Below are 271615 nucleotides of genomic sequence, written 5' to 3'. Positions count from 1 at the left end.
AACTGTTAATTTGCTCATTGTTTTTATTTCAGTTGTCTGCACTATTATTTTACATGGAAGGACTTTGATTATGGCATGTGAATAGAATTATATTTGCAAATACATTTAAAAACAAGTTGGGTTTTTTTAAAAATAGCAGCTTGTTATGTATACATATCCCCATGCACTAGCAATCCCAAGTGGTTGGAGGATGTATTACATCCTCCATTGATGCCCTTGTCTTGTGTTTCTTGTTTTATTGTTTCCCACCACTAGAAACAGAATGTGGGGTGAGGGGAAGGCATGGGATGGGACTTGTTACTACTACTTTTATTAACACCCCCCCCGCCCATCCTCCTCCTGAGCAGGGCATGGGATCAGATATCCTTTGGTCTATACCTCCCAAGTCTTATTTTAAGGTCTGTAAATTTACAGATTAAATTAGCAGTACATATGTATTAGACACCTGCTTTAGGAGATTGCACTGAAGACTTCTAGAAAAACAATTTGCTGCCTACCAAAAGCATTTCACAAGACAAGAAAATGTTTTAGAGAGTAAGACAGTGTTTTCCTGCCTATTCCTGAGATGTCATTTCATAGAAGTCATTACTATTTTCAAATTGAACATTTTCATAAGTATGCACACCCTGCGGAGATTGAAGTCTCAAGGCTGGGTTTGTTCTTTAATGCTTAAGACACTGATGCTTGTAGGACATTTCCATTCACTTGGTCGAGTCCTCGACTCAGAATTCGGAGTTTAGAGGATGTCCAGGAAATTGGTGGACTAAAAGTAAACTGGACCAATGATGCTCAATACCCTGGTCCATCTCTCCACCACTGTCGCGTTTACCAGTTTCTTTAATTAAAGGGCATTATTTTATCTTCTTTTCAGTGATTCATTTTCTTTTCAGTGATCAATCCAAATTTGTTCTCACAGTCTCTCTGTGACCTGGTTAGAATTTCACTGAGAAATTATGCTGTGCTTCTATATCTAATTTAGCAATAAATAATATGGCCTTGCCAAGTGTAACATGTCATAAGTATGGAACAACATCTTATAGACTTGAGTCATGTACGGTATGATAAACCATTAGTTTACATGTAAATATATGACTAAAAAGAACTATAGTTAAAATACTTGAAATAACAAATGTAAATACTATGCAGAGATTCAGTTTTATTATGGTGCCAGCTCAGGGGTGGTTCATATAGCTTCCACATTGGCCTAAAGGTAAAATGCCGCCCCACACTATGGATGCTCCAACAACACCAAAACAGAGTGTGCGAAATAAAAGGCTTTATTGTTTCATTAGCACAAACTACATTGGGAACAGGTAACACAATTTACAAGCGGCACGCTCATTGTGCTTATCTTTCGCTGGGGTTTCAATTTTATTTGTAAGTGCAAACAAAATTAGCCAAAGCAGGCCGTATATACCAACCATCCACTACTGTACCAGCCTTTGTGTCACAATATATACAAACAGGCATATCATTACCCTTACCGATGAAACACTCATATAAAAGGAAAGCATATTAAAAGGGAGAAAACCACACACAAAAGGGCTCCATCTTAAGGTGTCCTAGTTCTTTAAAAATAGACAGTATAAAAATACCCCCAATATAATACAAAACCCACTCAGTAGTGCTCAGTACATGATTTGTAACTGGTAAACCATAATCTTCAACATAAATAATACAATCACACATTCATTCAATTAATTCAAACATCAGTAGTATATAAATGCTGATTTTAACATATCAAATACATTTATCACAGTAGTAACCCGCACTGTTAGATGAATTAATGCCATGGTATGATACAAATATCTATCCATTAGATCAAACAGGTTAACCCATTAGAGGACAATATCCTGTGAACATTTTTGAAAATTCCTGCTTAACATTGTACACGTTAATCATTGGAAAGCTGGCATATTTTAGACCCATTTAGGGACCATAGTCTGGGCTGAAACAAAATATAAGCAAGAAAAACTGGCCTGGTACCCTGTAACCAGCCGTTGGTACACAGTTTGCATTTTTAGGGCACTTTTAGTGCATTTTTTCATTGCCCTTTAAATGGTGAGAGGGGCAGCATGCTACTCTCGCACGTGATGTTTTCATTTGACATTAGTATAAAAAGTATAAAATCACGCAGCAAATAGGAAGGTTATTGGCTCCAAAACTGTTCTTTCATGGTCCACTGTACCTGAAATAATCATAGTATTAATATATGCTGATTACACATAAAACATCTTTACAACATTGTTTGAAATGCAGAATTTCATTGCAGTTTGGCACCAACGTGGATACATGGCTAGACTACCAGATTTTAATTCATTACTAGGTACTGTATAATCGCTATGCTGGGTGTTTGCAGATGACTTGTATGCTTCTTCTCCATGCTTAAACTATGCTTCATGAATGTGAACCTTCAACAAGCGTCTCCTGCAACAAAACCCAAAGCTGACCCTGTATACTGAACTGTTAAATCAGATAGAGGACTTTAAATACATTTTCCTGCATTAACTACATATTTTGAAGGGCCTTTGCTGCCGAAAAAGTTCACAAAGTGAAGTCAAGAAGAAGAGATATTAAACTCTCTTCCTAACTCCCAGTTTAGTGAATACACCCTGTGTCCCAACTTCCATAAAGAAATTATATGGCTTGAATAAAAAAGCAATCTAAATGGTCTAAGCATTTTGTAGAATAGTCAAAACATACTAGTATCTGTAAATCACAACAGACATTTTGATTTATTCCAAACATTTTTTTGCAAAAAAATAAAAAAAATATAACATTTAAGAAAAATATACCCTGAGCTATACTTATGACTGTGATTATCTTACGTCTTATGTCAGTTGCAAGATGGAAAAGAAAATGTTTACCTTCATCCAATGGACAGGCAGCTAATCCTCGGATCCTGCTGCTGAAGATGCTGTAAAATGGCATGAGGGATGGTGGTACTATACATTCTATGAAGACACAAAAAAAACATTTATTCCCCAAATGCAAGAAAATCCCAAAATGTAAAATAGCATTAATAGTTTCTATGTAGTTGGATGTAATATTTCTTTGTTTGCACTTGAAAATAGCAACACATGGCATCTATAATACTCCAAACGCATTCTGTGACCAGTTAAGCGGTACTTACCTCAGACACTTTATTTTAGGACACGTTTTAAGACTTTCTATAAGTTTCCGGGCGCCAATGTCTGTGATCCTATTGCATTGCAATCTGTAACAGAGATACTTTGATTACAAACATCATTGTCACGTTATTAAACCAAAATATTTGACGTATGACGTGTTGCAACCTTTCCAAGCGGGTCAACATTCCAAGGATTTGGTATAGATACAGTATATAATTTTACAAAACTGTGACCTTTTTTATCGTAAATGAGCAGATGACCTATATGTTAGGTATATAGAGTGTATTTAGATATAAGGGGGGTAACAGTGTTACAGTTTTGGTACTACTGGCTTAGGCTGGCAGGTCGAGGGGCGGCAGAAACCCCCCCCCCCGCTGCATAAGGCCTGATTGCCCTCAGCTCAGGGTCTGCTGGAGGTTTAAGTTAACACACTTTTCCCAAATCTTACATTATAACGAAATAATTATAAAAATACAAAATAATAATAATTTTATCGAAATCATAATAAAACAACTATAATTGAAATTATGATAAATAAATAACAGGCTTATACAAAACCGCTGATTTGTGGCCGACCTACGGAACTTACTGAAGCTCCTCCAGTGACACCATTTCAGGGAGTATGCTGGCAAGGTGCTGAGCTCCAGTATCGCCAACATTATTGTTGTATAAGCTGCCAAAACACACAAGACAACATTACAAGATGTTAAAGGTGAGATCCAAGGACATAACGCAGCTGTAACTGTGGGTTAGCCACCATTATAATGTGGAAACATGATTGATCCATATGAATCCTCCATATATTGCAAACAATACCAAATCAATGGATGTTATCTGGCCGTAAATATAAAGCAATGTTTCCCCCCCCAGATGAATCTTTAAACTGCTTTTCCCGTTAATTTCTTTCATTTTCCTGGTACTGTAATTTTTTTCTGTAGAAACCGGGGCTACCCTACTCAACAAACCAAGACAGGAAAGATATCAGAGCTGTAGACAGTGTACAGTAGTAATACGGTACCATTGTAATGTTTATCTCCTTTCTCAGAAAGGAGATATACATTTGCACAAGGAACTATGATTAATTATAGCGTTACCAACACATAGCTCTCTAGTTAAGCATAAAATCCCATATCCCTCAGCTTACACTCAGGTGGTTATCTGAGAATGAAGGCAGATCGCTACCATTCAGGTACTCTCATGCAAAACATATGTTCCAGATCATACCCATATAAAAGACACCAAGTATAATAAAATATTATAAATAAATATTATATTTAAATAAATAAATATTATAATTGAATTATGGATCTGATACTCACCTAAGCGTCCGTAACGAGCGCAGCAACGTTGCCGCGGCAGATAATTTTTTTGCTCCTACATCAGTAATGTTGTTTTGAGACAGGCTGCACAGAAAACATAAGCGATATTATATAATGACACAACAAACTAAACCAGTTGTTTAAATTACAGGAAGACATTGTTGTCATCAGCAAAAGAAGCCTTTTTTACGCCCCAATGTCGTAAAAAATCTAAAAAGTGGTGTCGGAATATATTTAATTATTATAAATTCTTGTGCCCATTAACCATTAGTTTAAAGTGCATCTGAGTATTACAAATATCATTTCCCGTTAATACAGCATGCGTTAGTGTTATATTAAAGGTCTAGGTTATGTCCTTACATAAAACAGTGGTCCGTACTGTTGTCATGAAAACTATACTTAGATCCAACTGGTATTACTAATTCATCTCGGTATTTGGGACATTGTTTCGCTTAAACTAAGTTTTCAAATTTTTCACAGTAATCAAACATGCAAAACAATTTCAAATAGATTCCCCACCAGTGATTGCCCAAAGACTTACTCTAATGTCTCAAGTGATTGCATCTTTGGAAACTTCTCCGCCAATTTCTCTACTCCTTTATCTCCAATGTGGTTCTCATTAAAATTGTTTAAGCTTTTCATGTTAGAAAAGAAGAAAATAGAATTGTCAAAAGACTATATACAATAGAGCATTCAAAATGTGTAATTGTAAGAACTGCAGAAATATGTTAATATAGATGGTTGTGGGCCTTTGACTTACTCCAAATGCCGAAGCCCGGGAAGCCCTGGAAGAATGTCAACAAGCATCATGAAACCGTCCTGTCCATGTCTTCTCCCAAGCCTAGAAAAAAGATCAAGAAAGTCAAGATGATGAATTGTTTAGAGGGAAAAACTCAAAAAACTAAGTTTTGTTCTTGAATTGTTGTGTTTGTAATAGTACTCTCCTTCCAGATTACCCATTACACAGTATCTATTCTAGGATATACAATTAACTAAGTCCGAAAAAAGACTTATGGGGAAGCAGGTTTTATGACCGTAAATCAGGGACCCTTTCATCGCTCCCACAGGCATCAACCATTTATGCAATTATTACATTTCAAAATATAAATGACAAAACCTACCCAAATGTGATTTTATGAAGATATTTGACAGCAGGGATTTCAGTTATTAAATCCGTTGAATCTTGATGGCTACGGAAAAACAAAACTGTAAGAGAACAGTTTTCAAACCAAAAGTATCCTTATATATGTATTTATTCTCGCTGTGTTTATGAACGAATACAGTGAAAGCAACACCATTCTGAAATATTGATTCAGATGAAGTTGGAAGCATTCTTGGAAAACTCTTCAACATTTTTTCTATAGAGTAATAGAGTAGTGCACTTCAAGGAAGCCTGGGACAGACATAGAGCTACACCAATCAGTAAGTTAAGTTAAGAAGGAACAGAATCAACTAACTGACCAAAATAATAGTCCAGACGGGCCAGAACAAGATACTGGAACACAGCACCTTGTTCTGGCCCATCCGGACTATTATTTTCGTCACGCTGACAAGCCTGTTCAGGATTCCTGATAGTAGCGGGGTCGAGAAAAGTCAGAATTCACATAAGTCCATGTTTGCTTACCGTTTACAAAGCTCTTCCTGGAGATCCACGAGCTCTGAAAGGTCTGTGATATCCTTTAAGGATTCTGCCTTGAAAGGCTCAATTGTGAACTTCTTAACACACAGTCGTAAGAGGCCATGGTTTTTCTCCGTTTGTAACACTTTCATCAGTCTAACAGTATCACTAAGAGATGCTCTGTAAGGAAGCAAAAAGGTGGGGGTGGGGGTCAAAAAAGAAATAGAAAAAGAATAGCGATCTCATATAATTTCTTTTTCATTCGTATCACCACAACTCACCCCCAACACAGAATTATCCCCTTTAAGTTTGTCATATACAAATTCCAAAGACTGGTTCTGTTTGTCTGTTTTGTTTACAGCTTATCTGTAATTTTGTTTTTAAACCCCATGCATTGGCGCAAGTCAGATAACATCACGTACCTGAAAGATTTAATGTTTTTCAAGCTCATCAATTCTCTTAATCCGTTTAGATCAATTCCTGTTTTCCTCAGGTCCAGACATATTTTTGACTTAGCTCTTCCCAACACGTGCTTTAACACATGAACATCAGGAGGGACAAGCCTTGTTCCCATGAATGAAAGTTCACCGTGGACTTTCCGGGCTGTGCACCGGATTAGGCCAACGTCGTTACTTTCATAAACACAATGACAAAGTTCTAGTATTCTCTGCGGACAGAGCTCGGCCAGCGACACGGTTCTTAAATAGTTACACATTTTCTTTTGTTTCTTGGCAATAACATTGTGCAAGCCTTTTCCACAGGTTAAATGTTGACGAAACAAAAGACCAACCAAGAATCTACGTACCAAATCTGGGCATATTTCCTGATTGCGTTTCTTTTTAGAATCTAGAGACGCGTATTTTACAAAATTCTTTCCTTTTATTAATTGAATTAAACTCTGGGCGGTTTGAAAGTGCTGAATCATAGCATTAGATGGCAAAAAATCCAAAGAAATGTGACGGGAGTGTGAGTGGTCATTGACTTGTAAGTCACATATCCCTTCCTTTGCGGAACAATCCCTTGTATCCATGACAGTACTGAAGTGGTTTGAGTCCACAGCAGCTGAATCTGGATCTACTGTGGAATATTTGTTATTTGATGAAGCTAATCTTGTTTTCTTAAGTACGTTGGAAAAGAAGATGGCTAGAGACAAATTAAATTCCGAGTCCCAAGACTTAAAGTTTTCCTCGGCAAACGAGCAAACAAGTCTACACATAAATGGTATATAGCAGTAGCTAAAGAGATACTTGAATTTTTTTATGAACTTCAATACGGCAGCGGCGTCCGACCTCTTAAAATATTCACTTATATAGCATTCTATTTGCTGCAAAGAAAAGCCAAACAGTTCAATAATTTGATCAACTTTAGCCAAGTGCTGATTGAATTTCTCTCTTCGTCTTGCAGTTATTAGAACGGTACATCCCCTGAGCAGCTTTTTCTGAAAAAGACCAAAAAATAGCTCTTTTGCACTGTGTTTTTTAGTGGGAGAAGCACAGAAAGTGTTCAGTACAAAACTTTCAGAGTCTTGGAATTCATCAAAGCCATCGAAAATCAGTAAGACTTTTTCCGGATGTCTTAGGATGTACTGGTAGATTTCTAGGTTTCCTTCACGTGGACACGTTGATAGTTCAAAAAGCAGCTCTTTCAGATTGTATTGCTTTTCACAAATATTAAGTTTACTGCACTCAAAATGAAACACAAGAGTGAATTGTGTGAACTCCCCGGCAGACCATCTCTGACAAATCTTCTTGACAAGAACACTCTTTCCCACCCCAGACTGTCCAACTACTGCAATGATTTTGGTCTCCGTTTCTTTTCGTTCTTTGTCTTCAAAAAGGTTTGACAGTTTAATAGTCTCTTTTTCTTGTTCAGCCATATCATATATGACTAGTTCCTTCTCAGTTGCTTTGCTGGTCATTTTTCCCGTCTTGGTGTCAATCTTACTGCTAAGAAGATTTACGTCCATGTAGAGCGGCTCGAATGAAAAACGGAACATGTATTGTTCCTTCAACCTGTCTTTAAATTGGCTGACGTGTCCTGGGAAGAAAACATAACTTAAATAAAGCATAAAACTTAATAATTATGGAAAAGTTAAATATGTTAAAAATGTTAAATTAGTAACCAAAAACTGTTATTTGCCCAGTTTGATAATTCTACGTTGGCCTGTTTAATAGTTTTCCCAAGATCCTCAGCAAGGCAATAATTATGCAGATAACAGTTAATGTCCCAGGGGCTAGTAGTTCAAAAATAGCTGTAAGGAATCATATGATGGTCAACATTATATAAATAATATCCACATTACATATTATATGATGTATGTTTATGTTGAATATATACATAACTATCTCCTATCAGATCTATGTCTGGGAATGTATAAATCATATAACAAATCACATAACAAATCATTTATCCACATCCACATACAGACTGTATTCTTTATGGATCCAGTAAGTAGATAAGTAGTTTTATATAACCATGTTGGCGTCATACAAAATCTTACTTTGTAGAGGGGAGAGGGTTCATGAGACAGAGGGCATAACTTACTAAAATTACTAAATAGTATTAATATAGTCATTGGTGATTAAAGCATGCCTTGGTTTTCTGAGATTATGTAGAGAAACTCATGCTCACCACTGTCATTCCTTTTCCGCAAGAGTTCCGAAGTCATCTGTGGCTGCCGGCTCAATGACCCCGTCTCTGAGAAAAGACAAACAAATCCATCAAAACGGGTATAGTCTTGAATTTATATTATTGTGAATCTAAAGTGTGAGTGGTAGTGAGATAATACATTAAATGTTGGAATATTACCTACGCACTATGAAGGCTACCATGATCCTTCTTAGAGGAGAACCTCACAAGGCCCCTGCCTCATTTCCAGACTTAAGTGTTACTAACACATATTAGGGGTACGGTCACATTCCGACGAACACAATTATATATTCTGGGCCAGCAGTCAATGCAGTCACTGTTTGGTATTTTCCAAAATACTTTTAACCTTGACTCAAGAGGTAGAACCCAGGTGACACATTACCCACAAAAAAACATTCTCAGATAAGACTTTCTTTCCTTCCGTCCATTTCCCAGGATGCACAAAGGTGAGATAAGCTCCTCACACCAGGGTACAGCAAGAAGTACCAAACATGTAAATTACCAGAACCTCCTCCGATGCCTTCCACAGTAAAACAAGAAAGTCATACTAGAAAACCTGAATACAAAAACATTACAGTAAGGGCAATAAGGTATGGAATTCACTGCCAATAGGGGTGGTGCTGTCAAATACAATGGATGCCATCAAAGACGGCCTTTTTTAAGAAAAGAATAAACATTAATATTTTACAGCTACTTGATCCAAGATGAAATCTTATTGCCTTTTGGAGTCGAGAAGGAATTTTGTTTTCCCCTAAGTGGGAACATTTAAAAAAATAGAATAAGTTGGGTTTATTTTTGCCTTTTTTTTGGTTTCAAGAGCTAGTTGATGGACTTAGGTCTTTTCTTCAACCTAAATTACTGTGTTACTATGTTACCATAATGTGATTGGCCAGGAACCTCTGACGCAGCTGCATTGTCCCCAATAAAGGCCATGCTAGCAAGCAGGGCAACGGTGCTCCAATTGGCTTAACCCCAACGGCTCACAAGCCCAAATAACCAGCCGGAAGACCAGGCTACGTGCCACTAAATTCTTCAGCATGTAGTGTTAAGAAGAAAATCCTGAATCCCAATAAAATAACAAGTATTCTTACTTAGACAGACAGTAAGAAAACAAATGCTTGGGTGGTGGTTGTAGTAATTTGTACGTTTGACACTTGTGGCCCTAACTGGACTGGAGGAGCTTTGGTGCTACTGCGAATGGAAAGGGGAAAAAAATAATAAAATCACTTCATTGCGTTGGCCTGAGACAATTTATTTCCATAAAATGAAAACTAACATACTTATTACCGAGAATGAGCAGGTCTACATGAATAACATGGCTCTTAATGAATAGCCTGCAGATATGCAAGGTGACTATTAATTGAAAAGGCTGGAATAACTTTGCATGAAGATTGCAAGCTTACGAGCCGGGCTCTCTCTCTAGTCTGTCAGTTGTAGTCTTGTCATACCCCTTGAATGTATGCATTGTATGAAGCGCTGCATAAATTGTTGGCGCTATATATATAAAAAAATAATAATAATAATAATGTGACATTTTTTTCTGCTACTGTATTCCTGCTTTTATCTGTGACCAGTAATTAACAAATAATTTATATAGAAAGGACATCACATGACAAACAGGTAGTGAAATGCTAATTTGTTGTTTTACATATTCCATTTACATCAGAAAATGGTGGGCCATTAACTGAACTACTTACCAATGGCTTGGCTTTGCTTCATTGAAGCCTCCTCTGGCAAATTTGGAAGGTCTGTAGTTCCAGGGGAAAAAGGGTTGGAGGAAGAAATCCCGTCTGGAAACCCTGGGATACTTTTACTCGGTGAGTTTTCAGAAACTTCTAACACAAAAGAAAGTTGGAGTGTTTAGTGACTAAAGTGTGAGTCTGCTGTTAAATTGGAAAATGTCACATTCAACTGCATGGTTATGTTACAAATTACAGAAGGTTATGGGAGACCAAGCCAGGCATATTATTAATGAAAAACAATACATCCTCAGATGAAGAACAACACGTGACATTTTACACCGTGAGGTAACGCGTATAGATCAGCGCCAGGAGTGGTGTTGGTAAAGTGTCGGGGTTATAGAGACAGAGTGAATAATAAATAAATCGGGGAGGGGGTGAAAATAGGCTGCTACAGTTTTGGAGCTGTTGGAGCAATTGTAAACATTGATGCAATGGGTGTTAGCGCCACATACAGATTCAGGTTACATATACAACAGTTTTATTTATAATAAGTTCAGTAAAATACATATAGTAAGAACAATGTACTTTGGACAGACAAGACCAAAGTGGCGATGTTTGGCTACAATGCACAGGGCCACATTTGGCAAAAAACACATCAGCACAAACACTTCATACCAACTCATACAATCAAGCTTTGGGGGGGCTGATGATTTGGGATTGTTTTGCAACCACAGAAACTGGGAAACTTGCAGTCATTGAGTCGACCATGAACAATTATGCCAAAGTATTTTAGAGTCAAATGTGAAGCCATCTGTCCGACAGCTAAAGCTTGGCTGAAATTGGGTCATGCAACAGGACAATGATCCAAAGCACACCAGCAAATCTACAACATAATGGCTGAAAAAGAAAAGAATCAGGGTGTTGCAATGGCCCAGTCAAAGTCCAGACCTCAACTCGATTGAAATGCAGTGGCGGGACCTTAAGAGAGCTGTGCAAACAAACGCCCGCAAACTTCTGTTAATAGAAAAGACGCCAATTGTGTTATTTAATAATCTGCGTTTTCATGTTGCTCTACATAAGACTATACATCTCTTATTTACTTTCTACGTTTAAATAGTGAAACAAGTTACATCCACTATCTCAAGAACATACAGTTTCACCAACCTGCACAGATGAAAAGATTTGTTCCAGGATGTATTAGCAGACTGATAATTTGCTGTGGCAAAAATGCTGAAGAGACTTGAAGAGGCCTGGAATCAACTGTCGGGCATTTTTCGTATGCAATAAAAGGTGCTATCGGGAAGAAGAGTAAAATACATTTCTTGACACTGAAGCAAACGATGCTGACAAAAAAACTTCACACAATTTTATTCAAGATGTGGATTCCCAATAAGTGGAAGGGCTAATGGATGCCCCAACACTAGTGGAGGCGCTAATGGATGCCCCAACACCAGTGGAGGTGTCCTCTTTCTATAATGAATAAAATCTGAAAGCAAGGAAAATTTTAGTGGATATAAAACTAGCTCTGCAATCCACCGTTTCCTAATATATGACCCATTAGTGACAAAACCTCTTTAAAAATACAATGGAGCAGGACTACAAAGATGGAACACAAGCTCATAACCACAGCTACCTTTCAAGATGTGCGAGTGTCTGCTTATACAAGGAGGGGTCGGTTCTATTCTCTGGCTCACATACAGAGTTTTGCTGCCATTTGCCTATCTTTAAAAAAAGGGAACAACACAGCTCACTTTAGAAAGTAGCCATGGAGTTATATGAGCAGAATGAAATCACAGAAAGTCTAGAGAAGTACTTCAAACCCCTAGTGGTCATAGAATAGAATTACATCCAAAAAGAGGAAGCTTAGCCTGCGATCCTGGAAAACATAATCAAGATAAGGAACAATGGAAGTCTGTCAAATTTGGTTCATAACCGTCAAGGCTGCAGGAGATTTTGCCAATAATAAGTAATCTAATAATACTACTTTAGTACATAGGCTAATTGCAGAAACACACAAACTGAAGAGTTTCTTATATCCCAGTCACTCTCCACCATCCATTCCCAAATACAACATGGTAATACTTGTACCTGACATTAGAAGCGATGTTGCAGGTTCCATTGAATTTGGGAAAAAGTTGTGCAGGTTTTTTAAATGAGCACTTCCTGAATTTGTAAAAATGTGGTTTCCATTAAGTACTGGGATATCTGTTCAGAGACAAACACTTTTCATTAATGATAATCAAAAACCATGTAGAAGAATATGTTCAATGAAACAACATAGCCATGCACAGTCATAATGGGTACAGCTGAAATTAGGCTCAAGCCCAATCCTCTGGCTTGGCCCAGCTCATCAAGAATGGAGTGTGATCCACAACTTAACTCAAACTCCTCATATCATTTAGCATTTTGCACTTACTTTATGTTTTCTATGCTGTGCGCGAGTCTGCTTCACCTCCCACGCAACATTACGACCTAAGGCCTGGCTCGGCTTGTGCTACACAACTGGTCAGCCCAGCCACCACTAATAATGAGTTATTTAATATTAATTGTGAATTAAAGTGTGAGCCTCGTCCCTAAAGGTGTACATATAGTTACAGCTCTATTCAATTTGTTACACTCCTTAACTCACCGCACTTTCTGCGTTTAGTTTTTAAGTGTTCTGGCTCCGGGATTTTGATTGAAGCGGCTGTAATCAGATTATAATTAATCAAGATAATTTCAGAATATAACAACAAATACACACAACAGAATTTAATATAAAGTAACTATTTCCCAATAAAAAAGCAGAACAAAAAATTGTCAATCCCTGATTTACAGACATGAAATATAAATATTATATATTATATATATATATATAATCAATATTTAACAGGCAATGTAATACAGGGGCCATGTATTCTCAATTGCGAGGGGAGCCACCTGTAAATAAAAAAGTGTTCACTTACCCTTTTTAAGGGCCCATCAAGCGATGGTCCACTTTATTAACTTTAACCCCCCATCCTACTGATATAAGGGTAGGGAGGTGGTGCACAGCTTAGGATCCATGCCTACTTTAAAGCTTTTTTATATATTATTAAACCCTCCATACTCAGAACGGGGGGCATAAAGGGGTATGTAATCCCCAGCTATATTTAATCACCCACCACATCAAACACGGGAAGGAGGAAAAGGAGGGCAATCTTCGTCCCAGCGTTTGCTAATACAGTAGCGAGTCCAGGGGACCCTTTTTGTTTGTTTTTTATTTTGTTTTAATTTTTATTGTCGTTGGGAGATGTTGAATGTGTTAATTACAGGTGACAGCGTGCATATACCCACTGTACATGTAGATAAGGCTTTAGCATTTAGCAATATCATTGGCTGTTAAAGTAAAACAAAAAATTACTTACATCTTTTTCTACGACCCCTACAGCTATTTTCTGATGATTTTCTTAATTTTTTACTCGTTTCATTGGCCGGATCGTCTGTAATTTGAAACACAGAGTATGCATTAAAATACAATTTAATATGCTGCAGGGTTTACTAATAGTGGTTTATTACAATAATGTCATCATTTTGCAAGATAATTACTGACTTAATGGTTATAGTAACGGTTTTAATTACCCTGTAACATGTTAAAAAACATAAAAATATATATTTCATGAAAATCAGACAATAGTAACTTCCGTACAAAATGAACTGTAATCTTTCAACTTGGTTAAATGTTAGCTAAACAAGGACGGAGCGGGATGCGGATACTTTTTTGAAGGACCGAAGGCAGCAGGAAAGGGGGATAAGCCAAGGCAGGGTATTCCAGAAGATAGGGGCAATCTTGCAAACGTGTATGAGAACTAGAAGTCAGAGGAGAGGTGAGACGGAGATCATCGGGTGAGTGGAGAGACTGCTTAGAAGTGTATTTGGAGATGAGTGAGGAGATGTAAGTAGGAGAACCACTATGAAGAGTTTTAAGAGAGTAAGAGTCAGGATTTTGAAAAAGAAGCACGCAGGCAGCCCATGAAGAGACAGAGAAGGGAGAGGAAATTAATTGGGAGAAATAATCCAGGGTGAGGCAAGATAAGACAGCGATAATACATAGGATTTAGCAGTCAAAGCATGAAACAGTAGAGGGAAGCTACTTCTTTGTATTCGTTAGTGTATAGCTGTGCACAGAAAACACAAATAAATTAAACAAGCATTTAACTATCATAATCATTCTGTTTATTTTACTTCAGTCAACAAACTTTATTGAGCTGGTATTTTGGAGCGTTTTTGTTCATTAACAGGTACGAAGACAAACAGGAAGAGAAAATGATACATTTCTATTTTCATCAGCTTTTAGAGGAGGTTGGTTCAGTTTGGGGTTTGATGGTCTGTTGATTTAGGTTTTTTTTTTAACAGATTCTTGTAAAATGTTAAGGGGAAGCTAACGTTTTATTTTTCTCTTTTTCAGCTTATGCTTTAGAGTCTAGTGAGAATATGTAATGCGATTACCACTCTATAAGCTGGCCTGGTCTTGTGGTCAGGGCCTCTCTGTGTTATAGGTTGTTAGTGCTTTTTTTAGTTGAACCAGTAAAATAAACATCTTAACTGAAAATAAGTATTATTTGTACATCTGCAATTAAGGAGCCAGCATCTCCTCACAGCAGTAGACCAGGTTGTTATCAGGCATTGACAAGAAGATCCTACAGTCGATGCAAAATCACAGAGGACGTAATATTACGTCAAGTGACATTCAGTACTAGTTTTGTAGGGACATAATATTATCATACCTGGGAAACTCTGGGCTCCAGCTACCTGGAGCCTACCGTTGTGAGATGCGGCCAGCACTGCCCACTGACGTCAGTGGGCGTTCCCACTGACATTGGGGGTGTTCCTGCTGATATCAGTGGGCTTTGCTGCTGACATTGAAGGAAACACCCCCATCTAAAAGAGAAATGGGAAGGGAGTGGGGCGTGTCAAGACCCTGCTCCCGTGACCCAAAGGATTCAGGCGTTGACCTGGAGAAGGTCAAACCCAGAGAGTTCCCAGGTATGAATTATGTCTCCCAGTGTTAAGGGATTGATAACTCCCACTCTCCTAGCCAGGTTATAAGCATAAATACCTACTTCGTATGGTACCCTTGAATTGTTTTGATTAACAGGAGGACATTTTACCTGTAAACTTGGTTACCATAAGGGTGCCTAGTTACTTCATGTGCAGAGCTTCCTTTATCGGCACACAGGGAGGCTACCATTGTTGTCAGTCATGTGATATTTCTAGTGACCTAAGCAACACTTGTGCTTATGTCCATTCTATTGTTTACCACAACGCAGTATGATAAGGAGCAATACAATATTCTTGACAAAACACAAAATGATGTGAGATTCCCTTTAAGAGGATAGATTGCTTTTTTTGAACATGATTGTTTTCAGTGAGTGTTTAAAGCTAGAATAAAAAGGTGAGTCTGACAGTACAAAGTAAAGAAAGAGGGTGATTAGGAGAATATTTGGAGATGAGAGCAAAGGGGTAGTGTGTGCCCCTAGTGCTAGGGTAAGCTAAAATTTTATCCTGGAGGGTAAGAAATAGTATCTGGCTTACATTGTGCTTAAAAACTGTACATGTTTCTTACAAAGAAAAACTTACCCAGGATGTCTTTGAGTTGGTTGTCTGCTTCATCATGAACTATATATTGCACAATTCCAGCTATAACACCAAAAAGGAGAAATAATGTGGTTTAGATCCGGATACATCAGGTCTATCACAAATCAAGCTCGCTGCTGGGTTTTACACAAATTCATGGTTCACTTACTTGGTATATCTCAAACAATTCAGGAAATTCCTAACATAAATTAGATAGGTGAGGCCCAGTAATCCCTGCACAAAACACTTAACCACCACAAACACTCTATATCTGTCACGAGCCGGATAAACAGGTTTGGAAGGAGCCCGAGTGCAGGGGATACAAGGGGTTCTGTCTGTACCCCATGATGCATGATGAATAGAGGGATATTACAGACAGGCGCAAAGAAACAAAATACAGGCAGGTGATATGATCTGTATTGCAGATGATGGTATGAACAACAAATACAAGTGGTAAGTCTCTTGGTTGGAAGCCCGATGGCAGGGCAGATGGCAGGAAGCCCACTTGCAGGGCTTGAAGGCCCACTGGAGGAGGCACACGGCGGGAAGCCCACTGGATGGGGCACACGGCAGGAAGCCCTCTAGATGGGGCACACGGCAGGAAGCCCACTGGATGGGGCACATGGCAGGAAGCCCACTGGATGGGGCACGCGGCAGAAAGCCCACTGGATGGGGCACACGACAGGAAGCCCACTGGATGGGGCACACAACAGGAAGCCCACTTGCAGGGCTTCAAGGCAGGAAGCCCTCTGGATGGGGCGCACGGCAGGAAGCCCACTGGATGGGGCGGTCGGCAAGAAGCCCACTGGATGGGGCGCTCAGCAGGAAGCCCACTGGATGGGGCACACTGCAGGAAGCCCACTGGATGGGGCACACGGCAAGAAGCCCACTAGATGGGGCACACGGCAGGAAGCCCACTAGATGGGGCACACGGCAGGAAGCCCACTTGCAGGGCTTGAAGGCAGGAAGGCCTCTGGATGGGGCGCTCGGCAGGAAGCCCTCTGGATGGAGTGCTCGGGTTGGGAGCCCAGGAACAAGTCAGGATCAGGTACACAGGAAGCCAATCGCAAGTCAGGATCAGGTACAGGGCCAGAGCAAAACGGTCGACTAACTTCAATGCAAAGGCCCTGACTGAAGGGCTGAGCAGGTTTATATAGGCGGCTTGAACAGGTAACAAGGTGCAGCTGAACATGATGATTAGGTCTCAGTCCTCCAGAGTGACAAGGGCAGCCACTAGTGGTTGAGAAACAACATGAGCGTAGATTAACAGTGAACACTCCAGGCTGAGTAGGTTGATATCTGAAAATATCCAAGTTAGATACCGGCTACCCAACATTTATCAACCCTTGGATACACAAACAGCATACTTGGGAACTCTCCAGGTTTTGCCCAGAGACTATGGGAGAATCTCTGCTTCTCCAGTTGTATTCAAACCCTCTGCAGGAGCAGGGTTCTGACCTTTAAATGAAGGTGTGTCCCGTGACATCAGCGGGAACGCCCACTGACATCAACGGGAACACCCACTGGCGTCAGCGGGTAGTACTGGCGCATCCCGTAAAGGGAGGCTCCGGGTAGCTGAAGCCTAAAAGTTCCCAGGTATGACTAGGTGACCTGGGTTATTAAAGAACAATTTCATTAACGTATGGGAATTTAAATTATTATATCAATATCTTCAATGCCAGGATAAGGTTTAAAGTAACATTATAGTTTTATGCCACACTTTTATAGTTACATTCTGCCCACACCCTTCATCTGTTTGCTGTTTTAATACCTCCACTTATCCCATGTCATTGTCTGAATTATGGATCCATACTTCCTAAGGAGTATCACTATGTTAATCTTATGCACCACTGTCTCTGTTTATTCATTCTGTGTGTAGTTAAGATTCCCAACTTCCAAGTCTTTATTCCATCTGAATAAATGACCTCTGAGGTCCTGAAAGCTATGCAACCTTACATAGTTTGTCAAGCAAAGTTACATATAAACTGGCTTACCAAACTTGTCGTATTCTTCATAGTCTTCATTCAAGCTACTGTTATTTTTATCTTCATGATCGAAAACAGAGTCAACAAACCTTTCAATGTCTAATCAAAATAAAAGTACAATGGTCAAGTGAAGTTCTTCCATAGTAGTATTATATATTTCATAAAAAAATAAAAACATGCACGTCTTTATTACACATACAACAGAAAGGGGCGGTGTTTGGAAAAGAGTTGCTAAATACCGTGTGTTACTATAGGGTAAGAATGTTTTAGTGTGTATGTAAGTGTGTGTGCATGTGTAAGCGTGTGTATATGTGCAAGCGTGCATGTGTTAGAGTGAGTGCATAAAGGTGTATGTCTTATAGCGGATATATCAGTGTGTGGGGGAGAGGCAAGGGTCCATGGTTGTCATTTGGTGTTACCTGCCTCTCAGTCCAGAACTTGCCACTATTATGCACACTAGTAGAGGCATTAAGTCTGAAGTAATTCTCTGTTTGCTCTATGAAAATGCTATAAATATTCAAGATAGTGACCAATATATAATTGCTCTTGAAAGTATGATAAATGTACTAATTCTACATGTATTATAATAATGCTTTTAGTTGAAATGAAACAATCAAAAATTCTTAAATAGTGTTTTTATGTGTAATAGTTAACCATTGTCCCCCCAGCCTGAATTTAACAGATATTTGATTATAATTAATAATGAAATAATTTATAACGACATTTTGGTTTGGTCAATATAAAACTTTACTGATGAGCCTTTTTATTTTGAAATCTGCATTATAAATTTAATTAATTTAATTTACATTTACCAATGTATAAATCTCACCTTTTATATCAAGCTCAATCTCACTTCGTAATAAATTCATTAATGTTGAATCCGTGACTGACATATTTTCATCTGAAAATGCATAAAGAAAACACGAGTTACAGGTTGCAAAATTATACATCTTTACTCTCCGAAAAAGCATTATTATAGCGCATTAGAGTTAAATCATTACAATATTGCTGTATATCAATCAAAAAGTCAACTTTTTGCATTTTTTACAAAGAAATAATTTGGCATGGGACCTTTGCCTTTTGCATTTACTGAAAGCAGGGAGGATTCTTACGTACACTTCTTGCACATGCTCAGTAGCACTGTCTTCCTCTCAATCAGAGTTCAGCTCCCATTTAAATGAATGGGAGTAACAGCAGCCAATCACCATACCTGGGAACTTCTTCACTCAGGCTACCCAGAGTCTTCCCTTGCGGGACGCGGCCAAGACTGCCCACTGACATCAGTGGAAGTTTCCGATGACGTCTGTGGGAGTTCCCACTGATGTCTGGGGCGTTCCCGCTGATGTCATCAGGAAACACCCCCATTTAAAAGAAAAAATGGGCAGGGAGCGGGGCGTGTCAAGACCTGGCTCCCGCGACCTGGGAGATCCTAGGTATGCAAATCACATGTATGATATCTGAATACTGATGGTTTTCTAGAACACCCTTGCTACTCCCATTTACAGGAGTCACATTTTATAACATCAGTTACTAAAGAATGCATTCATCAATTTGCAGGCTGTAAAATGCTTTTGAGTCCATACTAAATTCACTCCAAAATTCATTAAAAAACAAAGCTACTATTTTCAGACCAAAACTGTCTCTTTACGCTTCCACGTACCCATATTACCACATTAAGTTCAAAAGTAAAGCAGTAACACATGTAAGCCAATGAGGATTTGACCTGGCATGTCTTCTCTTTTACTTAATTTGGCAACAAAACATTGCACAATAAAAAAGCAAAGAATAGACCCCATTAAACAAGACTGCATCAACACATATGATATGAACATAGAGCCTTCTGGACGTGTGTTTCCACAGAGGAAATATAGTCATTCTGCTACTTCCTTTAACATCTAAGTTTCAGTTTAGTGAATATATATATTATTAGACTCCTGAGAATTAAGTTGATATATATATACACATAGATAGATACAGTGAAGAAAAAAATATTTGATTCCCTGCTGATTTTGTAAGTTTGCCCACTGACAAAGACATGATCAGTAATTTTTATGGGAATAACAAAAAAAAAATCCAGAATAATTAATTTCAAATAAATTATAAATCGATTTGCATTTTACTCCCCTATTAATCAGCAGGATGTCTGTCTCCCAGGTGTCTTTTATACAGGTAACGAGCTGAGATTAGGAGCACTCAATCAGCTTCCAAACTCTCCACCCTGGCCAAGACCAAAGAGCTGTCCAAGGATGTCAGGGACCAGATTGTAGACCTACACAAGGCTGGGATAGGCTACAAGATCATTGCCAAGCAGCTTGGTGAGAAGGTGACAACAGTTAGTGCGATTATTTGCAAATAAAAAAACCACAAAATAACTGTCAATCTCCCTCGGTCTGGGGCTCCATGCAAGATCTCACCTCGTTCTTCAATGATCATAAGAACGGTGAGGAATCAGCCCCGAACTACACGGGAGGATCTTGTCAATGATCTCAAGGCAGCTGAGACCAAAGTCACCAAGAAAACAACTGGTAACACACACCGCTGTGAAGGACTGAAATCCTGCAGCGCCCACAAGGTCCACCTGATCAAGAAAGCACAGCCCGTCTTAAGTTTGCCAATGAACAGCTGAATGATTCAGAGGAGAACTGGATGAAAGTGTTGTGGTCAGATCAGACCAAAATCAAGCTATTTGGCATCAACTCAACTTGCCGTGTGGAATGCTGCCTATGACCCCAAGAACACCATCCCCAACTTCAAACATGGAGGTGGAAACATTATGCTAAGGGGACAGGACAACTTCACCGAATGGATGGGCCATGTACCGTCAAATCCTTTCCTCAGCCGGGGAATTGAAAATGGGTCGTGGATGGGTATTGCATCTAACAATGACCCAAAACATATGGCCAAGGCAACAAAGGAGTGGCTCGAGAAAAAAAAAACATTAATGTCCTGGAGTGACCTAGCCAGTGCCCAGACCTTAATCCCATAGAAAATCTGTGGAGGGAGCTGAAGGTTCGAGTTCCAAACGTCAGCTTCGAAAACCTTAATGACTTGGAGGGGATCTGCAAAGAGGAGTGGGACAAAATCTCTCCTGAGATGTGTGCAACCCTGGTGGCCAACTACAAGAAACGTCTGACCTCTGTGATTGCCAACAAGGGTTTTGCTACCAAGTACTAAGTCATGTTTTGCAAAGGGGCCAAATACTTATTTCACTGAGTAAAATGCAAATCAATGTATAACTTATTTGAAATGCGTAATTCTGGATTTTATGTTGTTCTGTCTCTCACTGTTCAAATAAACCTACCATTAAAATTATAGACTGATCATGTCTTTGTCAGTGGTCAAACGTACAAAATCAGCAGGGGATCAAAACATTTTTTCCTTCACTGTAGATAGATAGCTCCCCCCTCTACAATTGTTATTCTTCTGTTCTCACATATCAGTTCCAGGTTTCTTTCTTCATTCCTCGTGGTCATGGCTGTAGCTGGACGTCCGGAGCCCTCTGCATCCATCACACCAGGACGACCATTTTCAAACTTTTCAATCCACTCATAGACGAGAGAACTTTATTCCCATACTGAGCAGACATGCAAAGATGTATTTGTGCTCCCAGAACACCTTCTGCCCACAGAAACCGTATGACAGAACGCTGTTCCTCTTTGGTGCAATTTATAAGTTTCGCAGCCATCTTAAGCCCAGGGTGAAAACTCTTATACTAAACTGCAAGGGCAGCCGGCTTGCCAGACAGAACTAGTTCATATATATATATATTTATATTTTTATATATATATATATATATATATTAAACTTAACTCTCAGTGTTCTAGGGAACAGAGATGCTGTTCATGGTGTTAGTCCTAGGAGACTGACTATAATGTCTGGAAGGCTAAATTGGGTCACAAGCAGAGACTGAATATCACAAAAGCACTGAATTATTGTGTGATCTGAAATACCCACCACAGATTAGACACCTAGTTTCTTGTTTAGTTGAGACTGAACTTGCAGAAGCTCTCAGGAAGCAGCTGCTCAGCAAATAGTGGAATATTACAACTATAACTGCTTCTGGGCCTTTTGGTTAAAATCAAGTGAAGTACATGCGAGATTGGGAAACATTTTGTCCTATGATGAGAATCAGAGGTAGCCAAAAGCCCTGCTAAGCCACCAGGGAGGTCCAGCCTGTGCTTCCTTCACATGTTTCTTTGAAGGTACTCCTGAGCACTCATACAAACAGCGTACCATGAACTCAGCTGCTGACATGAGTGCCCAGGTGTACCCACCTCTACAGAAACAGGTAACACATGTTGAGGTTGGGGCAGAGCTTGTTAGGGTTTTTTTCCTTGAAGCAGCGCAAGATATACTTCCATCATTTCAGATGCTGCAAGAGATATGCATCGGTTTTATGGGTTGCAAGAAACAAGGCTTTACCGAGGTCTGTATATCTCTAAAAGCAATTGGTAGCCATTAAAGTTATGTATTTTATTAGCGCTGTTTAATATTACAAACACATTTTCTTAAGTTTAAGCTTTTTTTTGACCATTTGGGTGTCTGCGTAAGATCTAGGCTCTGGATATTTGTGGCTTTGCAGTTCTGGAGGGATGTGTAGGCTTGGTTTCAACAACCATTAATTGATCTATCAAGTATTGGAAGCCCTGCTCCTCCTGTCACCAGTGATTTTCATGTATGATTCTTGGAGTGGTAGAACTTAGCTCTTGTGGTTCTCATTTGTTTCCTATTATGTAATTATTTAATTTATCTCAATTATGTAAACTAATATTTTTTTTAAAATAAGCTGTTAGCTTGACTGCCTTCTCAATTATGTGAACATTTTATCTGCTACTTTTGCTTCCTGTTCTTGGTTTCCTTCTTTTCTCACCAGTTGGTAAATCATTAATTTGTAGAAAAAAATTGAATAAAATGAGGATCTTATTCTTAAATAAACTAAAAGTCATGTATCACTAAATTCAAGGAACACTGGTCAATAAGTAATGAGTGTCACAGTCTTTATTCCTCTATTACTTCATAATCTTATGTTCTAGAACCGGTCCCTAATAATGCAAAGTAAAGCCTAATTAGGTGGTGTTTGACTTAAAAAGTTTGACACTGCCCTATTAACCCGACACTAAACGATGTCCTATATAACGCACCGCGTATACATCCACACAATAGGACTGGCTTATGATCCCCATATATGTGTTTTATTTAATAAAAAAAAAATCTTTAATCACATACATGCTTTTCTAGAAAAAAAAACCCACATGCACAAATAATATCATCCAGCAAAGTTATCTCATGACTTTTGAGAAATAAATGAACCCTTTAAAAGTTGAAAAATCCCTACAATTTGCAGAGATGTTGTGGTTAGGTTTGTTGTTATTTTGTAACGTTATACTCACCCTACACACAAAAAAAGCAGAAGTGAATCTATTACAGATGTATAATTGGTAAAATCAGGCAAAAGTATTACTGTTCTTGTTTTCTTGTGAATTATATAGTATAGTATAGTATAGTATAGTACATAAATATTGAAGACCACCGAGCCTCCTGGAGCCCTGACCTGTGTTTCAATGTAAGCCTATCTGCAAGGAAGTGTGCCAATGGCACCGACAGCAGAGTACTGGGCACCGACGGCCGAAAGGAATGCATAGGGAGTGTATGAGTGCATACACCAAACACCAGCTAGGTTTCACTAGACTGACGACACAGCTTCCGAGAAAGTAAATGAGAGGCATTTCTTAACTCTATAAGTGCCATCCACATATGTGATATCTGGTTGGCAAAGCGGACCCACCTTGCAGTATGTTGTGTACTGTTGCCTACAAGGGCTTTGTGTGCAAACTACACATACTGGATACATACACTAAATGATATTTGGTTTTGCAACTCTTTCTACCTGGTTTGACACATATAAGTAAATAATGGGAATGTTATTTTCCATGACATCGTGTGATGTAATAATCTAAATATCACAAAAACTGGTCTGGCCTACTAGGGGATGTGTCAGGTCCCAGGACACAAAGAGTTAGTTTACCACTCGGGACTGAGGTTAAAAAATGGGAGCATTGCGCAACTACTGGAAAGCGCATTTAGACTATGACCCACTGAAAACGTACGAAAGTAAAGGGCAGGGGACAATGACGAGTTGTGTTGTCTAGTGTGTAGCATAGGTAAACATGCAAGTTATTCCACAATATTCCATATTATAGTGGCTTATACTAATGCCAACATGCAAGAACTTGATCTTTAATAAATGGACCAAAGAGAATGTTCTTGCTGACACGTGTGATAACATTCAATATATTTTAACAAGTGTACTTCAAACTATCACCTTTATATAAGATTTCTAAGTAGATGACTTTTACAATGTCTCGTAAGCAATTCCCATGAAAAAGTACCTAAATTATTGCCAAACGTGTTATGAAATAGTGGCCATTCTACTTGCAGTCATTCCCCTACTTGTCTAGCTGGTCACCCTGCCATCATTAACAATACATTTTAATGGAAGATTACTTAATTGTGCCCCCAAGAGAGGTAAATCACCATCTAGAGCGGAAAAGTATTTCTATAATGTCTACTACATTTAAAACCAATGAGAATTCTATATAATGGTTTGCATCCCAACGCTCAACGTGCTTCCTAAATATTTAGCTAGTTGCTTGGGTTGATCTCTTGCCGGTCCAGGACAAATGTCGGTCTTCATTGTCCCTTAGGGGAGAAAGCAAACCAGATGATCTGCTGATCTTGAATGTTGGCGTGTGGATATCCTGATACAAATCCATTGCACAATTTCTCTTGTAGGTATATTTGCGATATATGTTTATATGTTTATTCCACCACCAACTGAAATTAGGTAAGGATCCTTTCTTGGATTGTTTGACCTCCCCAAAGACGAGAGACACAAAGACGCAACTGAGACGGTTAAGGTATACATAGAGTAGGTGAGTAGATAGGCACTGTTCCAGTTCTCTATGAAACCAGTTTATATATAGACAAGCTATTTAATTACTACTTTGACACTGCAATAGGCTAGGGATGGGCAACCTGTTAATCTAAATATATTTCGGACTACAAATGCCTCTAAAAGAGAATATTCGATGGGTTGCCAAGGTGTAGCTCATTGAAGGTGTAGTCCCAATACACAGAGTGGATTAGTATAGATTGGCAAACATTTGCTAATGACATTTACATACTTAATATTTATTTCTTGGTATGAACTATAAAAATGAATGAACGAATATCTGTATTCCGCACTCTGGTTGTCACAAAGGAATACAGTTAAAAAACTTTGTGTAATCATATTTAAATGCACTTTAAATGCTCGAAGTAATGAAGCAATATCAAAGAGTGCATTATAACGTTTTATTTACCATAACCGGGGTAAAATCAGTATTCGCCACTTACTTGTGAAAGGTGAGCTTTGAGAAATATACTCAGAATACTCTATGCAATACCCAACATATAAACTGCCATGACACACAATTTGATACTCCAGCTTGTGATCTTCAATGGTTTACACGCCATATTGAAATTTGACCTTTATAATTATAATATATATAATGACCTTTATGATACACACCAACAACAACCGACTTTACAGCCATATGTTATTACCAACATCCAACGGCAAAAGTTTCCCTTCTGATAAGAGCCAGTGTTTGTCCCTGCTCTCAACTGGTTTTGGCCATCTCCCAAGAAGCATACACGATTCTGACTTTTTTAGACACTAGCTTTTTTTTAACAGTAATGTGTTCGAGTAACAGTATAATTTGTCAACAGTATGATATACGATCGCTTTATTTGGCAGAGTACCCCAACTCCCCAAATAAAAACACACAAGCAAGCATATACACTGGGGGTTTTAAGCAAAAAATCCTTAATTCTATATTGACAGCCCATGAATTAAGTAGCGATGCATGCTTCTCTGATCATGGCTACCTTTCCTGCAATGACGTGATCACAGAAGACTTCCATTATGAATGTACACCTCGTGTTCACAATCAACACGATGCTTGATTCATGGAGAGTGAGTGCTGCTGATCGGTCCAACTGTCAGCCACATGCTAGCTACCTGCTATACTGTTGTAAAAATGTGCCACCAGATTGCCGGCTGATCACACTGCAAAAACTGTCTGATCCCTGCTGTCATGCAGGGGATCAAACTTTTGCCAAGGCTAGCCAGCTGCCCCCCAAAAAACTGCAAACAAAATCAGTAAAAATAAATCTCAAAGAAAAAAATTTAAGAGAATAAGAAAAAAATACCCTACACTTACATTTTATAAATTATTTAAACTATTTAATCAACACGTGTTTGTAGATTATTTATAAATATATACACATAGGATATAAAGAAATATTTTCAATAACATAATACTATGTAACAATCCGTGCAGTTAAATGATTTCATAAACATTTTCTTTTTTTTTTTTTTTTTTTTTTAGAAATTGGCTGATGACCCAGCCAGGCTGATGACGGCCCATAAAAGCAGGTGCACAAGAAAAGCAAAAGGCTTTGAATATGTATCTCTATTTTTTAAAAATCTAAACTGTGTTTGTATAGCATATATTGTCGTTTAACCCTTTATTTTCTGTGTGCCTTCCCTAATCTGTGTGCCGTTGCTCAGGGAAATGAGTGTGTCATGTTGTGCACACTGTAGATTTAAATTATTATTTTTTTTTTTTATAGCACCATCAAATTCCGTAGCGCTGTACAATGGGTAGACAGGAAATAACAATTTGTGTGTAACATAACAATTTGACTTACAGAGACCACAGGTGAGGAGGGTTCTGCTCAAAGTTTACAATAACCTACGCATGCATGTATTTCCGTAATCTGGAGATGCAGCTGAATGCATTTGGTGGGTTTCTCTGCAGATGCATATAATCTGCACAAGCAATCCTAAATAACAAGGGAGGGTAGGTGGAAAAAAATCGCAAGGGATTGGTGACCAAATGGTTGCACGATAAGCGTCCAAACGCTCCTAGTGAAATACCCTGGGCTGTCTACTTTCCAAATATATATACCGTATTTGCTCGATTTTAAGACAACCCTGACGACCCCCCAGAATGTGAATATTAATTTAGGAAAAAAGAAAAAGCCTGAATATAAGCCTACCCTATAGAAAAAAGTTTTACCAGCAAATATTAAATCATATTTCATATTTAATAAAAGAATATGAGTGAAAAAAAGATTTTTTTGTTTTATTTCCTTTTAGTTCCCACTCTGCCCCAGTTATGCACATCTGCCCCCCTGGATATGCCTTATATGCCACTCTGCGCCCCCAGAAATGCCTTATACCCCCTATATGCTACTCTTACTCCCTAATGAGCGACTTTGCCCCAGATAGGCCTTTTAACCCCCTATTTGCCACTCTGCCTCCAGAAAACCATTAAACCCGCCCCCATGCCACTCTTAACCCCCCGACTTACCAGTACATCCCTTTACTTATGTCTAGTGGGCCAGCCGGTGGAGGTCTGTGCAATGCAGACCTCTGCTACTGCTGGCCAGTACTTCCGCAGGGGCTTGCTGGCAGCAGCGGAGGTTGTCTGTCCTGCAAACGTTCACCGGATGCGCACAGATAACCTCCGCTGCTGCCGGCATTTCTATGGTGGAGCACAATTAGGTCATGTGATGCCGGCGCTCCGTCATAGATGCCCCCAGAGGAAGTGCCGGCAGCAGCAGAGGCTGCCAGAGAGGAGGATCCAGGGCCCTGCAGCGCTACGGGGGATCTGGATCTTGTAGTCAGACCTCGATTTGAGGTCTGATTAGAAGACGACCTAGAATATAAGACAAGGGGTATTTTTCAGAGCATTTGCTCTGAAAAAAACCTTGTCTTATAATCGAGCAAATACAGTACTTTTGTGTGGGTATTTTGAGCTTGTGGGCTTTTATACAGTCCCAAATGAGACACAGACCTCATCAAATAAAAAAAATTCAGGTTTCAGGTTTGAAAAGGATTACTGGATTGTGACTATTTTGATCCATATATACTAATGTTCAAAAGTTTGGGGTCACTTAGAAATGTCCTTGTTTTAGAATGAAAAGCTAATTTTGCCGATTAAAAGCTAATCCAAGTTTAAGTTTAAAAGGCTAATTGATCATTAAAAAAAAACCTTTTGCAAATCTGTTACATGCTAAGCGACTTTAAATTTTCACATTTTTAAACGGTAGTGCATACAACCACCATCCTCAAGGCTGAGCTTGCAAGGTGCAATCCATAGGCAACACAAGACTGCTTTCCCAAACCATTCCTTTTCTCGGAAGCTGTTATTCCTTGCTTGGAAATCCCCTAACCTAAGCCTCATAGCACTTCACTTTCTTTCACTTTCATTTGGCAAACCTGCACCAACCCAACCAGTTAAACACTATCATCCTCTGTATAGACAGCTGGTGCATGTATAGAAATACACTATATACATTGTCAAAAACAGCATACAACATACATTAAAGCTCCTAAAGTGAATTAAATATGTGATCAACTATAATCAACACGTTTGTTTGTAGAATATTTATAAACATAAACACATGGGGCATAAAGACATATTTTCTATAGCATCATACTAAAAAAGAACCACGAAAAGTGATTAAACTGACAAACAAGTGTTAGTGACAACCTGATGAGGTCCTAAATGTATAGTTATTATTTTAACCCAATGTATATGAGTTACAGAATGAATTCACCATCGCATTGCAAGATCTGTAACAGAGCGCCCGTGCCTTGAATTGCTTTAAGTGTATGTGGAATATAAAGCGGTTTAAGAAAGCAGATCTTACCTTTCATGCCTGCGATGGGGATGCAGCGCTCCCGATCTGCGCTGTACTCACCGGTAGTGATGTCCGGATCATGAACGAATCGTTCATTTGATCCGGTTCTTTTTAGTGATCCGGATGAGTCGGTTCACTAGACTGAACGATTCGTTTGTAGCGGTTCAGTCTGTGAATCATCATGCAGCTGTAACCTGATCCTAGAGCTGTGAGTCATCTGCAGAGCACTCTGGGGTCAGGTTACAGCTCATTAATTCTCACAGGAACGATGACTCATAGAGTCAGAGAGTCGTTCAAAGAGTCGAATGAACCGAAGAGTCGAATGAACCGAAGAGTCGAATGAACCGAAGAGTCGAATGAACCGAAGAGTCGAATGAACCGAAGAGTCGAATGATTCGAATCTTACAGGGATCCGGATCTTACAAGGATCCGAATCTTACAGAGATTCGAATCATTCAGAGAATATCACTGATACCATACTTTTATAAATAAATACATTAATAATGTTCACACTGCCCCAGGATTTAGATTCCCCTGAGTTTGCCCCCCTTTACCTATAACTGCACCTACAGTTAACTTTATTAAATTAATTAAATTAACCCTCAATCATCAGCATAAAATTAACCCTTATACCCCATCAACCATAACTGCCCCTGAAATTAACCGTAAAGATCCCATTAACCATAACGGCCCCTGAAATTAACCCTAAAGACCCCATTAACCATAACGGCCCCTGAAATTAACCCTAATAAATTGGTATGGTTGATGGGGTCTTTAGTGTTAATTTGGGGGCAGTTATGCTTAATGGGGTGTTTAAGGATAATTTAGGGGCAGTTATGCTTAATGGGGTCTTTAGTGTTAATTTAGGGGCAGTTATGCTTAATGAGGTGTTTAGGGTTAATTTGGGGGCAGTTATGCTTAATGGGGTCTTTAGTGTTAATTTAGGGGCATTTATGCTTAATGAGGTGTTTAGGGTTAATTTGGGGGCAGTTATGCTTAATGGGGTGTTTAGGGTTAATTTGGGGGCAGTTATGCTTAATGGGGTCTTTAGTGTTAATTTGGGGGCAGTTATGCTTAATGGGGTCTTTAGTGTTAATTTGGGGCAGTTATGCTTAATGGGGTCTTTAGTGTTAATTTGGGGGCAGTTATGCTTAATGGGGTGTTTAGGGTTAATTTGGGGGCAGTTATGCTTAATGGGGTGTTTAGGGTTAATTTAGGGGCAGTTATGCTTAATGGGGTGTTTAGGGTTAATTTGGGGGCAGTTATGGTTAATGGGGTGTTAAGGGTTAATTTTAGGGGCAGTCATGGTTGATGGGGTGTTAAGGGTTAATTTTAGGGCAGTCATGGTTGATGGGGTGTTTAGGGTTAATTTAATGGTGAGGGTTAATTTAATTAATTTAATAAAGTTAGCTTAAGGTGCAGTTGCAGGTAAAGGGGAATGTAAATCCTGGGGGCAGTGATTATTAATATATTTATTTATAACAGTATGGTGACATTCTCTGAATGATTAGAATGCCAATGAAGGCAGAGAGTCGTTCAAAGATCCGGATCTTACAATGATCCGGATCTTACAATGATCCGGATCTTACAGTGATCCGGATCACTGTAAGATTCGGATCCCTGTAAGATCCGAATCTTTGAACGACTCTCTGCCTTCATTGACATCACTGGAGGCAGGATTCATAATGAAAGGGGCGGGGCCAATCGTTAGTGTGCCTGCACGGAGTTACTGGAAAACAGTAACTCCGTGCAGACACACTGAGTGATCCGAAGATCCGGATCATGAATCGGATCATTTCAGTGAACGAATCGAAATGATCCGATTCACTTTAATGATCCGAACTTCCCATCACTACTCACCGGGGCATTCAACACACGCTGAAAGCGGAAAGCGGCGCATGCGCACTAACAGACACGTGTGAAAAGCGCAAGCAATGTCCGTAGCTTTAAGTAGGGGAGCGCACATTGTGGTTCTGTAATGTTTTCTCGGTCTAGTTAGATATTCATTTAATGAATACATGTTATTTATTTAATGAACTAATGCCTCTTCTTTTGTATTTACAATAAAAGAGATCAATACTACATTGCTAATATGGAATGAGGAGCTAATACAGTGGTTAACTATTGGCCATGATTTCATAGTATTAGAAAGAGGTAACTCTTCTAATAATAATAATTAATAATGTATTTATTTTTACCTTTTTAAGTCTAAAATGTACCCCTGATGATGTCACGTTGACGTCACTGAGGTCCCATTAATAAAATGAAAATCCCTTACATTTTTTCATTATTGGATTTTTTTTTTAGAGGAAGAAATTCTGTTTCCAAGCTGAGTGCTTAAGTGTAAACAGCAAGTCACTTATATTTTGTCAATGCCCAAAGTATCTTTTTTTATCCTGCCAATAGCAGGAGGACAGCTGACTGCCTGATGTTGTGAGTATAGGCAGCAAACAAATGCAGGCTGAACTATTACATCCTTAAGGGTCATCTTGACACCTTTTCTTGGACCTAATGGAGTCCTTAAGGGTCCTTAAGCTCTTATAAGACACATCTACGCATTTATAACTTCATTGGTGTTTGCTGTTGGGCCTCCTGGTATGGACCACCATGTGCCCTTTTTAAGTGGAGTTTGGAGATATAAGAATCAAATCCAGGAACTTTTTTTTTTTTTTAAATAGACCAGTAAATTTAGCCAACCATTTGAGAAGAAAAATTTGAGGGTAAAAATACACCTGCCTCTTACGTAGATGGAGATCTTGAAAGCCACTTCATCTAAGTACCTTGACTGTCCAGAATGCACAGTACCAGCCCATCTGCGGTACCCAGGGATGATTGTGAGGAGCAGATACCTCATTTTGGGTACAATACTTAAAATTTCCCATTTGCTGCCATCCCTGAATACACCATTCCAGTTTATTAAGTAATTAAATAGAGGTGATCTTTTTGGGGACATAGTCTCAGAAGAGTGGAAGCCTCAAACGGGGGACTTACTGTCAGGGTCCATCCAGGCTGGGGAGCTGCATATCTCTGATATTCCCTGTCTTGCTACAGTTCCCTCTTTGCTGTGATTCATTCCTGGATTTCCATATGCTCTGTTCTGTGCTTCTGATTCCTTGATTCCAGTCTTGCTCTTTGCGTCAGCTCTGTTTCCTTTATAAGGTGTGCCCCACCTGTTTGTTATGTTTGTCTCAGTCTGCAGTCTATAGGTATGTCCTTTTTTGTTTTGTGTTTAGATTCAATGTTTAGTTTCAGTTTATTAGTAATTCAGTAGGCAGGGTTTAGTGTTCGTACTTTGGCATAGTGGTAAGCATACTAGGGCCATATGATGTGACGGAATGTCCAATTGTTATCATATAGTCCTAGGCTAGTCCTGTATGCATGTTTGTCTTTCTCTTATGTACCTTTACCCTCTTTTCCCTGAATCTTCTGAGGATTCTGGTTCCTCTCTCCTTTTCCCATATCCCAGTTAAGATATCCTATCCTTGCTCCCTGTTCCTTGCTCTGTTCTCCTTGCTTGCTATGTTTCAGTTTTATATACTCTGCTTAGCTTCCATACTCCCAACCTACAGCATCCTGCACACGATTCTAGTGCTATGTTTCATGCCTGCTCCAGGGTGCCTAAAGAATATCTCCAAGTTCTGCTTTGTTCTGGTCACCATCAGCTGCTATGTCAGGGCGCTGGTATGTGGCTGCACAACCCTAAATGCCCACCGGGAGAGTGCAGTTAGCCCCGCTCCAGGTCCTGTCCAACTCTACTACCACGCAATAACTCCTGAACACAATCTTTGCGCGCTCTGGGTCATTACAGTCGTCTGTATGGACCCAGTCCCTGACACTAGCTACATATTAATGTCTATGTATTGAGAATGCAATGTCATCTCACTGAGACATACAGAAGTATGCCCCTAATTTCAAGGAGGAGGCAGGGCTTAGTGCAGTCGTAAGCTGCATTGAGGACAGGCTGAGGCTTCGCAGAGTGAGATGTGAGTGAGTGGCAAAATAAATATTATAACTGCTTAATTTCAATCTTGCATGGCATTTCTCAATGTATGATTGGGACACATTGGTACGTCCCTTTATACTGTCTGCACCTCCCTTTAGCTTGTATCTTCCTATGTAAAGAAATGATGCGCACCAACCGATTGCTATAACTGCATAGTTAACTCTAGTTAATCCTCACCTTCACCCTCAGGAGAGGAGTCATCCAAACAATAAAATCATTTATTATTGTTTTAAAAAAGCATATTGAAGTAAAGAAAAAAAAAACAGGAGTGTGTATGCATGCTTGTACCAGTGGCCCCCCAGTGTTTGAAAGATGCATTGCATCCTCTATTGACCAATGGGATCCATAAACTTGAAAGGTGTCTTGGTATACAAAGTAGAGATTTACTTGATACAGGTTGCTGTTCATATTTGTTTTATTTTATTATTTGTATTTATTATTGTTTTGCATCCAATTTATTCAGAAGAAGGAATAGTAGACATATATTTAACCCCTACCACCAAAATCAAATCAAAATAAAAAAAAGCAAAACTTCCAAAATATCATAAATGAAAATAGAGACTCACCATTTGAACAGGTTTCATCCGCTATGCTTCCACATAAAGGCAATAAAAAGCTGTGGTGAATGTCGGGTTTTTCTAATACAGATAGGCAAATCTTTCTGGCAAGATCATCTATATCATTTTCACCCAGCAAGCTCTGATGATATTCCAATGAAAACAAACCCTTATCAAGAAGATGATCGAGGAATTTTCTTATTTCATATGTTGTAGCGTTGCAAACCATTTTCCTGACAAGTGGCAGGACCTTCTTAAAAAAATCCATATCTGCAAATTGACATTGACCAGTAAATTCTGAATCTTGATTTGGACAAGTTAATGTTTATTTTGTGCAGAAAACACAACTGCGAGTTTTTCTTGACGTTTGCAGTTTCCTCATTTTTATTTTGCAGGCAAAAGATATTTTATTTTTTATTTAGATCCGAAACTATTAGGAGAACTGTCTGCTTCCTTTAACATGAATCTTTGTATTTATTTATTATTTGCATTTGCACTTTTAAGACAGTATGACCATACATGGTGTTTTAATAAAAATGATTGACAGTTGCATTTGCACTTTGTAACAGCATGACCATAGTTTATTTGTTATGTTTGTTTACCTTATACATGCTAAACTAGTCTACTAATCATGTTCTTTAATCCATAGAAAACTTCAGAATTTGCAGGTAATAGATGCAAAATAGTATAGACAAAGGTAAATAGTAGTAAACATAAAGTTTATGAAATAAAGTAAAAAATTTATATTGTATAGATCCCAGAGAAGGATAAACCAAGTAGGTCTCATATGAGTAACATAGTCACTTAAGAGGTCCTTTCTTCAAATGTAGCACTCACAAAGAGCATGTTCCTGTTCAGAAAACCATATGGGAATAAAACCCTCTAGATAACGTTAATACTATCCTGTTCCAGTTCCAGAAAATGGAAATATCCATACACTAGATGTAGCCTCATAAAATGATGCATGTTAAATTAAGAATCCAATTTATGGATCTACAACTAAGGGATTTAGCTGTCTCACTTGTCCCATTTGAGAAATGTGACATGGAGTTCCCTGCAGAGTTGTTTATAGTGTCTATCAGAATCCAGTGTACATAGTTGCCCACAAAGGAAGGTCTCAGCAAATTTGGTACATTGGGCACTCTTGAAAGGGTCATTGTACACCACTAAGAGTTTTACTTTGTCTATTTTGGAGCTCTGATTAAGTAGAAAACGGTCCTGGTGTTGGCTAGGCTGACTGTAGCCACACCTGGGACATGAATTGCAGTTTGGGAACTTTTCCTCTGAGGCTCCATAGTCCTCTCATTGTCTGACTTTATTCATCCTTTATTCCAGCCTAACCAGACCTCTAGGACAGCAGGTTGGAAGATAGGTCCCAATGACCAAAGCACATGGTCTGTCACTTCTAGCAGGTGACCTTTATGCGTATCTATCTTCAGTTCTGCTCTAGGCCTAACCCAGGGCAGCACCACCAGCCGCTCCCTCCTTGCTATCTTCCTTACAGCTTGGTACTGGGATATGATGTTATTACTGGTGAGTATCCTGGTTAACCTCTTTTCAAAGCACGTGCACTGCCAGGCAGAAGAGAAATATAGAAGCCTATGCCAACTCTGCACATGCCTTCATGGTGTTAGCTGGCCTTTTGGGGAGATCAGTGATCTCCCTTTCAACCAGCTTGCTAAACAGTGGTGCTACAGGGTCCCTATTTTGTGGCAGAAGGGCTATTGCTCCCCTGGATCTGCCGGTCTATGTCATAATACACCACTGCGTTAGCTTTCCAAAATACTTGCAAGTCTCCACAAGTACTCTCACCAATTGACAATTTGCACAGGCTGTAAATATCTTTGATACATTATGTCAAGGTATGAACAGGACATCTTTACATAGTCTGCACATAAGCTCATGGGAAAAAGCTTCCACTTGGTCAGGGCTGGCCAGAGAATCCTGAACCCCTTGTAAATGGGATGTGGCTGGTATCCATCTAAACACGAGTAAACAAGGAGGTCCACATCTGGACTCATTTTTATATTTTGGGTGGACCCCAAGACATTCCCGAAGGGTAAAATTACATACAAAGAAATTGAGAACAACAACACCCATAAAGGCAAAAATTCCATGTCTGGTTCCCAATGCAGAGGAAGTTTACCTCACATTTTAGTTCTGGGCAGGACATAAACCATCATATGAGATCACAAGCCCAGGCTCACTCTAGTTGGTGTTCCTTCACACATTTGATAATATTCAGATAATATCTACTTGACCTATTTCTGGCTCCTCCAGAGGGGGGAGAAGCAACTAAAAGAAAGACAGAACTTCTACCATAACAGTGCTGATCAGCAAGGTCCAGTTACTACCCCACACAGGGCCGGCTCTACCATGGAGCAGAGTGGGGCAATTGCCCCAGGCAGCACTTTTGAAGAGGCGGCATTTTGCAGCCCCAAGCGCCTTTTATTTTAAACGGAGGAGAGAGAGGGTACCCGCTTGGCGCCCTTCTCTCTCCTCTGCGAGCCCTCTAGATTGATCTCGGTGCCAGCTTGTAATGCTGAGCACCGGAATATGACGTCATTTCCGGCGCTCAGCAGTAAAGTGTATCTGCTTACACTTAATAGAGCAACATAATTGCTCATTTAACGCATACAGGTTCACGCGTATTGCTGGCAGACCAGTAGTCTGAACCTGGATTGCTCTTTACATGTAACCCTCCTTAGTCCTAAAATGTTTAAAACTGTATCCATTTGAGTATTTGTTTAGGTAATAATGCCCCTCTGCTTATCAGCAATCCAATACTGTAATAATAATGGTAAGATTTTAATGAGCTACTGTGTCGGAATGGTGGCATCACCCTTTCAAAACCAACATTGCATATTGCTATTAGATCGGTACAGATTTTATGTTCCTACATGTTTCTAATCTCATTGATATATGGATGCAAAGAGATGAAAATCGAAAGAGATATATTTAGCAGAGCATTTCGTTGGAAAGTAGACAGGTTACTACTGAATACAAAGTTTCGCTCTATTCCACAAAGATGCAATCACTGATCTGTGAGTAGGTAACAGAGAACCGTTTATCACACAAAATGCTGCTTGGCTCAAACTTCGAGTCATTCAAACAAGCTTCGTTTGCTTCATTGAGAATCCAGGGGGAGGGGTGATGCCTTTTCGTAGGAATTAATTATTTTGTGGTTCAGAGGAATTCTATTGCTGATATTTTCGGTTCCATGTTAACATTAACAGCTGCAACTAAATGTCCAGACGTCAGCAATAATACACTTGATACTTGCCAGTAAAATAATGAAAGCAGACACGTTTACTTTTACATTTGAAATGAGACTTCCTTGATTTTGCCACCCATATTGAGTATTGTGCAACCCTTTTTTGTGACTAAGTTTTTAATGAGATCTTGTTACATATTTAAGAAGTCTTTTTCCATTTTTAGAAGAGACCTCTGAGGTCCCGATTGCTTATTTGAGTTTATAATGTTTAAGAGCCACCTTCAGGGTATATGCCTGGTACTGGTGTACCGTGCTTAGGTGTGTGCTGTGGGTGCATGGAAGCCAATAGCCAAGGCACCCAGCAAGGCCATGTAATGTGTGTGTATAAGGGTGTGATGTTAGCGTGTATGAGCAATTGGTGTTGTGTGTAATTGCGTGAATGTGTATGCCAGCATTGTTTGAGTTAGTGTATGGTGTTAGCATGCATGTGTATGAGTGTATGGAGTTGTTATGTGTGTGTTACTGTAAGGTTTTAGCGTTTGTAAGCATACAACAAACATGTGATTGGTTGACACAGGAAAAAACTGCTTAAGCAATTAAACACTGCTAAGGTAGAAAAGAACCCAGGGCCACGGGTACATAAGGAGCTAAGCCATATTCTGACTAGACCACTAATTTTGATATTTAGAAATTATTTCACTTCATGCATAGTGTCTATTGCCAGTCAGCTGCTCCAAAGGCCAAATAAGATATTGGCATGTATAAAATAGGGTACCGATGCAAGTTCCTTAAAAAAGGACATTATAGCTCTAGAAAAAGGCTACAAAATTAATAAGGGGATTGGAAGATCTCAGCTATGAAGAGAGAATAAAAAAGTTGTATTTATACACTCTAGAAGAATTGCGCCTTAGAGGGGATATTATAACACAAGAATGTGCGGGGCCCATATAAAGAGCTTGCTAGTGATCTGTTCATTACCAGAAAGGCTTGTACTGGGCCCCAAAATTTCTAATGGTGGCCCTACATCATATTTCTGTGTTGACCCTCTACTTGTTGGACTACAATTCACAAAACTAAACAGATGTTTATATCCTTTTTTTGTTCTCCAGGCAACTATATTTTGCTGCATCATCCTAGAGGGAGTGCAGACAGCAAAGCAGGCAATTTATCATTTTTGTCCCGCAAGGGAAGGCTCCGGGTAGCTGGAGCCGAGAAGTTCCCAGGTATGGAGATATTAGGCCTGGGGAGAAATACTCCCTGTTACCGTGAGCAGTGACTGCTTACAGCATGAAACCTCAAGAAGCATACACAAAAAAGCAATTCCTGTTTCTTAATTTTTCAAATTGTTCTCTGCAGAATTTCCACCCACATTTCACATGTCCACTGTTGTTCAGTCCAAATGCACAAATTCTAAAGAACATTAATTATGATGGAATATATGGGATAATCATAATTTAGAACGCAGAGCAGTTGATCTTCTTTTAAATCATACACATTTCTACTTGAGTTTTATTATAATGGTTAGAAATCTAATATGCCTAATGACTGATCTGTCTCCTAAAGTAAAAAGTTCCCTTGATGCTTCTCTAACTCTTCCTTTCCATTTAATATACATGTGAATTTACTCAACAAAAATAAAGCCAAAATGTAGAAGCCATGTGTGAAAACCTAAGTACACCCTACGATTATAAATATATAAATAGTTTTTATAGCTTTTTATTTCTGTATTTAGCTTTGGACATGTCAGGAACATCCTCATATGCTACATATAAGTAGAAAGTTTGTATATTGTTGTGCAGTGCAGTGAATGGATCTGACTCGGGAAGGTCAAAGATTTAATTTATGTACCTGGACTAGTACAACCTAACACTGACTCAGGGAACGCTTTAGGCAGGGGTCCCTTGTAATAGAAGAGCTTTCCTGACACTGATTGGCTGCTTCAAGAAGCCAATCAGCAGCAAGAATTGTTGATTCACCAAGGAGGAGGGCAGCATCAGAACTGCAGTTTCTACCTCAATTAGTTGTTTTTTATTTGTTCCTGAAGAGTGTTTATTAAAGAGTATTGTAAAATGCATTTTTCCTTTACACGGCTGTCAGGTATGGTAAACTGTCCCTTTAATCCATGCTGCTGTCTTCTTTTTCAACTTACTATGTAACTAATATGAAACCCACTTTTATTTCTACACCACAGGAGCAGACATTGCCACTGCAATAATGTGGTAAAAATGTACATTAAATGTTGTGAAAGATTTATGGTTGTAATAGAAAGTCACAAAAATAACTGCATATGTCCCATTCCTGTATAATTATTTACATCTTGGTTTAGTCTTAGTTTCTGAACCTTTGCAGTTAAGGCGTCCCCAATGCATCCTTTACTAATATGGCCGCTCTTGACTTCCACACACCAGCGCTGCAAATGATGCCACCAATCAAACGTTGCGCTGCCTGTATCCCAACCAATCACCATTGCCTTATCTTCTACCATAATATCATTGGGATTAATTACTGGGTGTGAGCCTTAGCAACTGTGCGCCGCCCTTAGCAACACACGAGCCGACCAATAAGGACATGATATCGCTCGGTGCATAGGAAAGGATGAAACAGGTACCTCTGCGGCTTGTAACGTTAACATAAAAGGATTTATTTTCATTGCTGCAAAAATATGTAGATTGAGAAACGGTTTGGGCTACTAGGGCTTCCGTATCTGCAGAACATCACCCATGCTTTTTATGATATAGGGTAATTTGATCTGCACAGAAGCTATCGAACTACCAAGCACAGCTTGGTATGAGTAACAATGTCTTTTCTCTGACATATACGGTAGTTTATTCTATTGTGCATGAAAGATGCTGCTGCTGCTGCTATAACTCATGATTGACAAATATGCAGATGTTATTATTCCTGGCATGGTTATTTCCCAGGGAAAGGGTTAATCATATGCTGATCTTGAATCTACTAGGCTGTGGTTGATGACACTGAGGATGTGTCCCTGGATTTGGGGAATGAAGATGAACTGTCTCTGAGGAAGGCAAAAATCAGGTGCAATTCTAATCAATGTATTTAATTGCATATACATACACATATATACACAGACTTGCCTTTACACACACATATACACATACACTGCCCTTCACACACTTGCCTTTACACATACACATATACACACACACTTGCTTTTACACACATGTATACACATACACTGCCCTTACATACATACACACATATACACATACACTGCCCTTACACACACCTACCTTTGCATACACGTACACTACCTTGCCATACACATACACTACCTTGCCATACACATACACTGCCCTTACATACACCTGCCTTTACACACACACACACACACACACATATATATATACATGCACTGCCCTTACACACACACCTGCCTTTACACACACATATACATACACTGCCCTTACACACCAGCTTACAAATACCTATACTCTTTTTACACACACCTGCCCATACACACACACACACACAAGCTTACAAACACACACATACATACACTGCCCTTACACCCCTTTCCTCCCATCTCTTACCCCTTCCTCCCATCTCTTACCCCTTCCTCCATCCTCAATCCTTTTTTCTCCATCCTGTGGTAGGAGCGCAAGGTCTGTCACTTCAGACCTCGCTTTACTGCTCCCTCATCACTACGCATCCTTACTGCCGAGAGCTGGGATATGATGTCCTATCCTGGTTCTCTGGATTTTAATGAGGCGCTGCGCCATGCAGAAGTAAGCTTTGATGGCCGTGCCAACTCCGCATGGTCCTCCATAGCTTTAATGGGCCCATTTGCGAGATCATTGATCTTTGTTTTTAACTGGCCCATTGAGTAGTGGTGCTACATGAAGCGTGAAAGAGGGTGATCCAGCTCCCTGTTGTAGCAGACCAGGCCAGAATACAATGACCACTAATCATACACCATTTAATTACAGAGAAATGATTCTTATCCCACCTTTCTATGGAAAATAAGGTACTTTCTGAGATGTAAATCACGTTCTGTATGTTATACGATTCTTCCCTACCGTTCTTCCCTCCAGTAATATTTTTTCTATCTATTTAGATGTTCATCTTTACAGTTATTTTGTCACTATGTCTTGTTTGTCCTTAAGCAGATGAGCTAAATGATCTAAATGAGCTCACGAGGATTAGAGGAAGTTAACATAGCAACAGTAACTTAGCTTCAAAAAAGACAGAAGTCCATCAGGTTGAACCTGTAGGCTGTCACATGAAGGACTGTGTGATGCGCAGTACTGTAACACTTAAGAATATCTGTAAAACAATGAAACCAAAAATACAAAAAGTACAAGCTATACATTTTTTCATTGTGTATTTCTTCATGCTAAACGTTGATCCTCTATTAAGCTTCTTGGAGTCATGTAGAATTCCATTCATGGCGGAATTTAGCAGCGGTGGACAATAACGCCTTAAATGTGTTACTTCTTATGATCTATTTCTCATGTATTTACTAGAATTTTTTTTTTATTACTGTATAAAAATAGTAATTGAAAAAAATCCTAATTTAAAACATTTTTATACAATTGTTATGCTTATAGAATGTTATTAGTTATTCTGTAGTAAATAAACACAAAATTATTTTAAAAGTGTTTATGATTTTTTATTAGTTAAACGAGGCACTGTTTTTTTTTTTTTTTTTTGCTGGTTTTTCAGAAGTTGTAAATGCTAATTTGATAACTGTTGGTATAATTCAGTTGTAACGATGTTTATCTCTTAAGTTATTTGGGTTGTTTCCTTAGGCATCCCCTGGCTACATTTTTTCACCTGTTTTTTCGAGTTGGCGCTGTTGTCGCCTATTTGTTCTGCGACTGGTTCAGCAAAAGCTTTGTCGTCTGTTTTGTAACTATTCTGCTCCTTCTGTCCATTGACTTTTGGTCCGTTAAGGTAAGGCTCTGTCTCCTAAACAGTTACCGTATCACACACTTCATTCACTTTTCATTACAGTTAATGGTGTTTTATTTTTTAATTTAACCAAAAATCGTTGAATTTCATTTATTGTAACAGGAAAAGAAAGTAAAGTAGCCAGAAACATATTTGTCTATGTGCTAGTATTATTACCCAGTTTGGATTATGCCCAATGATTAGCTCGGGAACTCATCCAGGTAGCCATGGCTCCAAACTTTTTTGCAATCCTACCTGTATATTGATGTATATGAATGCATCTCGCCCTGGCTCCTACATTTTTGTCTGTGACTCATACATAGATGTTTTCCATCCTTAGCTATATCATTACAAGTTAAAGGTGCTGTTCCACCTAGACATTTTTGTACTGCTCGTACATGTTAAAAAAACATATTCCTGTTTTAAAATAATACACCGTTTTATTGTGGTTTTTTTTGTTGAAACCCTTTTATTTGTTCCCTGTATAATCTATAAATATGACTAAATTATATGGCCTATTCCCTTCCTACAAGGGAGATTTGAGTCTCTTGAAGTTTCCATCTGACATAAAAACGTCAGAAAACCTGCCGCTGTCCCACTTATTATTGTTGCGGTCTGCAGGAATATGCTCACAGTTTGTACACAGCATCTTGGAAAACTGCCGCTCTATGCAGTTTCGGAAGAGGTAATCTGTCATGTTAACTGCCCCCATCGGCTTAATGCGCTGACATTTCAGCTTTCTACACGCTGCAGCTCTTACAGATAGATTTAATTACGCTCAGAAGATAAGCCAGTATAGCAGCTAGGAAGCCATTACTGGAATAGGCAGCATAGGTTCTGTAGCTTATAACCAGCTGTGATCACTATACAGGTGATCAAAAACTAACCATAAGTTGGGAGACCGGGATATCGAATTTGTAAGCACTTTGCTTAGGCATATCAAAAATGAAATTTAAATATGGTAGAAGCATGCATGTGTAGAGTAACATGGAAGAGAGTGCATTCACACAAGACGAGTTAAATGTGTATCAAAGAGACTATCTGAAAGTGATTTCAGGGAACTGGAGGCACAAATGAAAAAAACAACATTGGCATAAGAGTCTCGTTTTCAAAATTATATGCAAATTAACAAAATGGAACAAAACCATCATGGGCAGGACAAACACGCATAAATGATCTGTGATGTTTCCTCATCTCTCACAGACGTATATAGTAACAGCAAGCATGTGAGGTCTTTAAATGATTACTGAAACATCTTTCTTTGTAGAAAGTACCCACCAAGCGTCTTTAATCAAGAATTAAAACATGGACTAAACCAATAAACAGGGTAAAGCTACTAACACACTGAGGGATTAGCAATAGAGCCCGCCCAACTTAAGTTCAACGCCCAGAAGTGACGTTGCATGTAATGCAGAGGAAGGCGCTGTAACAAAACCACTTGTCTGGCTCGTTTGTAATTTATTTTCAAGTCTGTGAGTTGTAAAAGCTCTTAATGCTTCACAAGACGTAAGGAAAGTAAGTGGAATATGATTCTTGCAATGTCTCTTTTTACTGCTAGGTGGCGATGTTGCTCTATTATCAATTTGCAGAGCATAACGTGAAATAAGTGTAAAACCAGAAAACTTAAAGCAATATTTAACAAACTAATACATTTCACGTTAAGAAAGCTTTGCAGGGAAGGTAACAGCGATTTTACACGCCTTCCAATATATATCTATTCAAAGTAGGATTAATAAGGTGTAAGACACACATGATAATCACCTTCCGATCAATTATCAGATATGAATTAAAATGAAAGAATTATGTTTTTCCTCCTTACCCCCTTTTATGATTTCCATTCTTCCGTGGGAATTTTTGGTCAAGAGATTTTTCACCGGACTCTACACGGTTGGCTCATGGGCTCCGCTTTTTCCAACCACCTACCCCATACGTGTTTGGCAATTATATGGTTAACTATGTTTTTCACATACAAGGTGGTATCTTACCAAAAACGCTGAAGGTTCTGATTATACGTGGAAGGACTTGTTTGATTCTGCTAGTACGACCTTCGAAACAATTGAATGTCAAAGCTTTTTCATCGCCGTTTTAGCTTACCTTACACTCCATTATATTTATTTTTGTGTGTTGTTGTTGATTTGCTTTGAAATATAATATAAACTCTGTTCTTTGGTGAAATCATTCTAATATTTATGTTCTCGCTGCTGCCAGAATGTCACAGGGAGACTTTTGGTTGGTTTACGCTGGTGGAATCAAATCGACGAAGATGGGAAAAGTCACTGGATTTTTGAAGCTAAAAAGGTAACACAGATTTCATGTTTAAAGTAAAATTGTTCATTTTACCGATATATAATATATATAATATATAAGAAATTAGTCCATCCTCGTTCTGTACACCAGCAGAATATAAGGTCTATAAGGCAAGTGTGCAGGGAGCAAAGCTAATTTCTAAATCTAGTTACTATGTAAAAATACATTGGCAGCATGCGCGTGCGGACTTGTGTACATATACAGAGGCCATGCATTCGAACTAGTTGAAAATGGTCAAAATGCCTTAAATTGCTTTCAGTAGGGAGTCCACAATCTGGTAAGGTGGGGCTCGTAATGTTTGCAATAGAGGAGACAAATTTCTATCTGAAATAAAGATCATCAGGATGCTCTGTCATGCATTTTTTACTTTGTCTAAATGATAGGGTTTACATGAAAAAATGCGACCTTGTGTTTTTCCAGTTCAGGTATAAAAATTCTTCTTAAGCTACTCTGTGATACATTCGCACACTTGCTCCTTACGTTTTCTATTCCGTTCTTTACAGGAGATATCTATTGCATATAGCGCATTACAAATCTTTTTGCGCGTGAATAGTGAATCTGATTTTAGTGGTGTATGGAAAAACTAACCCGTCTTTCAATATTTCAGGCAGCTACTAATAATTCCACTTCGACAGAGGTGGAGGCAAGAATCTTTTGGCTGGGTTTGATTATTTGTCCTATGATTTGGACCGTATTCTTCTTCAGCACATTATTTTCTTTGAAGTTAAAATGGCTGGTAAGTTGTTGTTAATACAAAGATTTTTTTCCTCTTTACAGATTATATACACAATACATTGATCATATGGGCATTCTGTTTACCTATCTCTACCAATATGTATCTGCGTAAGATTGTATTTCCATCGTACATCCATATGTTTATCATGGTAGATCGAGTGGCTGTAGTATATACATATGTGCATGTGTTATAGTGAATAGCTGTGCGTTGCATATAAGCAATAATACATACACTTGTCAAAACAGTTATGAATGCAGTTTTTACAGATGATTTTGATATGACGGATTTGTTACTAGAAATAACCTTACCAACTTCCCTGGGTTTTTCATTTTTTAAACTAGTCACCAAGGTAGCAAGTCACCAGATTCTGGGACATTAATTAGTACTGCGCAGGTTTAGGTTTGTGGCTTGTTTTTTCATGTCCCATTGGCCCTTGGGTCTTATACACGCTAAGGAAATCATAACCGTACCTAAGTGGGTTTAAGTTAGGTGTCACTGGGAGAATTTTAGGTTTTCTGGTCCCTAGGGTTTTCACTTTTCTTGCATTTTTCAGTGACATTTTACTTGCTGCCTTAATAGGGCTATTTTTTTTAAAGATTAATTAATTTAAATGATGTACATTTAATTTATTTTCTTTGCAGGCTCTTGTGATTGCAGGAATATCTCTTCAGTCTGCAAATCTTTACGGTTATGTGCACTGCAAAGCAGGTGGTCAACAAAACGTAGGCAAGACAGCGTCAAGACTTCTATCTCAACAGCTCTTCCAAAGAGTAAGTATTATAGTCAGTAGACTTGTGCATTCAGATTCATTCAAATTGTTAAAATCAGTCAATTCTTACGAATGTTTGAAACATAGAGGTCCCAACAAAACAAAACGAAAATGAAGCAGAGAATGCAGACAGCAATTTAGACAAATCCTTATGGGGCTATAAAAGAGAATTTTTTTTTCCTTTTTAAAAAACAAATGTACAGACCGCAATAATTTTATAGTTTCTATTGAAATCATAAGGCGCCATCACTTTTATATCTGTTTACTTTGCTAGTAATAAGTGCAGCTATTATTATGTGGCTTCCTAGATGTCTGTATCTGAGAAGATTTCAGACGAGAGAAGTATAGAAACGCATCTTTCTCCCCAGATCTCCTGCGGCATCCTAGCCACTTCCGTGTATTTCGCAATGGGGCGGAGCCTCAGCACAGCATATGGGGACAGCCTCTCCCTCATTTCTCCAATCAGGGGAGAGAGTGTGCGCCAAGGCTCCGCCCCATTGCGGAAATACACGGAAGAGGCCAGGATACCGCAGGAGATCTGTGGAGAAAGAGAAGCGTTTCTATACTTCTCTCGCCCGAAGTCTTCTCACATACAGACATCTAGGAAGCCACATAATAATAGCTGCACTTTTTACTAGCAAAGTAAATAAAGTAATGTACGTGATGGCGCCTTATGACGCTATGACCATAAAAGATAAAATAGTTTGTACATATAACATTTTGTTTTCTAAAAAGGAAAGAACAACACGTCTGTTTTATATTGCAAAATGATTTGTCTAAATTGCTGCCTGGATGTAGAAAATGCGTTTTTTTTTGTTTGATAGACACTACTTGGAGGAATATTGGCGGATAATTCTTACAGTGTATTTCTCTCAGCAGATCTGTCTGCAGTATTTTGGCCTGTTGTAGTAGTTCTGCAACAGAGCAGAGGCTTGTCATACCACACTAATTAATATATATATTATTTATATATATATATTAAACATTTATTGGGACCCCAGTGATGCTATTGTTCTTAAGGTGTTTAAAAAATAAATAAAAAATAAAACCCTTTATATACACACACACACACATTATAAACACACTTTGCTATTTTGGTCATTATTAACACCTTAACCAGGTTAAGAACAAATAAGCTTTTAAAATGTTTCATTTGCAACCGTAAGATTGTAAATAAGGTACGTAACTATTTGCTATACAATAAAAATGTATTTAATGTTTATTTGTTTGCAGACACTCTGAACTCAAGCACTCGCCAAGTCTTCTTCAGATAGAGACATCTAAGAGGCTACATAATAGCTGAAATTATTAATAGCAAAGTAGACACAGATATGTACGTGACGGCGCCTTATGATGCTTTGACCATAAAACATTAAATTATTGCTGTTTGTACACACATTTTGTTTTCTGAAACATGTCTGTTTTATATCGCAAAAGGATTTGTCCAAATTCCAGCCTGGATGGAGAAAATGTGTTTTCATGTCTATTTTATTTTGTAATTGGCACTGCTTGCAGAAATATTGGCAGATAACTCTTACTGTATTTCTGACACGTATCTTATAGCGTGATATGAATGAGCACATACAAACCAGGGATTGGCTGGAAAGAATGGGGCTTATTCACTAAATGAATCTGCGGGAAAGTTTTTTAAGCTCATGACCTTTCTGGAGTCTAAAGGACCAACCCCAGTGGATATCTGTAAACTGCGTGTAAGCTCAATTACCTACCTCCTCTCTAGTGCACAAACGTCAAAAAACCAAAGTCAAAGGAACCTGATCCACAGCAGCATCTGACAAGCATCAACCGTACAGACTAATATATGCTTTGAGCTTTGACACATTTTTATAAGTTATTCGGTGTAGGTCTGCGCCAGTAGATTGAAGGGTCAAGACAGAAAAAAAAAAAGAAATATCAGCTCTAAGGAAACACCATAGAGTGTGTTCCCAATGCTCTAAAGTATACTGTAGTGTTACACTGGTACAGCAAATCTACCTTTTTTGAAATGTAATTTTAGTGTGTACAGAAAAAGTCATAAGATGCACAAGTACGAATTTATTGAAAAGCACTGCATTTTTTTTTAACGCTTGTGTATTTAATGCATTTTTATGTACGTATTAAAATTAAATCATATGATTTTTTGTACTGAAATAACCGGTCACCTTTTCTCTACAAAATAAGAGCTCGCACCGGTTTAACACATCGTTATACGTGAGCAGAACTTCCAAGCCACTAGATTCATTTCCAGAATTACAGACGTCTCTAATTATGTAAAATACTAACATCATTCGGTACGAAGATTGTCCTAGAAACGCAGTCTCTGATTTATACCACAAATCCTCGTATGGAGACCCTATCGCCCCGCTGGTACACTACTACTTCAGTTACTTAACTCTGCGATGCCACGTCAGTATAATTAGATTCTCTCTACACGACCAGTTTATGTTTGTAATATAATTCCTTGCCCCATAACGCACAATTCTCAATGTAATTGGTTGTAAAATTTATTTATGACTTGTTGAGTAACCAGGATCAGGAGAAATGGCTTGTGAAGTGTTTAAATCACGTGTTTTTTTGGTGATGTAACTGATGTTACTGGATTGTATTGATGTACAGCTGCAGCATTTGGATGCAGATCACATACTTTCTCTTCTGACCTTCAGTTAACTCTTTCTGTCGCAATATTCCTGAATTCCTACACAAAAGGAAAAATTGGACCACATGAGGAATGCATGCAATAGGAGAACAACCGTCGTAAATATATCTATATTACTATATGAATATAATTTCTGCAAAATAAAAAAAAGATTGGTAAATTGAATATCGTGTTCACAGGGCAGAGAACATCGGGAGGCTCTCTCATCCGATTAAATAGAAATACATAATACATATAATGGAAATGTGGATGTGTGCACTCTTAATCACAATAGCTACAATCACGCTCTGGTTTCTCAACCAGCACAAAAACAATATAACAGAAAGCAAATGAGTTGTGCAATCAACACACCTAAAGTGCGTATAATAAATACATGGCGCCTTTATATTCAATATCACAAAGATGCTCCAAGGGAAACACTAAAATACAAAAGAAATATATATCTAGTGCAATATGGCTATAAAAGTGATAATGCCACTCAGATTGCTGTAGGCCTGAATGAGGCAGAACACCTCTCATTTGACCCACATCAACTGGAGACCCATAAAATTGTGTTCCTTGCTCCAAAACTCCGCACCTTGACACAAAAGAAGCACCGGCATTAAAAAGAAATGTTTCATTCTGTAAACGCAGCATCCATCTTGTGTTAAAATCAGGCTACTCAGAGTAAAAGGTGATATCTGATTTTAATGGAAGATAGATGCTGCATTGTTTTTATGGAACAAAGGTTTTTTTATGCCAGTGCTTCTTTTATTTTGGTCAAGGAGCAATGATATGGGTCTGTGGAGGGTTATGCTCCATTCAGAGCAAGTGGCCACTGCCTATAGCATTCTGATTATTACCACTTTTATAGAAATATTTTCATGTTTTACTTGGAGCATCTTTGTAACCATGAATATAAAGCTGCCATTTATTTATTATATGCACTTTAATATAATGCTTATGACATAAAAAAAGCTATAGCTATAAGTAATCTTGCAATATAACTTTGAAGTCTTGAAATATTTTGTCAGTCGGTATAAACCGCTGTTGGCAGTAATGTAATTATGAGGCCCAGCAAGTCTTGACAAGTAATACATCAGACAGCTGGAGCAGCCGAACCTCTAAATTTAACCGTTTAGTTACTGTGGCCATTAAAATGTCAGATTATATTAAAACAGAATAAGTTTGTACCTAACAGGCATCTCGGGGGTCCTTCACATAAAGATTTGCAATGCTGTTAAGGACAGCACGTCTTTGAGCTGCACTAATTGTTTGCAGTGATTTATTCACATATTATTCAGTTTTGTGTACATACTCTGTATTATTGATCTGTACGAGGCAGTTGCTGGTGAATCTGGAGCTTCAGTTAAAAACGATTTCCCTGCATCACAACTCCTTCCTTTAAAGAATAAGTAAGAAAAATTTAAAAAACTACATTCACGATAATCCCACATTATACCAAGTGCGAAAGTGCCAATAAATATAAGAAAACCTAAGCCTAAAATCAGGAATAATCATAATAATAATACACTTTTGATGACAATTTGTAATTGGAAATCCCACAACTGGAAAATAACAATATAAATAATATACATTTAACCTCTTTAATACACCGTTGCTTGATGAAGCAGGTTGTTATAGTTCATCTTGCATTATTCTGGACCAGCAGGCATTATAAATTTGGAAAAATACATAGCTTGCAAATAGAAAATCTTACGTAAACAAAGTGTTTTCAAATTAAATACAAGTAAATGGATACATTTTACAATCATGTATATCGATATATTCATACATAATGTTAGTTATACTTGGGTACACATAACTTGTACATTAGGGTTGAACAAAGGCTGTAACTGCCCGTGTTCTCAAGTATAAAATAGTCTTGTCTTCGATGGCTTAAATCATGAAATCCAATATGAGAACTTTTTAACTTTTTTCTCCCGTGTGAGAGTGTTTTATGGAGCCGATGCTACCTTCTGATTAAATAAGCGGAATCACCATGAATCATAACAGCGGTGTATATATTTGTATTGGTGATAATGTTAAAATGCAAATAATAAAAATAAAAATCGGAACCATCCAAACTTTAAAACTGAAAATACAAGGGTTTCGATTTTTCTACACGAAGAGAAGCATCCAGATTCATTTACACAAAACTAGAACTGCACAGCGGCTTTCATGAATATCTGCACAGCGACAAGCGCTCTGTTTTAAGCCTTTTCTGATTTGTGTGTGCTTTCATTTGCATATGAATCAATCTGGATTCATTTATTTCATTTTATAGGGCATCTGCAGTAGGCTTTTTTCCTTTTTAATTCTAAATTAAGTTTTAAAAACAAAATATTTGTCATTGTTAGCCTACACAATTATAATAATCCTAAAAACAATTCATCATAGAAGCAGTACAGTTATTATATATTATTCCAGGGGCGTCCAACATGCGGTGACAGAGTCTGTCCTGGTGTGTGTGTGTCTGGGTGTCGGTGTGACAGAGCCTGCCCTGGCGTGTGTGTGGGTGTCGGTGTGGCAGAGCCTGTCCTGGTGTGTGTGTGTGTGTGTGTGTGTCGGTGTGGCAGAGCCTGTCCTGGTGTGTGTGTGTGTGTCTGGGTGTCGGTGTGGCAGAGTTAAACACATCTCTTGCACTCTCAGGATCTGGGGAAAGAGGCAATTATCATTTTCAAGGATAGGCAAGCTGCAAGTTATGTAAAGGGGACATGCTCTCTCTCTCTCGAATATATATATAATCTAGAGAGAGAGATAGAGATAGATAGATAGATTTATCTTAAATGTATACGATGGAGGTGTGTCCCTTTTAGCTACCAGAAACATACCTATGGTTGGATCCAAAGGAACCTTGCCCAGGAGGGGTATATTAAGATCAGAGCACATCTTCTCTGCTCCTCCAGTTGTTGGTGGGAAAATCTGCGATTCATTCTAGAAGAAAATGAAAATTTGTATCTTATTAAATATCAAAGAAAATCAGAAGTCCGTTTAGTGACTGTCTAATACAAGGTGGGGAGGGACATAAAAAATAAAATAATGAATTATTAAGCTCTGTTATTTGGTTGGTAAAACTGGAGAGCCTGGAGCCACAAAACATCAATTCCAGGGATGTTTCCAACAGACCTATAAGTTAGAAAGGGTGTGTTGGCCTCAAGGCTTATGTGTAGATATGGATATTTTTAAACTATTTTTTTCTTTCATAACTCCAATAAATAATCCAAAGCAGTCAGTGCTATGCATTTTCTGTTAGAACTTGTGTAGGTCACTAATGCTCACCTTGCATTTCGGGCAAACAAATCCACTCATGTTTTCCACAACCCCAATAATTGGAAGTTTGACTTTGCGACAGAAACTGATTTCTTTGCGGACGTCTTGAAGAGACACCTCCTGTAAAGGATTTTTTTTTAAATTGAAACACATGATTGACAAGCAAGGTATCTACAGGTGAAATTATATACTACCCAAGCTGCGTGTGGCATGGACAAACATACTATTTGTAAATGTAAAAACAAAACCCGAAATATAAAAAACATAATGCACTGCAATCAAATGTAGTTTGTTGCGTTTTTTCTTTTAACAGCCTCGCAGAAGGATGTTTGGTTGATTAAAGTGCACGTTATTGTAAAAAGAGCAATATTTCAAACATACAATTTTTTTTTTTTCGTATCTTACCAAAAGCATTCTAGCCTGAATACCCTGGGGGTAGGTACCAAGAATCCTCTCTACCTTGTCACTCCATGTCCTTTTTGGTAGCCAAAGTAATGACAGTTTACCACTCAGTCTGCATATTATGGATTCTATTGCTTTTTTTCCTATCCATTATTATATATAAATTTGTATGAAATGATTCCATGCTAGAGAACAATACACCTAATATTTTGATTACATTTGGTATCACTGGTCCTTGCACACAACGTCATTAAATGTGAGCAGAATCATTCAGCTACTTTATTTGTCTCTTGCTACAGTCTGCCCATCAATACGTGGGGCGACATGCTACAGACACCATGTTCTGTACGATCAGGTCGGCACAACGCCACCTGCTCATGCCTCAAACTGGCAACAGAGAAACACGCAGTGATTTGATATGATTTAAAACTGTCGTAATGTAAGATAAGTCGGATAAGTCACAAGTCTGCGTTCACCATGACTACATTCACCAGAACAAATGTAACATGTCATACCTGAGGAGTGGTGATAATTACAGCCCCATCAATATGCGATGTGCTCAAATACTGCACAACAGACAAATGTTCATCCGACGTACCAGGAGGGGTATCGATTATAAGGTAATCCACTTCCCCCCAGTCTACATCTCGCAGAAACTGCTTGATCATTCCTGTAAAAAAATGCACACGATGTTTGATGTATGAAAAGCAGCAAAACAAATACATGATTAACCCTGTTAAATGTAAGGCAACCCAAGGTCTCGGTTTTACTGACACTTGATGTTTGTAAATCTACTACACTGGATGTGAAAATGCCCCAAAGTTCTTAAGATTGGCTGCACAATACATTCTATTCTGGAGGCGGAATTAGATGAATGTTCTATATGTTATTTAGAAAACATTTTATGAAAAAAAGGACTTTTATCCCTTGCGCAATTGTCTTTTTGCTTCCCATATCTCTCCTCTGCAATCCGATATGAACTACCAGACTGCCTTCCTTGAGAACACCACTTACCCCTGCATTAAAATTGATGCCCCAACGTCCTATAAAGCACCTTCAAGACTGCTTTTCATCTCTAATGTCCTGTCATGTACCTACATACCCTTTATGGTGCATACATTACAAGCTGCTCTTTGCACCTTTAACATCTACTACTCCACCTCAGTGGCTGATCCAGATTTCTCAAGCTCATCTACCTAAAGGATTTATTAAGCAGTATACTATGACAATACCTTCTAATAGGTTGTTACTTTCACCCAAAATTGTAGAACCCAGAAAGTAGAACATTAAATACAAACCGTTTTTTTTGGGACCTCGCCATATTACGGCATCATCAGGACTCCCAAGTAAGAAGCCAACAGACATCACAGCCAGATTATCTTCTACAAACTGAAACAATAAAAACAAAGCTTGCAAGAACAATCTTCACTAAGAGTGCGTGGGGGGGGACAACTTGATATTAATGTCTATGTATTTATAATGCAATGTCATAAAAGTCCATATTAGTGTAACGGTCAGGTGTCCCAATCCTTTTATCCATATAGTGTGTATGAATAAAATACACCATGCCACCTGAACCACCAATTGTGAAGAACACTAATATTACTCACGCATAACCAAAAATGGCACATATACTCACAACTGGAGACCACCCAGAGCCACTCTGGTGAACCTATGTATAAGAAGAAGAAATTAAGATCAGTTCATTGAATATAAAACCAATGTTTATGTAGAACGAGTAATAAAACCGAGTACCTAAATGAAGCATCACACCCGCTTGTCAAATGTGAAAATGTTTTCTACATCCCCTGTACTAATAACATTAAAATGATTCCATATTCCCCGTACTAATAACTACGCTTGGAAATTGACTTAATGATTCAATCTGAGTTTATGAAACACACACAAAATGTCATTTTAGCAAAATCCTAAATGCAGCGCTATAATTGATGTGGGCGTAATAAGCATTAAGAAGATTTGTGCGTACAATCTTTCAATGAATACACCATATATAACCACTGCTATAATAAAGCAAAATCGCACAGAAATTTAAAAAGCAATTAGAATCTGTGGTTTATAAACAGATATAATTTCCTTGCTTTTGGCTTGTGAAACTATGTGCACCTTCCATGCAAACGCGGCACACAATGCATCACTGCTGGCAAGGGTGAGGTGAAAGAGCAGAAGTCGTATGTATCCATGCTGAGGCATATTCAGGCCTTGGGTGATCAGTCCGAGAGCGGCAGAGCCAGGTGGCAGGGAAAGGATCACCTTAATGGGTGCCCTGGGTGTGCCAATGGTCAACGACCCTAGCTGCTCCATTTACACCATGGAGGACTGTGCCAGCGCAGCACAGCCTCCATAGTATTCTTTACCCAATGTCTTATAGTGAATTGGAATATGACATCATTTACCGGTGCTTAGCAATAAGGATAGCAGCCATGAAGTCGAGTCAAGTGGGGCACATGAATAAATACATTGTTTTATCCATCAAAGATCTACTTTGTCTCAATCATACCTGCTCTTCTTCTAGACCCATAATTTTTGGAATAGAAGGTCCACAGATATCCACGTCAAGCAAAGCTACCTGCAAGTCAATACATATACGAAAGAATATATTAAAGTATCAAAGTAATAACAATAAGAGTCATTTTAAAGCTGGATTTATTACATGGAAAAAACGAAAGCCTTGCCGGAACATGACCTAAAATGTAGAAAATAACACAACGAGAAATATGCCGGTATAGTTGGGTACACCAGAGTTGCATAAATAACTTTATAATTGATATCTATGTTGCATGTGGGTTCTTCTCACCTACTCATGATCCTTTGCTATTTCAGAAGCTAGCGCTCATGACACAAAGCTTTTTGGAGATTGGAACATGCGTTGCAACTTGCAACGCAATACCAAATATTTATGCCACTAACGGTTTACAAACTTCATTACGCAAGACACACATTGTCGCAGAAATAGCAAAACAATCTGTAGTAGTGAGAATACTTTGGCTCCACATACGGGGCTTCTGACATCAGCTCTGGTGACTACTACCCCTTAGTGTCCGTAGTCTGGCAAACACTGGATGTACCGCCTGTAAATTGTACTGAGGAACAGCCATGCAATACTCATGTAAGTTTTATAAGTAAAAAAAACCTACTTAACACACAGACCTAGGTATCCTGCTGACAATATATGTACAAAAAAATAAAAGGTGTGAGTACTTTCCAATACGATAAACCCGTTCACGTTCTTTGTTTTAATATGAAGTCTGTATACACATTCAGTGGGTGTATTATGTATCACATTTTACATAATCCACCCCAAAAGACTTGCGTTACACGTACAATTCTTATAAAACTACAACACAGGCTGGATGTGAAAAATAATACTTATTAATACCATGAAGTCTCAAATTACGGGCTATTCTGTTATGTACCGAAACAGATTGTATCCTTGAGAATCTTTAGGAGGGTTTAACAATAATGATGAATCGATGACAATGCCGTTCAAAGGAAAGTGTGCTTTACTGGGTAGAATTTAAAATCCTTTAATTTAAAAGAATGACCCCACCTGGATTAACGTACTTAGTTTTGGAAGAGAATCCCTCTCCACTTCTGAAGGATCAAAAGATAGATCAACATTTTAGATCAGCACATAGTCCCTGTAGCACAAATTTACTTCAAAGTGCCTAAATTACCTCGATTTATTCATGCTTAGTGTTCCTATGTTTGGAATGTCTAGCTCATCGGTGTAAGTGACTTCTAAGAACAAACTTATCAACTTTGTTCATTTTTCTAATGTTTACAAATTCTAAATCAATAGCACTACAATCGGTATAGTTTCCCTCTTTCACATTTAGGTTACCCACACATTATATAATGTTTCTTTCAGAAGTGGGACTTACTATTAAGATCATACTCCACCATATAACCCAATGTTTATTGGGATACCTAGGAACTCTTTGGGTTTCGCTCAGGTGAAATGGTGCGTTTCCGTGTCACTGTGGTCAATCTCCGGGTCGTGGGAGCGTCCTTAAGGAATGGCCACCCCCACCAGACTCCTCTCCCACCCCATACAAATTGGAGTTATTTGGGGTGATCCCCGCCCCATGTGCACACATATTCCCCCCCCACCCCCTTTGGGGGTAACACTGAACCTCGTGAAGAGACCACCTCACCTCCCCGAAGAGAGTTTTTGCGAAACTTCCATCGCTATGCTATACCTGGTTGCACGAAGCTAAAGTTGGGATAGACATTTTTTCTGAAGGCCATAAGTTATGGCATTTAAATTGAATCTGGCTCCTGATGAGAAGACAGAGAACAAGGATGTGAGACACCCTGATCTCCCTGCCAGGGTTTATCACTGTAGGACATATTAGGCTCTGCAGAGTTAAGCGATATCATTAAGGGGTTAGGAAACTATAGACATAAGAGAAATGTCCAAAAGCTATTAAGATCATTTAATTACTTAATGGTGATCCCTCCAAAGACAAAATAAAAACAACCTGTTTTAAGAGGGTTTAACACTGACGCAGGACAAAAAGTCCCTAAGGGAAATTATCCGTGTCTTCAGTGTTTCGTATTACGCTATTAATATTCTAAGTGATGTCTTAATTGCAGCCCATACATTTTTGCGCAGTCCTAAATTACGACAGTTAATAACATTCCACTCAAGAATAATGTAAAACGTATCTACAAATATTAATACCTCATAAAAGTAGGAATATCTACTAAACACTGCCAATACGTACTAAAAAGTTTAAATGTAAACTCGATCCTGTGCTAACCTACATCACCCAACAGCCATCTCTGAAGCCACCCTTTATATTTCATAACTGGAGACTGCCGCAAGGAAACAAGATATGGTAAGACACTTACTTGGCACATATCAGCATGTTACAACCCATCCCTTACTACAAAACAGACAGAAGATTCCGGAACTAACAAATAAAAAACATAATACTCTCTGGTCTCAATACTGGTTTCAGTAAGGTATCTACTTTGTGTGGCCAATACAAGAATAAGGAATAAAAAACCTCAACAACTTCTCCTACCTGGACAAACCTTTAAATATGTATAATACAGAGATGAGCAGACACATAATTACATAATGCTCTTTACCAAAAATGTAGATTTTTGTCAAATATATCAAATAGATAATATATATAATATATGGGGATGCTATTTAAATAATGCATGTTAACTGCCCTAAATATATTACAGTATTTGTGTATCATAAGCTCCGATCGCCGCATTTTTTTTTTTTTTTTTTTTTATTAAAGAAAACACAATTTGGGAAGCCCTTTTACCCTAAACCTTTAAATTTAAATGCGATGTCTTACCAAAGACCAAATGTTACGAATAGATTCCTTGTATTCTTTCCCTCTTTTGCATTTGATAAAACCCTGCTTGCAAATTGCGTGATGATGTTTTGAATTTTCAATAGATTTACCATAAACTCCATCCAGCGGAAGCTGCAGCAGGATTCCCCTGAATTGGGAAAACTGTGACAATTTTGAAAATCTCCTTAAGATTTTCATACATTATCCACGGCGCAGTCTGCCGCAAGGCGTTTGAACATCGGTACAAAAGGCAGATCAGATGAAAGCAGGAGTATCGCATAATTACACAGCTTTTCATATCCGCAGCTGCTTTGTATGCCGTGACCCATTTCTGGCAGGGAACACGTTAACAGCTATGGAAACGTAAAGAAATCCATATGGAGCACAGGCATAATCTCCGTTTACTATTGCTGCCAAGATAATAAAATAACTCATAAACATTATTCAATATCTTTAACAACGTTGCCTGAAACTTCCTAGAATATCACCGCCAATTCTTTAACAGGAAACAGCACCACCTTCTCGCTCAACAAAAACAAAACCTTGAGGTAGAAAGTCTGTAACAAACGACCACAACTAAATTACAAAATCTTCGTAAAGGTCATACAAAGCTAGAAATAGATGCCTTTTCCTGAAAATCCAATTGTTGTGTTTAGTTTCAAATGTGATCTTTAATGGTTTAGATAATATTGGCCCACAAATTATCCTCGTGCCCTCTGGCAGGTTTAGAAAATGTGTTTGACTGTTGGATGTTTTTGGTGTGTGCTTGATTACTTGTGTATAAAACATGCCTTACCAAATCTGTGCGCTTTTGGTAATTGATTGACATTTTAAATATGTACATTTTGACAGGCAATTGTTAACTAAATCCACATACCATGAAAAAAAGACAATCCCAAAAAGCACAAAAAGAAAACCAGTGATAAAACAGATTTCAATGAAAACCCAAACAGCTGGGTTAAATTTACAAAGGAAGAAATGCGACTTTAATTGTACTGTTATGGACATACCCGGGAACATCGTGTTTGGCTACCTGAAGATCCCCCTACCCAAAAGCTTGAAGAAATTGACTTGGAGTACCAATAACATAAGACTATAGTATCCAGAATTGCAAGGTGTGCAGTGGTACATCAAAAAATGTAAAATGCCCCCCCACTATAAGGAGGCTGCCACTGGACTTAAAGCACCACGGCCACCTCGTGATCCCAACCCTGATTCCAGCTGTTATAGATTACTCAAACTCATCTAGAGTGGGAATTCCGAGTGCAAGTATTGTCTAGCCCAGTCACACCAGCTGAAGCAAACTAAAGTTTGTTTTTTCTAACTGTGGTCCTGACGCTAGCTCCTAGAGAAAGATCATGGCCAGATTCACACGTCACGCTGTAGGAGCTGTGAAGATGCATCTTCATTACACATCAAATGGCACTGTACTCAAAGTATTATCATCATAATCTATAATAGAATAAACTTTAAATAAAACACGTAACATTAAAATAAATAAAATATTAGAAAGTCAATTCCAGCATGTTCCCTCATGTAGCTTTACTAGGCATCATCAAGCTTGTATTACCATATTGAGAAGTAACCAGCTAAAGACAATTTTTAAAACCGTTTAAATATATTAATTGGAAAGTTACGGATTAAAAGTAAACATTGAGTTTTAACAGCAGATTTCTTTTGCATTAAGAAATGTCCACTACGTCCAAGAGGAAAGTACAAAACCACCCATTGTGGGTTTAAAGCGCACCTTCATTGAAAAATGTCACTTGGTTGCAAAAAGATGTAGCAAATCTTAAAATACTGGGAATACTAGGCACTATATATATATATAATGTGCTATACCTACACGTAGTGGACCTTGTTACACTCTTCGGGAAAACTGGTCAACTTTGATTGGGAAGTCCCACGGAATTTTTATTAAATATTTTTTATTTTGTTCCCATAATATTTGTTTATTTGACAGACCTGGATGCTGCCACTGCTGTCAGTTGTGATATGTTGGCTGGCTGCTCAGACTCCACACTGAGCTGATTCTTTATGGCAATGCTAATGAATGCTAATAGAATTTCATTAGTCAAAGTGTCCACGCTGTCCTTTCCCACAGACGGTATGATAAGTAGTCAGGGAGTTTGTCTACTAGACAACATTTTGTTATACAAAGAACTGTTTCACAAATGAAAACAGCTCAATATTATTGAAAACGTATTCTTAATCTAATTCTAGGAACAATCAGTAACATCTGGAAACTTTTTGTTTTTGAATAGCGGAATAATGAGTCAGGAAAGGATGGCACGCAGCTCAATTATTGAACAAATGACGGTTCATGAGGCACACATTTTGGACTGTTTATGCAACAAAATGTTTGAACGGCTTAGATAATCAAAAACTCAAGAAACAGAGTGCTATCAAAAACATTTTATTCTCTCAATAGTAGATCAAAAAAGTTTAAATAATAAAAAAAAAAAATACAGGTCACCAATGGAATAACAAGAAAAAGCACACATTACAAAAACGGTTTGCAAATTCTAATTTTGCTTATAAATCCCTTAATTACAATATCTCCACAGGGTTTATTCTCTAAAGTATGATGTGAAGTTTTAATTCTCTCTTCAACAACAGAAAGGTTCTCCATCAAGAAGCGCTGAGCTGGCCCTGTATAATACACCGTATATTGTACAGGACCAAACATGCTCTTCCTACAGCAGAAGCACACTGGGGTTGGCTCTTCATAATGTATAGTGACGTCAAGAAGCTTGGTGACTATGCTCGTGCAAGGGAAGGAGAGGCCTGGAAGTGTTGTATGAAGCGAAAAAGGGCCTGGCAGATAGTGTTTTGCATGGGGAGGAAAGGACCTGCAGAATAATGTTGTGTGGTGCTATGTTAGGACTTTTTGAAACAAAATGTGTTATTTTAAAATTTACTTCGTAAGTTGATTCAGGAAATAACCTATTTGGAGCCTGTGAGGATTACTGTGCATTTTGGCTTGAAATAGCTTTGTTTGTGGTTAAAAATGTAATGGAAGTAGATCTTTTTAACATTATTCAGCCATACAAATACAATTTTCCAGTAGAACAGTACTCAAAACATTAGCTAGACAAGTTCATCGTTAAAAATAATTTAGGGTTAAAACAATCACCACGTGTAACCACTCTCACAAGTCATAAAATGAGAGCCCTTGTAGAATGCTTACCTGCTTGCCTTCATCAGCAGCTAAACCATGAGCCAGATGGGCACTGAATGTGCTTTTTCCCACTCCCCCTTTTCCAGAAAGAACCAAAATCTTGTGCTTCACAGTGGACATTTTTTCTTTGATTTCTTCTATTGCTGCAAGAAAACAGAAATATCGGCATTAAAAGCTTTGCATAATTAACTGCTCAGTGTAAAATATTCCTATTTATGTGACTTTTAGTCACCAGCAATTCATTTTTGTTGAGTCTCTTTATCTCTACGAGAGCCACACCACGTCAAAATATTTTGAGAACTAGTGCTGTGAAACAGGAATTATCCTACGGTGAACCCGTTCTAATCCAAGAGTAGCTTAAACAAGAAGAAAATAAATCCATAATAAAAAACAGCTTGACAGGCTCACAGATGTTCCCCAGGGTCATGCTCCAATTAATATTTTGGCCAGCGGCTTTACTAGTGACCTGTAAGGGAAGGTTTGCCTGTTTAGTTATGATACAAACTATGTAACAGGATGGACCCCACACACGTGGGGTAATTCAAATAATTAATCAAAGGAAACTAGAGGAATGGGGAGGAAAGGGATTTGGACCAAGTCTCATTTACTGCACCCAGTTCTGGAGTGCTTAAGAAGTAATGGCCGCCCTGAGCATCGAGCAGAAGCAACAATAGCATCAAGCCTTTATAGCTACTTTCCAACAGACCCATTATTGCCATAACTAAAATTGATCACGAACACGGGATGGAGGTTAAATATACTCCACTCTCGCTACCATTCATAATTCCTACGTCTAACGCACCTTTCACCAAGTACTGCTTGGGAAAAGAAGAAATAAAATATACCAAGGGAATAAACACATTTTTGTTTGGGGGTCCTAAACATTTTACTTCTACAAACAATAAAGCAATACTACTAATGAATAAAGCAAACTACATTAGATTCTTGTGTCCAAAATACTATGTTTGCACACTGTGTGTGTGTGTGTGTGTGTGTGTGTGTGTGTGTATATACACATATATTTTATTATATAATAATTTGGGTTTATCGAAACCAGTTTCATTACTGGTTTGAGGATATATGATTACGTTTATGTGTGTACATATCCCTGCAATTATTTTTTTAGAATAATAGGAATGCTATTTATTTTTGTGGCGCACACTGAATTCACCAACAAGTGTTTTGCTACTTGGAAAAAAAACACTGACACAAAACAGTAGTCATATTTAATAAAAGTTGGACAAAATCAATTAAAATAATGGTCATTCACTTTTAGGCGTTATAAAAATGACACAATTATTTTTATTTCACAGCTGAACCATTTTGCTTACCGGTTAACCGGTTCAAAGCAAAATGTATTTATCTTTTAAAAAATAATTGTGGGTGGTATTCAGCACTTCGTGATCATACAGCTGAGGCACTATCACGGCTTGCTGCCCCCCCCCACAAAAGAAAGAAGGTCGCATCATAAGCCCTCCATGTTCCGTACGCTTCATAAACCTTCTTCACTTGTTTTGTATAAAATAAACCGGTACCTGGATCAGGTCCAGTCACTGCCCCCGACGCACATAGAGACTGGTTGGGGCATCCCTGGCATGCTGAACCCTTCCCTGCTTCGCTACTAGCGGTCCCAGGGCAGTCTAAAAGAAAAAGGTCACACAAGTCAGTTTGTAAACACAAGCTGTAGCCATGACATTCTTCGTAAACTACGACATGCCAGGTTCACTCACGCTGAGGTGCGTTTTCTGGTACATCAGCCATGGCACCTTGTGGAACGCAAAAACACTTCCTGGTCTGAGACTTCCGGGAGAAGACTTCCGGTACCTTTTGCGTTTCAAGTCTCATTTTTATGTAAGGATGGGTCACGTAGATCGTGGGATATTGTGGGCAACACAGCTGTCTACTAAAATGATTTCATAAACATCTGCCCGTTTGAAATAACGAGAATCGGTTTAAATTGTAAAGTAAAAATTGGCGATTGGTAAACAAACATAACGTGTTTACCTACTTTGTGCTGGAAAACATGAATTTATCATGCAAATAAAACCCTTGGTGTACAAGCCACGACGGACAACATGTCTATCCTGCCTTCATGCCAAGGGTATAATCTCGTGGGAAGGCTCACACATGATGGCGGATATCGGGGAAAGTGCATATAGGTCTAGTTATCTATGCATTCATAATTATATAGAATATACATGTTAAATGTTGTTGACCAGCACATGTGAAGTAAGACCCTGCAGTATGAGGTATGTGTGGGATGAAAAAGCAGAACTGTGGCCAGACCCATAGCTGCCAACAATCCCAATATTAGCAATAGACTTGACAATCAGGCTTAAGGCTTGGCTGACATCTGTCTTGGGTAATGTCCCATTTAATGTACTGCTGACAGCTTAAGTTCAGATCCTGCGTGGTAAAGGATGTCAACCGTTACCCTAGAGTAGGACACTGGCGAATTAGTAAGTATGGCATCCTTAAGGCTACAAGCCTAGTGGAATCTGAAGATCTTTCTTTTCTGAGATAGCTTTCCACATACATGTCCATGGGGGCATTAAGCTGGCATATTGCCCTTCGATCCATCCTCTACTCCTTGGGAATGGATAAAGTTCCATAAACCCTTTGGAGAGGTTATGGACCTGACTGATATCAATGGTCATTTTCATTCCAATCAAAAGAGACAGTCCAAAAATAAAACATCTGAAAGGCACCAGGTGACAGCAGCATCTAAAATTGCGGCTGGTTGTATGGGAGCGTCCTTACATACACGCAGGTAGGAGCTACACAAGTCTATTCATTTCTTGACCTGAAGTCTATTACTTCCCGTATGCAGAATCGCCTGCACAGGAACCCATTGGTACTGATTTTATGGCATCTACGTACATGCGGGATGTATACATTTGGATGTATACATTTGGATGTATGTTCGGGGCATTTTGCTTTTACATTACACCGTGCTCAGAAAAAAAAAGCCCGGCATAATGAGATGAGTCTGTTGTTTTTACACCGACATCTTGCGGTTGTGTCTCTAATTAAAACCAGATGCCTATTTGACGGTTTATATGCACCAGAGGGCAGTAGTTGTTTTTCAAACAGGTCTCGCAGTCCTTTGTCTGAAATACTCGTAACATGGAGTTGACCATGTAGATTGCAGCTGACTGGGAGAAACTGCCTCAAATTCATTGCCGCAAAGCCATGAAATAAAAATTCACTTTAATTTCTAATATATAGCTTTCTATGAAATACGCAAACTTCACAAATTGCCAACTACATATTTTAGTGTAATAATTAGCTAACTAATAAACTAATAAGTTCATGCGTTATTAGATCTGTTTGTATGTGTTTGACATATAGAAACTAATCGTAAATAAAATAAACTCTCAGTATCTGGGTATGTGAGTGCCTGTGTCCACCATTTTTAGGGGTCTGTAGCATTAATGATAAACAATGCGGCAAATTCCAGTATATTTTTTGAATGTGTAATTATTATGTTGCATATATTCATGAATGATGGTGAACCGATTGAATGACAGTGAAGAACAAAGGTGCATCAATTGGGTGAAGCCAACAGACTTGGGACTGTTGGAGGACATACTTACTGGTGAGATGGAAGCTTGTGTTACGTAAAGTTTTGGACTCCCGACGTCCATTGCACTTTTTTCTCAACCCCTAGCAAATGGTTATCCCCCCCCCCATGTGCCACACTGTAGGGTGGTGTCTGTGCATCGTTCACATGTGCTGAATTCTAAACAGTAGAAACCATTTGGTAAGATTTATCCATTTGCCAACAATTTGACTGAAATGTGAAGATAAGTATTATTTTTAATAAAGCAGACCTTGAGAAGACCACCTGGTAAAGCGATTCTGCGACTGCATTTGGTGGGAACGTGTAAGTAGACCTCCATAGATTATTATTATTTATAGTTTTATATAGTGCCATCATATTCCTTAGCGCTGTACTAAGGAGACAGCACATAACAAGGGTAGACAGAACATAACAAGTAGTATATAACTAAACAGTTTGACTTACAGGAACAACAGGTAAGAAGGGCCCTGCTCAAACGATCTCATAATCATAATGCACCCTGGTCTGTTACTTACCCCTAAGTGACCTTGTATTTGGTATTTTTGTACCACATATAGCCATATATCCTCTACATATATGAGTTCGATTTTAAATAAGTATTTACTTTTACTAGACTAAACAGATCTAATAACAGACATTTCTTTGTGTCATTGATGATCGCAATGATTCACGTCCGCATTTTAATAACCTGTTCCTTTCTACTGATTTTTGTGGTTCCTGAAATACATATGTTACGTTCTAGAAATAGACACGTATTTGCACTGAATGGCATGAAGAACACATCTTTACCGTGGATTAGATGAACAGATAAGATTGTGTTATAGTTTACTCCCTTATGACAAATACTAGGTGTGTCAATAGACAAAGCGATAGATCCAGTCGGGGTAACACCTCTTTAGTATATGTGATTAGGCAGGAGCTACAGAGCGTTTTAAAACACATAGCAGAGTTAAATAGCCCTATTTACTCAATAAACAAATCAAACAATCCTGCAAATTGTAATAACTCCTAATGGAAGCGAATGGTTAATATGCGTGACAAATGATTTTAACAGGTATTCGTAACACGGCGGATTTAAAAGAAGTAGGTAATTGGTTGCAGTCCAGGTTGTACTGAACTGTAACACCAAGCAATCTTCAACAGCCATTAGACAGATTCGTTCTAAGAACATAGATTTTTTAATGACGTAAGAACTGGCCTTCCCTGCTTGTGGGGTAATAGATGATATAACTTCACAATGGATTGGGGTATTAGCACGTTACAGTTCCTGAAACTGAACTAAATATTGTGTCAGTCTATCCATACCATGCTAAATAGCAGCGTACAATAAACGTAATTACACTTCGTACACCATGCGATCCTGGCTTCAGGGAAACGCTGACATGACTTTTCAAGAAAATGTCCTTAAATGATTGAGAGAAAAAAACCAAATTCACATGGCACCTGTAAGCACATTTAAGTGAATTATTGTATAGACCTGGCAACCAATTTACTAATTTTTTGTTACATTAAGCCATAACGGGGCACTCCAGCCATCATTTACACTTTAGTATTAATATTAATTATTAATGGGAGTGATTTCCTGTCACCGATTGGCTGCTTGAAGCAGCCAATCAGTGGAGTGAAATATCAGACCAAAGAGGTGGTGGGAAGCTACAGTTCTGCAGTTGCTGCTTTTGCCTAAGGTAGGTATTTTTTTCATCAACATTGATCAATGCATGTGATAGTACTTTCATTTCCATTGATTGTTCAGGGGCTTCTGGGACACTGGGGTGTCCCTTTAATCAGGAATAAGTCTATGAAAGGATTAACAGAAAATCGGGGCCACCTGTCCCCTGATGTCAACAAATACAGTAAATTATACTCTTTGTTACCATTGAGGAACTGTCACTTATGATAAATGTATGTTAAGTATATATACATTTTTATATATTTATATAGTGCTGATACAGGTTTTTCTTTAAGTAACTTACGACATAGCTGTAACATAATACATACAAAGTGACTAAAACATCTGTAAAATAATGCATAAACCATATGTTAGGTTATATAACGTAGTTTATGCAATGAGTAGTAAACCAATTAGCAAATTCCGAAAAGTGTATGATCTGCACATCAAATTACAGCTTTGGGGTTGGAGCCCTTACTAGCTTAAAGCAAAAGTTAGACAACTTTTTAGACTTTTATTGACTTTTATTTTAAGTTTTAGCACCAACACCGCCTGTGCCTAACATCAGCTCCTTCTGAACAATACATGTTAGACTGTATTGCTTAATAGTAACACACACCAACAAGTACCCAGATATAGCACTCAAAAGACTGACAGCGACATCAAGGACACGTATAAGGACTCATTGAGGTATAATGGAAGATGGAGGTCATTACCAGCCTTGAGTAAAATGGCAAGGATTAACCAGAAACGGTAAATAAGTGGACACTCCTAGAAAAAAACTCTAGTGGTTTATGTTATGTAATTTATTTCACTTCAGATTGCAGATTAATGGTTAAAGTTGTTAAAGTTGCATCTAATGTTTCCAAACATTCACCAGTCACTTGATGGATAAACCATATCACTTTAAAAAAAATTAAGTATCATAGATACTTTCTCTACTGGAGAGAATCTAGAACACTTTACTGAAATGCCAAGACTATTTAAAATAAACATAGTTTGTTTTATTCTCCCAGGGTCAGTGGTTTCCCACATTTAATTTACATTTTTTCCAACTTAACCTGTTGTCTGGTATCAAAACATGACCTTTAAAGTTCTTTACATGAAACAAAAAACCTCTTTAAGAGATAATGACGATGTATTGTGTCTCATGTCCTACACCCAACGCGTGTTTAATCATTAGATGTGCTGTATACGGTCTGTGGTTTATAATTAGGTAGGTGTGAAACGCTTCTGCACTCTGTGTCCAGTAAGACTAAACAACTAATTGCTCAAACTGTTTGCATCTAATTGTTAAATGTATCATCTTTGCAAATATAGACATTAGCTGAACATTAACAGGGTCAAGTGTAATGTTCAACATGAACCATGGATCCCAGCCAGGGCATGTGGACCAGGGTCAGGCACGCTCACTCTTATCACCAGTCCATGTGTTGCCACGTCGGGCTTGCTGCGGACAATATCTTCTCATTTGCCTTAATAATTCTAAGCAATGGTCTATACATTGCTGATTTAGGGTCTGATTGGCCAGTGGATTTCAGAGTTGATGGCCAGTCCAACAAACTTCTCTCCACGCACCTGACTTGAATATGTCCAAGGGTTCCTCCTCGACTGGTCACCAGCAGGTACAAGGTAATCCTCATAAGTGATAATATTAGAACCCACAACAATGACATATATGTACTCATATGTGTATTGCACACAAGGTAATATCCTTCTAGATTGTAAGCTGAATTGATTCAGGGCCCTCTTTACCTCTTGTCTCCGTAAGTGAAATTTTTATGTTTTACACTACTTGTTACGTCTTGTTTATCCATTGTACTGTGCTGCGAAATATGATGGCGCTATATAAAACAATAATAGCTCTAGTGTGATAGAAACATATGAGGACTTTTTATATATTAACTTATATTGTGGTGTCGCTTATATTACAAAATATACATATAGCTGTAATATAAATAAAAATGAAACCCTATGGAATCAATATAACATCACAAATAAAAAGTGAAAAGCAAACAATGAGCAACGTAATTATGATTATGTAAAAGATCTACAAGTGTTAATAAAGAATTTTGCGGGGTGTTTTGTGTTGACAAATCACGGAACAGCATTTAAAAGAAATATTTTGTCTTCTTTCCTTTTGTATACTTAATACTAGTGGGGTTCTGAAGCCAAACTGTGATTACATGTAACTTTATACATTCTCACGTTAGGTGAAAGCATATAAACTGAATACAGTGGCCGGGATGACTTCATTAGCCTCCTAAGTGTACTCCAGAAACACAATCTCCTTTTCCTGTCGCTGGATACTGCTGTGGGAAGTTAAAACAATTGATGGCTCTATTCAAAACATGAAGCTCCACCTCAAATCCACATTGTGATTGTCAACTTTCTAAGGATCCAGACATTCAATCAGTGTTATTATTATTATTACCGTAGCTTTTATTTATATAGCGCCAACAGTTTACGCAGCGGCTCTTACAGTAAATACATTGAGAGGGTATTAACAGACTAAGGTAAAGAGGGCCTTCCTCGCAAGGAAGGTGAGGTGTAGAGAAACATAAGGTATCAAGTATGAGGGAAACATGGTACTATTGATGGATTTGGGAGCTGTATTAGTGGCAGATAAGTTCTTCCGGCAATGATGCTACACTTCTCTGAAGCATATTGAGAGGAAGGGTGAAAACTGGAGGTTCGGTAGGAGTGAGTTTCTGAGGTATGGGGCAGCATGGGTAAAGTCTTGTTAGCAGGTAAAGAAAGAGGTGATAAGTGAGGAAGAAAGCCATAAGAAGGACGTACAGATCAAGTAGAAAGTATTTTTTCATGAGGACTGAAATTTATGGAGAGCTTTGTATGTTAGTACAAAGATTTTACATTTACATTTCTGAGGTAATAGGGAGACAATGGAGGCCTTCGCAGAGTGGGGAAGCAGAAGAAGAGCATCATGTAAGGCGGATAAGCCTAGCAGTAGCATTTTGGATAGACTGCAGAGGAGAGTTTTGAGATGCCAACCAGCACAGTGTTGCAATAGTCAAGACGGGAAATTATGGGTTTTAGCAGATTCTTAGGTTTTAAATACACTCCTCTCTCTACACTGTCTGGGAGAAATGTATGGGCATGCACATTCCCTGATTAATTGATTATACCTCAAATTTTTTTTATGCTTTGTGCACAAAGGTAGTTAGGACATTTAATTCCTTTTCAAAATCTTATGTGAATAAATATCCAAAAAATAATTCTTAATTATGACATATTTTCCTTATTTTAGTAATACAGAAAAATATTGCAGAACACTTTATATCTATGTTTCTATCATATGTTTTGCTTATTTTAAATGGACATGTTGGTAGATACACCGATCAGCCATAACATTATGACCACCTGCCTAATATTGTGTAGGTCCCCCTTTTGCTGCCAAAACAGCCATGACTCGTCGAGGCATGGACTCCACTAGACCTCTGAAGGTGTGCTTTGGTATCTGATGCCAAGACGTTAGCAGTAGATGCTTAAAGTCCTGTAAGTTGCGAGGTGGGGCCTCCATCCTGGTGCCATGTGTTCTCCAGGTAAGCGACGCACACACACCCGGCCATTCACTTGATTCATCAGACCAGGCCACCTTCTTCCATTACTCCATGGTCCAGTTCTTATGCTTACATGCCCACTGTAGGCGCTTTCGACACTGGACAGGGGTCAGCATGGGCACCCTCACTGGTAAGTGGCTACGCAGCCCCATCCACAACAAACTACTGTGAAACCTTTCTATCCGAACCAGTATTCTTTTTTCAGCAATTCAAACTACATTAAGTCTGTTGAACTTGACCACACAGGCCAGCCTTCGCCCCCCACGTGCATCCATGAGCCTTGGCCGCCCATGACCCTGTCACCAGTTCATCGCTTTCCCTTCGTTGGACCGCCTTTGATAGGTACTGACCACTGCAGACTTAGAACACCCCACAAGAGCTGCAGTTTTGGAGATGCTCTGACCCAGTAGCCTAGCCAGCACAATTTGGCCCTTCTAACTACATATGGCCTAATAGCATTTCCTAAATATATTTGACTTGTCAAGCAAAGCGAATTTAAATTACACACTTAAATAGGGTCTATTTACCATATTGGGTGCAGAGGACATGAACATCTAACCCGATTTCACTTTGCTTAGGCCATACCCATTGAGGTTATAATAATGCAAAAAAAGAATTTGCATGCTTTCCAAGGTCAAGAAGGTTAAGAAAGGTCAATCTTTCAGTTCCCCAACATAAGTCTAGGGCAACATTTACAACAAGATAGGTCTTTAGAACAACATACGCTGAAACATTTCTTAGTAAGTGTACAAAATAAAATTGCTCCCTAATTATTTGCTAACTAGGCAAATCCTAAACACTGGTAGAACTGCAGACCTTGTCTGGCACTAAATGACTCATTGTTTGTGGATACCCACAGTAAAAACTTTAATGACGGTAAATTGTGGCAGTAAAATCCTTCTAATGCCTCTGGATGTATAATTAAAATAACAATATACGTGTAACCATACAGCCATCTTTTACTGTTTAATGTATGCTTTAAAGGGGAACTGTCACCAAAGCCTTAATTAAAGTAATTTATGAAAACTGCCTATAGTTTGTACTTTCAGTTTTCACCCAGTTGCTTTGGAGATACTTAATTTAATCTTTGGGCGCCAATAATATAAAATCCACTCTGTCATAGCTTTTCACTTTACTAAATTAATTTTTAAAACAACGTATGGCTTGTGTTATGTTAATCTGTATAATTGTTTTGGACCTCCAGGTATTACTGTGCCGTCTATTTACAAATAATTTTAGTCCTAAAAAACAATGATATATACTGTATATATATATATTACAGTGCAACATTATTAGGCAGCTGTGAAATAATTAGGTAAAGTAAAAATACTTGAAAAATAGACATGTTAATAGTTTTTTTTTAAAATTATTTAACAAAATGCAAAATGAATGAACAGAATAAAAATCTAAATCAAAGCAATACTTGTTGTGACCACCATTTGCCTTTAAAAGTGGATCAGTTCTTCTAGGTAGACTTGCACGCAGTTTTTTAAGGAACTTGGTAGGTTGTTCCAAACATCTCAGAGAACTAACCGCAGTTCTTCTGTGGATTTCTCTGTCATCATGTAATCCCAGACAATGTTTTGTTCAAGGCTCTGTGGGGGTCATACCATCACTTCCAGGACTCCTTGTTCTTCTTTTTCGCTAAAGATAGTTCTTAATGACCTTGACTGTATGTTTGGGGTCATTGTTATGCTGCAGAGAAAATTTAGGGACAGCTGGATGCTTCCCTGATGGTATTGCATTATGGATAAGTACCTGCCTGTACTTCTCACCATTAAGGAGACCATTCATTCTAGCCAAATCCCCAACTCCATTTTGACATTAAACTTCAGCAACTTCACCTTGTTAGTGAGTTTGGCTGTTCCTCGTCCAATTTTATTCCTCCTACACAACTGTTTTTGTTTCAGTTAATGATTGTGTTTTAACCTACATTGACCATAAATTGATGATCATTAGCAACTGCTTGGTAAAATTGTTTAATCATACACCTAACTATATGGCTACAAAAGTTCGTGCAATAATTAATGCTGTTTTGAAGGCAAAGTGTGGTCACACCAAATATTGATTGGATTTAGATGTTTCTTCTGTTCACTCAGTTTGCTACTAACATGCCAATTTATAAGCATTCTTACTTTACAGCAAACTAAAACTTTTGCACAGGAAAAGTCCATCTATTAAAACAGGCTACCAGTGAGGTCAGGTCAGAATTAATAAATTCAAGTGGCGCTAAATGAATGCAAAGATTGGACTTCAAGATAGACTTTAAGATTTAATAATATTTCATTTGTTCAAAAAAAGAATTGCAGGATTTACATTTTTCTATTAAAAGTACTTATTATTGTCATTATTATTATAATTACTTTCTTATGTGGTCATCGTTAAAATGACATGCACTTTTTGTCTCTTTGTCTTTCTTTCTTGTCTGTCCCTCTATCTTCTCACTCATTTCCTCCCTCACTTTCTTCTCTTTGTCCCTCTAGCTTTTCCCTCTCTCCTCCTTTTCTTACCTTCTTTTTCTTTCTCCCTCTCTTTCTTTTGTCTCTATGTTTTCTTTCTATATTCACCACCTCTCTTTTCTGGTGCAGTAAGTAAATAATATATTTATCTTATTCTCTATTTGAGCAGCTGAACCTCTGGATTTCGTCTTTATAGCCACAAAAAACATATTTTTGGCATTAAAAAAACATAGTTACTTTCCAGATATATCTGGGTATTGCATTGGAAGAAAAAGAAACAAAAACGTTGAACTTAAGAAGCTGTGAAGCAAAATGTTTTGCTCTATTGTGCAATCTTTTCTTTGCTTCATCCTAAAAGCTGTTATAACACATATATACCCAGCGGTTTTTTCATGTTTTTATGGTCGGACTACCGACTCCCGAGTCAGTTTCTGCTAAAGTATTTTCCAACTCCTTGAGCTTAGTTTTTAATACTTCAAGGCTAATGTGTCTTCCACATGAAATCTAAAACAATGTGCTCTGGATGGAAGCTATTGGGCTTGCACCTTGGAATGCATCTCTGGTATTAATAAAGTCTCTTTCCTGCATCTCTGCGATTGCTATTGGCGTGCACTAGTGTAGACGTGGCCAGTATTACAGCATTTCTAGAAGGAGCCAGAAAGTTTATTTATTGGCTCTGTGTGAAGTATTTTTTTTAACTTTTCAATTGATTTGAATTGAAATTAGGTTATGGAAAGCAGTTTATGGCATGGAAAGGAATTTTCTGTCAAAGTGTGTGGTACAGTAGCCAGTTAACTGTATGGAAAAATGGAAAATGCAAGCCACATAGATTCCCCCAGCTGAACAATACAGGTGTCAAATCAGCATTTTTAACTCCGCATCCCTGTATTAGCTACGTCCATTGGACCATCTTATTACCGTCCAAAACATATTAAATTAAGACAGTTTTTATTCAAATTGGTAGTGGTATATATGGCTTTATGAATTATCATCAGTGTTGGAAACCGATATCACTTTGGTTTCTATTGACGCCATCAGTTATAATTCACATGTTAGCCTTGCATTGTTTCCACACCTTGTATTCATTGTATCAACTGCCTAATTAAATAACATTTTTCTGTAAAACACATACAGCATATAAATGAGAAGATTTAATTCCTTGGTAGAACATTGCAAACACAGTTTATAAATGCTGTACATGTGCTAGTACTTATTTAGAATACTTCTATCAAGTATTTGCCTAAGCAACATTCTTCGTGGAGCAAGAACTGCCACACCTTTTAAACAATTTCTGTGACAGAATTTCAGAATGATATTTACTTATCATATTATGTGTGTTGTGACCCTAACCTAACATGAAAACAGAGAATTTGACAGAAAAGAACCATTTGGCCCATCTTGTCTTTAGATTCAGTCTTTGATCTTGTCTTTAGATTCAGGATAGCTTTATGCCTATCCCACGCATGTTTAAATTCCCTTACCTACATCTATGATCTCTTAAATTTTAATCACACGGTCTACTATGACACCCCTGTTATTGAATCAAGCTTTAAATATCACATTTCTAAACAATTTAGGCCTCATGGCCAAGTCCATACTAATTTTCTATAGGTTTGCCTCCATTGTGGTATGGGCATTATTCATTTTTTCTCAATCAAAACCCTGGTAGATGACATATTTGAAGGAGATCAAGCCTGTCCACGAAAAAATCTCCACAACTTTTCAATGTTTTGCATTTTGTCAGTCCCTCTTAGATGCCAATGCACATAATTATGCCCTCCATCATCAATCAGATTGATTCACAGGTTACCTACATTCTAAAGAGGAAACAAAAAGAAGTAAACTTGCTATTGTGACAATATTTTATTACAAAATAATGAATGTCTACACACAGTGATATTATTTAGGAAATTAAAGGACAAGCTGACACAGAACCCTTCTGGGTAAAACGTAAGCCCTCACCATCCATCACATTCGGAGCCCCCCACGCATTAGAGGGTAGCTCCTTTTTAGCACAGAGAGATGGGAGATCTGTGTGTCTTGAAGCATATCTTTCCATAGTTTACACCTTCTAATGACTGCACAGTATAGTAAAAATTATATAATATCTCTCCTTTCTGAAGTGCGCAGAGGTGCAAGTGTCAGATGTCTGTGTCAGAAGATGAACAGGTCACTACTCTTTGAATACTGCTTTGGCCAATTCAGCCTTGGTCTAAACACACCACTGCTCTTGTTGTGTTTTCTTGATGGAAGGATGGAACTAAGTCAGATAAGCAAGGATTGTAAATACAAACAAACATGCATACATACCTTTATGTACCTTAATGTAAGAAAAACATTGTAGATTGAAATGCTTTGGTTCACATTTTTGAAGCAAAGAGGATTGATTATGTATTTAAAGGTCGGCCCATAAATATTCAATTGTCTACACCTCCAATGGCATATATACCAATCAACCAAGAAACACTAATAGTGAATTTGACACAATGACATGTTTCCTTGAAACTATTACTAAATCATATGCCGGACAATAGAATGAAGGTCATGATGTCATGTTACTAACATCAGTTTAACGTATGCAAGGATAAGCCAAGTGGCATATGAAGGCATGAGGACAACTGTAGCCTTTTCAATGAGGTCAATAAAGTCATCTTAGGCATGGTCTTCTAGGGCAGTGATGCTCAGGATCAACTTGTTTCAAGCAAATAATGTGTTTTATTTGCTCAAAACAAACACCCCAAAACAAACTCATAAAATAAGCCTAGCCCCCAAATGGAGCCCTCTATGGCTACAAGTTTCTGACATAGACTGACCAGCCCAACTATTCACTAACCTCCCTGCCAGAGCCAGCTAAGCCAAGCCCAGACAGCACACATGGGTCCAGGTAGGTAATGACACACTTGGGGCAGGGATTGACATTTCAGGGCCCTGGGAGCACACAGGTGCTTCCTCTCTCCTCAAAAGTCATCCTGATTAAGATCATTCTGGGTTTTTAAAATGTTTACCTCCTGCACATAATGCAGACTCCATCAAAGTCCGGACTTTAAAAATCTGGTATGGACTTCCAGTTTGTTACAACACTGGAGTTGGAGCATTGGCCTGCCCTGTTCTGCAAATGCTCCACACCAGAGACCCATTACACACAATTTGCACATCATTTGTGCAAACAATCTGCACAAAACATCTCCCTGGGCAATATATGTGCAACGCATAAGTGAAATTAAAATTGAAGTACCTTGGTCCCAAAAATACTGCTTGCCTTCTTGGCTATAAAGTAGCACCACATTGATATTCAATATCCCAAACAAGCAGTGTGTTATTGTACTAATTTTTCCCCAGAACTGCTTGTTCTCAGACTTTTACAAGAAGCATCACATCCTCTAATTATTTCATAAAGTAGTCAGCTGCTTTACTGTACTTTAGACCTTTTAACTCAGAATGGAAGACTGCTGTCTCACAAATGGAAATCATACCAAAGCTACAATGCAGTACTTGTTTGCTGGCCATGAATTCTCATGGGTTTTTAATATACAGAGGGCTATTCTATTAATGCTATGCTAGCATTCATTCATGTAACGCTCCCAAGAAAAGCAAGAACAAAAATAAAATTGTATCTAAATGTGAAAGAATCTGCATACAGATACACAAGCATGTAAAATGTAATGTGCTCTAATATAACACTACTATATATTACCTATTGCAATAGCTTAACATTTTCAACATTTAGTTGTTCGATCTAAATGTTAAAAAATTCCATCTCTACCTGTTATTTGAACCAGTTCTAAAAACAAAATACTTCTTGAGGGTGTTTGAGTTAATTTCTGTAACGGTTTTCTTCAGGAACATACAGGTTATAATCTAGCTCCGATAACTTTAAATAGCCACAGGGCCGCTCAAAAATATTTGCTCTTTATTACATATCTGCGCAATAATTAATTAAGTAAGAGTGATTTACAAATTTCATATTATGTACATGTGAATTTCCAGTTGTAGAGCCTGGAAAGTAACTACAAATTTTAAAGGTCGATGGGCAAAGTTGGATATACAGGAATATACATTTATTATACTTTAAGACCTAGCACAAAAATCCCTCAGGTCCCCCCTGAGCAAATAATACAATTTTGAGATATATTTATAGATATCAATGAACAATGAAGTAAAAGAGCTAAAACCACGGGAATTTATTAAAAACCCCATGGTTTGCCACTGGTTAGGCAGAATAAGTACCTGCCTAGATTGCCAATCAACAGAGCAACATGAGAATTAAATATGTTTTAAAATTTTAACAAATTGTAACTAGGAGAATAAAGAAAGACGAGAGAATATGAAGATTTATGAACTTGCAGACCAGGACCCTTCTCCAAATAACTGGCATCACTGGTGGATTTCCCTTACTGAGATTGCAGAAAGGAAATCTCAGTGAAAGCGTCATTGATAATGGAATAATATAAACCTAGTATAAAACTATATTCTTCCTTGCTGAAAGATTTCTTTCATCTGAGTTCAATGCATTTAGACTATCATTCATAATCTAGTTAGTACCTGTTTGGATGTATATTATTGTCTACACCAACACACCTTTGCTCATTAACATGTTGCACAATTTTTAATTTCGCTGTTTTTGTGCACATTGATTTGATGAAAGATATAGAGAGAAAGTTGGACGTCATAAGAAATAACGCAATGATGATTTATAAAACTATTTATTGTATTATTATTATTATTATTATTATTATTTCCAACTAATAATTTCCAATCAATTTTAAACGACTACACTTAAAGTAACTTACTACTAGCGCATGTTCTTAATGCTGCATTTAGTGTTAACGGCATCAGAGCAGGTGTAAAGGGACCGACGAAACGTGTTGTATGTGGGTTACATGTGAGAAGTGCACCATCCATCTCTTCCAACTACTCAGTGAAAGAAACAGCAAACAGTGTGGGAGACAGGTAGCTTGCTCAATACACCTTCTTTCTTTCTGAGTCACAAGCGATCACACCTGCCAGCTAATCATATCCCTTTACTCTGAAGCCCAGATGTACACATCCCTTCATGTGCCAATAATAGATTCTAACAGAGAACGTGAATACATTTTCCATGTCATTTTACACAGATTTACTACAGATTTCACACTACAGACGTGTCAGATGCTTTTTTGCTTAAGCGCAACATTTTAAAACCTAAAAATATATTTAGCATTGTGCCAAATACATAATAAAATCATGGGCAGGTATTAAGGAGGCAAGTTGCTAGACAAGTAACCTTGTTCCAAGTATATGAGTCAGTTAAACCTGGAAGAATTTCTTGCTGAAACCAGTGAGATCATTTTCCCTATTTGACAATGAACACTGCATTTCAGATAGTCTAGCAGCTGCAGGAAACTGAAAACTAAGGTCCGCCATTCCAAGTATGACATTTTTCCCCAAAGTATTGTTCCATATGCGGTTGGCAATGAGGACTTCAGGATCCCACCAAATATCCCATACCCATGTGGCTCGGCTGGGTCCCCTCTCCATATTACATTGTTGTGGTGTAGTGAGGCTGCCGATTAACTGCTAAGCCGGTCCGTCGCCTTCTCTTGCATCCCCTGTCAGAGGTGTATAGACAGAAGCCTTGTGTTTACACTTAAACATTGAGGCTACCTTCAATGATAAAGGAGAAGGTTGATGATCAGTTTGTGCAACTCCTCTCACAATAAAAAAAACAAATAAAACTCCTTATCAACCATAAATTATTATAAATATATTTTTTAAATTAAAATGGTTGATGAGCTTTTGTGGACTATGATTACCTTAACCCTCAGCAAGAATGATGTAGTCCGCAAAAGCAATGGCACCAGAGATCAAAACAGCGTCCCTCTGTAAATGTGCATTTCCCCAGATTGTGTTTCTTTAGTATATTTATGACACGCAACCGCATCTTACATGTGCCTTCCCCATGTGTTACCTACATGAGCTTGGTGTGATATCGAAGTGATGTAATGGAGGGTTTGCTTTAAACTGGGGGAACTTGAAGCCCCTATTCTCCGTTGTAATCATCATCCTCCTCTACTGACACACGTGGCACTGAAGCCATGTTCATTGGTGGTCCTGTCTGTGTTGCGTCAATCTCAATCACTAAATCACATGCAAATGTACCGAATTATACTGTCAAAACAAAATTAATTGTGTGTGTCTAAAAAATGGAAGTTAAAGTATAAAAGACACATAACACGTTAGACCATATCAGTTATATATTTATGTGGTCATTTAAACACACATTTAGAGTTGTGTATATGTCTGCTTCATTCATCTATTTATGCACTACAAATATTGTATTGTTATGAATCAGGGAGCGACAGATATGTCTGAAAAAAGCATGACTATAAACACAACGGTTGAGCAATAGTTACGTATTTATAAGAGAATGTGTGTTAAATATAAAAATAAATGCCAAGTGCAAGTAGAGGACTTCTTGTTTTTCTCAGCATGTTATTCTCATTAGTTGCATAATTAGTATACTTAGGAAAAATATGCATATGGTGGACAATTAAGGCTCAGCATTTAATAGGTGTATATGATGGTTTGCTATCGATTGTCCACATTGTCTGGAATCCCACTGATAGCAATCTGTATGAGGCAAAAATTTTCTTCCCACCGTCAACAGTGATGTGGCTTGGAGAGCAGGGCTGGACTGGCAAGTACGAGGCAATGTGACAATCTGTTTTATTATTATTATTATTACTATTATCATTATTTCTTCCACAAGAATGTCAACCTTTTTGCACTACTAGCAGAGTCCTCATTAGTTTGCTTCCACTCAGCACCGCACATCCTTAAATATTGGCGCACAGGATATGACATCATATCCCATTGCCCAGTTTTAAAGATGGGGGCAGGGAAAGTACTGCTGCCATGCAAGGCCTAAGGCATAGTTGAACATAAATACGCCTAAAGGGCCTCTGTACACCTATTAAGATATTACACTAAAAATCCAGCTACAATAGTCATTTACAACATTACCAATATCTACACTGTATTTCTGATCCATTTTCATGTTATTTTAATGGACAAAATTAGCTGTTCTTTCAAATTTTTAAATGATGGTTTTTGCATGTTGTTATGCTTTGTACAGAATATAGCTTAGAATCATGACTGAACAATCTTTTTATTTGAAACAAGTGGTATATTGGAGTCACATGAAGTTTTATTAGTACTGTGCTCTTTGCTTATTTCATAAACATATTTCAAAACACATGCTTACATCATATAAGAGTCATGTGCTTATTGCTCTGCAGAAATTCAGCATATTGCTACTAAGATTGTTTTGACAAGCATCTGGCAAAAAGGCTCAAATATTAATCAACATCTGGTTAAAACTGAAGTTTAAATGACAATAAAAAAGTAAAAGGTGCATATGTTAGCTAGTGATCATAAATACCTCTAATACTCTCGGGATTTCCAGTGGTCACAGGTGCATTTTTGCTCCAGGGTTACAGAGATGAGAGGGAAATATGGTTGTGGGTAATACCTCGGAGGAACTTTATGTTATAAGGTGACTAAATATTGATTGAGACTTCTGTTCCTCTTCTGTTCTCTCTTCTCTGCCCTCTCATTGATCTCTTATGTCCTCTCATTTTTTCTCTTCTCTCTTGCTTCTCCTTTCTTTCTTGTCTCTCTTCTACTTTCTCTCAAGTAAATCAAAAAAATGTAGCCGTCATCTGTAAAACCACATCCAAGGCCTCAAGTGCAAACTCACAAAGAGAGTCCAGGAGATGACTCATCAAAAGACGGCATCCCTATATATATATGGGGGAGGTTATAATGGTGCAAATGTAGTATATTCACTAGCTAACCTTTTTAGTCTCCTTAGGGCATACCGGTAAATCCTTAAAACTTGTGGCAAGAAGCCCGTTAGGAAGTACTGGTACATTCTTACTTTGTTGTAGTGGCATGGACAACTCCCCGGCACTTCACAGGAGATCAAGCTGTCTGTTTCGGCAGAAACCAGGATCAATTTCTGCCACCTGATTGTGTGTAATGGTGCTCACCATGAGCGTAATTATTGGATGCCCAATCACGCTGACACCCATAGGTGTCACAAGTTCACTTGACGGCAGGAGAACCTCAGCAGGGTTCTTCTAGATCCTGCGGGGCCCTCTCATTGCTCTCGCTGCTGGATGATTGTATATATTGCAATCAGCAATGCAGGGCTATGGAGCCTCACATGCTGATTACACTATGATCAGCACAGAGAGATCAGAAGGAGAGGGAGAAACATAATTTCTCTCCTTTCCACAATTTAAAAAAACATGAAGGGGAAAAATTAAATATCAATAAAATAAATAAATAAAATTAATAAGGAGCCCATTATTTTAAAAGTCACTACCCCAAACCCCTTACCCCAATAGTATTACAAAAATATGTACTATAGAGTTATATGTAAATAATGGTTGTGGCCCTCTTAGACATAAAAATATGTATATGGGGTATGGCTGTAATCAAGAGATGCTGCTGAACATAAATTATGTAATTGTTCAGCTGTGGCACTTGCAATATAGAAGTATACTCACACACTCTAACACCGTGTGCTTACATACAGTAGCACCATATGATTGGACAAATGCTAGCACCACACAGACATAACATCATACACTAATGCACACACATATTCTAACACCATACAATTATACACTCAAATACTGTACACTTACACACACTCCCCCCTCTCCTTTCCCTGCCTCTCTCGCTCTCATTTTCCTATCTACATTGCAGCTTGAAGAGCCGTTATCTTCAGTACAGCTGGTGCAGTACTACTGCAGGGTTCACATGACATGCATTAGATGACCCCACTAGGTGTCTAAGTTACGATGTACTTGCCACAGGCCTTAGTGCATCCCTGTAAAACAGTTCTGTATGCAAGTCTGCTTGCTTTAGATAAAGCTGATAGAAATAGCATCATAGACTGAGAAATACACTAATGTTGTAAACTTTACTTGGAAATGGCTGATTTTTTAAATGGCGTATCCTCATAGGCATACAGAGACCCATTATAATCATCAGTCCTGTGTAAGTGTTGCATCCGCTAATCCACGTTTAAAAGGCTAATTGATCATTAGAAACACCGTTTGCAATTATGTTAGCACAGCTAGAAATTTCCTTGTTTTCCATGAAAATAGCTAAGTGTCCCCAAACTTTGGAATGGTAGTGTATATGAAAATAATAGTGAATGAAATAAAGAAGAAAACCACATAAATGTTGAGAGGAACAGTCAAATGATCAAATAAATACATAAAAGGAGGATTTGTAGACCTCCTCCCTGCAAAACCTGATTGATTACTTGTCTTGAAATATGCAGAGTAAACAAACGATAAACTTACCGCCCCACCCTCATCTTAACAGGTCATCAGATCTAGAGAGGTGGAAATTAGCACCATTGGGGGAACATTACTAAATGAGAAAATAAGAGAGATAAAAACCTCAAATATTATTTTACTAAGCCCAATTACTAGTTTTAAAAGTTTTTAACAAATCAGTAATTAGGCTTAGTGAGATAGTATTGGAGATTTTAACTCTTTAAAAAAAGCAGGTATTGTTAAAAGAAATGTTGGCTTTTGAGTAGACCTCTACAAGACGACAATTGATTTCTCTGAAAATGTCTGAGCAAAATTATATTTGTTCCCCAGTAATTCCCGTAGGTTTTCTATACCTCAAAATTTCATTTTTGAATATTTTTGTTAATAAAAAAAGAGAAGAAGAGATGTAGCTAAAGTACAAATTATTTCTGCGATTGATCATCACTGGGTGGAGTGCAGATAGATATTACAAGAATGCAGTAAAAATATCAGTTGTGGAACTGTAGTGGAAAGAGCATACCATTTGAACTTATGAGCATAGTGCTTTGGGCGTCATGTTAGCAAAACCTGATAAGCCTGTTTTACATTGTGAAAATTCTTCTAAGGATAAAGAGCTGCACAGAGAGATGCTACTATGCTATAGGATGGAGTGGACATTTAATAACCAAAAACAATATTTGTCTGTTATAGCTTGGAGTGTAGATGAGGAACATGAAAGAAGCATTGGCTTTTCAAGAAAAGTATATTCTATCGCTAAGAATAATAATAATAATAACATATATATTTATGCAACATAACCACTTAATTTGGCTTAGTTATTGATCACTAATTTTATATGGAAAATCCAAGATATGTCTTTCTTCTATTCTTTTTTGACCAATTTTTGTTTTTTTTTGAAGACAAACCTCAAGCAAAATCTAATTATTTGTAACATAATCTAATACTATACCATACCTTTCAACATTTTAAGTGGTCAAACAGAGGGCACTTATTTTCAGGGGGAATGGGTTAAATGTGTGGTTAGACGGCAGGGCTTTACAAAGACTTTTTGTGTGACTTTGTGACCTATTGTTAGCAATCTATCTGAGTAAGGCATTTAGCAGACACAAAATATATTTTATTTCAACAATTCTATCTATTAGCATGTTCTCTACTGTTTGTATACATATTATGTTGACTTTTAAGGTTATAGAATACCATGATATACAAATACCCACCAAACATACTAAGCTCTTGGAATGGAGGGGCAGTGGAGGAGGAAAGAAGTACGCAGGGATATTAATCTCAAATAGTGACTAAATATGGTGCAGTCTTTTTAGAAATAAATGAAATATGTTACATAGATGACAAAAGCAAGCTAAGTACGAAATGGTTATATAAGTTTTATGCATCAAAATAATTATATAGAGATCTGTTTGTTGACCTGTGTGGTAAAGTATTATGAATCCTGTTCCGACAGTAAAGTTAAGCATTCAGTTTATTAGTTGAACCTAATTCGTATTTAAAAGGAGCAGATTTGAGCTTTTTTAGTAGCAAAACTGGATTGTGTTTGGGGAACTTATTTCAAAACATGGACGACCAAGCCAACAAAGTTAGTCAGTGGTCCCAGACTCCACAGTGCCTTCTTCACAGGAGCCATCAAATGGAAGTGACTCAGATTGGGATGTCACACTCACCTAACATCTGATCTAAAGAGTAGACATGGGGTCAGATACGATTTCTCCAGATTCGCTAACAACCTGGAGGGTAGACCAGGAATGATGGAGCGCATGTACACAGGGGAAGAAAAACAAAAACAAATACAATAGTGTGATATTGTAAAAAATGTGTATATTTGTAATGTGTAAGTTCCACTCACAAAAGGACTGGATAAAACAGGCTCATCAGATGTCAAGCTTCTAAAACTGTATGTTGTGTTCTGTAAAAGCAAGCATAAACCAGGATGGTGCAGTATCTTCAATAAGCTGATCTTAAAAGATCAAAATGCACTTACAATTGAGATGTGGCACAACTCAAAGAGTATTGTGCAAAAGCATGTAGAAATAAAGCATCCGGTGTATGGTAAAATCTCTCAACGCGTTTCGCCGATGGGTCGTCGGCTTCATCAGGAGAAAAGTGAATAAAACTGCAGCAGAAATCAAACGGCAGCAAAAAACATAATAAAGTTCCGTGTAGCATCAATCGGAACTTTATAATGTTTTTTGCTGCCGTTTGATATCTGCAAAATCTGGTTTGTAACACTCAACCCTAATATGGAAAATCTAATCTAAAGAGTAGACAAATGTGTTCTTTCATTGCCATCCTAACCAGTTCTGTCTACCAAATCCCTCCACTTGCTGAAGCCAGATCTTAATCAACATTACTATTGTAGAAGTAGGTCCAGAACAAGCATAGTCTAATGGTTGTGCCGGTTTTGTTTAAATAGATTTAATACTTAGATCATTAGGTAATTAAAGATCTCTTCCTAAAACCCTTTAAGATTTCTCATGTACAGTCTAGTTCAAATGCTCTGGCTGAAATGACTGTGGCAATCCTGAGCGTGTTAAGGAAAATTTCAAAAGAAATAATGGGCAATCCCTTATTAGAAAGACTGGGTTTGAACCAAACCAAAACCTTATTTCTTTACCCTAAGTATGTTTGTGATGTGTGTCTCAGTATGAACATTCATAAAAAATGTTATAAAGTGTTAAAAGCGGTCAGTGTACATAAATGTGTAATTTGTCCAAAAGTTGTATTGTATTTTCCATGTAGAGTATGAATATGCTTTAAAAGCCATAGTTTACTTTATATTATTACAAATCCATTTAAAATAGGGGTATGTTCCAGCTCATCAACAACATTTTTTAATGAGTATGTTATTGAGGCTGTATAACCTGTTTGTTAGGTAGCAAGAAAGCAGGTTTTCCAAGATAATACAGGCAGCTGCTCCAGGTGCAAGGTGTGTCGTTACATTACAGAGAGCTTTATGACTTTGATTTTTCAGTCTGTCTGCGATGAAATTGAGGCACAGTCTTTATACAGAGAGGAGTATGCTATAGAAGTGATAAGACCACTTGCTGTTTTGCCCCCAACTTTTCTCCCTTTGGCGTCTTTTCACTAAAGAGAGTTGTTAGGAAATTTTGAAGGACAGTTGGGGTTCCAACTCCTTCGCAATACATTACATTACTTTGCCATACATTACGAATTCATTATATTACCCAATTAATGTATGCATTATACAGGACTAGATGTTGGTCCTTCATAATTAATAATGAATTTGAGGAGTTGAAACTCCTCAACCCTCCCTTTAGTGAATAAAATACATTGAATCAGTTTAATTAATTTGCAGAGAGACAAATTATACAGCTATGCAGAAACACAATCTACTTGGAGCCTTCTAAAAAAATGAATGCTTAATGAATTACTATGGTAAAGCAAGTGAATACAGAAAACCACCATTAAACTTTATGACACATTTGGGAATTTCATTCTCATTCATCTACCCGCATTATTATATTCAGGTACAGTATTAAGATATAATGATTTTTAAAGAGACACTCCAGCCACCATATGCACTTTATGTGTAGCCCCCATTGCAAATGCATGCTGGGTAGTCTAGCAGCAAACCAGTGATGCTGTTGAGCTACGGTTTCTAATAAAGTGGTTCTTTTTTCATAGTGATGCCATCTCCATTGACAAACATTGACAGTAGTATGAGTTGTACTGAAGAGCTCAGTGACTTTTAATACGGCGCTGCCAAAAGATAACACCTTTACCACAAGTCACTGCCCTGCTAGATCTGCCTAGGTCCACTGTAAGCGTTAGTATTATGAAATGGAAATGCGAGTGCTGAAGCACGTAACGCATACAAATCAGCTGTCCTCTGTAGCATCACTCACTACAGAGTTCCAAACTGTCTCTGGAAGCAACATCAGCACAAGCATCGTGCGTCAGGAACTTCATGAAATAGGTTTCCATGGCTGAGCAGCTGGACACAAACAGAAGAACTATGCACAAAGCCAAGCATCAGTTGGATTGGTGTAAAGCACATCGCCACTGGACTCTGAAGCAGTGGAACCGTGTTGTCTGACGTGATGAATCACGCTTCACTGCTGGAAGTCTAATGGACAAACTAGGGTTTGGCCAACGCCAGGAGAACACTACCTAATGCAATGAATAGTGTCTACTGTAAAGTTTGGTGGAAGAGGAATAATGGTCTGGGTCTGTTTTCCAGGGCTTTGGCAATGCTCCTTAGCTCCAGTTAATTCTACAGCATACAAATACATTTTAGACAATTGTATGCACCACTTTGGGGAAGGCCTTGTTCCAGCATGTACACAAACAAGGGGCCACAAAGACTTGGTTTGACAAGTTTAAAGTGAAGGAAATCGAGTGGTTTGCAGAGTCCTGACCTTAACCTCACAGAACACCTTTGGGTGAATTAGAATGACGAGCAGCCGGGCCTTCTCATCCAACATCAATGCCTGGCCTCACAAAAGCTCTTTTAGCTGAATGGGCAAAAATTCCAGCAGACACATTCCAAAATCTTGTGTAAAATTAGAGGCTGTTATAGGTGGGGCAATCCATATTAATATCCATTGTTTTGGAATGGGATGTCCAACAAGCTCTTATAAGCATGATGGCTGTGTGTTCACATTCTTTTGGTCATATATTTTACAGAATGATTCATTCTTTGTTTAATATATATATTCAAAACATGCAGTCCACTTTTACTTTTACTTTTCTTTTGAAAAGCTTTATTTAGTTGTGCTTAATGGCATCCATGATTATGTCACAGGAGAGCTCCTCAACATATTCACTTCTGATTTAATATATATATATATATTAAAAATATTAAAATGATAGTAACATAATATTATCACCCTTATCCTTTTCATCTCTGATAGCTCAAGCCAATGTGTCAAGGAAAAAAGTCACTTGCAGAACCCCCATCTGATGACAAGATGGAGAATTCAACCTAGAATTGACATCGTTTAACTGTAACCATGATAAATGTGCTAAATGCCATTGCAGAATATCAGCATATAAGACTCATCTCAAAGCCTTGATCCAACAACTGCAGGCCATCAAGACATAGGTAATAAACCATAATGGACTGAGTCCCAGTCTTCTTCCCTGCCCAACTTACCTACAAGAAGAGCAGGTTTGTTGGCCTCATTGGCAGTGCTCAGGAAGCCAAAAGCTTGGATTTTCCCTTGGGGCATCACTGAACCACATGCTTTTCTGGTCTTTTTCTTGGGAGGGACAGGCCCAGAACCAATAGAGATTCATACTAGTGCCAAAATATCCAAACCAACCAGTCCCACCAAAAAAGTCCCTGGGACTCAGACCCAGTATGGCATTTCCAATGACAAAAACATGAAAAAATATGACAATATAGACCCTTTATACATCCAATCCAACAAGTAAACGTTTTGTATATTGTAAATTAAAATAATATTGGCACATGTATATTTGTAAAAGAAAATAAAAGGTTTTTGTTATTGGCGTACCCTAACAAATGCATTGCTAGTAACTGGAAAGTAGACACTAATGTCTGTTTAGATTATTGACGTTAAAGAACCAAGAATAATGTACAACATCATGATAGCAGGATATTACAGCACCTATGCTAAAGCTGACATGGTTTTGTATGTTCCATTCCTTTGTCAGCATCTGGAGTTTATTTTAAAGGAATCCGTATTACCATCTGGCATGTTTAAACACTGGTTGCTGTGTTATGACATGGAGAATTGTTGTCCTGGGGTCGTAGATCGGTCTACCATCAAAAGCGCAGGCTGTTTGCTTTCATTTGCAAAGGGTGTAACCTGAATCCTTCCTGTGTGGAGTTGTTTTAAGAGTTAATGGAGAGACGCTAAGGTAAAGAATGTCAAGGTAGCGCTTGCCAGGAATAGGTCAAACACATGGATGCAGCTATATGGAAATGAACACATGCTGTATAGAAAAGGAGACAGACAGTTACAACAGAGTATTTCGGGAGACATAACAGGTCCTCCCTCCATGTGTCTACAGCCAATGTAATGGGGCCCCTGCAATAATAATTTAAATAGATACATAGAAAATTACATCAGAAAGTAACCAATTGGCCCATCTTGTCCGCCACTCTTAATCTCTTTATTTATTAATTCATTATTGAGGATAACCTTATGTACATGCCAAGCTTTCTGAAATTCCTTAACTCAAATAGTTACCTGCTGCTGAAATATAATAGTGTGGCCAGTTTAGAAAAAAAGTAGCAAGGCTATGTGCCACAGATGTCTACCACGTTCCTATTTTGGCTCGTGTGCACATTAGTAGTGCAGATTGTCAGAATCTGACATTATAACCCAGTGCTCCGAAAGTGTGCAAGAACTATAAGCAAACCTATTGTAGATAAACTTAATAAGACATTGCAAAATTGTAAGGTAGTAAATGGAAAAGAGGTTGAGAACTATCTTAAAGAAAAGCTGCAGCTCCAGTGCTGCTGTGAATTGCCCCCTCTGCAGTCTTGGTTGCTCGGTTTGTCACCTGCAAAGTGTTTGGAGGATACATTGTATTCTCCATTGAATAATATCACCCTCAAGTCTGGACACCATTTACGTCAACTGAAGGTACAATGCATCTTCCAAACACTGGGGGGCTCTGGGACACGAGAGAATATATAATGCACGCTTCCACACCACCCATTTTTTAATCCTCTGGTATTAGGCACAAAATAGACTTTAGTAGTTTATCTCCTTTTACATAAAGTCTGTTAACCTTTGGATTCTTAGTGTATAGATCCTATTACATTTTAGATGTCCCAATTTTCAGCTGTCCTTATAAAACATTACTGCTAAGGCAACAGCTTGCAACGGATGGGAAAGGTACAACAATGTGTGTTTGTGCATGTTTACTTATTGCATTATGTATTTATTTATTTGTACTTAAGCATGACGACACTGAGGATAGAGTTTAGAATATGTTTAACACATGTAGTGATAATTAAAACATTAAAATGAATACATTTTAAAACCAAGTGTGGTCATGTGGATTTTGTATATAATGGCCATTATATTTCATATGCACTGGAGGGATGTAAGAAAATAATGATTCCACTGAACCAGCAGGGATTCACCAGAGCGTGAGTCTTCTTCCTATATGTCATTAGAACATATTCGTCCTTACTGAGACCTATTTGCACTTGTTTTGCATATTCACACATCCACTATACTGTACATTTGTAAACCGTGGTCCGCATTATTGTATATATGCAAATAAAGCAACATGAGCCAACCAATATAGGATATTCAAATGGGACCAAATGAAGGGTGATATCAATCAAGTGAGGGTAGCATTGGCCTCCAGCTGGTCAGTACCATTGATAGTCCTGACATAGAGTTTAATTGTGCATGCTAATTGATGCTAAAATGCAAAAATGATCATTTATAAGGAAATGTGATAGTGGTGAAAGTCCAATATTCTGTGGGCTACGAATAAGGTAAGCTGTAAATAAAAATATATAATGTATAAATATCAATAGCCCACACAAAAGTGGACTTTCACCACTATCACATTTCAGGCATTCAATGGTCATCAGCAGGCAGCTGGAAGCTGGCAGAGTTGGCCTACCTGCGACACCACTAGGACACCGACACATCCATATTATGTTGTATTAGAGCCTGCATGTTTCATTTTTAAGAGGAATGTGAAATGTAATTATGGCATCATCAGATATGGGTGGATCGCTTCTCGGCCTTTTGGCTAAGATCAAGTGTAGTCTCTCTTGTGGTGGGGGGAGATGACACTGATCCTCTGGCCTTAGGGTTCGGGAAAGCAATGGAACCCGAGGTGAAATTGCCCTGGCAGAAATGCCGGAGTCACCGTGTGTGGTATTGCACGCCACTGCACACAGTGAGCGCACGTTTCCACTGGCGGCCTTCCAGCACTACTCGGCCCCATGTACCATCAGGTCTTGGGGTTGAGAATTATTTTTGAATCCGGCAGGCCAGAAATGGCTTGTCCTTAAATTATTTTCTTTATTTATATAATTCACTTCGTTTTGCACGAGTGCCAATTAATTTACTTCCCTTTTGATTCACGGTTTTCGAAATTCACGGCTTGGCCCCCACAATTCTATGGCACACGATTTTGTCACTTCGTTTTTGGACACTGTTTTCTTTTTAAGAGGCAGTGAAGCCTGGACTTTGCTGGAGGAGGATTGGAGCCTTCTGGCCCTTTCCTCTCTTCAAGAAGGCCAGCAAGGAGTCTCACTCTTCGGGGTGAGACTCAAGATCCGACCCTCCCATGGGGGGGGGTTGGAATTTGTCCGAGTTCTCCGTGAGGGAACTCGGTATCGTAGTCTGGCTTCTGCTGCCTTGTGCACAGAATGCGGCACCAAAGGAGCACGCACCTCGGGCTTCCAAAAAAAAAAAAGAAAAGGAAATCATCAGATATGGGTTATTCTATGATTTAATAGTTCTGAAAGATCTATCAGTGCTGAAAAAAAACCTTTTCCATCATTTCCAAGTGTCCCTCCCAAATCCCTAAGCCCTTTCCTCCCGATGTCCCTCTTTTCTAGATGCTCAGAATGATATCTTTAGGAAAAAGTGTATCACAGTGTTCTGTAGGCCTAAAGCGCACAATAATGCGTATAGAAACCGCTGGTGATATGTTAATACATTAAACAATTACATAAATCGCTAATGATAGGTCATGAAGTCATAGAAAGTCTTGGTTAAGACATGCGTTTAACAACACCTCAATCAAAAAGTGTTTTTTGGCCATTTTAAATGTTTGCAGGTATGTGTGTCTGATTATCTAATGTAAGGTGACCAGCCTGACCATCAGTGGAGGCTCCTCCATAGGATCACATGTGCACGTGAACCCCCAAGCGCAACATTTATCAAAAATCCATTTTAATCTGAATTAAATAGAAATAATAAGTGTATTATAATAAACATATATTGAATATGAAGCCTCATGTCACCTGATGTAGCCTGCCTGCCTGCTTATGCAAGAAAGAGCTATGAACAGGCAGATCAGGATAGATTACCATGTATCTTCAGTAATCCTATTGACTATTCTAGTGAGTTAAAAATACAAATGAGCAAAAAAGTATATTACAACCTTTTAAGGAAAAATATTTAGAAAAATTGTAAAGTACAATTGCCCCTGAGCCATGAGTCCCTCTTAGAGCACAAAGACAGAATTTCATTTTTAACATGAGTAAATTGAGTTACAGTCATAAAAAATGTGTACTGAACAATATTTCATGTCACCTGGGTCCTTCTTATGTACTAGTATGTTGTACAATACCTAATGCAAGATATAAGGACCTCCTGTTTAATTAACAGTGGTGGCAAAAGGCTACAGATATTACATGCCTCTTTTTTTACTCATCTAGCTTGAAAACATAAAAACATAAAACTGCTATTTTAATTAAGCCTAGGAATGTTACGTAAATATGTGTGTAAGGTAAGTATAATTTGTGACTATATATTTTTTTTACTTTGTGCTTGACATAGAGTTATGGTTATAGTAACATGTTAACTGAAATCCCAAATCTTACTTCTTACATCTAATTCCTCACATTGAAAATGCAAAACTATGTTATTACGCGTAAAGAATGTGAAAGTTTTGCTCTAAAGGGAAATACAGGTCCTTGATGTCCATATGCATGCCCATGTGTTGTAGCATTACACATGATAACATTTTATGCTAGCATATTATGGCAATATCTTGTTAAACATACATACATGCATCTTAATTGTTTAAATGCCAAAGTGTGCAATGTAGATAACGTAAGAATATATATGTTACCGGATTAGCTTTAATAGGAACAGCGGCCCCTAACAATAGGTTCTTTAGCAGCCAATGTAGTACTGAGTTTGTCTTTCATAAATAAGAGGAATGTATATAATCATAGAGGTCCAAGCTAAAGGTGATATCTTTATTAAGTTAACACAGTAAAAGAAGAAGAGTCGCATAAGCTTTTGAGATCCAAGAGGTTTTGTCTTCAGATGGACACCACAAACATACAACAATTTACCCATCTTTCCTGTTTTTGATAACTCCTTAGTTTTATAGTTCTTCCTGCTCCCATTCATTGGAGATTATTCTTCCTACATGTTGAATGCATTTAGAGGGAATGTGTTTTACTATATAGAAGTGTTTCAAGAGCTAAAACAGAAGTCTAAATCAGCCTGCTAAGATAACAAAGCAATTAGTTATAAATAAAAAAAATGAGTGAAGACGCTTGTGGGAAGTATTAGAGTACCCGGGAACTATCCTGGTTTAACTCAGAGTCTCCTGGTGAAGGCTGCTTTCCTGGGTCTCTGGGTCAGTTTCCTCATTCTTTAGGGAGTGGGTCGACTTTGGCCATGTCCACTCCCTTCCCACTTAAGTTTATCTGTGGTTAGCCACTCCCCACACATTACGTTCCTAGCCACTTGCATGGCTAGCACTGCCCCCAGTGAAGCCACTCCCACAAAAGAAGGAGAGCTCCAAATAGCCCACCCTGGGAAGTTCCTAGGTATAAATTCTAGATGTGGGTGCAGCTCCAGTTTTCTCCCATAATTGTAATCCTTATACAAACCTACCGATTTATTTACCAAAATCTCTGAACTATTGACATTATAAGTACACTGCAAACTTTTCATTTATTCTCTTGACCTGGATTACACTTAGTTCTTGCAAAGTAGGTGGAATGTCATTATAAAGAGTTAATTCTTTATTAAACACTATCCACACAAAAAGAAAATCATTTATTTTTTTAATTTAAAGTGCATAAAGAAAATATAAGGGAGAAACTGTACCCTGCAATGGTTATGTATTGGAACAACCACAAGCACAAATTTTACAAATTAGGTCTGTTTCCTGCTGAAATGATGTGGCTAAGAGAGATATGATTATAAAGTACAATTATATGCCTGGGCAATGCACATAGATATTATGAATCCTCAGTACATAATGTCAGAAATAATGAGCAGATGATGCCATAATTATAAGAATAAAGGGTTATTACTGTGAGGCTATCACACAGGTTTGTATATAGAGTTAATTGGTGCGATGCTACATTGTTAGAAAAAAAAGCGTGGGGATTCGTGTCGCTTGCCCAACATGTGATCCTGCATTTGTCCCAGTTTTCTCTCCTACCGTTCTCCAGTCAGATAACAATGACATGGTCTTCAGCTTCTCATGCTAGTGATGCTTAGGGGCCACAAAATATTAAAACCCTTCCCATACAGAAGGTCAGACCTGAGACTCAGATCTTCCCAGAGGACTGAGGCAGATGCCTTGGAACTCCAGGGCTTTACTGGCCTTCCTCAAGAGCACATAGCTGATTGACACACCTGGGAACTTGTGGGCTCCGGCTACCCGGAGTCTACTCTTGCAGGACGCGGCAAGGACTGCCCACTGATGTCAGTGGGTGGTCCTGCTGATATCAGTGGGTGGTCCAGCTGATGTTGGGGGCATTCCTGATGATGTAAGAGGGCGGTCCTGCCAGTATTAGTGGGCCTTCCCGCTGACATTGTGGGAAATACCCTTATTTAAAGGGGCAGGAAGTGGGGTGTGTCAAGTCCCAGCTGTGTTGACCCAGAGTGTTGACCCGGAGAGTTCCCAGGTATGCTGATAGAGGGCAATGACAACCAGAAGACCAGCACTCACAAACCAAATAATTTTTTTTATTGTCTTTAGACTACCGTGTTATTTCAGAGATTTATAAAAAAAATTGTGCTCAACAATGCAAACAGGTCTCACTCCACAGACTGGCATTATATAAAAGATTCTCCCTACCAGCCAGGGTAAAAGCACCCTAGGCTCCATGACTCTCTTGGCCTCAGGTCAGAGGATGAGTATACTTGATTTTAGCATAGGTGTCAAGAAGAGGGTGATTTACAGAGATATAACAAACAAGTCCTATTGACTGTAGAATGTATTTAATATTTATTCAATTTCTGTATTGGTAATGTGAATAGTTTATGTGTTTATTCCTTTTTTATGTTGTACTCATTTTTGTATGTCTTTCTTATATATTTTTATGACTAAATTTACTTATTTTAAAAATGAAATTTAAGACTTTTTGTGCTCTAAATGGGACTCATAGCTCAGGGGCAATTGTACTTTACAATTTTTCTAAATATTTTTCCTTAAAAGGTTGTAATATACCTTTTTTCTAATTTGTATTTTTGACTCTCTAGAATAGTCAGTAGGATTACTGAAGAATCTTTAGGTGTATTAAATGCCTTAAATATGACTTCAGTGAGAGATTTTGGGATTGTGGGATGAACTATTACGGATAGGTTTTTGTGTGTGCTGCGAAAAAGAATGACTGGTTAACCAAAGTCTGAGGACTGGTTGGTATTAGCCATTTTCATGCACACACCTTCCATGGAACCATGCTTGCCCCATGGAGAAAGAATGGGTATCCTTGCCCAAACTCTATAGAGAAGAACCACTGATGTCTCCAAGGGGAGGTTGAGCCACTACAATATGTTGAGTAAACAAAACTGTGTCAAATAAATTCAATTAAAAAAAGCATCCGCACAAAAAACTGCCAACTGTGTGAAATGACTGGCATCTAGACAAAAAATCTAATCCAAAAGACATTTCGTAGAAAAAAAATTGTGTGTGATTTGTGCCAAGTGTCATGAAAAGCCACAGCAGACTGAGCCCCAGTCTTTGTCCCACCCAAATTCCACCAGATTTCCAGTCCGAGGCCTGAATCTTCCCGGGGATCTTAGGCAACGTTATGGCTTTACAGGCCTATCTCTAGGTTGGCTCAGAGAAACCAACCACTAACAATAAACATTCTTCATCTTCACACATATTACCCTGAGACCCAAACTCATTGGAATATTTCCAGTGTTCAAAAGAAACATTCAATGAGACAAGAAAAAGTGTAAACAGATCAATGCTCAACAATGTAAAAAAAAACCTTGAGGCCGGAATCTTAAAAATTCTTCCTACTGCCAGGCAAAAAAACAAAACAGGTGCAGAAAAACAGGTATTATGCTCTAATTTCATGGCTGTGTGATGCTCTAACAGGTGAGGTACAAACTTATGGGAGAAAATACCACCTCAAGCATCATAATACCCTTGGCTGCTGCCCAGACTGCATTTTTGTCCTCATTAAAGCCCATGTAGTTATGTCGGTTAGAAAGTAAATTTGAGCTCCAAGTAGTAGGGCCATAGTAGAAATTAGGTCCACAATCATCTTCTACTGGGCCTGCAGTCCCCACAGCACACATTGGGTTTCACAAACCCTGCTTAGCCTTAAAGGCTCTAACATGATTTTAGGTAAAGGGTGAAGATGATACTTTAGGCACGGTGAGCTAGGATGTCCATGTCTGGGCTGAACTTTTCATTTAGGGAAACCTCCAAAGCATTGACAAAATGTCAATGAAGAAGTGGCCAATGTTTGTAGATATATTTTATACGAAATGTATATGTTTAAGGGTTAACAAGGCATCTTGCATTAAGAAGAGAAAATGTAACAAGTGTAGTTGTATAGGCAATTAATGTCTTATAAAAAAAAGAAAATTGGCTACTGTTAGGAAAAAAATACATCATACATAGTTCCAGCAATTAAAGATAGCACGGATATTGTTAAATCTGGATAAAAAAATCCAGACTATGTCAAATATGGGAGGTTTATAGCTGTACACATAACAAAGGTAAGCTCCTTTATCTGTAGCAAACTGGTCCTTGGCTACAGCACTGCTTTCCTGAGTCGTTGAGTCACCTTACTCTTTCTCCACCCATTGCCCGATAATTTAAGGCCCACACATGGTTAGCTCTGTCTCAACATATGGGCAGTCCTGCTCTTTTGTGCAACCACTCCCCATGAAGAGGGAGAGCTCCTGGTACCTACCCTGGGAAGTTCCTAGACATGCTTACTATCCTATTGGGAAACATTGAATTCGAGTTTTAAAATGAAGTAAAACATGAGAAAGAGAAAGCGGCTGATGTTTAGATAAAAATGAAACGTGTGCTACATTGTTAAATGCTCTGTCCAAAAAAATGTAAAAAAAACATTGTTTTGGAACACTGTTATTTCACGTTTGCAGCTGGAATATATTGGCATTTTCATTACAGACTAGTTATCAAACATAACACATTTTACCATCCGGAACCATCTATTTCCTTTATGGCTAAACAACAACTAAAGTATATGATATGGATATAAAGTTCCCTTCCTGAGTTTACAAGTGGTTTCAACAATTGGATTTGTCAGGAAGTTTCTCAGTTATAGTTGGCCATTTTCCTAACAAGCATTTATTGAACATTCCTGAAGATTGTATTTCCCAGTGTTTGTCTTTCACTGGAGTGTGGAACATCATCTTGCAGGGTACTAGTGGTGACTTGTAGTTTTATGTTTCACAACGGGGCAAATATTTCTATACACTTCCATTAAACGAAAAATAATAGAAAACAATGGAAAGGTGGAATGTTTGTAAACTAGTGCTGGAAGAATATGAATAACAGAATTAATCATAAACAAATATGTGGTTTACCCTTCCAAGCTTCCTTCAAACCAGGATGCGACATTAAAATCAGAGATGGCAAATTGAGATCATTATGATACAGTTGTTCAATGAAATCAACTTGCATCTAATATAATAGACTTAACTATATTTCTCATGAAGCTTTGTCATCATGCGCATCAAAATATAATCTTGTAATATAAAAGCAAAAGACACAAAAGTTTCAAGTTTTGGTGAAATATATATTAGAATACATACAGATGATCATGTAAAGAAGTGGCGAAATGGTATTTTAACTCTTGTCTCTCTTCATTGCAACTGCTAAAATCTGCTTCACACTATAGCCAGAGATAAGCAAACCACAGAGACACTGACTGCCCCTAGGGACAGAATGAGGACTCCCAAAACATTTGAGGTATTTTCTGAGTATTTCTTTATGCTATACCTTAAAGCCTTGCAATTGAATCAAACAAAGATGATGCTGGAGTCTATAATCACCTATACCTCAAAGGCTAGTCTGGCACCAGCTTCACCTCCGTGTACCACAAAGCACTTGCCTTGGCTTACCTGTCATATTTTTTACGATAAAAGTCATCAACTTGATGGGAGAGGTCACCAAACACTCTGTGAGTACATTGCACACCAAGAGTGAAAGACCAAGCCATTGGAGGCCGAATAACTGAAACATGAAGACCCCGTTGGAGCTCCAACACAAAAGTCCTTCTGGTTTATCTGCAGAGGTGTCTTAAAGATCTGGGCAATGGGGGCACCGGTATAATATATTTGCGACAGGGCGTTGGTTTAGAAAGCCTTGAGTACCTTCAGTATCTCCACTTTAATAAAGTCTTTGTGTGACCTAACTCCACAGATTAAATTTAAAGTCATAATGAGTTCTTCATCCCAGACTTCTTACGAATAGACCTTCTTGACCTTTTATGATCTCCTATCTGAGTAAGAATTCACTTGGAACAAAAATATGAGGAAAATGGAGTCAGCCTGCACCTGGAACTTTGAGCGACAACAAGCACAGCTGCTTATAGATTTCTCTTTGTCACCTTGGCCCTTGCGAAATCCCTCATAGTGTGTCTTACAGAATGCAAAAATAGGGCCTTTCATTAGATTTGTCTGCCTTCCACGTATGCCATCCTTTCTAACCCAACTATATCTGAAATAGGTGAGAATTTGGAGAGCTACCTCAATAAATACTACTTATCCATAACTGCAAATTAAAAAAGGTTCCCATTCTTTCGTATGAAAAAGATACATCTCAGGTCTTTAAAGCTTATGTAACTTTTTCTATATTGGCCCTATAAAAGACATCAACTAAATACTCCATTCTGTGATAAAATATACAACACGTATTTCTTCATTCCTGTTGGTAACAGTTGCAGCAGGTTGTTATGTGGGTATATTTTAAAAATATATATTGTAGCGGGGGAAGGGCTTTACCAAGCAGGACTTTTGGGTCTTCCCTTGTTATATCAATGGCCTACCCATAAGGCAGGTTATAATGCCAGCAGTAGCATTATGGTAGGGCTTGATATTTTTATATTTATTAATGGAGAACTAGACAAACTCAAATATTTCATATTAACTATACATTAAGATACGCTTTCCTCAATGGAGTTGCTCCTGTGAGCAGTGGTAGCCCTGCATAATTAAATATATCATAGAGGTTGGCTGTGTTACTTAAACATGGATTCTTAAAGTTTTTCTTAGTTCCTTAAACCTGAAAAGAAATCTATGATTTTTACTTTGCCTGGCTAGAATCTGGCATTGTTTGTTTACAATATCTTGGCAAGAAATTTGTAAAGTGAAAGAAAAATCTCAAATGATATGAAGGGCCAAGTGGGGCTTTCTTGTAAGAAAATCATTCTAGGATTGGCTTTCATACAAAACAAATGCAGTAAGACAAGATTTTTTTGTTAAACTAGCTGCAGTTTAGCCACAACTTACTATTTTATAGATAAAAACATTTTTAGGCATTGTTATTATTAATATTATTATTATATTTTATTTATATAGCACCAACAATTTACACAGCACTTCTTACAATACATAAATTCAAGGTATATGACAAGACTAGAACTGCCAGACTAAGACAAACCGATACATTAGGTAAAGAGGGCCCGGCTCGCAAGCTTACAATCTAATATTGGAATATATATCTAGCAGTTACACAATGCTAAGAGTTATTAAGAAAAGTGATTGAGCTCAGATAACCATAATACTGGTTCTTTCGTTTTCTTTGAAGATAAATACTTCTCTGTGATGTGGTATTGTTATTTGGACTAGTGATAATTGCATTTGATTCTGGCTATTATAGAGGATTTGGAAACTAGAAGAAGGCCATCCATTGAGAATCAATTATACGTCATAGCAGTTGGCCATCCCAACCCTGGTCAGCGGAGTTAACCCTTAATTTAACTGACCCCTTTACTTTTATTTTAAATCTTTAGTAGCATAGTAGGTTCCAGGCGTATCTCATATAGTGAGCTGTGGAGGCTGGAGTAAGGCACACCCTGCCAATTTGCCAGAATCCTGTCCGGCCCAACACACATTCACCAAAAGACAGTTCAGTGAAGGCAAAGAAAAGAAGCATGTGACATGTGAATAATAACTAAAGCTTGTTTTTGTGTACTCTAGACACCATAGTGGCTATATGTGCAACCAACTACATACAAAAATTGAAAAACAAGCTTGTGGGAATTACACATCAAAGCACCCTATAGAGTAATCCCCATATCTCTCCGGGTCACCACTAGAAAGCTCCAGGCCATGTGAGCGCTGCCCCACTCCCCACCCATTTCCCAGTTAAACTGTGTGCCCCTTGATGTCAGCGATGTCAGCAGGAACCTTGATGTCAGCAGGAACCTTGATGTCAGCAGGAACCTTGATGTCAGCAGGACATCAGTGGGACAGCTCACTAACATCAGCAAGACCTCCTGCCCGCATCCTGCAAGGAAGGGCTCTGGGTATCCAGAGCCATGAAGTTCCCAGTTAAGGTAATCCCCCATTCTCGATATCCCAAGATATCTCATAAAAAGATATATCAGATTCAGTAATAAAAATGGAATTGCACTGCTGCTGGCAGTGTCCAAATGTCAAAACACATCAGGTTTTTTTCTTGAATACTGGGTGACCAGTAGATGGCAAGAGGTACGGAATATGATGGTGCTATATAAAATAATAAATAATAATGATAAGAAACAAATCACACAGAGCAAATACATTTAAAATATACTTCCCTTAAATTAGCAGGTGAATTTTTTTAAGGGTGTGTGCAAATTAGCAGCTCTTATGCAAGATGACATAATCCAGTATACCTCACTGGTGTTATCTTTGCAATAAGATGCTCTTAAAGTGCAGAGAAGCAAATGGGGCTAATTGTGCATTAATGCATTTAAGGCACATTTGGTCATAAAGACCAGTCGCTTGTCAAATGAAATGTTTAGGCGAAAGCCCCTCTTACTGTCTTGGTAAATGTTAGCCTTGCTGTCCATGGGTAGGATATGGTATAGCTGACATTTAGCTGGGTGCTGACATATAGGCAAAATAAATCCCAATGAAAAGGGAACGTACGCATTCATGTGTATGCAATAAAATGCAATGGAGTCCATGAGATATGTAGTCCATGTGCTTTTTACGTAAAAGCAGAGGAATAGTTATCCTTTATCCCATTCTCCATGTCTAGTGTCTCTTCTCTCTATTTTCTCTCTCTCCCTGCCCTTAACCATTTCCTCCCACGCTCTTATTTTAATTCAGTCTAGCCTTAATTTCATTTCTTTTCTTTTATTATCTTACCTTCTTTTTTTTCCCTAACCCTTTTCTCTCTCTGCTCGTTAATTTATTCTCTTTTTATCTTCTTCTTAGTATATTCTAACTCTCTATCCACAAATCCCCATGGTGCCTTGTCCCTCCCTTCCGTTTCTGATCGGTAATAGCTTGACTAAATTTTAGTACAGCAGAATGAAGCATTTAAATATGAATTAGAATGTAGTTCATTTAAGTAATTTTATTTGCATAATAAAGGGGTAGACAGGCTAAAATTGATATTAGAAAAATATGGATATCTAAATATTTTTTCTGGCTTACTATATGACCCATTGCCTTACGCCCGCTCTGAAATAGACAGTTTTACTGGAGCTCAGATCAGGTCCCACCTGAATGGGCAGCTGTCTGACACACAGTCCATAGGCGGATTGTTATGGAATTCTCTTCACATAGAAGTTACCATGAAAATTACTTACGTTTTCCAACATTTAGAGGCAGACCCAGACCGGCCATATGGCACCCCAGGCAAATGCCAGGTGGGCTGCTGATGGACAGTGTCACACACTCACCGCTCCAGCGCCAAATGGGGTGCTGTAGTGTGTGGCAGCTGGCACACTCACTCTACATACACATACATACTTAAACACACTAACATACACACTCCTACAAATACAGAATCACACTTCTACTCTACCACATCCTCATACCTCCTTCACACATAGCAAGACCAGAAGTAGTATCATGCCAAAAAGTGTTTACCCTTTAGTGTGTAATGAAAGGCAGTTTTCAAATCATTTCCTCAAAAAACCCAAAACCTTTTCAATCCCACTAACCCAGGAGTGTCAAAAAAACAGCTGGTGCTGTCAGCCATTGGGCCACCAGACATTTGCTCGGTGTGCCAGATGGCCAGGCAGGGCCTGTAGGGGTATGTTGACATTGAGATTATATTGGTGCGGTCTTTGCTTTCTAAACATGTCATATTTTTTTGAATATGTGAGCGTTATTAAGGCTTGCGAAAAGCGCACCTTGTAATATTTCCCTGTGAATGCCAAGGACAGTTGATAAATTCATCTATTTTAAGCATTTTTTATTTTTTTTTTATTTTAGTTGTATACAATGTATGATGTATGATTTTTTTGTAAGTTCTTCCTTGTTACATTGTATTCATTCTAAAAAAAACATTATATGTGGCATCATTATTGTCAGAGTAACCCATGTTGTTCTTGATTTATGCAAAAAGAATATATATATATATATATAGCAAGGAATCAGTGCTCAGCCACCAAATATTATTTTAAAGCACATATCTTCAGAATATTTGATGGGTGTGCGCTTACTCCTTGCTTGGAATACAGTGTAACAAATTAAGAACTTTTAAAAACAAACATCATACAATGTACATATTTATACATATTCGGTGGGAAAGAGAAAAAAAACTCCATAGCAAAAATGCTGATGTACTTTAGGGGTTAATTACCCTGTGACACGTGGAACAACATTGGCAGCAATATTTGTCTCAGCTCCATGTAATGCCCTGTTTCTTTTTAAGGGAGAAAAGCTGAATTCTTCTTTCTATGGGACACACCTCCAGGTATGGAAAGGTAGTGAATGCATCTCTTTGTCGGTGCCAAGTTTTAAATAAAACCAGATCCACACTTCTGATGAGATTGGGTCTTTTAGTTTTCCTTTGCTCCGGTGGGGAGTGGGAGTGGGAGTGGGAGTGAGCAGTGAGCAGTGAGCAGTGAGCAGTGAGCAGTGGGGAGTGGGGAGTGAGCAGTAGGGAGTGGGGAGTGGCATCACATAGGGATACACAGGGATCCCACACCTTAGCAGGTCTGAGTGCATTTTTTGAATTTGAAACCTGCTGGGGTGGGGGATGCTGGAAGGGATCATTTTTCCTTCTGTTTAAAAACTTGCTTTATATAGTTCAGTGTAGTATCTCTATTTTTCCACACCCAGTTTGCTTGTGACCTCATCATCCAGGCAAGGGAGAGAAGGGGAGGGAATTGGGTGGTGTGAGGCAGAGTTTCAAAACAAGATCCAGATTCATAGGGCAGAGCAGCAGTACTTTCTCCCCATCTGTCCTCCCTTATACTCTGCCTTTTCTGGGACCCTAGCCTTACTCACCGTCAGCTTTAACTTACAGGTAAGTACCTCTGAGCTTTCACACCTACTAGAAGGACAGATGATGAAGTTCTGGCTTGCTTTGGGTTCCCTGTGCACTTCAAAAGCCAATGTGATTTTAGCATTAGGGGAGTGTGTTCACCCATCCTGTCCTCTAAGGGTTAAATATATATTTTTTAGATGGAGAAATTACTTTTTTTGTGTGTAAATATTGATGGCAAGTGCTACAGCATTGATCTTGGGAAGTATAGTATATGAGTTGTTCTTCACAATATACCATGTGTGTCTTTAGTCAAAAATCTTCACATTCTTCAGTGATCTTGACTGCTCCTGCAGGTCTGTAGCAAATCAGGGACACATTAACATGAAAAACACTGTATGTGTGTATATCTAATATATATATATTATTACATACTGTATATTGCATGCACTTATTTAAAATTGATGTGATCATCATATTTTCAAAGGCACCTTTCTACCACCACCCCCACCCACTTAGTCCAAAACTTAATCAGTTGTAGAACAAGTGCTCACCTATATTTTAAGATCCCCCAGGGTGGGGCGTCTCCCTGATGAAGAATGTGCCTTAGGATGATTTTTGGTCACTGTACCTTAAACCTGTAGATTGTAGAGAAATTCTTAAGTTTTTTTTTTTTTTTTTTTTAACTCATTCCGCCCTGAACTGCATCACTAGAAACAGTCTTATGAAACTGTGTTACTGCGCAATTTATATCATTAACAAAAATCATTTCTACAAATGTTATGATAGCCCTCTTTAATCCTCAGTATGGCAGTTAAGAGGGATATTTTTTTGAAGCTCTCATACCCCCTAGTGGAAATAAATAGGTTTTATTTTTTAATGTTTTAAACCCTTTATTGTACAAAATAAAAATAATATACTTGGAAATTGGTCCTAGATGTTTTAAAATCAAATGTGTTGAAAAGGGTGATATTTTGTTCATAATAATTTAAATATTTTTTTAATCATAAACTATGTCTTGAAATTAACATAAGTTCATATTTTATCGATAAATGCGTTTTGAGGACTTGCAAGAAAAGGTATACGTTTGTAGGAACTGAGTAAATAACTAGAAACATGTATATAATCACAATGGTACAGATGAAACAATAGTTCTAAGTTATGAGTGCTTCACGTGGATCACATCAAGGGCCTAGAATATTGACATTAAGACTTTTCTTGGCTGGCTAACAAAATTTCTATTGTGCATTTAATACTTTGCTCGCTTTGGGAATGAATTATATTCATGTAAATGGACGGATCTGTACTGGGTCTGTAAACAGATGAATGATCCAACATTTATGAAAAGGCCACATACTGCCTTTGATTAATATTGCAGTAAAAGGGATCATGATTTGTGGTGTACCGCTTAAAAAAGTTTTTCTTGTTCGGTAGGTTTATTAGGACACGTTTTCACTATGTACTCCTGTCCAGACAAGTCAAGAAATACTTGGAATGGGTGAAAACTTCATTCATGTACAAAGCATTCCGACCATTGTGTGTTCTCTTCTAGTCTTTGTTAAAATATGCAACAGGCACAATAATACATTAGAACAGATATGTAATAAGCGAATAATGAATAATAAAAACATGGAATAATAGTTTTGATAGTATTTTAGGGAGCACCTTATACTATTCATTCATCCCAGAAAGGTTATCAAACATACAGAGACTTTGGGATGGGGGTAGAATTCGATATATTGTTGGTAACTGCCAAGTAGACATTTTCTGAATTGCAATTCATGGGCCTTGAAGTCGATAGTAACATCAAGATAGTAACATCACCTTACTATACTTTGTGAACCCTCACTAAACATGATCAATGGTTGGTGATAACATCCAATAACGATGGCAACAGTAGATAGGATGCTACCAGGGGTTCCCAATATGTATAGCTCGGAGGAAAGAAGAGATATGGAAGAACATTTCAATACTTAACGGGTTTTAACAAAGTTCAGGAAGGAAGACTTTACTGAGAGGGTAACATATAACCAGTCTTCCAACGCAAGTAGTACAAACATATGGCTATCCTCAATCTAAGACAAGACTAAGGACTGAAAAAGGTCTGAGTCCTTACATCAGGAAAAATGGGCAGACTAGATGGGCTGATGGGTTCTTATCTGCTGTTGAATTACATGATTCAATGTCAAATTCAGAAACTCCATAGAAACTACAAACTGAGACAAAGTATGTAGTTGTTGAATATGGTGGTAGGAACTTTGTAACATATGAGGAACAGTCACAATCAAGATGTTGCTCAGAAATATGGTTCTTTGGATTTATGGCTGGAGCTCTTTTGAGCTTGCTCTGTACGATGTACTCGTGTGCTGTTTTTTTTATCTACTCCTCTGAATCGAACATATTTGCAACTAAATACACCATTGGAATCTACCTTTCTAGTACAACTAAACCTTTCCCCAAAAGCAACCCGGCATCGAGCACTTAATTGTCATGTGACGAAATCCGGCGGTGATAGGTCCATGCAATCTGTGCAAGCTTCTCAAACACTTCGAAGTTTCTTATGTGATTAAACCTTGAGCAGAAAGAATAAAACGATAGTTTTGCTAAAGTGTATTTGCTTAAAGTGTATTTGCTTAGTGGAGTACAGAGTTTGGTTTAACTGCAATAGCACCTTGAATGTATTTTATTGAAAACATTGTTACTAGAATAAAAAACTGTACACAATTATACTACCTTAAATACATTTAGATACGTTGTAATGTTCATTTAAAGGGAAATTACCTCCATACATTGGACTGACTGCTAACATTATCTTGCGATGCATAAGAATATTTTGACTAATTTTACTGGACTTTGATTACTGTGCATTATGAATGATATTTGACTTCAGCTTCGGGATATATTTATGACGTTTTACTAGGCATGATGGTATATGGCCTAAACCTTGAAGGCTATAGCTATTGTTAGCTCATTATTGTAAGATACAGAGACAGCAGCCATACTATGCATGCATGCAGTATTGAACTTGGACTGAAAATAAGGCCTGGCATATTAATTATAATGTACAGTGATGATGTATCTACCTTTTGGAGCCAACCTAGATCTGTCCAAGGGAAGGGCCCCCAGCTTCCTCCCTCGCCATGGTCAGTGTCCCTTGTACAACAGTAGAACTCTTATTCTAGCCAGTGCATACTGAGCTCCCATTGAGTTCAATGGGAGAAGCTGCATCTAATCACACGAATGCTATCTAAACGCTCATGGTTTGTTGACATACATGTGACAGCCATGTGAGGGCTTCAACGAGACAGAAAATTAGTCTTCTAACTGCAGTGGGTATAGAATACATGCTCCAATGTAAATGCAGTGAAAATGCAACTTGGGGACTAGACTTTTGAATAGACCTGTGATGACAGATTATGTGTTTATAGATAGTTATGTCAAATAGACATCTGTAAATCTAATTTGTATGAAAATGTTACTCTTGCTTAACAGCGCTCCCAGTCAAGTTGCTGAAGCAGATACTTCTCATTTTCGAAGTCCAGTCACGTAACAATGCCTGGCCCGATTTGCATGCACTAAGATACACTGGAGCCAAATGCAAATTAAATCCAAAGTGCATTTGACATGAAAATAGGACTGGCGCGCTCTTTTGAGTACCAGTGTAAAAATACCATATTTTTCTGTTGTGTTGCATGTGGGAGTTGCCCTTTGCGCTATTTGACATGTTTTAAATTTCTCCTCTGCCCTCGGATATTCTGGGGACAACTTTGCAGAAGTTGTGAAAAAAAAATCATTGGTGTCTGTTATTCCTGGGTGTGATAACAGAATTCCAACGTGTTCTTGACCGAGGAATCATGGGAAATGAAGGGAAAAGTTAATGCTGTGTCTTTAGTAAAAGCAGATGTTACATCATAGGAATTTGAAACGGAGTAGCTTAAAAGTAAATTATTCCACTTTTTTTCGGGATATGAGATGGAAGCATTTAACTATATTCAAAGATAGATCCACAGTTCTATGGTAGCCGGTGGTAAAAGATGGGTCAGTCCTCTAGGTTCTCATGATCCTATGAACTTTGTTTTATGGGGCAGCACCAGGACCAAAGTGTCCAAAATACAAACCCTGGATAGCGAAACACTGCACTTTTCAAGAATTGCTCTGGATAAATGTTCAGTGACCTATTATAGACAAGGATGACTTGGGTGGCAGTCCCATGCCATTTAACAAGGATTCAAATCCTTTGCCATTGCTCCATCTCATTGCTCATCAGTTCTGACAGCAGTTGGTTCCCAGTATATAGGAAGCGTGTTAAATGTAATCTCTCATAGTTTACATACTTATGCTATGGATTAGACTAAAGCAAAGCATACCCAAGTGACCCCACTTAGGAAGGCCTTCTAAAATTGAAGAAGGCAAAGAGAACATATATACAGCCTGCCAAAATAGAGATATTGGTAACTCCTGCAGTATCCACAGTCACGTTGACTAGTCAGTCCACCACATACTGCTAACATAACTGTTATGTTGATGTACCCATGGACATATCCTGGTGTAGCCCAACTATGCCTAGGGCGACAGGTCCAGTGTGACATGGTCACCCCAGCGGGCTGGTTATAGCCTCTAGCTAATAAAAAGGCATTGCGTGGGGCACGTGATATAAAGTGATATCCTGAAGCCCTAATTTTTTAATTTGCTTTTTATATATCATGTGTTGAACAGAGCGCATGGCTGATGTACTACTTAGTAGATGTAAGCATCCATAGACAGTAACTCCCTTGTGAGGCCTGCTATGGAGGCACAATACAAGTATTGGTTCCAAACGTACTTAATCCAGATTTCTACCACTATTGAATGTTGACGTTTTGAAATGCGTGACCATCATTTAAGGTTGTAAAAGAAATTGGGTGGAAAATGTCCGTGGCACAAAGACAAAGATTGATACAAACAACTCTTTCATAAGTAATTTGCCAGTCATGAGCGTGGCATTTAGTTCAAATTAGAGAAAACTCTAGAAAATGTGGTGGTGCATTTTTAGAATATCCAAGACTAGTTACTGCAAAACAAAAGGTCAGAAGGAACACTGAGGCACCAAGATCAAGTGGCATTAAAGACAAATGTAACTTCAGAAATTGCTGGCACATACTGTATACAGTAGGTAAGACAAATATCAACAGAATTTTGTAAGAATATATATCAGAAGGGGGGACCTTTTTCCTTCCCTATTTGTTACAGTAATCTTGGTAACCAGGGAACTTTCCTGGCTTTACATTTTAATTTTAAGTATTGGGAAATTATATATTGCAATATTTTCGACTAACACTTCCAATGGTATACTGTAAAAAAAATCACAGTGACCCATCTTTGAATGTGAGATAACTTGTCTATGTAAAAAAAACACAGAGGTCAGACAAAGTAGGAAAATTAGTGTTTTAAACTCTGGGATACAAGTATAAAGCATAAATATATAGTGGGTATGGGGGCTTGATCCCATAAACCAGGGGTGTCCTACCTGCGGCCCTCCAGCTGCTGCAGGACTACATCTCCCATAATGCTCTTTCAGCTAAGGGGCTGGCTGAGGAGTATGGGAGAGGTAGTTCTGCAGCAGCTGGAGGGCCGCACGTTGGACACCCCTGCCATAAAAAGAAAAACCATGCATACCCCAGTGAAAGAAAGAGAAAAAGGCTTGAATACAAATGTTTTGACCAAAAGGTCTTCATCAAAGCCAAAAAAGAACCCTATACAGTCCTGTGTATGTTTCGTTATTGGCCCGGACAAAGAGGTCTCTGCTTCTCCTCAGCAAGGTGAATGTTTACCCTCTTTGCTAGGTGCATGGCTCCAGAATGCCCTCCCGCTTACCAAGAAAAACCTCCGCACATTCAGGTGGAACCTAAACTCTTTGCTCTTCAACAAGGCATTCGCAACAGTCCCTCCTAATCTCTCTTGCCTGTCCCTAACAATCCACTCCCGATGAATCTTTCCTTTTCTGGCCCCCTTAGACGCATCGAAGCAGGGATGACCTTGTTTATGTATATTGCCCTCACAGATAGTGTTTCACAAAGATAATTCTGTTTAGTGCTTAAATATGCATTCATTATTGGGCGAGGCTGTTTAGGGTGGTAAGCGGGCCATTTAAAAGGCACTTTTTGAAATAGTCTTCTCCTTGTCTCCATTTGTGAACAGACTTGAATTTGCAATGTTTTGAAATCAGTGCCTCTTATAATTATGGGTGACTCAGTGTAATAACATATTGGAACATATGGAAGGTGCTTGCCAGACTAGGATGCAATCAAGAACTGTTAACCTTTATAACTATAATAATTGCACGTTAAAGGTGCTGTACCTACTCTATTTAATTAAACAGAAAACAGAAAGCAGCATTAGACGCACTGTCTCTAGTACTGTTAAATTCCATCTCAGAATAATTATTTAATTTTAATGTTTAATGTTGCCATTTCAATTTTTTTTTTTAATTATTAAATCTTCAACAGTGTAATACAATAAGTGGAACATCATCTTAAACGTATGTGTTATGCCAGTTAATAATGTTATTTCTGAAAGATGCCATATGTGAGCTTGGTTCGCTAAAATGAGTTGCTAATGAAATCTCAGGTTAGGCAGCTCCGCGCATCAGACATGGTGTTTTTTTAATAGCGTTGTATATCATAACGTCTTGTCTCGTCATGTGATTATATGTACGATATGTTACAGGGTGTTACTTTGATAATCTAAAGCTGTATTGAGATATTGTACAATATCACTAGATGAAGAACGGTTTGGACATCTATAATGTGAATAATGAGCAATTTGGAAAACTTTACATTAAGATATTTTCCCCCATAATTTTATTTATCACCAATAATTGTGCTGTAGTAGTTTATATGTTTATTATGTTTTAGAACCACACATGTATTTACTCAGTGTTATCCATTTATCACTTTTGCCTATGAATATACATATCCTTTTTTTCTCCTTTTCTGTTAGTAATAGCGGCAGTAGTAGTAGAGCTGTAGCTTCTTTTACAATGTATTGTAAAATATATAAAAAAACATACAGTGCTTTCAGTATATTTTTTATATTACTGTTCCTTTTATAATAAAGTGGTTTTGGTGTCATTGTCCTGGATGGAAGCAGATTGAGTTTAAAGATGCTGTCCCAACTAGATTGGCTCATAAAATATCATCAGATAAGTACTGCATCATCTAAAGAGATGTAAAAGAAAACAGTCATTTTATTTTTCTCCTCAATGATACCCGTCATTTAAAAACTGTATTAAAAAGATGTATTGAGATACCAGAGTTGGGTCCGATCGTTATTCCAAAGCCCTCCTCTATGTATTACATCACAGTGGTCTGACCTCCGACAACCTCTTCCAGTTCCCTTTAAACTAGAAGACCTTCAAGGAAACCCCTTTCTGTGATGGCAGAGAAGTGCAGAGGGAACAAATTAAGCCTCCCTGGTAATGAGTTTATTTAAACAGTAATATGTTTACTTAAATTGTATAGAAGTTTAGGACATAATTTAACAATTGAAAAAAGTTTGGGGAAAACGTCTAGTTGGAACTGCACCATTAGATGACAACGCACAGGGCAGGAGCCACCAGTGCAATTAGTGATGAACTTAAGCCTGGTTTATTTCACTCAGAATTTACCGGTAAAGTAAGATTTCTCTCACCAGTTTCAGATAACCAGCGATACAGTAAATACAAACTGTAATTAGAAAAAGGGTGTCTGCTTCTTTTGCAACATTCTGTTTGAGTGGCTTCATAATGTAGGTATCTTACTAGCAGCACTACGCTCCATTTATTAACTCGAATCCCAATAATAGTAAGTGAGCCTTATGTAATCAAATAGGCGTTGTGTACTTTTATTTGATTGATTTATGATGGAAATTCATGATCGAAGCATGTAAAGAAGCCCAGTAGTCAGAAATGCAGCATTAGATGTATTGTCATTGACGTTCCCCATGGTAAATATTTGCAGAGGAGAAAAAAATCTCTTATTTGCAACTTATTTTTTTCTTACATGGGAAAAAGTCCTAATTCGGGTGCTGTTTGTGGGTACTTTCATAACTTTAAGGATTGTCTACAACTTTAGAGCACTTACCTGCGGTAGAAGCGTGGGACTGCAGTTGCCCTTCTCCACAGTAGTCCTACGATTCTTGTTGCTGATTGGCTGCTTGAAGCATTGGAATTAATGGGAGTATAGAGGTCTGAATAGAATATTTGAGTGGTGAGGAAAGGGGCAAATACAGATGGGGGGGGGGATTCTACAGAATGCATTTGCTAAAAGGGACACCAGGAACATTTAAATGGGCCACACAGCTTTCCTATATCATCATACATATCCTATTAAGACTTGAGTGTCTCTTTAGCTGTTTTGTGTAACGTACCTGCTTGCTTGAGCTCCTTTTAATCCTTGGAAACGCTTTTAGTAGGTGTTCTCCATAAAGCAAATTGAAACATTTACTTAAGATGAAAACAAAGCCCATTAAAGTGATACGTCAAAATTCATTCTAACTATAACTTAAAGCCTGTAAAATATTCTTGGAAACATAAATCAGATTTTTTCCTGCATAGGACATCGTGATATAGCTACACATATAAATATACATAACATGTCCAAGACTGAGCATTATCTTTGATTAAACCTGGCGTTTTGGCATTCCGTAAACAGAAACGTTTGGCAGGTTTATTCTGCAATCCAAGACAAATGCAACAAAACTTTATGCTTCACCTTTACTGAGCAGGTAGTAGAACCGGATTTGCAATATCCTGAGGCTTTTTTTTAATGCTATTGTTATAGGTGTATAAAATATTTTCTCACATATAATAAAATTAGACAGCGGAGTACCTCGCCTTTTTCTTCACATTAAAGAGACAGTACCATTTAAATAGTTAATTTGGCTAAATAATGTATTCAGTCTATTTACTTAAATTAAATAAGTATCCCCCCAAACTGACAGCTCAGCTTGTATCTCAGAGTATCTGAGACTGTATCGGGTATTTTTTAGATTTTTTTATAGATTTATTTAACCTTTTAAATACTTAATGGGATTTATTACATCTCCCCTGTCTTCTTTCCTCCAAGATATAAAGATCGATTAGGCTTTCTTTATCATTTTTATCCTGCAAACCATTCATCATTTTTGTAGCCCTCTTCTGAACTCTCACCAAAATGCATACATATCCTTCTGGGAATGGGATCCCCAGAATTGCACACAATACTCTCTCTCATACTCTCTCACTCTCACATTCTCACACTCTCTCTTGTATATTTTGTATACTTTTGATACAAATGCACTGTTTACGTTTTCTGTCTCTATAAAAATGTTATCTAGAACGGTGTTCGCATCCATGTCCCTTCACCTTTTTACAGAATGTAGCCATTTGCTTACAGTATGGTCTGGATGATAGAGGTTGTAGTTAAATAAGAGCTTGGGGGCAATGGTTGGCTGTCCTTTCTATAGCTTGTCACAAAGTTTTAATTCCTTCTCTGAATGACATTCCAACCTTGCGGCGATTCACATGCTTACTAACTCATAGTAGATATTTGGTGCTTGTGTAACAATAATTACGTTTGAAATTTAATACAAGCCTTTTATGAATGAGGCAGTGTCCCTTCTGGCCAAATAATTCTTTATATCTCATGTAACGAAATCCTAAAACTTTCTCTTTGGTGATTCAGTGGCATTTTTATAGCAGCATATTTCCTTTTAACTACCGTTTTCAGCTCCAGGGTCATCTGCTTTAGAAAGAGATAGATCAGGTTAAATACGTTAACAATGAGAAAATGAATGAATGAAAGAAAAAAGGAATAAAGCAGAGATTTAGAAGCAGAAAGAAACAAAAGTTTAAAGATGGGAAATGTGCATAGAGGATTATTGTTGAGTAAGTTCTTTGGTTCCATACTTTACCCCAGAAGCTGGGTATCGGAGCAAATTCAAATGGGTGGGGGGCATTGCTAGAATAGTATGTAAATTATCATAGGGCTCAGCCTGCATCTATGTTTGTATAATACGTCGGTACTTATTTTTCCTTAGTATAAGAAGGAAGGTTATACTGTAGGGTTGTAGAAGAAAATCTCACAAATTAACAATCATAAGGATGAAATGTGTTTGCCATGCAAATCTCACTGGTACCCATAAGGATCCAAAATAAATATTCCTAAAGATATTCCATATTCCATTTAGCCTATAGCAAAACAGCAGCTGTGATAAAAAAAAATCCCCTTTCCCCTGCAATTCCACAACCACCAGGAGTAACGGTACCTTAAAAACTTCTTAACTGCCGTTGGGCCTTGGCTGGCTGAGGAAAGGATGATAAATACTATAATTACATTGACCATCTTTGGGTGGTGGAGAAATATTGTTCAAGAACACAGAGAGAACCTCAAGAAGCTGTTGTTAGGGTTGTAAGAGAACTAAAAAATAAAAAAGGGTATTACAAAAGTGCTTTCATAGATATTCTTCATTGACTGGGCTGTATGGAACTCTATATGGTCCCATTGTCCCTTTTTTGATTACCAACCAATCTTGAAACACTAAGAACTATAACTCTAAAAGGGCCGCTTTATGGGAGATGTTAATAGTTTCACCTTGTATGTCATTTTATCAGGTCTAAATACTGTTAATACTGAATTTTGTGTAGGAATGGTTTGGCTCGGCAAGCTTGTAGTGAAGAGTGTTTGTAGAATAAGGCAGGAAGAAAGGTGATGCATAAACTAAATGGCATGCATGTGTGACCCTACTGAAGAGTAAACTGTGATTTCAGAAATATGTCATGACAGTTTTGCTCTAGGGAAGACAGACTCATTCCTTAAACATTATAGGTTGCTTTGTCAGAGCAGTACAGGTATTTGTTTCCCAACTTTTTGAATGTTCATTAATGAGACGTCATAAACCGTACTATTTAGTTAAAAATCATCTCAAATGCTTTGCTCCTGTTGACATTAAAGCCAACTCCATAAATACGTTCAAGGTGCAGCAATTTACATTACATAAGGATCAACAGTGCCTAGATAGATGATAAGCTATATATAGCTACAGGATTATACCAGGATATCAAACCATACCCACGTTAACAAGTTTATAGGTATGTTTTTTTGTTTCCAGTACATTCTTTTTGTGAAGAAGATATCATTTGTTAAGTTGTAAATGAAGACACTGTATGCTTTCAAAATCAAAAATGATTATTACTTATATTACACTATATACTGTGTATATATATATATATATATATATATATATATATATATATATATATATATATATATATATATATATATATATAGTGTGTATATATACTGTATTATATATTATAGCTGATTTGAATACTATATATTCAAATCAGCTTTGGAAAGACTTGCTGTATTCAGTCCTGCTCAGGAAATGATGTTGTTTAATGTCACAGGTATTTGTAATCGTAGCTTTCCGTCATGTAAAACCGCTCGGGTCAGCATATTACCTGACTTTTGCTATAATACAAAAAGCAGAAACTTCATATTTGAAAAAAGTGAGGTGGAGTTTTTTTCTTCATAAGCAAAACTCTGCTACCACCTCGTGTTAGCACTTGGAATAGCTTTCGTTTAATAGTCAATGTAGTTTTGTTGTAGGGAAACTGCAGATGTGTAGCACCAGATTAATGTAGGAAACATTGTGTATTGCTTATTGTAGGAAAAAATATTGCCATTATTCGAAAAGCTATAGTTTAAATATCAAAAGTCTGTTTCTAGAGGCTGCCCAGTATTATAGACTATGGATGCCGCTGCCCTTTATTAAAATCTAAACTTGAAAAGTAGGCCCCGGAAAAAAACTCCTTGGCATGAAATATTTTGTGTGGCTCCGTATCTTAGATGCCCTCGCAGCAATAATAGTAGAATAACCAATGGACACACTAAGACCAATTTTCACTAAGTTGCTATTACATGTATATGAATGTATTCACGTCTTTTTATACCAATTATGTTTTGCTAATCATATAAAATGTTTCACTCCACCCTACATATAATATATCTACTGTATGTCTGAGATACAGGCCTGGATTCGCCATAGAACGTCCAATGGATTGGTGACCAAGAACACTGTCCACTTACCTGCGGTGCAGCATTTGCAATAGATGCAGCGGTATAGTGTGTAGAAACACAAACCCCCTGTGGCAAAAGTGTAGCGGGGCTGATTTTCACCCCTAGTCTGTTTTTTACATTTCCCTAACCCACCTAAATTCCCCTAACCCTACTGGTGAGCCGGTCCACACAAACCTCAAACTGTATCTGGTGTGTGCTATAATTTGTCTTTTCGCTGCTTATTTGTAATTTTTTTTCCCTAACACTTGATTGTTTTCTTTTTTTTCAGACTCTGTCGTCTTTTAAAGAAAGCAGTTAAAAATGTTGGTCGTACTTGCTTTCATTATAATTTTTCACATAACTTCAATAGCACTGCTGTTCATCTCAACAATAGACAATGTAAGTAATCAACACATCTGAACTATATACGTGCATATCTTCTACAACAGTGTCCCCAACACTATTTTCATTTTAGCAGTGTATATTTTGGTAGATTTCAAAATACTTGAAACAACATTATCTGTTTATATATTATTTGTTACTTGTTGATCTGATGGCATTATTGTACTTTGTATTAATATGCTTTTATTATGTCTGGGTGTCCCAAAACACTTTTTTGCAACACCTATATCGCAAATATCAGGCCTATTACGTTTCAATTGTATCCCATAAGACCTAAGCAGATCATTAGTATCATCCCCTAAAACCCTGTGTGAACATGGCCCTTTTTACCCAATGTGTTAGTTTTTATTAGTCGATTCTAGTTTTGTCATAGCCATTAAATATGTGTTTCGTGTGCTGTGTAAACTATTAGCGCTAAATCAATAAAAGATAATTTTTTAAACATTCACTAGCCTCCACCCAATTCATATGATGAGTTATCATAAAAGTTGAATACACATAAAGGAAACAATTTGCCCCAAAAAATTAACCGTATGAATAAACTTGATCGACTAAGGTCAATTCCAACCAGCATGAACTACCGTAACCAAAAAAGAAAGATACCTGTAGTGTAAAGGAAAGCATTCGGGGAAAAACATATGGCCACTGCATATCTAGAAAAAAGCCAGGGTTATGTCAATAAGAATTTGCCTCCTCCTTCCTAGAAGCCCAATACACTTTATCAGAGATTCTGGAAGACCAAAATGAGCAGCTTCAGTTGCATCCCCAATACAAAATGGATGTCGCAATAAGACCTTAACCAAAGGAACTGGCCAAAACTCAGTCCAACACATGACATGTAAACTTGATGCCCTATGGCTTGCTCATCCATCTTAAACTATGGCAGCCTAGGAACTATGAACTGCTAACTAATGTCAACCTCTCTAAATGAAAAACCCTTGTGAACCAGCCATCCAATGCCTAAAGAAAATTAACTGCAAAATCAAAACTACTTATGGAGCACCAGAAGACACAATCTGAAATATTGTATGACCCTGGTTGGCAAAAATCAACAGAACACCTCACCTTCCAACCATTGAAAAGTTAGCAAATCATTAAATCTGTACCTACATCTTCCCAGTATATGTCCATCCGCTGTATTCTTTCCCACCCCCCAGGATTTTTTGTACCTTCTTGCTCCAATCTAGGCTTTTTTTCCTCCCGTCTTCTTCTGTCATGGCGTTGGTCCCTCGGGAAGACCTTTTCACCTTACACTCACCCTCCAGCCTTGCATATTATGTCTGCCTGTCCAGCCTTTAAGCCTCCTCCCCAACCCATGCTCCTCATAGTTTATCACAGTTTGGAAGAAATGGAAAATCACCAGTTACTCCATATTGCTGATCTCTTTGATAGGACAAGGCACTGTTTCTAGACCATTCATGTAGCTCCAAACAGGGTTTTCAACTTTTCATCAAACAGATTACAATCACTCGCACCTTCTTACATGACTTTGCTATGAGATTTGTGAAAAGTCATTTTTTCCTTTAGCCTTTTTTCCTTTTCAATTTGCCTAGAATCCTCCTAACTTATTCTTTCTTACTTTAATTTCTAACTATAACTATCACACTGCACAAATCTTTCTATTTTTTTTACATTGTATTTATTTTCAGGCTTGGTGGGTAGGAGCTGATTTTTCTGTTGACATCTGGAAAAACTGTTTAAATAACACCTTAAGTAGTGACTGCGTAGAAATTGGAAGCAACACCAATGGTAAGTAAAAAAAAATAAAAAAAAATAAAATAAAAAAAAAATTGTTCTAACGTGTTCCCAAAGGTCATTGAATTATACTTATTTCACATGTACAGATTTACAGTGATTTTTTTTATATATCTTCATGGCTCTCCTGCTTGTTCAGTGTCTGGGGCATTCAAACAGCAACATAATATTCACCAATAATTCGAAGCACTCATGGATCTTGCTATACATGAAGATATATGGTTGATCAATATTTATTGGAGGAGCTATCTTCCATTTAGTGCAAAACCATTGCTTCAGTATGTTTGATTATATAAAAAATAAATTACCGGTATAAGAGCATCAAATAGGTATAGCCTGGAGGAGCAAAACTCTAAGACAAAACCAAGAGCTGATTTTATTATGAAAAATTGTCATAATGTATGGAGCAAATGGTTCTTATCTGCTGTCAGATCCTGTTTCCATATATGACATTTTTTCAGCCTTATTTAATGAGTATGATTCCTTATATTAAAGCATAATCTGTGAAGAATTAATTTTTTCATTAAACAAAGACCTTTTTTGATTTAGTTGTTTCTGTGAAGATGGTTTGAGGTACCCTAGGGGATCAAATCTTGGTTCCTGACATTTCGTATGAAAGGAGCAGTGTTTGGGTTTCATTATTCTTTTAAGTGTCAATAATTCTATATTTCTGCAGGATTTCAAGCCCTTCAAGCGATCCAAGCTACAATGGTCCTTTCCACCATCCTTTGTTGTATAGGACTCTTGAGCTTTGTCCTACAACTTTTCCGCCTTAAACAAGGAGAACGATTTGTGTTGACTGCCGTTATACAGTTACTATCATGTGAGTATTATTGGCATATTGTACTAAAAGGGCACGTAACCATTGGTAGAGTCCAGAAAATAAAATTGTCCGGTTATCAACGGCGCTCTTTGTCTTTAATGTTTTCCTGTGGTAAAACATGGTGAAAAAATTCACTGCCAAAGGACTCTAAAGCCACATATGGGTCTGCAGTGGTATCAAAGTTCTACTAAATTATTTAACCCATTGTTTAAAGACGGTACATCTAATCCAGTGCTGAATACGATAATGTAGGTTAGCATTGTAAAAAACCTGATTATATATACTGAAATGAACGCCCTTTAGCTGAAGATCTGGAGGCTGCCATTGTTCTCAGTCATGTGATCGTTTAGATAAATACCACACTGAGCCGATTCTTTACGGCAATGTTAATAAAGTCTGTTCCTCCGTAGAAGTTCATTAGTCAGATATTCCAGCTGTGTGACCAAGACTGAGCTATTACTTACCCCAAGGCAGTATGAAAAGAAGTCCGGTATATTGGGCTAGGATAACAGAGCTCGGAGACATACAGATGGTTAATATGCAGTTACCTAAAATATTTTATACAGCAAAAACTACAATGGTTTTAAAAGAAGAAAACAGGACAATATTTTCCAAAACCGTCTCTTGTAATATGATCCTAGTAATGAAAAGGGTATAAATATCCCTAAAAGAGGATATGAGGCTTGTTTTTTTTTTTGAGCAACATGTTGGTTTGCACTCTTCTTACACACAAGCCTTTAATGCAGTGTTCTATTTTAATGTATTTCTGTTTAATTCAATGAACAACACAAATAGCAGATATAGCACATTGTGTAATGTGAAACAATTAGATTTAGGCGTTCAGCGTAAGCCTCACTCCATCAATATTTTCAGCATTGACGATAGCGCATTCATTTTTTTCTGAGTAATTTAATTCTTGTAAGAATATATTATTCTCTTCTGTTCTGTCATGTTGTGAATTTGCCGTCAGATACCACCCATTAAACTAGATATTTATCCAATACCAACCATCTCGAGTATGAGAAACGTACTACAGTTATGGGTTTATTTACTTCTATTAATTCTTATGACTTTGTAGTACAGCCAACCATTCCATTCTTAATGCAAACAGTGTTAATTTCTGCAGATAAAATGTTTAAATAGTGACTTCCAAATTGTAGACTTTACCCCAAACCCATCAATACATCAATTGTCAGAGGGGTAACAAAGTAAAGTGGAAAATTATTTTTTTCTTTGGTTTTCATGGCTGTTTCAATATATTCATTCTTTTGCCGGTAGCGTAGATTACTTCCTTTTGGCATTCTGATGAGATAAACAGTCAATCTATGAATGCCTCAATAAAAACATATTTTTTAATCCCCATCCAACTACTACTCCTTGTATAGATCCCTGGCAGTTTACAGTTGGAATTGTTGCTTGCTAGGTGTATGAATGAGAATCTGCTAGAAATTTTTGTGTCACTTACTGTCCATTTTATTTGAAAATAAAGACAATGGGTTTTCAAATTCCATTCTCTCCCCCCTCTCTCTCCCCCCCCCTCTCTCTCCCCCCTCTTTCTCTCTCTCTCTCCCTCTTTCTCTCTCTCCCCCCTCTCTCTCCCTCCCTCTCTCTCTCTCTCTCCCCCCTCTCTCTCTCCCCCCCCTCTCTCTCTCTCCCCCCTCTCTCTCCCCCCCCTCTCTCTCTCTCCCTCTCCTCTCTCTCTCTCTCTCTCTCTCTCTCTCCCTCTCTCTCTCTCTCTCTCTCTCTCTCCCTCTCTCTCTCTCTCTCCCTCATTTATATATATATATAATTTCACTTTGAAGCATTTTTAAAAATAATAATATAGAATATTTATTGGCGCCCTTTTACATTCATCATTTTTCTTCCTTTTTCTCCCCCCAGGTCTGTGTGTGCTGATTGGTGCCATCATCTATTCTTCTATGCATGAAACATTTCATGCAAATCTTAAACTTCAGAATGGCACTTTTGGATATTCTTTCATCCTAGCGTGGATCGCCTTTGCTTTCACTTTCATCAATGGCATCATGTACCTAATACTTAGAAAGCGTAAATAAACAATAGCCGACGCAAGACACTTTCTGTGGCTACAGAAACCAAATTCAGATAATCATTTTGTATATAATCATTTTATTGTGGTTTTCTAGTAAAAGGTATGTTTTCCTAAAACAAGATGTACTGTATTCTTAGCATTATAGCTAAAGACTCTGATACATTATACAAGTATCCTGAAACGTTCACCCTGACAGGCTTCATGGGAAAGCAGGAAGATTTTTCAATACATGTATGGTGTCTTACAACTTGAATTATGTTTTGTTTTGTTTTATATAAATATATATTGTTTAGTTTTAGAAGTATATCTTTAAAAAAAAAATATTCGTGGCATAGTCTTAGATTGCGGTAGGAGAAGAAGATTGCTTGCGTAAACCTCTTGTACAGAGGGAACCAACATGTTCAACAAACAGATGGACTGGCAGAGACTTCCCTTATCTTAGTTAAATGCCAATCAATATATATATATTTTGATAAATCCCATAGCGGTTAAAAGCAGTGTGATAGAGTTCATGATCATGCTTTAAGTTGCTAAAACATAGGAATGAATGAAACGGCTCGAAGGACAGGATACATGCTCATTCATTTACATTACCTGCATTATTGCATTTTCTCGAATACTTTTCCCGTAACATCAACCTCTGTCTAGTGGTCAGGGATTTGAACTATAAAAATCAAGAATTCCAATTCCAAACTGTACATTCGTTGCTGCAGATTTCAGTAGATCTTGTTTTACATGTATGGTTACATTTTCTTTTTAAACAAATATATTAAAAAAGCTGACTCTAGAATTTTAGCTTGCTTGTGTTTTTTAAGCTATATTGTAAGATTTGGATGAAACCTCAAACTTGTTATTATTTTGTATGCTAAAATATAGTAAATACCCATGTTGCATCCATAAATAATGTTTTCAGAACCTTAAAAAAAAGTACACAACTGTGTGGGTCTTTCTTAGATACTGGTGTGTTTAAAGTTTTGCATTTAAAAATGAAATATTCATTGTCCTGATAACTTCAAATTTATAGGTATGGATACAATGGTCTTGTAGATCAGCTCAATACATATTGAAACATACACAGCAATTTTCACATCCAGTGTAGCCAGTGCCCTACAAACTGTGTAGGGTATTCACAATGATTACATTAAAAAGAAATATCTTTGGATTGTTTAAGGGCATTCTAATGAATACTCCCTAAGCATAGCCACCTTAAATCAATGTTCCTTTGTTTTGTATTTTTTTTATTTTGCTTTACTGTGATAGACAAGTGGAACAGCTTCCCAGTAAAAGCGGTAGAGGCTAATACAGTATTTATTCCTTGGAATCTATGATGAGACCATGGACTGAATAAAGTGTGAGTCTTTGCATCTGGAAAACTGGACAGACTAGATGAACAGAATGATTCTTATCTGCCGTGAAATTCTGTTTCTAACTATATTAGTGCAACATGCTTTTTTTTTTTTTTTTTTTTTTTTAAAGATCCAATCGTAATAATTTTGCAGCAATGTTAAGCATGAAAGTGTTAATTGCTGAGTAAACAAACGCTTGAACAGTTTAAATCAGTGTCCTGTTGCTGTTTGTATTCTACAGTACTACATCGGTGTAGTAGGATACCCACAAAACCTGGGGCAGATCATCGTTGGGTGATCAAAGGACCGATTATAATGGAGATCTCTGATCTTCCCAACTGCCCCATTCACACTATGGAGGTCTGTGCCTGGTGGGTGCAGCCCTCATGGTAAGTTTTACCTGGGGTCACGCGTCCTTCTGGCACAGAGTGCAGATGTTTGATATCATGCCATGGTGCTCAGCAGAGAGGACAGAGGCTACCAAGTTACATGCTGGGCATTCTACCCGGAATCAAGCCACGGGCAGCACCCAACCTCAATGCACCCCAGGTCTGCTATAAATGGAGCTTCACAGAGAGCTTGTTTTGGCATCATGCTACATTACATAAGAAAAACCTAATTTAATGTTAATTTGAATATGTGTAAAGTAAAGCTATAGAAGTCCGATATAGAAACAATAGGATTTATTCTAAAGGTCATTGAATAGCGTAATAGAGATTTTATTTACATTACATATAATTATTTTTAAACTGCCACTTGGCCTCTTTAAATGTTGCTATATTGTGCCTGCATTTTGCTATAATATCTGTATTTGCATTAATTTATATGTTCAATCTTGCTAAAATGTAATAGAGCCTTTAAAAAGAAATTACAGTCCATTCGTGTATCCAGGCCTTTTATTGTTTGATTTGATAGCCCCAGCATTATATGTGGTGAATTTATCATTATTTGCCTTTTATCCTCTAAAATTCTGACTGTAAAAAAAACTATTTCCTCTGCTGGATTTGAAATTTCCTTACCTCTGGTCTCAAGGGATGACTTGTGTTCTCTGAACATTTCCTTTGATGGAAAGATCTCCCGAGACTTGTTTGTATCAATCTTAAGCATATTTGTATAACGTTAGCATATAACCTCCTAGATACCTCTCTTTTAGTGAAAAGAAACCACATTTCCAGAGCTATTATCCATAGCCAAGTTCATAGATTCACATTCTTTATTTTGTAGTCAGTCTCTGGACCTTTTTCTAGTTCTATAGTACATTTTTGTAGAGCCAGCGAATAAATGTGCACTGCTTATTCAAGGAAGCAGTAAAATACGGATATATTTTTACCCTTGAGTTTTTTTTAAACAAATAAAATAAATGAGGTTATGTTACAGATATTCATCAAAGAGAAGGATAAATGCACTTTATTTTTTAATAATACGTGTACTACACTAGTGTATATTGCCTTTTCATAGTATTCACGTAGTATGAGTAGGTTTAGTATTGTTGGATACATATGACTACAAATGGTCACAGCCAGAATCAGATGGCAATTTGACTACCATCAAACCAACTGGCAACCTTTACAATAATGAAGTGAACGCACTACATAAACCAAGTAAACTATGAAGCAAACTACGGATTATCATCCCTGGGATCTTCCTAGAATTGGCCATTTAGAATGCTGCCTCTTCTTGGTGGAGCGTTATCAATTTGTGGGGCTAGCACCGATAAACTTGATTGGGCATGGAATTGGCCTGTCCAGATGAAGAAGGACCTGACCTAGGTCAAACCTGGAGCGTTCCCAAGTGTGCTGATCATGCTTTAGTTAACCTTGTATTTTCAAAAACTTGGAATACCTAATCTAAAGTAAGGAACATGTAGAAAAGGGTGATTTTAACAGGACAGCTGCAATAATATTTTGTTAAAATACCTCTCATGAGGCACTATGTGAAAATGAGATCACCGTATGGTATGAACCATCATTTGATTGAAAGCTGCATGCCTCCCAATTGACTTTAGGACCAATATGCCTCTTCCAAATGTTCTTCTGATGTCCCGCATTTCTAAAAAGTTTAAATGATTGGTCGACAAGTCAATAATTGTTCTACAGCCAAATGAAAATGTGTATATTAAATCATGTCAGAAAAATACATTTTATTCTTACAGTTTATAAACATTAGGTGGCTGTTACAACTAGTCACCAGTCTTGGCTTGCTGTTCCAAGACTTCTCTGAAATAAACTTCGCTCCTGCTCTTTGTACAACATATAAAAACAATATATGCAAAAGGTATCAAAAACCTAAACACTTTATATTAGAATATGTAACATAATTTGTTGGTAAAATACTTAAAGAGATAATCTAGTTAGGTTGTACCATATACAACAATAAATATTAGTATATTTCAACATCAATATATTGAGTAACATTATTGGTGAAGCAAATATTCTGTTGACAATCCCCTTTTTTTAACCACGCTGATACTCCACTGTCTACCTCTAACTGCTTTGTGATTATTTTTGTGTTAATTCTAGAAAAATGTGCTATAGTCTTACATAATCTTGATTTTGCCAGTTTAATCACTACCTACCTCTTAATCCTTTGAAATTACTTTTTGTGTTACCTACAGAGAAATGTCTTTGCTCTAATACTGCGGTAGGTTACTATATTGCTTGGGTTACCGGGGTATTTCTATAAAACGTAATTTGTATTAACCTATTCCCTGTTGGAAAAACATATTTGATGCACCGCTATATTTGGTAAAAAAATATATATTAGTTTTAACACCACATAGTACATCTTGCTAAGGAAATCACCTGTCTATAGTGATAGAGTAGGGGCTGTAGATCTAAATTTTATTTAAATGTATTTAAAAACAAAGAATTTGACTGTACATAAGACCCATTCGGTCCATTTAGTTTGCCATTTTTACCGACATAAAGACTTAATCAATGCTTGGGCTTGTCATAGATTCAGGATAGCTATATGCGTATCCCATATGTGTTTAACTTCCCTCACTGTGTTAGCCTTTACCACTTCAGATTGAAGGCTATTCAATGTATATACAACCCTCTCGGTAAAGTAAAGCTTAATTGTGAAATCAACACAGCGAAGTCTTCCATATGCTTATAAAAGCCATTTTCTTTTTTGTGTGCTTGCTTTTGTCTGGCCTCATAAAAGCCTTTTTCTGCTGCACAACTTGCCTGACAGCTTCTGCCTTTGGGTACAATCTCCTACAGATCCTATAAGCAATGTTTCACTCTTTCCTAGTTCATTACCATCAAACTGGCAGGTTATGCTATGCTACAACAAAGGGTTAAAACAAAATGGCTGTTCTTACTGCCTTTTGGTAAACCAGAAAGAAACTAAGGGAGACAAATCCTTTTTCCTGAAAGCAATTGTTATAAATTATTTTTGAGGTACAGCTTGTTTTTAAGAACATGTTATTAATGCGAAGGAGAAGGTAACATAAGTAACACAAAAGTGAATTTAAAATTAGTCAACCCTTTATATAACCATGGTAAAATGTGTTTAACAAACCACTCACTCATTTTGAGTGACAATACTAATCCATGAGTTGAAAAGTGAACAATATGCTATTTAGGTCTGTGCCATTAAGCAGAAAACAGTTAAGTGCAGATGTGTTCTTACAGTACTCAAATATAATTAAAAATGTATGTTCTAAAAGTTACGGCCTCTCCCTACATCCGTAAGAAGTGGCACTCTCTACCATTGAGTTGATATAAATAGATGAGTAAAATAACCTTAGAAAATGGTAAAGCAGGAATTGCGAGCCCATTACTTGCGTATCTTTTAAACATAAATTATGGGTACAAAATGTAGAAAACGGAAAATGGGTCATGAAACATCTAGGGTTCTTGCAGTGTTGTATTTGTGTTCCACCCCACGCACACGCCACAGGACCTACCTCTGGAAGGGCCACACATCCTCTGTTCCAAGTATCTAGCCGTGATGTCATATCCTGGTGCTCTGCCTGAGGCATGTGCTATTGCCTCAGATGGGTGAACTGACATGACGTATGTTACCATAACCACCCCAAAAGAATCACACAGAAGTAAAATTTGCCACAAAGCCGACATGGGACCAACAACTCCAACAAAGAGTCATTTAGAATAATACAGCAACTGATTTACATTGTTTCAAACTCACAGAATTCAGATGTATTGAGGGAAGATTATAAGAAAATTCTAATCACCACTGTGAAGTAAACTGCGAAACAATACAACTAAAACACTAACAAAAGCTGGGTATACAAATTTCACTAGGTGGGTAAAAACTTCAGGACACTTCCGAAAACGTGCAGAAAATAGCAATTTCTACTCCACAAAAAACGCACAGCTCCTGCTTAAATTGTTTGCATACTTAATGTGATGCACATGTCACCTCTACCTCCTTTCCAAGGACAGAACGTAGACACGGGGCAGACAGTGCTCAGGTGAGAGTGTTATGATCATGAGTATCACAAGAACAATGCCAATGGGCTCCATATTGTGATACCACCAATCAGGGCCGGCCGAAGACTTAACGCCGCCTGGGGCGAAGTTTAAAACGCTGCCCCCCCCGCCGACGTCGGGGGGGCATTTTAAACTTCGCCGACGCCATAATCTACGATCCCCCCCGGTACTTACCTTCTTTAAACAGTCCTGCTGCGAGTCTCCCTGCTCTGCCACGGTGCCGGCTTGTAATGCTGAGCGCCGGAAATTGACGTCACTTCCGGCGCTCTGCATTAAGCCGGCACCGGGACCGAACAGGGAGACTCGCCGCAGAGGAGAGAGAGAGAGGGGCGCCGAGCGGGTAAGCGAAAACCACTCGGTGCCCCTCTCTCTCTCCTCCGCTTCAAAAAAAACAAACAAAAAAAAAGCGATTGGGGCGGCAAAGTGCCGCCCCTTCTAAAGTGCCGCCTGGGGCAATTGCCCCAGTCTGCCCCATTATAGGGCCGGCCCTGCCACCAATATTGTGGTAAGTGAGTCTAACTCAGAAGTCCCTAGGTTAGTAGCCTTGAACAGCAAGAAAAATCTGAAAGGAGAAACAAGAAGACAAAAAAATAAATAATAACAGAACTTCACAAGACTCACATATGGTGGCATAAATAACGTAATTCAAAATGGCGCATTTCTAAATATTACTGGGTACATTTACAGACTTGATGACCCTTCGGCAGGAACCTTCTCAGCATGGCTTCTCTTTTGAGTGAAATTAGAACAAAATCCTGAAGGAGATCTTCCCTCTGTAAAATGAAATGTAAACTCAGACTTCTGAGCAGCGACTCACCGTAGGGTAAGCTATTTAAACATTGTCTGTTCTCATCTGAGCTGGTTTTATCCTCTGTTATATACTATTTATATCCTTTTGCTCTAAACCGTGTAAGCATTTCGCCTGATTGTATATCACATCAATCATTTTCTAAATGATCAGGACAGACACAAAAATTGTGCATATTGTAAATATTGTTGTATAGCTGGAGGATGAAAGCTGGAAGCTTCTATAAACAGCTTTTGTCTGAAAAAGGAATCCCCAGCTTGTTTGATTGAGAGAATGATGGACCATGCTAAAACAATATTAATACATTCTTCCGTTTTCAAAACATTGCACCATTGTGGCTCCCATTAACTTTGCTGATTTTTGAACAAATTGGTCAAAATGAAATCAATACAAAATAATGTCACATCCTGGAGTTCCATATAAGAAGTACATAAAGAGCTCAATCTTCAAGGATTTTAAGTGTATTGTGGCAAAGTAATGGAGTCTGTCTACATAAGTGGCAGATTGGAACGCTCATTATTCCCAGCATGGGGGGGTTAATTGCTGGAGGTCAGCAAGGTGGAGCCAATTAAGCTGCACTCAGGTGCTTAAAGGGCGGCCGTTAGAGGCATTAGGTGTCTGGAAACAGGGAGAGAGGCAGGCAAGCAAGCCATAGGCCCTCAGACTTTATCAAAAGGATTTGTTTTTGTTTTGGTTTATTTACACTATAAAGTGCACCGCTGTGGACTGTACAAAACTGCAATAAACCACATCTTGCTTTTATTCTGCTGGTGTTCGGAGTTTCTTGTTTTGATCAGGCCATCCTGCTACACCTGCTACAAGTGGTGTCAGAAGTGGGATATTGCTGTTTGAATCCTGTATCAACATGGAGGATGTTTTAAAGGCCCTCCTGCATGCTACTACAGTGCAACAGGAAACCAACCGGCTGATAACTGCTCAGATGGGAGCTATGATGGAAGCACAGCAAGAGGACAGGATTGTCCTAAAAGAGATTGTACAGCAACTCTCAAAAACTACCACAGATGAACAGAGCAGCAGTCCAAAAACAAATCCTTTTGATAAAGTCTGAGGGGCTCTGGCTTGCCTGCCTCTCTCCCTGTTTCCAGACACCTAATGCCTCTAACGGCCGCCCTTTAAGCACCTGAGTGCAGCTTAATTGGCTCCACCTTGCTGACCTCCAGCAATTAACCCCCCCATGCTGGAAATAATGAGCGTTCCAATCTGCCACTTATGTAGACAGACTCCATTACTTTGCCACAGTATTCATAAGGATATGTCAATTTAACAGAATTCCAGTATCTGCCAGATACAAACACAAAACCTATGCCAGTTACAGGTTTATGAGCACCTGATCCATCTGCTGGGAACTTTGGGCCAGCTCAGAAGTATTCTATGTAAATATTGGGGGAAAAGACTAAATAACAAAATAATACTGTGGTCCAAAATCTATAACAACTCTATTAAAAAATAATAATGCAGGATCTAGCTAATTATAAAGTAGTTGCTTTTAAATGATCTTGGCTATAAACTGGGCTTGAAACAAAACAGCTGACAAATCTAAGTTGAGCACCTTGTATTTAGGTTCCGAATTGAGTGTGCCTGTTTGCAGCTTGTGCGGTTTGTAATGATTAGAACAAAACTAACTATATAATATTATACTAATATTTAAATCGTTCTATAATAATATAATTCTTATTCTCTTTTATTTATATAGTCCCATCAATTTACACAAAACTTCTTATAGTACATCCAAAGAGTATGAGCAAATCTACAATTGACAGACCAATAATAAAATTAGCCAAATAATGTAATTTACATAAAAAGTCATCTAATATTTTAAACCCGCTTTATCCAAAATTGATCATTTTAAAACCGCTAATTGTCTTTTTTTAATTCCTGTGTATTTGATAATGTAATTCTGCCTTTGTCTAATTGTGTTGTGTCAGGTATTAATTGGGATTCTGGCAAATTTAATGAAACAGAGAAATTTCTAATTTTAATTCAACAAAAGGAAACATAATAAATATTCAAAAGGACAGTAACCTGAAGAATGAAAATGAGACAAATGTGAAGGAACATACTTAGAATGTATGAAGCATAGTATGGCGTTTTACTGAACATTACAATTCTAGACTGTTCTGACCTCTACAATGCTCTTTTTTGGTGACCTCCGATTGGAGGATTGGGGGAGACGACTTCACTGGAAGGTGAACCTACGCCAAAATGTCCTCTCTCCTGTTTGAAGGATCAAGGGAAAGGATATCACTGGAAGCATCGCCATTTTGGTGGAAGTTCATGCCAGGTTATGTTCTCGGAGCTGAGGAAGAAGAGAGAAGATGAAAGAGAGAGGAACAAGGAGATGTAGAAGTGTAATTGGTGGATAGAGAAGGTAGGGGAACATTTAGAGAGTGCGTGAGGGAGAGTGAACAAGAATTCCAGTGTGAGGGAGTGAAGGAGCCCACGAATATTGGATGAGCTTTTTGCTTCATTGTATTCCACTTCGTGAGGGGTCTGGACTTCGTGGCTTAGTATGAATTGCAGAATTTGCCAAAATTCACTAAATTTGCACTTGGAACGAATACGAAGGCACAAGTATATAAGTAGCTATGGTTTTTACAACCACTTTAGGTCTGATTTTGAGAAAAGCAGCTTTTTCATGAACAAGCCTGGAAACAATGCATTGAAACGCGAGAAGGCAAATGAGGAGACCTGTTTAATAAAATAAACTGTATCTAGCCAAAAGCACATGAAAATGAATGTAGAGAAAAGAAGATTATTAGTAGTAATTCTTTTTACTGAGAGTGAATTGGTGCTGTATACTGCTAATTATCCAGACCACTTAGTTTACAGAAGGCCTAACCTACTAAAAATGGTTGACTTATCCGTGTTATCAGAGTCTATTGACTATTTGTATTGTAGCCTTTTTGGGTCTTCTCATGTCAGTTACTTGCTGCATAAAATATGGCAGCGGAAATGGGAAGACATTGGTGTTTCAACTCGTTAAAGTCAATCAATTAGGGATGTTTATTTATTGCAAAGACAAGAATCATCAGGGCAGCCAAACATTAAACATGTAAATATTACATACTATCCAAGGGTAATTAGGCTTACCGATTAAGTCAAGTCCCTCTTCATTATGTACAGACATAGCATCTAACATTTCTTTAACTAGGCATAACACATACAGAACATGTCATTTCTAAAGGATTTTGCTTGCTATATCAAGGGATTGAGGGGTTAGTTTCTGCTTATTAATGATTACTTGAAGTGGAGAAGTTGCTTGATTGCGTAACACTTCTGGATTATAAATAACTAATGATCTTCTGTGGCTATAGACTGCTTTGAAATATTCATATTCTCTCATGAATTTGTTCGAACCTATATTTAGCTATTTAGCTTAGGACAGCATGAATAATATTTCCCAGGGAGTGTGGTCTACCATGAACAACCATGCGAGAATGTAAGTGATAAATACACTTGAGCAGCCTTATTGTCAATTAGCTAAACGTCTATACAATATACCTTAAATATATAGTGTTACCTTATTTTTACGTCAGCACACTTTTAGTAAGTGGCCAAAGTGGCCAATGTGTAATCTTGCTGTTCATATTAAAAAGTAAAAGCTCAGTTATAAAACAGCCCACTCATCACGCATCGTAGTGATATTCATGAGTGTTACATTTTATGCACTTCTATCACATCTATGTTTATAACACGCTCCGAAGTTTATCACGCTAATGTAACATCAGATCACAGATTTCTCATCGGCTCCTATGCAGTTTGTTGTATTTGTTGGTACCCATTAACATAGCGTTCAACACTGACAAAATCAGTTTGATTTTATGCTTTTTCTTCACAATAAATATTTTCTCCCATTAAATGTTGAAAATAAAGCAAATAAATAATAATGAGCAAATAAATGATGAAAAATAAATTTCCCCCGTTCACCAACTCTGTGTTCGCTGGCTGGGTTATAAAACAAAAAACCTTGGCAAGGTTGCATGTGCTCTTTACCCACTTTCTATGCCCAGTGTGATTGGGGTGGAATAAAATGTAACACAAAACCCTTGGAGGGCATGGAACCCACCTGTCCAACCAACCTGTATGTTAAAGAACAAAAGTGGCTATGACTTGTGCGAACCTTGATTGATCTGAAGCTTTATTACTGCATATTTACCAACTGTTGATGAATGGGGAAAGCATAGAATGGGATGTGCAGTGCATGACTTATGAGCTTCTTTATTATGCAATGAATGAATTGATTGAAACCGCACAAGGTGAGCAGCGCACCCTTGTCATCGGACACTTACACAACAAACAGTACACAGCCTTGTACTGTTTGTATTGGCAGTGGTAAATTTCTATCTTATTTCTATCTTATTTTAAAGAATTTCTTCTGGTACAACAACTGTATAGTCAGCATTCCGATTCACATAGATAATGGAGCCGACCTGATTTAGTTATGGCATCTATTTTAAGGAGCAAATTATTGATGCCATTGTCACTTTTCCAGTTATCAAATGTAACAGAAGGTTGGGAATAATATATTTCTGATTTGAAATGCTGTACATATTTTTATGCAAAGTCTAGAAACTGAAAAACCAACAACAGGGGCGAACCTAGAGGACTTGGCACCCTCCACACACTTTAAAATGTAAAAACAGCCACATTCTGTTACTCGTGGTCTCTCACTCTCTCTAACACACTCTCTCACACTTTCACCCACTCTCTTGCACTCTCTTTCTCAATGTCTCCCTACATTTGCATCACACAGGACCTGACAACAGCAAACACTCTTAAGAAGAAAACCTCCAGAAGAAGCTTCCAGAGAAAACACCAAAGGGCTTTCAGCAGGTCCGAATTGGCCATCTGGCATACAACAAATGTCTGCGACTGCGAGGCCGGTGGCCACTTAGACATCCCCAGATCTTGCGCTGTCTTTTAATCATTCCTTCCGTGGCCCAAAAATAGCCTACTTGCTAGGAAAAAAAATTATTTCACAAAATAAATATTTTAACTGTAATTAAGGGATAATGATGAGTTTCTAAGTCTTGTATAGACTGATACAGTGCTTGCGTTGTGAATTGTTTAATGCACATTAAACAACATTTTTTGTCACAACACTTTAGGACCAAATTTCATCCTGGCACAAAGCAGATGTTTCCCTGTTCATTTGCCTGGGGTGCACAAGCTGCTGTGTGAAACCTTTTTTGGGTTTTATTTTTATAAATATTGTTTTAAAATGATTATGCGTTTGTGTAAAAGTTATCAACCTTTCAGTAATGCGGTCTTTACGCTGATGCAACTTGATCTGGATGTCACGTGGAATACTGACTGACAGCCCCCGTAAAAGGTGTGAGTGGAGCCTGTGCCACTTTCACACAGTTTGTATACTTTTGAGAGTGTATGCTGCTTGAAGACACCTCTTTAGAATGCATTTATGATGGAATGCTTGGAACTTCACTGGACACACTTCTTTTTCCACCCCTCTGCTTTACAGTCACTGTGTGTTATTCACTAAAGGCAGAGTTGTGTTTTCGACCCATCACTTAACTTTACATTATGAAGGGCCAATACAGGCACGTTTCTCCAGCAAGAAGGGCTGAACTGGCCCTGCATAATGAATAATTCAGAGGATAAGTAGGCTGAAGCATTCTCACTTGTCTAACTATACTTTCTACGGGGCTAGCCAACATCTTCCAGCAGCAGAAGGTCACTTGGGTTGGCTCTTCATTAATGTATAATGAAGTCAAGTAATTGAAACACAACCCTCCTGCAAATTATCCTGTTAACCCTCTCCTCAAAGAATAAACCCCAGAGAGAGAGAGAGAGAAAGCCAGAACTTTAGACATGCTTTCTCAGGTGAACTGTGATTAGCTGTGACATGATTAGAACTCTAAGTAATAGGGACCACAAGGAGTGCCTTAGTGGCCAGCCATAACTTTATAGTTGAACCCATCAGACATAATTATTATTTGTCCCACTTAGAAATCTTTCTTACATCTTGAGTCTATTATTTTAGTCTAATTCCCATTGTTTGTTCCATTTTTCTAGTTTTTCTAAATCAGTCGCCGTTTGGCGCATTCCCCCCCACTGTCCACCACGTAGCAATTGTTTGTAGCATCGGCTAAAAAAGACATGCTGTTACAAGACCTTATCTAGGCGACGAAGATTCGAATACCGGAACCCTTCAGCATGTTAGCCGCACCGTGCTCTGCACTCTGATGAGTTGTCAGGAAAAACCACTCAATCAAAGCATTTGACTGAATACATCTGTGTCAATTTATTATCAAGACATTTCATGGGAGACAGTGTAAAATACCTCAGAGAAATGTAAATACACTTATGTTTATTGCACCCTCTTGGTGTACCATTTTACCTATTTTACCTTTTTACCCAACATTTATTATAAAGTGTTTAGAGAGAGATGAACTTATGCGTCTACTGTTTCTGGCCATCAAAACACTACATTTAACCATTTTTCTTTAAAAATAGTTTCAATTAATATTCTCACTTCTCATGTGAGACACCAGGATCAGAATGAAAAGCCTTTCCCTGCTGTTGTTTTTGTGAAGTGGAATTACATCTTCTGACTTCTAATTATCTAGAACTACTTCTGTCAGTAGTGACTGATTAAATAAGCTGGTTAATGGTTTAGCCAGCACGCTGCTAAGCTATCGTAATAGTTTTGGGTGTTCCATCTGGTCGCATTGATTTATTTGTGTTTACGTTAGAGAGAGATAAAGTGACCTACTCAAATTCATATCTCACCATGTCTGCCTTGTGTTTCTAACAGGGGTTATTCCCTTCACCCTACTGTTTGAAAACCTAATAAAAACCTAATAAAAATGTTACTGTTGAGGTACTATATTAGATGCCTTAGATATATAGCTACCAACGCTCATAAAACTCTCCCCAACTGGTATAGTCTCCAAAACCAAGAAGGAAAAGTTCTTAGAGGCTCTCAGTAATATGACTTGCTCTGGGGACCTTTGAAGGGGCGTACAATGGGATGATGGCTGTGAGACAGGGCCGGCCCTATAATGGGGCAGACTGGGGCAATTGCCCTAGGCGGCACTTTAGAAGGGGCGGCACTTTGCCGCCCCAAGCGCTTTTTTTTTTTTTTTGAAGCGGAGGAGAGAGAGAGGGGCACCGAGTGGTTTTTGCTTACCCGCTCGGCGCCCCTCTCTCTCTCTCCTCTGCGGCGAGTCTCCCTGTTCGGTCCCGGTGCCGGCTTGTAATGCAGAGCGCCGGAAGTGACGTCAATTTCCGGCGCTCAGCATTACAAGCCGGCACCGTGGCAGAGCAGGGAGATTCGCCGCAGGACTGTTTAAAGGTAAGTACCGGGGGGGGGGATCGTAGATTATGGCGTCGGCGAAGTTTTAAACTTCGCCCCAGCGTTTTAAACTTCGCCCCAGGCGGCGTTAAGTCTTCGGCCGGCCCTGCTGTGAGGCATGGAATTTAGGGGTAGTTTTATTAATTTTAAGCCAATTCATACATGTGTGCAAACAGTGTTACAAGTCTTAAAATTAGATGGTGTTTGTATATATATAGATATATTTTTTATACTTTTTTTTTTCTCTTACAGCTAATGTATCCACCCTAAACCTATGAAGAAGAAACTCTCTGAAATGCACCATGAGGGGTAACTGCTACCCTGGGCCCACCCAGACTACTGCAATGACCAATAAAGGAATCACACATTATTATGTATTTTGCATTTGATTTCTTCACCTGTTATAGGACGCATTAGGGGAACATTTGCACTATTTTTGATACGCTCAATAATTAATGAACGCGCCGGTTCTCCTTTTATTATGTATGCTTATGTACACTGTATGTATCCAGGTCTAAAACAATGTTTAAAATCTGAATCACCACATAAACTTAGAAAGCCCTCGCCAGTACTCCAGTTTATATCACAATTTATCCCCCGAATACATGCCAGATTATTTGATGTTCGCTACTCTCTTGCAAAGAGGGCTGCTGATGTTCACACAAAGCCCACTCAACAGTTTCTCTTTTGATATGTACAGGGCTGGAAAAATTCACTCATCCATGATAAGTAAAAAAAATGAGTGGGAGAGCAAGAGATTACACTTTTCGGAGCTCCCTTACTCTATAAAGCAGCAGCCCTGCAGATCTTGAATTATTATATCTTGTAATTGTTTCATTGTTACTCTTTGGTAGTCTGCCATATTCCAACATAATGAGCGGGCCGCCTGGGGAATTGATACTTTTCTATTATATTGTTACTTTTTTGGCAAATTTAGAGCCCTTGAAGAGTACAGCCATTGACATTAACAAAGAACTATTGAATTCATACATAGGGAAACCCCTTATTATGATACAACCTTTTTTCTTTTTGTAATGTGTGCGTCTTGGGTAGAATGGATAAATTACTTGTATGTAAAGTGATTGGGAGGGAAATTATATTAAATATAAAAAATAAATGCAAAAATAATATACATAATAAATTGTAATAAAAAAGAAAAATGTACTGTAATGTGCTTAACTGCAAAAAATCGAATAAGGTAAGATTTACCCCTTATAATTCATCTTGAGAGGGGAGGTGCCTCTTGTGTATCAAAATTGGTCACTATATACATATGTAAGACACAAATAAAAATGCAATAGTGTAATACTGTCTCAGCTTAATGGTATCATTTGTGTTTTTTATGCACTCAAATATTCCCCAAGGATTGCAGTCATATCACAAGTATGGGACCATCAGGCATCAGCACTGGATGTCCCCATGGAGGTCCACCCAACTCCAACTTCATTCAAAACAAATATCTTCCAATTGGATCAAAGGGATGTAGAAAGCAAGGTTGATAACAAATTTTCATAGAGATTTTTTTTTTTTTAAAAATTTATAGTACCTCACATAAAAAGCAAATGATCCCCCACAGTAGAAGTAAGTATTTATACTAAACACAATTACAATCAATTACAAGCAATAAGTTTTGTATAAATACCTGTGGATTGCCCAGGTCCCTCTCAGTAAACAAGTGGTCTTTCGCAATACAATTAAAATTGTTCATCATGATAGCGTCTGGTTGAAGCCCCAAAGAGCATTGGAGTTGTGCAGTATTGGAGACCTGTGGATTCTGATGAACTATTTTACTTTTACTGCGACGGCTCACTTGCTTTATATGTAATATATTATATTTATTAAAAAGATTATTAAAAGGGATTTATTTTGGGAAGAGGTGGAATTAGAGAAACCTCCTTAAAGATCTCTACTACTGTTGCCTCAGATTTCCATCTTTTAATCTCTGTGATTTGACTTGGTGAATATATGAGGGCACTAGTAAAATCTTTCAAACGAGATGAGACAATATTACACTATTATATTCTTTGTTTTGTCTTTTGTTTCATAATGCTGAATATCAATATACAAGGGGCATCTTTCCTCTCAAGAAAAAATAAGGGTGAAGCGCACTTCAGTAAAACTTTTCCTTTATTTTAGTTTATCACTACTGTGTGATTTGTGGGAAGACATACATTCTAATTGTTGCTGCTAGATGTATAGTGATGTGCTGGGACATAATCACTTCTTTCTCATAAAAGAATGCTTTGTTTGATTGGTACATCACAAGATGATATAAACATAATGGCTGAAAACTCAATTAAAATAACTTTTCATCCAGATATTTGCATGTTTTTTTTTTTGACAGGTCCTAGTTAAACGAACTGAAGCTGGCAGATAAAAATAATCTTTTATAGAAAACTTTGACAACCAAAAAAACAAAACAAAACAAAAAGAAAACCACATATGATGAATGATTCAAGAGAGAAATCATAGAAAAAATGTACTGCTATAGCATTTTAATAAGGGTATTATTTTCTTTGTGGTACCAACATTGTTGTTTTCCCCAGACGTGGCCTCATGTGCCTGGACCAGAAACTAAATGGCAGAAAAACAGACAAGGAAACATGTTTCCATATAGTACAATGGGGTAACTACAGGGGTCACAGCTGTGACAGGGACTTGTTCCTATCTCCTTGCGCCATTTCAAAATAGTTTAGAAAGGACCCGGGGCCATGTTACTTCACGTGACCCCACGGGAAACCTGAGGATGCCTGCGCAGTGTGGGATGTATATATGTGTTTGTATAAATGTATTTAAGCATGGATGTGCAATTGTGTGTGTGAGCATGGCTGTGTGCATGTGTGTATGTGAGCATGAATATGTAATTGTGTGTGTGTGAGCATGGATGTGTTATTGTGTGTGTGTGAGAGAGAGCATGGATGTGTTATTTTGTGTGTGTGAGCATGGATGTGTAATTGTGTGTGTGAGCATGGATGTGTAATTGTGTGTGTGAGCATGGATGTGTAATTGTGTGTGTGTGAGCATGGATGTGTAATTGTTTGTGTGAGCATGGATGTGTAATTGTGTGTGTGTGTTAGCATGGATGTATAATTGTGTGTGTGAGAAAGAGAGAGCATGGATGTGTTTTTTTTTGTGTGTGAGCATGTATATGTAATGTGTGTGTGTGAGCATGGATGTGTAAGTAGGTGAGATGAAGTGTGTGTTAGTGAGTATGAGTAAGTGTGTGTAATTTTTGTAAGTGTGTATACATATGTGTGCCAGAGTGTACACTGGAAGGGGGGGACAAAGGGCAGAGAAGGCACAGACAAGTTGTTTGGGGACAATGATGGCACACGCCAGCTGTGAAGTTGGGAGGTCCCAGGGGATATTTTTCACACCGGGGTTTTGTGGTTTCTAATTGCGCCCCTGATATTGTATTTGTATGAATTATTACAGCTGCTTTTGATACATGAACAGTATGGGTTAGTTGCTAATAAGTTTACTTTTAAAGAAACTATTTTGTGTGTTTGTAGGTTGGTCCTAGATGAAACAGACATAACCAATGTTAAAAGCGCAGAAAGGTAGTAAGGTCTGTTAATTTGTTTGCCACATTTAGCTGCTATTACACACTGTTTCTGTGTCATTACAACACTTACCATTTGTAAATGAGCAAGATTTTAGTTATCAGGAAGGTTAAATTGTAAAATTTACACTACAAAAATCGACCAATAAATATCATGTAAGTCTTTACACATTTTATCTAAAATGCCATTTATAAATTGCAACATAATGGTCTGATGTGATTTAACTCTTACATCTGTAATCTTCTAATGAAAACTAAACATCTGGTCGCAGTGCAGAAGGCTACAGATGAGTTATCGTGCACAGAATCACCCTGCAGTGACAATGGAAATACTTTTAATGGGTTTGTCAGGGTAAGTATGTTTCTTATGAACTGAAATGACAGAAGGGAAGCAGCTATTACTAAGACTACATGAATTCTCAGCTTCTTCTGTGAAAATGTGTATCTTCTCATTGTTGTACTCCCTACTAGTTCCCTAGAACCCCAAGGCCATATCTCAATAGACATTAAAGTTCCTTGGGACTTGCAGCTGCACCCAATCTTTTTTCTTTATTTTCCCATAAATATGCCACATGTGAGGTTATCCAATTGAACTCGCTCTTTGATGTATGGCAATAAACCAGCTAAAGTGGTTTTCTTTTGTGCAAATTCCTTTGTAAACTATACTATAAGAGGTTGATGAACTAGTTTATCCCACATGCCTCAATTCTGATATCCATTGTCAAAATAAGTGGCTTCTAGATGAAGCTAGAGAGATAGATCCATCCCAGTGTTTTTAGGAGATATGATTTTCAGACTTCAGAATTTACACTTGATATCCATTGATAGTCTCCGACATGTTTTAGTATTCAGAATGATTTTTAGTACTTTGTCTAAGGATCCAAAATGTAACAGCGGCATTGCTGGCTTACCTTCAGGTGCAATATCAATGACCTTCAGCAACTCCAGCACATTTGCTAAAGTACTGTAGCGTGAGAAGCAGGCTCCGAGAAAGCAATTCACTTTATGATACCATTATTTTGCTGTGATTGCAGCTAAATGTCATTTATGTTAAACCTACCACAGAAATCGCTTGTACATTTTAATGGAAAAATAGCAGTAGTCAATCTTATTTCTTGCTAAAGAAATATGCTGCTTATTTGGAAGTTAAATGTCAATGATTACAAAGGAGAGAACTTAGTCGAAACAATGGATGTGGAAGTTCACTTTTATTGATAGACTCCCAAAAACAGTTTTTATGAATCAATTACCTTCAGACCAGGTCACTCTGTCTCGGTATGTGCTAGATCTACTAAAGCGCGATCAAGCAGAGATATCGTGACAAATAACACAACTGTAAGCAGGGCCATCTTTACCTAATGTATCGCTTTATCTTAGTCTGTTAATTCTAGTTTTGTCATAACCTTTGAAATATATGTATTTTAAGAAGTCCTGCATACATTGTTGGCGCTATATAAATACAAGATAATAGCAATAATAGTTAATAATGTTTGATATGAACAGCGTTTAAGAGGGTTCTGCACACCCTGCTTAATCTATGCTAAATTACTGCCAATCAACTTCAAATATGTAGAGATGTGCAGTTATTTTTGCGATTATAATATGTAGAAATTGTTGTAGATTTGGTCTTGTTGTAACTATAATATGTAGAGATTGTCTTGTTTTAACTATAAGCTGCAGAAGTTGTAGTCTTACTATAACCTTATTGTTTTGTGGTTGTTGTAGAGTTTTGTTATAAATATTTGTAGAAATTGCAGTACAATTAAAGAGTAGATATGCAAGGATGCTAAATAAATATAAAGAAAAATCTGAATGATTGCTGATGCTAATAACATATGATAATATACCGTTTGTACCATCATGGAACGAGTTGGCCATGTGCTACAGTATTGTACTTTTTACCTCTTTGCACATGTGCTGGGTGACTGTTTCATTTTTCATGCCATGTACAATATGTTTAAACAAATGTGTACATTTTAAGTGCACTGATACATTGCTCTTTTCTTTCTTCCCCCCCATGATGTCAATAATTTGCTCAATTGGGGTCCACCAAATCAACTTTATCTCCTGTACAACACCACCCATTGCCCAACGTGATTGTAACAGCTTTGTTTTTTGTTTTAGATTCATTAGTTATGCTCTCCCCCTTGCTGTGCAGAGCATAGGGGATAATTTCATGCCAATGCACAATAGCATTGCATAATAGGTCAATTTGCAACCCAGATTTCTTGTTTGCATAGGGTAATGTGTGGCCAGCATAAATTTAACTGGCTTGGAGGATATTTGTAGAAAACTGAAGCCTACAGAAATGTTACCATCATTGAATCATGCTACATTCTCCCCACACCATAATGCCTCTAACTATGCAGTGTCACAGTGGGCCCTCTTTCTACTTTCTTATATATGCTGTATTTTAGTTCATTTAGTCAAATGGAATAATTCTTAAATGCATCAAACAAGTCACATTCACAACAAAATTCTAAATTATGCCGGTAATGTTTTCTATAAACTACCAACCAATAAACCACTGGTTTTTACTCCAAGAAATCTTAATACTAGATATGGATACTTTCAGCAGCTACTTGGTGTCAGGGCCTTACCTTCTATGCCTTCTGCTCAACTGGTTGTCTCAGACCAAGGGTTCAACAACTGACCTTGTTGTGCCTTGCAAATTGAGACTGATTGTAGGGTTACCTGGACCCTGCACTTACCTGATGAGAGCAGTGAGTACGCAACCCCAAAATTAACAAACGCAGGCTACGAACAAAAGTAGGCTATGGAAGAGTGACGATCAAAAGCCACAGAAGTACATAAGTACTGACCCAGATATGGCTCCCATTGTAAAGGCTTGACCTACAAGCACTTCCTGGGATTCACCGGTATAGATGAGACTTATACAAAGGAGGTAGGTAGGAAACATTGCTATTGGTTTGCTGAAGGACCAACTATCCACAGAAAAGCTTTTTTTGCAACAAAACAAAAGGATACCTTGTTGTATGAGCTATGTGGCCATCTGTCTAGGCACACTTTGCCAACCTCTGCCAATCTAACACATGGTAACCAGTAAAAGGGTTACTATAACAGATGAGTATCCAGTACTACCATATGGGGGTTTTATTTGTAGATTTCCTTTTAGATGCTCCTTGGACATGTGAGTTTTTAAGTGTCTTTGAACATGTAACTGTGGTCGAGTGAATTTAGACATTTTGTTGCTTTGGAATCTACACCAAAAATGTTGTTTAAATTCTCTAATTTCTGTGCATTTAATTGAATGGCTTAGTTTTTTTTATTAAGTTAAATATCTAAGAGCTCTCTATCTAAAATTAACAGCCGTTAGTGCCTATCTACACTAGCAATTGAGTCGCAAACCATTAAAAAAAAAAAGCATTATGGTCAATTAAGATTAACAGAGACAATCTGCCCTAATGTCTCCAAAGGTATACAGAGACAAAACTAAAACATTGGTTATAGATGGAGTGTGTTAAAGCTTTGAGTTCTCTATATGTCTTCCTTTTTATTGTTTTTCAATTTACAGTGTTGTGTGAAATGTTAACATCTGGCTCAATTGCTAGAAATCTTTTTTTTTTAAAATTCAGCCTTGAATATTTAAGAATTCTGGATCAGAATCAGAAAATCATTTTTTACTGCAGTACATTGGAACAGCATGCATACTAAAATTAGCATTTAGCTACAGACTGCTGCTTTATTGCCTAAAGCAACATCCAAGCAGCTCACCCAATTTCAGTTATCATTTGCTATGTGTATGCAGCAAAATGTGGCTTTTTTATTGCTCTATTCTATTTTACGGTCATTTACTTCCCAAGTTCAACTCTAATTTGAAGCCTTTTACCAACAAGCATGATTAAGAAGATGTATAGTCTCCAGATTAATAATTCTCTGTTATAATAAACCAGTTATTTTTGGTGGAACTATCACTATTTTTCTATTCAAAAGTAACAGCTTAGCTAATGCAGGGGTTACTAAATCCCAATTTCAATTTTCTGTTTTGACATTTTTACACTGGTGAAATCACTGATTTCAGCTAATCACATTTTTCACATTTTCCTTGGCTTGTCAGAAAAGCCTTTGTGCTAGATGACCATGCACATTAGGCAAGCATGATTTGAATTAAAATGAGTAAAAATCTGTCACTATTTTACATTTTTTTACTACCCTCTAAGAAAATTGGACATTTTGTAGCATTCTACAAATTTCTCCATAGTGAAAAATAGTCTTCAGAATGTTGTGTAACAGTTCATTGCTATTATCTACCTATTGATGGACTGGTTGCCTCGACATAAGTTTCAGGCTCTGGCAAAACAACACATATATTTACTCATGTACAAGTTGCTTGCACGTTGATGTGAGTGCATGGAACTTAAAATTGTGCAAGTTGCACAAGTTCATGCAAGTTGATTTACATAATTACTAATGTTGAAAAGGACAGAAAGTCCATCTAGTTCAACCCTTTCTAGTACCCATGTCTGTTGCCCAGAACAAGAAAAAACCCTATAAGTCCAATATTTTTCCAAACATGAAAATGTAATTATTGTTACCCTGAGAAGCTGTCAAGCTAGTTAAATCATTATAACACTGAATGCCTGCATTTGCTATAAAGGTATTCAATATTTTTTGTTGCGTATTTACTAAAACCCATGCACTAATACATTTCACATCATAACTCCCACCAGGGAGAGAGGATGTCACCAAAAGTGCCGCCATTTTGCCCTTTCTTGAACTCTGGGTAATATGGTGGTGCTTTGGTGACTATCTCTCCCTAATCCTGCAATCGAGGGAGAGGACGTTACTGCAAATGCCGTCATTTCGTCCTCACTTGAGTTCGGGCCACTTCTGCTTCTGCATCTTCTGCTCTCCGCTCTCTCTATCCTTATCTCCAAGGACATAACCTGGCAGGAACTTCCACCAAAATGGCAGCGCTTGCGGTGTCGTCCTCTGCAAATGCCGTCATTTCGTCCTCACTTGAACTCGGGACAATATGGTGGCGCTTGCGTTGACATCCTCTCCCCTGATTGGGGGCTTATTTGTACAAATTGACCAATTTAACAAAATGTGTTAAAATTCAGATGAATCCGAATGCTCAAGTCTTGTATCCTTCACAGCTCAATGTGGTTTGTGAGGTGTATCCCCACATCTTCAGATGCGTATCAGGTTTTATTATACCTATGTTTTAAATCTTCTTCCAGGGGGTGTTGTTACTGCCATGTCCTTCTAATGACATGCAACATAAACTATCAGTGCATTAAATACTCACTGGAATAAAAAGCCTTAACATACACAATTAGTACAATTCTAATAAAATAAATAAGAATTCAACAAAATATTTTTCAATATTGCACATTGCTCGAAATGTGATATAAGGGAGACACGCTAAACATGCCGTGCATCTTTCCATGAATGACGACAAACATCAATATATGGAAATGGGTCAATAAACATTGTCATAGTAACCGACGTTTATATCCATGAATAGTGTCTTCACAGACCTAAACATTCCTAAAGTTGTTGCAATGTATCCTCTACCTCTCTGAATGCATAAATGCTCTGAAAAATATCCCTCGTCTTAATATTCAAGGTCGTCTTCTAATCAAACCTCAAATAGAGGTGGCTTATTAGGGAGGCAGAGTGGCATATAGGGGGTATAAGGTATATCTGAGTGGCAAATAAAAGGAAATAAAAACAAAAAAATAATTTCAATCATATTTTTATTAAAATAGTTTACATGTGAATTAATATTTACTAGTTAAACTCTTTTTCCTACAGGGTAGTTTTATAGGCTTTTTCTTTTTTTGGACAACTAATTTTGTTTCCTGTCCTTTCAGAAACCAAGTTCTTGTCACCCTCATTAACTCTCTCATGCTCTTTCACACTATTACACACTCTCACACTCTTAGTCCTGTTCTCTTACACTGTCAGTCACTCCGCCTCGCAATCTCTCTGAACGTCTCCTTCCAAGGGTGTGTCTAGAAACGCCACCCTTTTGCGGAAGTTCACCTGTAGGCCGTGTCCAGGAAGATGAAGAAAGTAGACACAAGGAGTAGAGGACAAAGAAAGAAGACAAGATGACAGAAGAATAAGAGGATGCAAGAAAAGAAGCAGAGCTGTGCATCAAGTAGACAGGGACACGTGGCAGTCAGCAAAAAAGGTAAGAAGAAAAATTCTGAACATTTTGCTTCCTTTTCGTTTGTTTTTCAGAGATCTGTATGTGTTGATGAAATTGGCAAATTAATTTGTGCAAATCCGAATGAACCAGTCTACTATCTATATCAAACAATTGATTTGGATAATGGAATTCTATTATTTCCACCAGTGGAACTTCTGTTCTGGCACTTACATTCCATGTAAGATTGTTCAATATAAATATCATCCAATGTTGAACTTTTTATTAAATAAAAAGCAAACAATAGTCCAGCTGTTTAATATTCTTACATTTTATTTCAGTCAACCTTGAATGGTCGTAGTGTCACCATGCTGTGCGCTGTACACTACATTGTTTTCAGAATGCTCTATAACATTACGGTATTCTTTCTCACAGAAAACACACAGGCATTAATCTGTTGATGACAATGATGAATCAGCACTAAACAACCTCAGTGTTTTGGAGGTATCATTGTTGTCACTAACAGTGGCTTATTGCTGTGACTCATATGGCAGATTAGATGTAACCCAAGTAGACATTTTTGCAAATAACCACCAACCCTTAATTGCAACCTTTTTGCAGTATTTTTTTATAGTAATATATTGCTTTTTTATTTGTAAGTACCAGTTCTGACTTTATTTTATCTAACTTAATTTATTAGCACAAAACTAATCTGATACTTGTGCACCAACAGAAAGTAAACAGGCAAATACACATCAGCAGAGTGGGGCATAATTAAGCAAAATGATTAACAAAATCATGATAGGAGAATTCTAGAATAGTTAGACAGACAAGGTCAGTACACATAATCAGCAGAAGCGTGATATTAAGCAATAGTACCAATGAAACATCGGGTCACTGGCAAGAAGTGGGGTTTTACATGGATACGTAACCTCACGTACTGGGACTAGATAAGGCAGCCAGCTGGCAAGACCTGAACTAGCAACACAAAGTCCAGTGTTTAAGTCCTGGCAGGCCCAGTACATATCTACCCTAAGGCTTTCATAATTATCAGCACAGACCAATGAATCCATTTCAGCTTGAGCTGAAATGACCTTTGTCAGCATGAATTCCAGGAATGGCTTTCGAATCTGGGGCCATCGTGTGTGAAGAACATGAGCTTCTGGATGCCAACATCTGCTGTAGATGTCTGAGCTGGATGAGGGTCAGGGTGATCTCCTTGACCCCTGGTAACAAACATAAGAAACATGAACATTTAAGATTTACATGGCTAGTTAAACATGTCTTATTGTAAAATGTAGTTTAAAATCACACATTTACTGTAGCTAGTACTAACATACAGCCTTAAGACTAATTGCTACCTTCAGTTATACGCTCTCTATGCCGTTGCTTAAGAAACATTTGCCAACTAATACTTACTGTGATAATACATACACACAGAAAGATTAGTACATACGTGTATTGATTTTATACTCACATAATGTCCTCTTTCATTTTCTATTTCAAGAAAAATATAGCTCACTTCCCTAATCCACTTCTCCCGTGGAGACTTCAGATAAAATGATGGGCAGCTTTAAAACACCAGAACTGTTCCGTGATTAGTTTGCAATTTGGTTGCTAGCCAGATTGATAGGTATCACTTTATATTGATTGGCATCAGGTTTCAGTATACACCAACTCACAAGTCAGCTCATAAGCAAGAAACTGAGAACTCCCAACGTCTCAACAGCTGTTGAGAGTAACATGCAACAAAAGGTATTCAATAGCAGATCATATAAACTAACCTGCACTAAACTTCACTTATTGGGAATATTTTAGATCCTGAGGGAGATAGAATAAATGCTTGTACGCTGCGCCAAATTAGTTTGGTGGATTTAGCATTTTAATTGGATTGGAATTGGATGAAACCCCCTAATTTCAGTAGACGCTGTCAAGTATAGTGAAATACTTTATTTTACTAGGTTAGGTTGTTACAAACTGAATGATATTTTTTTTTTTGAATATTTCTACATTTATTCAGTACAAACATTGCCCAATACTACAAACTGACATTGGAAAATAACGAAGAGAATTGACCGATGTGTTCTTGAATTACCCATGAAATGGAATTTAACAGCGTAGTGGAATCGGTTTTCTTGCATGTATCAGTTTAATCACCATATTAGCTGGCAAAGGTCTATTTAGTTTCTAAATATATCCCACTGGGTATTTCTTCTGGGTCTATTCATTAACTCTGCAAGAAAATTTGCAAGAGAATGGAACATTTGAACTTCCTGATTTTATTATGTATTGAAAAAGGCCAACACTTAAAATTACAACTACTTGCAATTACTTTTCAATGGTAAAGTTCACATTTATACTTGTAAAATCTTGGGTTCTGTTCTCTTTTTTTTGTATTTGACATGATATTCACATGGAATCCGCATTCTGTCTTTCATTCACCAGTTTTTTTTCTATAAAACATTAATGTCGAGCTATCCTGTACAACTAATAAAGCAATCTTTATGGTCCTCCCTAATTTTGAATCTTTCACTGATTGCACTTAGAACGTATGAAGCATTCTTAACATTTGTCTTACATCATTCCCCATTTGTTTGTTTTTTTGGACAAGTTTGAACTTTGAATTTGAATAGATTTATTTTTAGCTTTCTAAAGAGGACCCCCTCTCATGTAGTGGAGTTCTATTTTTTGGGGTAGTTATGTAATACTAAAAAGAAACCTGCAGTGAAGGAACCTTTTTAAATAGTTCATTAATGAATACTTGTACATCTCTAAAGGTACTTAATATAAGGCAAATATAATTATTAATATTAGTCAACATGGTTTCAAGTAGAGCAGTTGCTGCCAAACAACGGTCCAGGGCTTCCACAATGAGATGCTTAGAAATTTAGATCTCTGTATTTTGCTGGCTGGCATTTAAATGAAGGGGATTAAATCTAGAGGATAATATTTGTACATGGATAGAAAACTGTTTAGAGCAGAAGAGCGTTCTTACAAAATGACTTTCTTCTTGTGGCATGATTGCAGTTAAATGTGAGGTACCCCAAGGGGTTGATTCTAACTCCTCTGCTTTTTGTAATTTGTAAGTTAATGACCTAAGAGTGGGAATTAAAAGTAAAATGCCTATGCTTACAGAAAGACACCATATAATGTAGGGTTATAAATTCTGCTCAGAATGTGTGTTTAGCTTACAGCAATTTCATTAAATTGGAGCAGGATATCATGGTTTCAGATCACCAGACTCCCCCATTAGGAGTCTTTAATGGCAACCAATGGCATCTTAGAAGTTTCACCTCAAGGTTCAGGTGATTGTAAAGATTCCCTGTGATCCCTTAGCATATTGGATTCACTCAACTTTGCAAAGGTAGCTACATCACAATAATGTAGAAAGGAAACCTTGCAAAAATTGATGGGAAAAAAACATAGGTTTTGAGCAAATTTAGGATATTGGTCAGGGCAAGCAGCCGATATGACAGGGTCAGAAATAATATTGACAAATAAATTAACTTCAGCAGTATTAGTACTGTATATTCAGAGAATTGTTTCTGATTGGATTTGCTCTCATTGACAATTCTACGTTCGTTAGCTGCTTTAACCAATCAAATTGTCTGCTTGAAAAATATGTTGAATTTATTGCAGTGTTCAAATTAATTGAAGGTCCCATTTGACCTAAATAATTTTGATCCCTTAAGAAATGGGCCGTTTTTTAAATTTTGGCACCCTTCGTGACCATGTTATTTTAACATCTCTGCTGTTTTTGGCTGTAATTTCTCATTTAGTGTACCCACACAAACTATATTGTTTTTTTCCAAGACATGAAGGATGTTATTTAGATATCACTATTTTTACCATATCATCAAATTTACTATGAAAATAATGGTGAAAAATTCAAGAAAAAAATACCCTTTTCTGACTTTTATTTGAAAAATCTTTGATTTACAGTATCACAAAGGCTAATGCTAAATAGATTCTAATATTTTTTCTGAATTTATAAATACCCAATGTTTTTTTTTTGGCTTTTTTTCAACTTATACTGTAAGCATACAAGCGTATTGCTGTTTCAAAACTGTTTTCTCTTTCAAATCTGGTCACCCTCCACCCATGTCCTGTTTGGGGCATCTGAAGATGAACAATTCAATTTACCCCATTAAACCCCTATTAAAATTTTTGAAAACTAGACACTCCAGGATATTTCAAATGGTCGTATTTTAAGACTTTTGTTTTTGTTTTAACACTCATTGTACTTCAGTTATGAATTTACAGCTCCTAGTATATTTCACTTCCAAACAACACCCAATATGTGTTCAGCAATATCTTTTGAGTACAATGATACCATCCATTTTAATTTGGAATTTTTAAATCTATAATGCTTGAATATCAACCTTCCCTTATACATCATCAGGGATTCATCCACACATTCCATGTGTATAATGTGTATAGTTATTTGTTTCTAACTATTTTTACATTTGTGATATTTTTTTATATTTTTATTTTTATATTTTTTATATTTTATTTTATATTTTTCTGCGATCAACCCACAGGTTCTGGCAATGCCCTTTATCCTGGTAATGAACCTGGTAAGATGGGGCCCCAAAATTGCCCTAAACAAATGATCTCTTATCACAGTAAATATGAATATAACACTGTCAATCTCAGAAGAGACGTTACATTGTATGCTTCTAAGTATATCTAAGCAAATCCCTGCTGAGTGTGACTGCGATTGCACCATAGGCTTTCTCAATATAGAGACCCTTAACATTTGTAGGTATTTACGGCTCCTAAAGCAGCATCCAGTGACTTTTTAGTCTCAAATGATTTCTACATTAGGCATCAAAAGCTTTATGTTAGGAGTTACCTTTATGGGCATTTCACACTGCTGGATCTACTTATAGATACCTAGGACCAGAAGTTTCCTCATATGTCCTTTTTATTTTTTGGCTATGTTCCCAGTTGTTTTACATTGATGAATGTTTTCTGTTGCGAGTTTTATCCTATGATTATTTATGAGACATAAATCTGATATTGTGGAATAGTCTTCATTTAGGGCTGATTGTGTGCATTTCTGCTGTTTGGCAGTTTGGGTTGAACTTAGCAGTTGACAGATATTTGGACGGGCAATTTGAAATACTTGTTGCAACAAACAAAACTTAATTTTAGCCTAGTCCTCAAATTGTAATGATAAGTCAAGAAGATGCAAACAAAGGATTCTATATCCATCTGCAAAAGAAAATAGATAAATCAGAAATCTAATTGTCACTGTAAGAAGAAGCAAGCACAGACAAAAATACTTATTTATGCAATAAAATATGGAAGGCTGACATAGCACAGATACTACGGCAAGGTTTATCCTGTAAATCAGTAAATCAACCATTATAAAAATCTCATATAGCAAACAAGTCATTAGGCAGAACATCAAACCCATTCAAAATCTAGGAAATCTGCTTACACTAGACAATTTTCTGGAGTATGTTTAATTACCTACAGTAATTATTTTACAGTTTAATGAAAGGTCAACTCTCCAAATTAATTAACCTATTTTTGTTCCACATTTTGCTGAGTCCCTCAAAAAGAATGATTAGATACAAACTACTCTAGTAACCTATGATAAAACAAGCTATCAAGCATGAGGTGTAAAAATCATTAAAAAAAAAAACAATCTAAAGTCCAATATAAACCAAATGAATGAAAATTTTAAAAAATTCCAAATCGGTTCCAGCATCAAGTGTTCCTTACCACCATTTGGGCAGATTCAAAATGAGTTCCCATGCAATCCCATCCAATACTAAAATATCTCTTATATTAGATTTCCTGACCACAGAATATATATCAAGAAGCATAACTATACCGCAATCAATAAAGCGCTAGTGAAAGAATGGTAATCTTTAAAATTGCTTACAAGATTAAAATAAGTAGCATATAGATCACTGTACATGGCATTTAAAATGAGATGTGTATATCTGCTGCATTATGCTTTTTAAAAAGTCTGAAGCAGCAGATAAAACGCATGAAGCTAACCCAATTGTAGCCTGCATGATCACGTGATGATGATTTTCCTTCAAGCTCCTGTGTCCCTGATCTGTGACGCTCAAGCATGTGAAGTCGGAAGGCCAAGATACATACTGTCATATTCAGAGGCATGGCACAAAATGTTGGCGCCCCCTGCAAGCTCTGCTAAGGGCCTTTCTCTACTAGTGTATGTAGCATTATGGTCCTGAATACCTCCAAATATATCATTCTGCATGTGGGACACAATTATGTGCAGTTATATTATGAAAGTAATAAAACATATGTGCTTAGTTGTATCCACAAAGAAGCCAGGGATAACAAACATTTTGCACATTTGTGGTAATAAATAATTGCAAAATGAATTAGCAGCACATGTCATTAGTGCCAACAAATGAGCTACTTGAGAACCAAGAAGCCTTTGAGACAAAGAACCATGTGTTGCAAGAGACAAAGACCTCCCTTTCTCCACAATACCAGAAAGGAAAAAGTCCCTTCTTTCACAAATAACACTTGAATTAGGCCTTGTAATTGTTTTCCCCTATTATTATTTTAAAGGGACTAAGAGAGATTTAAGGATAAAAAGGTAGAACAAGGCATGATTTTCAAAATGTCTCATAGCAAGATGTAAAATCACTAAAAAATTACAAAGGCCTATAGAACAACATCTTTAAGCCTCCCTCACTTCAAGGACAATGTTTATGATTCAATCAACAGAAAGACGCTGGGCAAACAACAAGGGTTCAAGGTGAAAACCACCGTGCTCTACAAAGAACATGAACGCTCATCTAGAGTTTGCAAAAAAGCATTTGGGTGCTTCTTAAGGTTTCTAGAACAACATCCTATGACCAGGTGAGTCAAATATGGCCCTTGCATGTCTGACAAAAAGCAAATACTGTAACACAATAAGAAACACATACCAACAGTCAAACATGGTAGTAACAGTGTCATGCATTGAGGATGCTTTGCAGGATCAGGGCCTGGACAACGTGCATCATGAAAAAAAGCATGAATTCCGCTTGGCATCAGGGAATTCCACAGGAGAATTTCAGGCCATCTGCTCTCTAGCGAAATGCAACTGGGTCATGCACATAGACAATGATCCGAAATGCATAAGTGAATCTCAATGGTTGAAGAACAAGGTTTGGAATGGTTTATTCAAAGTCCAGTCCTAAACCACATTCAGATCCAGAGGCAGGACTTGGCAGGCTTTTAAAGTCTAAAGGGACACTGGGTAATCGGTTGTAAGTATAAAAATGATTTGTTGTTACTTCAGGTTCCATTTTATCTAACTTCAGGTATTGGTTTACGACCTAATAACATTTAATTCCAAAGCTACTCAGTGATTCACAAAATCAGATAAGGTCATACGTAGCTGGAAATGGTTTTAATTCCAACACTTGGAGCCACTTTTGTGCCAATGATTCCGCTAGAGTACTTTAAATCATCATCCAAAGTCCCTCAAGTATTACTTAAGGTTTCCGTTGTTTACAATTGTCTCATTGACCTTTTACACGTGTAACATATTTTCCAAAACAGTAGCATATTCAATTAGAGGAGCATGGCCATAAGGAATGAATCTGTCTGCCAGTGGCACTGCACATCCTGGAAAGTCATAGTGCCAGATGGTTACATAAATGACTGCCATGCATTGCGTTTCACATCAGTTAGATACTGAAGCTTTTTATATCATAAACCTATAAAGCGATGGCTTATAATTGGGTCTATTTGTTGTACTGCACTGTTAAAACTAAATTGGTCATAGTAGCCAAACTGATATACGCTCAAGGGTATTATTGTATCATGCTTTGGGTATATGTGCTGTGACATTTTGTTAGATGTACAGCTTAGACAGTTTTAATAGAAGAACCATCTGTGATCAACTATTTAAGGCATTTAAAAAAAAAATGGAAATGTGCGTTTCTGTGAGATAATTTCACAAGACACATATGTTCCGAGTCAATGGCTGTAATGGTTTTAATACCTTTCTTTAAAGTTAAATATTGTATCGGTCTCGGTTTTGATTAAACCCAGATAGCACGTTACAAAATCATTCGTCTAAAAAGATTTTCTGTCAGGACTAATGATTTGTTTTGAGGCAGCGATTCAGTCCCTGGAGGATAACCACAAATATGACTGTATGTTACTGGACATCTGTTCAAAGAAATATGCAAGATTTGCTTCATAGATCTGTTTTTATTAGCTGATGCTTGTTGATTTCAAAAGACGTAAGATTGGTATTAGGCATCCAACTGAGCTGTTTCATAATAGAAAAGCATGAAACTAAGTTGATATTTTTTTTTCATCGGGTACTAACGTGATACGAGCATAAGTAGAGAATAACTCTACTCTCAGCATCTCCGTGGCCTCTTTCTGTTCACTTTAATATTTTTTAAACTCTAATGTTAAATTGAGGTTAATTGACTAAAGTAGGACTTTTCAGGACTAAGATGCATTTAACAGTAACATTTTACCTTCTCAAATTCATAATACTTTGTGAAGGGCCAACTTTGGCTATTTCATCTTGATTGGAGAGTTGGGTTAGCACAGCGTAATGTATAGTTTATCTTGTGAGGTTACGTTGTATCGACCCAGAGACATATTTATACATAATGGGGCCCAATAAACCTTCCCCCATTGCTCCCCAAACCCGAGTGCAAGGTGGAGGTTTGTGAAACTGCCAGCAAAGACCTTTCCACAAACACTTCCTTATTCATGGTCATGACGCCACTATCTGCCAGTGACGTGGCCACAGGGGAGGAAGCACTTGTCTGTGCACAGACCTCAAGTCTATGGTGGCTGTTAAAAAGTCCAAGAGACAGCTGTCATAGGCTCTTAAAAAAAGCCTGGTCCGGTTTACTTGTTAAAAATGGCTCTGTGTAGAATTATCCTTTTCCTTCGCTAAGGGGGAAGCAGTCTTGGTGGGCAGATCGCCCTCTTGGGTGATCAGGGGCCCCAGTTTGCTGCTGCTCAATGGCTCAGTTACAAGGGAGATCTTCCCAGCCATAGACTACATTCAAAGAGCAACCAGTCCTCTGTTGTGAGGGTGGAGGCCGGAGAGGGGATGACTGGGTCAGGCCTAGGGCAGTGCCAGAGGTAAATACGTCCCTGGTTGTATTCCTGTATACATTATTTAGTTAATCATTGTGAATATGTGTTTAACATTGTTTTATACTGGTTTACATTTAGCTTGACTTCTGGTGTTCATCGCATTACTCATGCAGCAGTAATGTGCCATCTTAGAATCAGATTCTGATAAAAATACAAAGTTTGAGGTAGGGAAAATTTTGTTTAGCTATTGTATGTCAAAAACTTTTCTGGGCAAAATCGAGTGGTAGTTAGGGCTAGGGTATCTGAGGTTGCACATGCATACATCCCCACTTGTTTCTTGTGTTATATTCATAGAGCAATTTAATTGGCATTTTAGAAAAACAAAACCAGTGAGTGAAAATCTGAAGAAGTCTACTTTGATCTTCAACCTTAAAGGAGATGTTCGTTATTCTAAATAAACCTATGAAACGGTTGTTTATATATTAGAAACAAACATTATGTATGTAAAGAATGACTTCTGCCATCTTATCTTCCACGAGGTTCATATGATTATTCCTTCATGTTAAGCAGTGCTGGGAACTTGGCCTCCTAGTAAAACACTGCCCCCCAGGGTTCCAAGTTAGTGTCTTCAGGTCTCCATGCTAGGGAGTAGACTTTGTACCCCTACAAAGTCTAAGCCCCGCCCCTATACCCGCGCCTTGACCAGGGAATCCATACGCGGTGAATCCAGCCAGCAAAGTGGTAGTGCTGGTCGCCAGCGGTCGCTCTTTAAGGTGGCTTCGAGAAGTTCCTCCAGGTTAAGATATCCTATCCTTGATTAAAGCGTCATGGGATTTCGGCTCCTCACTCCATCCCCTGTGTTCCTGCCCTGTGCCCTGTCCAGTGGGCTTCCTGCCCTGTGCCCTGTCCAGTGGGCTTCCTGCCCTGTGCCCTGTCCAGTTTGCTTCCTGCCCTGTGCCCTGTCCAGTGGGATTCCTGCCTTGTGCCCTGTCCAGTGGGCTTCCTGCCTTGTGCCCTGTCCAGTGGGCTTCCTGCCTTGTGCCCTGTCCAGTGGGCTTCCTGCCTTGTGCCCTGTCCAGTTGGCTTCCTGCCTTGTGCCCCGTCCAGGGGTCTTTCTGCCATACATACATTTTTCTTGCTAAGAGACTTTTTAACCTGTATTTGTTTGTCCTGCCATATTATACAATACATAGCATTACCTGGAATTCTGCCTGTGGTGTATTCCTTTGTGCCTGTCTGTCTTATCCTTCGTTTAACATGCATCTCCGTGTGCAGACAGAACCCCCTGCAATGAGGCTCCTACCCAACCTGATCACCCGGCCCCTGACAGTGGATCCAGAAGTCAAGCAGCTTTCTCACTTAATCTTGCAAGAAGACTCACCAAGACTCACATTATGCATGGAAACTTTGTGTGTTAAAACAATGCAATGTTCACAACAAAAGAGAGGAGGCTCAATTGGTCAGTGCCCCCACCAGTCAATTCATCCTCCTTCATAAATGGAAAAAAACAAACTAAAACCAAGTAAAATCTGGTGGACTACAACTCCCATGGAGGTAGTAGTTCACATAATTGGGCATATTGGAAGTGTAAATCGGGTGACATATGTGGTGTTAAACCAAATATAAAAATATCACCTACTTTAACAGATATTTAATAAGAGACAAAAACACAGTAACATACAATAAATGAGAGACAGCCCAAGACTAACCTGCAACCCAAAGGCCCAACATAACCCAGCACAACACAGATTGCCCCACCCATGCAGGAAGGTGGGCAGAGAGAATTGAGATTTTGCATTCAACAGGCATATTGAATTGCTTGGTGTGCCCTCATTAACATATCAAAAGACACATGTGATCAGAGCTGTAGCTAGCTTCTTTTGCGCCTGAGGCAAGAATGGAAAATTGTACCCTCCTGCTATTTTTTACAGAGGTTGTTTTATATACACTGCCCTTATACACTGCATTTATAGACACCTGTCCATAAACACACATACACGCTGCCTTTACACAACCTGCCCATTAACACGCATATATGCATACACTGCTCTTACACACGACTGCACATAAACACACATATACACATACACTGCCCTTATACACTGCCTTTAGACACACCTGCCCATAAAGACACATATACACATACACTGCCCTTACACTCTACTGCCCTTACACACACACCTGCCCATTAATATGCATATACCCATACACTGCCCTTATACATGACTGCCTTTACACACATACACACACACACACCAGCTTACAAACATACAAATACATACACAGCCCTTACACACACTGTCCATACACAGACCAGCATACAAACACACACATATATACACATACACTGCCCTTACACACTGCCTTTACACACAGCTGCCCATTAACATGTATATACACATACACTGCTCTTACACACACTTGCCCATATACACTGCCTTTACACACATGTGCCCATAAACACACATATACACACACACACTACCCTTACAAAAGCCTGTCCATACACACGTGTATACACATACATTGCCTTTACACACACGCATATACACACACACACACACACACACACCAGCTTACAAACACACAAATACCTACACTGCTCTTACACATACACTGCCCATACACACACACACTGCCCATACACACACACTGCCCACACACACACACTGCCCATATACACACACTGCTCATACACACACACCAGCTTACAAACACACACATATACACAGCCCTTTCACCACTTTCTCCCCATCTATTACTTTTCTCATTTTCCATCATCTTCAATCATACATAATCTTCTATCTTACATCCTGTGGTGGGAGCGTGAGGTCTGTCATTTCAGGCCTCTGCTTTAGTGCTCCCTCATCACTATGCGGCAGCTGTTGATGCAGAGCACCAGGGTGACGTCATATCCCGGCACTCTACATCATTTGCCGGCGCTTGGTGATTAGGGAGAACAGAAGCTGAGGTCTGAATGGACAGACCTCGCGCTCCCTAACGTTGGGCCAGTTAGAGGGGGATTTTGATCTCCCCAAGTAGCCCTGCTCATGCCCATGGGGGCGTCTGATGAGCAGGACAGGTCGGGGAGACGACCCAAGGGAGGTGGCCTTTCCGCTCAGCCCCTCCCCTATAGAATCGCTACTGTTTTTTAGGGGTTTTGTGGTGAATCACATTGCTGGCAGCAATATGATTCACCATGGGGCCCTGTTAAGCTGGTTAGGGAGATCTGTGATCCTCCCAATCAGTCCTCAAGCCTGCTGATCAGTCCTCCGGCCCTACATGTGATACAGGAAGAGTTCAATGGCAAAAACATTGACAACAATACTTGTTACGTCACCACAACATATTTATGGAAATGTGTATTATAACTGTAGATGGTCTTTGTTTAGAATAATTGTGGCATTTAACCCCATTTCACATACATATCCCTATAATGTGACATGTTGTGTACTGTCAACCACATAGGCTTCATATGCAGTATACATGGATGCAGAAACATGTACATTCAATAATAAGGGTGATTAAAGTAGATGGGACTTTTTCAGAAATCATTTTATTTTCATCACTTGCATTATTTTGTTTGGCATATATGGGGAAATAACTGGAAAATGCATTTTTTAAAATAGTTTTTCCATTATGAGCCCACATGATAATGGATTGCCTTAAAGTGGCCATTATAAATAAACTAGTGTAACCTGAAAAAAAAATATTTAAGTTTGTTTAGATGAAGTGCAACCTGTTTAAAAGGTTGTCTTCTAAACACAACTATGATATTTGACCTGCCCACCCCAGGAGGAAATTGTATCTCCACCCCAGGCATTTCAATGGTTAAATAGCTAATCATTTTATATAATATTTCCTCTTTGCCAGACTATATCATGATTGCAAGGCAGAAAAATGTATAACTACTACAACTAAAATACAGACCTAAAATCTAGAATATGCCAGAAGCAATAAGGATACAGTTAGTATTTTTCTCCTCCCAGAATAAAGAAAGTGATGATGAAAATGACTGAAATGAAGGTTTCCTAAGCTACATTTTGGCAGGGTGCCTTGATGTATTCCCACATGATTGAAAGCAATGGTGACTCATTTGAAAGTAGTGTAGAAATATATTTTTAGCTATCTATCTGTATGATGTACCTATCTATTCATCTATCTTCTACCATGCATCTAGTTCCTTTTCACATTCACTCATTATTTGGATTCAAATGTTTATGTGCCACACTGCTATCCCATACTTTGGCTTAGAATACCCATGAAGTTTTGAATACACATAACGTTGCCACCTCCATCATAATGAGGAGCAGGGACCCAGCACTATTCTCACAGACTGTTTACCACATTGATTTTATATAACCTATATTTTTCCTTTGAGTATTTTTTATGATTATACAGATCAATAATACATCTGGCTGGACTGCAACAGGAAACGTTGTTTAATCATCTTAGAGTCAGGGCATTCACTCTTAGGTATGAAGCACCTAGACTTAGCTCATCCAAAACAGAAAGAACCGCAGAATTCAAGTTCTGGAGTAAGGAATATTTCAGCACAAGGGACAGCGACATGAATGCTGCTCTAAAAGATCCCTACACATTGCATATACACACATTTTGTAAATAAACCCATGTTTTTCTAAACATATCTATACATGTTGTGCACAATATAATAAAAAACACACAAGACAGGACATACATCATCTCAACATTGTTTGTCAGTTGCAAATTCAATAGAAAAACACCAAAGTGTTTCTTTTGCCAAATGCACCTGCTGTTTCTCTGTTTGCCCAGCAGCCAATGGTGAGAACTTCTGCAGAATACAGAGAAGATCTGTCTGCCAGGATTGTACTATACATGGATCCCAGAACTTGACTGCAGCCTGTGCTTTGTGTAGAATATCTGTGTTCTTTGCAATACCAGTGGGCTAGAGCAGACTGTAATTCTCTCTCTTACCTTAAGGATGTGTTAGCTGACTGCAGCCTTCAGTTTCCAAAAAAGCTATGAGGAATACAGAGACTGGGCATGCTGTCCTACAATTCTGCAGCAGAACAAAAAAAAATGGTATAACCTGCTAAAATAGGAGGAAGACTATGGATGCAGATCTCAATGGATAAATGCATTCACTCTTCACACAGCTAATACAAACTTTGTAATGAAACAGGTTGGAATACTAAATGATGCTGCATTATCTGCGATGTGAAGAAGTAACTGGGGAAAAAACGAGACATAAACAGGGATTTTCTACTGCATTGCTTGGAATGGATTGACTGAATTGACTCTATGGTATTTGAGCCTGAGGCTATGATACATGGATGAAGAATGCAGTAAGTATTTACATGCCTGTTCACTGTTAATATATGTTCATCGCATTCTTCCTGATTTATTCATTGATTGGAGTAACATATTTATAAGATATGATGAGCATATCAGCTGTCATATCACAACATGGGAAGAGATGTCATTTCAGTATCAGTAGATTATTAGAATGCTAAATCATTTCATGAACATTTTGATTCTATTTTATCATTCAGTTGGTTTGTCATAATGAAGTGATTAAGACAGGCAAGGAGGCTGCCGTGTGTCATAAATGTGGAACTCATAAAACTTAATGACAAGGGCAATGCAGTGTTTTATTTTGTCTTTTAAGTCTCTGCCTTGTCAAATTTACTGTGAGAGTGGGGAGTTTATTAAAAATACATCCATTTACATTTGTCTTTTATAAATGTGTCATAGGACCAACATATTAGAGTGTGCGTGATGAAATATCACAATGTCTACTTCTTAGGATATTTCAGGCATTTATGATACTTCAACTAGAATAGTGCTTTCTTATGCAGCTGTTGGTGTCCGTTTTCGGGTTTCTCTTACTATTTAACGGTAGATTTTGCATTCTAGGGAGCAGTTTCCAGTGATAAGTATTATAAACTCTACATTTGAGTTCTGATAGAGAATGTCTGTACACTAACATAGTACACTTCTTCTACATGACTTGCACACATGCCCAGACTAAATGCCACTTCCCATTGCATTTAACATTCTAAAAAATAATCATACAAAGATCCTACATGGAAGCTTTTGGTTATTTTTGTTTAACCCTTAGAATGGCTGAGGCCCATTAGTTACAATGTAGCACTGACAAGTGTGCCACTTTTTTCTTGTGAAACTTCAGATGTATTCATAAATCAAAGCAGATTTAAGCATAACTTAAATGTATTTTGCTTAGGCAGCTATTGTGCATAGACCAATTGAGATTACTGGTTTTGTTGGCAGCTATGTGGAAATCAAACTGCAGCATAGACAATGTTATTGGAGGAAAGGGTGGAAGAGCATCCCATCAAAAGGTGCTGAAACCCACAAGATGCCAAACTTTCCAGCATGTCAATTATTAACCTCTCAATCTGAAGGCTTTGGTATGTATTAATGTAGTGAAGCATTTGGCCAGCAGGGGGCGGTGGTGTGTTTTTCCAGTATGTGAATGGAGATCTAAATATATCAAAAACATACTGTAGGTAATAGTAGGAGCTTCCCTCTTTTGTTTTATTTTTTTTTTCATCACAATAAAAACATACATACAATCTGTCTTCATATCATGGGTATAAGAAAATCTAGTTTAAATGCAAAACTTACATTGAAAATAAAGTGATCAAAATACAGTCACGACTCATCTATAAGGTAAAAATAGCACCAAGCCAGCTGCATCACACATTATTCATGATCTGTTAAATTGGATCATTTCTTCATCACTTTGTATGTAAAGTTCATATTTATTGGGGGTGTTCACTGTATAGGTTAGATCGCCACTAAAGGTAGACGGTGGGGAAAAATATTCTGCAGGGCTTTCGAGCTGGAGAATAAATGCTGATGGGGCAGAAATAGAAAAGCTGTTTATAGGAATGCACTCTGGCAATGAATGGAGTATCCAAGGAAAATACTGCAGGGGTATCCCCCGAAGAGCTAATCTGCAGAGAGTAGGAGACATCAAGTGATGCCTTGGATACCTATGGGGAGAAAATAGAATACACGAGAAAGGAAATAGGCAACTAAATGAGTCACATAAAAAATCAATGCATCTAATTATGTGTCTGGATTGTGAACCTTTACAGCAAAATGTCAATACACAGAAATAGCCAAACACACACAATACTATGGGCTCTAAAGTAATACAAGCTGATCCAAGTAATACTTTTGTATGTATGCATTTATCTGTTTATTTGCCGACTTGGATTTTCACATTCTCTAGGTATGCTTGCTGTATCTTTTTGAGAAATCCATTTATTGTGCAGATCAGCCTGTGCCATCTCCTAGTGTTTGCGCAATATTGCAGTGTTGACATGGGAGCAATTATAATGTGAAAAGTCAGCATGGAATGTCTTTTATTCTACCTGCTCCGTGGATCTCCAACACACAGTCACTGGGGATCTGCAGTTTAGGGAAAACATGAGACAAGCTGATACCAAGACAAAAGGGAGTGGAATAGTTAATTGATTGTGATGCAGTAATGCATAGCAAAGCTATAATCACTGCATCTAAAGAACTAGTTTGATCTTCTCCACACAAACATTCAGTCTTAATGGTGAATATAATGGAGATGATTTATGTCTAGGCTAACGCTTTCTTCTTCTATCAATAGGAAGTAATGCTGGAGAAGATGGAGAGATTTGGATCTGCTGTATTACTCTTCAATGCTCTGTTCAATATGATGGACATATCTTATGGAGCTGAGAAAACTTTCCCAGTTCTGAACATTGCAGTCATTTTGGGAAGGACTAGTTATATCAACGAGAGGGATGTACGAGCTCTATGGACAAGAAATATGTCTTCAGTCTTTGATGTCAACGTGGTGACCTTGCTAGTGAATCAGACTGATCCTAAGAGTATTATAAATGGTGTGTGTGACCTGATGTCAGGGACAAAGATTCATGGTGTTGTGTTTGGAGATGACACTGATCAAGAGGCAATAGCTCAAATGCTGGATTTTGTTTCATCTCAGACTTTCACCCCAATCCTTGGTATTCATGGTGGATCCTCAATGATTATGGCAGAAAAGGTAACTAATGAAAGATTATTTTAATTTTTGATTTACTGACAATAATAATAATATATTGATATTTGTCCTTCATAAATAGAGCTTTCCAAAAAGTGCAAAGCCATTTGCTCTTTAAAATGTTACATTTAAATTTAATATACAATGTATGTATAATATGTATGACCTATATAAACACTGGTTGGAAATGCAAGAATACTATATATATATATATATATAGTATATATATATATATATTCCATACATCCTAATAATAATGTATAAGGTTTTAGTGTTTCTTTTTCTACTCATCTTCTTGACAAATGACATCACTAATTCAGATCTAATAAGAATCTTTTGCCAGTCCTACAACTCCCTGTATTCCTTGGGGGAAAAAAAACAGTTCATCTTCCCAAAGCTGTAGATACTTCAAAAGGTAATATAGAAAAAATATAATTTCTTTAAGACATGTTTGGTGAAAGCACTAGAACAGTTTCATATTAAATGAGAAAATGTTCAGACTCTTTGAAATGATGAACTGCCCCATATAAATGAAAGTCTGTCTATATCATGTGCTGATATGATACCCATTACTCAGCTGTCAAAAATGGAGCATAAGCAATTTACCACTAGAGCGAACTATATTGGTAAGTTTCATAGTACAGGTTGTTTTGTTACCTAAAGTAGGTTACATGCTTTTTGTTCACTTTAATCTCGATACCTTTGTATATGCTGTTCTTTATTCAGTTCAGAAGATGCAAACACCATAGGATGTTTATTGTTTGAGAGTGAGAGTGTGGTATGTATACTTTTATAGTGTTTATTACATAAGTCTCAATCATGTATATTTGTCAGGACTGTCCCAATTTTAGGCATGATTCCTACCTTTCTGGTATACTATTCTCCTCTTCCATTTTTCCAGAAACAGAAAATGCAGCAAAAACCATTTATTTTTCATTGGCACCGGCAAAAAAAGGGATCCCTTTCAGTAAGGCCATATGCATTTTTTAATTCATTAATTTCATCCAAAATCCTAATATCACAGCATATGGCAAGGGTAAACAAAAGATAATGATGTGTTTTTTGCTAGACTAGTGCTTATTCATTGGTAAAGTAGGATTACATTAATTAGTGTGTATATATACGTGGTTAATTAATTACAAACAATATAATTTGACATACAAATTATAAAATGACTTACCAGGAAATTGTGATGTATTGTAAAGTAAAATATCTAAAGTTAAGATGACTAAGATAACTGGAAATATCAGGAGGCAGGTATGTAAACTTGGTTCATGCAATAATCCCTGCCATTAAACTAACTCTACAAAGACACACCAAAAGCCAATGAATTGATAAATATGCAAACAAGAACAAAATCTATATTAATTAGGAATCGGATAAACTAGAACAAAAAACCTGGAGTAAAATATAAATGAAGAAAGGAGTTGTTGGCCTAGAATATTGTTTAGTACTGGAGACCACATTTGAAGAAAGTCTGGAGTGAGTAAATTAAACCTATCTGGAAAGACTAATTGATATCAGTATATCTTGGAGGATAGACTGGATAAAATACACACAAATGGGTAAAAGTAAAGGATGGAAATGTTTTTCAAAAAGGCAGAATGTCACAAACACAAATTAAAGAGCCAGAGGCTTAGATGTGGTATTAGAAAATATTTCTTCACCAAAAGTGTACAACAAGAAAATGTAAGCATGTATGATTAGGCTTAAGCCGTATCCTATATTTTTAGATTTAAGGCACAATGATTGTCCGTTTCTAATATTTAATTGTTATTTTAATAAAACCCTAAAGCCTGTCCTTCTGGACACCAAAGTTTAATACCACTGTAACAAATAAAAATTCACTCTGTGGCCGCCATCGTCACTATGGGGCACCTGGGTATGACGTTGTATCCTGGCGCTCTGTATCTTAACTATGCACAGCGCCTTTCAGTACAGTCTATGGCGGCACAGCACAGCCTCCGTATTGTAAATGGGCCAGTTGAGGACATGAGAGACCTCCCCTTTGACCGGACGATTGAGGAGCAGCACACTCAGGGGCCTGAGAGTATCTCTGTTACTGTGGCTGCAGGCTTGTGTCAGGTGGATCTTAAAAATAATAACTCTGACCCTTGCCTTCCCACAGGGGAGGGCTTGGACCTTCTAGCTCTGGGCAAGTCCCATGTTTGTCCCATTGTTAATTAATCCCTGGTGGCAATGGCAGGCTACTCATAGGTTTGTTGGGTTTATATACAAAATGCTGTGAGAATCTCTGTCACTTAGCACTATTGTGTAAGTGACATTACAGTTAGACAGGGAGAGAAACTTAAACATAGTTTGTGTACTTGATCCCTAACAAAAAGATTGCAATCTTAGTGGAAAAAAAAGGAATCAGAGAGATAACTGAGAAGAAATAAGGAAAATTGGAAGCATATCATTCTAAAATGCAATCTGCTGGCTCTAGTCCTAAATTTGAAAGCCCCGATAAATCCTCCACGCATAATTTACTAACTGCGTCTTCTTTCCTTATTGTGTGTTAAACATGATCTCGCCTTTGAAATGAGAAAAAGACAAATTTCTCCTTGATTATAGGTCTTTAACGATTAGATAACTGAGACTGCCATTTTTCTTATTTTTGAAATGCCCTATCTGTTCGGTTGATAACATAGTATTCTCTTATTATAATCATTCCATACATGTACTTTGTTATTAAGATGAATGCATTTATGTGTCACCTTACAATGCTGCGAGGTGCCACTGCCTGTTTTTTTGGTAAATAGACCCAGGTGCAATGATATTGTATAACAGCTATCCTAAATCTAAGACAAGACCAAGGTTTGATTAAGACTTGAGTCTTTACATCAGGAAAAATGGGAAGACTTGTTGGGTTGAATGATTCTTATCTGCCGTTAAATTCTATGTTTCTAGCTGAATAATGCGTCACGCATTTACAAGTCCTGTTAACCTTTGAATGGCCCACATTTTTCTACTTAAAGGTTTGGAAATATCTATATGGTGCGATAGAAAATATGATTTTATTTATTAATTTTAAAAAATCCAAAAGCTTTACGCCAGTAAAGGAAGGGTCTACTGTCATTTTTTAATGGATTAATGGGTTAATGGATATTGGAGTTTATTTTGCATGGACTCCAACACAACTTTCTGCATGTAAAAAAGTGCATGTGTTCTTTTTCCACTGGATTTATAAAATACTTAATTGTTATTTTCCTTTTCCCTCTACTTATTTCTGCTGGAACAAGGAAAGTACTTAAGTACACTTCCTGCATATGGGCTGTAGTGCTCTCATTGGAATCGATATTTATTTTGACGAGGGGTTAACTTTGTTTACCCATCTTCTCAGGCCTACCTGATCAGCAGACAGAGAGATTTACAAAGAGATGGTAACAGAGTTTCAACCTCTTTAAAATAAACAAATAATTGCCACCATCTTAAGAGAGGCCCCTTGCGAGATATCAAAGCTCTCCTCAAGCACCACAAACTCTCTGCTAGCCACCTTTCAAGAGAAGAAAAACTTGCACTCCTTAAAAGAAGATACAAACAAGCTGTTTGTCTTTAAAAATTGTAGTTGGTCATTTATTTAGGTCTGTAGTCCCATAGTAAAATAAGTCAATAATAAACAAAACAATAAGCAAACAAGCCAGTTGAACCCACAACACCACAGTTTAACTTGTTTCACACCAAAAGGTGCCTTGTCAATGATGATAAAAGAGGTCCCCCAAATAAAATAACACACGTTATATTCACTAATGGTCTTCCCACAGCCATTAAACAAGAAAAACATGACTGGAAAGTGGAAGTCCATACATATCAAATTGGGCAACTGTATTTATATAAAAAAAAATAATAGATGATCTCCTTTTCGTGTGGGAAGGTGATGTATCACTTGTTAAAGAATGTATTCATTATTTAAATCATAATAACTTAAACCTTGAATTTACTTATGATTCACATTCTGATACAATCTCTTTTTTGGACCTTGTGTTGACTGTTGCTGATTGTAAGGTAACTACTAGACTTGTGCATTCGGATTCGTACGAATTACAAATTTACTGAAGTTTGGTAAATTTGGCGAATCGTACAAAGCCAGAAAAGCTTAGAATTTTAGTCCAATGTACATGGGCCCTTATTCATCCACATTCATTCACACTCTCACACTCTCATACCACCTCATTCTCAGGTGATATTTCCTGCCACCTGTTCACGATATGTTTTAGTAGTTATTAGACATGTACATGCGGTTTGGCCACAAATTTGGCACCCACATTCACTTACTATTTTACATGTTGTCATCCATGTAATAGCATTAGAGGAATGCATGTGGGGCAGTTCACCCAGTTGAGGAGGAATTGTAGTGAAGATCAAGCACATGATTTGTTTGGGAGGTTAAAATCGAGAGATTATAAATATAATGATATCATGAGAGTTTATAGATTAGCTAGTGAAAAGTCGAAGGAAGATATATTAATTGATCATACGTAATTTTGCACGTGATGGTAGTATTGTTTTTTTCACTTCTTATAGTAGTATGTGGGTCGCTCAACACATATGCTTAAAGAAAGAATTAGGGAACATCTTATTAGTATAGAACTACAGACATCCTCCTCCCTTGGTAAACATTTTGTGTAATAATGAGGACAAGTTATTACAATATATGCTTACTCAACTTAATCAACATGAGATGTACTGGATGTTTCATTCCCAATATGATGTGTCGTGCTTCCTTGATTTTGATAAATAGAAGCTACATATATACATATATATACATATATACATATTTATACATGCAGTTTATACAGGTATGAACATTTGCATAATAATTGTTCTGAGAATTTGATTATAATTGTTGCTATTATGTCTATGTTTATTATTTTTTCAAAATATACAGTTGCCACATTTGATATGTATAGACTTCCATTCTCTAGTCATGTTTTTCTGATTTAATGATTGGCTGGGGGAATATATTGCATGTTTTAATTGTTATTTGGGGGACCTCTTTAATTATCTACCACAACGAGAAAGCTAGCTTTTCGTGCAAAGCACATTAAACTTGTTTCTTCAGCTGTGGTGTCGGTGGGTTCGACCGGCCGGTATGCTTATTGTTCTGTTTGCATGTATTTTACCATGGGACTACGGCCCTAAATAAATGCATGCTCTACAAACATGCTTATTATTTAATATTTTGTCTTATTATGCTCGTTTTTCTGTATGTATGAACCAAATACATATGTTTAGGGGGCATTGTTCCTTTTTGGCCAAATTACGTTGTCTATGATTTTTAAAAATGCATATGAATGCAGTGGTATATTTTTATTTATTTTGATCATATATTATTTGAAAAGAAAAATAAAAATGAACTTGGTGGCCTTTGTTTCTACATCAAATATACTACCTTTTAAAGAACTGTTCTCCTTTTAACTTGTCTGCCATGCTTACATAGTCTGGAAGTGTATTAGGATATATTTAATACCCTAGTATTAGTATAGAGCCTGATAGCACCACTGAGTAGTGAAGTACTTTAATACGCATTTTTCCCAAACGAAAAAACAAACAAACAAATATTGTAAGGTAGAAGATGCAGCCCTGCAGCTGCAACTGTTCTCTTCCTCCATAGCTGAACAATTCAAGAAGCCAATCAGTGGCTTAGTACAAAGGCACTGATTGTTTAAAATTGTATTTATATTGCATTTCAACATTTTCATATAATATATTAATAAATATTGTAGAAATCCTGCATAGAGATATTTTACTATTGTATTTGTTGACTACTTCTTTTAATCTTTCAGATTTAGAGGTAGGGATGCTACAATGCCAATTTCCCTGTAAAAGTGTTAAATGTTCGGCTTTGCTACTGGAAATAACACCATGTTTATGCCTCCACTTTATTATTGTCTGAATTGTCAATAATGCATTGCAAGAACAAAACACACAAACCTATCCAGGAGGCTGCTTACCACAAAAGAACATATTTTAGCAGGAATAAAGAGACATTTGTTTTTTGTAATATTATTAGCGATTTAAGTTTGTTAGTAAAAGATGATGTCTGCCAAGATTTTAATCCTAAAAACTGTTGTGGCGAAACTGGATTTTTTTTCTGGCACCAATATAACTAGCACAGATTAAGAAGGAAACAAATGTGATCATAATGCTCGTGTTTAGCTATAATGTTCTTCTTTCTCATTTACTGAACCCACACAAGTTACATATTGTTTTTTTCAGACAAGAAGGGCTTTCGTTAGATGCTATTATTTTTATTGTGTTATATAATCTACTATAAAAAAAAGTATAACATGGTGAACAATTGAGAAAAAGGGACTTTTACTTGAAAAATATTTTACTCATCTATAAAAGCTAATAAAAAAATTGCTAAATAGATTCTACTATTTGTCCTGGGTTTAGAAATACCCAATGTCTTTATGTTTTTGGCCTTTTTCTTGCAAGTTATAGGACAATAAGTACAAATGGTATTTTGGTACTTATTTTTTTTCAAATCTGGTCATTCTGCACCACATGTGCACTCCAGTGTATTTCAGATGCTAGTGTTTTAACTCTTTCCATGTCCTAATTCTACCATGAGTCTTTGTCAAACTTTGTGTTGGTCATTTTTTTGCATTTTTTGAGGTATGAATGTACAGCTCCTTGTATATGTTACTGCCAAACAACACCCAAATATGTGTTCAGCAACATCTCCTGAGAACAGCTTACCACCCATGCATAGGTTTGTCAGGTTGTTTGGGGGGTAACAGGTCACATTTGGCGCATGCACAATTTCGTTTTCCATCTTGGAATTTTGACATGTTGAAAATTCTGCCCCACATTCTTTTTAGGACATCTTTAAAGCCAGCCAATTAAATTTACCCCATCAAACCATGTATGTTTGAAAACTAGACACCCCAGGGTATTTCAAATACTGATATTTTAGCCCCTTTTGGTAGTGATTTTTTTGTGCCCCCCCCACACATATTGTAGTTTTTTATGAATTTACCGCTCCTGTTATATGTCACTGTCAAACAACACCCAATATGTGTTAAGTAACATCTCCTGAGTACAGTGATACCCTCCATGCATTGGTTTATTGGTTTGTTTGGGGGCTAAAAGGCCACATTTGGAATGTGTGCATTTTTCAAATTGGAATTTTGACATGTGGTCATCTTGCCCTCATGTATTATTTGGGATATCTGGCCAATTCAATCTAACCCATAAAACCATATATGTTTGAAAACTAGATATTCTTGGGTATTTCAAATACTGGTATTTTGACAACGGCTGGTGGTGAAATTAGAGCATGGAAAGGGTTAAAACCGTAAAATCATAATTTTTTTAAAACACCCCATGGTGTAAAGCTGATTTTAGAGCTTGCTCATAAAAATAAACTGGCACTCAATTTGCTTGCAATCTCCATTCCAGTTCATCCCAAAGGTTTTCAATGGGTTTACTGTACAAATTAAAAGAGATACACTCAGGCAACATTATTTGCACCTGGATTGAAAACTGGCTAAAAGGTAGAGTTGTTAATGGAAAATTCTCCACCTGGAGAACAGTAGAGTTTCTCTGGGTTCTGTCCTAGGCCCACTGTTATTTAATGTTATTTTTTATGATCTTGCAGTGGGTATTAAAAACCTGTGTCAGTCTTTGTAGATGACACACAATTAGGTATGGTAATAAAGCCTGAACTAAATGTAACTTCCCTGCCAGGAGGTTTGGTCAAATTGGAGGACTGGGTGACCAAGAGGCAAATGACATTTAATGTTGACAAATGTAAATATATGTATGTTGGCAAAATAAATAAATGTGTAAATTATATGATAAATGGGTGTTGTGTTAGGGAATTCATTGAATGAAAAGAACGTTTTGTAATTAACAAACTTAGCAATAGTGCTCATTGTCAGTCAGCTGCCGAAAGTAGCAAGCATTTATCTCTACCTATTTGGTATATATGACTGCAAAAAGTGCCCATAGTAGATCCAGTCTTATCTGACAACACAAACTTGCATCTACAACTGATCAGCTTTATGTTGGTATCTGTAAATACAGTATGTATCTCAGAAGATATACCTAGTTTTCTAAAACAATTAAATGGTATTGAATTTTTTTTTTAATTACTTATCGAAAAATGTTTTTCAAATATTACCAACACCTTTTTTAAATTTCCCATCAAGCCATCTCAAACAAATGTGGCTTATCATTGCTGTAAGCAGAGCCATGTTATTACAGAAATGTAAATTGCTTATTTCTTCAACATATACCATTTACACACTTCGTATGACACATAATATCTTACTGCATTAGTGTAATTGATGCTTAAGAAACTGGATTATGTTAATAAAATGTTAAGATTTAGATCTCCATCTTTATCTGATATATTAAGCATTTTTCTTCTTAGATGTAAGTCTTATATATCCAGATAGCTGGAAAATAGAAGAAGACAAATCCTTTCTATGTTGTCACATTATATTATGGAGATAGCATTTTTCACTATATGAGTTTGTGTGTCATAAACTCTTTTATAATCTATTTTTGTATACTTCTATTAAGGAACCAATTCTTCGGTTAATACCTAGAATCCAGCTATAGGTTTTTTTGTACCATATAACAGAAGAAAATATTTTTTTTAATCCTAGCCATAACATCACTGCAAGCACACAATAATCAGAAACAATGAAAGTCACATATTCTGTCTGTCAAGCAAACTCACGTGTTGCACTGCTTCCTGGCCATTAAGCGCACATGAGAAATTGCTTGTTCCAATTTGAACTGACAGTTTAATAGTTTGCATTTTTTTTTGTTTAGCTACATACCTGTCCATGCCTGAGCAAACAACCAGACACAATTTAGGTTTTTTTTGTTTAGATAGTAGTGATAGTATTTCTCGTGCTACCCCAAGCCTCAAGTATTAAGCCAGTATTACAACCTCATGCTGAGGAGTCCCATTAAGGACGAAACAGCTGTCCATGAGCGGTGATCTGGCTACTGCTCCTCTTACCCGAGTTTTGTCTAAAGGCTGTCTTGTACAGCGGGCAATTACTTTTAAGAGATCCATGTATAAAGTGGATATAGAGGCAAAAGGCGATCATTGTTGACCTTATTTGCATGCGCCTACCCAGAATCCCTTGTGGTTGTGGCAGCACCATGAGATTTCTGTAGATGAGTATTTAATAATGTTTCTACTACCCCCTTAATTTGAAGTGGAAGGGTTTTCCATCACCTTTACCCACCATAACTTATGTAATTGTTTAGATAGGAATCCAAACTGGTATGGCTTATATGCCGTTACACTCATAAGCATTTTCTATTTAAAATAACAATGGTCAAAGAGTTCCGTATAGTGTAGTTTAAAGGAGGCAGGAGGTGAGTGCTGACGATCCTTTTACCAGGAGCAGATTAACAATGGGTTAAATGGGCCAACTGCCCCAGGGTAAAGGGCCCCCACTAGCTGGGTCAGGTGTCCCAATACCTTTGTCCATATACTGTGTGTATACATACATATGTATGTGTAGTACATGTATAGATTTAGATATAGATATTTATTATAATATTAATTTTGGAGGGGGCCCTTTTTAACAGTGTTTCCCCTGGGCCCCACCTGACCTTCATCTCTTCGTGCCTTAACCCAACAATAACAACAAACATGATTTTTGGTGATCACATGGGGGAGGCCCAGCAATACTGGGACAACAACCACTTATTTGGCCACCTGGCCCACTCAACACGTTCCTTTGATATCGTACCGCATAGCTTCTCCTACCTCGTGATAAGACCATTTGGGTAGCTGATATAAACCTTTAGAGTGTGGCTGCATGCGTCGAAGGCGTAAGTGGCTGCTGTAAATGTAAATGTTCCACTCGGGTTCAGACTGGCTACAGCCATTCATTGTTGTTATGGTGACTGGATTAGCTGAGAGTAGTTATCTGTACATACTGTGTATGGCTTTTGAAAAGGGTATTTTATTGCTGTTTTATGGTTAATCATACCAGTGGCATACCATTTTAGAGACGTTTTATGTCTAAAGCAGGTACTTCACCCCTTAAGGACAGTAGTTGTCTTATATCTTTTTACTTTTAAATATACAATAAAGTTGTAGGTTGTATCTATATGATAAAGTAAACCAACAGTGGATGGGGTGAAGTGGGGTACAGTTGGGTATACCCCCAGCAGGCTTCTTTTATTATCCCCTTCCCACAACACACTTTGACAGGAGGTCCTGGGGATCGCCAATTCATTTATCTTTATTTAATGATTTTTTTCAAGCTGCGGCAATTGATTAACTAGATTTCGTGAGCCTCAGGTGAGAAAACGCAACTTCAGTCGAGTCTGGTGCCTCGAGGCAATTCTTAGACCCAATTTTTAATCTAGGTCCGAATTATTTTCGTGAACGGTTTCACATAAAAATGTATCGGGTACAAAGGTTAGCTCCTTTCGTTAATGGGACAGATTCTGCCAAGGATCAGCATATGGTGCTTGGCACTCAGCCCTGCAGCCTGTCTTACACTGGGAAGCAGTTTACAGCTTCGAGGGTCTCCCTGTGCAGGAAGAGACACAAGCATAATCTGTTTAACTTTTTGTCATGCTCCTTACTGGATTTTGTGCTAGTTAGCAAATCATATGCATTAATTTGTCCATTCACTATACATTTTATCTGTGTATCCTTTTAAATTGTATCTGTCCAGGCAGGCACGGGCAGGTTTGGGTTAAGACACATACCTTCCAATACTTATTTCCTAAAGTATGCCGTCTGTCTGTCCCGGCGGGCAGAGCGGGTCACTGACAGTGTAGGCATTGACATTGTCCATAAAGCACAACAGGATCCTCATGATCGGATATCATTATATGTTTTGGTAATGGTTTTTAAATTCAGCAGAATTTCGAGGAAAACAGACCGATGTCAATGGAGATTTTTACTCTATATTGGCACAAAAGCGCTAACATTTGGGCAGGGATGCACTGTAGGATAGGGTATTAAGTAGCTGTCTGTTCTCAGTAAGTTAATCACAATGTTCTTCTGTATGTTCTCTGTTTTTTTTCCCCGTAAATTTGAATGAATTTTACAACTTCTAGCATTTTGACTAGATTAGGATTTTTGGAATCTTTCTAGTCTCTAGATATTGTTACTGTTTGATCCTAATAGCATATATTGTAATGATTTGTGTTTGCAGGTATCTCTTTGGGAAATATTTGTAATAAACTAGTTGGGTTGAATTTTATAGGTAATAGAGCTATGCATATTTTAAATATTTTTTTTATTAAGGGATGAAATTACTATTTCTAAATGACACATTATCAATGCTGCTGTGATTTCTTTAGATTACAGCTTTTAGTTTTGGTCCCAATTTTATTTATGCAATTAATGTTTTATATACAAACATTATTACTTTTTTTTTTTGCAATGAACATTTTTACTTGTCCTTTTTCTATCCAGACAGGAATTAGATACGGCTATCCACTTACAGAAAACCGTTATGCTCTTGCAATTAAACCACTATTGCTTACAGTAAGGGACTACTTAAAAGATTTAATCTATACCACTCGCAGAATTCAATAAGAGATCTACATGTGCTCTGGTAAAATATTAATGAGAAGGCTTCCAATGTAAACATAAACTGGCATAAATGTTATACCCTTTGAAGAGAAATTTAAAAGGCTTCTCCACAGGATCTCCCTGGAAATGTATTGTGGAATAGATGGAATAGATCAAGTTTAAGGTTTTTGACTGCAGAAGAATTGGGAAAAGGTTTCTTAAAAACTAAAAAGAAATTGTCACAATTATCTCGTAGAAGAATAGTCTTGCTAATTAATTATTCAGCTGCTTCGCTGTTATGGTACAAGCTGATAGCTCTAAACCTGTCATTCTTAGTGGTACAAAACAGAAGAAATATTGTATTGGGGGGGTTATAGTATTGTCTTATATAATGTGTTCTTTTCTTATCAACATATGAGAGTAGTCAAAATGCTAGAAGGAGTAAAATCACAGCGCTTAGGCTTCAGTTTTTACAAAGACTTTGTTCTCTAAAGAAATTGAGAACTTATGACAGCTAGGCTTTGCAATAATTGGTAAAATTGTTGGGTCGTGATAAGACCATAAGTTTTGCAACTGATTTAGAAGAACTAGTTTCACCATGGATTTTGGATGAACCCTTATTTTTGAATTTAAAGAGGGTGTACTTTCTTTTTCACACAACTGTACTAGTCTGAGACCACCATCCCCTCTGAGCATACGGCACCATTCCTCCATTTAGGAGGTCTATGATTTCCTAACCGTATGGACTTCATGAGGGATATCAATTTTGTTGCTCATTACTGGTAAAAACAGTGCTGGCTCCAACTAATAGCATTGCTGTGTGATGTATCTTAATAAGTATTATGTCTCGGTAATCCTGCAAATCTTTTCCCTACTAGAGATGTTAAATTAAAAGCTTGTCTGTTTCCAAGTTGGAATATCAATCCCAGTTTCATGGTACCATGTTTGAAGAGAGATAATCCTTGAAGATTTAAAATAACTGAAAACTTTTTGGAGGGGAGAGCTTTACTGTCTTTGAAAGAAAGCTCTGGATTACTTGCTATTACGAGATATAGAAACATATTTTTTCTTGTTTTACTCTACAAACTGAATTGTCATTTAGCAACTTCATAATCCAGCTTCCTTTAGATTAAATGACCTAGTTTTTATCCCTGTGTGATATAATTCTCCCAAATGCTCCTTAAAGCATAACCCAGCAATTCTACTAGGGCCAGACTGACCAAGGGGTATATGGAGCAATTGCTCTAGTGCCCCAAAGTGGTAGTGGGCTCTGAGCCATTCATTCTGTTGTAGACTTACTCGATTTGTAGTCGCCTGAGCTACTCCACGGATGTCATAACCTGTTCCACCTGTGAGTTCTGGATTAATGTGAGGGGCTGTCAGACACTAGCAGAGTGGAGCCGGCCCTACAGAAGGTGGGTATATTAACATATGCAGAGCAAATTCCTCTCTCCTAGTGCCCATCTGTACCCAGACAGGAAGAGTGGGAGGGCTTTAGGTAACAAGTGTGATCTGATTGGCTGTTCATCCTTCTTCTTCCCTAGCTTCAGCCCCAGTGTTATGTGGTATGTGTAGTATTATGCCGTGTCCCAAATTATAATTTTTGCTAAGTATCCTGAAGCTCTGATCTTCCCTGACAAATCTACTGCGCTGTGAAATCGATCTTTTGCAGCATAGATCTCAGTCATAGCTCTCACACCTTGTGATGTAGTAAGCAGAGCACTGCATTGTTATGACACATATCAAACATATCATATTCAATTCACCTTCACTACATTGTGCCTCTGGCCTCTCATGTACCCCCAGCCTGGTCACCTATAGCATGGCTCCCAACAAAGGTGTCCTGGTTTGGGATATAACATAGAGAAAAGGATTCTATAATAAGTGGGAGAAAAGCCAAGAGCAGGAAGTCAACGGAAGCTGGCTGCAGGAGAGAATGCAGCAATATGTCGTGTGCACTGCTGCTGCCACACAAAAGATGTAGAAGAGCGAAGGAATCAGAGGAACGTCAGTAACTTAGATAAGCGTAATGGTGGAAATAGAGATGACAATGTTTACAGTGGTGGGTAGAGTCAGGGAGAGCAATAAATGTGTGCTGTGTGTTATACTTTATATATATATATCTATATCTATCTATCTATCTATCTATCTATCTATCTATCAATAGATATATAATCTATAATGTGTAAAATAATACATTTAAAAGACTGTCAGAGAACAGAGTATAATATATGGAAAATTCACACTATCGATTTCATTAACTCTAGAATGTGTACGGTGACTTATATATATATATATATATATATATATATATATATATATATATATATATATATATATATATATATATATATATATATTTATGGCCCACCAGCCGACCCTGCAACCTAAATGTGCCGAGTTATTTTAATTTCCTTGCTGTGTAATTATGATTGTATTTTAGTAAAATAAATAAACATGGTATTATATATCATGTTGTCTGATCATAGGGCTAATGGAAAGCTCCCTCTCAATTGGTTCTACTTTAAAGGTCAACGATTCCCATTTACCTAGAAAAATTAGATGCCTCTGCTTACTGTAATGGGCACATTTGAGCTCAACCCATTAAGTTATTATCTGAGAAATTAAAAGGAGGACAGTATTTGAATTACAGAGCTTTCCAGTTATTTTGGGGCATAGCAGGGACCTTGGTTTTCCAACCCGTTCATCAACCACATCATCACAATTACACTTGGCCTTCAGGAATGTATCCTGTCGGCTTGTTGAAGATGTGGATATAAATACATGCAGCTCCTTATATTGATGGTTAGGGATAAGTAGCAAGTGTATATTTAAAAATTCGGTATGTGTAAAAAACAGCATATATACAATTATATGTAATGAAAAGATTATTTATTGATGTTAACCATTAATACATTACACGGGTAGCTAACAAGCAAATGAAAACAGGATTTGTGTATGTATAAAATCCCAGACTAAAATATTTTTTCTGCCTTAGACTAAGCACATTTTTCTTAAATGTGACCTTTTTTTGTATATTATATATATACAATTCATTTTCTATATTTTATTAGAGTTAGAGGACGCTGGTGAACTCTGCGGAACATTTTGCTTAGCAATAATTATGCTTTAGTAACTATAATTTTATAAAACAAAGAGAAACGTACGTGGTGTTTACTATGAGCTTTTCCAGCTTGTATCTTTGGTACTAGAATCATCCATTTTCCCTACATTGATTTTTCTGTCTGAGAGTATCCCATAGCAGATGCACAAACCCCATAAAGTCACTTAATGTAAAGGCACGTCGTCGCAATTTCAATGCAGAACAATTTACTATACAATTAAGATAAATGCTTGTCGTTGGTTAAATACAAAATAGAATTAGGGTAATCCGTTATAAATGGACAAAAACCATTTGGATTTCTTCCCATTGATCTTTGAAGATATAATTAACACAAAGTTTACACATGTTCTTTTTACATATTATGTTACATGGAAAAAAATAGATATTAAAATGTACTAACACTCCAAATAAATTAAATGAATTAAAATAATTAACTAAACAGCAAACATTACTTTTATTTTCACCCCCTGTTATTATTTGGTATAGATCTAGTTAAGATCTTCTATCTAGGTCAAAACACAGTAGCAATCAAATCTATACACCATGCATTAGACCAGTGGATCTCAACTCGTGGGTCACGACCCTGTCTTCAGTGGGTTGCGGAGGGTCAGGACTGGAGGTATACCTGGGGCTACCTAGGGCTGCCTTACACATTCTAGCGGCAATCCGCAAGCAGCAGGCTATCAGGACCGCGGCCGCAACAATCAGGGCCATCAGGCAGTCTTCGGTCCGGCATGTACTTTAGTATTACTCCCCGACCGCAAAGCAAGTTGCTTGATTGGTTTGCGGTCGCTGTCTGCTCCTAGTGGGAGCTGAATAAAGTTTTTCTTTGATTGCTCCTCCCCTCTTCCTGCTGCAGCCCACAGACAGCCTTTCCACTCCTTCATCTTTTCTGAGGTTATTTTTGAGTCGCGACTTAATGACCAAAGACAAATGTGGGTCCTGAGGATACACGGGTTGAGAACCACTGCATTAGACCATGTAGTTAGAGGTAAAATACAACACATTATTTATTATTTTTTCCCTTGCTTTTCTGTTCACTTTCACTTTTTACTTTGCTTTCTTGACCTCCAACTCCCAATCCTTGACCCCCAACTGGCAAACCCTGGCATGACATAAAAATAAAATGGCTATCCCTCAACTCTTAACAATGTTATGGAACAGTAAATGGTTTCACCTTTGACTTCTGTCTCTTTTTCAGTGGACATAGTGCTTATCTGTCTAAAATAATCAACATATTAGTTAAGGTGTATTTGAAAAATATCCAACAAATGTAGGGTATACAAAATAAAATATTGAGGGCACTCGCGCTAATGTTCACAACTCATCAAAAAGCAAAAAGATTTAATGGGATGCAAAACACAAAAAAAGGTGTCTCCAAACACAACAAAATAAGATAAAATCATACATCCTATTACATACATACAATTTGTACAGTAGAAATCAGGCTCAAAAACAGGTAGATTCCCCAACATGGAGCTACCTGAGACTGTGACAATATATATACTGATAAATAGATTTCAACTGCAAGATATTACCATATGTTACGAAGAACCATCCTGATTAAGCTTCTCCTGCAAGAAGGGCTCAACTATATGTAAGGTTCATGGGAAGTTCAGGTTTTGATCGATAGCTGACAAAGTGAATTTATGGAGTACAGTTCTAGTTAACATTTTTATCAAATGCATTCAGTTTAAGACATATACTTGTTCATAGAACAACACTGTATTTTTTTATTTTATTCAAACGTACATGTGATAAATTATACTATTTACATGTGATAATTAGTCAAAATGGCATCAAACATCGAAATAAGCAAAAGAAAATCTTATTTTGGGAGGCAACTCACATCAAAGGCGATAACCCGCATTGAGCCAAAAACAGCTTGGAAAAATAATTGTTTTAATAACTCCTCACAATTGTGAGATATAAAGTTGTTTCTCTGAAATGTTAGTTAGATGGAAGAACTAAACTTTCTCACCTTCCAGGCAGTTTGAGAATGAATATTGCATGGCGGGCTACATGGAAGAAGTTATAAAATGATCTAAAGTGTCTCATGGGCACAAATAGACCTCATATGTGGGTTATTACAGTGTTGCATGGTTATAAGATACCTCCAAATCATGAGAATGAAAAATTATTTCATATCCATCCCACTAACTTTTCCAGGTGGCCCACAGAAACAACATTTTGTGTTTTGCCACATTTCAGGCACTTTTGAAGATGAATGCCATATGCAAGGCTTGGTGGAACTAGAAAATAATAATAATAAAAAAATAAGCCCAGTATTTTATGACATGGCCACAAGAGATCTCTAGGCACTTCAAAGTGATTTCTTTACTTACCTTTCAAGCTGTCCCATGACAACAATCATTCTTTATATTTTGTTTCACAAACCTATATTGATTTGAGGTACATTTGCTGACCCTTGTAAATCAGTGTGTATGGGGAAAAAAGGAAGAAAAGGTCACTTTAATCTTATACGCAACCAAAAACAAATTCTTATAGGGGATTTTTATACTGCGATTATTAGGCTAGTTTTTCACACAATCACATGTGTAAGTAACCTATAATGTAGTTAGACAATTGTACTTTGCAGAGATGGCTTACAGATCGTTCTATATAAAAACTCATAAGCTACTGTAGGATAACCTGGCCCAGTAACCTGGAACATAAAACTCTGAAAACAAATGAATACATAAAAAAAATAATATTGTAAGAAAGTACAAAGTATGAAATAAATAAGAAAACACTACATGTAATATGTTTGCAGTAGGGTTGTTCTTCAGACTAGAACCCCTTCCAGCCACAGCAGATTGTACTGAATGCTAATAACATTATTTTCCTCATGTACCACGTAGAATCTAATGCAAACATAGTTTCTAGCCAATTAAACATGAAACTCAGTTTGTGGCTATGTGATATCTCTCAAAGCATTTCTCATGACTTAGTCAGTCAAACTGCATTATCTGTGTTGGAGACTTTTTGTTTGTGTAAAATGTAATTACGCTTGGCAGTACTACTTAGCAGACAGCAAAAGAAGTAGCTAATTCTTCTTTGCAATAACACAGGTATGTAGGACACTGCTTACTAAAGCTTCAAATCTAAAGGATAGAATTACGGCTGATCCTATGCCTCTCAACATTTCAATCTAATAGTCAGACGCTTGTTTGGAGGGTCATTTGGCTGGGGGCAATGTTCTACTGAGACTCGGTGACCTGTTTATTATTCATAAGAAAATGTAATTTACGAAATTCAATACATCAATTTATAGACACATCATTGTGTCTTTTAGGTGGCTGTAGAATATCCGTCCAAGCATTTGGATCGTCTAGAAAAGGATAAGAGATAGGTACAATGGGATTTGGGTACCAAAGGGGGACTGTCCCTTAAAGAGGAGCAGTCCAGAGATATGTAAACCCTTCTTCTGGTCTAATCATGTCAAGACTGATTTTGAAGGGATTCCGTGATGAAAAAATTCTAGGGTGCAAATGACTGATAAAAAAAAAAAGTTTGGCCTGAAAAAATATAGAAATCTAACTTTCTTTTCCAATTAATCTGGTAAAGAAACAACTGACACGATCTACATATTCATGCAACCAGATGTTTTAGATGGAGGATTGCATAAAACATGGGCATTAACGGATGTATAAATCCTTTTATGAGACTAAATTTTGTTGTGTCTTTAGTTATCAAAGCCATTCTGCATCATACATTTATAAATACACCCCGAGGTAGCTTTCTAAATCAGATTTTGAGTCCATTAAAATGAAAGCATAAACATGTTTAATGTACAGGTGACAATATTATATTTAAGAGAAGTTAAATATCATTTAATGATTCTTTGGGGAGAAAAAAAATGATAAGTATGTCAGAGTAACTGTGTCCCCATTTCTTCCTCATTAATATTTGAGATCAACAGCAGTGGGAGTTGTATAAAATGGAATTTGCAAGCAAAGTTTTAAAAGTAGTCGTCTCACTTTAACAACCAATGAAATGGTCCAGTCTGCAGTAGTATTCTATTGGTTGCTATGGTTATAAGACTATTTGTTTATAGATAACCCCCTCGCTACATCTTAAAATGCCAGTAGCCAATATATTCTACATATACCCTTTAACTACTGGGAAGACCCCCACAACGTTTTTTAAGGCATTCTGGAATATATGTCCATATATAAAACAAAGGACACTATTGCTACTTATATATGCTTTTGTGGGGCGTATAAAGAAGAGAAATTGTAGTGCTGGTTTTCACATAGCTTGTTTGGCACTCATGTGAGTGATTCAGGAAGTCTCATAGTTGAGATATATTATTATTTTTTAATAAATTAATAAAAAGAATAGAAATGTGTACAACTGTTCATGTTTGCTTGTACAAATAGTACGGAAGTATACTTAAGTGTAAAATATTACTTGTGGTCTAAAGCAATGGTAATCTCTCCAAAAACATCAATAAGGTACTCCCTCACTACAGTTGATCAAAAACTTCATTAGTCTATTCAGTGGCTAAACCAAATGCAGCTTAAACATAGAAGGAGGCAGGGAAAACTGGAGGCCATTACAACGTTTTGGTATTTCCAGAAAGGCTGTCTTGTCTATAAGCATAAGTTATGGTGGTCCCAACAACAGTTTCAATTCTTTGTAGGAGTTCAGGAAATTCTATTAGATCTGAAACCTATATTTCTTTTGTATTTTTCTAAAACTTGAGCAAGCAAGCAAAATGCATTTATTTGTCTCTCCTGTTTGCCAAGAAATCTACTGTTGACACAGAGATTTAACAACTGATATATGCCTGTATAGACAGATAGCCTGACATATTTGAACCATAGAATTGCTTGCATAAGTGAAAAGGAGAATAAAGTACATTTGGCATGTATGCCAGCGCGTTTTGTGGCATACAATTAAATGCATCTTTTCATTTTTTGCAGGAGTTGTAAAATTTTCAGTCTCCTCTGTCTTCTAGGAAAAGAAATATGGTACCTAAATACTCTTTTGAGATGTATTGACTGAATCTACCTAATCCAATTTACTTGTCAGCGCATTTCACATCTTACCTGCCCTGTCAAAAAAATAAATAAAACCCATTTAATTAACATGAAATATCTCTTGCTCTGCTCTTATAGGATGCCCCTTTCTTGTCTGTAAAGTCGAATGAATGAAAAAATCCCCTAGGTTTTTATATCATCCTTGAATATTCTTGTATTTGTTACTCTACTTATCGAAGGACACTTGATCACCTGCATGGACAATTCCCCACTGCCTGTTATCCAGAGGTTGTTTGAAGTGTGCTTTAGTGCTTTGCCCTTGGCGGTATATGCCATCGCTTAATGTCTCTTCACCGTACAGATTCCTGGGAAATCCAAAACAATTGTTGGGCTATCAAGAGGTTGCAGCAATGATGGCCGTAGAACTTTTCCTAACAGCAGATCTGTAATTCTACGTAATCATGATGACTTTATAATTAACATTACACTTAACTATGAGCATATAATTATGAATATATAACTAGCAAACTATGCTTTATCACTTTACCAAAAAACTATAAAAAGCTATTATTAACGATAATCTGTGTTAGCTACAATTACTAGCTTTTAGGTAACTAGTTACATATAGATGGATGGATGGATGGATGCAGGATTTGAAAATATTTTCTCCCCTGTTACAAGGAGATATGTTTGGGCTTAATTCAGTAAACTGTAAGTGTCCCCATCTTCTGTTCCGTCATGATTTACTATTTTAAATATCCAATCATACTCTTTGAATTACAAATCCTCTTTAGTAATGTGATTTTAACTAAACTGGCATTTCTGGACACTTCCGCCATCTAATAAGCTCTGCTGTATAATTGACATGATGCATTGCCCCAGCAGGCTATTATAGCCCCTATGCTGAGTTACATGTTTCACATTTGGTTGCAGAAATAACAACCTTCCTCCTAATGGTACAATTTAGGTTTTTATGTTCTAATGACATGAATGACATACTTTTTCTCTATTACCTTGTGTGCCAGGAACTGACTGGCTGCTATTTTTCAAATATTTTTTACTCTAATTAAATTTTATCTTACTGCAATATGAACAGTCTTATTCATATTACCAAGCAAAAGTCTGACATAGAAAAGATCTAATATTTGCAAATATAATCTACAAAATACTTGGCAGTGGCTTTTGTATAAATTTGTGTTACTAATTTAATGAAACGTAACATAAGGAAGATGAATGCCTTCATTTTAATTTGAACATGTAGCACACCTGTGATGAAAAAATCAGTAAGCGGTAAGACCACTTCTAAAATAGCCTTCCTTAGACCCAGACTGCATGTCAAGCTTTAGGCATGTCTCCAACCCCACTTTTCTCTGTAAAATAATTGAAAAATTTGTGTTAATTCAACCTGAGGCGCATCTCTCAAGAAACAACATATTTGATACTTTCCATCAGGCTTCAGAAAACGTGACAGAACTGAAACTGCCCTGGTTTGTGTTCTAACTGATCTCCTGATGGCAAGAGACAAGAGTGATTACTCAATACTAATTATTCTAGATCTATCAGCTGCAGTTGACACTATTGATCATCAGATTCTAACTGAGCGCTTGCAAGATGTAAGCAGTCTGGGAGGTACATCTCTAATGTGGTTTAAGTCATTCCTCACAAACAGATCACAGAGTATCATCAGGAACATGCTCTTCAGCTCCCACCCCACTAACGTGTGGAGTACCGCAGGGATCAATTCTATTTTCCACTCTATTTGCCATATATATTCTGCCACAGGGGGACATAACCCGTTGTCATGCCTGCAATTTAGATGATACACAACTTTATCTTTCCTTTGCATCAAGAACTAAGATCCCAACAGATGCTTAGCAGATCTCCAACAATGGATGGACACTAGCTGGTTAAAGGTAAACCCTGATAAAACAGAAGTCCTGAAATCTGCCTTCTTTCATCTGAGGAACATAGCCAGCATAAAGCACCAAATCCCACCTGAGGACACTGCCACCCTAATCCATGCTTTTGTGACATCTTGTCTGGATCACTGCAATGCACTATACCTAGGCATCCCAGAAACAGAACTGCATCGCCTACAGATGGCCCAAAATGCAGCAGCCAGGTTATTAACAAATCAGCCCTGCTTATGCCATATCACACTTATTCTTACCAGTACTTACCAGTATTATTATTCAGAGTCAGGCCCCAGGATGTTGTGTCTAGCTTTCTTTACTTTTCACTCTTGACTTTTAATGGCCAGCTCCAGATCATTCTTCAATCCACATGAAAGGTCAAGCCACAGATCTGTACTTTCATCACATACATAGTTCAAGAGGAAGAAGAGGGAGAACCAGCCACTTTGCATGTATAAAGTATGTATAAAGTATGAAACATAGTTCAAGCATGGAGACAATGCACTGCTCTGCATTTTAACCTCAAACAATTTAAAGCCTTGTCTGGACAGCATTAATGACATAACATACGTATACACATATGTGTATAAGTGCAGAGAACACTTATTTCAGTTTGGACATCAGCAGTGCACACCCTAGAAAGAACTGGCTAAATCAGGGCCAGGATGCAGGGAGAGCTCTTTAAGAAACAGCTTAATTAAGGTTTTTCAAGGACCAGTGCCTTCCAGTAGCTTACCTACCTAAAAATTGTCAGAACAAGACTACCTCCTAATATGTGCTAATTATTGGCATACAATGTATCAGGTGTCCCCTTTTTAATCTGGTCTGGGCTAATGGCTTATTTTCACTTCTTTTTCTTGACATCTGATATTCCCAAATGAAAAAAATAAGTTGCGGTTATGTGTAAATAGTGAAAGCTTGAAAGGTGGCCTTATCACCTTACCAAACAATGAAATCTCCCTGCTGAGTAGATCCTTCCATTAGTTGCTATGGTGATAGTGCCACTTTTCAAACTTTGCATCACAATCTATTTTTGTATTTAGCCTTCATTAACTCATCCTTCCACACTGTAACAATTTAGCAAGGCAAGTCAAAGGAAAAATCCCACTTATTGTGAAAATACAATCCCAACACTAAATTGCCAAAATCACAACCCACCTTGGAGACTTCAGAAGCTCCCACCTGTACAGCTCAAGAATTGGTTCTTAGATACCAAACTAGACTCGGTTCTTTAAATCCACAACATTGCAGCTCCCTCAGACCGCAATGTTCTAGCTCAATTGGCATCTTCAGGGCAAAGGCTTAACCTGCATCTCAAAAACATTAATCTACAACATAGGGTAATACCATAGCCACTCTACATAAAAAAAGATGATCTTGAAAACCAAAGTATGAACAATATCAGATTGATCAGAGTCCCAGTATCCATCCATGTTTCATGATTTTTTCAGCTTTGTTTTCCCACAAACACAGGGAATACTTGTGAAAAATCACATTTACTTCAATATATCCTGCAAAGCTTTGGATATCCCATGAAGAAAGAACGCCCCAGGAAAATCCATGACTTACCCTACACTCACACTATATAAGGTTTCCCATTGATAGCCAGCTCTTGAAGATCCAGATCCTAAAAAATGGCCACTCTTTGTTTGTGACTAAACATACTGTTTTATACTAGACTTGTGTGCACGAAATCCAAAAATCATTTTTGGACAATTTTCTCATTTTATTGTATACTAATTTATTGGTCTTTCCAAATCTTTGTCATAGTTTGGTGGATTAAGCTGGTTTTGTGGTAGTTTGAACAATTTACAAGTGTTCAAACTACCAACAATTGGATCATATTTGTCGGAAAGATGATTCTCAGTCCTGTTTCTAAGGGCACCACACAGTTCATGCTTTCTGTATGCCGTCCTCTTTGCGATTGAAGTCAAAGCAGTCTTTCTGACAGATACAGTTGCCCTAATTAATGTTGGCATTTGCAGTATTATTGTGAAACCTTGAAAATTTAAGGGCCTTGAAAGACTGGATTGTGGACTATTTTAAGATAATGTGTTAGAACATACACATTGATCATATTCCAATCTTGAGCTTTTGTTTTTATGAATTTAATTTTAAGTTATTGTGCTTTAACTCCTTGATTGTTAGGCCTGTACAGTTTAGGTAACTTTTCAGTAAATACAAAGCACAGCCACTGCACCTGACCAGGCAGTCGGGTATTAGGGGCTGGCGTGGGGTTTTGCTTAAAGATGTAGCTTCTGCCGTTCTACAGGGTATCTCTAGTAGGTCTGGGTCTTCCAGAATGCATCTCAATTTCCTGGTTGGCCTCACATTGCAAGAGTATATTGAGCTGACTGTCATTTCTGGAGAGGGTATTTAACTCATTGAGTGTCAGAGTAATTTTCTGGGTATTTATATAGAAAAAACATTTATTTTAAATATCAGTAGTATTTAATTTTTTTAAAAAAAATATAACAAAGATTCTACCAACACACATATTTAACGCTCTCTACATAATGACAATGCATTGTAATTAATTGTGTGGATCAATTATGTACTCAGATGACAAACATTCTGAAAAATTATTATTTTATGTATTTAACATTTGTTCAAGGCAACATTACTCAGAACATTTATGAAGAACTTACCATTCTGTCTGTTTTCAAGGCTAGGCCTCGTAATTACTGAGAAACAACGTCAGATATTCCTATTTCAGGTAAATAAACAAGTCACTTTAAGTAGTGTTCGCTTATTTAGATTTAGTTGACAGAGGTCATCTATTGTTTCCTTCATGATAGAAAGGTCATCTAACAACTGTTACCATGGTAACATGCAGCCATATAGGACTGGAAGGGTAAAGGAAGGCAGTTGATCAGCTCAGCTGTTTAGGGCAGCTGCAGCCCCACTTCACTACAGAAATGTATTTTCAGTGCCGCTGAAGTGCCACCACATACGGGATACATGGCTAGCCTCCTGGGTTCACTTGTCCAACCATGTATTCCATATATACGAGTTGCACCCTAAGGGTTAAACGTTACTCTGCTTACAACTAGTCCTCAGCTGTCATGGTGCTTCCCCAGACAAATCAGTTTTGTCTGCTTCCTGTATGTGACCTAATCCAGCCTTTGACCTACGTCTTGAATGCTTGGTTCTGATTTATTGAGCTTTGTTTCTCACTCTAGAATTGTTGTTGTCCTTGCTATGATCTCAATCTATCTGTGCCTTCTGTAGCTTGGACTTTATGCGTCTGATGCAGTGCCCTGGTTCTGGTATACAGGGCCTGTGACATCTTGACAAGGGACTAGTTAAGATTTAGCCTGTTGTAATTTTTATTTTTATTTATTACAACCAATCAATCACGTGGTCAGAATAATTTTACCAGCACCTCAATATCTGACTAGCTAGTCTTTTGTGGCAGTGCTAATAAACAGCTCGTGATCACATAACACAGGGGCATTTATGTTTCCTGTAGAAATTTGATGATGACTCTTCAATTACATCAGATACACAGAGACTAACATAAAATGTGGGGTTCTACTAATCTTATTCTGAACACCTGATAAATCAACAGATATTCTGAATAATGAAACACTGTTTACAAAATGTGTCCCCAACTGCCCATATACTGCTAATTTCCCCGTGACCCTTGTGAAGATCTATCGATCTATCTATCTATCTATCTATCTATCTATCTATCTATCTATCTATCTATCTATCTATCTATCTATCTATCTATCTATCTATCACAATTATCCTTGCAGGTTTACAAGCTGATCTAGCTACAGATCGTTTGCAAGCATGGAAACACCTTTTTTTAACTCTAAAACTTGTCTGCTTATAGACCACAATCACAAGATTCTCTCCTGGAAGATGCTGCTGACCAGTCACTGGCAGATCAGTAGCGTTTTATGTTAAGCCCCCCTTCATGAATTTATTCTATGTAGTAAACTTTCCATAGAGTTATAGGCAATAGAAATTTTGCAATCCAGCATTAAAGATGTTACGTAAACATACATACTCCTCCATCCTTGCCCGTCCTCCTAAAGCAGTCTATCTGCATTGCCTCTCTCAGGATGCTGCCGCTCTAGACATGCAGGATGACAGTTATGTTATGTGACCCAATGGCTACCTCATACATTACATTACATTTCTTTATAAAGCAGATTCCGCAGCGCTGTTACTGTCAGAAGAACAACTTAGAAACGCAATAACACGTACAATAACAAACTGGTGCAAAGGAGAAGAGGGCCCTGCTCTTGCGAGCTTACAACTAGTCGATGGCTGAGGGGGAAGTGAGACAATAGGAGAGGACGGCTTGGATGGGGATGAGTTGATCTGGTTCTGGTGATGTGTTGAAGCTGTTGATTGTTTAGATGGCTTGATTATGATGATGGTTGGGAGTACTGGGAAGGATTGTTGTACGCTTCCCTGAACAGTTGGGTTTTCAGAGAGGTTTTGAAAGTTGTGTACGAGGCAGAAAGTATGAGGGAACGGGGAAAGGAATTCCACAGGAGGGGTGCGGCGTGGGTGAAATCCTGAATATGGGAGTGGGAAGAGGTAAAAACAGTAGAAGATAGAGGTAGGTCGTGAGAAGAGTGAAGGGGTGGGTAGGGGTGTATTTGGATAGGAGCATAGAGATGTAAGGTGGTACAGAGTTGTTGAGGGCTCTATAGGTCAGGGTCAGAAGTTTACATTTGATTCTGAAGGGTATGGGGAGCCAATGAAGTGATTGGCATAGTGGGGCAGCAGATGAGAAACGGCGGCAGAGAAAAATTAATCTGGTTGCAGTGTTGAGGATGGATTGAAGCAGTGAAAGGCGGGAGACCGGTTAGTAAGGAGTTGCAATAATCCAGACGTGAAATCACAAGGGAGTGGATTAGTTTATATCACCTTTATATTACCTTTAGACGTCTGTAGCAGCTGACCACATGGAGGAGGCTTACAGACAGCCCTCAGCACAGGCTGGTATCCCCACAGGCCAGTCCAGCTCTGGCTAGTCTTGTCTTTGATTTAATCAAGCCACAAATCTGTAATGTCAAGTATGACATAATGGCGCACACAAGTGATTCTGGTGGAGATCACCCAAGCTACTGATATTATCTTTGGAGAACAGGCTAATAGTAAAGCCAATACTCACTTATAATGTCTACTGTCTAGTGACAATACACACTTATTTTAATTATCCAGTGCAAAATTAATTTAAATACAGTTTATCTAGTATTGATACAAATGTTCTCTTTAATTTGTCAACAATTTAATCATCCAATTATTGTTAATGATTGCTTGAAGATTACTGTCTTGGCTTAGACTCTCTCGCATACATTTTCTCTTCTTTCATCTGAATTTAGTGGCAGGACATGTCTATGAAATCGTTGTGAATTTAAGAAATATTTATTATTTGATTAATGTTTTGTTCCTTCAAGATTTTGTAATGCCATGGGTATTTAAGTATGAATTAGCATTTGGAAAAGGGTGCTCTAACAATAAAAGGCATAATTTAATATTCAAACACTAGAATTTGGTATAACATATCCGGTATATATACACAGTAATTGTAAAATATTTTAAATTACATGTCCATGTCCACGCATGGATCATGGCTTGAATACTTAAACAGATGAGGTATTTGATAAAAGTACCACAAATCAGAATTTGCTTAAGAAACAAGTTTAGTATTCAGTGCACCTGATCAGAAATATATCTGTTGTGCCATGACCTTGATGAAGCAAAACTAATTAAAATGCTGATAGAGCAGAACCATATATCTCCTAATAGTGTCATCATTTTTATAATGACTTCTTAAATTTACCTCAGCCTGGAATACAAATAAGCGTAACCGCTCTACAGAGAAGCTCTTACTTTATGCAGATGTCACTTTTTCTCAGTCCCGTATGTTACTATTCTATACACTAAATAAACAAATGTAATGCTATTTAAAGATTTAAAAATTCACATGCAGTAAAAGCCTACCTTATGTGCAAATTGTGACCTAACACTATTCACATATAAAACCATGTCTCATCTTGGAGATAGTTCTTCCACCTATCTTCTTTACCTTATATAGGCCCATTTTAGGTTAATTGTGAAACAAAAAAAGGAATCTATAATACAGGTCGAACATGAGAATGGCAACATTGGGCTACATCCCAGGACATTTTCAGAAGTTGAAACATAACATGTCACAGCTACAGTAGCCATATGTGATGCATTTATGTCAGGCGTTGCCTTAAGCCTTAACCAGGGCAATGCCCCAGTATGTATCTCGTCAGCTACCACCTACATGCACCAGCACCATAAGCAGGTCAAACTGCAAGAAACAACAAATCTTCTCGAAAGGTAGCTACCACATCAAATTAAGCTTTGTATAACTTTTGGAAATTTGTCATTATACACTCACTGGACAGCTTGGCTAACTAATTCAACATCCTGAAGGCTACCAGAAACTTGGACTTGAACCATAGGGGGTCACAGAAACATCACCATTATGCCAAATAATATTGCTTCTAACCAAACTCTTCACCATCCTTTCCATGAGAAATGGAGAATAACTCCCTTGTTAGGTTATTGAATGCCAAGGAAGTGTGTAAAGTATACCGCAACAATATGTCTTACATACTTATTGTTACTTATTCTCTCCACTGACATTTAGGAATACAAGCTTATTTCCCCAAATGTTACATGACTAATTTCCTCACACAAGAAGAGCTTGGCAGAATAGGAAGAGAGAAAGTTGAAAGCACAACATTTTTTTTTTTGGTAACGCAAAATAAAAAAATATAGATTAGAAATATATTTCTACATTTTCTATGTAATATCCAAAGCAATTTTTGGGAACTCAAGCCTCACATTCAAGTGTTATAATAACCCACCACTTCTTCTTAGCAACCAGTTGTTGTAACACTACTTTCAGGATATAATCTGCAAGGTGTTTAACTGGTCAGCTAGATAAAATAGTTGAACAATTTGAAACAAGTGTGGCTCCTCATCTAGTTGCTAAAATGTTATGACTTTTGTAGGAATTTAGTAACACTATAGTAAGTTCAGCAAGTAGTAGTACAAGTGCAATTTTTTGAGTGTTTTTGGAGCTGAGAAGGTTGTAAGAATTTTTTCACATTTTCTTTTTTCCATTTTTCCCTCGTGTTATGGGTTTTTTGTTTTCAAGATTGCAACTTCACTTTGCAGACCCCAAGGATTGTTTTTGTAACCAGGAAACCCGTGTACGCTGAGCAGAGGTTTCTCCCAATAGTTCGTCTATTCACACTGCAGCAAGCTCCTGTGAAACCTGTCACGGCAGCTTGCTTTGATCTTCCTACAGCTCTGATCACACAGCAATAGTTATGCAGAGCTCAACTGCCCTGCATTCTTTATCACAGAAAGTGTGATAAGAAACAGTGAGATACACCCGGAGGCCTGATCATGGTCTCTGCAGTGAGGGATTCCTCTGGCGACAACAGCATTTAAATCCCTATGAACGTAACTCATTTTGAGTACTTGTTACATTCAGATCTCTCTGGCAATGCATTGAAGGAATGACATGTCATCCTGTGTTAACTGCTAGAATTTTATGTTTTGTATACGTGTCACTCACTCTTAAAGGGACAATCATATATATGTTTTTTATATTTTTAGTGCTCACATTCTCTAAAGGCTCCCTGACAAATTGCTTCTATGCGGCAGGGAGCATAAGGCATGCCGTTCTCTGTTTGATGGCCAGTCAGGCTCCTTAGCGGGCAAGCATACAAACCCCCCCAAATTCCAAATTTGGACACCTATGTTGGGGGGGTGGCAAGATAAGAGGTGAAACCATGGGAGCCATGGCTACCCACCTTACCCAAATAGCCACCTCACAATGTTAGTTGTGAGGAGACAAAGGCCTAAAGGCCTTCATTATTTTTTTACCTTCCTGAGCCGGTCAGGGGGGACCTTGCCAACTGGCCCACGCTCACCACTGCCCATAAAGACAGGACAGCAGGACAGTGCACGAAAATCAGTGGTATGGGCCAGCATGTCATCATTAACCTTGAATCCTGCCACGCTAGACCTGCCGTCAGTGACATGTTCTGGCTCAGGCCTGGGCGGTGGCAGTTCCCCAGCCGCAAAACAAGTGGTGCAGATAGCCCTCTTGAGTGAACAGGCTCTCTGGTGTGCTGATGCTCAATGGGCTGGTAACAAGATTTCTGATTTAACCAACAAGTCCATTTACACTATTCCACAAAATGCTTAAAATGGTGTGCCGCATCATATGACTGACACCCCGCTGTGACGGCGGCAGCATGCGAGGGGACCGTTGGGTGCTGTCCTGGGTCAGGCCTAGGGCAGCACCCAAGGCTAGCAGCTTCTCTTGCTCAGAGAAAAAAAATCTGTGCATAATTGGTCCTTTAAGAAGTCACGGCTCTGTACTTTAATATAGGGAGTAGAGCAAAGTGATGATTTTATGAACAACAGCAGTTTCAGATGAATACATTTTCTATCATGTTTGATTATTATAGTAAATGAAATGATGTTAAATGGTCAGCACATTCATAATGCTGTAAAGCTAGAACCGGTGTAAAGATTTATAAAATCCTATATTCAACATCCCTCCTAGAAGATTTATGTGCAGCGCAACTCAAGTAGGTCTGTTGGAGGCTGGAAGGCTACCAGGGTTATCAGAGCAGAAAATAGTATTATTAATGTTATAATGATTTTGTATTCCTGTGTACCATCAATCATCTTTGCCAGCTAAGCCAAATGCATAGTACTTGCAGTCGATTGCTTTGCTGTACATCGCAGGTATAGTATTATGTGGTGTGAGCAACATAATATTAATGAATGCAAAATACAGAACATCCGCTCTGTTCCCGTTATCACACTTTTGTATGTTAGAATTGTGATTATTGTGTACGGTAAAACCTTTTAAAATTTCATGATTGAAATATGCAAATCATGAATTTTTGGGGGTATTGTTATTAAAAACATAAGCCTTCGGTAATTTTAATGTCATGCTCTATAAAAATTACATTTATTCTTTGGGCTTATTATTTACAATACACGTCGTATTTATTCACAATGATTTAAGTTGCCAGACAATTTAACTCTCCTGACTTTTTTTCTTCATCTGGACATTTTAATATATACATATATTCACACCGCATGCAGCTATTAATAAAACATACTACACAGATATTTTACCAGCATGGCACCCATTGCCAAAGCATATTGTATACATCCCAAACTGCACCCATCAAAAATACAACTCAAGTCATTCCTACATACTGAACCCATTTTGCAACCATACTACACAAGACCCTCAGCCAAACTATACTGATCGCTAAAGCCATAACCCGAAAACTACCCAGAGTAGGCAACCAAACTCTTCCTATTTGAAAAATGGAATGAAATCATTATTGAAATTATAAGTGTATCAATATAGCAGGGAAAAAATGACAAAAGAATAATTTTCAAATTTGTGTCCAAAAACCTAAGTCTGTTTCCATTTAAAATATCCAAACCATAAGGGTGCCTGTTCACTATGAAGTCAATCTGATAGTTGACTTAGCTGACATGTCTTGATGTAAGTTGCTAAAGTTCAAAAAATCCAATTTGTACAGGTTGGAAATTCACATAGGATAATGTAGCCACCAGTAAACTCAAGGGCTTGTGAATGCTTACAGTGCCTTGCAACCTCAAAATATTAGGCTCACATGGATATCTCTTATTAATTATAAAGTGGCAACCATTATTTTTCAAGTAATGTTTCTATTTTTGTTCAAATTGCCTCTTCAATATACCTATTTTTGGTCAATATGTCTACACCTAAATAGACAAATGTAGTAACTTGCAAATTGTTTTTAACTTGGCATTCAAGTTGAGTTTGTTAACTATGCTACTTGAACTCTTTTGGGCCACTCACACGCTCTTTGTGCATGTGTGCATACTATTATTATTATTATCTTGTATTTATATAGCGGCAACAATTTACGCAGCGCTTAATACAATACATATATTCAAGGGGTATGACAAGATGAGATTGACAGACTAAAACAAACCGATACATGGAGAGAGCCCTGCTCGCAAGGTTACAATCTTGCCCTACTGGGAGATGAGGAACCTCGAGGGATTATGTGCATTTCTACCTATCTGTTAGAATAGACAGGTTCACAGTCTTAACTATAAGTCCAGAAAAGTAGATTGTATCTTATATGCACCCTACTTATTATGATATATGATTTTGTACCCCACATACCCCTACCTTTGTTTGCTCAGGAGGGGGCAGTCCACCATAGCCCTGCTGCTTCTTTGTCGACACTGAGAGAGCACCAACAGAGAGGGCTTTCTTGAGGGCCGCACTTACCTCTATCAGTCAGTTCCTCCATGCATTTACTGCTTAGGCTTAATATCGCTAGTTTTCTATTAGACTGACAGTTCAGTATATCTTGTGAAAACCAGAAACATTTTATAGAACAAATTTAGTCATGCTCAGTTTTTTAAGGTACCCGTGAACAGTAAACGCTTCATTGTGCAATATTCATATATAAAGACAGTGTGGAATAAAATATATTTCAGTTTTCAATTATATTTTGAATTTAATGCATAAATCTGTTCCCTCTCCTTTAACTGTAATCTGTGTTAAACTGGTATAATCAGTTTTCTCTAAGGCATAACAATATGCTTCTGACGCAGACTATGTTTTTGGAATATGACCTAGAGCTTATTAATTTTCTAAAGCATAAATTATTTCCAGCACATGCTACATGTCAGTACAAATCATCATAAGTAAAATAATTCAATTATAAGTAATGATTATTTTCATCATTTCCATTGCATTGAAACTGGATACTTAACCTGCATAACATCTGCCAATTCCTGGAGACCAACTAATATCATATTGATAATATGCCATAGTATAACGGTATTACACAGTCATTGATTGTCAATATATTTTATTATAGAAGTCCATAAAATACTTTGGTTTATGATTATATGAAAAGCTGTTATTGTATTGACATGTGGGTGGCAACCGATTTTTTTCAACCAATATTAATTATTAAAACGCTATTTGTATTTAAGACATCAGGCAGGCTAGATGGGTTTCTATGTTCTACTTGCAGTGCATGCACTTGAACTAGTTTAACCCCTTAATGACAAAGCCCGTACATGTATGCGCTCAAAATGCATTGTTTTCAATGGGTTTGGGGACCGCTCGTTGTCCTTAAGGGGTTAAAAATAGCAAAACATCATAACCAGTTACTACAAGATGATGTTGTGGTGGAGTTTGTAAGTTGAGTTGAACCACAGTTTCTGTAATTAGATCATAGTTGAAAGGCTTCAGCTTGACAAAATCAACATGGCTCCTCAGTAGGAGTTGGCCAACGCAACTTGTCAACTAATGAGAATGACAAAGTCAACGGCATGCTCAACAGTAACTCAATGGCCCTGGATTACACCCCAATGCAACTAAAAAGGAGACGGAAAAAGAATGAACGTTGGTGCTGCAAAGTTAAGTCATCGATACCATTTGTAAGGAAGCTTGCAGACGTGATTGTTATACCTATATTAGCCACTGGGGTATGGAGGCAAAGATAAGAGGGGGCACTTGCCTCCTTAGAATTTTGCCCAAGTAAATGTCAAATTCAAGAAATGTGCAAGTTATCATAAGACATGGCGGTGAGGAAATTTTAAGAGGATAAGATTAAAAGTATTGGTTGAAATAAAGGAAGACAATGAAATGAAAAGGAATGTGGAGACGTTACTTTGATCTTGGCTATGGCTGGCCCTCTTATTAATGCAGCAGGCCAATAAGGTTTTGTACAGTTTTTTTTTCTTATGAAAAAAGGATTACATTGCAGCCTTTTCTCTGCACAATAGTTTCCTTCTTCAGTAAATTAGAGGTTTAATTTTTAGGTTGGCAGAATTATGCTGGCAGTTAAAGACAATTGAGCTAAAATAAATGGAGAACAATGTGCAGTCCAGAGTTTTGAAACATTTATTGAAGAAAATATACATGTAAGAACAATGTATAAAATGCCTTCATATGCTGTAGATAAAAGATATATTAGATTATTTTCGGAAATTCTCTATATTGCTTTATATAGAGCGAGAGAGGGAGTATGAGAAAAAGATACAGATTGAGAATGGACAGACATTTTGGACTATACAATTGAAAAGTTATCTGTAATGTGTATTTCCAATTGAAATAATTAATACAGAGATGATTAACTAGCTCGGGTAATGTGCTTTGCCTTTGGAGTAAATCATGACGTTTTTTAACCCTTTAGAAAAATATTGATGAAACATCTTTTGGATTAACAGATTTGGGTTACTCTGAAGGCTTGAATTGGTAAATGGGAGAAAAAAAAAACTTTTTTCTGTTTTAAAGTAACTTTTATAAATAAATATAAAAAAGTAATTCTTCAAAATATAACACAAGAACAAGCATACATTTCACAGCTCATATATTGAAAATATTTGAAGATGGACATGTGTTGTTTAATCGTATATTTTGTTTCCCAACATATATCTTCAGAGAGAGTATTGTGCTTTAAATGCTGGAAAACGACTTAGCAAAGTTCATAACAAAGAAGGATATTAAAGGCATTTATCATAGCAGTGCTTTGTTTTCTCTTTTCTAATCATTAAAGCTGAAAAACTACAGAAGATGGTGAAATAGTAAACTTAGAAGACAACCTTCACATGCATCATTTTTAAAACAATTCTACATTGATGCAATTGAAACAAAATAAGGTAATAATTATTAAGTGATTATCACAAGGCCAATTATGAACAATATTTATTTCTAAAGAAGTTCCACTTAATTATATATCTCATGTAGAAAGTAAAAATGTACAGGTAATATAGACTCAGAACAGCGGCTTCTTTTGCTATTAACATATTCATGAGTCTAGGGTCCTTGGGAGTTGTTATTCTAATAGGTTAGCAAGCAGGCATCTTTACTCCAAACAAGAGTCCCTTGACATTAGAATGCCTGTAATTTTTCTGCTTTACTGCATTCATTTTATAACAAAAAATCAAGCTGCTCCCAAATGTATTTCAAAACATAACCTCATTCATTTTCTTATGACACATAGCTGATGTAGGCACTGAAAAAGTTGTAAGAAAAATGTCCATGGATGCATGTACTGTTATATATGACCCATGGCATTCATAGTAGTTTAATCAGGAAATATAACTGTAATATAACTAGATAGATAGATAGATAGATAGATAGAGATAGATAGATAGATAGAGAGATAGATAGATAGATAGATAGATAGATAGATAGATAGAGAGATAGATAGAGAGATAGATAGATGATACTTGCATTTTGATTCGTACAAATTTAAATTTTAATGAGATTTGCCAATTTCGGCAATTCGTACAAATATCTGAAAATTAAAAGAGCAAAGACCTCTGAATTTTCATTTGAATTTTGTTGTTTTTTTTGCTCCCACTCACGCTCTCTCACACTGCCACCCACTCTCTCACACTCTCAATCAAGTTCTTCCATGCTTTTATTCGCTGTCTCGCTCACACTCTCGCTAAATATCTCCCTACATTTTGTGTCCTTGTCTCCTTGCCCCGCAGCTCCACTTTATCTCTTGCATCTTCTTGTTCTTCTGTCTTCTTTCTTGTTCCTCTGCCACTCGTAGCTTCTTTCTTAATCCGTTCTCCATGGACTTGGCCTCCAGGTGAACTTCGGCTAAAAAAGCAGTGACTTCAGGCACACCCTCCCCCCTTTTGTCGCAACGAGGAGAAACACCTCTCTTTCTCAAAACATCTGCTTCATTATTCTAGCCTCCCGGTGAACTTTCGCAAACTATCGGAGCTTTGTTCTTTTGCAGTTGTCCACTGGGAGCCCAGAATAATGATCACAGATCAGTGGCTTATGTTTAACCCACATGTCTATCAAGCAACTACACTGACTGAAAATCAAAAAGTGCAGGCTTTTGGTCAAGCGTAGGCTGAACGAAAACACAATGGTGGCAAAGTCCGTATACAGGCAAATGGTCAGATCAAGCAGCAAACGGGAACAAGGGCAAACATACATTGAATGTTTCTGAACTCTGCTAACAGAGCTCCATAACATGATGCCACAACGCATCATATATAAATAGCCACATGTGTGACCTCATTAACACCATATATCTTTGTTTAGCAAAATCCTATACGTCATCCAATGTAAAGAGCATCATTTAGTACATTATCACCATGTAAATTTGCTTCTACTAATCAAAAATGAGAGTCTCACAGTAATACATAAAGTATATTAATTGTATAGTCCCAGAGCAATTTCATATCTGTCAATCTTCATCAGCCAATCACAACAAACAATTTAAAATGTTTACTTACGTGACTTTAGTGAACTGACCCAGCACTAATAATATATTTAAAAATAATACTGCTATAAGTTATGAATTCTCTGGAAAATGGGGTCAAAATAGAGAGAGTCTAATGGTTCTAGCATTGAACAAATATCATACATCATGGTGGATTTTCTAAACAGAGGTGAACTGAAAATGTCAACTAATTGACTGCACCATTTATTATGAATGGGTAGCCCAAGTGAGTTGACCTGGACCTGCATAATGCACAGTTAACACAGAGAGAATTGTTGAAAGTCATCTCACAGATTTCAACCATTTATTATGCAAGGTCAGGTCATCCATCCTCTCTTGCAGGAAAAGCGCACAAGGCTTGGGCCACTGAAATCTCAGACTCGTCTGCAAACAACCAATTCAGTAAACATATCTCCGTGGGATGATATATATAAGCCCGGTGTTCCGATTTTTGTTGTCCCTGAACACTGTATATTATACTACGGTTTTGAACACATTATGAAGACATGCTTGATTTTCTGTGTTCTTCATGACTGCTCTGCTCCAGCAATGCAGAATCTGCTGGCATAAAAATGTAACATAACATGTAATACTTTGTGTATAGAAATGAATGCTAAATGTAAATGCGAGTTATTATGTTTCCATCTAATCCCTCTTAGTCCGCGAAGGACACATATAATTATTACATCATCTAACTGATCACATTAGAAACAGAGTCAATATCATTCCTGTTGTTTTGCTTTAATATCCAACTAAAATAACACATAATTTATCAAACCTACCTTTAATCAGTTAAGCATTTCCCTTTACAAGATAGTCTAATGATGAATAATCCACTTCCATGGTAAAAACTGATTTTGCGTAGACTCCCTTTACATTTGGGGATGTCGTAGTGTAACAAAAGAGAACACTACATGGAACTGATTTATCAGTGTCTAAAAAGCTCATTACTTAATAAATAACTTCCTTTGATTTTCTTGACGCATGAGAAATCTGGACCAACATGTTTCTTTCTTTTGTGCTACAAATTGTAATTATTTTTAGAAACAGAAAAAAATGTAATGTAAAATATGTCCAGCTTGAAACATTAATATGCAAAAAGAAACCACATGCCTCTGGTTTATTCTAATTAAAGAGCATTTGTTTACTGACAGCTTTACTTTGGGGATTGGAGGAAATGCATTATACATTTTTTAATACTAGTTGGTTTCTTCCATAATATAATAACATGCTGATTTTCTACATAATTTAGCCACAGGTTATAGCGAGCCAAAAATTGGTAAAAGCAATCAAAATAAAAGACTTTTATATTAATATAATCATGTCTAAAATCAAATCTGCCCTGATTTCATAAAAGTGCAAAGTTTCGAATGTATTATTTTGCTCACCATAAGCACACCAAATCTGCGAAGCGCTGTCATTGTCATGCACCATAGTCTGTGTCTTGTGCTTAGGACGTCTAACATGAACCCAGTACCTGATTTCTCTTTCACCAACAACATGGCTATTTCCATCACTAACCAGGCTCGATGCCTTGGCATCATCCTCGACTTAATTCATTCCTTCATCCCTCACATTCAGTCCCTTGCCAGATCCTGCCACTTACATCTGCCTATTTCTCCTTCAAGAAGCCACAAAATCCTGGTTCATTCCCTCATCATTTCGCGTCTCCACTAACACTCTACTGGCTGGCATTCCTTTATCTTGACTTTCTCCTCTGCGGTTTCTCTTCTTCTGCTTCCCCACTCGCTCCCTATAACCTTAAGAATTACATTTAAAATCCTAACAAATAAGGCCCTCCATGACACTGCTTCTCCATACATTTCTGCCCTTGTAATAAAATACTCCCCTACTCGATCTTTATGTTCTTCCCGTGGGATGATTTCCTCCTTACTTATCACCCCTTCTTTTTCTCGTCTAGAAGACTTCTGCTGCCCCAAACCTTTGGAACTTACTTCCACTGATCCTCCAGCTTTCATCTAAAACTCTCCTGTTACCAATACAACCTCCATACTACCTCCCTCTTTTTCCACACCTTATGTTTTCCTCACCCCATTCAAATGCTCCCTAATGTATCGGTTTGTCTTCGACGGTCAATTCTAGTCTTGTCATATCCCTTGGATATATTGCATGGAGCGCTGCATAAATTGTTGGTGCTATATAAATAAAAGATAATAATAATAAGAAGGAAACAGATTGAAGAGCTCTCTGGCTCAAACATTTCCAAAACCAGTCCTGTGCTCAAAGTTATATAAAACAGCAGATATATGCAAATGCATTAGACTATGGAACAGTGGATGAGGAATAAAACAATGGCATATTTGGGGACCTTACATATTTGTCCCTAGAAAGCATTGGAAATGTTGTACTTTTATGGATTCAGAGCAGGGCTGGATTGGCGAGGGTGGGGCGGCCCTCATACTTTAACATCATAGCCAATGGATTACATCCGTGCTGGATATAGGTGGCCGCACACTATGTTTTTATGCTCATGTAGTAGATCGGGTGAGTGTGCGGCACCTGTTGTGCCAAATGACCAGGCCTTGTCTGATTCAGAGCATTGTTTTTAGACATTGAATTATTGACATATGAGAATTTTATTTTGCTTACATACATCAATAATGTAACACATCTTAACACTTCCAGTGTATTGCATTTATACTTTCTGGGCATTTGAGGTTAAAAGAGATGTAAAAATAAGAAACATATTGATCACGCTTTCTAAGAGCATTAGCAACTACAGTGATTTATAAAGGTCTAGAACATGGCAATTGTTATATTCTAGGCAAATTACATTTCTGGAGCATCCCGTACAGTAGGCTGCAGTTGTTGATAACTCTTAGTTGCCCAGATTGCATTATTAATATATTATAGGAAGGTGGCTGATGAAAATGTTTATGACCTAGAAATTAAATTCAGGACCATCTTAAATCTTTGTTTAATAATGATGTGATTTTGGCGACATCCTTCCAGCTAAAGAAGAGACCTCTTAGGTCCCAAAAGCTTTTGTGACTTTACATCTTTTTCTATGTTGGCCAAATAAAATTAGACACTTTAACTAAAGACTCCCATTTTCTTCTGGGCTAATATTGATTGGCTTTTTCCCATTTACACTTGGTGTACGTGCTTTTTAGTCATGGATTAAAATTGTTAACATTATGTCTCTGGCTGGATTGCCAAGCAACATTTTTTTTGGGCTTAATTTGTGCTTGTGGGGTTGGGATGACCCTTACCATTATATATCTGGGATGAAGCATTTATGGACGCTGAGCTCCACTCATCCTATTTTTATTTTTATCTGTAATTGCTAACTTTAGCTGCCTTAAGCAAGACCTCTATATTTAAAACACATGGATTATTTATTCTCTATCTGCATGTTCAAGATTACATCCTGGTTAGTTTATATATATTTTACAGTTTTAGTTTTTTTTTTTACTTCCTTCAACTTTTTTGTGTAATCAACACTGCATCTATGATTGGATCTTTGGACTGAGCCTACTAAGGAAGTCCCTGAAAGGCTCTTTGTAGACTCCAAGAATCTGAGGATATCCCAATGACATAACAGAGACAATTTAAATATATATGTATTTATGTGTTTTTTAATAAAACCTTTATTTATCATTTACACATGTTGCTATGAGGAAAACAAAAAAAGAAGTAGATTACAGCAAATCAGAAAACAATTCAATACACCTGACAGGGCTAAGAGAACACCAATGAAAAGCCCATAAGCAACACGCTGTAATACATCACATCCACTTCAGCGAAACAACATTGTACCCCCATCAGCCCAACAACCCGATCCCTGTGAAAAGCCCACCCCTCCTAAGTACTCCCACTCAGTTAAACCAACTCTTTATAAAGGACCAACGGGGTGAATTCCCTTCAGGGAAGCCAATCGGTAGTGAATAGGTACCAATCATGGAAAGCCAGCATCTGCTCTTTCACGTTGCACAACCTCTTAACTTTACCCAACCACAGATCAACCTTAGGAGAAGACTGCTGCTTCCAACTCAAGAGGATGGCAGCCTTTGCTGTGTTCAGCAGAAACAATGCCAACAAACTCTTGCTTTTGGTAAAAGGGGCAGTAGCGTGGGTTAAGTAGCACTTGGACAGGCTCTGGAGAGAAGTTTTTACCCAAAATGACCCTACTCTATGTAATAAAGGAATTAACTAATCCTGTAGCTGCGACCTTATGTATTTCTTTTAAATATATCTGAATTATTATTTTTTTTGAAGACAGAGAAGCTTTGTCTCTTCTCTCGCACGATCACACAGTGATCAAAAAGCAGGGCTCTAAAGCAGGTCTCATTTGCATGCTCAGATCTGTGGATTCGGTACAGTTTCATAGTGCTTGGTGCATAGAACTGATGGTAAAGGAAAGGCACATGCAGGAGGCTGCTTTAATAATTAATTTAATGATGTTAAAAGCTGTGTGACAGCTCCTCTTAAAAAAACCATAATTGAATCCAGTTCTAAATCCATCTTTCACTTATGTTATTATCTTTATTTAATGTTATTATTGTGTTCCAGTTATTTAGCTTTCTTATGACATTTGTGAAATGCTTAACCAGGTCATTTCATGCAAATATTCCGTCCTTTCCCATGATTCTTCAAAGAAGGTTGCATTGTAATCTTATTGTGAGCATTGCCAAGACATTGTGAAGAAATACGTGATAATATTATAACGTACTGGCAAAAAGACCAGTATGTATGTTAAAAAAAAAGCCAATGAATTGCTCTATACCCATTAAATGCATACTGTATATAACAGCTGTTCAAAAAACAAGTGTTTCAGATAAAATTATTGGTAATTTCCTCAAACTCTGTATTTATATTTTGCTTTGCCTTAACTATATCAAAGTACTCCAGCACAAACTAATCCTAAGAAGCTTTTGCTTGCCATGGATCAGAGTCAACAGAAGCACATTAAGCTGCAATGTATTGCCTTCTTTGGATACCATTAACGAGACTTTTGTGGTGGGAGGTGTGGTTTTGTTGTGTATATGGGCATCAGGATGAGGCATCATCTAGAATTAAGTTAATACATCATCTACCAATATGGATTCAAGCATTTGCTTGTTACACCCAGGTCCCTGCATCTAAGATCCTACTTCCCTTTGTCTCTGCTAACGTGTTACAAGTCAAAACATTATGCCGCGAAAGAATTCTAACATACTGGTGACACTAAAACATGCTTTAAATATTCATATCTTATCTTAACGCATACCACTCTACATCTTCTTCTAGCCATAAAAGTTTCCAAACCCTTTAATACTATAATAACTCTTGGAGCAGCTGAGCCAATATTTTTGTGCAAAACTGCTGTGTGCAAAGCAATGTGTTATGAACGTATGAGTTCAAAGAGTTGAAATGCAAAAAAAAGTATGTCACCAAATCTCTCCATAAAAGAGTATTCTGTTTTTTCCCTTTTCGTGCAATTCTTGTCTAGTGTATGACCCATCTGATTTTGTTCTAAACCATTCTGAGGTCTATGGTGTTTCACACATGTTTATAATACACTCCGATTCAACATCTAAATGTACATAAACTCAAGCAGTAGCAATACAAAGGCACTACTACCAGCCATCATATAAATAAGCTGAGGCAGCGGAAGCCTAATTGTCATAATATGCTGCATTGCAGGCACATTTTTTCCTTCACGGCTAGCCTTGAATCACTACTAAGTATATCTGCCAGAGAGGAATATTTCCAAATTCCACCTTTTTTATCCTTTATTAATATAGTATTACAGCTACAGGATTAGTTAATTCCCTTATTACACAGATTAGAGAGATTTCAGAGGGCCATCGTTATAATTCCCTTATGTGGAATGCAATTTTCCGTATGCATCATGCTTGATGTATGTGGCGCAGTACTCTTCTGTGACCTGGTTTTACCTGAACAGAATTCATTCTCCATTCCATTTATAAAGGAAGTGGGGTTAGCTTTTTTTAAGGGCCATAACAGGTTAATTATTTCTGAGCCTTGGGCACATTTTAAGAATGGTGCCTGTTAGATCAATTGCCCAATACATGATGGTTCAATTATTTATATAATACATTTATAACACATCAGTTTACTGCATCATTTTGTGCAAGAAGGATAGATAGATAGATAGATAGATAGATAGATAGATAGATAGATATTGTTACAAGGACATGTGAGCAGGAGGTTGGAGCACTGTTTCTCCCACGTATGACAGAGTTAAGTGTTAAGAAATTGGACTAAAAAGCGCGCCTTCGGGATTTTTTTAACACTGCCACTGGCAAGACTCACTAAGACCTGTGAGGAGAAGAATATCCTATACTGCTAGATTGGGTGTTTACCTGAAACAGCACGAAGAGCAGCCCAAGAATTAAGCATTAATTAAAGATGACATGACCGTGCATTGAAATGTAATATAAATATACAAAGCCCAAGGTTCAGGATATTGGCAGTAAGGTAATTTCCTGGCATAATGCATGCAAATGCTGCCTACAGTTCAATAACGTTGGTATTAGCCAAGACTGTCAGCAATTTCAAGACTATTCGCAGGTATTTGAAGTCCATTAGGGTTGGGCAGGGTCCCACGGTTCATTTTGGTGAGGTTTGGGCCCAAGAGCTATAAGAACAGCCAGTGTATTTAGCATGAAGGATATTATGGAGCAATCACTAACGGCTGTACACATTCAGCAAACATATCTCATGATCACAGCACAGCGTGCGTGGATTTCAAATCGAAGTCACTGTGCGTCTAATAAGATCAAAGCAAATCTCTGCATGTCCAATGAGATCAAAGTGAACTGACAAGCAAAGTTCAACACATATTTAAATAAGCTTTACAAAAAATGGTAGAGACCCTGCTTGGTTCAGTCTTATAAGCCAAATGTGTTGAGATCACTGTAAAATTATTTAAAACCAGTAATTATGCAATTAATGAAAAATTAAAGTGTAATTATAATAATTAGTGAGGTTTATGTAGTACAGGATGTAATGTAATCTCAATGTACCTTCAGTGCTTATTATTTACCAACAATTAAAGGGTTAAATTTTAAAATATATATATATGTGTTTTCTCCCCTGATTCCAATATGTGATTCAATACATTTATGGGCTTTCTGCCAGAAAAGTATCACTTCTCAATTAAATTAACCTCATCAGAGTTATTAAATTGAACTGCTGGCTACAAATGTATCGATTTGAAGTTACTTGGCAGAAGTCCATGTTCTTTTCCATTTGAAATTGACCAATATTTTCTTGTCCGGACATCATGCTTGAAACCTGTCAAGCTTAATTGGTGAAAGTCCACTTGGCAAAAAGAAAGCGTGTCATTTAATCCAGATAATATACAAAACCTCTAAAATCACAGGTGATATGTCTTCAAACAAGAACGTATCTTGGGTGCATTGAAGCCAATTAATGAAATAAACCAAGATACCCAACTAAAAAGCCATTCAGAGGGGGTAATATATAGCGGGATTACTCTGTATGGTTGACATCAATCAGTTTATAAAAAAGCCACTGCAACATGGGCTAATGAGAGTAAGATGTTCACCACATAAAGTATGCGTTAACCATACATTAAGTAATGTTAAAGGGACACTATAGCAATCATACACACTTTAATGCATATGATAGCTGAAAGGTCCCTTTAAATTTCCATTGTGGTTTATTTGCTAATGGGGGAGATTGTGCAGAAGCCCCCATATGCATTGATCTGTTTTACCACCTTCTGGTTTTTTTTTCAGCAATATTCTTACCCCCAGTCATCTCCAGTGATGGCAAATGTTAAAGCCAAAATACCGTTAATTTGGAACGTAACAGTAAAGAGTATATCTAGTGACGTTAATTCATGGTTTGAAGTACAGAACACCTTTAGGACATGTTAACAAAATCATTGTTTCTAATTGACATACTCCGACATCTGATCCACAAGGAGTACTTATGTAAACCTTCAATTATCATCATGAGACATCATGATTATGACACATAATCCTAGTGTTAATAAATTTTGTCCTGATCTGATCCAGTAAAGTGTTATACTTCACATATATAATGTATCAGATTTGAGGAATCAACAAATCCTGTTAATTACTTTTATTGATTGGTTTCATTTTTGTTTGTGTTTTTGTACACTGTTACATTTTTATGTCTTGCTCTGTGTTGATGAGCGAGACCAAACAAAATATATCAGTCTCACGTCTAAACTACTACTACACAGAGAAGCATTTTGGATTGTAACACTGGACACTGCTGTACCAAAGGGACTCAACGAACATTTTCCTCTCTCATGGTTTTCAAATACAAGAGGATGTTTTATGAGGCTAATATATTTTGTTTAGGTTTGTGACTCTTGCCTTTGTTTATTTTGCGCAAGCATGTATCTTTTTTCCCATTTAGGAATCAAATTATCAAATTTGGCTTCATATGTATATATTAGTTATAGATATTTTGTTATCATGTAGCTGATATTTGTAGCTACATTTTACTCATATGATGCAACTTACTGTGGCTACATGTTATCCTGTGGTGATGTGTGGGTTAAATTACTAGGGGTGATACCTAGTAGGAGGTTCTTCCTTGGGTGGAGGGGGAGTGGATAATTGGCTATATATTTAGTATTTTTCTCATCTAGGGTATCTTGATAAAAGGGATTAAGAAATCCCTGTGAGTACTTATTTGTGTGGAGATATTTATATATGATACATATATGTATGCATTTATCATCCTCCATTTCTTAGAACAAAAGCAATACTAAACATATTCAGAGTTAAACAGTGACCACAGTATTTGAATGAAGGAAAGCAGACTGATAATATATAAACCACAGCGGCCTAAGGTTAATTAATTAGGTTAGTGTAACAACCCTGTGAAGTTGCAAGGAGTGAGAGAGAAATAAGTGTTATAGAACAGGGGTCTCCAAACTATGGCTTGTGGGCCACATCTTGTCCGCCACAAGCCCAGAGCAACTTGAGCAGCAATGGGGTACCGGGAAATTTCCTGGTAGGCTGCCTGACCGTAAAAGAGAGCTGTGCCACTTTGAGGTGAAGATCTGCCATCCAATGCATGTCTGGCAATGAGCATTGCCCCGGATATGACATCATATCCGGCATTCCGCTGATGGTCAAACACACAGAGCAAGACCACATCGCAGACCTACAGGCAGAAAGACTGAGAGATTCAGTTGGGGCAGGCTGGGGAGGGTATGAAAGGGAAAAAATGTTGTGTATAGGGATGGAGGGGGATGAGTTTGGTGCAATACAGGCTGATGATAGGGCGTGGAAATGATACTGGGGATGAATATGATGATGACATTGCGAGGTATGAATATGGTGGTTACACACACACATAAATACACACAATCTAACACCTTATACATACATCCATACATACATTCATCAACGCAGCCACTCCACCACCATACACTTGCACATACATACACACCCAGCCACTCCAACACTTTACACTTACACATAGGTGCACTTTTTTGTTAAAATTTAAGATCTTAGGATATTTATTTTAAAAAATGGTATAGGCATTTCTTTTAATCTTGCAAAACAAAGCAAGAATTGAGCACATACCCAGCGAGTATCATTCAAAAAGCACCTAAGGCATAATTATTGTGGATTCTATTACACTCTATGGCCATTTATTGCTGAGCACAAGTACCCCAAGTTTCGTGAGTCCTATCTAATTTTTCATGGCTATATTGATTACCAATGTGCTGAATCAGTGGGACTGCACTGCATTTTAACCCAAATGAGACTCTCAAGCAATTTAAAGCCTTCTTTAGACGCCATTAATGAGGCACCTGTGTGGCAGGAGGGGCTGCTCAACCCTAAGGTTTGTTCAGAACCTTCAAATATGCACAGCACAGAAAATAAAAACAAGGGGAGCACACAACCTAAAAAGCATAAAAGGCACACATATTCAGAGTCCTGGGTTGCTGCTGCAACTATAGTTACCAATGAGTACATAGAACAAGGCAAGGATTCAGAGCATGCCCAGCGAATGTCACTCAAAAAATATCTATCTAAGGCATAAGTATTGGGGATTTTTTTACACCATATGGTCATATATTTCTTTTAATCTATGTTTCTCGGTTGATCTAAACCTGCAATGCAGGGTTTGCATGTGATATTCAGTTGATCTCTGTTTCCATGTGGTTCTCAGTCACTTGCTCTATACCTGCAATGCAGGCGTAAGCATAGTATCCTTTCTTTGTAATTGTCACATTTCCTTTTCGTTCTGGATCATATCATGCTGATTACCCCAAAAAGATCCAGATAAATCATATTCATTCTTTGTAAAACATTTTTTTTTGTTTTCTTTGACCTGTGAAAATGTGTAAAATACACAATTTGGCCCTCGTACTGAAAAGTTTACTGAAATACCCCTGGTATAGAAGAAAGGGCTTAGAAATACTGAAACAGAAAACAAAAGGAAAGAATGGCCAATTATGACTAGAATAAGGTGTATGGCACGCTATATATATATATATATATATATATAACGCTTTGGAATGAGAATCCTTTTTCAATGCTTAGTCCTGAGTCTTTAGTACTGAAATGATTAATCATCTGAATTTCTTTCAGTCTCTGGTATCTTAGACGTTAGTGTTTTTTTCTGAAATGATCATCAACGAGGGTACAGCAAGATTTTTGTTATTGATATGCTTGATGGTGGAATATCTGTGTAAATTCATCCTTACCTTAAGTCAGTGTACTGTGGCATATACATTGCCATATGGTTTGGTCCTATTTGTCTTATTGGTCGGTGTTTCTATTTTCTGTTGCCAAGTATTTAAGGTTGGGTGGTAGCTGTGTGAATGGTATGAGAGGTGAGTAGTCATATGTCTTTTCTCAAAGGATCCTCTGTTGGAGGTGGCCGTATGCCCTTAATTGTTTCGCGGATTGCCTCCAGAGTTTTATGCAGCCTCATTAAAAACACATGTAATGACTTCATTTACTCTGTATTGTAATAGATAGAGGTTATGGGGGATTTTCAGCACTGACATTATTTCCTTTGTAATAATATTGGTTATTTAGCCTTTATGCTTAGTGTTGCCAATAGTGTTTTCATTAGAGTCAATTCTGAGAATGATTAGCATCTCATTAAATCTTAGTCCATTTTTTTTTAAAAGGAATTATTACATACTACACTACTCAAGTTTTGTATATGTGTACACACGTATATTTTCACACGTAATCTTCAAATTAATTTGCCCGGGTGCCATAAGAAGGCCCAGGTAGACTCATTTCTCTTACTCTTCCTTTGAACCCTGCCATTCTGGGTGTAATTTCTTGGATGTTTTTATGCAAGTTTGTTGGATTTTTTGTCATGAAACAGGTTCAATTTTCCTTTAAAGCTTGGTCGAAGTCTACAGGTTTTTGGTGACGCTAGTGATTCAGAAAACACTGGCTGAAGCCAGAGGCTGGCGTGTTTTCATATGGTTGATGGTTAATTTGTTTCCTGATACTTTGCAAATGAAAGCCTTGTCCAATACATCTCTACATTGCGTTTTAGTGTGATTATTTTGGATGGAAGGGTTGGCTATGGATGAACTGGGTCATTAGATAAGTATTAGATTCTAAGCTATGAGGTTTCAGAGGTCAGTGAATTCAACCTATGAACCGTTTACTGAAATGTTGCTTGGATACTTAGCCAGAAGCTACAGCCTAACAACTTGTCTCTTAGGAGTATAAGTTGACCTCAATTGTTCACACAAACAATGGGAAAAGTAGTTTGTGTGCTCCTGATCATTTACCATTTGCTTCTTTGCATGTATGTCCTGTCATCTGACAACTAAGCTCAGCGGCCTGAGAGAACACAGAAAACCCGAACTTAGTGTTAATCGCTATTAAAATGTCAGGACTGTACTTTCACACACTATTTATTGACGTAATAGATACCATCGGTTTTATTATGAATAGCATTACTTCATAATAATAAATTACTTTGAAGTTTAATTCCATTTTACACATTGTCGATAATCTTAGAATATATTAAAGACGTATTTCTATGATACTTTGCAAGGTTTATATTTTATGTATAATGGGAACCAGAATCCGTTAAGATCATAGATTGTGGAATGTTTTTTCTCTACAGCAGGAGCCCTTGCTATGACAATGACACCAAAAAAGTAACTAAAAGGACAGGACAGATATAATGTGGGAGGGAGGAAAGCTGCTCCTGACAATCTCCCGACTATCTTCCCAAAGCAGTCCTATCTATAAATACCTACCCTGCTTCACATTTCCCTCAGGCAGTCAATATTCCCATTACGGAGGGTCCATTGCTCACGGAATGAGTAATATAGGAGGGTGCAGAATAGCTCCGCTCTCTGTAACACAGGGCTGAGCCTCACATGTAATTTGTATATATTGTTATTTTGGGGATTCAAACATTCTTACCTTGAGTTACCAAATAAAGATGAATGCATGTACATAATTGTACGCACAGGTGTAAACAAGGTCCTCCTAGAAGAGCTGGGGTGGCAAATTACTGACATACAGATATATGAGATACCTAGAAAATTGGGGACATGGATAACCAAGGGAGATAAGAAATGCTCTGAAAATCTGACTAGCCATATATTCTTTTCTTACAAACTTAATTAATAAACAAAATAATATGTAGTGTTGATGTTGTTCTTAGCAATTATCATCCCATCACTAAGTGGGGCAACATAATAAAGGGGCCTAAAAAAATAAAATTACATTTTAGTTTTATGAAAGTAGTACTACTGAAATCTATAAATGTATAGTTTTTGTGTTAGTATTTCACTTGTATTCCAACCTGACCATTTAGGAGAAGATCTGTGCAAGAGAATAACAAATTGATTCTCATTCCCCAATTATGATTTGGTTTTGTTTTTTCAGTTCAGATAGATAAATTTATATATAAATATATAATTAAGTATAAAAAAAACAATAATCCCCTTTTCTAAGTGGAGGGACTTATCACGTTAACAAAAAATTTTGGGTTTTTTTTGTCCACAGTGTTGCAGGGGTAATTAAATTAATGCGGGGTGTATATTGCCTAAAGTAGGGAATGAGAGAGTTAAATATAATTTAAAAAAATAACCAATTGACAGGACAGAACCCAAGTCAATCCCCCCCTCACCCATAGCCTCTTCTCACTCGGATGGGTAAATTAAAATAAAATAAGTACCCTTTGGGATTCATGATTGCCACCACAGAACAGTCACCTAAGCATATTTAACTAAACAAGGAAACATATGTGAGGAGCTAGTAATTAGGAGCTTGCACATAAAGGAAATTAAATGATAAGGAGGTTTCAGGGGTTGGTAGAACTGTGAAATACATGTGATTTGCAGATCAAAACTAACAATTACAGATACATGCTCACACACAAAATTAGACATCCATTCTCACACACAAAATGACACATCCATTCTCACACACAGAACCACATATCCATGCTTATCCATTCTTATCTGTAGCACGAGCAGACAGCAAGAAGGGTCTGTAGCACAAGCAAAAGACAAGGGGGTATGTAGCCCGGTACCAGAAGACCACACCAATTGGTTAAAGTCCTGATGATCCAACTCATTTGCAGTACAAAGCGACAAACCAGGCTCAATATCACTTTCTCACAAATGTCAAATTCCAGATAAACAACATAGGTAATCCACAGAATGTAAACAGGGCCAGGAACACAATGCTCTAGCAACGAGCTAGCTGTATACTCATATATTTATAGGCATCTGATTGCCATAGCAAGCCATCGGTGAGGCAGAAGCAGGCAGGTATCTTATGTCCTTGTAGTAGTGAGACCAGCAACCCAACGGCCACCTGGTGGTGTAATGGTTAGGTTGCTGGTTAAAACTTTCATGGTTCCTAACACACTGGCGTAACTACAGGAGTCGCAGCTGCGAAGATGTATGTTTGTGTGTTTGTATTTATGTATGTATGTGAGCATGGATGTCTACTTGTGTGTGTGTGTAAGCATGGATATGTAGTTCTGTGTGTGAGAATGGATGTGTAATTTTGTGTGTGTGTGTGTGTGTGTGTGTGTGTGTGAGCATGGATGTGTAATTGTGTGTGTGAGCATGGATGTGTAATTGTATGTGTGTGTGTGAGCATGGATGTGTAATTGTGTGTGTGAGCATGGATGTGTAATTGTATGTGTGTGTGAACATGGATGTGTAATTGTGTGTGAGACAATGGATGTGTAATTGTGTGTGAGACAATGGATGTGTAGGTGTTTGTGTGTGAACATGGATGTGTAAGTGGGGTGAGATGGAGTGTTGTTAAAACAAATGTGTACGTGTGTATAATTTGTATAATTGTGTTTATATACATGTGCCAGAGTGTATGTTGGAAGAGGGGGGGGCAAGAAAACACAGACAAGTTGTTTGGGGGCAATGATGGCACTGACCAGTTGTTGAGGTTGGGGGGCCCCAGGGCAACAGGGTACTGTGGTTTCTAGTTACGCCTCTGTCCTGACACTATATGTACATATACAGTATAGCTATGTATGCATTAGCAAGCCATTGACAGATTAATAGTTTTACATTTTCTTTCTACAAATGTGGTGTTTTTTTTATTCCCTCATAGACAGAGCACATTTCGCACTGGGATTGGAAAGCTTCAGACAGTATCACGCCCTAAAATTATAGTTTATGGGACAGGAGGGGAACTACAAACAAAGCAAAGGGGCCCCACAAAACAGCATGAACATTTCCCATCTTACAGACTGTCCACACATAACCAAGTACCCATCGGATAAGGCAGGATAAGGATAAATCTTTACACATGTCATGAAATCTTTGCATATGTCTGTGTTTGTGCTGCTATGCCGATATACACAGACATTCGAAGGCATAATGTACACACAAGCATACACACATATGCTTAGGAGGTGCAGCCACACGCATTCCTACATATATATATTCCCACATAACTACGGATGCATGTCTACACACACTGACTGCCAAAAAATAGCTGATCCCAGCTCCCGCCTGTAAAGTATCTCTTCTATAACTGCAGGGGATCGTCACACAGTAAATCTGTTACATACAGCTTCAACTCACTGACTTTAACATGTGACTACAAAATGATCTTCTTACTGGCTGATCCTATCACATGATCGGAAGCTGACGGTGGTATCACTGATGCCTATAATAGAGTCTGTCGGTGTCTCTATAAATACCCCTACTGCAGAAGAGGGGCTTCATTCACCAAGTTTGCCCCCATTTGTGCTCCCTCACCATCCAGCGCAGGAAGTGCTGTATTCATGCCATGCAGTGCAGACACATACATATAATACCTTACAGCAAGTGGGGGCCCTTACCACCAGGGGCCCTCGGGCAATCACCCCATTGTTAATCCACCCCTGTATATTATCACCATTGATAAAAGCAGTGCTGATGTCTCTGCTGGCGTGAGCGCATTGCACGGTGTCATACAACATTACTGCTTATAAAAAGAAACCTAATATTAGCCAAAAATAGATTCTAGTCCTTGGTATATGGGGTGTTTCCAAACTTAGTACAAGTAAATGACTATAATTTGGGAGTTTTGTTCCATTACCTATTGTACAAGCCTACTTTTTATATTGTGTAAGACAATAGTGTCACAAAGCTTACATCTTTAAGTGCAGATGCAGGTTCTGGTGGATAACTAACCAAAAGCTTCTGACAACCATGGTCCCACACCCCTTTTATTAGCAGAGGTTTCACACATTATCACAAAAATGAAGAAAATTGTGTTTTCACTAACATCTCACTCTTCACCCAGCTCTACGCAATGCTGCTTCTTATGTCTCTGGACGAATAGTTTACGCCAAAGGAGTCAAAATGTTTTCTTTTATGGCTATCAATGGTCACACTAATTATCCGATCGACATAAACAGGGTAAAATGACAAATCTTGTTTTTACAAGATAAGACACCTCGTCAATATTGTTCATGTCCCATGGTGCAAAATCCCAGTTGTAGAATGCTTGGTTTTGCAGTAGATTAACATATTGCGCCTGTTATCTTTCAAGTGGGTTTTCATCTAAATTAAAACATTACATTCCAATATTTGTGTGTTCAGTCATTTACATGAACATGCATTGTACAAACTTTCAACTTCTTTCAAAGATTCATTTGGTAAAAAACATTACTTTTCTTCCACGTTCACGAGTTTACTTCATTATTTATTCAAGGATGGAAGTCTATGCAACCAATTCTAATGATTAGAAATGCACACATATAACCTCACATGTACTTACTCATGAAAATTCTGACAAATATTTGTACGTACCACGCGATAATGTACATCAAACATCATGTTACAATGTTAATGTATATCAAATTTACATCTATAGAACATTTACATTTCATAGGGTCTATAAGCACAAAAGTAGGTTGATGTATATGGAATAAACAGAAGACCCCCCAGGGATTGCACTGCATCAGTGGTTTTGCACCTGGCATCCTATGTAACCTACATAAAGAAATGCTTTTGTGTTTCACCAGGCTCACCTCATTATGTAGTTCACCTCATTATGCATTGATGCATTATTAGTCATGTCTGTGCAGACTTTATATCCCAGGACAGATGGGAAGCCAGCAGTGTTGTACAACTTGTGAAATAATTGCTTCTCATGCCAAAAATGAACATTTACCTAGTTACTACTGTGGATTTCCAAAGTCGTTCCACCATAAAAACATATCTATACATATCTAAAAAATTGTATCCAAAATTAAAACAAATATCATATGAAAACCATTGAAAAACAATACTATAGATTTTGCATGCGCATAAAGCCAGCTTTCTTTGCACGCTCATCAATACTCTGTGGAAAGGAAGCTCCTCTCCTACCACTCTGTTCTAAATGGACGGAAGGTGCCATTGAAGAACCTTGGCGTCTAATGTGTTGTTTTAAGGATGTTTTGTGGTTTGCAAGAAAATGCTGGATTCCTAGTAGGGAGCAGATCACTGTCCGAGACTGTCACAAATTGACCTTGAGCTTGATCACTTATCATTGTCATCTTGAGGAGGAGGACTAACCACCACACAACCACTCACCCGATCCCCTCAACATTTGGACTTTTGTAACATCCTTTTCTTGATCCCTTTTCCCACCCTTTATGCCCAGATCACTGTCCGAGACTGCCACAAATTGACCTTAATATTATTGACTGTACTCATGTTATGCCTGCTTTTCCTTATGTTTGTCCTCACCCCATTCTCTCAAGATTGTAAGCTTGCGGGCAGGGCTCTCTCCACCTAATGTATCGGTTTGTCCTAGTCTGTCAATTCTCGTCTTGTCATACTCCTTGAATATATGTATTGTAAGAAGTGCTGCGTAAATTGTTGACGCTATATAAATAAAAGATAATAATGATAATAAATGCCATGTATGTATGCCCTGTCTTTGAATAAACACAATTAAGCCAGTTTTGAGTGAGTAGGAAACACTTGGTCCTTAAGAAGGTTATGAAGACTGATGTATTCTCAGAACCCTCCAATTAGTATGCAGGGGTTTGTGGGTACGAAACTTACATTCACGCTGTACGGCTGGTAAATACACTGAGCACAACCCAGGACCCTTCATACACTTTTTACATTTTCTCTCTCTCTCTGCCCAAGTATATGGCTGGTGGCTGAAGGGTGACGTGTGCTGGGGCATGCATTAACACTAATATTTTTTACATGCCCACGATTACTTTTTCTACAAGTTATTTTATTATGATTTTGAAACAGATTCTTTTAACTAGAAATGCTGCAGTAGTGCAGTAGAGCCAGGCCCCCCAAGGACTCATTACTTTGGTGAGGAAGGGGGTTTGCCTGTGCATTTTGGCTGCTACCCCTTTGCCTTGAAGATTTCTGTGGTTACTCTGTTCGAAGGGGGGCCTTGAAGATCCAGCTTTATCCAGGGAGGGAATGAAGGGGGTGCATATGACCACGTGGGCAGTGTAGCCCAACAAGAGGAAGATGATTGGGGATCAGGTTTGCAACATGGCCCTGCGATGGAGCTCTTTCATATTCTGCATGTTTTACTTTTTTCATGTTTTTTCAGCTGTTTGCTTTATCTTCTTATGGAACAAGGATGTGCGACAGAATGACCTATTTTTAGTTTAATTGCCATGTAACATGTAAAGATACTAGAGACCGAACAAAGGAACCAGTTATTCTCACTACATTGTTTACTTAACCTATAATGGAGGCACATGGATATAAATATAACATCCGTATGTGTCCATTGTATGGCATATTAATGTATTTCTGTACTGATGTGATACTAACGCTACCTTTGTAAAATACAGATAAGAAAATACCTACTGCATCATAGCACACAAAATCATTGATAAAATGTGATTTGGAAAGGGAAATAACAATACAGCTGCATTTTTTCAAAATATCCATCTCTCATATTAATGAAAGCCAGCTCAATGGCAAGCTTGAAAACAATTTGTCTTGAGTTCATGTAAATCAGCTTCTTTACAGTCTAGGTGCGTGGAGCTAAAAATCAATACCTGTTCAGATATCAATTAACCCCTGAGTTACTGTTGCTCTTGGGTTAGAACCTGAAGCTGGAGTAGTATTACCATTCACAAATTCCATGTTGCCTTCTCCTAGCAGTAGATTGAAAGAAATATAAAATGATGTGGCTCTTTTGTACAGGACCAAAAAGAATCCCCACTCCATAATATTGTTATCTTCACTGATCACTGGGCACCCAACTTGGTTCATAGAAACCTATAATTTGACAGCAGATAAGAACCATTTGGCCAATTTAGCCAATTTTAGTCCATTATTTCTACTGTGAAAATTCAGACCTCAGTCGATCCTTGGTGTCGTCTTTTATTCAGGAAAGCCATATATCTCTCCCATGCATGTTTAAATTCCTTCACTGTTTTAGCCTCTACCACCAATGCTGGGAGGCATTATTACTTTCTTACAATACATCTAAGCTGTTGACTCATTTTTGACTATTACCTCTTGCCCTCACATGTCTCCTCCTTAGAAATATACTTTTGTACTTCATTACATACTTTTGTTAAATCCATTCAGGAATGTTGAGATTCCTTAGTCTTTCCTAATAATTTTTATCCTGCTAACCATATACCATTTTAGTGGCCTATAGGGGGAGTTAAAGCCGAGTGGCTCCTGCCCCAGGTAACCAATATATGCACCAGCGTACACTCACCTTATACATATACACATTCACTCTAACACTTACACATGAACACTAACAAAAAAGAACCCAGACTAACCTAACAAAATACACTTGCCTCAGTTAACTGTTCGTGAGAAGTTTTCCTTAAGAAAGAGACTGTGTAAAAATGGCATCCATGTGAGCGTTGCAAAACCCTGCTGACCAAAAAGGAACACAGAAGCTCATCTCATATTTGCCAAAAATACCTTGATGACCCCAATACTTTTGGAATAATGATCTGTAGACTAATGAGTCAAATGTGGAACTTTTTGGAATACATGGGTCCCATTACATCTGGAGTAAAGCTAACACAGCATTACAAAATAAGAACATCATACCAACAGTCAAACATAGTCAAAGTCCTGACTTGAAATCTATTTAGATGCTGTGGCATGACCTTAAAAAAGGCAGTTCATGCTTGAAAACCCTCCAATGTGGCTGAATGAAAAACAAATATCTCAAGAAGAATGGGTCATAATTCCTCAACAGCAATGTAAAAAACCTACTTTCAGTTATGGCAAAGGTTTTATTGCAGTTGTTGCCACCAATTGTGACACAGGCGGTTATTAGGTTTGGGCGGGGGGGTTACGTTTTCACATGGGTGGGTGATTTAGGTTTTGATATTGACAAGTAGAGGAGTCAATAGCTTTTTAATGCAGTCGCATTCTAACACCTTTATCTGATTTATGTTTGTACTGTGACCTGTGTCCCGATGAGGATATCTTGTTTGGATGCGCATTTGGCATTTAGGCTTACTGTATAATTGTGAGATTTCCTTTCATCCTTTTCCTGAAATCATCATGAATAATTAATTTGTTTTATCTTTCTCGTTCACTAAATGCAAACTGTGTACTAGATGTGAATGAATTCGTATGCAATATCCGTTATAATGCATTTTAAAAGCATTTTGAAATTACATTGTTATTTTTCAAATCTCCTTTTCAAAATGTAGTAGCAGCTAATAAAGGATGACAATAGAAGTAATGAAGCATTTACACTTGTGAGTGCTCCTAAGTAGGACAAAAAAACATTTTATTTTGTTATACATTATAGACTAAAAATAGAGCATACAGCTTGGTGCCTGCATCACTTCTGTGGGAACTTCCATTGCTGCAAAATAAAAATCAATTCAGATATGATGTCATCTTAATTGCTAACATAATTTATAATCCTGATTTATTACCATGCTAATGCTTCATCTCAACCAGAAACTGATATGTTCTTCTGTTTACCCTTAAGAGCTATTTTCACAGTCATTTAGCAGAAAACTGTAAAATAAATTAATAAAAATGACAAATTATGAAAATGCTTACTTTGGGATTTGTTAATACTGCATTTAATGTTACATAAAGAACAAGCTGTCACGAATGTGCATTAGGTATTGTCAGCATCTCCCAGTGGTCAGCAGCTGGATATACAGAGCACATTAGAATAGCACATAATTCACCAACACTTTATACATAAACTGCTGGGTACCTTCCTTTAGGTTCTAGATCACCAGAGAAGGACTGGTAAGGGGTTGAGGGGCAATTGCCCCTTGGGCTAAACTGATTTGTAGATTGTGGCCAAGAGCCAAACAGCCTCCCTCACGCATTTCTCTTTCACCAACAGCTTTTTCTTTTGTGCTTTCCCTGGTGTCTGTGCTTGTGAGCAACCCTCTCCAATTAGCTCCAAGCTTCCTTAATGTGGTTTAAATTAGTTTTACCATCCTCTAAAGCAGTGAGATTAGAGGGAAATTGAAACAAAAGTAATCTGTGTGCTGACATTTCTTAATGTCCCTCTCTGAAGCTGTAGTCAAGTTGGCAAACTCGTCTCAGTTGGTCTGAGATGTCCAACTATCATATTTATCTCACCATAAATCGTAAGATCCTTCCATACCAGAATTATAATTGGCTTTGATAAATATTTTCACTGTAAGAGTCATATGGAATCTGCTGCCACTATATAAATACATGTAATGATAGTAGAGTTCATAATACCTAAAGTGGTAGGGGTGGCCCAGCCCCTCCCCCTTTCTTCCATTTTGTGTGCTTAATATCAGTATATTAATCATCCAATCCCAAGCACAAAGGATATGGGGTTATTAATGGGACAGCAATTGCTCAGGCCCCTTCCCAAGATAATACTAAAAATAATGAGTTGAAAAATGGTTGCTGGTTGTGTAGGAACATACATTATATATTAATAGCCTTGTGGGGGCATAGACAATGAAGAATGGGCATTGCCATGGTTAGTACACTTTCTACAGGCCAGGATTCATTTTTGCTCGGGCATTTACTTCTGGATGGTATGGGAAGCCTATAGAGTATGAAGGGAAAACATAGGAGTATGAAGGGAAAACATTTTGGGGGGGCCAGAAGTGTTCAGAATGGGTTGGTGAAACTGCACTGGTAGGCCAGTGAGCAAGGGAAGGAATTCGTATTTTAGTAGTGTCTTCTGTACTCTCCTCCATATGTGAAGGCCATGTCCTAAAATCAATCAGCATGACGGTACAAATTTGATCTACCTTCTGCTATCTGATCTAAGTACTTGAACTTCCCGGATGCGAAAATCTTATCTTAAACAAGTTTATCAAAGAGGAAGGCACAGAAAAGTCCGACAAGGACTCCAGAAATGATACAGTCATCGTGGAAATGCCATCTGCAGTCTTTCACTAGATGTCCTATTGACTAGACATGAAATTACAAGAAAAACAACATAACAAAGATAAGGTAGTTAAAATGAGAGCAACACAAGGGGCAAGCCATACTACCAACTCTGGTTAGATAATTTTGGACAGTAGTTATAATAATTCTGTTTTACAGACTGAAATAGAAAAGTAAATACACCAACAAATAGAATTTATGTAAACTAAGGTTTATAAAAAAAAACCTGTGCAAAATGCTGAAAGGCGATGCATTGTGTCAGATTTCATTTCCTCAAATTTGACCAATTAACCTAAAGCCAAAGAAAAAGCCTGCCATGTACATCTCTCAGTTTTGATCTTGATATAAATTAAGTGAACCCAAACAAGCAATGGAATTCAGAATCCCGCATTTATGCTATTTTTTTCTGCTAAAATAATGATATGACAATGACTAATTTTAGGGATTTGAGTGTTCTGTACTGTGAGATTAAAGATGCATGAAAACTACCCAAACATAAGGTAATATGTGATAATTAGAATTATGAAATCACTTGCTTTTTTCTGCCTCTTACATTTATACAGTATGCACAATACAATATAAAGATGTATGTTTGATCTTAATTGGGATAACAAGATAGAGGGATATATGGTATATGGATAGACAAATATATATGTAATTGACACCCACTTATGTATACCAGTCGGAAAAGCAATCTTGACTCTTGGGGTCTACATGGTCATACATTACCACAAAGATTGTTCCCCCTTTAAGTTATTTTGTTGATAGCTTTCTTATCGTTATCATTGCTCACCCTCAAAGGCTCCTCTATTTACATAATCAAAGTTTTTTTTTTATTTACTATATAACTTTACTTTGCTTGCCAATCATAGTTTCATTGGCTGGTTTGGCCAGTTGTCTCCTTGCATAATTTGAAGCCTCTCTTAAAGTTCTCAAAAAGCATTTATGGTCCTTTCCGTTTTAGATCTGCTTCTTGTTTTTCATTTTTAATTATTTCCGTCCTTAAAATATGGTTACACTATGGTTTAGCCAAATTAGTCTTGATCAATATATATATATGCATTATGGTATAACTATTCAACAATATTGGTAAAGCTTTACCATTGGTTGGTTCCACCACTGCTTGAGACGTATATGTATATTAAATTGGTCAACCTCAATTTAGCTGTTTGACTGGGCGGTTGTGTCCATCTATAATAGTTACTGGACCACTTCATATTTGGTTCACCTGCCTCCCACTGAAGTCACCTCATCGTCATTCTTCTTACATCAATGAACAGATATTTAGATATGCCTTCCAATTAGCATAAAAAGTCAACCAATAACTCTGAGAGCATGGGTCCAAAAATATAATGTCTACCTTTGACTCCCTAATGCCAAACCCAGAACTACTGTCACCACCCAGGCAGCTCCTCGTCACCAGCATCACAATCTCTGGAGAGTGACCTACTTTTTTGACCAGCACTTGAGTTGAAAACAGTGCTAGACAGCAATGTCATACAGAATTCCTCTAAATATTTTAAACATATTCAGCAAAGAGTATGTATGACTTGTCAAGTCAGCAAATGAGCACTTATTCTGAGTTTGCATTACTCATATTATATGACTAATAGATTATACACAAGAAAAAGTTTAAGGGTGGGTAGAGAAGGTTCAGCCTCCGTATACAAATCATATAAATGTAATTACAATAGGAATAATAAAAATGACTGATTGTGAAAGGCTATTTACCCAGGGAGTTCAAAGTTATTGTTCAGTTTAATTACACCTTATTCCTTTACGAACAAAGATTATTTTACACTTAAGGATGCTGGCGGTTTTAGCATTATCACGACATCTTTGCTCAACCTTGATTACTAAAAATACAATTCATTTAAGCTGGCAGTTTAAAATCATCGATCAGTTCAGGTTACCTTAATGAAAACAAGAGCACACAAACATATTAATAACTGAATAATGTCATTAAGGGATGTCAGCTGCATTGTTATGGATGATGTCATTTGAGATATTGTCTTTGGTGTCATCGGTGAAGTCATAGGCAATATCATCAAGTATTAAATAACATTTATTGAAAGTGGAATGTAAGGTGAAAAGGTTCATGTGCAAACTAATTTTGCCTTAATTTTCTCTTTTTTTTTGCTTGCTAAAGTATTGTACAGGGGCTTAACTAGAAACCACAGGGCCCTTGTGTGAAAATTGCCCCGGGCCCCCCAACTTCAACAGCTAGTTTGTGCCATCATTGCCCCCAAACACTTTGTCTGTGCCTTTTTTTGCCTTTTGTCCCCTTCCAACATACAACAAATGTAAACACATTTTAGACAAATTACACACACTCATACACACTAACACACACTCCACCTCACCCCACTTACATATACATTCTCACATACACCTACACATCCGTGCTCACACACACAAGTACACATACATGCTCACACACACACATGTACACATCCATATTTATATATACAAACACATACAGTATATATACATCCTACCTCGGGGTCATGTGACATCACGTGACCCCCAATACACTCCTGTCTCTCCATGCTGGTCCAAAATAATTTAGAAAGGGCCCTTCTGACCTGGATCAGTGCGGTCGAGGACGGAAGGGCCTTTTTAAAAAATTTGCACTGGTACGAGGAGACAGGAAGAAGGGGTCGCAGGTGTTGCAACAGGCCCCCTAGAGGCACAGGCCCCGTTGCAGCTACGACCCTTGTAGTAACGCCACTGGTATTGTACTTATTGAAACTGGATTTTTGTAATCCTATACCTTTGTATCAATGCATAGGCATACATTGGCCAACAATTGCGGTATTCTCAAGGGGTCAATTATTCTAGAACCCTCCTTTCTAATAAGAGATACCAACACTTCTTCAATCCCTTATGTCAGCACCAGATTTCCACTTCACTAAATCTTGAAACTTGTTTTCACTAAGAGCCAAGTCTATTGAATGAGATCCAATTAAATCTGTTTTAATGTTAATTAGCCTGATGTTACATAGAAAGCTTTTTGGCACAAAAAACTATACAAACCCACGACTAAAATAATATTCGGATGCTACTTGCATCAACTAACTAATCTTGATGCAATAAAATGTAATCTTAATTTAATTAATTTATTGGCCAAGCTAGGTAGACTAAAAATGTTGTATCTGCCATAAGATTTTATGTTTCTGTGTTTCTAATTTCTAATTAGACTATTGAAGATTAATGAATTTATGTGCAGACCAAAACATGTCAAAAATTGCAATTGTAATATACCAAATCATCACTGAATTAACGGGTTAATCGTTTTGAACAGAATGGTAGTAAAATAAATGTTACCAAGATAACAAAAATAAATAAGAATTAAAATGCACACGTAACATTGGTCAAATTGGTCAAATATATGCCTGCAGACAGTATAATGCCCTATGTACTTTTGTGGCCAAAAGCTTTGAGAATGACACAAGTATTGGTCTTCCCAAAGTATGCTGTTTCATTGCTCTTAGATATTTTTGTCAGATGTTACTATGGTATACTGAAGTATAATTACAAGCATGTTTTTATAAATGTCAAAGGGTTTTATTGACAGTTACATTAAGTTTATGCAAAGAGTCAATATTTGCAGTGTTGACCCCTCTTTTTCAAGACCTCTGCAATCCGCCCTGGCATGCTGTCAATTAACTTCTGGGCCACATCCTGACTGATGGCAGCCCAATCTTGCATAATCAATGCTTGGAGTTTGTCAGAATTTGTGGGTTTTTGTTTGTCCACCTACCTCTTGAGGATTGATCACACGTTCTCAAAGCAATTAAGGTCTGGGGAGTTTCCTGGCCATGGACCCAAAGTTTTGATGATTTGTTATCACTTTTGCCTTATGGCAAGGTGCTCCATCATGCTGGAAAAGGCATTGTCCGTCACCAAACTGTTCCTGGATGGTTGGGAGAAGTTGCTCTTTAAGGATGTGTTGGCACCATTCTTTATTCATGGCTGTGTTCTTAGGCAAAATTTCCCTGGCAGAAAAGCAACCACACACATGAATGGTGTCAGGATGATTACTGTTGGCATGACACAGGACTGATGGTAGCGCACACCTTGTCTTCTCCAGGTAAGCTTTTTTTCCAGATGCCCCAAACAATCGGAAAGGGGATTCATCAGAGAAAATGACTTTGCCCCAGTCCTCAGCAGTCCAATCCCTGTACCTTTTGCAGAATATCAGTCTGTCCTTGATGTTTTTCCTGGAGAGAAGTGGCTTCTTTGCTGCCCTTCTTGACACCAGGCCATTATACAAAAGTCTTCGCCTCACAGTGCGTGCAGATGCCCTCACACATGTCTGCTGCCATTCCTGAGCAAGCTCTGCACTGGTGGCGCCCCCATCCCGCAGCTGAATCAACTTTAGGAGACCTGGTGCTTTCTGGACCTTCTTGAGCGCCCTGACACATTCTTCACAACAAGTGAATCTCTCTGCTTGAAGTTCTTGATGATCCGATAAATGGTTGATTTAGGTGCAATCTTACTAGCAGCAATATCCATGCCCGTGAAGCCCCTTTTGTGCAAAGCAATGATGACAGCACATGTTTCCTTGCAGGTTACCCTGATTAACAGAGGAAGAACAATGATGTCAAGCACCACCCTCCATTAAAGCTTCCAGTCTGTTATTCTAACTCAATCAGCATAACAGAGTGATCTCCAGCCTTGTCCACATCAACACTCTCCCCTGTGTTAACGAGAGAATCACTGACATGTCAACTGGTCCTTTTGGGGCAGGGCTGAAATGCAGTGGAAATGTTTTTTTAGGATTCAGTTCATTTTCATGGCAAAAATGGACTTTCCAATTGATTGCAATTCATCTGATCGGTCTTCGTAACATTCTGGAGTTTATGCAAATTGCCATCATCTAAACTGAGGCAGCAGACTTTGTGAAAATTAGTATTTGTGTCATTCTCAAAACTTTTAGCCACGACTGTATCATAATCATTGAAGGCAGCCATTGTTGCATGTAAGTGGCATTTTAAATGCATATCTGGTGGTTTGGTGGTTTTCTATGGAGAAAATACACTTTGTAACTTTGTAAAAGGTGAGGATGTTAAACTGAGCAGAAATTTGCAAATTAGAATACTTTTTCCGATTCCGATTTACAACTCGCAAGCATTTGGAGATTAATAAATCCCTGAGTCACTGATTTTTTAGAGCTGTACTACAGTCAAGTTGATTCTTCTGGCATTCACTTTCACTTGAGTATAAAAGACAGTTGATAGTAGTGATATACAAGTTGTACGGGCAGAACCAATCGTGACAAAACAGATGCCCCATCTATAGCCCCTTCTCCCAATAAATGAAAAAAACAGTAATTAAAAATACAAATCCATATATATATTGTAATTTGAAAGCTAATTTGAAAGCTGGGCTGATTACTTTTTGTGGACTACAAGATTGTGTATTTTATGTCATGCCATGTAGTGCAGGGTTTACCTTAACCCTATAAACAGCTTAATTTATGCTTTTTTAAAAGGCTGTCACCAGAATATGGTGACCAACATCCCACAGGATAAAAATGTGTCCTGACTGCCCCCCCCCCCGTACACTTCTCAATATAGAAACAGGGGCATAACAAAAATGCCAGGGCTTCCTAAGAGACTTCTGGGGGGGTCCTAAATGCCTCCTCCCCAAACACATCCCTTCACATATGGTGTAACAGGCCACCCTGAATAGAAATGTTTGGGGAAAATGGGTCACCTGCACCATGCACTTACACTAATGTGTGGGGTCACACAACTTTAGATAAACAAAAGATAATAATAAATAATAAGAATAACAAGAGGGACCCGTTATGCCAATGTATGTAAAGGAATGTATCAAAAATTCTTACCGCATATGCAATATAAATCCATCCCTTTTGTTTTCATAGTTAAAAGTAAACTTGTGCATTCGTCTTCGGGTGAACATGAAAACGAACACGAAGAGTGCGTTTTCGTGTTTGGTCCGAAGACACGCCGAAGAGAAGACAACAGCGGTAAAACGTAGGCGAAGACGAAGACACACACCACGAAGATCTTCGTGATCGTGTTCGTCTTCGTCTACCACTCTCCCCGGTCCCTTCTAACTTACCTTGGCATCGCGGCAGTTCACGGAAGTGGAAATCCGCAGGTTCGCCGTCACGGGTTACAGGGCAGTCGCTCGTACAGACTTTAAAAAGTTAACCCCTAATGAAGCAACTTGTCCGGCAGATCCAACTGGTCTCCCTGGTCTTTCAGTTAATAAATGATAGAACAGGGAGACCAATGGTATCTGCCGGACAAGTTACGGCACCAGGAGTTTAACAGTCTGTACGAGCGACCCTATTGGTCGGCAGCAGGGGGCTCGTCTGCCAATGTTTGATGCCATCAAACATTGGCAGACGAGCCCCCTGCTGACGACCAATAGAGTTGCTCATACGGACATTTAAACTCCTGGCGCCAGAGCTGCTGCGGTACGCGTTAACCCCGTATTAACCCCTTAACCGGAAAAAACGAAGAAAAACCGAACACGAAGAATGTCCACGAATATTCGCCCGAAGAGAAGACAGGAACAGGCGAATATTCGCGGAATACGAAGATTTTTTTTTTCCCGAAGACAAACACGAAGAGCCCCCTGGTGCCCAAGTCTAGTTAAAAGTGAATAAATCAATTATTGTTTACTACAATATTGGTTTGGACACTGGATGATGTACGTTTTATTGAGTTCTCAGTAAAACCATTAACACGTTTAAATATATAACATGTATTTCAACCTCAGCCCCAAATTCACTAGCTCATTAATGATGTAGTTAATATTTAAAGATCACTTTAATATTGATGTGGTCATTCATCATCATTGTGGGTTGTCTTCCATTTTTGTCTTCTTTTTTTGCACGCACAGAGCAGCCTTTAACTATTTTATTGCAAAACGTTACTGGCAATGAATTAAAAAAAGAGGAAAAAAAACAATTTACATATCAATGATGTTATTTCAAGCTGCTCTTGTCACGGTGTTTAAATGTACACCATAGTACACTACAGGCCAGAAATCCCCGTGCAATATAAAGCAATAGCAGTTACAGCAAATTATCTTGGATTCTACTCTCAGAGATTTGTTCTATATGAGTCAAGTAATATTGCAGAACTTTTCCTAGTAATGAAAACTGTGAAAAGATTACATGAATGTTTCCTAAGAGAGACTATAATTATTGCCTTTTATTTATGAAGCACCAACAAATTACACAGCACTGTGCAATTTAATTGGGGCAAGTTAACACATAAATAACAAATATACAAATTTATGTATACAGATCCTGCTATTCATTAAACTGTGAGAATTTGCCAGAAGTTGACAGAAAATGCAACTTTGCAGCAACAAAGTCTCACAACTTGCACCTGCAAAAAAATCACAACTTGCATGCACTTGTCTGCAGGAAACTCTACTGTATATAAATTGAAACAAAATAAGCCAATGTGAGCAAAATGTGAGGTCGAAAATTAACTTTGCAACTAGCAGGGGAGTCAACCAGCATAAAGAGTAAAAAAACAAAACAGAGGTTTTTGAACACCATTCAAGTGTATAGCGGATGCAATGCATCATCCAAACACTGGGGGCAGCTGGTGCACAGGAGTATGTATAAATGTTCCCTCAAAACCAGCTGCCATTTTTTTAGTTTGGAGAAGATGAATTCATTCTTTTTTTTCAACTTTTATTTGGAAGAACCCCCTGAGTATTCTTGGACATAGTGAATGTGAAGTGTGTTTGAATATAAACAGGTGTGGTAATGGAGCGTGATATGCATTTGAAGTTAGGTGTGATTGAGAGTGGTCATTATGATTACCTCAAATATTTTTTATATTCTATAGATATTATGTAAGCTTAACAAGTCCAGAACTCAAGACTGAAGCATAAAGCAGATATCTGCTCCTGTGGAGACTGCAGTTCTGATAGGTGCTGTTGATTACTTGTATTTGTTTTAACAATTAAGATATCATAAGCTAAACCATACATACGCAGAAAATGAAATTAAGGCAATGATTTGTTCAAGTCTATATAGTTGCTTGCCAAAGAAAAGCTGTCAAGATGTTGTGAGAAAGTGATGTCTTTATTAATAATTCTTAATAAATATATAAGAACATGAGAACAGGATCTAATTTATGCCAGAAAAAGCACAACTATCAACTATGTTATGCTTAAAATTAAAAGTAAACATTTTTTTTCTTCACATATGTAAACATGTTAATTACATGTTAATAAGTAACAAAATATACATTATCTAAATATAATGCTAAATTATTTCAAGTTTAAGTTCCTTAATATGCTATCTGCAATGTGCCTCTGCACCATTACTATATACTACACGTGCCTTGTAGGACTGGATTTGCGCTCCCATAGTGGAGGACTGATAACACTCACCCAAGTTGCCTAATAACAGAGTCCAAAACACATTGCACAAATGATATCGTTAATGAACACTATCCACTCTTACCTAGAGCATATTTACTGGTTGGAGAAGCATTAAAAAGTTACAAAAGAAGCACAGAAAGACATAAGTAGTCCCAGTTATTCTAGACACCCTGGTGGCCTTGTGTGGAATTGCAATTAAAACATACAAATCAGTGTGGCAAAGTCCACAAGATGATCATCGTCATCATGATCATCTTTAATTCAACAGCCCATATGCTTTTTCCCTCTTTGGAACATTCCAGGCACCAACTGTTTTTAATTCTCCTACATAATACTCAATTTGTATTTTTCCTGTGACTGCAGTTGTTTGATCTGGTAGCCTGTGGTTCTGGTTTCATACATATTTGTATATTTATGTTGAACTTGATGTTAGAAGTACACATAGTACTCATGGTACTTCTCATCTAAAATAGTATGCATGTTTTGTTCTAGTTATGAAAAGAGATAAAATATGTGTGTGTGTGTGTGTGTGTGGTGACCATGTACAACACTCAAATATAATAGAAAACATGCAGAAAATGTCTATATCCTGAACAGGGTTGACATCTATGCTAAACTTATTTTCCAGAGATATATCCCTGGAAAACAATGGCATATTGTTATTTAGATCCTGGGATGACAGCCACTGGGCTGCTATCCCATCAGGTAATGAGCCACCTGGCACACTGCAGCTCACAATGGCCTGGTTGGGGAGATCTCCCTCGAAACTAGACCCATTTATACAACAGAGGTATGTGCGATCTCAGTATCGGCTCAGGGTGTCCTAAGGTGGAATTCTTCAATAAAGGACATTCATGGATCCATATTGTAATTAAATAAAATTGTCGATCAAGTGATTATCATTTTTCGTATGAGATCGGGACAGATTTGTTTTCCTCTTCTGTACAAAATTGTCAGCTGCCATTTACATTGCCACTTTAAATCTGTATTATGATAGTGTAGGCTCTATTCACTAAAGGCTGAATTTGAAAAAGAATTACCCAACACAACCAATTTTTCTTCAGGGGAAACATTCATGGCCTTTAACTTATTTTGTGGCAATCCAGGCAATGGAAGTTTCCAGGAGGTTGCATTTGAGGCATTGTGGCAACTTATTTTGGAGACGCTCAAAAATGGTGTATTTACAGAGCAGCACTTGTGAGGCTCTGTGAGTCATTTCTAATTTTTCTATTTTTATCTCAGGGATCATTAAATGCACCACTTTTTGGTTATTAATATTACTTTATTAATTGAAACTCTTGAATGAAAAAACCCTAAAAAACCATTTCCAATAAATAAAATATATGTGTGTTAGTATGTATGTAGAACTCACTGATCCAGAAATAACAACGAGTAAGCAAGAAAAGATTGACCTTAAAACACATGCAAAACTCTACTTCTTCACATTATGAATCTTTTACATAATCGTTTATGACAGTTACAGCACGCTTTAGAAGAGTAATTTATATTTTAGCGTCAATTTTCATTCTCACAATCCAAGAACCAGATAGCATTAATACTTCACTACCATTTATATGTAGCGACCACACATTTGCCACATTCATTCCTTTTAATACAAGGTAGAATTAAATATCAAGCAATGGAACACTGTTGTATTTAGATTTTTTATGCTCTGTTACCAAAATGTCAGCGTAAAGTGCTCCAGGGAGCTGGTTTTACACCAATAAAAGATAGCTTTTTGTGGTTACTAGAAGTATTGTAGCTATATAATGTCTCTCAGAAAATGTTTCGATTTAGATTCTTAGAAAAAAAACCAACTTAGAATAGATATGCTGCCACTCTGCTCCTCCCGAGATATGCTGCCACTCTGCCCCCCCGACATATGCTGCCACTCTGCCCCCCCGAGATAGGCTGCCACTCTGCCCCTTAGATATGCCCCCCCCTAGACTTACCAATGCAGACTCCCGGGTGTCTAGCGGGGCCGGCGGGGGATATCTGCGCAATACACGTAGACAACTTCCGGCGGCGGAAGTGCCAGCGAGGGAGATTGTTAATGCGCATCGCACAGACGTTCACCGGCTGCGGCGTTGCGAGCGTAAACAACCTTCGCTGCCGGCACGTCTGCCCGATGTGCTTTAACAATCTTCCTTGTCAGCACTCCCCCCGTGGGAAGTCCCGGCAAGGGATATTGTCAAAGCACATGGAGCAGATGTGCCGACAGCGGAGGTTGTTTATGCGTATCGCCGCAGCCAGTGAAGGTCTGTGCAATGCGCTTAGACAATCTCCCGTGCCGGCAATCCCCCCGTGGAAAGTGCTGGCAGGGGAGGCTGTCTCAGCGTATCGGAGAGTAGGACGCAGGTCCCCTGCAGCGCTGCAGGGGATCTGTATCCTAACCCTGCTGTCTGCGATACGAATTGTGATTATAGGCCACACCCCATTTTAAAGGCTTAAGGGGGGGGAGTACGGCCCATATTCGAGCAAATACGGTATATATTTTTTATGAATCTAACAATCCAGTGGAACAGCCAGGGCCGGCCGAAGACTTAACGCCGCCTGGGGCGAAGTATTATGATAGTGTAGGCTCTATTCACTAAAGGCTGAATTTGAAAAAGAATTACCCAACACAACCAATTTTTCTTCAGGGGAAACATGCTTGGCCTTTAACTTATTTTGTGGCAATCCAGGCAATGGAAGTTTCCAGGAGGTTGCATTTGAGGCATTGTGGCAACTTATTTTGGAGACGCTCAAAAATGGTGTATTTACAGAGCAGCACTTGTGAGGCTCTGTGAGTCATTTCTAATTTTTCTATTTTTATCTCAGGGATCATTAAATGCACCACTTTTTGGTTATTAATATTACTTTATTAATTGAAACTCTTGAATGAAAAAACCCTAAAAAACCATTTCCAATAAATAAAATATATGTGTGTTAGTATGTATGTAGAACTCACTGATCCAGAAATAACAACGAGTAAGCAAGAAAAGATTGACCTTAAAACACATGCAAAACTCTACTTCTTCACATTATAAATCTTTTACATAATCGTTTATGACAGTTACAGCACGCTTTAGAAGAGTAATTTATATTTTAGCGTCAATTTTCATTCTCACAATCCAAGAACCAGATAGCATTAATACTTCAATACCATTTATAAGTAGCGACCACACATTTGCTACATTCATTCCTTTTAATACAAGGTAGAATTAAATATCAAGCAATGGAACACTGTTGTATTTAGATTTTTTATGCTCTGTTACCAAAATGTCAGCGTAAAGTGCTCCAAGGAGCTGGTTTTACACCAATAAAAGATAGCTTTTTGTGGTTACTAGAAGTATTGTAGCTATATAATGTCTCTCAGAAAATGTTTCGATTTAGATTCTTAGAAAAAAAAACCAACTTAGAATAGATATGCTGCCACTCTGCCCCCCCCCGACATATGCTGCCACTCTGCCCCCCCGAGATAGGCTGCCACTCTGCCCCTTAGATATGCCCCCCCCCAAGACTTACCAATGCAGACTCCCGGGTGTCTAGCGGGGCCGGCGGGGGATATCTGCGCAATACACGTAGACAACTTCCGGCGGCGGAAGTGCCAGCGAGGGAGATTGTTAATGCGCATCGCACAGACGTTCACCGGCTGCGGCGTTGCGAGCGTAAACAACCTTCGCTGCCGGCACGTCTGCCCGATGTGCTTTAACAATCTTCCTTGTCGGCACTCCCCCCGTGGGAAGTCCCGGCAAGGGATATTGTCAAAGCACATGGAGCAGATGTGCCGACAGCGGAGGTTGTTTATGCGTATCGCCGCAGCCAGTGAAGGTCTGTGCAATGCGCTTAGACAATCTCCCGTGCCGGCAATCCCCCCGTGGAAAGTGCTGGCAGGGGAGGCTGTCTCAGCGTATCGGAGAGTAGGACGCAGGTCCCCTGCAGCGCTGCAGGGGATCTGTATCCTAACCCTGCTGTCTGCGATACGAATTGTGATTATAGGCCACACCCCATTTTAAAGGCTTAAAGGGGGGGGAGTACGGCCCATATTCGAGCAAATACGGTATATATTTTTTATGAATCTAACAATCCAGTGGAACAGCCAGGGCCGGCCGAAGACTTAACGCCGCCTGGGGCGAAGTTTAAAACGCCGCCCCCCCCCCTCCCCGCCGACGTCGGGGGGGGCATTTTAAACTTCGCCGACGCCATAATCTACGATCCCCCCCCCCGGTACTTACCTTTAAACAGTCCTGCGGCGAGTCTCCCTGCTCTGCCACGGTGCCGGCTTGTAATGCTGAGCGCCGGAAATTGACGTCACTTCCGGCGCTCTGCATTACAAGCCGGCACCGGGACCGAACAGGGAGACTCGCCGCAGAGGAGAGAGAGAGGCGCCGAGCTGGTAAGCGAAAACCACTCGGTGCCCCTCTCTCTCTCCTCCGCTTCAAAAAACAAACAAAAAAAAGCGCTTGGGGCAATTGCCCCAGTCTGCCCCATTATAGGGCCGGCCCTGGGAACAGCTTACTTACTCCTTCCCTCCACCTTAAGACCAACATAATGGTGGTGTTTACCAGTCAGAAATTAATTTCGTTGTAAACCTTACATTATTATGCCCCCCCAATCTCTTTGGTATGTCTTTAAGTCTTTTTGAATGTTCCTTGGTGTTAGTCAAAATCAGATACTTCAGTAGAGTAACCGCTGTGACTAGATAACTTCCTACAAGATAGCGCCTGCTGCAGAAAGAAAGCAGCTTTCAAATCCTAAAGTACACGGCACTTTCTGAAAATTCCTGGTGATTTGTGATCCTAATTATAACGAAAAGATAAAATAGAAATCTGAAAATGTAGTCTTTATTAAACGAAAGAAGAAAGGAATTAAAAATTTCTATAAAATGTCACTTTGATTAAATGCAATAAATAATAGTAATACAAAAATTACAGACACTATAAAGTGATAACTTCTTTGACTCTAATTCAACAGTGTGGGCCACATGTGTATCGTACAAAATTTGTACAATAAACTGGAACAATTTTAAAGACTGTGTGTGCTGCAAATGTTAATAATTACAGTTTAACAGTTAACAACGTCACGGTGTAAATAATACTAAACATGGGTTAAGCGCTGCATAAATTGTTAGCATTATATAAATAAAAGATAAAAATTATAATAATGAGGGATAACAAATAGATATTGTAGCCCCCTATCAAGACATGAGCACTATATAATCAACAAAGTATCATATCAGGACAGTGTTAACTCTTTTAAAATTGAAATCCTAACTCCATCTAGTGGCAAAATGTCATAATTAACTGTATTTTAAGTCAAACAAAAAAGACAAAGACGGGAGATCCAACGCGTACAGTATATTAGTAAAACTGATGTATATCGGAGCTCAACTATCTAGGTAGCAAAAGATCACCACAAACAAAATATTATCTTTAACAGAAGAAAGGGCAGCTGGGAAGAGTAATGGCAGATCCATGAGGCAGCCCAATGCCTGTTTCACTGCTTCACGTTCTTCGACACAAATCCAGGAACTGGGTTAGGTAAGATAAAATAGTCTTCACAATATGCTTGTCGATATGTATGGTCAATATTGAAATACTACAAAGAAGACGAATGGAATGAAAAGGGAAAAAACATTAATATAACATTAATATTTTATGTATGTGTATGAACTGCTTTTTGTTCTCCATCTGACACTGGCTGCTAGTCATTACAGTGAGAGAGGAGAGATAACCAGGGGCTGTTCTAATCATCATATCACTTATATATTCGTCAAGGAGGCTCTGCAACAGCTTGAAAATATGCTGTTTTACTGACAGTACTAACAAGGAAAAATCACAACGCAACAGCACAACAGGAGAACGTAATCCCTGCAAGCATGTAGGACCAGCAACGCTAGGCCTGATCCAATGTCATTAACCTTACTCCAGCCGTGATATATGGGGCCATTCCTCATTGCGATGCACTGTAGCATATAAATGGGACTTTGGGGCAATGCAAAAATCACCATTGCAGCTGGCCCATTGAGCAGCTGAGCAACAGGGTGCCTAATCACCCTATTGGGTGACATGTCCCTGATTTGGTGGCCAAGGTGCTGTAGCACCCAAACCTTGTTAGCCAGAATACTGGTGGGGTAGAAACTAGCAACAACCGCCGTGAAACTACTAAAGCTATGTTGCATTATTGTTTGACCTTGAAGGAAAGCTTGTAAACAAATTTTAAACTAATTATTTTTTTTGCTGTAAGGGGTTCCATTAAGTTTGCGATACATATTGGCAGTTGAGGACTACTCTGACAACTTTGTATGTCATAAATAGTTGGGGATCTAAAAGTTAATACTGGTAACCTTTCTAGAATCAATTAGCATTGATTTGCAAGACAGGATGAAGCCCATGGGTTTAATAGCATCAGTTAAGCGAGTTTAGCAAACAAATTGCCTCATGTACGAACAGTGTTCAGAGATGTAACAAGAAAACATGAGTCATCCAGGAAGCTTATCTCTAAAAACACAATAAAAAATGTAAGCATATAACTAGTACATTATAAATATCATAAGGCATTGCTGTGTCCACAAAATGTCGATAACTGCTACTAAATGCATTTTTCCTTTTTTTACCATCTCAGGTATTTGCTGTTGCTCCATGAATATGAGAGCTCAAAATAATTTATGAATGGTTTCAGACTTCCTTTTTTTTCTTTTTTAGCACATAATATACTATCCTGTGTAGGAGAAGTAGAAGGGCAGATGGCACATGGTCAAATTGCAGAGGTTGGAGTGTGTCAGTGACAAGCTTGCTAAAAGCACCAAGAAATTCTTAGTATTAAAGGGATAACGGAATGAAGATCACAAATGTGCTGTCAGGACAGGAAAGCTTGACAAGCAGTACTTTATACAGTACTTGGAAAAGGCAGTGATTGACCCTGTGGAGTGCCCCACTGCAGGATTATGCATTAAATATAGAGAGGGAATACCAAGAATAAATGGAAATAGTGGCCAGCATAAAAAATCTAATATAACCATTCATGGACATGGCAAAGCTGACTAAGCAAGCTAGATTTATTTCAGCTAAGATCAACAGTGAGACCCTGAACTTTGATGATGTAGACTTCTACTCAAGGCTTTCTCTGTCATATAGCCACAGTGTGTCCTTGGGATAAAGAAGCCCTACTGGGATCATCTTCCAGGGTCCATGACTTGTTAAAGGGTTGTCCTGTTCTCCAGAACAGAGCTTTCAGGTGGACACAAGCTTTCTCTCAAAACTGTCACATGCCTGCTGGCCCATCAGCGAGGCAGACCTTCCTCTAGTGCTGTGGACGCTCATCCTCTACTCCGCCGTTGGGGCTATCCTCACTGCTGGAGAGAGAATCCTGCAGCTGGATTCTCCGATGGATCCCTCTCCTTTCCACCCAATGTCCAGGCTCCCTCTTGTTACAGTGGCCAGTTGCGGCCTTGCACGCACCCGCGTCACACCAAAGAGACTTGTATGTTATGTAGTAACATCACTCAGCGCCATATCCTCATAAGAATCCTATTTAAACCCCAGAGAGCGGCACACTATGCCCTCAGATGGTCATACCTCTGCTAGTCATTGTGTATCCTTTCCCAGTACATTCTTATCATATTGATCCTGTGTTTGACCCCAGCTTGACATCGACTACTGACATCGTCTCTGACAACTATCCTGAACTCTGGTTCCCTGAACCACGGCTTGCCTCTGGTTATCCTGCTCATTTTCCCTAGGAGTTGGTCCCCAGTCTTTGAAAGATCATCACAAAGTGCCACAGCCACTCAAACCCAAAAAGCTCATCCCAAGCCTGAAAGGTGAGAGGGTGAAGAACTCTTCAAGGACAAACAGGCTCTCTCTTTTTGGGTTCACAATGTCTCTCTGCAATATTGTCTCCTCTGGTACACTGAGCGTGACAAAAACAAGAAAATAACAATGTGGCTCTTTGATATTGGAGCGTTATTGGAGCTTTAATGTAAATGTAATATTACAAGACGTAATGAAAACTCAATATCTCTCTCTCACACTTGAAACCTCTTAACCTTTGGGTGAATGGGTTTACTGCTTACAGTTGAAGCCTTAGTTTTGTGCCTTGCCTTGGTTTTTATGTTTCTTATTTTAAAGCTGAACAAATATTACAATGTTTGCATATGATGGAATGGAAATCTAATTTTAAGTTGATAGGAAGCGGTTTGTTATCTCTTTATTTATGTATTCCGCAGGAGGGTCGACAGTAGGTTAGAATTCATTTGCACAGATGTGGTGAATATTTTGGAAATGAGAAGAGTTTGGTTCCTGGAGTCAGTGGGTATATGTGATTGTAGATCCTTTTTTTTAATCATCACTATTATTTTGGAAACTATAACACTTTGATAGATGCCAAGTAAGTCCCATATCTTGCAATTTGGGCGTTCTCACATCAGAAATTATATACCTCCTATATATCACCTATATAAAGAGGTGTGACAGAGTTCAGGAAATGGTACAAGGCACTCCAGGTTCTTACACGTGACATAGGCTCCGAAAAAGGTGCCCACATGGATCATGTTGATTGCACTACAGCACAACCTGGGTCCAGCATTCAGGGTCTTAGCTAGATGTCTTACATGTAGGGCCCCATGACATCAAACTGCCATGTGGCTCAAAGGCTGGAAAGCACAGTATTTTTATATTTTCTGTAGAAGGCTACTCAGTGGGATCCACCCCACGGACAAAGCAACATTATTATGATTATCATCATTATTTATATCGCCTCATCATAATCCTAAGCACTGTACAATGGGTAAACAGGACATGAAGTGAGGAAGAACCTGCTCAAATGAGCACAAAATCTAGAGGCTGGATTCAAAAGTAAAAGGGACAGTGAAATGTAAGCATTTTAATTGGGAAGAAATAACCCAATAAACATATGACAGCAGAACCATTCAGCTCATCCTGTCCACTGTAAAGACTCAAACCTTAATCAGCCCTTGATCTTGACTTAGATATGCCTCTTCCATGCATGCTTAATTGCCCCACTATTAAACTCTACCAATTCTACTGGGAGGCTGTTCTTAAAATCCACTACACCCTCAGTAAAGTAGAACATGCTCACATGACATCTAATCTCCTGGCTCTCTAGTTTTAGACGATGGCCTCGTGATCTATCAGTTCTCCTCTTTTAAAACAAATCGTGACCTTTGTGTCATTTGCAAAAAACCTTACCTTTAAGACCTTGTAATATCACTGATGAACAAATTGAAATGATGGGTCTCAGTACTGACCACTGAGGAGCCCTTCTAGCACCAAGACCTTCCTTTGACTGTACCCCCATTAACTACAAAACCCATGGATACAGAAACAGCAAAATGTGTTCTTTGTAGGAGGTATTTGGTAGGAAGGTGGCAATGCAAAATACTACTCCTTGGTTCTCCCAATTCCTCCAAGAAAAAATATTAAAACACTACATTGGTGTTTTTCTTTTCCTTTCCTCGCCGAGTCTTGCAACCTTTTATCCTTTGAGCTTACCTATACTTTGGCTAACCATTTTCCAACTGTGCTACTCGTAAACCCTTCTGCCTTCAAGAACAAAATGGAAATGAATGCAGAATGTGATGTTGCATGCATTTCTAGGGATTGTCAGTGAATATGTTAAGGGTCACCTTCAACCCAGAGGACATAACAAAAAATAATCATGCAAATAAACAGTGTATTACAGTATCCGTATGCAGAAGAAACCACATTTCCCTTAGGTTTCCACACGTTAGCTTTGCTTTTAAATACCAGCCAATGATACTGTATTAATTAACGCAATTAACCTAAACTGGTTTTTTTCAGTGGTTTTGTCGGTAAGAGCAATTTCTTTCTGGTACTAGCGACAATAAAGCAAATCGTACAAGTCACTGCAATTAAAAAAATTCCTAGAAAAAAAAAAAGATATTTTCTAAGTACATAGTCTGTAATAAGGTTTAGTGCCATTATCCTTCTTAGAGACAATATAAAATAGACAGGGGCTAAGCTCAGCACTGAAATTGCTTTAAGATTGATGTTTCACTATTCTGCTTTTCCAGCCAGTAAATAATGTTGACTTGATTTGGACAATAAAACAACAAAGACTTAAGGAAAATTGTTTATTATTAGGCTTACTGTAAAGAAGAAAACTTTTTGCAGTGCTATAATTAATTTATTTATCATACTTAAAGGAATAGTTGAAAAAGGTACAAGCAAAAAATCGTACCTGAGAATTTTACCTTGCCATTTCCCGGTGGCAGGAATAGGATAGAAAGCTTCAACTATCCAGGCTGGAGAAGACTTCTGCCTATAAAGGTATAAAAAATATCCAAAGATATGAAAAATCAAAAAAAAAACAATGTCATTGGGGGAATAAATGGAGTCTCTTCACAAAAAGTCCAGCTCACAAATTCACTAAATATTATTTAGACCCCTCACCTCAATGAGCAAGGAGTGAGAGTTGGGTAGGAGAAAAAGGTGGCTCTCCTTACTAAAAGGTTACTCGCAGGCCCTCGGGTGCCAACTTCTTCTGGAACATGCAAACATGATAATTATGGGATTTACAGTTCTTTTACAAACAAAGTTATTTCTCATTCCTGGGAAAAGGAGGTAGAACAATGTCCTTTTTAACATAAAAAGATGGTAACCTTTGGAGGTTTGGAGGAAATCTCCTGTGAGATGTCATTGTCACCAGACACATGTGAAATCTCTAGTGACAATGACAAAATGACAATTATCGTTCCATTATTACCCTGCCCTATCGTTTTTAAACTGCTAATTTCTAAACTTTTATTAAACATTACCCCTATAAGATTTGCTGACATATAAGCTTAATAAATAATCCTCAACATTTATTTTCACAGTTTAAGACAAATTTTGTACATCATTTTTATAACTCGGTTTTGGTGTGTAATGAAAGCTGACAGTTCAGAATAAATTGCTAAAATCTAATAGGGACGATATGCCTAATATTAAAGCATCTCGCTGTAATCAAAAATTCTAATAGATGTCGAGAGCTCAGTTACTTTTGATTTTATTCCTGCTCTGAAAGCACTATAATTGTACAACTTTTTCAAATTCTAGCTAACTACTAATCATTATGTAAAAGTTATACATACTAATGCGATCACTGGTCTCTTAAACGCTGCTTGATTTTACATTTATATTATAGTGAATAAATTAATATACCAATGAGAATAATTTCCAAATTTATTGAATGTCACAATAACTTATTGCTGAAATTTTGCATTAGTGTGATATCCTGTTCATATGACCATATACATGGTTGAAATATCGATCAGGTTCAACTCTGTTTTTGATCCAGAAGAAGGAAAAAAAACCCACATCAAAGGGTTTTTTTTTTATTGTACCTCAAAACGAGGTAAAATTCCTTCCTGACTCCAAAATCACAAGTTTTGGTCCTAAACTGTCTTACCTGCCAACTTGACTACGCTTGACGTTTTGTAAATGATACTCCACTCATATTTACACAATTATTGAAGCAAAAAATTACCTTGGTGAGAAGCGTTGCATGGCGGTAGGAAATGTGTAAATAGGAGACTCATTCGATATTCTTTGTGACTTCCTTTCTGATGTCAAGAAAAGGAATCACCTCATTAGATAAACATTTTCCAGACACACTTGGATAATGTCTGCTTATGCAGATGTTTGTGGTAAATGTAGTCTCACATGGATGCACCGAAATTAAGACTGAAATCAACCGTTTTATTTCTTGGTTTTCACATTAACACAGATCTTATTCCAGTAACCATCATAAGAAATAACGAACTATTAGGTTTGACATTATTATTATATTACCAGGAAACACTTTAATAACTTGTTATAGGTCATCAAATAACATATTACATTTTTTTTATTAATGCCAAGAATATAACTTGGAAATGCACATGATAAAATCTGGTGGAAAAATATTTTTGAAGTAAAAATAAAATGTAAGAATCTATTACGCAAGACACTTCAAATAGCCCCTAAGGCAAGGGTGTCCAACCTGCGGCCCTCCAGCGGCTGCAGGACTACATCTCCCATACTCCTCCGCAGCAGGTTGGACACCCTTGCCCTAAGGCATTAGGCTATCCCCAAGGCCCCAACAGTCCAGGATTTAAGTATTTACATACGAAAAGGCAGCTATATCAGTCACTCAGCCCTTGAATACCAATCTGTGCTGAGCAATATGTGCATTTTGGCAATATAGAGAAAGCATGGATAGCCTTGGATGACTGAGGTTGGAATTAACATTAAACCTACTCTACTGAATTTCACTGTTGGATAATTAAATGCAGAGGTAGAAACATCCTTCGTTCCATTGAATTCCCCATCCCTTGCAAGAAATAATTCCTTAAATGTCTAAATGTTGGCTTTGATCATAATATTTACTAGGAACACTTGTCATGTGGTATAAATGCAGGCATTGATGGGTTATTGCCATATATAACATTTGTATAGGGTACAAATAAAGTGCAATTATCCAGCTTTCTTTTGCAAAGGTCATGTTCCCCCTTCATTTGATTTCCCATACAATGTGGAACTTTGGTAAACCAATACAAAAACAGACAAAAAAATAAACGATGCTCTCTCTCAGATCTTCCTATCTGCTATGAGCTTGATATATCGCTTACCGACATAAACACAGGGCCTGCCAGAAAATCTCCTGGTAGGTCACCTGTCCTGGAGCTATCTTGGAAGCCTCCTCTACTGAGCCTGCTGCCACAAAGATTTTTGGCTGGCTACCGGGTCGCATAATGACAGGGACTACAAATGGTAAGCTACATTAGGAAAGCGGGGGAGAAAAAGCTCTTCGATGCTGGAGTGCAGAACCTACATCATTAATAAACGAATAATTGGTAATATCTATGAAACGTTTACTACAATTAATATGTGACTACGACAATCCAGCCGCTGATGTAAAATGTGTATATAAAGTAGTTTAGAAACGTAGTAGTAGTTTAGTTTAGACAGCCCTTAAAATGCTTACTGCTACATATAAGCACATTAAATATAAATTCATTGCAATCATACTTTTCTAATGGCCTTTGTCTGTGCTTTATGTGGGATAAGGCCTATAGTAAATATAATTTATGATACAATAAAAGAGTGTTTCTGCAAATTGTGTAAGCAACCATTATCTGTTATATTGATTTTAAGAAGTTTATAGCAGTAAGCCCTTTAATATTCTCCATAGTTTCCATATTAAGCGAAGGTTTATAGGCACTGCCTAGAGATACGCTGATACTACTGAACGACAACATCCTCTCTTCATCTTCTATCAATACCCTGGGGTATCTCCTGTGATCGGTGCAGCTTCTGTTGGCTTCCCGCATCCCATTAAGTCTAAGAGATGTGGAGTGCTGCGATATGACATTATACATAGGTGCTTCCACTCAGAGGGGACAGTATAAGTTAAAAGAGGACAGCAGCGACACTAAATGCAAACGGTTCTGCTAAACGCTTGGCTCTGCCAAAACGAGGAACTTTCAGGGACTATCCAGAAGGACAGTTGCCTAATCTTGCCCCCTCCTGCAAGTGCCCATGGAAATTATCTGAAGGTAAGGATAATAGGTCTTTTTTTTATTTACATATTGAGGTAATGCAGGGAGCACAGGTAACTCAATTCAATTAACAACCTAAACCTTAAGTGCAAATAAAGGTGAAAATTGTAAATGTAGAGTCTAACTCTACCACGTCTACACCCTGTATTATAATAACAAGACTAACTGTAGGACACGTATTTACAGCTTATTAATAAATTATTGAACTTTGATTTTTTTTTCCCTTCATTGGAGATGCAGTAGTTTGATCTAATTAGACAAGAGTTGCTTTACAGGAATCAGCACATGCTGGACCAGCTGAATATTTTCATGCATCTGAGTAGTTGGTGATTTCCTTTGGATTTGTGTCCTGGGAGTTGAATAACTAGCTGACGAGGCAAATTTCAATGTGTTACCTGCATTTTCTTGAAAATGTAGATTTTAAGAGGTGCATGGAACTGAGGCTAAATATCTTGGGTTTTGCCTAGTGTCAGTCCAGTACTGGCCATACTTAACCCCTTCAGTCCCCTATGAACCTACCGGTACGACAATAAAACACATCTCAAGAAACCCTTATTGGACGTACGGGTACGTTCTGACCTTCTTCCAGTGGCAGGGAGACATCCCTGCTGCTACACAGGAGATCAGGCTCCCCTCCGTTTGACAGCCTGGGATCCCCTCTGTCAGCAGAAGCCAGCATCTCTGGCTTTCTGCTTCCAGATCTGCTGTAACAGCTGCCGGCAAGAGTGCCGGAAAACTGTTACATTTTTAAATGCCCGATCGCACAATTGGACATTCCCTTTGGGGTCGCGTCACTGCTGACATCACCCGGAAGGTAATTGGAGGACAGGATATCCCCTGCAGGGTCTGTTTAGACAGGAATATCTGATCACTCTGATGAGACACTGATCACAGACACTGTGATCTCCATACAAGTCTATGGGGCTTACAAGGATATCACAGTGTGAATGGTGAATTTATACATTTGGAGGGGATTTTCCATCACTTTACCTAATTTTGTGAGGATTCAGAGGAAATTTTTTTTTATACATAATTAGCTTTTTTCTAATTTTCTCATCCTAAATCTCCAGCTTATTATCTAACTATGGTATCAAAAGAAAGCCCTCTCTCTCCTTGAAAAAAACAATATATAGTTTACATGGATACACTATTTGCAGAAAAGGGGAATAATTGCTGAACCGACATACCGCAAAAATGGAAAAATTGCTCCGTGGCTTGAAGTACCAAAAACCCCTGGGACTGGGGTAATGTGGACAAGCAGATGGGATCCTAGATGACACATATTCCTGGTACTTCTATAGTCTGAGGTGGTTGTTATTGTGTCTTTTGGTTATATGCCCAACGAAATCATTCAACGACGTTTCATTCTGTTGAAAAAACCAAAAGATAAGCATTTCATTACTTGGTTCTAACATGGTGGCAGCCTGTTTCCGCCAAGCACTGATGAACATTCAGTGTACACCTGTACCGCAGAACCATCTATATATACCGTATATATATATCTAATGAAGACATTGTATGTGTTTAGATACATAAGTAATATTTTGCAATTACATTAATAAACATTATTTTAGTAGTGTTGCTATCTACTTAACTAGTTCTGTTTATTGTTTACAGGATGAAATGTCCACTTTCTTCCAGTTTGGAGCTTCCATTAAACAGCAAGCAATTGTCATGCTTAATATCATGGAAGAATATGACTGGCACATCTTCTCTATAATAACAAGTACATTTCCGGGATTTCGAGACTTTATAAGTTTCATAAAAACCACTGTAGAAAATAGTTTTGTTGGCTGGGAGGTACAGAATATCATTACTCTGGATACATTGTATGCTGATGCAAAAACGCTAACTCAACTGAAGAAAATTCATTCTTCTGTAATACTCCTTTATTGTTCCAAGGATGAAGCGGCCTACATTTTTGAGGAAGCGCGGTCCCTTGGCCTTATGGGATATGGTTACATCTGGATTGTTCCTGGTGTGGTAACGGGTAACACGGACATAATTCCATATGAATTCCCATCTGGGTTAATTTCTGTTTCTTATGACAACTGGGATTACGGACTTGAAGCAAGAGTGAGGGATGGCCTTGGAATTATAACCACAGCTGCATCAGCGATTTTGAAAAAGTATTCAGTGATTCCAGAACCTAAGACAAGCTGCTATGGTCAAAATGAAAGAAATGAACCACCGTCTCACACGTTTCGCAAGTAAGACATGAAATAATACATTTTATGTGTATGTTAACTATCTCTAATAACAGTGATATATTTGTCTTCCCACGGTGCACCACAGCTACTTTAACCAAATTAAAAGATCTTTTTAAAGATTTTTTACCTCAGGTAGGATATAAGACCTTGTGGAATGTTGTCAGAAGTGTAAGAATATGACTTTTAAATCACTTACTACATCTGGGGCCTAGTTTAGCATTGTTTTTATCAAGTGGGCAAAAATGGGCCAGGTGTGAGTAAAATCTGTCATGAGATATATTTATCGGTGACCATGAATTCCCAGATCTTGACCCCAAAGTTTATGTGACTTCTACATCCACAAATTATACATGTGGATCCATATTGGTCTAGGCCGACAAGGACATATGTATTCAGTGGTCAAATGGTCATTATAAATGATAAAAGACCATTTTATAATTGATAAAGAATTGCGAACGAAATTAAAATGTATGTTTTCTGTGCAAAAAATGTATTGCCTTTTCTTTGCTGCATGCGCTTTGCTTCTGAAACCCATATTACGTTGTGGGTTTTTTCCTTCACCTTTCCAGATGGCTCTGTGTAATTTTGTACTCAAATTCAACAGACTGTTGTGTTCAGATAAATGTTATATTAGAGACAGGAATTATTTGTGAGGAAAAATGAGAACGATTTTTTGACAACCGCTTTTTACTTAACCGAGTTGTTACAGACTGTTTTATTATAATTCATGTCTCCACTCTGAAGGAATATTTGAAAAGAATGGCTTGCCTATCACAGTTCAAGTGTAAGAATGGATCTGTAAACCAATTTTAGCGTACATTGTTTCCTATCTACTGGTAGATATAATATTTAAAGTAAGCGTTTTCCCCCTTTTCTCATGTTTATATGTAAGCAGCATGCTTAACTACCAAGTAGAGAAGAAGGCATGTTTCTAAGGAGCCCAAATTTAGGGGGACCTTATAGTCAGTGGTGTAACAAAAACATTTCGTGAAAAAATTCCAGGGCCCCTCTGTAAGATTTAAAGTGGGGGCACCCAAACTCCTTCCTTAAAGTGCTACTTAATGGTCCGCCTCAATAGTAAAGACCACAGGGGAAGTGGGTCACTTTTGTTTGCGTGTCTCTGCTCTCATACTAATGCGTGGCTCACATGGCGTCGGGTGCCCATTTCCTCTGTGCGTGCATCTATTCAGGTGGCAAAATGAGTGTGAGCTATGAAGTTGGTGGGGTAACAAGTCATTTGTAATTTCATGTTTATTTATGATGAGTGCTACTGCGGTGTTTGGGATGATTTCTTTGCATGAGTGATGTCATCAAGTGGGAGGGATTTGGGGGTTGATTGCTGTTACGTATGTTGGGATGCTGGAGTAATGTTGGCTGGATAAGCTGAAAAGAATTCTAAGCAATAAACAGTCATTCTGCCAACCTCGTGTTAGACATAATAGTTCTGCCGAGGATCTGGATTTCGTCATGGATGGAAAAATAATGAATTCTGTGACAGGAAGTAACCCTGATGTGACAGCGTGACGTAAAACTGAATATGCAGCAGTGCCAGAGTAAAAGAGACAAAGCATATATCCTCAACAAACATATCTAGCAGGAACACTGCTTTAAGAATAACTAACAAAACTGTGCAATACTGTGAAGAACACTGTTGTTAGTAATTAGTAATTAAAGCCTGAAGATTCATACACTAACGTAGTTAAATATTGTCTAGACAAATGGTTGTGGTTGGCGAATTTGATGCAGGATCAGAAACCTGGTTATCCTGGATGGAAAGACTTGATCAGTATTTAATTGCAAACAACGTAACAGATGGAAAGCGTGTGTGTGTGTGTTGCCGTGGGTAAAAAGATGTACAATGCATTACGTGATTTAGTATACCCTTAAAAACCAGCATCTAAAACTTTTGAAGAGATAAATGCAATTTTAAGTCATTATTTTAACCCAAAGCCACTAGAAATTGCAGAGCATTACACATTTTATAGTAGGCAGCAGGCGCCACATGAAGATATGAAATCATTTACAGCGGCCATACGTAAATTAGCTAGCGCCTGTAATTTTGGGAACTATTTATCAATAGCCCTGTGAGACCAATTTGTTATGGGCCTTAAAGCAGCAGCTATTCAAAGGAAATTATTGACGGAGGATGATCTGACTTTTAAAAGAGCGCAGGAAATAACTGCAATTATGGAGCAAGCTGTGAAAGAGGCAGAAACATTGCAGTCGTCTGTTGCATATTTCTCGATGGAAGGAAATATACAACAAACTAATATTGTGAGACACAAATGTGCAACTCCGAACACCAACCAAAGTTTTAAATCTTCAAATTCAATGTCCAATTTTTGTTACAGATGTGGAGAAGCAGGCATGATGTTTGATTTTGCAGAATCAAAAATGGAGATGTATATCGTCATAATTGTGGTAAACAGGGTCATTTTAAGCTCGTTTGTCGGAGTTTAAAGGATAAAATGACTGTAACAAAATTAACTGCTAGGAAGGAAACATACAAAATGGATTTTCAACATGATTCATCAAATTCAGACGAGGACGAGGCTCTGAGACATCACACAATAGGCAGGAGTACATCAGGAATCGGCATTTCTAACTGATGGAAAGAAAGTTAATATGGATGGCATGCTCAAAAGTAAAACTCGTGTTCATTCAAACATGTTCATTATAGACTCCCCTGGGATGTGCGACAGTTACAGTAACAAAATGTTACTAAAGTGTTTCCATTGTTTGTATTAGAGAAGGATGGGTCCCAGCGTTTGGTTGCAATTGGATTGATGGAGTTGACTTTGATAATATTCTCCAAAAAAGAAAAGAAGCCCAACTACAAAATTCAATTTCTGCAAAACCAGCATCAATAAGAAGAGAATTTACCAACTGCATAAGGAAAAACTCAACCTCACAAAATCAGTAACCCCCTTTTGTGGCTCTAAACGAGTGAGCAGATGCAAGACTTGAAACGATGAAGACTTAGGAAAAGACTACTGTATACAATGCTATTTATTTGTTATCCTGGGTTAAGGGAAATCTTAACGTTATTTTATAATTAGATATTATTTCTATTATTTATTATATTTATGGAAAGGAAGGAGGTGCGATGTTTGGGATGAAAAACCCGTTATAGGGAGTTACATAACAGTATTCTCTTTGCATGAGTGATGTCATCAAGTGAAAGGGGTTTGGGGTCCATTGCTGTTATATATGTTGAGATGCTGGGATAATGTTAGTTGGAGAAAGTTATTTATTCAAACTTGTGTTTGGACATAATAGCTTCCTAATTGGCAAATCTAAGTGTATGGCCATATGTGTAAATGCCTGGAACAGCTGTTCCACGATGCATATATCAGTGACAAACCTGAACGAGTGGCCTCTCTGGAAGCTCATATTGAGAATCTGCAGAGGCAAATTGCACTTCTGAGAGAGATCGGCAATCATGTGAGGAGCTTGTTGTTAACTGAGTAGAGTTTAGTTTAACACTTAAATCCCAAAAGAATCATACAAGTTACCTAAAATGTATGCTTGCATATGCAAAAAAGTTTAACCTCTTTACATAGAAGGATGCATTTTAATCACTTTTGCTAAATGACCAGAACTCATAAGGATGTCATAAGGAGATTTGACAGAACCTCTAAGTTGTAAACATATGAACCAAATTATACAAGTAAAGATACATTAAGTAGATGAAAAACGCCACAGAAATGACAGATACAGACAGTAGAGGCCGACAGACTGTGAGATCCCTATAAGTCTATATCAAGGGTAGGATCTAAACACTAAAGTATGTGGAGGGGGTATAAATACCTTGTATTCACAGGAAAAATGGCGGCTTCCATGTTGGTAACGGCGTGGTTCCAATACATGTTGACAAACTTATGCAATAAGCACACTTGCGTCATACAAAATACGTTTATTACTCATGAGCAAAGAGAAAAATTATGTGAAAATATCCAACCGTCGACTGCACTTTAGTCATTAGGCGGCTGACAAATTGTGATTTAGATATATCTGTTCTGTAAAAAAAAACAAAAAAACCCCAACAAAAATATATGATATATATGTTATATATAGATAATAATATATTGTGTGACTATATTAACCACCTTTTGATTAAAACTGACGGTCTTTAGAGTGTTAAATACCCTTGGTCATGGAGGGATTAACAGGAACCACGGCTCTTGGCTGCAAACAGTACGATGTGATAAAATTATCAGAAACGTTCTGGGGTGATGCTCATGACCGGTGAAGCAATGTGGTGGGTTACATACGTTTTCAGGACGGATAGGGATATTAGAGGAGGTGGCAGGGTCTATCTATATATGAAACTAGTTTTAATGTTTCATTTAGGAGATGGCATTTTTTCATGTAGTGGAAGAAGTAGTGAAGCTGTTAAATCCTTGTGGGTAGAAACTATTAGTAGGAGAAGAATTGATCAGAAAGCACTAGCAGGAATTTGTTATATACCACTAGATGTTAATGAACTTGGGGAAGCCAGTTTTAATTAATGAAAGTTAATTTTATAAAGGTAAAGAAATTATGGTAATTTTAATTATCCTGACATTGATTGAAGAAATGAAATATGTGCTACAGCCACGGGGAATAGTTTTTTGGGAATGCTGAAAGATAATTTCTTGCCTCAATTTGTGAAGGAACCAAGCATACATTTTTATTACTGTGCTTGGTGATCACAGATACAGCACAATTTCTATACAATATCTAAGGAAGGGAATATTTGGGAAAAAGGGATGACCCCATGCATTTTGCAGTTAACATAATTTTTAATTGTTTTATGAGTCTACTTAGGTATAGTAAATACATTTGGGAAATGCATTTAAGAGAAAAGGGGTGGATCCAGAACCTGATGCAGAACACACACCCTGAAACTCAGCACTAACACACACACACACTCAACACCAACACACATGCACACACACTCACATACCCAGGTAAACAAACTAATATAACCAGACACAAACATATAAACTTTTGGTTGGCTATTCTTTGGACTTTCATTATGTATTTAAAACAGAACAAAAATACACACATTTTTTACCCAAACACAAAAAATATACCTTTTTACTGATCTTATAAACTTGAGTATGAAGTAATGCACAAAAACATGCCGTTTTAGTATTCTAGATCTTTTTCATTTGCTGTATTCATGTCGTTATTTGCATTTATTTTAATAGTATTATTGGATCCATTTTTTTGTTAACTGTCTCATTCACTTTTTCCCATTGGCAGCTTTATGACAAATTTGACTTGGGATGGCAAAGATTTGTCCTTTACAGAAGACGGTTATCAAGCAATTCCAAAATTGGTTGTTATACTGCTGAACACTGAAAGAGAGTGGGAAAAGGCAAGTTAAGTTTCTATTTATGAAATAAAGGAAATAGAGGGATCCTTTTATGTATGTACATTATGGCAGTTGTGTTTCCTTTTTAAACAATGTGCTTCATGAAAGGGGAATAGTACACAATGTGCGATTATATAAAACTGTTGGCTTCTTTGCATGCACCATTGTTTTGAGAACAATCGATCTTGTAACAAATGCCAGTTATGACCTTGCAACTTACTTTTTCATAGCATCCAGAGAAAATCTTATTGGGGGAGGGAGTAGCAATGTGATAAGTCTTTCCATCCCCACCTTCATCCCTTCAAATAAAAAATGAAAAGCTAAATATACTATGATTTAAAATAATCTGGAATTAATTTGGAATGTTTAAACAGATTTCCTTCAAAAAGTAACAGTACACAATAAGAAAAAAAAATTCTGTAAAGGCAGTGGGAATATTTATAGTTCGAGTTGTCAATGAATAGCAATTCTTATGATGATTTTGTGGTTATTACAGAATTGCAACAGAACAACAGCATTGTCATCAAACTGTCTGGTCTATTGCGGTCTATTCACTGCGTGGTCAGTTAAGAGTTAACTCTGTTGACGGGACTTGACTAAGGCCAAATGCCCTTTGCATGCTAATACTTGCAATGCAGCATGTGCAATCAGGTGCTTGGGAGTTCATGTGAGTCTCTACAATTTACATTTAAAAAAAAACTTTTAAGAAGAACCTCTATCAACCAAGAGGGCTGACACTCCCTTATCACGTTTCATGGTGATACGTGGGTTGGGAAATAATTAAATTAGGTGATATAGTGCCAAAGTATACGCTCACATTCTCATTCCCTCTTCAGGGGTATGAGGGGTTTAAATATATAAAAATACTGTGTGGGAGGCACAGACCCCGTGATGTACCTCACCTCCATCTTGTTGGTGATAGGATGGGGGATTTAAAAATAATTGAAATTGTCTTTGGTGTCCACTGGGGTGAAGGATTAAAAAACTTTTGGAGAGGCACGCACCCCATACCCCTCCTGCCCCTTCATCCCCCAAAGAGGGGGTACATGGGCAGAAAATGAGGAACAATTGGTTTTCAGATCATCGCTCAATGTAACCTGACAAAGGTAAATGATTTCTCACAGGTTGTGCATCGTATAGGTTCCAAGGGGGTGGTCAGTAATTTTCACTTTCCTGCTCTATACATAACAATTGTCATCATCTTGATAATAACATTCTCTGGGACCAATTCTGTAATATCTAAAAGACAGTAACTACTTATAAGACCTGTGTACGAGGTCCAAAATCATTCTGTACAAATTCTTCTTTTAGCTTTTGTTTTCTGCCCTTTGTGGTAAAGTGTATGGGAGAGTGGTTGATGGGATATATATCTCACCTGGTTTCCTCAGCCAGGCACGGTAGCAAACCCAGGAGCTCTCAGGTGAGGCTTCCTAAGCTCATTACTGGGGAGGAAGCCTTAAAAGAGAGGGCTGTTAGGTTTGCAAGGGGAGGAGAAACTGAGTGAAGGAGCAGCTACAGCCAGCGCTGCAGCCCACCAGGTATGAAGCTTTACCCATGAAAAACCTGTTATTTTGCTTTGTGCCAGACCGTAGGCTTGTAGAGAGGTATCCGGATGTTTAGTTAGAGCCGGACAGGCTTAGAGTTTGTTTTGTTTACAAGGTGCTCTGTGCCTACAGCATCTAAATAAACACGCTTTACGTTTGAAACCCGTGTGAAGACTGTCATTGCCGCCCCGTGCGTGAGCTGTTCCCTACACCTTTTTTAGCTTAGAATCAAAATGTATTAGTCAAAACTACATCTCTCTCTCGGTCCCCTAGTCCTGTCTGTGCCTCTCCACCCTCACCCACCTGCTCACTTTCCTTCTCCAGCCATTTTCTTATCTCCACTCCAGAGACCATGCTGGCAGGCAGCGGGAGGGTAGGGGTCAGAATGTGAGACATACAAATGTTGTGCTGCATAGAACAAAATGACAAGAGAAAGGGAAGGGCATAATGTGCACACACAGAGCCTGAGATGGAAGCTGCTCTAAATTATCATATAATCCTTGCATATCTGTAGAGGTAAATTAGTGGATAGTTGTCCTTATAGTAACCTTTTGCACCCTGTCCTTGATTGTTTCCTGTGGAGTTTGCATTTGCTAATACCTAATAAGCAGCACCTGTTAGGCTCTGAATGCTTAATACATGTACCCACTTTGAATCTAAACCACATTTTCGTGGAATATTGCCAAAATGCTAAACATAGGTTGTTTAAGCCTGTAGGGCCCCTGATAAAGCAAAATCTTTGCTTTAATTACTGGCAACCCTCCCAGAAAATGTGTGAGAGGGAGAGATCATTCGTCTATAGCTGGCAAACGAATGAACAAATTTAACAAAATTTCAGCTTTCAGGTTTTACTATTTGTTTTCGTGTCATGTTCATTTGGGGCTAAACATCGTTTTTGGAGATTTATACGTATAAAATTGTTGCAATTGATGTAGTGTAAATTTTGTGTAAAAAAAAAAAGTGAATAAAGTGTCAGCTCACACACACAAATCTCCTGTATTTTCACTCTGGTTTCTTCTCCTGTCTCTTTCTCGCTTTCTCTCTTACTATATGTCCTTCATCCCTAGGCCCTATGATTTATGTTGCAATAGGTCCAAACATGGATGTCGCTTTTAGTATTTAAATTTTAGTTTAGATTGTCTCAAATCAGAGTCTGCTGTGGAAACGGCATGTCCTGTAGAAATTAATTGTTTGGTTTTGGTCTTATTGGATGCGTCTATTGAGAAACATGATTTGTAGAGCCTTATTGCTAGGGGTTCTTATTGGGCACAATGTGTTTATTAACATGGATTATGGCCTGAATGTCACACTACTTTATTAATCCTGCATTGAGACCTTATCCATAACTTGAAAACACAAGGATAGTGCAGGTGCCAAGGTCCACAACTTTTAGTTTACAGCATGTAACATATCATCTATACATTTTTGTATATTTTTATAATTCCGTTGGGGTTGAGTGTTCATAGGTTATACAAACAGTAATATTTGTTTAGCACAATCAGATGATCCAACACATGTAGAGCATCGGTTATTGATTCTCCGTTTATTCTGTTAACAAGGACATTCATTTATAAGGTTTAGCATAACTTCTTCCCTGTGGTTACAACATTTCATATATGTTTTATCAGAGGATTTGAAATCAATTCCATTACAGGAAGCACGATAAATGTGGAAACATTTATATATTCATTACTCTAAAGTGCCCTAGATTACAGTGAATGTATAATATATCATAGAATACTATGATATATTATATTCTTGGTGAGTAAAATACATATCTATATACCGGACTGTATATATATTACATTTTGTTTTAGAATTATTCTTCTTATATCCTCGATGACAGGTAGCTTTAATTGAAAATAATTGTTCTCTTAGTATTGAACTATAGAAACAAAAGAAATCTCCCAACGAACACCTTTATTAGATTTATTGTACTTTATATTTTCCCGTCAGCAGAGTACACTGTTTTTGCAAAGTTCCTCTCCACTTTCTAAGTCGGCTCATGGTGGAATTTCATAATTGGTCCTTTGGGGAGAAAGAGATAATCCAGCCACAATGTTGTTCTCTTAAAGTATTATAGTACTGTATACTTTTAAGCCGTCAAAACTTCACCATAGTCTTAGAGAGATATTATTAAATTTAAAAAAAAGTATACAGCTAGGCCATATTTGTTGTGTAAAAGAATACATAAAGTTTACATTACTATTCTTAAAAAAGCAGAAGGATAAAATGTGAACTGGATACATTTAGGATTATCTTCCTGTTATTTTAAGAAAAATAATATAGTCGTAAAACTATTATATTAGGATCTAATGTCTAGTGAAATTGGATTTACATGGGGTAGTTCATTTACTAATAAAACAATTCTACATGAATGCTTAAGGAACTCAAACGTTAAAGCAAAAGAACTTTGTAAAACTGGTGTATGACCATACAAATATTAGGTTTCCCATAATCTTAGTAACATCAAAACACTTTTATTAAGGAAAGAACAGCAGATATTGTTGTAAACGTTTCTGGAGGATATTTTTTGATCCAAGGAATTCCAGTTTGTTGTGGACCCTTTTCTAAAACATTCAGCCGATTCCTGGTCCACCTGATTTGTCTACAGCTAGATCTGGGAAAACTTGTAATCAACTAAGGTAGATTGATTACATGATTAGCATTCATATATATATATATATATATATATATATATATATATATATATGTATATATGTTCAACTGGAGCTCTCCCTCTTCTGGGGGAGTGGCTTTTTGTGGGGCAGGGCTAACTGCACATAGAGGCAGGGTTATCCCATGTGTGGGGCAGGGCTAGGTATGCAAGGAGGCAAGTGGGAGGGGAAGTGGGCGGGGATTGGGCATGGCCAAATGCAGCTCTCCTGCCCAGAAAAAGAGGAAGGGGACTCAGAGACCCTGGGAAGCAGTGCTTGCAGGTATGTGTATATACATTTAATTCCATAATTTATTCTAGTAGAGATATAATAATGGTCATTGTACACTGATAAAATATATAAAAATATAATAAGACAATACTTAATAAAAACTATTACTGTTTTCATTTTGTATAGAACTTGTATAGAACTCTATTGTATAGAACTGTATTGTGTTAGTTGTGAAAAGAAAAACTGCAAATTTGGTGATATGGTGCAAAAGCTTGCAATCTAATGTAATTTAGTTAGCCAATGTGTTAACCAAATGCGTTCTTTATTCTCTATAGAACCTTTTGAGTAATATATTGCTCATCTTTGCTTTGTGGTCAGTTTATCAGATAACTGATTGTTTGGAGAAAGGTATTATTGTTGAAAATGAATTAGGAATGATTATGTTGAACCAATCAATAATACATGTAATATTTTCAAAAAACAGGTGGGGAAATGGGAAAATAGGAGCCTAAACATGAAGTATCCCGTGTGGCCAAGGATTACAGCTGACAGCGACCCTGACGACAACCATCTAAGCATTGTCACGTTAGAGGAAGCACCTTTTGTCATTGTTGAAAATGTGGACTATTTAACTGGAACCTGTGTACGAAACACGGTGCCATGCCGAAAGCATACGAGGTTAAAGTAAGTATTTAACATAAATATTCTATTTAATCCTATATTTCTTAACTCCATATCTCCAGCATTGGTAATAATACTCAAAGACAATTGAAAATACAATTCTATGTTAAAGATGGATTTCACTGCCCAACCTCCTGGCACCCAAAGGGTGCAATGGATGGATCTGTTTTCTTGTTGGCACTTAACCACCTCCATCCCAAAAGATTGGGGGTAATGGAAGGAGGAGGCATGGTGGGCATATGTTTCCCCAAAGGGTTAAATTGTTAAACCTTCTAATCCCACTGGATCAGGGGGTAAGGGGACCAGGATGGGTTCAATTCTCTTCACCCTTAGATTTAATCCTATTGCCCTTATTGACCAACCCTTGCTTAACAAGGGGTCTAGGAATATGATTTTTTATATTATTTAAACTGCTTTTTATGTTACTACATTTTACAAGGTTAAAGTGAGGACATGAGAGTTGTCATTCAAGTCACAAGCAATCACATCTACATGCAAGCAAAAAATATATTAGTGAACAGACCAGTTGCTTTGCAAGTGTTTGCATGCAAGTTCATGCAACTTCCATCAAGTCCGGACAGTTATTTTAACCATCAACTTGACTGCTCACTCAACTTTTTAGATAATATACCCAAAAGCACAGATTCATGTAAAGAAAAAGAAGGCCAGTTAAATAGAGAATGAATCTCAATTTGATTTATTTTTCTTTTCTTGGCTATTTTCCAGGAAGCGTTAACCTTCTGCCATCCTTACTTTTAAAAAAAATGAGATTTACAGTCCTATTTACTTTAATCTTACACGTATGCTGGAAATATTGCCCAAGACAATCAATAAATTATTATATGAGTCTGCTTTGGGTTTTTTTCAGTCGGGAAATGCACATTTTGTAGAAGAGTTTTAAGTTATGTTTTAACGGCTTTTGTAATGTTTTGATTTAATTACTTTTCTGTTGCAGTAATTCAACAACCGAAGGGACTTACGTGAAAAAATGTTGCAAAGGATTTTGCATAGACATCTTGAAGAAGCTTTCAAAGACTGTGAAATTTACTTACGACCTTTACCTTGTAACAAATGGAAAACATGGCAAAAAAATTAATAAAGTGTGGAATGGAATGATTGGTGAAGTAAGTTCTGTTAGGTAAAAGAGTTCCTTAATTAGAACTTGCCAAGACATGTTTCCAAGTATTTCACTTGGGTCCTATAAATAATATATTTGTTCTGTTTTTCCCTCCATTTTCTTTGTTAAACAGGTGGTTTATAAACGAGCAGCTATGGCAGTGGGCTCACTCACTATTAATGAAGAGCGTTCCGAGGTTGTGGATTTTTCAGTTCCATTTGTTGAAACAGGAATTAGTGTTATGGTATCGCGTAGCAATGGCACCGTTTCTCCATCAGCTTTTTTAGGTAAGTGCTACCTTATTATTTGTCTATTTATTTAGTTTTAATTGAAAAGTAAAAGTTGGAAATTAACTGGGTGCCAAAGAAATAGCTAAATAACTACTTATCTTAAGAAATAACGACCTTTTAATAACATCCATATATAGGCTAAGTTTTGAAAAACATCCATGTAAGATTTACAAATTAAGAAATAATTAAAACATTTATTATGTCAGTAAAATAAAATATTTTAGTTGTTTGAACAGAAAGTTAGAAATAGGATTTATTGTGAAACGGGTATTTGCCGACTGCTTGAACATACATAGTCAAAATAGGATATATATATCAAATGTAATTCCCTTCGAGCGGAGCGCCGTCAAATACAGAAAGTTCAGACCTTACATAAAGGACAGTCGAAACAATATTATGAAAACCCAATCTCTGCCTGAAGTGTATTTAGCAAAAGCCTAGATCATTTTACACTTTCATTCTCCGTACACCCTGGATCATGATTAGGTTTGTTTGAGTTATTAAGAGAGGGTCAAGTATATCAAACTAAAATTGGTATTTCCAGCTACATTTTTTGCATAATATCTGTTCTTAAAGAGTGAATACAAGGACCACTTGCACAGAACACATTTATGCATCATAATTCAGTATAAGGTTAGAGCCACCATTCGAAACTGCTAATAATAGAATGGCAATATGAATTATGGAAATAATGTAAAGAGGCATTATTATATTATTATGAATATAATAATAAAAACAACAACAATAATAATATATTCTATATATATTCTAGTTGAGTTGGTGATTCACTTTACACATACAACAATCTTGTGGGTTGAAATCTTTGAATTAAGACCATTTTTGTTAAGATCATTACATACTACTACAATATGATTGTTTCTTAGCAGAATATGTCTTAATCAAAGCCCTTACATTTTCCACACTGTATTCCGATTGCTCAGCTTGTGATCATTGCATTTTATTGCTTGATAGCTGTTGGAAGTTCACTGACAAATCTACATTAAAACTGACACAAGAAAAAACATAGAAATCAAATTATTTAAAAATAATTAAATTTCACCATTTGTTTCTATATGACCTCTTAGACCTACAAAGAACAAAAATGGTAAAATAGAACTTTAATCATGATGTTCGATCAAAGTTCCAAATTTATAAACCAGAACTAATTTGTCAATTATTTTAGGAGCACGTTTTATAGAACAATTGCTTGGCTATTTTAGATGTGCTGACAGAAAGATTCTATAGTATAGCAACACTAATGTTAAAATAGGATATTTGTTCAGGATATGATAATGTGGAATATTTACAATAAATGTATTTTTCTACTGTCAGTTTAATGAATCGTGTCTGTTCTTTTTTTCCATTTTGCTGCAGAACCATTTAGTGCTTCTGTCTGGGTGATGATGTTTGTGATGCTTCTTATTGTGTCTGCAGTGGCTGTTTTTATATTTGAGTACTTTAGTCCTGTAGGATATAACAGGAATTTAGCAAAAGGGAAAGGTAAGAATACATTTTAATACATATTATTCAGATAAATCAGTACCCTATCTGTTTCAAGATTGTTAGTACTAAATGTACAATGTGATTTTAGAGACGCATTTGCGCAAATGTTTTAAGATGATTCCTGTCTAATTGTGACTATAGCAAGCAAAACTATACTAATTAAAGTAATCATGATATAGTGAACAGTAGCAAGATATCTCTCTATTTTTCTGGGACACAAAAGGAGATGGTAGTCTTGTAAACAAGGCCCCAAATCATTGTTGATAAAGTTTTAATTTCGTATTTGGCTCCTTTGTTTTCATTCCTGCCCTTTCAGTTCAGATAAAATTAGGAGGGCTTTTGTAGTCATAAGTTAAATTTGATGCCTAAAAATAAGTATCTGTGCCCTCTGCCCTCTCCCCTAGTTATGTCTGTGGGCCCTGCACTCTCCCCCTAGCTGCTCACTCACCTTCTCCAGCCATTGTCTGGTCTCCTCTGATCTCTCTAGCGTGATCTGAGGTAGGTTTTTTTCAGTATAGATATCTCTGGTTAACCATAGTTTTTTCCTTTGCAGTGTGTAACATGAGCACCCTGTCGTTGATTTTTTCTTGGGTGTTTGCATTTGCTTATACTTAATAAGCAGCACCTGTTACGTTTATCGTACCCTATCATGTTTAACACTGTACCCTTTTTGAACCTTAACCACATTTTATGGGAACATTGCCAAAAATGCTAATCATAGCATGCCTTGTATAACCCCAGCAAAAGTAACATCTTCTAGTTAACTGTGTTAGAGGGAGCGATGACTCAGCTATGGCAGGCAATCAAATGAATTAATCTTGACAAAATCTGACCACTAACTCTAATACTGCTCCATGTTACCTTACATTTAAACAATCTCACTGCTCTACTTAATCAGTAATGCCAATAAATGATAGTTGGATTGAACATTTAACATAACCTTCTGTATATTTGAATAGCTGGAATGAGTGTTCCAGGGTTCATGCTTCTGTGCTGGCACATATACTAGAGGTTTATATTAGAGATTTGGAAATCAGCTACCAACACAGAGAGAAATTGGAAACTAATGAGTCATTTACTGCTCTTTGAGCTGGTTTTATAAGGTAGGTAGCTGATAACAGCCCCAGAAACAGGGCCAAGAGGGATTGAGGACTTTATAATTGGGGAAACAGGGTAATCTGCCTTCACCATAGATTCAGCTGAACAGTTTGCTATCTTGGATAAAGAGTACAGTGTACATTTTTCACTTCCGCACCCAATATTGACCACAATTCAATACTCATCACTAAATTGTCATTGTCTGGAAATATAGAAGATTAGTCCTGAATACAAATGTGCAGAGCAATACAATGTTCCTCACTAAATGCACAACAATGAGCGTTCTCAGCCAAAAATGCACATAAGCAGTAAACAACCGTATCACCTAATCACAACATGTGCTCAGAGAAATCACTTAACCACCAGATCGAAGGAAAAATACAAAACCACATTGGAGCACTCCCTTGACACAGCTAATTGGGATGAAAAACCTGCAGCAACCTTTGACAGAGCACTATTTAACACTCTGCTTTTGTGCAATGCCTACATTTAGTTTAGTCAGGTCCGGTGGGGGTTAGACTAACAATTGGATGGTCTGAAATATACTGGTGAAAAATGTATCCATTTTAATACTCATTGTGAGTGTGCGCTGCATTGAATTGATTCCAGGGAAGGGTTTTTCAACGGCTTGAATGCAGCATTTACTGAGATTTCACACCATTGTATGTGGTTTAGTAGGGTCATTGATTTGCATTGAATAGTGAAAGGAGAGATACAATAAGTGCGGTGATATAATAAGTACAGCAGTGTATAAACATTTTGATTAGGGTAAATAAATTAGGAAAGGAGGCTCTGTAGATCATAAAGACTATATTTATATATATATATATATATAGTTTACAAAGAGGGTCAACTCCCATCGACAGTTATAAAAAAAAGAAAGCCTTTGCCATTAGGGGGTTGAGAGTCTATTGAAGATAATTCTTTATGAAGGATGTCTCTACATTATCTAGTAATTGGTCAAATTCATTGAGTTATTTTATCGATAAGTAATGCTACTAACGAGAAAAATGAGGTTGTTATCCTCAGAAGTGTTATTTTAATTGGTTACATTCAGTTGGAAATGTCATGTTTTGCTTTATGAACCAGTTGTATGATGATACTTTCCCTCTGGACTGAATGCTTAATTCAAATGAAGTTTACTAGAACGCTCTGAATTCAAAAGTATTCAACCATATGTGTTCAAAATGTATTAACAATATTATTATTCTATTTTTCCAGACCCACATGGACCATCTTTTACTATTGGAAAAGCTGTCTGGCTGCTTTGGGGTTTGGTCTTCAATAATTCAGTGCCTGTGCAAAATCCAAAAGGTACAACCAGCAAAATCATTGTGTCCATCTGGGCTTTCTTTGCTGTGATCTTTTTGGCAAGTTACACTGCCAATTTGGCTGCATTTATGATCCAGGAGGAGTTTGTAGATCAGGTGACTGGACTTAGTGACAAAAAGGTAGGTTGAACATATTCTCCATTTACTTATAGCATATATTTTTTATTTGGTATGCTGCATTCCATTAAGTGGGGCCGCATTGCATTTAAACACACTAAGAGTATCCTGCAATTTAAAGCCCTCTCTCCGGACAGTTAATGAGGCAGTGCAGTTCATGGTAAGCCGCTACTTTTTACGATTATATGGCACTCACCAATACTAGGGTACATTGAAGTAGTGGCAGGCTAAGCAATATATGGCCTTATAGTGTGAAGAAATCCTCAATATGAATGCCTCACATAGGTGTGCATAGTTTTGTTGTGTGTAGGTTTTGGTTACGTATTGGTTATTTCAACCGCACCCCAATGTGTATATATTGTATGTATGTATGTATATATATATATAATTTTATGATCTATTTGTGTGTTTCTTATTATATGTATTGTATAGATTAGATGGGCCAAAGGGTTCTAATCTGCCTATGTTTCTATGGCTATGTGCCTACTTATTAGTCTACTACTTATTATGTCCACCCCTCCCACCAAAAAAAAAATATGTCAAATATTGGGATATATGTCAAATGTATATTCCTACAGAAGTTATTGTGGTTATAAATAAGTCTGTGCAACCCTTACAGAGGCATATCATTTAACTTAAGAGTAACGCAGCAGCTTCTTGTTATGCTGTTATCCATGTGTTGAAATTAAAGGGTTAAATCGTCATTGTTATAGTGTGGGTTTTTTCCTCTCTGCATACGTACAGGGTGTTAATTTCAGCTTTGTAGAGTGTGTTGAATTCCTATAGACATGCCCAAAGATCCTAGACAAAACATTTATTGGTCTACAAAGTACCGTATTTATCGGCGTATAACACGCACTGGTGTATAACACGCACCCCCATTTTAACAAGGAAATTTGAGTAAGAAAAAATAATTTTAACTTGGAAGCTATGAACTTAATGTTGGAATAATATTTATTACATTATAACATTTATTATAACATTTATACCACTTATAAGGCAAATATGAAAGAAAAAGCACCTCTTTGAACAAAAAAACTGAACAAAAAAAACTTCATCAGAATCACTGCTATCTGGGAAACCACACACACACACACACACACAGTAAGACACACACACACTCAGACACACACACAGTAAGACACACACACAGTAAGACACACACGCTAAGACACACACGCTAAGACACACACAGTAAGACACACGCACACTCAGACACACACTAAGACACACACACGCACTCAGACACACACACACTCAGACACGCACACACTAAGACACACACTTAGACACAGACACAGACTCAGAGACACACACAAACACACTCAGACACACACTCAGACACACACTCAGACACACACTCAGACACACACTCCCTAACCCCCCTTCTCAGGGTCTCCTCTCTCATTCCCTAACCCCCCTTCTCAGGATCTCCCGTCTCCCTCCCTAACCCCCCTTCTCAGGATCTCCCGTCTCCCTCCCTAACCCCCCCCCCGGTCACTTACCTTCAACTCCTGTGTTGGAAGCGTGAGGCGTTTGTCTCGGGTGCCGGCGCTTCACTGCTGAGCGCCGGCGTCTGACGTCATATGCCGGCGTCCAGCGTGAAGCGCCGGCACCCGAGACAAACACCTCACGCTTCCAACACAGGAGTTGAAGCGCTGAGGTAGGCGGCGGCCGCCGCCAGCAGAGGAGTCCTGGATTTCTGTCAGTCAGGGGGGCCCGAGAGTTGCCGAGCGGTCGTCTTCAGCAACCGCTCGGCACCCCTTGGGCCCCCCTGACTGGCAGAACTCCAGGGCCCGGTCGCAGTTGCGACCCCTGCGACCCCGGTAGTTCCGCCACTGGCTCTAGGATTTATCGGCGTATAACACGCAGGTAGGGTTTCAGCTTCATATTTTAGTTAAAAAAGTGCGTGTTATACGCCGATAAATACGGTACATGTGAAAAAGTATCCACTGCGGATGCTCTAATATCTGCACACTTGAATGATTTACGAGAAGCTGTTTTCTATTGATTATGATATATATCTGTTTTATGGTCACAATCTAGGATCTGTAGTTAATTCCGCCACCATTAACCACAGTTAAGGTTTAGGACGATCATTGAATGTATGCCGTTTATGCAATTCCACTGCTTACAGTAAGATGCATGCCAGCATTCCATAAGAAACAAATTGCAGAAATGCATTTAGTTGAATTAAATTGGACTATTTTATTATTATGTTTCTTTTTGTGTAATAATTTTTGGTGTTAATTGAACAACATTATGGGGATTAGTAATGAAAAGTCATTCTGGGGCAAAGTACTAAGCAAGGAATTGTTTTATTTTACAGGCACTGAGCCATACATAATTCAATACATGCCGGGGAAACTTGGTTCATTACATAGTTATTATTTTATAAACATTTCTTAAAGTGCCTGAATTAAATTGTACATACCAATACGTTTGTAGAATGATAGCAAATGATAGACAGATAGATAGATAGATAGATAGATAGATAGATAGATAGATAGATAGATAGATAGATAGAAACCCTACTTGCCCTACATTATTGTAATATAACTTCCCGGATGTTTTTAGTTTGAGAACCATTTGGTTCATTATGTATGAATGTAAAGCTCAGCGCTGTCTTTAAAGCAGGTCAAAAGAGGCAGCTGCCCGGCCCCATTGTTACTTTAGGTGCCTGTGGCAACTGTCTCTTGAGCCCCCTCAACAACCTCTATTGTTCTGAGGTGGAGGACCATTCAGTGACCAGCACAGACCTCTCAACGCTTCCTCCATTGAGTCCTGTGCACCAACAACAAGCAGCATGATAAGAACGAGGTCTGTGCTGGTAGCGGCATAGCCCACCACTTTCACTCAGGTACGGTTGGGCTGGATGGACCCACAATGGGGAGCTCGCCCCTGACCTTTTTTTAATTAAAGATAGAATCTGGCATGTGCTTTTCATGGCAAGACTCTTAACAACTAATCTGTCTCTTGTCTGGAAATCTTTCAGTTTCAAAGGCCACATGATTATTCTCCTCCATTTCGCTTTGGTACCGTCCCAAATGGAAGCACCGAGAGGAATATCAGAAACAACTATCCAGATATGCACCAGTACATGGTGAAATTTAATCAAAAAGGAGTGCAAGATGCATTAGTCACTTTAAAAACTGGGTATGTATGTCCTTTTATTTTGTGTAAATATTACAAATGAAAATGCACCTGTATTTAGACATTTATAATGTAAAGTTATGTGTTTTATATATTCTGTTAATTCATTTATCTATAAATGACACAAGTACAATGCTATGGGCTTAATGAGTGCTTTATAAAATAGTTATAATGAATCGAAAATAACAGGACAACAATACCAGTGATATATACAGTTTGTGTTCCTGAGTGCATGCAAGTTTACATTTTGCGTGTTGCAGACAAGGGCATGTTAGTTGAAACTTGCGCATGCACCCATCCATCCCTCATTTAAAGAGCCAAAAAAGAGGCAGACAGACAGACAAATTTGAGATGTAAGAAGGCAATATGCCACAAATTGTCCCACTAAAATCAGCTCTCAAAAGTGAGTGCTTATCTGTGCAATTGGAGAAAGTGGGAGGAAGAAATCCAGAATGCTGCCCTATGTAATAAACTGGTAATCTCATAACAGCACCTCTATATATCAGCTATACCCTTAAACACTGATATTTATGCATTCATTGTATTTTGGAAGTGTCTTTTTTGCCTTAGCACACAGGGCCAACATTAACCTGGGGCAAAAGAAAAGGCTAAATAGACTGTATGAGAACTTGGGAAATGATGTCACATCTCAGCATCCAGCAGGCATCATTCAGATGCATGACCTTTTGATACTTTTTAGTCTATTAATAGGACCCATATTTTATTTGCAGAAAATTAGATGCATTCATCTATGATGCAGCAGTGCTGAACTATATGGCTGGACGAGATGAGGGCTGCAAGCTTGTGACCATTGGTAGCGGGTATATTTTTGCTACCACTGGCTATGGCATTGCACTCCAGAAAGGCTCCCCATGGAAAAGACCTATTGATTTAGCTCTTCTGCAGTTTGTTGGAGATGGTGAGTTATTTATCTGCACTTTAACATTGTTTAGAAAATAAAATTGCTTGAATATCCAAGATATAACCAAAAGATAGATAATATTACAGATACAAACACTATATATAATACACACCGCTTAATCATCTGTATTTAATCAGAAAAGTTCCTAGTTAATACATGTTATTTATTTAATATATTTCTTCTTTATGTGCAAGTATAATTATTTCTTTAGACATTGGATAACTTTGAAGAGCGTTTCATTTCACTTATTAAGAAACAAAATATCTACCTAAAACTTAAAAACAATAAACTATGATTATTATTAATAAAAAAGAATATTAACACACCGATTAATACATAGAATGTATATTTTATGTATTTTATGTTATTTTCTAAAACATTAATAAATATGATTGGGTTTGCTAGTCATTCATTCATCAGACATGGTTTCATAGTTTTGTAATTATCAATTACAATTTGCCCCCACGTCGTTGGTTCACTAAGAGACCAGAATAATTGATTTGGCAAGTAAGTGTACGTTGCAGGACAGCTTATTCATTAATGTTAGCTCAACTCAATACTCAACAGAAAGTCTATCTGCTTTAAAGACATCTTGTCAGGGTGAAATTCACCAGCAGCTTGAATATGCAATAACTCTTGAATTGCTGTCAGTAAGATGGAACCACTCTAACTAGTACTAGCAAATTGAATGTAATAGTTTCTCAAGCTGACCTCCTATTTCCCCACCCTGTGCTCAACAGGGCATTAATAAATTAGAAGGGTATTGCGGGATAGCAGTTAATACCCTTACATCTTAATTCTTAAGATTTGAGTGCTGTCAATTTTTTTTCAAATGTAATATGCTGGGAAAATATCATTAAAAGAGCTTGCAGAATGCATGGACAATCTACGTACCATGAAGGGTTAAAATACCCAGACCCAAGAGGACATTCACAAACTCTGGTGAAATAACATGTTGGGACTCAGATAATAAACATCTTTTCATTGAGTTGAGGCAGAATTTATTTTTACTTATTTTATTCGTTCTCAAAACTTCACATTTTATGTTTATATTTTTCTACATTATACATAGGATAGGACTATTTTGGGACAGAAGAAATTGCAGTAATATTTTGAAGCAGTAGAAAAGTAGAGAGAATTGTTGAACGTTTATCTGCTGTGAAATTATATGTTTCCTTGTATTAGAAATGGATGCCCACCTGCTTCAACCACAGCATATGTTTCTATTGTTGTCTCTGTCTTCCATTCTATCCTTCATTCTGTTGTTTTTCTTAAGAATTATTCTTTATATATAATTAATCGCTGCATATTTAATAAAGAATCTGCAATATTCATATAGTGCTTACCTGGAATGAAATGTTAGCATGTACCTAGAGACATACTGTGCTGGTTATAGTCAAGTAACATGATTTGCGGTCTAAAATAAACTAAAACATGTTTTGTGACATTTAGGTGAAATGGAGGAACTGGAAACCTTATGGTTGACTGGAATCTGCCACAATGAGAAAAATGAAGTTATGAGCAGCCAGCTGGATATTGATAATATGGCAGGCGTATTCTATATGCTTGCTGCCGCCATGGGTTTGAGTCTTATTACTTTTGTGTGGGAGCATTTGTTTTACTGGAAACTACGTTACTGTTTTACTGGAGTTTGTACTGGGAAGCCAGGATTACTCTTCTCAATAAGCAGAGTAAGTAAACCAATAAAGAACAGTATTTCTTTCCACATTATTTCTTATATATTTAATAAAAATGCATATAGTTTAGCCCAAGGGAAAATGGAGTTTTTAGTTGGTGTTGGTACCTTTATTGGGCCAACATTCTATCTGAAGACGTCTGAGGTCCCCAACATTTATGAATCCTTACATTTTCTAGGTATATGCTGTATGTTGTGGGTTCGCATTTTAAGACCACAAGATGTATTATTGTAGGAACCGAACACTGCAAATTTAATTTATTACCCAGTCAAATGCGTGTGTATATTACGGAAAAAGAAAAAAAAAATATCCACATACTAATTATTTCTGTTCAGAGAATTAATTAGCTTTTCACCACTGTAAAAATGTCCTAAATTAATCAATGACCTAAACTTCATTGCCCTTTACATTTAAGACAATAAATCCCTCTTTAAAATATTGTTCTAGAAATTGTTTTAAACACCGATGAGAATTATAAATGCAGGGATATACTTTACTTTAGTCAGTAAGGTTAAGTGGCTAGGGCAGACTGCAATCATAAGCGATACTAAAAAAAAAACAAAATGCAGGAACCACTAAATCAGGAATAATGGAACAGATAATAAGAAGCGAATGGTAAGAAACATCAAGCAAGATGCCAATGCTAAACTGCGTGTACAGGGCCATCGGTAGAACCGTTTTTTGTTCTGCATTTTATATTTATTGTTCATGTTTACTGGGAAGTTGGCAAAAAGTGGTAAGTATGTATATAACCAAAACTGAACATTTGCAGTGTAGGCCGGTTGTATTTCTCTATGAGGAACCTGAGATAATGCAAGTAATTCTCTAATATCCACTTTTGGTAAATAGACACATCAGAATGGATTTAAAGTGTGTCTTACTTTACATGTCAAGGGGCTTAAGAAACCACATAAACATAGGCAGAAATTTCATCAATGAAACCTATTTTGGCAAAACATCTGTTATTCTCTAAGGAAATCCTTTTTGTCGTATAAGTACTTTGTGCTTTGCTGCTTAAAGTCATCTAGATCCACTGATGAACTCTACTATAGCTACGAAGATTGTTCATAATGCATTCATTATATAGGGAGGATACATGCTCCAATTAGACAGGGATTATACATTTTATACAAATACACTCCAGGATGGACAGTTTGATAGTGAAATAAACTGCAAAGCACAAAACGTTGGTCTGTAGGACAGATTATGCTCCTGTGTTCAAAACTATTGAGTCCGCACATCCTATGCCAGGCTGTGGTGGATGAATAAAAGCAGGCTTGTGGCCCCGGAGGCGCAGAACTCATATGTCAAAGAGTACGTCAAAGAGAACACACCTCTAGAGGTCTCAGTACAGTATATAGAGTCTGGCAGGACCATAAGGCAGTATTTAGGGGTCATTTTGTCAAGCAGGCAGCTGCAGCAAAGCATCTTCAGAATGCAAAATCTATTGCCTTAATAGATAAGTTACCGAGCAATGGACAGGCAGAATAAATCTAAAACACAGAAGAGAATTCACAAGGAGATGAAGGTAGTCAAGGATGAACAGTTGCAATTACAGCAGCAGAAAATGTAATTTATGTTAAGACGGCTGAAAGAAGTTTACTATTCCAAAGGGAATAAAGGTAAAAAATTACCATTCTGCTTGGTGATAAACTGAGACAGAAAGAACCTGTATATCTCTTCAAGTGGGCATGGTTTATTATATGGAATAAATAGTGGGAGCCTCTGCCCCCATTATCAAAAATATACTAGGGAGAATCGTGCCACACATCAGCCGTCTCAAAGGGAAATATTAAGAGTTTCGAAAAATAAGTTGCACAAAGTGACAGCCTGTTAGACGAAGAGATAGTTATGGTGTTTAAGAAACTGAACCCACATAAAGCACCAAGGCCAGATGGGTTATCTGATACCAAGTATAAAATCCTGGCCACTAGAAAGGAATAGAATGGCTATCCTGTTACCCACATTGCAGAGCAATGGCCAAGTTAGATTCACTTTGTGTAGACATGTAATTCTTAAACATCTTACACTTAGTTAGACGACATCATAATCCCAGGATCCTTCTACTGTTCCATGTAGAAGAGCCTTCAACAAGCTCCATTGGTTTTATGTAAGAAGTCACAACAATTTTAAGTCTCTATGAGAAACCCAGGTAGAGTTATAAATGAAGGTTTATTTTATCACATCAGTATCTCGAATGGAACAAGGGATGTACCTTGCATCTGCATATTAGAGCCCTTAGCTAAATATCATGATCAGATCATTTCATATCAGAGCTCTTGTTTGTGGCAGACATTCTAGCAGTGCTCAGAGACTCGGAGAGTAGAAGTAGAGAAGATTATTTTTGCTGAGTCTCGTGTTTTGAGAATCGCTCATGTTTTGGTAAAAGATCACCTTTTTAAAGTAAGACTCACACTTTTGTATCTGCATTTTATAGAAATTATTTAATTTTGGATGTTGTTAATATCGCTTTTCAAGTACACATTTGTGATGTGCAGATTAGTCGGTTTATATATTTATTCTTGAGTATTATGTTGGGATACAACCAGCAAATATATCGGATTTCTTTTATGGTGATAACAACTGTATCTGCCCTCTATATTTGTAGCTCATAGAAAATGTCCATGGGACTCAATTTTTAGTGATAACCAAGGTCAGATCTTTAATTGTTTGCATATGGACAGAGGGGAAAAACATTTCACAATATTTCAAATAACATGAAAGCGTATTCATGGACATCAGCATCAGGTTCACCACTTATACAATATTTTTGTTGTTTTGTTCTGCTGCAGCCATGTGATGTTGAAATAAGAACACTTTGTTTCCAATGTTCTAGATATAAATTTGTTGTACAATTGTTTTGTTCCACATTGGTTATGTTCCTACACATATATCCTTTCTTGCTGTGAAAATAAACAGCATAGCTGAAAAAGTATTATAACTCTAGAGACTGTCCTAGACCAGATTAAGTCTCAGGAGAAAATTGGTGCCTCCCATTTATTTAATTATATATATATATATATATATATATATATATAAGTATATAAAGTAAGAATGCTTTCAAAAATGAAGACATTTTTTTAACAAAATGCAAGAGTGAAGAGCCCCAGACTAATAATGGTCTGAGGATGTTTTTCATGGTTTGGGCCACTTAGTTAGCATACAAAGACAGTTTAAACAACTATATGCTTCCAACTTGTTGTAGCACCAACTAGGGGAAGGCCCTTTCCTGTTCGTTTCCAGGCACAAAAGCATGGCTTGATGAGTTCAACCCCATTAAACACTTTTGGGATGAACTGGAACGGAGATTGCGAGACAGGCCTTCTCATCCAACATCAGTGCCTGACCTCACAAATGCTCCACTGGATGAATGGGTAAAAATTCCCACAGAAACTCCCCCAAATCTCTTCCCAGGCGAGTGGAGGCTGTTATAGCCATAAAGGGGAGCCAAATCCATATTAATACCCATGGTTTTGGCATGAGATGTCCAACAAGCTCATATAGTTGTGATGGGCAGGTGTCCACATACTTTTGGTCATATAGTGTAGCAAGATGCTTTACTTAACATGAAGTTATGAAGACACTATAGAAAGCTTGATGAGTCTGCAGTTCATCTTAATAATAAGCCATCTATAATAAGCCATCAGTCTTAAGATTTCAACAAAACACAGCAGATCCATTGATATAATCAGATCACTATGAATCAATAAATCTAATTCGGTATCTCCAGGCTTAGATAAAATACTAAGTTGTTTTATGTATAAAGTGTTATTTCAAATAAAAGATCTTTATGAAAGTTTAGTTTAACCTCCTCATTACCACATAGACGTACAAGTAAATGCACAAAAGTTGTAGCAAGATTACCCCTTAGGCATAGTTGTGCCTTATCCGTGTTTTCACTGCAGCAGGGACATCTCCTGCCTGTGCACAGGAGATTAGGCTGTCTATTCACAGACTAGACTGCCCCCTGAGAGCAGAAGCCAGTATGCTTTCAAATGAAAACCCTATTTTTCCTGAAAAAAGTATATATAATTTGTGTGGCTACATCAAACATGGAAATCTGGAATCTTGATTAAACCAACATAAGGTAAAAATGACAAAAAAATGTACAGAGCATACTAAAAAACCTTGGTACAGAAAGGGTTAAATCGAGTGGGAAATGCTGATGATCTGCGATAACACTTTTAGAGGACACGTACTTACCTGTCGGACTCCCTTGGCTCAAGTCCTCCTAGCATATAGTAGTAGTAGTAAGGAGTAATTTTTTTCAAATATATGACAGGTACACCCGCCCCCCCCCCCAAAAGAAATAGGTGTTTATTCTCTCTAGCTATGTTGTGGGTTATTTCCCATTATACTGCAATTTTCCACAGCAGGTAGCGCTGGGTAACAACATGATGTAATAAGACACCAATCGTATTTATTGATTTTCACTATGAAGACGGAGGGTAGCCAGTGTTACAGTGCTTATCGCTTATATCTACAATAGTCTCCTGGCTTCTTCCTTTTTGTGCCTGACAATACCTCCCTCCAGTTACCGGTTCCCTGGCTCAATGCGAGCTCAGTGCGTGTGAAGCTCTGACAAATGACCTTTTAAGCTCAATTATTCTCCCAGCCACCCAGAGACAGAAAGTGGGGTGGAAGTGCCGTGCTCTCATGTTGATGGGATAGTTAATTGGCCCAAATATCACAAAATGACACAGGCATTTGCACAAATTAAAGTTTTCTTTTAGCAAATTGAAAACATAACATATAATTATACTTTACAGAGACAAATTAAATAGGAAAATGAATAAAAACATTTCGTTTTGATGGTACCATCCTTTAGAAAAAAGATTCTTTAATTCGAAATTCTGCCTTCTACTTTGTACCAATCTCCCTTTAAAAGAGACTTGTAGGCATCCAACTAGAACTGCTGTTTCCCGATGCAAAGTACAATGTCTCCCCCATTTGGAATTTAGAGAAAACAAGGCAGAAGGAAACAGAGAAGCTGCAGTAAGGGAATATACAGACAGCATACAGAAACCCCATGATTTAACCCCACAAAGTGTGCAAGCACATTCTTGTTGTTATTTCCATCCGTATTATTGAAAGAATTGAAAGAATGTATCAGAACATCTTTGTTTTTCCATGTAGTTCTGAGTGCTAAAATGTGTTTTTATAAGGACTATATAACCAGGGATTATAAAGAGATTGTGTTTTAAGAAATCTGCAATGTGATTCAATAGCACCAAATATATATAAAAAAAATTTGTATGGCACTATTGCAATTTTTTAGGGATCTCAATCTCAATCAGTCAACGAATGCAGGAATTCAAATGAAAATTTTCATAGGTTTTAGCATAACTAAATTCATTAATTTAAACTACTTATACTCCCCAAAGAAGCATAAGAAAGTTCCACTGAAGATCGATAGATTTAAGATATTAGTTAGCGTGACTACAACAATAGATGAGAGAGACCCCGTGAGATGAGAGGAAAATGGATGAATAGCAGAGGTAATTGTCCCAGAGGAAAGTCAAAACCTCTTCTTCGGTGACTGGGGGGAGCTGGGTTAGGGTAAAGAAAAGAGAGTGAATGGTATGTGAAAAAGTGCCTGAAGGGAGGTGTATGCAGGGCGGAGAGTGTGCATGGATTATATAATTGAGTTCATTGTATCTTTAAAATAAGATACAAAGTTGCACGCTGAAAGGCTAGTGAAAGGGGTCATGACTGGGCATAGTAGTAAACTGGGTACCAAAGAGTCATGTAGAGTTGTAGAACAAGAAGATAAGAAAGGTGAACTAGGCTTGCTTGGCAAAGAGAAATGTAGCATTACTATGTAGTGCAGGAAGGCCACTACAGTTTGATACTTGCCCCCCCCCCCGGACCTTCCACCCTATCCCTAGTCAGCCTGCATGGTGTTGTGTGCCAGAGTTGAAAACATGAAGAACATGTAGTTGTTCAGGTTCATTCTCAAGAGCTGATGTAAGGGGGGAAATATAGAGAGAAGTGATTTACACAATAAAAGCTGGTGATGGATGGGAGAGAGCAGAGGTAGTAGATCTGTGGTGAATTGCTGAATATTGGGAAAAAGAGAGATGGTATCTGTATGGGTGAGGTTCCTTCCTATTCCTCCAAACCATCTTTGAACATTTTTGAAGGAATGGAAATGGAATACGGGGAGTACTGAAAGAGCAAGATAACAGGTGATGGTTAGAGAGGGGGGAAAGGGATGTATCACAAAGGAAGAAAGGAAGAGTGAAGGAGCAGGAGGAATAGGCTTACGTCACTGAAAGTAGGAACGTTGCACCACCACCCTATCTGTCACCAAGTCTGGGATCGTGTTTGAGATTAAAGTCACTGTAAGAGAGAGCAGCATGGGAAGAAGTGTCAGAGGAGGGTAGCCAAGTTCCTGTTAAAGCCAGCAGGTGCAGAGTAGGACCTCACCTCTTTTTGAGCAGATTGCTAGCCATATCCTAGCACTCAGCATTAAACAACTATAGAACCATCTGGTCCACTGAGAGTTATGGCACACTTTGCAGGATATTTTGCCCCCCCCTCCAGTTGGCCTTGGTCAGAATACAGCAATGTACCCTTAAAACATGACTTCTCTCAAAACAAATCATACAATGATCATAAAAATGTGCATTGTTTGTATATAAAGAAGAGACCATCTTGGAACATTCTCAAAAATAGACATTGAGGAACTAAATGTACTATATATTGAATTATTTAATGTATCGCCTAAGTTGTTTAAATTGTTTTCTTTTTCCATCTTTTGCAGGGTATTTACAGCTGCATCCATGGTGTTCACATAGAAGAGAAAAAAAAATCACCAGATTTCAGTTTCACTGCTTCTCAGGCAAACATGCTAAAACTCTTGAAATCTTCCAAAAATATTGCAAATTTATCCAATTTAAATCCTTCACAATGTAATTCCCCCCAAAGGACAACTGACTATTTTAAAAGGAGCTCGCTATTAATGGATATGGTCCTTGATAAAGGCAATTTAATTTACTCAGAGAACAGACATTTTAAGCATAAAGATGTGTATGCTGATAATACACATGAGTTTGCAGTGCTAGCTGGTAGCCGACACAAAGACAACCTTAATAACTACGTGTTTCAGGGTCAGCACCCTCTTACTCTAAATGAATCCAACCCAAACACTGTTGAAGTGGCTGTCAGTGCCGAACCAAAGGTAAATTCTAGGCCCAGGCAGCTGTGGAAGAAGTCAGTGGAAACTTTGCGACAGAACCATGTTTCAGAAGACGAAAAGGATCCAGAAGTCAAGTCAGTCCGAAAAACCAACTCCTTTCTTCCAGAGGACGGCCATTTTTCGGATGTTTCAGAGTCATCAAGTAGAGCCACTTACCCTGTAGATCCTGAAAACAATAACAAACATCACAAAAGCAAGGACAACTTAAAGAAACGATCCACTATACCCAAATATTCCAGTGATTGCAGTGAGGTTGAGCTCGCATATTTGAAAACCAAACAAACTTCAATCCGTGACAAAATTTACACGATTGAAGGAGACAAGGAATCCAACTTCCCAATGGAGCAGCCCAAATATGCAGACACTTCACCTGCCCAAGAAGATGGAGATTATCATGAAGTGTACCAAGATCACAATGACAACTATAGAAAGGCAGAACCATTTCAGCATGTTACTAGGACTCCTTTGCACAACGAAGACAGTCTTCCAAATAACGACAAACAATACAAAGTATTTTCTAAGCATTATAATTTAAAAGATGAGAACACGTCAATGTCCGAAGTCAATGACAGACATAGGCAAAACTCCACGCACTGCAGAAGCTGTCTCTCTAATGTTCCCAGTTTCACTGGTCATCACTCGGCCAGATCACCCTATAAGTGTGAGGATTGCGTACACATAGGAAATCTTTATGATATTGATGAAAATCAAATGTTCCACGAGACAACCAACTCTATGCATGCGGGGGATGTTTGTGAGCACAACTGGAATGATAATAATGTTCTACACTTTCAGAAAAAAAATAAGCTGCAAATCAATAGGCAGCGTTCCTGCGAGAACACCAGTAAGCCCAAGGAATTAGAAACCAGACGGCCATCACGCAGTACAAGCTTGAAAACAAGGGAAAGATACGTTCAAGAAAGTCATTTTGCTAATAACTCAATTGCTCCGCATGAAAAACGACCGGGGAACAAGGCTTCACTTTTTACCCACTCCTTAAAGGACAATATCCAAAACAAGTCCCCTTATCCTGATCATTCATATCAAAACAGTTTGCAGCATTCTTATCAGGATAATCAAAAACTGAGCCTGGGAAGGAACTCTGCAGAAATTTACAAACAGTCCTCCTTAACGAATGCTAGAAATGACAACTATTTAAGGTCATCTATTAAATCTGGAACTTCGTGTTCTTCAAGGGACGGAAGGGTACTAAGCGATATGGGTGTTTCAGAGTACGTTCTGCCTTATGCTACAAGCAAAAATAGTGTGTACTTGGCTGCACGGGCCATGAATTCCTGCAGCAATAGACGGATAATTAAGAAAATGCCTAGTATTGAATCAGACGTTTAAAATGTTTATTATACGTGCCACATTTTATCATTCAAATATTTTGTAGATGCTAACGTTTCAGAGACGATACAAAGAATGAATGACAATGCTTTTCCAAATGCCACGTGCTTTTTCTTTCCATATATTCTAATGAAAATGGCAACTTGGTTCACTAGCATGGCCATGGAATTGTTAAAGAAAAAAAAAAGCAGAACTCACTTAAAAAATACAATCACGGTTGGCATTCAAGTATTGTCGATTATATATTTTGTTCTTTATCATTCACGTCACCGTTGCATTATCATAAGACTCATGGAATACTGTCCAATGTAATTAGTCATCTAATATTTTAATGAAATAAGCAATATTATATGCATGTAGTTTGACACAAGCGTACATACTATGTTAGAATGTTTTAGCACAGTCACAAGAGATTGAATAAAATCTACTTTTATATATCAAATTGAAAAAGAAAACAAGAGTTTTCATGTCTGTTAATGCTCAAAATATAGATTATATACATTTATACAAACCTAAGATGGTTGCCTTTTTAAAATTTACATTGACATTTGTGCCACAAAATGAATACATTTCCATGTCAACATGTTAAGTATATTAAAATCACCGATTTATTATTATTTCGTTTAATGGCTTGAGTTTTAATTTCTACTCAAACCAAGCGTCTTTCAGGAATTATGTCATTTAAATATTGTTTGAAGAGGCGTGCATGAACACATACACATATATATCTTCCTAT

General features: G+C 37.7%; 5 protein-coding genes and 1 pseudogene across 5 annotated transcripts; 4 read left to right on the top strand and 2 right to left on the bottom strand.

The window, feature by feature from the left end:
* Positions 1-2086: 2086 nt before the first annotated feature.
* Positions 2087-28789, bottom strand: CIITA (class II major histocompatibility complex transactivator). The gene is made up of 20 exons (XM_053471329.1): positions 28744-28789; positions 18809-18880; positions 17989-18078; positions 15998-16057; positions 13786-13860; positions 13029-13085; positions 12488-12604; positions 11564-11692; positions 10415-10552; positions 8700-8765; positions 6491-8105; positions 6075-6248; positions 5572-5640; positions 5211-5291; positions 4992-5084; positions 4451-4534; positions 3721-3804; positions 3134-3217; positions 2868-2954; positions 2087-2188 (listed from the first exon to the last, which is right to left on the bottom strand). The coding sequence occupies exons 1-19, from the start codon at positions 28748-28750 to the stop codon at positions 2870-2872; spliced, it is 3180 nt and encodes a 1059-aa protein (XP_053327304.1). The 5' UTR covers positions 28751-28789; the 3' UTR covers positions 2087-2188; positions 2868-2869.
* Positions 28790-39063: 10274 nt separating this feature from the next.
* On the top strand, positions 39064-46632 carry TVP23A (trans-golgi network vesicle protein 23 homolog A). Its single transcript, XM_053470427.1, has 7 exons — positions 39064-39112; positions 39468-39547; positions 41281-41425; positions 43631-43720; positions 44337-44465; positions 45107-45235; positions 46468-46632. The coding sequence occupies exons 1-7, from the start codon at positions 39104-39106 to the stop codon at positions 46474-46476; spliced, it is 591 nt and encodes a 196-aa protein (XP_053326402.1). The 5' UTR covers positions 39064-39103; the 3' UTR covers positions 46477-46632.
* A 1186-nt stretch (positions 46633-47818) lies between these two features.
* Positions 47819-61892, bottom strand: NUBP1 (NUBP iron-sulfur cluster assembly factor 1, cytosolic). Its single transcript, XM_053470423.1, has 11 exons — positions 61792-61892; positions 61597-61701; positions 60071-60204; positions 54060-54128; positions 53181-53213; positions 52840-52930; positions 52057-52211; positions 51149-51259; positions 50701-50803; positions 49185-49268; positions 47819-47926 (listed from the first exon to the last, which is right to left on the bottom strand). Exons 1-11 carry the CDS (start codon positions 61820-61822, stop codon positions 47895-47897), a joined length of 948 nt encoding a protein of 315 aa, XP_053326398.1. The 5' UTR covers positions 61823-61892; the 3' UTR covers positions 47819-47894.
* A 26498-nt stretch (positions 61893-88390) lies between these two features.
* LOC128502491 (uncharacterized) lies at positions 88391-88570 on the top strand (annotated as a pseudogene).
* A 12326-nt stretch (positions 88571-100896) lies between these two features.
* EMP2 (epithelial membrane protein 2) lies at positions 100897-118889 on the top strand. The gene is made up of 5 exons (XM_053470425.1): positions 100897-101055; positions 113359-113468; positions 115121-115220; positions 115903-116049; positions 117931-118889. Exons 2-5 carry the CDS (start codon positions 113391-113393, stop codon positions 118101-118103), a joined length of 498 nt encoding a protein of 165 aa, XP_053326400.1. The 5' UTR covers positions 100897-101055; positions 113359-113390; the 3' UTR covers positions 118104-118889.
* Positions 118890-155481: 36592 nt separating this feature from the next.
* GRIN2A (glutamate ionotropic receptor NMDA type subunit 2A) lies at positions 155482-271103 on the top strand. Its single transcript, XM_053470426.1, has 13 exons — positions 155482-156110; positions 158417-158833; positions 240033-240625; positions 245876-245990; positions 250904-251103; positions 252056-252224; positions 252351-252504; positions 253882-254007; positions 256330-256559; positions 259552-259712; positions 260441-260628; positions 262084-262322; positions 269095-271103. Exons 1-13 carry the CDS (start codon positions 156099-156101, stop codon positions 270877-270879), a joined length of 4389 nt encoding a protein of 1462 aa, XP_053326401.1. The 5' UTR covers positions 155482-156098; the 3' UTR covers positions 270880-271103.
* The last annotated feature ends 512 nt before the right edge of the window (positions 271104-271615 follow it).

The sequence above is a fragment of the Spea bombifrons genome, chromosome 7 (genome assembly GCF_027358695.1).
Source record: "Spea bombifrons isolate aSpeBom1 chromosome 7, aSpeBom1.2.pri, whole genome shotgun sequence".
NCBI lineage: Eukaryota > Metazoa > Chordata > Amphibia > Anura > Pelobatidae > Spea > Spea bombifrons.
The sequence above is the reverse complement of the archived record's forward strand: the minus strand, read 5'-3'. Positions and strand labels throughout refer to the sequence as shown.

Bases quoted from the DNA above. Each gene is read 5' to 3' on its own strand.
- CIITA (XM_053471329.1), bottom strand. The intron at 13,861-15,997 runs GTAAGTTTTTCT...TTCAAATTACAG, and splicing joins CCAACTCAAAGACATCCTGG to ACGATCCGGCCAATGAAACG. The intron at 6,249-6,490 runs GTACGTGATGTT...GCTTCCTTACAG, and splicing joins AAAAACATTAAATCTTTCAG to AGCATCTCTTAGTGATACTG.
- TVP23A (XM_053470427.1), top strand. The intron at 39,548-41,280 runs GTGCAATTCTAA...TTGTTTCCTTAG, and splicing joins CTGAGGAAGGCAAAAATCAG to GCATCCCCTGGCTACATTTT. The intron at 43,721-44,336 runs GTAACACAGATT...TCAATATTTCAG, and splicing joins GGATTTTTGAAGCTAAAAAG to GCAGCTACTAATAATTCCAC.
- NUBP1 (XM_053470423.1), bottom strand. From the start codon at position 61,822: ATGGCTGATGTACCAGAAAACGCACCTCAGC. The intron at 51,260-52,056 runs GTATGACATGTT...AATCCTTTACAG, and splicing joins TAATTATCACCACTCCTCAG to GAGGTGTCTCTTCAAGACGT. The intron at 49,269-50,700 runs GTATGTTTCTGG...TATTCTTTAAAG, and splicing joins TCCTTTGGATCCAACCATAG to GAAGGAGTTGTGATGCAGGG.
- EMP2 (XM_053470425.1), top strand. From the start codon at position 113,391: ATGTTGGTCGTACTTGCTTTCATTATAATTTTTCACATAACTTCAATA. The intron at 113,469-115,120 runs GTAAGTAATCAA...ATTTATTTTCAG, and splicing joins TCATCTCAACAATAGACAAT to GCTTGGTGGGTAGGAGCTGA. The intron at 116,050-117,930 runs GTGAGTATTATT...TTCTCCCCCCAG, and splicing joins CGTTATACAGTTACTATCAT to GTCTGTGTGTGCTGATTGGT.
- GRIN2A (XM_053470426.1), top strand. The intron at 245,991-250,903 runs GCAAGTTAAGTT...TTCAAAAAACAG, and splicing joins CTGAAAGAGAGTGGGAAAAG to GTGGGGAAATGGGAAAATAG. The intron at 252,505-253,881 runs GTAAGTGCTACC...ATTTTGCTGCAG, and splicing joins TTCTCCATCAGCTTTTTTAG to AACCATTTAGTGCTTCTGTC.